The sequence below is a fragment of the Atractosteus spatula genome, chromosome 2 (assembly GCF_055471065.1).
Source record: "Atractosteus spatula isolate fAtrSpa1 chromosome 2, fAtrSpa1.hap1, whole genome shotgun sequence".
Taxonomy (NCBI): domain Eukaryota; kingdom Metazoa; phylum Chordata; class Actinopteri; order Semionotiformes; family Lepisosteidae; genus Atractosteus; species Atractosteus spatula.
In genome coordinates, this window is record NC_142707.1 from 50,543,098 (window position 1) to 50,831,455 (window position 288,358).

The 288,358-nt window shown below is 41.9% G+C and overlaps 1 protein-coding gene and 1 non-coding gene across 2 annotated transcripts; one reads left to right on the forward strand and one right to left on the reverse strand.

Moving 5' to 3' along the window:
• The first annotated feature begins 3,067 nt into the window (after nt 1-3,067).
• trnar-ccg (transfer RNA arginine (anticodon CCG)) lies at nt 3,068-3,140 on the forward strand. Its single transcript has one exon. It is a non-coding gene; the product is annotated as a tRNA-Arg (tRNA).
• Nucleotides 3,141-28,739: 25,599 nt separating this feature from the next.
• LOC148839835 (leucine-rich repeat and fibronectin type-III domain-containing protein 2-like) lies at nt 28,740-203,725 on the reverse strand. The gene is made up of 6 exons (XM_088935144.1): nt 203,518-203,725; nt 138,241-138,375; nt 90,655-90,797; nt 66,159-66,259; nt 39,023-40,419; nt 28,740-31,260 (listed from the first exon to the last, which is right to left on the reverse strand). The coding sequence occupies exons 5-6, from the start codon at nt 40,397-40,399 to the stop codon at nt 30,310-30,312; spliced, it is 2,328 nt and encodes a 775-aa protein (XP_088791270.1). The 5' UTR covers nt 40,400-40,419; nt 66,159-66,259; nt 90,655-90,797; nt 138,241-138,375; nt 203,518-203,725; the 3' UTR covers nt 28,740-30,309.
• Nucleotides 203,726-288,358: the final 84,633 nt, after the last annotated feature.

Consider the following 288,358-nt stretch of genomic DNA (forward strand, 5'->3'; position numbering starts at 1 on the left):
CCAGAGGGCTCCCCAACCTCTAGTGCCTACTCCATCTGTACAACAGAGGCACAGATCAAGCAGACAGCAGTAGCCAATCCCTGCTTGCCCCATGTCCCTACCTCACCACGCCAAACCTACTGTATTTAAACCCTGCTCTTTGCTCAAACCATGCTCAGTATTGTTTACAGCTCTTTGAGTTCTTGATCTAGCCTTTGCTGAATTCCTCCTGGACTCCTTGCCTGCCCTTTTGGATTCTGGCCTGTTTCCTGACCTTGACTAATGGATTGTGTTTCTGGGTTTGGACTTTCCCTTGCCTCTTGATCCTGGCCTTGGATTTCCCTTTTTCACTGTCTTAGGATTTTTGTGACCTTGGAACCTGCTTAGGGTCCATTCCTGGACCTCTGAGTTGTGAATCAACCTTACACTGCAACCTTCAAGTCACCCCACACACCTCGCATTCGATTGAGGTGAGGGCTCTGACTGGGCCACTTGAGGACATTGACCTTTGTGTTTTTTAGCACCTCACTGCTAAAGAGGGGAAAATGTTGTAAGTGCATACTACTGTACGTCATAATGTTCAGTCACTGATGTGCTTGAATGCATTAGGAATCCTTCCACGTGCTGTAGTGAGCTCAATTTGTTTGTCTGCCATTGTCTGGTCTCCACCCTCTGGCTTCAGGTTGTGTTGTGGGGTTTCTGTGCAGCTCTGTCCTGCTGCATATGAAACAATCTGAAGAATTAGAGACCTGCCGCTTGCAAATGTCCCACACAACACTGTACATTAGGAAAAACCTGTGAAAGCACAGTTTTGGATCATGAAAGGTTTACTATTAAGCTGTAAAATCAACCATAACCGGGTTCTGAGTAAATCTGCCAGGTCTCAATGCATCCTTGGGCAAACATTGTGGACCTGCAGGGTGGAGATTCCCCATGGGATCTCATGCTGAGTTAATTGGTGTGGGTTGGCACATTCAACACGGTATGACTCACACAGCACAGAGAGACGTTCCCCAGCGCAAACTGTATGTCTAGAATGACCATGGAATGAGCAGTCTGTTCTCTTGCAAGGTGTTAGCTCTGTTATAAAGTGTATCACATAAGGAATCTGTGAAAGTCATGCAAATGGAAAATGAAGTGTGTTGGTATTATATCACAATAGATGTTAAAAGACGTTTGGCAAAACACTGTATGGAGTTTGCATAAGTTCTTTTTTTTTGTCAACACTGCTGTAATCAGTGTTACGAAAAAAGTTTCTTAGAAAGATTGGCTCTAGTGTGTGTTTGTGTTTGGCGTCCTGTCTTGTGCCCATTGCTTGCTGGGATAGGCTCTGGTTTCCCCGCAACTCTGCATTGGATAAAGCAGTTAGAAAATAGATGGATATTTACACGCAAGAGAAGGAATAGTAGGAGAGGCATCGGGAATAATTTTATAATATATTGTAATGTACACCATCATTTTTTAAAAGATGCATGAACAAAAAAAGATGGCATTTATCCACACTGCATCTTTTTAAAAGAAGAAATGATAGCACATTAGTAGTCTGGAACCACTTGCAGCAGAGCAGATATCTTAGCTGAAGTGTTGCGAGCAGTTTGCATTTGTTGAAAGGCACTCATGAATAAAATTGTGTCATTGTTGTCGCTGTAGTGCCTGAGCAGTGCTCACTCAAGTAATAAAACATGGTGATGCTGGATAATAAGTGTCTTTCATCATCGTGAGGAAGGAAAATAAAATGACTGAAGGTGGAATGTGTTGTGGGCACAGGTTTACTTCCCAAGCTTTCAGCATGAACTCCAAAGGAAAGTGTGTGATGCATCAACAGAAATCCACTGGGATCTCAAGCTTTAGCAGCACATTTGGCTGAAGATGAATTGACTTTTGGGCTGAAACCAACTCCCTCATGCCCATTAAGCACAAGCTCCGCAATTGCTCTTAAACTCATTGTTCTAATGATTATTTGGGGTGTGTCAGGGCATGACAGCGGCTGCCATCTCGTCACAGGCGAGATGCACACGTGTGTTTGTTGGGCCTCGCCCCTCTGCGTCCATGACTAGACCGGGAGATCCCAGTCCTGGTGCGGGGGACCCCCACACTGCTGTTTAGCCTCCAGTGAAATGATTCTACCCTCAGGAGACATAATAATAAGATTAAATTGAGCTCTTTAAAGGGGAACTGCAGTCCCACTTTCTCAGACCGGTTATAAAATCTCGGTAACAAAATCAATTCACCAGTGTAGACAAATTCACAAATTCCGAATTAAGCGCAAAATTGTGAACTTTGTGAATGTAAGTTAAGTCACTGGACGTTTTGTTGCCTCGTTCTGAATCGCAGAACATGACGCAGCTTGTACCTGGAAATTTCATCTGTTTTTGACATCTATAATTGGAGGTTTCACAAGTTATCATGTACATTTGAATTTTCTTGGGGTCTGAAATGTACTCATCACTGTTGATTCTTTCCAACCCCAAAATATAAAAATAGCATTGCAGTTCCCCTTTAATAATTAATTTTAGTTACAAAACATGCGAGTGGTGTCTTGAAACTACCGTGCTTCAGAAGTTGCTTAAAATCACAAACTGTTGAGCAGAAAAAGACTTTGGTGAAGGTTCTGTCCCGGTGACTTGTTGGTTCAGTTAAGGTGCATTGTAAGTACAGAGCTCAGCTGTGATGGAAACCAGCAGGTGTTTTAAACCCCAGCACAAGGAGGGGGAGTCCCTGGTCCTGCCCATCAGAGGACAGACAAATGTTTCCCTCATTAGCAGTACAGCCATACTAGAAGTACCCTGGGTTCAGCTGTTAATGCTCCAAGCTGACAGTGTCATGGCTGAATGATGGTGATGATGGTGGAGATGGTGATGGTGATGATGCTAATGATGATGATGGCAATGGCGATGGAGATGATGAGGATGAGGATAATGATGGTGTTGGTGAAGGTGATGATAGTGAGCCTGTTGGGTCCAGATCAGTTGTGTTCTATGTCACTAATATAATCAAAAAGCAAGGTTCTCCATCATACCGAAGGCAGACAAAAAGGGAAGAGCAAAAAGAGGTCATTGTGCTCTTTTTTTTTTTTTTTTGGCAGACAGGCCCAGTGGCCTAATGGATAAGGCATCAGCCTCCGGAGCTGGGGATTGTGGGTTCAAGTCCCACCTGGGTCAACTACATTTACTGCTTTGGAAAAGGTTAATCCTAAATCATTAAGAGACAAAGCATTTTGCTGTTGTTGTTGTGTGTAATCCCTATGATGTACTCAATTTTCCACACAGGATAATTTAGCATTCCTTACCATTTAGCATTTAGCATACCTTAGCATTAGAGATTAAAGTATTCTCTGAAGCATTTGAATTCACTTTCCTGCACAGAGGGCAGTACTCTGCACTTAAAGAATACAAATAGAAATAAAATGTAAATGTTGCCTGAGCTCAGCCTGCACCACCTAACCCAACCACTTATGTCCAGACCTCGGGGTGCGGGCGGGCACTTTGAGAGGCCAAAATGCATTTCATCATTTTTAAAAGACATAATGGCTCCACATTTAGCATTTTCACAAGTTCACTGAAAGAGTCTTATACTGCAACCTGCCCGGATCGGAAGTATGTTATTTCATCTCACCAGCAGGGGGCAGTATGATTACAAAATCAATTGTCAAGGCAATGCATTATAAATTACATGTCCAAACATTCTTCAATAGTGGTTATTAAAATTGTATTTACAGTTTTAGTATTTGGGAAAAACACCATGACGCTTTAAATAATTGTTATAGAAGTGTCTTTGGACGTGCAATATACAGTATACTGCATTGTCCTGTCAATTCAGTTTGCAATCCTACTGCCCCCTGCTGGTGAGATGAAAGAGCACCTTAACATTAATCTGGCATTTTAATAGTACGAGGGAGAAAGGAGGGACCAATCCTTCCTAGAGTCGTGCAAATCTTTACAAAAGAGTTTTCAACAGGCCTTCCTTCTCATGGCAAATGAAGGGGACACACAGCTTCCAAAAAATTATTCATCAGCTTGCTACAATCAGAATATCTCTCCAGCACAGCTGGAGTTTAATCACTCTCTGCAGTAAACAACAAACTTCAGCCTAAATGTGCTTGCTAAAGAGCAGTTTCCTTTAAACTTCACTGTGCTTATGATTTATTTAGCTGTTTCTGCATTTTATGGGAAATGAAGTGAGCACAATGCTAATTTATTTCTCAGAAATTCATTGCAAAGCCATCTGAGCAAACCTGAAAAATGCCACAACTTGCAGCAAAAGTAAATTAACTTCAGGTTATGAATGCCTACCATTCTCATGTTTATTCACACACATATGCATTTTTATTTTACATACTGTATTTAACATTTTTCATTTTTCTCATTTTTATGTAAACAATGATAATGTTTGCAATAGTCTGTTTCAATGTGAAAATTACCAATATCCTCATCTAATTGTATTATTATTTCTCCTGCTGCTCTTGGGGTTTTATACTGTACTGAACCCTCTTAATTTTATTGTCAATACTGTGCCATACTCATAAGAATTCAAGAACTGTTACAACAAGAGGAAGCCATTTAAAGCATCTAAACCATTTCACACTTGATTGATCCAAAGATCTCATACAGTACAACTATTTATTAAAAGAAACACCTTCAACAACATAAATGGAAAGCTTGTTCCATACCCCCGCAAACCTTTGTGTAAAGAAGTCTCTCTTGCCCTGGTTGGAGGATCTCATCCAGATGTGTCTTGAAAGAAACTAGGGTATTGACATCAATAACATGGTTTGGCAGCCTGTTCCACACTTCTACAGCCCTTCTGGTAAAGAAGTGCCCCTTATTCTCAGTTTTAAATGTATTTGCATGAAGTTTCCACTGTGTCCTCTAGTTTATGTTTCACTGCTCATTCTGAAGTAAGTTACCGGGTTAATTTTGTCAGTGTGTTTGAGAATTTTGAATGCTTGTTTCAGGTCTCCTCACAGTCTTCTCTGTTCAAGACTAAAGAGACTCAGTTCCTCCAGCCTGTCAGTGAAGGACAGTCCCTTCATTCTTGTATCAGGTATCCTCTGTTCAGGACTAAAGATAAATTCACTTTATTGGCCATACAGTATACAATTTCTTGTATTAGGAATTTGTCTTTTCGTGTACGCCAACTTGCTCTCCATGAAACACACAGGTTTGTGGGGGTATGGAACAAGCTTTCCGGTAATGTTGTTGAAGGTGTTTCTTTTAATAAATAGTTGTATGAGATCTTTGGATCAATAAAGTGCGAAATGGGTTAGACGCTTTAAATGGGTTCCTCTTGTTGTAACATTCCTTGAATTCTTATGAGTATGGCACAGTATTAGCAATAAAATTCAGTAATGGAGAGAAGCTTAGGGTCTGAGCACAGGGTCAGCCATTTATACTGCACCCCTGGAGCAGTTGGGGTAAAGGGCCTTGCTCACGGGCCCAACAGAGTAGGATTTCTCTGCCAGCTGCAGGATACGAACCAGCAACCTTTCAGCCACAGGCACAGAGCCACCGAACCACCCAAGAGACTCGGTTCCTTCAGCCTGTCAGTGTAGGACAGTCCCTTAAGCCCAGTAATGTATCTGGTTGCTCTTCTCTAGACTGATTCCAGAGGAGCAATATGTTTTCTGTAACACGGTGGCCAAACATTGTAAACAATATTCTAAATAAGTAGTTGGTAGTGTGCCGTGAAATTTTAACAACACATGATTAAAATCCTTCACTTTTAACTTGATATTCTAACATCCAGATTTTTAAAAATTTTAAGCACTTACAGTACATGCTCTGTGCTAAAGAGCAATCCAGTCTAATAAGCAGGAGACCAATGCACAATGTGTGCCTGGGATTTCATCTTCATTATCCTGAAAGTGTGCCTTTAAATGGAAACCCTGCTATTCACATTGTTCTGTCTGTGTGTGGGTGTAAGATGCTGGTCTCTGCCACTCTGAAATAGAAAAGCAGAGAATGGGAAGGGAGGCATTATATGAGCACATGTACTGTAACACAAGTTGACATGTTCTTTCTTTTTATAACACTGACAATTAAAATGAAATTAATTTGACATTTTCTGGACTAATACATTCACTCTTTTTCAGTCACAGTGATGTGGACAGCTGTGCTGGCCTGGAATCCCCATGAGTGAAGAGGAACTTCCAATCAGGAACACAATCAGCAGGAAACAGGTGCTCCATCACCTTGACAGTCCCATGGCCTCATGGGACTTGTAGTTCCTATCATCCCTACTGAACCAACCGAAATTACAGTTCTCCAGGGAGACAAAGGTCACAGCGCATCCTTCATTTGTGGCTAGAAACGTGCTGTTTTCACAGGCTTTCACATGCTCTGTCAAAGCCAGTATGGATTGTTTTCAAGAAAACTGAAGCCTGACGCCCTCATGGATAGAGGAGGGATGATGGCGTCCTAATATGGAAGTCATACTCAGACTGTTGACTAAACTTCAGTAAACTTGTGAACTTTTAAACTCAGAAGGGACCAGTGTCCATTTGAGCAAGGTTTGTGGGAAATACATAGAGCATGAATTAGACAGCAAACAGCAAATATTGTATGAGTGTTTTATTAAAATCTGATAGAGATGGGAAGTTGTCATCTTTTGCTGCCACACCATGTTACCTCTGTGGCGGGCAGCTTAATTAACTGTCTGCTGGCAAAGCGGTAATGACCTTCTCTGACCTTTGACCTCCCATTACCTTCTAATATGCTAAACGGGCAACTAATGTCAGTCTGGAGCAGTGTGCTGCACGCAGACTTCTGAACAGGGCGCCCGGGGCTGTTGAGAACTCTGCTGTCTGTCAAAGCAGTGCTCTGGGCCCTGTTCATCTTGACCTTCAAGCAGCCAGTTAGGTACTCCACTGTGGGAAGCGGTTCTCGAGTGAATGTAGGGTAACAGATGGCTTTGTCTCCATTATCGGAGCAGAGTGAAAACACAGTTCTGGAAGCACATCTTTCTCAAACCTTGTACTCTTTGAATTGCAGAAGTTATGTTTTGTTTTATTTCCAAAACAGTAGTAATAACCCATAGTTTGGAATAGCATTGACAGTTTACATGTTGTTTTTCCCTGCATTCAATTTCTCCACATGTTTGGTGAATCAAACCATTTTTAAGGCCCTTGAAGTCCATCTCGACCAACTATTAACAGACATACTGTATAAATGATACAATTCAAGTAGGTACAGTAGCTGCGTCAGTGTGTGTTGGCTACAAAGGAACAAGTAAAGGCTTATACCATGCATGGAATAAACCTTTATTCGTTCCATATAAGTGATGAACTGCTTTGACTGCATTATCAGAGCAGAATGAAAACATGGGACAAAGGATTGTAGCTCAAAAACATTGAGCTCTTTACATTTGGAAACCAATGATATGAAAATTTGGAAAACCATTCATGTTTTAGGTAGCTTAGAGAAAAAGGACTCAATTTAGAATGTCACTCATTTTAGCCATGTTTTGGATAGAATGGGCTCTGAATAATTTGAGGACAGACCAATCAAAACCAACAAAAAGTTTTCTGCACATTACACAAATAATCTGAAATGCCCTTCTGTTCTGCAGGCTAAAGGATTAATCTTTTCAAGTCTTGAATATAAAAGACTATTTGAGGACCCGACCAAAATATAATCCTCAGTCACAAGATAAACCCTAACAACCCTGTGGACTTCTTCAGAATAAACAGTGAAACACACAACCAGTGGAAACTATGTGCAAGTAAATTTAAAACTGAAAACAGGAGGCACTTCTGTACGCAACAGGTTGTGGGAGTATGGAACAAGCTACAACCAATACCCTGGCTTCTTTCAAGAAACAGTTGGATGAGATCCTGGGATCAATTAACTCCTAGCCCAAATTGCCTCCTTATTTTTGCAGTCTCTCTTATGGTGGAATTTCATCAGATTTCCCATAGAAGCACAGCAGCTCAGTGCATTTCTGCATCAGCCCTGAAGTAAAAAACAAAAGGCTGATGTATACTTTAACCCAGTTCAGACAACTCTTTGGATCTGCCTCTTGGGATTCTGTTTGTGCTAAGTAATCTAAAGTTAATTTAATTACGTTGTCTTTCTGAGCATTAGGTGAGAGGAGACAATTAAAGTTTCTCAGAACACGGCGTATGCCTCCCTATGTGTGATGCCAATCTGCCATCTTCATCCTGTCCTCACCTGAGGTGTGAATACTGGAGTCCCGTGTGGGGACTGTGTGAATCCCGAATGTCTGACAGTGTGTGCTGGATATGCTAAAAGCTATGGCAGGCTAAGTCTCTGCACGAGGACTGTCATGCTGCACTGCTTTCTGGTGTGATTATACTGTAGGAAATCGAAGTTCTGTGTCGCAGAGTACAGGGCCGCTGCAGTCTGTGGTATCAGATGAGAAAGGCTGGTCCTCATACTGTGGTCTGGGATGAATACAGCCTTATTCCACTCCCTCCCTCCCAGTACTTTTCAGCTGCAATTAAGTCTCAGTGGGGATTCCGCTAATTTGGCCCCCCTGCACAGGCATGTTCATACTGATCTCCGTCCTCTGTCAGTGCTGAGACCCCGAACCGAGTGGTAATGAGAGGTGTTGACAAATTTCCTAATTCATTTTGGGAACTGATTGCGACAACTGTCAAATTGAGACAAACTCCGTTTTCAACGGCTGCTGCTCTGTTCCTAAATTCAGGGCCACTCTGTGCGCAAATCGCAACAAAGGTATTCTTGTTCTGCTGGTAGGTACTGTAGGCGGCCACTGAGCCCAGTGGGTTAGGACAGATGATCAGGAATTCAGCTTTCCTCTTCCCACTCAAAGAAGAAACAGGATTTACGGCACTTTAAAATTCGGACATTTGTGGTCTGGAGCTTAATTCTGGGCGAGGAATGAATGCAATTCCCCGCTTAGCTGTTATTCCGATGGAATGGAAAAGAAATCAGCCACGTGCTAATTCGAATATCCAAATGAGTTTGATATGCCTGTTTTGAAATGTCATACCATTGGACTGGCTGGATAACTCTACACATTCATGTCAGAGCATAAAGAGAAAAGAAATGAAACAATTTACTGGGGCTCAAGAATCCAGACAAGATACCCCATTTTACATTTAACAGATTTTACCCCTGAGAAGTGGTGACACTTTGACAGCTGGCTGCTGTTGTATGATCATTAGGTGTTATTTTGAAAAAAGGACATGGGATTCATAATGATACAAGACCTTACCACACCCCCTCTGAAAAAATACCATTTAATATCTTCTAAACCTCAAAGCAGTTTTTTTGTTACTGAGAAGGAAATGTCATTTAATGCAGTACCTCAGTGTATAAGCCCAGATAAAGTACTAATGAGCTAGGTTTCTGAGACTTGCTGCATTTCATAAACATTCCTATTTAATTTTCAAATGCAGTGCCACCAGATAATCATACCATTACCACCACATATATCACATATTTTGCCTAATACATTACTTGTAGTGTTTGTGTTCCAGTAATTCCATGTCATCTAGTCCAATCATTTTCTAATGTGTTAAACTGGTCTTTTTTGTTATCAACTCAACTGTGAAATCCATGATAATATGATTCCACCTTTCATTTGCATTTCACCTTGCATTTCTTCAAATTGTGCATTCAACATACATTTGCTTGGGACAGAGATCTTATTTATTTTAGTATAACTTCACTGTGCAGACAGTAAACATTTCAAATAAAGGCAGTACACATTTTCCTATTGATGCCAAGTATCTGTCCAGCGCTGCTCATAGCATTTATCACTGCTGCATTATTATGCTGTTAAGATTCTTGTAAAGACTGGTGTGTCTGATGGTTTTCATTCCAACTCAGCTCCTTACAAACTCAATTAGTTCATTACTGGCTTATGAGAACCAATTTGACAGCTCCTCCCAGCTCTTCAAGTGCTTGTTCTTTGAACAGACATGCAGTTACACTGACCCTCCAGGACCAGAACTGGACACCCTGCAGACACACTGACCCTGCAGGACCAGGACTGGACACCCTGCAGACACACTGACCCTGCAGGACCAGGACTGGACACCCTGCAGACACACTGACCCTCCAGGACCAGAACTGGACACCCTGCAGACACACTGACCCTCCAGGACTGGACACCCTGCAGACACACTGACCCTCCAGGACCAGAACTGGACACCCTGCAGACACACTGACCCTGCAGGACCAGGACTGGACACCCTGCAGACACACTGACCCTCCAGGACCAGGACTGGACACACTGCAGACACACTGACCCTCCACGACCAGAACTGGACACCCTGCAGACACACTAACCCTCCAGGACTGGACACCCTGCAGACACACTGACCCTCCAGGACTGGACACCCTGCAGACACACTGACCCTCCAGGACCAGGACTGGACACCCTGCAGACACACTGACCCTCCACGACCAGAACTGGACACCCTGCAGACACACTAACCCTCCAGGACTGGACACCCTGCAGACACACTGACCCTCCAGGACTGGACACCTTGCAGACACACTGACCCTCCAGGACCAGGACTGGACACCCTGCAGACACATTGACCTTACAGTACCCGACTGGGCACTTAGCTGTAGAATGTTTCTAGTGAACCACAATTTTAATTAAACGTTAATCAAGAGAAAGTGTTGAAACAAGGGTTATTGAAAGCTTTGTGCAGCAGGAAATCATTCCCTTTTTTCAAATGCAGACATTGGCATCTGTAAATGAATCCTGTGTTCAGAGAGATGGCTTTGTGACTTATCTGGAGGGAACTGATATCCTGCTTGGATGACACTCCCCAGAAACATAAGAAGGAGAAGGAAAGACCAAGGACTGAGACGAGCAACAACAGGACTGAATAACGTCAAAGTCTGTGTCTGCCAGAGTTCTCTAAAGATGCAAAGGTCAAGAGGCTGTCTCTCGAACATTAGCAGTCAAGCAGGAGGCTGTCTCCAGACATCTGCAGTTGACTGAATTAATTCTGCTGCACCGGTGTGTATACAGGGTGTATCCTCACACCCGTTGCTTGCTGGAATAGGCACTGCCCCCCTCCTCCACCCTGTTTTGGAAAAAGCAGTTAGAAAATGGATGGATGGAGGTCTTTCATTTTGGTCTGCAATCATTGCAGACCAGCCTGGCACTTTGGATTTCCTGTAGAAATAGTTTGCAGTGATATGGTGTCTGTCAGTGACCCTCTATGTCATGAACAGCCAAATCCCTTTGCATGTTGCCTAGTTTTCCTATCTGTGTTGGAAAAGGAGGCCTTTTTTTGCAAATGCCTCCTGTTCAAGGACCGTTTGTCAGTGGACTTCAGATCTGATGGGCATTTCTCTAGGTACAATACCATCACCATGTGGCAAATCGGGGTCCAGCAGTTCAGTGAGCCCTAAGCAAGGTGGAGGAGAAGCCTGATTTGAACAGTGAGCTTTACTGGGGTAACTCGCCTGGCTGGGGAGAACCGCAGCCTGCTGACAGGGAGGGGGCTGACTTCATGAGGGATGAGCTCAGGGCAGCTGCAGGGTCAAAGATGGGGCAGAGAGAGGGAAGTGCAAATGAGACACACAGCCGAGGAAGCAAAAGGGGCAAAAATAGGCCAGGAGGTGGAAATGCGTGAGATTAGGGTTCGACCTCCTCCTTTACTTTCGTTTTATTGAAAGTCTATTTCTAGCATAAACCATAATGTCTTTCTGGGTGCCATTTCATTGAAAAATTGTGATGACACTTTTCATCACACATAGTCCTGCTTCAGCCTGGCACTCAAAGGTGGCAGGGACAAGTTTTATGCCTACGTTGGGCACACAACCATCGTGAAAGCATTTCTGCCTTCGTCTCAAATTAATGAAAACACAGGAGAGGTTACAAAAAAGAGGATGCCCATTAGCCCCTTTAGTACTTAGTAGTTAATTGATCGAAGGATCTCATCCAGTTGTTTTCTTGAAAGACGTCAAGATATTCATCTTCAGCATCATAGCGTGGCAGCTTGTTCCACACTTCCACCACCCTTTGTGTAAAGAGGTGCCTGCTGTTTCCTGTATCAAATGCATTTCCACATAGATTCAATTTGCTTCCTCCAAATTTTTCCACTGAAATCGAAACACAATAAGCATTGTGCTATTGTGCTAGGTTCCTCTTACTTTGCTTACACTTTACTCACACTGTTAAAGTAAAGCAGAATCACTTCTCCCCAATTCTTGTCTGTCAAGCTGTGTCACTTTCTGGGCAATTTCTTACTCATGCGGGGGTGTTCGCGACACTGTGTGGGCAGAGATGTGCTTGGAAGCCCAATCGACTCTGCTTGCAGTTGTTCTCCCTTGTGGTTTCACACTCAGTCCCAGTTAATAAGCAGACCACTGCACTGCACATAATCATTTAACAATTTAGGAAATGTTAAAAAGGTATTTTCTTTGGAATTAGCCAGACTATTTTTGAGTTTTTATGTAACCACAGAACCTGTTTTCACACTGGAACAATTGCAAAGCCGAATGAGCTGGGTTGTACTGCTGAGTCTCACTAATGAGGTGAGGAATTAAATGCTTGTTCAAAAATATTTCTTTTAAATGCTGCTTCAGGGTCTCAGTTATTTCTCATTGATTAGGGTATGGTTATGGCTTGTTGGGTTTTAAGCAGGGATAATGACAGTAATTGCATGGTGATTTAAATGGCCTGTAGGCGCATGTGCATTAGAGCGGAGATTTACAAAGAACAGTAGGCCAATTAGACAGAACAAGAAATAAAATCATTAAGAAGCTGCTGCTAAATAGAAAAACAAGAAGAAAAAAGTAGATCAAACCCATATGATTGTCCATAAATAGGGAAATTAGGGGCTGAGATCAGTTTCATTCATTAAATATCTGAAAACAGAAAACAAACTATTCCCATACAGAACAGAGGGTAAATTCTCATGACAGGGGCCTGGAGGGTCAGTGTGTCTGCAGGGTGTCCAGTCCTGGTCCTGGAGGGTCAGTGTGTCTGCAGGGTGTCCAGTCCTGGTCCTGGAGGGTCAGTGTGTCTGCAGGGTGTCCAGTCCTGGGGGGTCAGTGTGTCTGCAGGGTGTCCAGTCCTGGTCTTGGGGGGCCCGTGTGTCTGCAGGGTGTCCAGTCCTGGTCCTGGAGGGTCAGTGTGTCTGCAGGGTGTCCAGTCCTGGTCCTGGAGGGTCAGTGTGTCTGCAGGGTGTCCAGTCCTGGTCCTGGAGGGTCAGTGAGTCTGCAGGGTGTCCAGTCCTGGTCCTGGAGGGTCAGTGAGTCTGCAGGGTGTCCAGTCCTGGAGGGTCAGTGTGTCTGCAGGGTGTCCAGTCCTGGTCCTGGAGGGTCAGTGTGTCTGCAGGGTGTCCAGTCCTGGAGGGTCCGTGTGTCTGCAGGGTGTCCAGTCCTGGTCTTGGGGGGCCCGTGTGTCTGCAGGGTGTCCAGTCCTGGAGGGTCAGTGTGTCTGCAGGGTGTCCAGTCCTGGTCCTGCAGGGTCAGTGTGTCTTCAGGGTGTCCAGTCCTGGTCCTGGAGGGTCCGTGTGTCTGCAGGGTGTCCAGTCCTGGAGGGTCAGTGTGTCTGCAGGGTGTCCAGTCCTGGTCCTGGAGGGTCAGTGTGTCTGCAGGGTGTCCAGTCCTGGAGGGTCAGTGTGTCTGCAGGGTGTCAAGTCCTGGTCCTGGAGGGTCAGTGTATCTGCAGGGTGTCCAGTCCTGGTCCTGCAGGGTCAGTGTGTCTGCAGGGTGTCCAGTCCTGGTCCTGCAGGGTCAGTGTGTCTACAGGGTGTCCAGTCCTTGAGGGTCAGTGTGTCTACAGGGTGTCCAGTCCTGGAGGGTCAGTGTGTCTGCAGGGTGTCCAGTCCTGGTCCTGGAGGGTCAGTGTATCTGCAGGGTGTCCAGTCCTGGAGGGTCAGTGTGTCTGCAGGGTGTCCAGTCCTGGTCCTGGAGGGTCAGTGTATCTGCAGGGTGTCCAGTCCTGGTCCTGCAGGGTCAGTGTGTCTGCAGGGTGTCCAGTCCTTGAGGGTCAGTGTGTTTGCAGGGTGTCCAGTCCTGGTCCTGGAGGGTCAGTGTATCTGCAGGGTGTCCAGTCCTGGTCCTGGAGGGTCAGTGTGTCTGCAGGGTGTCCAGTCCTGGTTCTGGAGGGTCAGTGTGTCTGCAGGGTGTCCAGTCCTGGAGGGTCAGTGTGTCTGCAGTGTGTCCAGTCCTGGTCCTGGAGGGTCAGTGTGTCTGCAGGGTGTCCAGTCCTTGAGGGTCAGTGTGTGCAGGGTGTCCAGTCCTGGTCCTGGAGGGCCAGTGTATCTACAGGGTGTCCAGTCCTGGAGGGACAGTGTGTTTGTAAGTTTTAAAAAGCACCCGCACCAGCAGGTGGAGATCTGACAGAAGCTGTTAAATTGCTCATATAAGCCAATAAACAAGTAAATTAAGGGCAGCACAGTGGTACAGTGGTTAACATCATTGCCCCGCAGTGCTGGGGCCCTGAGTTCAATTCTGGACCTGGGTGCTATCTACATGGAGCTTGTATGTTCTTCCTGTGGTCACGTGGGTTTCCTGCAGGTGCACCAGTTTTCTCTCACAGTGCAAAGACACACCGACGGGTTGTCTGTCTGCCCTGTGATGGGCTCTGTCCAGGGTATATCCCGACTTATGCCCTTTGCTTGCCAGGATAGGCTCCTCCTCCCCAGAAGTCCTGTACTGGACAAAGTAGGTAGCAAGTGGATGGAAGGAACAGTTGGTTTAGCTCAGTTGAGTGGAATGAAGAGGCGAAAGCAAATCTGTACACACACACTGGTCAGCCCTGACATTCAGGGTACAGGGCTGCATAAGAACACTCCAAAGCACATAGTGATTAATAAAGTTTTTCCAGTAAGTTTCATGTAAGCTATTAACATCCACAGAGGTGATTCCTTTATAAGAAATGGACTACTCGTGCACTGAATCTATAAAATACACCGCACGTGCTGTGACTGCAATTGCAACAAAACTATAATGTGTGTTTTATTCCTTTTAGAAAGGAATAAGGGTGATAGCACATTTGTGTTAGACTCTGAGTCAGTGTCACAAAGCCGTCATGTAAATTCATGGCCATTGTGACTTTCCAACCGTGGAGAAAGCAGGGAAATATTTTGAGAACTGACGGTACGTGTGGCTCGCTTGAAGTACCGGTGGGTCTCCACTTCAGTGAATTTAACATTGGTGAATTCACTTATTTGCAATTTGGTCTGGAAAGTGAAATACAGTTTGCAAACTGCTCCACAGTACCCACTACTACACATCACACGTCTCAGCCTGGTCCTGTTTGTGTTTTGTAAAGAATGCTCATGGATCTGTATCGGAGGTGTGAGGAATGACAGGAGACGACTTTACAGGCTCTCTGACAGTTTTACTGCCCTTTTTCATTATAGTGGGGTGTGTTAATCACAGAGACAGAGTGAAAGTAAAGTCTGGATGCAGAGGAGGGCTTCATGTCATTTATCTTAGCTGATTACTACAAGTTTGTGATAGTGTTGTTTCTGTTAGGTGTTTAGTGTTTTTTACTTAACTTGAAGCCGAGGTTTTAGTACTTTAATTGTCCTATATGGGAGGTGCAGCAGCACAGCCAAATGTGGTACAGTATGTGAAAAGAGGGAGGACCTGTCGGTGGACGACGAGACATTCACAGCGCAGCATTCTCACCAGGAAAGGAAGGAGCTGGCTGCTGCTGTGTAGGAGCACCAGTTCCCATAGAAGAGGACTTGTCTGCTCAGACCCTCACCACTCACTTTAGGTTAAAAGTAATACCTCTATGTATTCTGAGTAACAGCCTTGGTTGTAGCGGTGTCTGCCACTGGTAAGAAAGAAGACGGTTTTTGGCGGACCGGACAAACGAGTTCCACTGAGCAAGGAGAGCTCCGCTGTTACTATCGGTACAAAGGGGGAACTAGGTGAGCCTTCATTTTGGACTAGCATTGGATTGGTCTGTTTGTCATCAAACTCCATAATAACAAGGGAGCTTTATGTGCAGGATCCCCTGCTACTCAAGCAACAAAGGAGAATCTGTCGCGGATTCCTATATACCATAGTCCTATATACTGTAGTTCATTATGCGACAGTATAGGAATGGACTTGGTTGTATTAGAATTTGGCTATTCTGCACTGAACCTGAATGTTGACACTCTACCTTATAGTCAAATTGAATCTGATCCCCCATAGCAAATGGGTTTGACCCCCTGGACTTAAGACCCAGTGAGGAGTGATGTGTCCGTTCCTAGCACACTCACACATTCTTTACTGTATACCGCGCTGCAGCAGGACAATAACACACTTCTGGTTCTGTGTTCTTCACTGGCACAATGGGGCTGAACCGTACAAGGGGCAATGTTGCAAATATTATGAAATTGCTCAAATCATAAATAGTATTGTTGCTATTTAATTACTATTTCATGCACTGTTTCGTGTTATGATATTGAATAACATCTGCAGGGTTGTTTTCTTTTATATAGTTCCTGTCAGCCTTTTAGTTCTCTTTGTCAGCATCATAATAATATTTATATAGTGCCTTTCAATGTAAAGGGTCCCAAAGGAGTTTAGATATAGGATAGGAGGGGACTCACCTTTTTCCCCACTGAAGAGCAGTCCAACCAGGAAGACACACAGGGGTCATTCTGCACCGGCGGATCAGGGGAAACCCAGAGACGTATTTAGCCAGGATACCAATATTAACAAACCCTTACTCTTCCAGTGTCATGAGATCTTTAATGGCCAAGTGTCTCATGTTATCATACTTGGACATTGGACATTGGACATTGGACCAGGGGGAAGAGCACTGCCTACTGGCCACCTAATGGCATTTCCCATATTGCTGCCAATGCAACTGCAAATATGACTCCAAGCATATTACGCAATGGTTTATGCATAGAAGGCAAAACGCTCTGCAAAATGTAATTAATGCTGTAAATCACAACTGCTAGCCAGCAGGATCCCACTGTGCCCACTGCAGAGATGCTCCCAACTCCTCAGACAGACTGCCCTTGCCCTTCTGAGAGAGGAGCTCTGTGCTGGTCGTACCCTACAGCACCTCCTAAGAAAAGAAGATCTTCCGTCTCCACCTGCAGTTGAAAAGAAAAACGTTTGCGTTTACTGTAGGTCCAAAGCAGCGCAAGGTACAGTAAATAGCCCTTATTGTTATGATCTACACATCTATCTTTCTGATTAAAATCAATATTGCCTCATGTTACACATTGCCATTCCCCGGGTGCAGCTAAGGTTTTATTATTTTATTAATATTTGGCATAAAACTCGTTAACTGCCGTCGGCTTTATCTCTGGGTGCAATGCCCCTTTAAAATCTTAATTTTCAGCTTTTGATACGGCATTCGGTTGGTATTAATTTTGGAACCGGATCCCCCGGAGCATTAAAATCAGTCCAATGATTAAGAGCTATTCATTTACAGCAGCGCTGCCGGTTTGTAGTTGTAAGCGACCACCCACTGGGGATCAGAGAAGGCTGCGAGTTAGTCAGATAGCTCCAGGCTCTGCTGTTTACTAGGTCACCCGCAATCTCCCGCTTGCCTGCGAATTTACAAGGACGCCTTGGTAATGACTGTCTCATTTTTCAGCACTTCACTAGATAAGCCTAAGTGCCTGTTTGATTTGCAGTTAAATAGGCTGTAGTTCTGATTGTGCTTAAATCAACGTGTCTGTGGAAACGGCGAGAAAGAATCCCGTCGTTTGCGCGCGTGAGGAAAAGGCTGTCCTGCGCATGTTTTGTCCATAAAGATTCACTTAAGAAGTTCCTCCTCTTTAGATTCACAGAACCCAAAAGAAAAAAAAGGCACATTTTGAGAAATATGGAATAGTTACTAGTAAGATTTAATGAAAGAAATACAAAAAAGCATTACTCGATAGCATTGTGTTCATTAGGAGAGGTCTGTGAAGCTTACGGGTACCTGCCATGCCAGTTCAATGCATCTGCTTCATATTAATGATGCTTTAGCTCTGCTACAGTATACAACTAGTTGGACATTAAATGACACAAATAAAAGTATTTACCCATTAGTACTGGTTTTCATACAACTTTTGTTCCAACTCACTTTTGGGGTATAATTACTGAATGGTGCCATGTACAATACAAACAGCCAACAGTATAAAAAATGGTGAAAATACTGTAGGATCAAATTATGACTCTTTCTAAAGTTGTCTGGGGCCCCAAACTCCAGCACTGAGCATAAAAAAATGTCTAAGTTGTGCAGGAATGCTAACCCTAATCCTAGCTGGGGTTTCAGCTGAACAATTATGCAATGTGTCAAAGAAGACTCCCCTGTCATTAGATTTTGAAATGTTCCCCACATCAAAAAAAAATATGAGTCTAAAATGATCGAAACCATTTATAAAAGCTCTTGAAAATGCAACAATGTCTTCATATCTTCATGTCTTCAAAAATCAATCTACTTTAGGCACATTTACAATCCGATGATAAATGCTATCAGAATGGTACATACTGTAATTGAAGATCCTTTGAAGTCTACTTCAGGGATAGGGTTACAAGTACCATTAAATGTTGACTGCATTTATACTTCTAGTTGCACTCGAAATGACACAATTAAATGTGTTTACCCATTAGAATGTGTTTTCTTACAAATTTTGTTCTGACTCAGTTTTGGAATCTAGTACTGAACGGTGCCCTGTACAACTCAAGCAGCCAAAAGTGTCCGAAAAAAAAGTTTCAGAAAGGATCAAATTATGACTTGTCCTAAAGTTGACTTGGGGCCCACAATCCAGCACTGAGCGTAAATCTGTCTAAGTTGTGTGGGAATGCTAACCCTAACCCTAGCTGGGGTTTCAGCTGAGCACTTCCAGAACCTGTATCTGAAGCCTAGGAGTTATGAGATTTTGAAATGTTCCCCAAACCTAAAATATGAGTCTTAAATAATCTTTACCATTAATCTTTTTTAAGCATATTTGGACATTTTGAAACACACTGTTAGAATTGTTTTTAAATGATGACCCATCAGAGTCTACTGTAGTCTTAGGGTTACATGAATCATGAAATGTTGACAGCAGTTATACTTTTAGTTTCACTTGAAAATACGCAGTTAAAAGTGTTCCAGCAGTGAGAGCAAGAAATGTGTTAACCCTACCTCTAACTGGGTTACAGAAGATTTCCACACTAAAGATAATGGTATCTACTGTACCTCCCAATGTGTTACATTTTCTGAAGGAGAAGAATATCTTGGAGAAGAATATCCCGTGTTGTGATGAACGATGACGATGAGACGGTGTTAGCCCTGTATGTCCTCAGAAGAGGAGCCAGTGACAGGAGGCCGCCCTCATTCTGCTCTGTCTGCTGAGGTATGAAAACTCAGCCTTTCCTCTTCACGGGGGGGATCAGATCTCATTGGTCGGTGGCTCTTCGGTTTTCTCAGGGCGACAGGGGTAACGTTCTGTGTGGCTCTCGGGGTCAGTGCAGGCTACTAATCACCCAGTCCCCGCAGGGTCACACCTTCTAAAGCCAGCTCTCACACCTCAGCCCGGCGAGCAGGCCCAGCGCAGTCGGCTCACTGCTGTAGAGAGCTCCATTGTAACAGCCTGTGCTGGCAAATTAGGCTTAATCGAGTTCAGGGGCTGTTCAGATCTCAGCAGTGTGATTTCACAAGCACCACTGAAGGGACTACATCTGTCTGGTTCAGTCAGACAAAGGGGCTCCACGGACACAGAGAAGCTTGGCCAGCAATTATTCACCCCAACTAGCAGGTAGAACCAAGGGGAGTTTTTCTTAGGTTCTTTAAGAGCCTTAACATTCTCCTTTTTCCTGCTGAGGCCTTTAGACTAATCATGATCTCAGTGTGAAATAAAACATGAACAGAGGCCACTCATTAGAGTGCATAGAACACCAGTCTTCAATGCTAAACGGGGAGTGACTGTGCATAGCCTGATGTCATTTAAATTGCTTTAAAAGTCTCCCTTGTTAACCAAAATGTTTTGTAGTCGGTTAAAACAGACAGGAATTGTATTGTATACTGTATAGCAATGGAAAAAGAAATGAAAAATCCGGTATATTTTATAGGGGTGTACAACTCTGACCCTCAAGAGATGTGTTTATTTCTGCTTTTAATTCTAACTCAGACATTAATGACTTAATGGAGTCAATTAAGTACGTAAGAAGTCAAATTATTTCTGCTTCTCGGGCCTTAATTAATGTGCTAATTGATTAATGGTGGAGGTAAATGTCATATCTTGGGCTTCCACGTCCGCCTCTAAAACGTACTCGTTAATTTTTAATTATAATGTAACTAATGACGGCAGCAGGCGAATGAATTTTTAACTTAACAGCAACATTTTGTCTGCTTTTGTAGGAAAACGTACTTCCATTCTTACCCTGCAGCGAGACAGTGACCCAAAACACACAGCCAGAGAAACCAAGGAGCTCATCAGGGGAAACAAGTGGAAAATCCTACACTGGCCACAGATTTAATTCCAATCAAGTCAGAATTTTACAAGCTGAGGAAATAAATCAGAGTCAGGGCAGCCCAGAAATAAACAAGAACACAATGATTTGTGTGGGTTGCAGACTTCATGCAGTTGGTGTCTCAAACAGCTAAACAACCAAATACTGACTTTTACACTTGGACATGTGAAATCACTATGTCAGACACAAAGTAGGTTTTTGTTCTAAGATGATTACAAGTATGATTGGAATTATCTGTATTATAACTTCAATGCAGATCAGTGTCGTTTTTTACACCTACATATTGCTAGATTGTAAAGCAAAAATAACTGTTGTGACTTTGCTATCCCAATACTGTTGGAGAGTACTGTACAGTATATTTTACAGTGCAAAAATATTCACTCTTTTCCAGTGACCTCCTATTTTGTTCAATTACAAATGATACAGTATGTGCACATTTGTTAAAGGGAATATACTGTATTAAGTCACAACTTAAATGGTCAAACTGAACACATTTATTGGTGAAAGAAGTTAAATGTCAGCAAACAATTAAAACTTAAAATATGTAAATTGCTTAACTATTCGGGCCCTTTATTACTGTAAACTTTAAGAACTTTACAACTGAGTTTGTAGTTTATGTTTACCAATGAGTTGAGTGGCTCTGTCTCTGTACAATAAGAGATGTTCTGAATAGTATGTGATTTCAGAATAAATAAATGTGTCTTTGTACGGACCTTAATCAGGAGTGAATTTTAAGCAGTGGTTCAACCATGAAGTCCAAAGAGCTTTCAAAGATCTGTATAAAGCCATACTGTTTATCAGGAGAAGAATATATTTAAAAAAAAACATTTGAAAACCCTTAATATCTCTTTGAGCCTGTTGAACTCAGTTTTTATGAAGAGGAAGCCACCCTGACACTCTGGATCAGCCTGTCTCTCCACACTGAGCAGCTGGACAAGGAGGAAACTGGTGAGGGACAACACTGTGAGGCCAACAGAAGCTTTGAAAGAGCTACAGAGTTCAGTGGCTGAGATGGGAGAAAATGTCCAGGAGTCAACAATATCCTGGTCACTTCATGAAGGTGATACTGTTAACATGTGACGAAAAGCTTTTGTGGGTTTAGCCTTTTGGGCTAAATACAAAGTGTTAGATGTGACACAAACTCAACATAGTGCACTATGCATAGTATACCAACATAGACAGTAGGGATGGTCAGTCAGCACCATCCCTCCTGTCAAGCATGGTGGTGGCAGCAGTCTGTTCTAGTCCTGACTCTCGTCAGCAGGGACTGGGAAGCTTGTCAAGACACAGACAAGACAAGAACATACTGTAGATGGAGCAAAGTACTGGCACATACTAGGGAAGAACAGCTTCAGTCTGTCAAAGAACTAAAACACATGAAAATTCACCTTTCAGTAGGACAATGATCCAAAACAGAAGGCCAAAACTTCGCCGGAATGGCCTAAGAATAAGAAAGTGAATGTCCAGTCCACTACTGACAGGAAATCTGAGGCAAGACTTCAAAATTACTGTCAGTGAACTCCAACCAACCTCACTGAGCTGAAGCAAGTTTACATGGATGAATAGATGGAAATTGCATCACGCCAGGTAAAACAAAATTGCTAATCTTATCCAAAAAGACAGCTGTAAATGCTGCCAAAGGTGTTTCCACCAAGTCTTGACTAAAGGATAAATACTTCTGCAGTCAATATATTTGGGTTTTGGATTTTAATTTGCAGTTTTTGGTGGACACTTCTTTTGCCCACGGTGTGTTCAGTGTGAGTGGACATAATTGGACAAATAGTTTTGCAAGACACTATATATACACCTACTGTATGCACACGTACTGTACAGCACATTCATCTTACAGTTTAGTAAACTACAGCTCTGAATAGGGGTCAGGAAACTTCAGTATGCTTTGCATGTATAGTTTTCAAATCCATTTATAGCCATAAATTGATTATTTCTCCAAGTATAGAAAAGGCTGTATTTTCATTACCGTAGAACCAAATTAGACTTGTTTTCTGAGCCCGTGTCCAAATGAGATCATGTAATGAAATATTCTGAATAGCTGTTAGAGTAGAATACTTTCAATTACATAGATACATCTTTAGCTCAGGGATATGGGAGAGTTTACTGTGGATTTCATTAGGTCAGGCAAAATGATGAACTACTGTAACATCCATAATCAAAACCTGACATATACACAATTATAACAAGTAACAGAAACAGGCCAAGTGGAATAATTAAAGCCATGGTGATGTGACTCATCTTGGCTGACGGAAAACAGTGAGTTGTTCATTTTCAGTTTCCAATACAAAACTTCCAGGATTACTGAATATTCATTAAATTGCCTGATTGCTTTTTGCAGCAAAAGTATTGCTCCCACAAACTACTTTCTTCATTTAATGGAGACATACTCTGTGAATTCTACATAACTCAAAACTTGTTAATTACCAACAGCTTCTCAACAGATAGTGTAACATCTGTCTTTTTCCAAAACTATTAATTGTTTTGGAACTAATTTTTTTTTGCAGAATCAGCGTGACTTAGTGTACTCTTAAGACAGATTACAAACGAGAGGAGCAATTTAATCATCCTCCGTTTTGGTAGTTAGTAGGTAATTGATCTCAGGGTCTAATTCAGCTGTTTCTTAAAAGAAACCGGGGAAATGTGCTTCAGATACATGGATGGGAAGTTTGTGCCACAGAATTGGAAGCAGCACACTCCTAACTTCTGTGTCCATAAAGCAGCTGTATCCCTACTTCGGGACTTGAACCTGTAGTGCTCTGATTAGCAGCCCACAGCCTTGTCCAATCCATTTCCCTTCAAATTGACTTCCTAACTCCCCCCACGTCCCTGAAGCTCAGAATCTCCTGGGGATTAGTCAGGAAGGCCCTGGCTCCAGAGAAACCCTTTTTCCTGGTAGGATTTAAGACAGATAGGTGAGCTGAGGTGGGAAGGCTGGATTTTCTCCTCTTAGGAAACAGAACCTGAGGTCAGCGTGTAATTGGATAGACATGTGTGGCAGAGAGATATATGCTTTAATCACACTAAAAGGGACCAGGATTATAGGACCATTCATTTCCTATTTTTCATTTCTCTCTCTCTCTATATGTTATAAATATACAAAACTGACTTTATATTCCTTTGCATTTCTCAGCTTTTATAGGTAAAAAGGTGGAATGACAGTTCCATCTCTCACAGCATTGTGATTGAAAGCTAATAAATATTCATACCCATAATTAATTTTACATTCTGAACCCACACCCTGATCTGAAAGGGTGTTGTTTTCTAAAATATATACAGTACATAGTAAGAGAATACTCTAACAAATCAAAATGGATATTTTCGTTTATTGAGTCTGTAACGAAAGCTTGGTAGGGATGACAATAACCAAGTTCAACCAGACTTGGCTGTTAGTAATTAGCAATCACTCCTGTTGTCATTGTCATTTCTCTAAATCGTGTATCCCACCTCCACCCCATCTCCACCTGTGCAGCTGACCCTTGGTCACTCTGCAGGGGGGTCCTGGCCTCCTCTTCCTCTGGCCAGGAGGTCAACCCTCAGCCAAGGATGTTAAGCCAAATTCTTACTAAACACTCCATAATCCTTTCAGGACACTACTCTTGGGTGTTGTTATTCTTAGTGAAATGTACATATCTATCATGTGACTGAAACATTTCCATTTCTGTGAGTAGCACAGTACAATGATTTTTAGGCAAATGTGGCACACTGTAGTTGTGCTTGTAGAGCATCAGATAGTTTGTGCTATAGAAGACAGGTACAACTGTACTCAGGAGGAACTCATAGGCTCAGTAGTGGAGGTACAGAGAGTATCGGTTCATGATCTCTTCAGAGAACTGCAGCTACAGTACATAGTATTGATCTCATCCCAATACCCTGAAGAGAACAGGTCTATGGTAATGAAAGCAGCTCCAGAAGTACCCCTGTGTTATTGAACTAAGAGGCTGTGAGAGGCAAGACGACATCAATCAGTCAATGATATATGACCTGCACTCAGGAGAAACCCTTTCTTCTCATAGAAGTGCCTGCAGTGTGTGTATATACAGCAGTGTTTGTCTACTCCATGCAGTGTGTGTAGTCTGTGCAGTGTGTGTAGTGCCTGCAGTGTGTATAGTGTCTGCAATGTATGTACTGTATACAGTGTGAATATACAGTAGTGTGTCTAGTCTTTGCAGTGTGTTTATATAGTGTGTGCAGGACTTGCTGTGTGTGTTGTGTCTGCAATGTGTGTATACAGGGTGTGTAGTGCCTATGGTATGTATACAGTGTTTATATGCAGTAGTGTGTATACAGTGTGTGTAGTGTCTATTGTGTGAGTGTATACAGTGTATATATTTACAGTAGTGTGTATATGCAGTGTACAGTATGTAATAGTGCTTGTATACAGAGTGTATATACAGTAGTGTTTGTATACAGTGTGTTTATATATCGTAGTGTACAGTACATACAGTATGTGTAGTAGTGTTTGTATTCAGTGTGTATATGGTGTGTGTATTTACAGTAGTGTATGTATATACAGTGGTGTTTGAATAAGGTGTGTGTGTATATTGTATAGTGTGCAAGTGTGTGTATATACAGTATAACAGTGTTTGTATACAGTGTGTATATACAGTATGTGTCGTAGTGCTTATATACTGTGTGTATATATATACAGTGTGTCTAATAGTGTTTGTATTCAGTGTGTATATATAGTAGTGTCTGTATATACAGTGTAATAGTGCTTGTATAGAGTGTGTACATACTGTACAGTTGTGTTTGTATAAGGTGTGTGTATATACAGTGTGTGTAATAGTGATTGTATACAGTATGTGTATATACATTAGTGTGTGTATATACAGTGTAATAGTGCATAGTGTATAGAGTGTGTATATATTGTAAAGTTGTGTTTGTACAAGGTGTGTGTATATACAGTACATGTATAATTCTGAATTCTGCCCCTTCAGCAGAAAGGTCTGTTTTCTCAGTATCAGTCACTGGGCTGTGCCTGTGTAATGTGGGCTGTGAAGCTGAGAGGTGGATCACCAGCTCTCCAGACACACCTCTGGTTACAGCCATGACTGCATGCCTGTTAGCTGACCAGTTGTCTTGCACAAACAGGACCTTGCTGCCCCTCTTCCCCATGGTGAAGATGAGACAAGGAGGAGAGGAGGGGGTGGGGTTAGAACTAGCCAGCTCTGCTCAGCTCAGTTATATAGTAGATTTTTCTCCTTACTGGAATTTCAATACTTTGCCATTTCTTTCATAATGCCTTTTGTTTTGCTTTTCCTTTGCCCGTGCCTTTTCATTTGGAACAAATGGCTTCTGTCATAAATAAAGCCCACATTCTCTAACAGCACGGCTACGTTGCTGAAAACATGCTTCCCTGCAGATTTCTTCAGATTACGCTCATGCACTGCTGGTGTAAGCACCTTTGCTGACAGATTATATGAATTAAAGTCTTATCGTGGGGCACACCAGGAGCCTGTCTCCTTGATTTCTAATAAGGACAGTGCTGAGGCTGGGTGTGGAGCTTGATCTGTAAAAATCCCTCTGCTAATCTGCTAACTAATCGGGGGGGCAAACCTGTCACATGGCCGCCCTGGCAGCCCATTCAGAGCTCCACGCCTTCCCCTCCTCTCCTTTAGGGGAACCCCAACTGCCTCACCGTGAGGAATCCTTGAACTAGGCCGGGTCAAGTACAGCTGTCTGTGTGTATATAGTGTTTGTGTTGTGCCTGCAGTGTGTGTATACAGTGTATGTAGTGCCTGCTGTGTGTGTATACAGTACGTCTAGTGTGTGTTTATAGTGTGTGTCTACAGTGTGTTTAGTGCCTGCAGTCTGTGTAGTGCCTGCAGTGTGTCTTTATAGTGTGTGTATACAGTCTGTGTGAAGTGCCTGCAGTGTGTGTATACAGTGTGTGTGTAGTGCCTGCAGTGTGTGTTTAGTGTGTATACAGTGTGTGTAGTGCCTGCAGTGTGTTTATACTGTGTGTGTGTTTATAGTGTGTGTAATGCCTGGAGTGTGTATACAATCTGTGTGTAGTGCCTGCAGTGTGTGTTTATAATGTGTGTATACAGTGTACGTTTACAATGCGTGTAGTGCCTGCAATGTGTGTTTATAGTGTGTGTGTTTATAGTGCCTGCAGTGTGGGTTTTTATAGTGTGTGTATACAGTGTGTGTGTTTATATTATTTGTATAGTGTGTGTGTATACAGTCTAGTGCCTGCAATTTCTGTTTATGGTGTGTGTATGCAGTAAGCATCTGTTTCTGTTTTAAATACATTTAAAAAACTTGCATTCTGGTAGAATAGAACTCTAGAGCCCCTTTCAAATATTGTGAAATGAATCTAATTAAATCATGTAGACTTTCATTTTTGGTTAGATTTCTTTTAGATAAGGGAAAAGAAAATGTCAAGTTTCACTCACTTTGAACACTTCAAAATGTTTCCTTGATTCTATTCCATTTAATTAAAGTTCCACATATGCTAAACACATGTACAGTACACTTCCAGTAGCTGTTCATTATCAGACAGCCGTTAATTCCTGCTGAGGGCTGCGTCCTCTTCTGCAAGGCAATCACAGGAGACACTTGAGAGTTCACCCTGCCAGCAGAAGGAAGGCAGAAGGACTTCCAAGCACCTGGCAAACAGCCGCGGGGTCACTGGGGAGAACATGCCAACTCCTCACAGACCATCAGAACGGTTACAAACCAGAGGGGCCCATTAACCCCATTCAACCTGTTTGGAAAGTAATCCAAAGCTCTCATCCAGCCGTTCCTTGAAAGAAATCTGTATATTAATTCAACCAAAATGGCTGGGTAGCCTGTTCCACACTCCCACCACCCTTTGTCTAAAGACTTGCCTCTTGTTCCTCGTTTTAAATGCACTTCCACGTAGGTTTGTGTTTCACTGGTTCTGAAGATCACCGCCTTGACGTAAAATAAGTGATTTTGAATGCTTCATATCCTTCATTGTTTAGGTTCATATCATTCATTGAGGTTCAAGGCACCTTTAGTAGATACAAAGCAGACAGGACCCCAGAAATGGAAGACAGCAGTGTTAACTCCCTTATCGGCTTTCTTCTAAATATTAACATTTCATATGTAACATTTCATTTCATTAATAACATTAGTTCTAGTCTTTCTTGGACAATTACAGTAGGCTGCTGTGTATCTTTATCTTCAGTTATGCAGCTTTAAAGATTTCTACAGCAACAAGAGCACCAGAAGGACATTAATGCCTGCAGTGCTCTGGCCAGCCCCAGTCGTGATTTCCATACAGTAGGTGTTTAAAATACACTATTTCTTACTGTATTAAGGGGTCCACTAAACTGCAAAGGCATATTTATAAATTCAATTTGGTTGCTTTAATTTAAATGGGATTTAAAGACTTGAGAAAGATCAGCACATTTTTGTGCTCTTGCATTGACAACTGTTTTAGTCATTTTTCATCATTTTTCCCAAGGTTATGGAGAAAAGATCTCGTCTCCTCCCGTAATGATCTGGCACTGGTCCTGGAGCTGTGTTCTTCTGGTGGGTGGACCTCATAAGCATTCCTACTGCCCATATAATTAATTTAATTGATTTAATTAATTTAATTAAAGGTAATGCATTTAGCATTACAGTGAGATCCAATGGGCTCTGTTACCCAAGCTTCGTCCCAAGACATGTCCTCCGCTGACATTTCATCTCACTCTCGGCTGTGTTATCAGATACTGTAGGTTGGTGTTGAATTGTACATATTGACACAAGTTTTTCAAGACAACACTACAGGACCAGAGGCGAAAAATTTTTTTACCATACAATATATATGCACCACAATTCTTTATATGCCTATACTGTACTTTATGCCTGGACTTTTTGCAATTATTGCAATGTCTTTTACCTCAAGTTTTCAGTTTCAGGTGACCTGGAATAGCCCTTTCCAATTTCTACTACAGAGCTGCAGCTGTATGCCACTCTTGAACCTGTGCCCATTAGTGCCCTGAGCGCTGGCACAGCTCGGCCCAGGGTACCGCTGAAACGCACGCTTACACCTTCAGCTACCCTGAAAAACAGAAGAGCCCAGCACACTCCCTGACTAGGCTGCTCAGACAGGTCAGCCTATTGCTTCAAGCTGTAATAATTGTTCATTTGGAAAAAGCCTTATCAGAGTTTCTGGTTTTTATGCTGCCTAGGGTTTTCCTAACAATCACAATCTGATTATTTGCTTAATTGGATCAATTTAGCTGCTTGATCTGCGTGATCTGTCCAAATATTGTGCAATCCAACGATGAACAGATATAGAGGCCTATAAATCGCATGGAACCAGTGTAGAGGAAACAAACTAACAGGACAGGAAGACACACCAGCTATAAGACAATCAAGACCCTGGGGGTGAAGTTAAAAAAAACACAAGCATTGTGGTTTTTAGGAATTCTTGATATTTATCCTTCTTTGTAGCAAAAAAAAAAGTTTGGACCACAGAAACATTTTCTACAACTCCGGGTGAGGAACATGACTAGGCAAGATCAAGTACACACTCGTTTTAGGAACACTTTCAGTTTTAGCACCTCCTCGCTTTTTTCCAAAAAGAAAAATAAAAATACTGCTATACAGTCTCTCACCTCACGTACTCACTTAATTATTGTACAAAATGTGCAATATACAGAACAGTATGCAAGGTAAACCAAAACAAATTAATTAACAAACCAATGGAAAAAAATATATTGTATATAAGTCCACTGAAAAGAACTCAGCATACTGAGTGAGATACTGAACATGTTGTGAATGTTGCCAGTTGAAGAAATTCTCCCTTTGTCTCTTGGCAAGGTAATCCAGATTATAAAAAATAGAGCAGTAGTGTTGAGGAACCCTGTGCTTTGCTCATTTCAATCTATGAAGGGATATGTTATTAGACCAAACCTGCTCCATCTCAGAGTTTTCATGTCATTGCAAGCCCAGATGTGCTCCAGCCTCATGGTTTCTAGTGTCAAGTTCATGTATTTCAAAGGTCACTGGTTCAGCTATCTGTCCTCTGTCCAGTTTGAAAGAGTTAAATAAAAATAAACATCCAGATAAACAAATCTATTTAAAATATATATATATATTTCTGAGCCTTGTTGTTGTCGATTTATGTGAGAACCTCTTTTCCTCATTGGAGAAACTGCGAGGTATACACCCTTGTTGGGATTCATGGCGGTTTGTTTTCTGGAGAACGGATTTCTCATTCCACCCGGGACGTCCCGCCTGACCACGAAAGAGCAGCTGGTTTCTAAATCGAATGTCGGAGAGGCCGCGTAGGGGCTCAAGGAGATGAGCAGGCGCATGCTAATCCTCTCTCTCTCTCGTATCTCTATGAATGAAAACTCCCACAGTCTCCTGGGAAGAAGCAGGAATCTGAATCCACTGTACACGTTTTCCTCTTTCCCCGACGAGGCGCATTTCACGCCAGACTTCGTCTCTTTCCGATAGTAGCCGATATCCAATTTCATTCAATATATGATATTCCTTTGAACATCTGTCTTTCAAAACCTACCAATTTGTATCCACTTTGAAGCAGTTCTTCTCTGCAGTACGTCTCCATGGATTAGTAGGGACATAAGGGGCAGCTTTCAGACGCAAGTTTTTCAATCCAACGGTAATTCCAATCCGGGGAGATACTCCGCCGGGCACTGATATCCTTTTGGAAAACTCCAAGTCATCAGATGAACGATTTTATTCCAGGATGCTGGATGGGAATCTAATTTCTGCCAGCGCTTCCCAGGCCAATCCATTCTTATGGCTCGGGCAGCGACATCCTGGAACTGTGCGGAGAGACGGAGGATGGAGACGGACTGGGGTTGATGAGCTGTGGAAATCCCACTGCGGGTTTGCGCGTGACAGAAGGCCGACAGGTATCACACGAATGGTCTTCATGCGGTGTGGGTGTACAGAGCTGGGGAGCCCCTCCTGCCAGGGTTTCAGTAACTCCTGGTTCCAAATAACTACACCGATCTGCTTAAACCGTACTCTCCATCACCCACTCCGAGCTGTCGTAGTTGGCCTTGCTCTCCTCCAGGTCCCCGTCGTCGTACTGCAGAAGCATCCCGTTGACCGAGAGGCTCCTCTTAGTCCAGATGTTGCTTATCTTTTTGGGGTAAGTGCAGCACTGCGTGGTGGTGAAGTCGCCCATGTCGAAGGAGTGGCTGCGCTTGGGCTTGCTCTCCAGAGGTAACGTGAGAAGGCTTTTGAGCTTGGAGTCCCCTCGGCCCAGCAGGGGCTCCTTATCTGAATGGGGGGCCAGAGTAGGGGTGGCTGACTCGGATGGCCCGGCCTCTCTTTTCTGGGCCCTGAGCTCCAGAGAGGCGAAGGCCCCCAGGAGGTGATCCAGGTTGGGCCGGGACCTGGAGGAGACTGGCCTCCACTTGTTGGACAGCGTGCTCTTGTTGCTGTGCAGGCTGTAGTCATCGCAGTCCCTGCTGGCCAGCGAGCTGGACGAGGACGACAAGCTGCTCTGCAGGGAGCCGCAGTTGAACTCCATCAGCTCGTCTCGTACCACCACCTTGGGGTTCACTTGGGGGAGCACCCCGTTGTGGACGTTGTGTCCCCCGTTAGTCTGGGAGTAGGTGTTGCTCACGTCGGGGAGTTTCCCAGAATTGGCGCTGCTGCAGACTTTGTATCGGACCATCAAGATGACAATAAAGACCAGCAGCGTGGCCACGATGATCCCACCGATGACCAGAATCATGGTCCCTCCCAGGAACTGGCTGTGCAGTGACCGGCACTGAGGGTAGTCCTCTCTGGTGACGAACTGGACACAGCCCACCACATTGGTGGCGGTCAGGGTGGTCGCTGTGTCATCCCAAATGGCCAAGACGCAGAGATCATACTGGACTCCCGACACCAGGTTGGTCACCAGGAAAGCTTTGCTGGATGCTGGGATCATCCTGAAAGGACACAGTGAGAGAGAGAATCACTGACCAAGTCCAAACTGCCAGACCACACGATCCAATTCATGAGAAACATCCACTTGCCTAACCCATTTACAACATTTCATTCTAAAAACCTGTATATTCAATTGCAAACATAACTCAGCAATATGCCTCTGTTTGGGACAAATAATTAAGCCTTTCCTTCTGACAAAGATATATATTTTTCTTAACAAGATAGCCATGGTGTGAGTGTAGGTGTTTGTGTCTGTGTGTGCCCTAAGATGGACTGGCATCCTGTCCAGGGTGTATTCTGTCCAGTGCTTGCTAGGATAGGCTCCAGCGACCATGAGACCCTGAATTGGATGAAGCAGATAGAAAATGGATGGAGGTTTAACATATATATAATATAACATATTTATGAGTATACTAAGTACATAATTGATCTTGATAATATTCAAGGATTGCAAAAAAAGGATTACATTTACAATTGCCATGGTTACTGTAAAAGGCATTCTACAAAGCTGAGAAAACAGTAGTACTGTACAAACCCTCTTTTATTTATATTTTCATGTAGCACATATAATTGTCAGGTCTTTTTATCATCATGCAGTAATTACAGATTATTAGTCCAATCTATTTTCTAGTAATCTACTACAAATGAACAATATCTAATCTATTCACTAGTAATCTATTACAGATTATCAATCTAATCTGTATATCATCATTACTATCTATTTACTATAGCCTATTATAGATTATTAATCTTAATTGAAGCCCTTTAACAAAGTGATAGGGAGACAACACAGTTTTCATGACTTGTGTGACTGAGACCCCTGGATTTACAGCCAGGCTGTGTTGTCACACTATCACTTTGTTAAGGGTCTTCAATTAAGATTAATAATCTTAATCTGGCAGTAAATCCAGGGGTCACAGTCACACAAATCATGAAAATACAGGCAAGGCACATAAATCCAGTGTACAAAGTCACCGGTCACTGTGTGCTCTTACATATTTCCCAGATACATAACAAAGACTTAAGTAAAAGAACCATCTGAAATTTCATCAGACCTCATGTGATGAGTGTGGCCAACACCACTTCAGTCTCATGTAGGGTTTAAACACTGAGTTGGAATGAAACATCATACAGTAGGTGATCAAATTGCTTGTGTAATCTGTAACATAATCTCACACAGGGTTTTGGATTTTTGAAGTTTATGCAAAGTCCTACCTCACATTAAAGGTTAAACAAGATAGCACAACCTGACTGGAAACCATACCCAGTTGACAAAATCCCTGTATCTCATCGAACACCTCCTGACTAAGACAGCAACACAAGAACATGTGCGCCATGTGACTCATTTAGGTAATTAACTGGGTGTTAATGTTATGTGCTGGCAGTTTGGCAGAATATGAAGACATTGTAATTGCAGTCAGCTTGCTTTATGTCAGTGTTGTCATTCTCGCGCCGTTATTGGCATGTCAAATGTGGTCCCTTAACTTCAAGTCATCCTACTCCTTAATCCATCACTTTAATGAAGGGAACTCATAAATAATTTGGACAAAATCACGAGCTGTCTCAGCTCCCCTTGCTTCTGTAGAGCCTTGGTGTGAATTTCCCATGCAAATGAACAGTCTTTAACATTTACAGGAGACTCATCTACTCATCACTGCGCAGCTATAGTCTGATGCGCCGTGCGATTGACACAGAAATGTGCTCTTCTGGTCAGAGAGTACACAGAGCCATGGTAAGAATATGAGAAAGGTTATAAACCCTCATCTGGCTCAGCAAGGAAAAACTAAAGTGGCTTCTGGAAGAGGTGTTAGTGGGGCCAGCAGGGGGCGCTCACCCTGCGGTCTATGTGGGTCCTAATGCCCCAGTATTGTGATGGGGACAGCACACTGTAAAAAGGTGCTGTCCTTTGGATAAGACATAAAACTGAGGTTCCCACTCTCAAAAATCCCAGGGTGTTTCTCGAAAAGAGTAGGGGTGTTACCCTGGCATCCTGGCCAAATTTCCCATTGGCCCTTACCAATCATGGCCTCCTAATAATCCCCATCTTTGAACTGGCTTCATCACTCTGCTCTCCTCCCCACTGAGAGCTGGTGTGTGGTGAGAGTACTGGTGCACTATGGCTGCCGTTGCCTCATCCAGGTGGGGCTGCACACTGGTGGTGGTGGAGGGGAGTCCCCATTACCTGTAAAAGGCTTTGAGAGGAGTGTCCAGAAAAGTGCTATAGAATTGTAAGAAATTATCAGTGTACTGATATGGAAAAGATACCCAAATCCCAAGTGAACCACTGCTGTTCCACCCTTAGGTGAGGTACTGTACTTTCCTGTATTTCTGCAGCTCAGCTGTATACAGTAAATGTACTGCATGTTGCTATGGATAAATGCTATCCTGTTGTAGCTGACCACAAATTAATTTCTGCTCAGGTTCAGGAAGAAATCTTTTTTAAGCTAATGGGTACAACAGACTCATGGTGCTTTGTATGATGTGTCAATATTTAGATTTTCAAAATTGCCATTTTGCACTTCTAGTGATTTAATAAATGACCTGCTGGTCATTTTGCACAAAGAATTGTACTCTCGTACTTAGTAATACTCTTGTAGTCGCCTTAGTTGTCTGTGCTGGGTTGATGGATTTTGGGGTTGTGTTGAAAATTTAATTAATTAAAGTAATTCAATATATAATAACAAAGTAGAACTGCTAATGATTAGATAATACACATCCAGAACTGAGAACCTTTCTCAGTTAACATTAATTTCCTTTAATATTGCTGAATGAAAAGCTAAAGGACATGACTTTGCAAATCTGACATTTGGAAATCTTAATTATTTTATAAACTTTACTTGGCCACATGAGATCACTAGATATGAAAGTAATGATTTTCACAATATATAGATACTTTCTTTCTGAAATCTTTTTTAAGAGACTGTTATTCACACAATGGCTGAATTAAATATAGATTTAAATTCATGGAAAATCCCATGTTAATTTCTGCATTATTTAATTTCTAATATTAATGTTTTTTTATAACTGCTTTTAGTCATGGCTCTGATTCATTTTCATCTAAATATAAAAACACAACGTGACTCCTAGTGCTTTGGGGCTGTTTGATTCCATGCCAGTGTATTAGATCTTCAGTAAGAAAAATCTTGCTAACTAATGGACACTTTAAAGCATGAAAAAAATACCACCAGCTCCTTTTACACAGGGGAGTGTTAAATGGTCTGCCAGGATTTCCTACTCAAAAGCCCTTAATGCATCCCTGCAGAAACACATTGTGAAGCCTTTTAACAAAAAAAGGCAATTTCAGAGGGAAAGAACATATGAAAGTGACATTTTTTTCAATACTTTAATTTGTCCATGTGTAGAAAGAAAATCTAAATGAACCAGGGGGCATGAGTGGAAACTGATAACAGGACGCACTTTACACAAAGGGTTGTGGGTGTGTGGAACAAGCTACCCAGCCATGTTGTTGTAGACAAGACCCTGGTTTCATTTAAGAAACAGCTGGATGATATCCGTGGTCTAATAACTACTACCTACTAAAGGGATCGGATGGACTAAATGGCTTCTCTCATTTGTAACCTTTCTCATGTCTGTACTATGGCTTTGCATACTCTCTGACCAGTAGAATACATTACTGCACACTGATGAGTAGCTGAGGCTCCTGTAAGGGTTAAGAGTGTACGTTTGTATGAAAAATTCACACCAAGGCTCTACGGAAGGAGAGGAGCTGACATAGCGTGTTTTTTTCTGAATTATTTATGAGTTCTATTCATCAAAGTGATGGATTAAGAAGTGGCATGATTTGAAGTCAAGGGACCACATCTGCCAGTAACAGTACAAAAAACCGGATGAGCTGACATATGAAATCCCATACCCTGGCTTCTGTACACATAGGGTAGTGGGAGCGTAGAACAAGCTCCCCTTTCAGGTTGGTGAAGTTGATACCCTAGTTTCTTTCAAGAAATGGTTGGATGAGATCTTGGAATCAGTTAACTACTAACTAAAAATCAGGTCAGATAGGCTGAATGGCTCTTCTTGTTTCTAACAGGTCTTATGTTCTTATGCTTCCTCTTTCACATTGACATTTTACACAGGTTGAACTACATTTTCTCATCCCTCAGTCTTATGCCGTCTTGAAGACCAGAAGGATTCAGTGTTAAAGAGCTCCTGGATAACACGATGGTGAGGAGGGCTTTGCTTTCCTGCTCCCACCAGGTTAGCAAATGCAGGGGTAGGCAACAAGCTCAAAGGCTTGGAAATGAGGTTGTTGTCATCTCCCAGTTTTCCCAAAACGTCTTGTCCACAAGGCAGATAGGGCTTTTTGGATCAAAGCAGTGCTGGGACTCTGAACCAAACAACTTTCTCAAAGTCTCAGTGTCCCCAGAGAAAGGAAGTCACCTTTGAGTCTGTGTCCATAACTAAAATAGGACTTTGTAAACTGCATTTCGACTGCAATCCATCAGGCCAGCCTTTTCAATTAGCAGCACTGTATTATGTTATGCCCTTAATCCCCGCTTTCAAGTTGAGAACTGTTTTCATTTGCATCGGAAACTGGAATTTCTGAAAGCTTCAGATCAGTCTTGGAGTCCACAGCAATGTCTGGTAGGATACGAAAGGCCCTGCTTGAGAACTGCCAATTAGGTGATTGTTTCATCCAGCTCGTCAGCTGTGCCAGAAGATAGTGCCTGCGGCTTTACCAAGGGGACGTCTTATCATGTCTTAAAACATGACAGGTCTGCAACAGTTCAGAAATTAACGTCTGTGGCCTGCATTGCAATATTTGACTATGGCTAGTTAAAGTAATTACAGCTCTGTTTAGCAGGTAATATGCCTTTAATGGTTAATGTATTAGTATGAATGACAGGCAGCTTTTAATGGACTAAAATGTGTTTCTGATAATTGAAATTCATTCATAGTCTGAGGGCTTTTAATTAGCCAGGTCTTCCTACAATTTAATCAGTTTTCAGAACAGGACAGATGTAGGTGGCATAGTGAGTTGTACAAATACATTTACTCAGCAGGAATCTGATCGTGGAAGGCTGCAAGAGGTTATTCAAATATCTGTTGACGCTTCTTGAATATAAATGAATGTGGTGAGCTCTAAGTAGTGCTCAAGTCAAGGTGCACATGCGCAGTGTTTTTAAAGTGAGCTGCATTTGTGAAGAGATAATTTAATTAAAACTAATAAAATAAAATGCACCGGTACTGTTCCATGATTTACATCATATCTAGGTGCCCCAGCACATGAGCAGGTAGTGAAGGAAAAGGAAATTATGCATATTAGTAAAATGAAGTTTTAATACAGGTATTCTGTCTATTGCATTACACCAATAACCAGCAGACAATATTGTAGTGTTCTGCTCAATGACCTCTGCTTTCCTCTTTAAAGCTCACCCATTCCTCTTCCTCCTCCTGTAAAAACAGAGGGAAGGTTTTACTCTTGTATTCCTGTGAGCGCAGCAGATGTCTGTAGCTCTCTCGGTCTCCCCAGCTGCCTGTGTCCAGGGACTCGCAAGCCCCTCTGTGAATAGCAGGGTGACGAACCTGCTCCGGCCTGTCTTTCCACACTCCTGCACTGACTCATCGGGAGTCACAGCACGCGAGTTTTACCTGTGTGCATGTACTGTATGACTATCCGAGTGGGGTCACAATCTGAGAGAACCTCCACACAAAGATACAATGACAAACAGTAAATGTGTGGGTGTCCCGCTATAGGAAAATGACTTCCGTTGGCTTCCTCTATATAAAAAAAATCTCCACCTTTCAGCCTGTGTGGAGTGCCGCTGGAATGGAACAGCAAGAAGAAAGAATGGAGTTTTTGTGCAGGTGTGAGTGTGTACGCATGTGTGTGAAATACAGAATTCATCTATGAGAGTTAAAAATTCTGATCCTAGTAATAAATTCAAGCTCCGGGCTAATCACCAGTAAAAAGCCTCAGGGGACCTTGCTATTTTTTCTCACGTAAACAGCCAACCAGGCAAGTATTAGAATAAGGTGGATATGAAATCATCATAAGGTGTCTCGTGTGACACCTTAGCTGTGACATAGTAAAATATGATCAACTGGGCTCATTCCTATTAGAGCTCAGTGACACAGTAGGGGTGACTTACAGTAGCAGTAAAATATGGCACCTACTGTACTGTACCACTTTAAATACTATTTGAATGCTTCTGGCATTTTAATTTACATATCCTGAAGCACAAATCTATTTTACAATCGGGCTCTTTGGTTTACAGAAGCTTTGGTTTGTAAGATCAAGTACTAGAATGTCAGAATTTAAATCAATTGATGTTATAATAAAATTGCACCATGCACTTGTGAGGCATTATGTAGAATATTGTGTACAATTTCAGTCACCACGATACAGAAAGGATAATACTGTTCCCAGAGTAGAAACTAGATACATTACTGTTTTTAAACTACACGGACAGACTGAAGGAACAGAGTCTCTTTAGTCTTGAACAGATGAGACTGTGAGGAGACTGATGCAAGTATTAAGGGACTGTCCTACACTGACAGGCTGAAGGAACTGAGTCTCTTCAATCTTGAACAGAGAAGACTGTGAGGAGACCTGATACAAGTATTAAGGGACTGTCCTACACTGACAGACTGAAGGAAATGAGTCTCTTTAGTCTTGAACAGAGAAGACAGCGAAAAGAACTGATACAAGTATTCAAAATCCTTAAATCCGAAATTTGAAATACAGAATCGGAAACACTGAGCTAGATGAGACTACATACTGTATGACTTACATTAGGTGTCTATGTTTATATGTTATTTACAGTACATGCTTTTACAGTATTTTATCCAGGCGTGACTCGTGCAATGTTCTGTTTGCTGGGTTACCAAAAACACCTCAGATAATATCCCAAAATCACAGTATTTCCGACTTTTAACCTGATTATCATACCATCATAGCTGGTAAAACCGTTGCCTGAAGGAAAACGAGATTCCTGCTGTAAGTGGTGTCAGTGGGCCAGTACGTGGTGATCTGTTAGTCACAATAGTCACGATATGGCAGGCATGTACTGTTTCAACATCAAAATTCGAACAAAACCCGTTTCCTTAACTGGTGGTGGCACAGTGGTATTCTCTTCCAACAAATATATGGTGGATTTAATTTCTTTTTGTTATGTTGTCTTTGTATTCGTAACAACACCAAGTCTTGGAGGTAATAAATTTACATTACTACTGGAAAAACATGGGTTAACTGATACTTAATGTGATGCCGGTAACCAGGTGGCAGACAGTAAGTAGCTCTAAAAAATTATATTTGGAACAAAGTGATTTATATTTTTCTTTCTGCTAGCTGTTGACATATTTATTAACATATCTTCTTAACTGAACAAAGGACTTTTTACTGAACACTTTCCATGATCCATTATTGATTGAGCATTAGACCTGGCGGTGACATTGCACATGTCTTCTGTGACAGGAGCTGGGGGATTTGTTAGTGATATGTTTGCGCTTCAATGCAATTAACCACAGACATCTCAGGCAATGCTATTGCAGAACCATTCCCTTCCCGTGTATTTTTTTAAGTTCACATTTCATGTGCTATTCACTTAAAGAGCCCCAAGACATTTGTGATGATGTGATGACGATGATGATCGCCACAGAGAGTGCCAAACAGAAACAGAAACAACACCCTGAAGAGCACCTTTCTCCCCTCTTGACAATTATTCTGTTCAGGAAACTGAGATGCCAGGCTATGATTTTGCTTTTCGCTGTTTTAAATCCACACAACACATTGTGTCGTCCCCCCCCCCGCCCCCGTTCCCTCGTTACCTGTAGATCAGCACTTCGTCATCAGAGCAGTTGTACTGCAGCTGGTACATCTTCACCCTGGGCGCAGCCTTGCTGACCGACCACTTGATGAGGGCAGAGGCCGCCGTCACCTCCGACACCGACACCACCCTCTCCGGCGGACTCCTTGTTTCGCCCTTGCTGGTCTTGGCCGAGCCGGTGATGTCGGAGAGCCGGGACTTTGGCTGGGAGGGGCGGCCCGTGCCGTTGCTGAGGTGGGGCAGCTGGATGATGGACAGCTCGATGGAGGCGGTGGACTCCCCGGCCGCATTGGCAGCGATGCAGGTGAAGGTCCCGTAGTCCTTGGAGGTGGTGATCGTGATGTCCAGAGTGCCGTTTTCGTAGACGACCGCCCTGGAGGAGTTGCCCACCAGCCGGTCGTCGGGCGCCACCCAGTGAATGACGGGCGTGGGGTCGCCGATGGCCTTGCACTTCAAGCTGGCCGTCTGGCCCTCCAGGACCAGAAGCTTGTGGGTGTGCTGGGTGATGAGAGGCGGCTCGCAGACGAATTCATCCTCCTTGATGTACCAGAAGTAGCGCCCCTTCAGGCTGGGAGGGGAAGCGCAGGTCTCCATGTCGTCCTCCCTGTCCAGCCGGCGGAGCCACAGCACCTCGCAGTTGCAGTGCAAGGGGTTGCCCCCGAAGCTGAGGGCCAGAGGGGGGGCGTAGGGGGTGGTGAGCACCACGTTGTTCTGAGACCGGGCGAAGATGGGGTCCGGAGGCAGCTTCTGCAGCCGGTTGGAGGTGAGGTCCAGCCGGGCCAGCTTCTGCAGGTCAGTGAAGGTGCCCTCGGCGATGTAGTCGATGAGGTTGTGGTCCAGGCTCAGCTGGTGCAGGTTGACCATCTTGCGGATGGAGTCCCAAGGCACTCCGCGGAGGTTGTTGTAGGAGAGGTCCACGTCCTCCAGCGTCAGCAGGGAGTCCTCGAAGGCCTCGTTGGAGATCCAGCTCAGCTGGTTGTTGTTGAGGATGAGGTGCTGCAGGTTGACCAACCCCCGCAGGTCGTCCGAGCGGATCTCCGTCAGCCGGTTGCTGTCCAGGTGGAGGGAGCGCAGGGTCTCCAGGTCGCCGAAGGAGAAGGGCTGGATGGAGCTGATCGTGTTGCGGGAGAGTGTGAGGTCCACCAGGCCCGTCATGTTGGCAAAGTCCTGCTGGGTGATCCGGATGATGTAGTTCCCACCCAGCCGAAGCTCCACAGTCCTGCGGTCGATGTCTAGAGGCACGAACAGGAGGCCTTTGGATGGACACAGGGTGCCCAGAGACTCGGAGAGGTTCTGGCAGACACAGTATTTGGGACATGCGCGGGCCATCATCACTGCGGATCCCAGAATCAGGAGGCTGCAGAGCACTTTGTCCATGGTAGATCACACACAGGGACCTGCCGCACACCAAGACAAGAAAAGTCACTCAGGAGCTGGGATTGTCATCACATAAAGAGAATGTGCTAACATTCACATAAAGCCTTCCAAAAAAGCCTTTTCTAAATGGGCCAAATTCGAAATGCAGTGGTCATCTCATACTTCATAATCTGCTTGATTTTGTGTGTTTCAGTTAATTAAAGATCCCAGGCCTGTCTATACTGCAGGAAGGTTAATGTCCTGGCTAAATTCGACCCTGGGCTCCCTAAAGGATTAGAGAACCCTAGTGTTAGTCAGTAAAAAGGCATGGGTATGAAGCTGCAGTGTCTGGGCATACTGTGTTAGCTTGGGACCCCAAATACCTGGTTTTGTTTCCAAGATAACTTATTTCCCCCATCTGAGTTACTATAATGCTGAAAGCAAAGGTTTCAAATTAAATGCGTTGAAATCTGCAATTAATTTCACATTAAGTGTAGTTTTTATATACGATATCATGAACATGACAATCTCAATGGTCTATGTAATATGATAATGACATGAAATGTGTCTTAATAATGGTCTAAGTACAAGGACAATTTGTTCAAACTACTAACCAGAGTAAATAGGAAATGTGTCACAAACTTCAAATAATTGTTTATTATGATAATGATAATAATAATGATAATGTTTCTTTATTAGCCCTATGCAATTTCTTGCATTAGGAATTCGTCTTTTCACATACCCCAGCTTTTCTCCATGAGACACAGACACACAGACAAGGAGAGAAGCTTGGGGTCAGAGTGCAGGGTCAGCCATTGTACGGCGCCCCTGGAGCAGTTGGGGTTAAGGGCCTTGCTCAATCGCTTTTCTCTGTATTCTCTGTATAAATCACTATATTTCATGCAGACCCTATGTAAAGATGTGCAGTAGTTTCTCTCTCCTTGCCCTGATCTGCTCTGCAGTGGGGCTGCTGTATGTCTCCAGGTGGGGCTGCTGGTGCAGAATGGTGCTGTGTGTCTCCAGTGGGGCTGCTGGTGCAGAATGGTGCTGTGTGTCTCCAGTGGGGCTGCTGGTACAGAATGGTGCTGTGTGCCTCCAGGTGGGGCTGCTGGTGCAGAATGGTGCTGTGTGTCTCCAGGTGGGGCTGCTGGTACAGAATGGTGCTGTGTGTCTCCAGGTGGGGCTGCTGGTGCAGAATGGTGCTGTGTGTCTCCAGGTGGGGCTGCTGGTGCAGAATGGTGCTGTGTGTCTCCAGGTGGGGCTGCTGGTGCAGAATGGTGCTGTGTGTCTCCAGGTGGGGCTGCTGGTACAGAATGGTGCTGTGTGTCTCCAGGTGGGGCTGCTGGTGCAGAATGGTGCTGTGTGTCTCCAGGTGGGGCTGCTGGTGCAGAATGGTGCTGTGTGTCTCCAGGTGGGGCTGCTGGTGCAGAATGGTGCTGTGTGTCTCCAGGTGGGGCTGCTGGTACAGAATGGTGCTGTGTGTCTCCAGTGGGGCTGCTGGTACAGAATGGTGCTGTGTGTCTCCAGTGGGGCTGCTGGTACAGAATGGTGCTGTGTGTCTCCAGGTGGGGCTACTGGTGCAGAATGGTGCTGTGTGTCTCCAGTGGGGCTGCTGGTGCAGAATGGTGCTGTGTGTCTCCAGGTGGGGCTGCTGGTGCAGAATGGTGCTGTGTGTCTCCAGGTGGGGCTGCTGGTGCAGAATGGTGCTGTGTGTCTCCAGATGAATGGAGAACTTCTGGGCACTTCTGTAATGCACTTCTGGGAGTGTGGAACAACATACCCAGCCATGTTGTTGTAGCAAATACCCTGGTTTCTTTCAAGATGTTGTTCAGCAATATCCATAAATCAGTTACCTACTAATTACCAAGTGGTCTAGATTGGCTGAATGACCCTTTCTTATATTTTTATAATCGACCAGATCTCACAGATTTGATGCATGGGATTTAACACTGCAGACCTATTTTTTCCACAACAAGGCAAGTTGAGTGGACAGCTCTTGGCAGCAGTCATATTAAAACATCCCCTGACTGTACAATAACTCCAGGTGTCAAGTCAAAGGAGAGAGAGAGAGAGAGAATGAGTGCTGATCACATAAAAGGCTTTTGCTCAGCCAGATGAAGGCTAAAGAGCAGCAGCCCTGATGAATGAGCGTGTGTGAAAGCAGATCTCAGAGAAAATGGCTTTCATCTGAAAGGAGAAAAGTGTAAGTAAGCCAGTTGATTAGCAAGCGACCTCTGCTGCATAAAAGGACAGGACCACATTTAGGAGCATTGATTTGCTGGGCAGGATAGCCAAGCATCACATTACATTCCCCATTACATCTTAAACAGACACCTGAGGAAGGCCTCACCTCAGACAGGGACAGGCATAGTGAGTACTGGCCTGGATACACTGTAATTATACAAGAGAGCCACTAGCATGCTGTGGCCATGCTTTTAACCCACAGATGTCACTCCCACCATCACAAATCTACATGTCTTATTACAGACAGACGTGAGGCAGCATTAATAGTGACACATTCATAATGACGTTAACACCTACTCCTATTAAGACTGACAGAAAAATAAAACTAAAAGTTTCCCATCGGCAGGTGCCCAGTATAAGCAAGGCTACACTGAACGTGAGAAGTACTCTGTGACCTGTATGGCACACCTTTATGGGTCTTAAGTATCTCACAACACAAATATTAAAATTTGACTGACGTGTAAATTAAGAATACGTGTAGGAAATGTCCTACACTGCCAGACTAAAGGAACTGAACCTTTTTTGTTGCAAACAGAGACCAGACACAAGTATTTATAATCCTCAATGGCATTGGCAGACAAAATCAGCCCAGAGAGATTCTTCAGCACGAATAGTGAAACACCAACCTGAAGACACATGTGGAAATTAACATGGACGTGCATTTAAAACCGAGAAGAAGTAGGCATGTCTTTACACAAAGGCTGGTGGGAGTGTGGAACAAGCCCACTCAGCCACATTGTTGAAGCCAATACCCTGGTTTCATTCGGCAAACAGCTGTATTTGTTTCTGGGATCAGTTATCTCCTATCAGACCAGATGGGTCTTATGACCTCCTCTCCCTTGTAACCTTTCTCCTGTTGTCATGTGTCAGCTTCTGTTCCAATCAGACAGGCATATCGGTGTCATTGTTGTTTGTAAGCATTCTGTATCTCCATACTCAGGCAGATTATGGAAAAGCACTACAGAAAGCGGAACAGGAAGCTGGAAGAAGTATAGATCCGGTTGCAGGGACAGGGAGAGAGAGAATGCACTTTCTCTGAAAGCAGAGTGACCTTCAAGGCTGTAAGAGCACAGAAGAGCGTTTGTGCTCCACAGGCGCCCTGCAGCTGAGACAGGGGAGAGAGCCACTGAGCGGACAGCTGTCAGACACTGCCAGTCCTTGATGTGAGAAGCAGCTGTTTTTAAATCCATTGACAGACAGCAGTAGACACCCAGTCAGTCAGGCAGCTCATTGCTATGCAGCAGGGCTCAGATGACTACCAATCATTCTCACTAGACAAGTGTGGCAGTGTTTCTTCAGCGTCCTCCTGTGTGCTGGTATTATTTTAAGATAAGGTATCAGCAAAAGAGGCACGAGCGGAGAAGCTTTTGCATTATTAACATAAAAATGTAAATCAGTTATGATTCTGCTTCTGAAGAAGAAAAAAAAACGGATTATTTTTAGGTTTTGTTTTTCTAGCATGTAAATGCAAACCAATAATCAGTGTGTGGGGCCTTCTGAGTGACTTACTGTAGTAAAGGAGCTGGTGTGAGTGCAGGTGGAGCTCTATGGTCACGGGTTCGAGACTGGGTCATGCCACTAGCTGTGGCCAGGACTCTCTGAGGAATGCCTGGCAGGGGGGGGTTAGTCAGTCAGCTGTCCGAGTCCTGTATGTCTGCCTGGGCACTAACAGGCATGTGGTGGTGTCAGTGAGGGACACACCACTCCTGCAGCCAGGTCATCAGGAAAAGGGTTTAAACAAATACTTATTAACCATGAGAGTGAAACACATTTAACTATGCTTAACGTAAACATACAGCACACAAGTAGTGCTACAGTATTTAGAAGTTTATAGACTACACATTCGAGAGGCCTAACATCCTAACCACCCACAAAACCCCAGACTGTTACTACTGTAAGTATTTAACTCTTAAACAGTGCCTACAAAGGTCAAAAGAAAAGATTTGCTGCCTTCTAAACTAAAGAGAATACGACCTGCAGTTAAATCTCTCAATTTTTAAACCTGGATGCCACAAAATGAATGGGAACCTACAGTATCTCACTATTCTAAAATTCCACCCACTAACCAGGAGAGGCTGTTTTTAACCATGCAATTCTTTACACAGGCAATCAGAGTTCTCAAAAAACCATAGAATAGCAAGCTCTCTTAACAAGGTTCAAATCCTTAGCTCCAATCCAGCCTTCCCTCCTCCTCTGTCTTCTTTTCTCTCTTATTTTCAATTTAATCTCTCCTTCTCTCCTCCTACCTGTCTGTTTTATGCTGTCTACATGGACTGTTGATTGACACTTAATCTCTTACCCAGAACTAAATTAACCAAGGTAAACCAAGGTCAACTTTACGATTGCTTTGATATCTGAATCTGGGCCCCCTACATCTCAGCAAACAGCCCTTTGCTTTGAAGCTGGAAATTCACATTACCCAGGTGTTAACCATTGTATCTAGGTTAAAGACACTTCATGACAGGACAGCTCCATTGCACCCCAAGCTGGACAACATCTTTAATAAGAGGAACAGGACAGCTCTACTGCACCCAGCACTGGGCAACATCTTTAACAAGAGGAACAGGACAGCTCTACTGCACCCAGCACTGGACAACATCTTTAACAGGAGGAACAGGACAGCTCTACTGCACCCAGCACTGGGCAACATCTTTAACAAGAGGAACAGGACAGCTCTACTGCACCCAGCACTGGACAACATCTTTAACAGGAGGAACAGGACAGCTCTACTGCACCCAGCACTGGACAACATCTTTAACAGGAGGAACAGGACAGCTCTACTGCACCCAGCACTGGACAACATCTTTAACAGGAGGAACAGGACAGCTCTACTGCACCCAGCACTGGACAACATCTTTAACAGGAGGAACAGGACAGCTCTACTGCACCCAGCACTGGACAACATCTTTAACAGGAGGAACAGGACAGCTCTACTGCACCCAGCACTGGACAACATCTTTAACAGGAGGAACAGGACAGCTCTACTGCACCCAGCACTGGACAACATCTTTAACAGGAGGAACAGGACAGCTCTACTGCACCCAGCACTGGACACACATCTTTAACAGGAGGAACAGGACAGCTCTACTGCACCCAGCACTGGACAACATCTTTAACAGGAGGAACAGGACAGCTCTACTGCACCCAGCACTGGACAACATCTTTAACAGGAGGAACAGGACAGCTCTACTGCACCCAGCACTGGACAACATCTTTAACAGGAGGAACAGGACAGCTCTACTGCACCCAGCAAAATGGTTTGTCCAGTTTGTAAATTCCCAGTTAATGGGAACACTGGAAGATGGGAAGCATTTGCAATGACAAGATTAGGTGTCTTAACTCAGTTCAGATCATTTACATGTACATATACGTACACATTGAAACTGAGCAGCAGCAGTTCAGCACAGTCCAGGATTGTGCTCTCCCTATTGTTTTCCACAGCAGCTTCTCAAGATCCTGTGATCTAATGAACAACAAAGTTAATTAAGATCACAATTGCTTTGGGATCCTTTGGGATATTCATCAATTCTTCAACCAGTTGACAAGATGAATTAGCTTGGGATCGCCACCCGCTTTGCTGAAATTGCAAGCTGAATTATTGACGTTTCTCAGCCTTTTTAATTTAAAGGACTGGACTCAATAGCTCTCATCATGACAATCACAAGAGAGCAGCACAATGGGGGAATTGGTCAACGGCAAAGAGCAGGTGAAGAGCTGAAAGGCTGTTGTGACAGATCACTGCTACAGTGAGAGCTCAATATGTGGCACAGACGGACACCTGGCAGAGTCAAAAAAGTTTCAGATAACTTGTGCTAATATCTCTTTTTATCTTACTGTCTTTGCTGAGCATAGAATTGTTTTGTACTTACTGTATACCTTGTGGTTTATTATTAGAATTGTGTTGGGTAAACTTGTGTCTAAAAGGTCGCCATAGCCAGTTGTCATATCTGTGAAATGTTGCTTCGGCTAAATCGGTGCTGCAGTTTAGTGTCAGACCAGCAAGTTGTCTCAGGTTAAATGTCATGCTTACCATTAAAATCTGTGACCACTCATTATTTCTCAACTTTTCTTTCGTCACACTGTGACACCACCAATTCAACATCTCACCAGTTCACCAGTTCAACACCTCAGCACCAGCAGGGGGAGCAGCAGGACTATGCGTGCTCTGCTCTATCCATCAACAGGCAACTCTCTGCTTGACGTGACTCCCACAATGCATTTCTCTTTGAGAACACAGCCCCATTACAGACGCCTGATGAGGATCTGGGGGTCAATGTCATGTGGCTCACTAACCACCCTCTTCTTGACACACTTCCCCAGGTGGGGGTCACCCCAGGTTACCCCAGGTGTGTGTAGCCAGTTGTGCAGTTCCACTTGGTGAGTCCTGGCTCAGGTCCCCCCAGTCATGACACAGACACACAACAGTCACTTCAGGCCTCACGAACCCAGCCAGGAATTAACACAATCAAACAATGGCCAAGAAAAATCAAAGGAAATTCACCACCAATACATTTATTAAGTCATATTATGACTATAAATTGATTATGACTATGTCTTAATACATGGTATTATACAGGTATGTGAGGTACTGTATGTGTGCAATTAGCATAGGTTTTTAATTTTTTTTGTAGTTTTTGCTGACATTTAACTTCTTTCCCTCATAAACATGGTAAGTTTCAGAATTCAAGTTTTAACTGAAAATATGGAATTTGAAAAATGTGTAGATATTGTTTATAACAACTAAATAGGATACTGTTGGAAGGGGATGAATACTTTTGCAAGGCATTGTGTACATCATAGTTCACACATATTACATACATTGGATTTATATATCAAAACTACATACCAAAAAGATATTTCTTCACCTTATAGTCCTCTATAAAATCACTATAAAACATTATACTCCATATGGAATCTATTTTCTCCTTAATTAAACTAGTGCAACAGTTTCTCACTCTTCTCTTGATCTGTGTGCAGTGGGGCGGCTGGTGCAGAATGACCACTGTGTGTCTCCCAGGTGGGGCGGCTGGTGCAGAATGACCACTGTGTGTCTCCCAGGTGGGGCGGCTGGTGCAGAATGACCACTGTGTGTATCCCAGGTGGGGTGGCTGGGGCAGAATGACCACTATGTGTCTCCCAGGTGGGGCGGCTGGTGCAGAATGACCACTGTGTGTCTCCCAGGTGGGGCGGCTGGGGCAGAATGACCACTGTGTGTATCCCAGGTGGGGTGGCTGGGGCAGAATGACTTCTATGTGTCTCCCAGGTGGGGCAGCTGGGGCAGAATGACCACTGTGTGTCTCCCAGGTGGGGCAGCTGGTGCAGAATGACCACTGTGTGTCTCCCAGGTGAGGTGGCTGGTGCAGAATGACCACTGTGTGTCTCCCAGGTGGGCAGCTGAGGCAGAATGACCACTGTGTGTCTCCCAGGTAGGGCATCTGGTGCAGAATGACCACTGTGTGTCTCCCAGGTGGGACGGCTGGGGCAGAATGACTATTGTGTGTCTCCCAGGTGAGGTGGCTGGGGCAGAATGACCACTGTGTGTCTCCCAGGTGGGGCGGCTGGGGCAGAATGACCACTGTGTGTCTCCCAGGTGGGCAGCTGAGGCAGAATGACCATTGTGTGTCTCCCAGGTAGGGCATCTGGTGCAGAATGACCACTGTGTGTCTCCCAGGTGGGGCATCTGGTGCAGAATGACCACTGTGTGTCTCCCAGGTGGGCAGCTGAGGCAGAATGACCACTGTGTGTCTCCCAGGTAGGGCATCTGGTGCAGAATGACCACTGTGTGTCTCCCAGGTGGGACGACTGGGGCAAAATGACTATTGTGTGTCTCCCAGGTGAGGTGACTGGGGCAGAATGACCACTGTATGTCTCCCAGGTGGGGCGGCTGGGGCAGAATGACCACTGTGTGTCTCCCAGGTGGGGCATCTGGTGCAGAATGACCACTGTGTGTCTCCCAGGTGGGCAGCTGAGGCAGAATGACCACTGTGTGTCTCCCAGGTAGGGCATCTGGTGCAGAATGACCACTGTGTGTCTCCCAGGTGGGGCGGCTGGGGCAGAATGACCACTGTGTGTCTCCCAGGTGGGGCGGCTGGGGCAGAATGACCACTGTGTGTCTCCCAGGTGGGCAGCTGAGGCAGAATGACCACTGTGTGTCTCCCAGGTAGGGCATCTGGTGCAGAATGACCACTGTGTGTCTCCCAGGTGGGGAGGCTGGGGCAGAATGACCACTGTGTGTCTCCCAGGTGGGGCGGCTGGGGCAGAATGACCACTGTGTGTCTCCCAGGTGGGGCGGCTGGGGCAGAATGACCACTGTGTCTCCCAGGTGAGGTGGATGGTGCAGAATGACCACTGTGTGTCTCCCAGGTGGGCAGCTGAGGCAGAATGACCACTGTGTGTCTCCCAGGTAGGGCATCTGGTGCAGAATGACCACTGTGTGTCTCCCAGGTGGGACGGCTGGGGCAGAATGGCCACTGTGTGTCTCCCAGGTGGGGCGGCTGGGGCAGAATGACCACTGTGTGTCTCCCAGGTGGGCAGCTGAGGCAGAATAACCACTGTGTGTCTCCCAGGTGGGCAGCTGAGGCAGAATGACCACTGTGTGTCTCCCAGGTAGGGCATCTGGTGCAGAATGACCACTGTGTGTCTCCCAGGTGGGGCATCTGGTGCAGAATGACCACTGTGTGTCTCCCAGGTGGGCAGCTGAGGCAGAATGACCACTGTGTGTCTCCCAGGTAGGGCATCTGGTGCAGAATGACCACTGTGTGTCTCCCAGGTGGGATGGCTGGGGCAGAATGACTATTGTGTGTCTCCCAGGTGAGGTGACTGGGGCAGAATGACCACTGTGTGTCTCCCAGGTGGGCAGCTGAGGCAGAATGACCACTGTGTGTCTCCCAGGTAGGGCATCTGGTGCAGAATGACCACTGTGTGTCTCCCAGGTGGGACGGCTGGGGCAGAATGACTATTGTGTGTCTCCCAGGTGAGGTGACTGGGGCAGAATGACCACTGTATGTCTCCCAGGTGGGGCGGCTGGGGCAGAATGACCACTGTGTGTCTCCCAGGTGGGCAGCTGAGGCAGAATGACCACTGTGTGTCTCCCAGGTAGGGCATCTGGTGCAGAATGACCACTGTGTGTCTCCCAGGAGGGGCGGCTGGGGCAGAATGACCACTGTGTGTCTCCCAGGTGGGGTGGCTGGGGCAGTATGGCTGCTGTGTGCCACCCTATTGGGGCTGCACTTCAGTAAAGCATATCTGTGAAGTATTTTGTGATCCTTAGAAATTAAAAGTGCAATACAAAAGTAAGAAACAAAATCGAATAGAGAAAAAGGGAGTGAGCCAAAATTATAACGTTTTGTTCTTATTTAACTAATTAAATGATTTTGCAATTTCTGCAACTTTTTTTTTATCAAATAGATTTACATTGTGTAGTGGAAGACATCAGCAAGTGCCAAAACTAAGACTAGACTTCGAAAGGAAGAGAAAAGAAATAAATCTTTCTACTTGGATTCATTCCCAATGGTGCATGCACAGCATTTCACAGGAATTACAATTTAGAGGTGGAAATTGGTTTGATGGTAATAGAAATAGCAATCAGTTTATGCTGATTTATGCTGAGCCTATGTTGACACGCTAAAAGAGCTACACCTTTTTAGCCTTGAACTATGTCTCACACTGGCAGGCAAAAATATTAATCTTTTTTAGTCTTGAACAGAGAAAACTACGAGGGAAACTGATCCAAGCTTTCACAAACCTCAAAGACACTGACAAAGTCAACCCTGTGAACTTCCTCGGATTCAACAATGAAACACAAACCAGAGGACACAAGAGGAGACTCTGTGAAGTACATATAAAACTGAGATCTAGAGGCACTTCTTTATACAAAGGCTAGTTGGAGTGTGTTACATGCTACCCAATCATGTCGTTGAAGCTGATACCCTGGTGTCTTTAAATAAATGCTGGATGAACTCTTGGGATCGATCAGCTACCACCTATTAAACATGGATGGGCTGTATGGCTCCTTTCATTTAGAATTTCTAAGACAAAAGTAGGATACTTTTTTGCAAAAAGTGGACTCCTGAACTTTACAGAATGCAGGTGCAAAAATAGGAAAGAAAAATAATAAGTGCATCTTTCAGCAATATTAAAATGCGCAATTTCTCAAGGCAAATTAAATTTTAAGTGATCTGTTACAGCGAACAAGCCTAGGCATAATAGAATTCATCTGTTGTAGAATCTGCATCCCTCTTTTTATTTAATTTTCCATTTTTCACTTCGCAGCTGTACACAGCATTTAGAGTTCTTGCAGTACGCTGAGTTTTAAAATGAGTTTTGCCAAAGTTTTCCAGCGTAGTCAATAGGGAATAGCAGTGCCTGGAAGACAGAGATATGGGATTTCAAGCAAGAGAGATCAGGGCACGCTGCCGTCAAGTGAATTACAGACAGCCGCTGAAATATAGCGTTTCCAGCATTTTGTATAGGTATTGTCAAAGAAAGCATGGAGAAGATCTCTCCAGAACAATCTACATGCCTGAAGTGAAATTTCAAACTTGGAACTGATTTCAAAGAACAAGTACAGAGGTGGAGACAAGTGCAGGGGAGCTCGAAAAAGACTGTCATGGTCGAAAAATGAGGTGTTTCTAGTTAATGTGGGGAGGCAAGCGAAAGGGCAAACAAGATGTTAGGAAATGCAGCAAAAACTGAGAATTAAAATCAAGGGATGTTAAGTTGAAAGATTTTAACATGCTACAGTAGCAAGATCTCATCTAGATAAACCGCTGGAAACCATGTGGAAGTACAATTTAAGACGAGCACCTACAGTACTCACACAAAGGGAGGTGGGAATGTGGAAGACGCTCCCCAGCCATGTTGTTGAAGCTGATATCCTGGTTTCTTTCACGTAACAGCTGGATGAGAGCCCAGGATCAATTAGCCACTCACTACCAAACAGGCTAGTTTCCTATTCAAGTGCTACAGTATCAGTGCTTTAAAGCAACGCGCAGCTAATCAAAGCTTTTCAAACTGCAGCTTAAAAGGAAACCTCAAAGGGCTAAATTATTAACAGATATTCTCATTTAACCATAAATATCTGTTCATATTTGTGCAAATGTTTTGATTGAATGGCAATTTAATTTTGCGTAGTGTTCCAGGAACAGTAATGCTATTTAACAGCTTTGACAGAGTTTTTGTCCACGCAAAGGTCAGCTTATTAAAATCATTACTCCTGGAGTCGCGGGGCTCTTTCTGTTCTGTGAATCATGCTGTCCTCTCTCACAACCAGCAGGAAGTTTAAATGACTTTGATTAATGCGTCTTTTCAATGTCTTTTCATTACCCGTGTTTGAAGAGCTTTTAGCTATAATTAAAAAAATGTCATTGTGAGCTCAAAATAATTTTTGCGACTTGGCTTAGAGGTTTTGGCATGACACTGCTTTACATCATCTTACTTATTAACCCTAACGAGCTTGTATTTACAAATGTGATGCCATTTGTAAGCTTTGACTAGATCCTTTGACTATTTGCTGTTTGAAATCTCTGACTCTTTTCCTTCTCCACAATTAGCTACTAAACCCCAGCCCACAGCCCCAGGGTTGTGAACGATTGCACAGCAGAGCATGAAAGCATCAGACCAGCCTGTGCCGATTGTAAGAGGTAATCAGTCCTGTACCTTTGCCTGACAGTCCCCAGAGAGCCGAAAAGAACTGGAGAGAAGCTCAAGTAAGCCCAAAAGGCATCTGCGAGTTCTGTCTCTCCTTATTCTGGTAATGATGATGGCTCATCCTACTGTACAGTATATCATAATGACCTTTGAACCTCTGAGTGTGTGTCTATCAGGTGCAACCTCACAGTTGCTGATGATGGGATGTGATGCTGAGCTACCATTTGTTCTCCATGTGGTCTGGGCACTACTCAGTACATTACAGGGAAGATGAGACAGGAGTTTTCTGCTTCGATATTTCTATAATATTGTAGCACTTTCAGGTTCACATGGGTATGCACCTTCGCCGCTCCCATGTCGGGTCAACCCTTCATCGCTGGGACTTGAACCCAGGCCTCTGGCATCACTCAACAGGGAACCAGCCGGCTGAGCTAAAGGGAGATCTCCCTTCAGCCTGGGCGCCAAGGTCCCTGCTATTCACAGGGAAGGGCGGTGACGTCACCACGCTGGCAAGCCGGTTGCACAACCTGTAATGTCGGCCGTATGCGTTACAATATTAAACAGCCGTCTGCATGAATGTACAACAGCTGTAAGTGGGCACTGTGTTCTGGCTCTTGATTTCCTCTTTCGACAAAGGAAATGTTCAGCTTTTAAAGTGTTTTATTTTATTCTTTGATCTAGATGTTTTTTTGCATTATTAGTCAAATGGTACCCAATAAGTCAATGATGTAAAAATAAGTTTGCTCAAGTGCAAAGCATCACACAACCTGTTCTGTGAGCCAGCAACCCCACAGGGGAAAACCCTGCCCCTAACCAATAGTCCACGCCGTCTACAAAGCATATGACTTAAATTCACATTTGGCCAAAATGCAAAAACAAATCACTTTCAAATCCTTGAAAATCCATTTTTTAAAAGTCTCTGAGTGACAGAGGCTGCTATTCACAGAAGGAGAGACACAGGGGTGACCCCAATGACCTCTGCCCCAGAGGCTTAAGCTGCTGGCTGGTATTGAGATGATCTTAATTGGGGCTGTGTGCAATTTATATTCGAGTATTAGAAAAGTGGATCTTTTACTCAAGTACTTACCTAGAGTTACCATCTGGTCCTTAATTCTTCATCCATGAAGAATTTACAAAATGTCTTAAAACATCTAGGGATTTTTCTCTTAAATACTGTAGATACTGTACCTTAACAAACACTGGTACAGTACCTCGACCATTCGTCTGCGTTATTGTTATGGATAACACTAACCTACTGTAACTTACCCCTCAGAACGATAGGGGAAGGGGAAATTTACTGTATTTGTGAAAGTAACAGAAGGGAAAGTTATTGAAATGCTCCTAACTCACTGTATACCAGTCACGTAAGAGAAAAAAAAAATATTTTCATACAAATGACGATCGTAGCGACCTTTATTTCTTTAATGAGCTATTCGATTTTAACTGGTCCGCAGAACTGCTCTTCTTTGATCTGCTGTGGCAGAGCTGTCACTCGGTGGAGGAAGAAGCTGTGTGGGTGGGTGTCCTCCCCTCACATATTCCCGAACATAATTCCCCTCGTATTTCACAGTACAATAACCGCCCGCCACCATTGTTGTCTGCCTGCCTGCCTGCGAGCCGCCTAGTCACTTAACGCCACATTTAGACGCAGCTTATCTCACGGAAGACCTGTCTGCCGGTGAGACCCCGACGCAAGAGACAGCGCAGTACCGGCTCTTATCAGCAAGAGGCAGGCAGCTTCCCACCGCCTCTCGGCGGGCCCCCAGGCTCCCCCTGGCGCAGAGAAGTGTCGGAGCCGGAGCGGTGGGCTTGAGGCGGCGGAACTGCGGGCTGCGAGCACGGGGGAGGCGCCTGGCAGGCAGGGAGACTCGTGGGGAAGGCACGAGAACTCAGCTGCTAGAAACGCTTCTTTCACCTGGGACGCGTACAGTGCATCTCTGGTGTGTTTCCTAACTTTCTGAACACTAACAATGTACACGTCCTTGTCTACTGTACAGTATATCGTTATGGTAAAATGACCAAATACAAGGAATTAAAAAAATAAATAAATAAGGGAATGGTTTTAGAGATAACAGAATTTTATAATAACAGACCTCACGAAGACGTCTGCGTGACATTATATCCAGCTCCAGGCACTGAATGTTTTTTTTTTATTTTTTTTCTATTTGTTTTTCTATATTACAATTCCGAAAAGGCAGTACACAGTCCTGGGAGACTGTGTAAGATGCATTGCCTGACCAAACAATTCAATATTTCGTTTTGACAAGCTGCTGAACCCAAGAAAAGTGACACCTTCGCAGTCCGATTTAACCTTTCTCAAATCCTCTAAGCCTCTGTTATTCGACCCTGCCACCTCTTCCGCTAGAACTCCCTTTGTAGAAAGGACTGAAAAGCTGATTGTTGATGCTGCAGTCTTACTGACCTGCTGCTCACCAACTCGAAGACTGAGCAGATAAATTAGACGCAGAACAACATCTGTTCCATGTGCATTTCAGTGAGAAAAAAAAAGCAGGACAAAAATCCAATATTTCTCTTTATTAAAATGCCAAAACAAATTTAATATTTCCTTTCAAACTGTGGTTTCCAGTGGTGTGGTATAACTATTAAAACATTTTTTTTTCTGAAGGAAGTTACAGTTACAATAATTTGGTAATTTTGCTTCCCTCCCAAAAGATCCTTTTACACAACAGCCCTACCGGGAGACACACAGCACCATTCTGTACCAGCAGCCCCACCTGGAGACACACAGCACCATTCTGCACCAGCAGCCCCACCTGGAGACACACAGCACCGTTCTGTACCAGCAGCCCCACCTAGAGACACATAGCTGCCCCACTGCACACAGAACTGGCATTCACAAGAAGTGACATGAGGTCTTTAATTGGTAGTCAGGACCTTTCTTTAACATTGCATCCACAGGGCAGCACAGTTTCCCCAGTTACTATACTGTATATTAGTTTCAGAACTGCTGCTCCAAGCGGAAGAGTGCCACCTGCTGGTCCACAAGTACCACAGCAACATCCTGGTTTTCCATAGAGCTCTCCCATCCCAGGACTGACCAGACCCAGCCTTACTTAATTTCGGTGATCTGAGCAGATCAAGCTATAGGGAAGTTGCACTGCTAGATTGTAAAGCCTTTCCAGCTCTGTGAAGCTGCCCCCCTACAAACAGCACAATGAAACACTTGTTTGTGCTCCATTTAACAAACATATTACTGGTAACCGAAATAAAAAACTGTAGAGAATTATCTTCCCTTTCTTTATTTGAATTAGAATGTTTTTACAAGTATACATCCATCCTACATTTTAGAACAACACAGCCAGAGCCTATTTCAGCAAGCAACAGGTGCAAGGCAGGGTATCCATCGTAGGGCACACACAGACACAAACGCACACACCAGTGCTAATTTTCCCAGAAGCCATTAACCTACTGTATAGTATGTTTTTGGACTGTGGGAGGAAACCCATGGGAACATGGGGAGAACATACAGACTTCATGCAGACAACACCCCAGGAATCGATCCCAGGGCCCAAAGCTGCTAACCGTGGTGAGACAATTGTGTGTCAAAAACAAACCCAGGGGACATTTCAAGATTAGGAAAGACCTAGTATTAATGTCTTCCTGCAGTCATAAGCAGTTTAAAAAAGCTGAAGTGCTCATTTTCTTTAGCTGTGAAGAGATGTTTTTATTGGCCTCATGATTGTGAGCTCCATGTGAACTGATCCAGCAGATGGTTGACTGTTGATGTTTTACTGGGTGTTTATTGGGTGCAGAGTCCCACTGCTGAAGCCACAGAGAGAAGGAATCTCTCTCACCAGGAGCACAGAAACAGCAACAGCTCTCTGTTCTATAATTCCACTTCTGGAGGTCTCAATCCGTGCACTTACGGTACTTTTCTCCAGGTGGGATCACCTGGCTTTAACCCATAACTTCACTGTATTTACTGTATTTTAACCCTTTAGAGTTTAGTTCATTGCCTTTGAAAGTATAAAGAAAACCAGACTTTAAAGGCAGGTAATTACAAAGCTTCTATTTCCTGCTTCATTATCAATCAGGTAGGCTTGAAAGACATGGTTTTTTCACTGGAGGAAAAACATTCTGACCTTTCTGCTCTGGCAGAGTCTCCTTTATCTGCTGTGTTCAGCTTTGATTGCTTAATAAACCACAAGGAAGCCTCTCTGATCATAAAGCCATTGTACTTTATGTACTCGAGTCAGGTCAGAACCCATTGCTGTCATAACTCTTCCTATGGGAACATATTAGGGGTGTGACGCCATAATCTGATTTTTAGGTTTCAAAAAACTTCCTATAAACGTCCTCTGGTTATAAAGATCCTTCCCTTGTGCTCTGAAGGATCAGTGCCCTTCAGAGAACAAGGCTCATTTAGTTTTGAAATATTGCAGGAAATAATATTTTGCTTGATGTGAACTGGGATCTGTGTCTGGTGAACAGATAAGCTGTTTGTATATACAGTAGTACCTGTAAGTGGGCTGCAGGTTCTAACAAGATGGCTGCCCTTGTCTGGACCACATTCCCCAGAACCGCTGCCCTCAGTTACCTGACCGATTACTGGCAGACAATTGATCAGGTAATATTTTTTAAAAATCAGGAAGCTTTCTGGGTTGGATGTTTCTGCTATCTTGAGAACAGGAGGCAGATCCTTTGGGTGCAAATTTACTAGAGGGAGAAGGCATGAATGTATCTTGACAGATGTTCAAGGACCGAGGATCTCAGAGAAATCTGTGCGTTGAGTTTTGAGATTTTTGAAGAGTGTTTGTGTAGAGTTTTGTAGAGAGACCGTGTTTTAGAAGTCTCAGGGGGAGACTGAAGTTAGAAATGCTTTTCTGTCAAATCGGAACTGAACTGGCATCTCATTCTAAACATCAAAGTCTTTTTGAGAAGTCTCTTCTATCTCTGTGTTTCATATCTTATAGTTTATGGTTTTACTACCTGAGTGTAAGTTCCTACACTTTTTGACATTAAACCTCACCTGCCAGGTCTTGTTTTCTAAATCATTTTAGATAAACACTCACCATATCCCTGACAGGTGTTCTGTGTACCTTTGGACTGGCCAGTCTTAGCTGTGCCACGCTGATGGGTCCCAGTGAGGATGAAGCAGCTGGCCACGGCTGCTAACTGTTATGCACACATCTTTTTAGGAATGTATAAGGGATGTATTAGGAATGTATAAAAGTGAAGTGATCAGATCGAGTGACTGATACAGTTCTTGTAATCTCATAATAATCTCATAATTGGATGCTAAGCAAAATGGCAAGGAAAGAAAAACTAGGCTTCTTTCTGAGCCTTTTCTTTCTTTTCAGTTTAGAGAACAGCGGAAGGCCGGGTGGGAATAGGTAAGGTCTGAGGCACTTGGACGCAGAAACTGAAGCTCAATAACATGGAACGTTTTCCACAGTTATAAGCAAGGCCACTCCACCCTCCCATCTCTCCAGTCCAAATGTCAAAATCTGCATTTAAATTGCAGCATTTTTAAAATGTCCGAGATGAAAAGAGAAAATGAAAACACATTGCTAGAACAAAATGGCTTCTGAACGAGAACTTTTATTCTAATGTCTAAGGAACTCCCTCTGGAATGAGTAGCAAAAAACAAAGTGATATTATCGTCAGAACTTTAAATGCATGTTTAAATATCTATATATGCATAAACAGATATACATATTGTTCCAGCTAGGGCAGGGTAGTTAAGCAGGTAGCTAGTGCCTGTGTGCAGTTCTGGGGAGCTTCAAAGCAAGACAGGAACTGAAGTGTTTACTGAGCTGTAGAGAGTCTGAGACACACTGATCAACGATCTGGTTTAGCTTGGCTAATTAAGATCTAGGTAATTATTTAAGAGTCATCAACACTTGAGGAACAGCAGAGGTAGGTAGGCAGAGTGAGAGGGAGAGAAGAGAGAAGAAGGGCACAGAACAATGGAGAGCAAGACACAGGGGAAGAGGGGAAGAAGCAGTGCAAGGCTGAGTATCTTTGCTCCAATCAACCTTTAAGACCAGATCTGAGTTACGTATTTGAACCTGTTTAAGAGAAACTCTGATTTCCTACATAAAGAATCCCCAGGTTAAAAACAGCCTTCTCCTTTGTGGTATTTTAGAATAGGGAGATAAATTCCCATTCATTTTGTAGCATCTGGGTTTAAAGAGAGTGAGATGTGACTATTCATTCAAACATCTGTTCGGTGCTGAAGGCAGGTTTTTTCTCTATTTTTAGGTCTGTTAGGCACTATATAGGATTTAAATACTTGGTAACAATCTCTGGTTATTTTAGCTTGTCAGGTTGTAGGCATTCAAGATGTCTTGTTTGTAAGTAGTGGAACTTGTGTGCTGTATGTTCAGATTGTGTTGTGTCATTACTAATAAATATTTGTTTAATCCATTTAATTTGTGTCTGATTTATTACCAAAGCTGTGCCAGAGAACAAAAACTCAGGTGCCTATACAGTAATTATACCAACCACGTGGGTATATTCTTAGCAAAACCTTTACAATTTTGAGGTTATGATTATTTTAGTTACTGATTAACCTACTTTATTTATTCCTACTGTATATTTCTCTGTTTTAGTAACCTTCTATTTGTAACAATATACGTATATACAGTGGTTTTAAGAATGATTGGCACTCTTGATAAAATAGTATAACATAAACACCACAGATCTATATTTTTATATTCTACAGGCTTTTATTCTAATACAATTATTTTAAAACAGACCTTTTTAAACGAGCAGTACATTTTTTTCTAAAAAACAGGAGTAAAAAATTATTGGATCCCCACATTTTGTTTTAAAAAATCAAAATTAAATCTGCAATGAAATTCTGCTTGTTTAAATACAGCCTAATCCTAAGGAATTTTACTTTGGAATTCCTGTTTCACCAGGGTACAGAAAATAAGTATCATATGTTTTTTTCATCCATCATCATGGGTAAAGACAAAGAACTGACAAGTATATGTTTTTACAGCAGCAAACAACAAACAGCGTCTGAATGCTTAGTGGATACTAGAAAAGGTTGCCCTGGAAAGAAAAGAATGCTTCTGTTTTAAACATACGGAATATGTTTCGGAATTCACTAACGAATGGGGGAGGTCTGGGTCAAAGGAATACATTTCTCAAAGAATCCATTCAAAAAGCCATTTTGTCCACGCTTGCGGTAAAGATCAAACTGATATGTTTGTAATATCAGTTATGCTTTCCCTGCCTCTCTTGTGAGGGAGCAGGTACAGAGGCTTAGACCACAGTAATTATGGAAATTAATTTAGACAAATTAGCAACCTAGAGTGTTTGGGCTTCACAAAAGCGCATGTGCTACCCGCAGTGCAAACCTCCCACTTGTATCGGCTCTCAGGAATTAATCACTGTGTGTGTGTGCTATGGAAGGCGCTGGGAAGCGAATGAGAGCACTTCTCTCATCCAGCTATTCATTCTCTTCCTAGGAAGATATTCCACTGCTCATTTCAAGGGCGGCTCCAGCTTATTGTAAAGCACCACATGTTCCAAGTGCACAGCCTTTGTTAATAGCGCCATAAAACCCACTGTGTAAAATAAAACTGTGAACAAGTCTGCAGACATGCAGGCCTCTGGGGACGTGCCTGGCCTGACCCATGTGAAAGAACACTTTTTGTCCATTCAGAAACTTTAAATCACCCACAATTTATGTCGGAAGCCCCAACGTGTAGCTACCAGGTGTCAATTAGCCCAGCTCAGCGCTAAGACCTTTAAACTGCCACACAAATGTTTCCGACTCTGCTCAAAACAGCTGCTGTTACTCCCCTCTTGCAGAAATCTGTCCTTGACCACAGCCTACTCTCCAGCTACAGGTTAGTCTACAACCTCTCCTTCACTTCCAAGGTTCTCAAGAAAGCAGTAGCTACTCAGCTACGGTTTCTCATGAGCTCCCACTAACTCTTTGAAAAATTCCAGTCAGGATTCAGACCCTGACCCAGCACAGACACTTCTCTTGTTAGAGTTTCTAATGATCTACAAATGGCTGCTGACTCTGGGTCCAGTCTTGTCCTACTTGAGCTCTCGGCAGCCTTCAGAGTATTCTTCTGCGGAGACTGAAAGACTATGTTGGACTGCAAGACACAGCCCTGAAAGGATTTTCCAACAGGTTGCAGTTTATTTCAACTGGGGAAACAAGATCAGAGATGTCTTCAGTGACTCATGGTGTTCCCAGGGCTCAGTACTGGGGCCCATTCTGTTCCTCATTTACACGCTCCCTCTGGGTCAGATATTTGGGGCATTCAGACTCAAAACCTTCTTCTTAAGAAGAGCCTTTACTTAACTGGTTCCATTCTTCACCCCTCTGCTTTTCTTAGTACCACCATCCACGGTCTTCTCTGTATTTGTAATTGTGTTTTATCTTGTATATTGTTTTTTTATTGTTGTTGTCATTCTGTAAAGCGCTTTGAGAAGCCACATTTAAATGCGCTGTATAAAATAAAGTTTATTAGTATTATTATTATTTAACTTTCACAGACATATAATTAATAATTGTATATTAACAACAAACCTGATGTGTCAGCTGCCGTGGAAAATTTAAAGACTTGTCTGGAGGTGATCTAGATATGCATGAGCCTTAATTTTCTCATGTGTAATAGTACTAAAACAGAGGCCACACTGACAGGAACACCTAACCAGATCGCCACCACTAGTAACTGTCCCATCACTGTTAGACGTGTTATCCCCCTGTCCTCAGTGGTCAGAAAGTTGGATGTGAAGTGATGGTTCTCTCAATTTTTCAGATTGTATCGTCTGTAACTCCTCACATTTTAATTTGAAAGATATCTCCTGACTAAGGTGTTCTGTTAATTTTGCAGACGCTGAAAGGTTAATTCATACCTTGACTTCATCTCAGCTGGACTATTGTGAGTGGTGACTGTGCTGCTCCGTCTATGCTCCTTGTTTGTGGAATAGACTCCCATATCATCTCAGACAAGCAGCTTTAACTAAAACCTTTGAAAGAGATCTTAAAACCCTTCTCTGTCAGCCCGTCGAACAGCTTCCGATACTAATATTATAATACTATTATGTAATCTAATACTAATACTATAAACTAATTTCCTATTTATTTCATTTTTATCATTAAGTTATTTGATTCCTATTTTGGCTTTATCTTTAAGTGAAGCACATTGAAATTCACTGTGATGATATACCTGTACGTGCTATATAAATTTAGTGTATTATTAAGGAAAGAAAAGGAGCCTTTCAGCCATCCAGCTCATTTGGTAATTAGCAGTTAATTAGTTTAAGGATCTCTTCTCCAGCTGTTTGTTCCATGCTTCCTCAACCCTTTGTGTAAAGAATGAAGGATTTCATCCAGCTATTTCGTGGAAGAAGCCAGGGTATTGGCTTCAACAACATGGCTGGGTACTGGGTAGCTTGTTTGTATAAAGATGTGCCTCCTGTTCTAGAAACCTGTAATCTACAACTTCCTTTGAGAACTGAGCTGTCACGATATTGGTCTCTGTGTCACATTGCCAGTTCCACTGTGCAGATGGCTCGACATAATTCCTGCTGGTACCACCGCAAATTCACAGGGGCCCAGAAGCCATGGCATCACTACTGTAACCAGGCAATAAAGTCCACTCAGTGAACTTTAGAATCACCAGTGCAAAACAACCCAGATGACACAATTGGAAGTACATTTGAAAATGAGATACATAGGTGTTATGGGAGAGTGGAACCAGCTGCCCAATCATGTTGTTGAAAGCAGTACTGACTTCCTTTAATCATTGGATCATTTGGATGAAATGCTTGGATCAATTAGGTACTAACTACTGTACCAAACAGGCCAGAAGGGGCTAAACAGCCTCCTCTCACTTGTAACTACAGCTCACCCATCCCCTGCAGTGTAATCAAAATAAATCAAAAAAGTGAAAACCAGCTAATGGCAAAGCCTAGTCTCAGACTGCTGATGTCTGGACTATAGGAACCAAGCTGTAGTGTGAATAAGAAACATTTCCTGGCTTATCCACTGCGATGCCCTTATGTCATGTCATTTGCCAAACCACTTTATACCATACAGTGTCAAGGGAAGCCGGAGCCTACTCGGCAAGCAACGAGCGCAAGGCAGGGTACACCCTGGGTGGGGCGCCAGTCCATCGCAGGGCAAGTGCAAGCCAATCATACATGGGGACAGTTCAGAGGCCACGGTAAAGGCCGAGGGGGGAAATTTGGCCCGGACATCGGGATAACTCCCTACTCTTATCAAGAAATGCCTGGGGAATTTAATGACCACTGAGATAGTGCCCGGTTTAACATCAGTTTAACATTTAATCCGAAAAATAGCACCCACTACAGTATAGTGTCCCCGGCACTGTACTGGGGGCATTAGGACCCACACAGACCACAGGGTGAGCGCCCCCTCACTGGTCCCACTAACACCACTTCCAGCAGCAACCATAGCTTCCCAGGAGGTCTCTCATCCAGGTACTGACCAGGATCACACCTGCTGAGCTTCAGTGGGCTGCCAGTTGTGAGTTGCAGGGTGATATATGCCCCTAGGTGCACATGCACATTATAATCACTATTATAATTATAATTATAATAAGTCTGTGTCTCTGTTTAGAAACACTCTTCAAAATGTAACTGAGAATCCTAGGAAGTGGCATGAATGAGATAATGCCAGCAGAGTTGCCACAACATCAATCACTGTCTTCCCAAGAGAGGAGAATCATTGTTTTCTAAGATTAGACACACAGCACTGGTGCCTAAAATTCTTTTAGGGACAAAAGATATTTTGCAAAATGATGGCAAGTCCTCCTGGTTAAAGCTATTTCTTGGAATTTTTAGTTGTAAAAAGTTCAATACATTATTTTAATCAGAACTAACTACTGTATGTATGCAAATAGTCACTGAGCTCATTTGATCATAAAACTTTGATTTGAGCTAATATGAGTTCTCTTACTTGAAAATGGCTTTAAATTTCCATGTCATATGAAATGCAAATGCACAACAGTAATTGTACTCCAGAAATAATTTTACATGTATATGTGTGATTTTCATGCAACTCAAAGTGCTGTATAATAGTGTAATACTTAGAATTTTACCTCACAAAGTTAGGAAACTGAAAGCTCAACAAACCGACACAGTAAAACCTTGAACAGATCTAAATTCCACTTTTAATTTATTCATTTTGAATTTCCTGAAAAACTCTCCAAAATAAAAGTATTCGTATTATTGTTGTCGTTGTTACTATATTACAGCTCTGGTGGTTTGGCTCCTTTGTACTGTATGTATGATTTCCAAAAAGAATGCATGTGCACATCTTGCACTTTACATTACACTCCACTGTGAATTGAGTTCATGCCTACTTGTAGGTTGAAAATGTTGGGAATATAATTACAGTATAAAAGCATAAATAGAGAGGTAAAGCAGTTTTGCTACTGCAAATCTACAACAGAGGAGTGCTTGAAAATTCAATGAACCTGTATGAAGTATGAAGATTTGGCTGCGTTGAGTGTTGACATTAATATTTATAGAGAAGATATACTGTCTGTCCTCTCCCCTTTTCCTTGAAAATTAAATGCACTTGTGTTAGCAATAAGCACATCTTGGGGAATAAAAAAGACTTATTTATGGATAAATCTATGGAACAGAAAAACAGTCTGATTTATTGATCCACATTGATGCAATAACTAATTTTGTCCAATTAGATGGGGTTTTGAAAATAAATTGGTGAGCCCTCTAAGAGCAATCCAATATGCAGTTATCAGTTTTACTGTAATTCAGTAGGAAGCATTAAGTATTGGTTTGAAATGGACACTGTGGCATCAACCTTTCTCAGATTTAACAGCTAGACTGTATATATGTACGGTATATATGTATAGAGAGAACAAAATAACAAACTGACACACACAGCATCTGTTACAAAGGCACAGTCATTACCATAGGTACAGTCTGAATGAAAAGGGGTCTTCCATATGTAAAGTATACAGTCAATATGATTTAATATGTGGAATTCACTCACCTTCTTTTCAAAACTGTAGATGCTAGGTTTTAGAAGACATGAGCCACACAGGAGTGTTGTTTCAGAGCTAGTGGGTACACTATTTATGATGGTAACAACTGCAGAGAAGAAAAACTACTGTAGGTACATTATTAGTCTCAGAAGAATGCTCTACTCTGACAGTTTAAAGGGAAGGAACCTTTGTAGTCTTGAACAGAGAAGACTGTGAGGAGACTGATACAAGTATTAAGGGAGTGTCCTATACTGACAGGCTGAAGGAACTAAGTCTCTTCAGTCTTGAACAGAGAAGACTGTGAAGAGACTGATACAAGTATTAAGGGACTGTCCTACACTGACAGGTTGAAGAAACTGAGTCTCCTTAGTCTTGAATAGAGAGGAATATGAAAGGACCTGATACAAGTATTCAAAATCCTCAAAAACACTGATACTGTCAGCCACGTTCTAAAGACTTTAGAAGGAACAGTGAAATATGAACCAGAAGACGTACATTTAAAACTGAGAACAGGAGACATTTCTTTACACTAAGGGTTGTGGGAGAACACGTTGCCCAGCCATGTTGCCAGCTACTGTTGCACTAGGTTTACAGGTCCCTTGATTCCTTAGGTAAGTGTTAAGCTCTCCCATTCAACAAGCTGGGCCCCAGTCCCATGAATACAGCAATTGTCAACACCCTTCAAATACCCACAGCTGTTGTGATCATTCTTCCTTCCACACAGCACTGAGCAGCTTCTTCCTGTTATGTGCAGACTCCACACAGAAGGCACCCTAGTCTGGAATTGAACCTGGGACCTCTGCCCAGTAGCTATGAGGCAGCAACACCAACTAGACTCCAACTGAACTGCCCTGCCCTCATTACATTTTGATTTATATTAGTAGTTTTAAGTACTTCTGTAGAAATATGACCTGACCTGACCTGGGATTATTACTCCTAACCTGACTTGAGTGCATTTTAAACAGACACCTGCTGTTGAACGCAATATCTCTGGAATAACTGAAAGGGGGGGAGGGGGGATAACATTTGCAGGAATAGCCACCAGGCCTTAATGGAAGCACTGTCTACGATTCCAATGCAATTGGTAATGATAACTCATAAATACCCATTCATGGTAATAACACAGACTGGCCATGGCTGTGCTCAGACTATAAAACCCTCTGTGACACTGCTGGAATTTGATGCGCTGTGGGGGGTGCAGCTTGTGTGTGTCTTCTTCCTATATTCTCAGGAAACAGGCTTCTTCATCACAAATTAAAACTCACCTCAAACCTTCATTGCACCCCTACACTTCCTTAAAACTAAACACCAGTATCGGCATCACACTCAGTCTGTATTGTTAGGTGATTATTGCCTGTCAATATCTGACAAGAAAAGTGGTTCTGGAGCTCCCCTAATTCTTTACATTTGACTTAAAGCTGTATTTGCCAGTGTGGGAAGGATTGGAAATAGTTCAATTGAAATTTTTCTTCCTGTGATTGCCAGGGCCTTGGAGGAACAATCACTTTTCTCTCGCCGCTTGCTTTCTGATAGTGTTGCTAAACAGTACCGCTTTCTCGAGAGCTGACATTTTTATACGCCGATATTCTCACGAGCAGCGGCCTTCAGAGTTGATATTTTCGCAGACAAGGGAGGACATGTTTTGGCATTCTTCTGCCATACAGAGAGGCTGGTGAGTGGCTGGACAGCCCAGGGACATGACGAGATAAGCGAACATTTTAGGTAGAGAGTTTTTCTGTGTCTCTTCTGACAGCACGGTGGATTGCTGTAGTGAGAACTGAGTAAGTCCAGAGGACTCTGACATTAAAGTCTTACAACTAACTGCTCCCATGTAGCTCTCCTTTGGGATACCAGGAATTTTCGCCAAACCTATCTAGAAAATGAACTATATTCCAATAGGCTTTTGCCCCACTTACCTATATCATGCAGTTTTCTGCCATAGGGCCCCCTTGCACCCTGGGTCCTGCTACGCCCTGTCTGCACTTCAGCACGTCAAAAGCAGCAGGACAGCGCTGAGCTGTGGAAAAAAAAGAAAGAATCCAATACTTCACTTTCTGCCTTTACTCGCTTGAATCTCACTTTCTGTTGCAGAAATGCAAGAGAAAGACAGAGAACCGTGAACCTGCGAATTTACATATCCTGATGATATGAGGGAATTCATGTGGTGTGCTTAAAACGAAAAGTGGTCTGTAATGACGTTCAATACACAAAGAGACGTGATTACCCCAGTGAAGCCTGGAGCCCTGCTGCTCTGGGGAAGGGGCTCACACAAGGCACAAGAGGACTTACTGTAAATACCACAGATGAGGCTTTGATGGATTGATCTGTTTTCTTCTTTTGCTTGCCAGATGTCAATGGAAAAAAAACACTGACATTGAAAAACGGCTTCTCCTCTATCCTCTATCTGCTGATTTTTCACAAATATTTCAACTTGCGTGGCATTTCCAGGATGTCACAGATGTTTGCTTTTTTTTTTAACGAAAGCTGCTGTGCACATACCGTATGCATAAACATGCACTGCAGGAGTAAAAGCCAGATTACAAACACAAGGGGGTCTATTTACCTTTTTCTGCTATTAAATAGTTAATCTAAGGATCCCATCAAGCTCAGCTTTGTGTTGACAGAAGCCTGGGTTTTCACTTCATGACATGGCTGGGACAGCTTGTTCCAGACACTCACAACTCTTTGTGTAAAGAGGTGCCTCCTGTCCTAACTGGAGGGTCTCATCCAGCTATTTCTTGAAAGAAGCCAGAGTATCAGATTGATCTACATGGCAACATATATAAAGAGAATCACAGAGGAGGTTTCCTTTGCACACTGTCAGTTAGGACATTAGGAATTGAAATTTGGGTTTAAAGCTACAGCATAACATTCCTGCCTTCCCAGCAGTGGCTTCAGTAGATGGTGAAACAGTAAGATCTGTTTTCTTCACTGTAATGCCATGCAACCAGCTTGGGTCAGCAGGATGCAAACTAACTTCCTTTTGCATTATTAGAAATCCTCCCTTGTTAATTCAATTTCTCTAACACTGCAGTAGATAACACAAATACTCAACAGTCAGAGAAATGAAGCTCTGGGTCTAGACGCAAAGAACAGGGGAGGGGAGATCAGATTGCTTTTGGACCTGAAAAAATAATTGTGTTCTCCAAATTTCACTTAAAACTGTGCCCAGCTGAGGCTGTGAAACACCATCATCTTTTCATTCTTACAAATTCCTCTGGAGGGAGAAAAAAAAGTTCATCTGCTGAATAAATTTGCATTTGTGCAACAGAGCAAAAAATAAACCTAATCAAATCACATCACGAGTTCATACCCTTTTTGCTGGAACTATCATAATCTTCTCACACCTGTGCTGCACTGTGGCTTCGCTCTTCAGCTGCATATCTGTCTGGACAGTCCTACAGAATGTGCTATGTGCTGCTTTGTTACTGTTTATCAGATCCCCACAGCCTGTAAGATGCTTGAATAACTCACGTTCTGTGCTGACTACTGACGGTTCAGTGCTCGGAAACAAAATTTTAGCCTCTATTTATAGTTGCCTCCTTTGGTGTAAATTGTCAGTAGAATATCTTAGAACATCACTAAGCACGACAGGCATCCCCTGAGAGTCTGCTGATAGATCGTGTAAGCATTATGAATACTTGAAGCACTGCTTCAAAATGTCGATTGTAGGTAGTTGCTGGTCACCAGGATACTGTACAAAAAATATGTTGCTACTTTGGAATAAGTTCAGAGAAGAGCAAACAGATACATTTCTGAACTTAAGGGACTGTCCTACACTGATGGGCTGAAGGAACTGAGTCTCTTTAGTCTTGAACAGAGAAGACTGTGAGGAGACTGATACAAGTATTCAGAATCCTCCAAGATATTACTTAAATTAATTCAGTGGATTTCTTCAGAATAAATAGTGAAATACAAACCAGACGACACAAGTAGAAATTCAGTGGGAGTGCATTCAAAACCAGGAACAGGAGGCACTAATTTACACAAGGAGTCGTAGGAGTGTGGAACAAGCCACCCATCCATATGACTGAAGCCGAAGCTTTACAGTAGCTTCATTCAAAAATCAGCTGAATGAGATCTTGGTATCAATGAACTACTACATATTAAAGGGGGCAGGTGGGCCGAATGACCTCCTTTTGTTTGTTCTTTTAAAAGCAGAACATCAGACTGGTCACAAACCTCAGTGGATAGTATGATTTCCCTATAGTGCATCTCTTTCCTGCCTTGACCCCCTCGTTAAGAGTATCCAATCAAATTTCTCCCTCACATCTTGAATCTGGAACACACACAAACTCCATACAGACAGACAAACTGGAATCAAACCCAGAGCAGGGATTAACACCACTATTCCCTGCTAGCTGTTACTCTTTATTATTATCCAGTTAAGGTTATTCTGAGTGGTTCTGCTTGTCAGCAGTTTGATTTACATGTCAAACTGACCGACTTGTCTCTAAGCAAAGAGCAAAGTCCACTGAACATCTTGGAATGTAAAAAATGAATGCAGCAGCAATAACTTGCTTAAAATGAGACATATTTTGCAATGTCACTGAGAGTTCAACAGTGCAGTGAGCCCATTGAGAGTGCAATTGTCATAACTTGTCTCTAATGTTCTCTATTTAGCACAAAACCAGTAGCACTTATAAGTGTCTCTTTACTATCTCTTTATTAAAGAATACTGTTACAAATAGGGTTACAAAAATTTTGAAAATCATGAATTGACCAAGTGGTTTAGTTAATAAGTAAAATAAATATTCATAACACCCAACTTGTTAGTGATTTCTCCAGAATATTCCAGAGGGGTTGGTATAATTAGAGACACATGAATTCTTTCGTCTCTGCAACAGCTTTGGTGAAAAGAATAATAATCCAGGCACACTTGGTTAAACAAATGTTTATTAACATTGACAAGACAAACACTACTCTACACACAACAAAACATACAACACATAATTTACTATATTTACAGTATGTACAAACAAGGCATTTCAGAGACCTAACATCCTAATTATCCAGAAAACCTCAGATTGTTAACAAATATTGAATGCTTAAATAATGCCCACAAAGGCCGCAATAAGAGATAAGTTGCCTTCTAAATAACTGTAATACAACCTGCAGTTACATTTCTCTCTCTGCAAACCTGAATGCCATAAAATAAATACGAGCCTATCTCCCAATTCTAAAAATGCACCCACAAGCAGGAAAGATGTCTCTACCTGAGTTACCATGTACCCCCTTAAAAACACAGAACAGCATGCTCTGGTTCAAATACAAAGTTCCAGTCAGTTTTTGTATGGATGAACAAAAAGCAGAGGCTCTCGCCTGGCGCAAACTTCAAGTCCCAACTCCTCCTGACTCCTCTCTTCAGGTCTTCTTTCTCTCCTCTCTCCTTGCCCTCTTCTCCTCCTTTCTTTTTGTCCTTCCTCTCCCTTTTCTGTGGTCTTAATGTGATCTCATATTGGTATGTTTCTGGACTGCTCGTTGACAATCATTAACCCACAACTTATTTACCTTGGTAAACCAAGGTAAATTTGACAGTCTGTGATCAGGGACCCTCCAAATCTCAGCAAACATCCCCTCTGCTTTGAAGCTGGAAGTGTTACACTGCCTGGTGTTACACACTTTATCTAAACTCTGAGAGACACTTCCTAGTCACCTAAAGCTGTAACAATACGTACTGCACTTTGCATTCCTGACTGGAGTCAGAGTGGCCTTGATAAAAAAGGTCTTTCAAAGTTCTTTTTCTCAAATCAACTAAACAATTCAGCCTCCTTGCTAAAGGCAAATCTGAAAGACACATGCCTCCGGGCCTTTGCGTGGCACTCCAGGGTCTTCCTGTCAGGTGGCGAGACTGATACAGTGGCTCTCAGGATTGGAGAGGAGAGCAGGTCAGCACTGGGAGCGAGACGCTACAGGAGATGAGCAAGTCGACACCTTGAGCTCAGAGCAAGACATTATACACTCACGGAGTCAAGACCTTGCCTTCAACTGGCTCGTTCCTTACTGATTCTTTTTATCCTTGTGTGCCAGTCACCAAATCGAACACCCAACCAACCAATGTCCCCTTCTAGTTTGTAACTTGTGTTCCTATCTATATGTTTATGCACATGTGCAGCTTTCATTTAAAAACAGACAAGAGGACCGACACACCCTGGACACAAAGCAAGTTAAAAAAAATACGAAAGAGCAGCGGACAGAGGAAAGGCCGTTTGTCAGAGTTTGCGTTGACATCTGGAAAGAAAAAAAAGACCAGAGCGCAGGGAATTTGGGCTGAAGCAGTCCCCACCCATCAATTGATCGATCAGTCGATCAGTTAACCATGGAGCGCTTTACAGATTTATATAGCAATTAACAATACAGGAAGAGATGCATTCTTTCTCTCCTCCCTCAATCCTTTCTTCACTCCCTGTAGAATGAACCATCCTCAGCTCCTGTGAGCTCTAAATGGACTTTTTGGTCTTGTACAAGGTCTTGTTCACGGGCTGAGAAATGTATTTAGCTGTGGCAAAAGTATCAATTAGTATCAAATAAGTACCAATCGAAACACAACGCTGTCTAGTCCAACAACTTTAAAATTGGAATGAATTTACTCTTAAATTAATTGAGCAGCCTAACAGAAAGAAACATCAGGGTGGAGAGCCTTGTCTGGAGGGATGGTGATTCGGAGCAGATTATACAGCGTGTCACGGTTCTGTCTTCGAGACAGGCTCAGTCAAGCTTTCTGCTCTGTTCTTGGGACGAGCAAGTGCATTCCTGGGGGCAATAATGTAAACGAGCAGATATCTTTGGGAGAACAAAGCAACCTTTTTCAGAGGCGTCTTACTCCTCTAAACAAGCACGCGGTAACAGATAGCAGTCCCAGCGGCCCTCGGCACTGAGGCAGCTTTTATCAGAAGAAAACAGCGAGCAGCCGTGGTTTCTGTGCAAAGAAAATTGCGATGATTTAACCACCTGAGAAACATTTTGAGCAAGTCTAATGCTCATGTGCAATACAATCCTAAAATCGGACTGAATTACATGCAAATTATATTCCATCATATGCAAAGCATGTTTGCATGAGTGGCTTGACCTTTAAACATTTCTACATACAGTAAAAGTCACATTGGCCATGGATGGGATAAGTCATCCAGCCTAGAACCAGGCAAGCTGTCAGGGGAAATCCTACTTTCTTTCCAACTAGTGCAAAGCAAAACAGCCAAAATGTGGTTATGCTGCCTTTCTGTATGACAGCTGGCTTGTTGGGAGTTTCACTTTTTAGATTAATAACTCCTAGAAGGGAATTAGCTGAGACCGATTAGAGAAATGACCGAAGTGGAATTCCAAGAGGGAATTCATTAGACATCGAGCTGAGGAGGCATGTCTTCACACAGAGAGTTGTAGGGGTGTGGAACAACACCACCCATTCACATTGCGGAAAAAGATTGCCCAGGATGCACAGTTAAGAATCTCGGTTCAGTCAGTCTTATGCATCCATAAATACAGTCAGCACTGATTTCTCTCTTTTCTCTTTTCCTCAGCATATTTTTGTGACAAATGGAGTTTAAGCCTGGTGATCTTGCGTGCTTAAGCGACATTAATAATGTAAAGTTGTCTCTCCGAATTTGAATGCTTTATTATTTAACCGGAAATTCTCTTGAAGCAGCTGATGGCCCTTCTTATTGTGACAAGGCGGGTGCCCCTGGGCATTGTTTTGCGGTGGTCTCGTGCTATTGAATTAAGATCAGTAAGACATACTGTAGGAATATAACACTCCTAGACCAAAGCCCCACCCCCATGACCCCCACTTGTATGATTAATGAAGGGAGAGCGCTGCTTGCTTTTGTGTGCAGGACGGGGGGTGTTAAGCAGTCACAGCGATTTTCTGCTGCATTTGCTTCCCCTGATGGTTTCCTTTGTTATTGCTCCAGACTGAAATACGCAGACCTTGGTGACACGCTCAGTTGCAAACAGCAATGCATCAAAAAATCATTATCTTCTCTGGGAAAAGTGGAGAAGAGTAACAAAAAAAAATAAAAATTCTGAGTAAAAAAAAAAAGTTTTAATGGAGGATCTTCAACATGGTTGTGGAAGTCGTGAAAATGGCCCATTTGCTCTGTGTCAGACAGCACAGGCCTGAATTTTTCCTCCTGAAAAATTCCCCGAGGAATAAACATAGATTTTGCCCTGTTCCTCCTTCCCCAGACAGACATGGCCCTAGACAGTAACCCAGAGCAAGCATTTCGCGTGGACGGGCAGGCTCTGCCCTAATAGACAATGGCGTGCAGATACACTACAGCCGGAGCAAACAAGGTACCTTCTACAAATCTGAACACACACGGCTATAAGCCAGATGTAAAAAATTCTCCTTTTACAGCATTTAAATCTGATCTTGTGCACGCCATTTTCAGTAAAGCCCAACATTAGACTCGCTTTAGTACCAGGGACAGTTCTAGTAACTTAGTAACAGCTCTAGATATTTGTTTTTTTAGCAATGTGAAGTGAAATATATTTACAGTAAATGTTGATACGTGATGACAGAAAAAATAAGAACCACATCACAACTTGTTCAAAGAAGTCAGGCATTTAGGCAAACTAAACATAGTTTTTCTAAACCCAAGCTGATAATATCCAGTGATACTGTTGCAATATACAGTAGGTCATCTGGCTCTTTAGCTCTAACTTTTTTATTGCTTTCCTTGAAAATAGGCAAAACACCAATTGGTCTGTAGTTTGCTGCCACATCATTCTGCTGAATATGATTTCAGTGGACAGGTGGTAGAGTTTTTTGAAGCTGGGCTTGGATGTGTCGGAGAGCAAGGCATGGTTATTGAGCAGGTCAATGAGCATGGCATGTTCTTTCAAGTCGATGTCACTGATCTTGGAAAGCCCAGAGAGTGCTTTTGTGGTTTGCCGAGTGCTCTGAGAGTGTTTGGGAACACTTTTGTGCCACTTGGATGAAACAGGCTGGTCTCTTAATGCTAAAATCAATGTCACTGTTCTTAGATGTCGGCTTGGGAACAAATCAGGTCTCGTTCCAGCTGCTTCCCATCATCTCCTGAGATTGCAAGTGGCTGTTCTGTACAGTGAACAATTAGGCCGAACCTACAAAACTGAGCCTACAGCCCTCCTGTAGATCTGTCTCCTGAGATGTGGGTGTACTCTGGATTAGTATATCAGGAACTCACCGTGTCACAAGCCAGCACGCACTTGAAATGTTTTCCAGGTCTCTCACCTTGAAGTTATAACCCCCCTTAGCTGAGAGTGTTTAATTTCAGATGCTGTGCATTAAGATCATGTCTGATACAGTGCTTTGCAAAATTGCACACAAACAGAGGCTATGCATGTACCATGATTGTGTGATACTGTATCTCAAAGTCATTCTCTGTACCTGTTCTAATTTATGTTTGCCATAATGATTTCAGATGATGAGCTGGAGTGTAAAAGCTATTTCATGGCAAGGTCATATTGTGTAAAGGCTAATTCATGTTAAACTAATCTCCAGGAAATGTATCATATTCAGATATCAGACAAATGAAGCTGAGTCAGTCAAGGTGGTGGAATTTCCTCAGTCTGAAGACCCTGACCCAGTCATCGATCAGTCACTGACAGGCAAGCAGTCAGGGCAGACTATCAGTGAAATGTCTGCTCGAGGTTTGCAGTTAATGATGAAGGGTGAACGGTGCTCAGGTGTGATTGTGATTGCTCTACAAACATGCAGCAGGCAGAGCTCCTCTTTGGGCTGAGATGCAGAATATTGCACTTCTGCTGTTGCCATGTTTGTCTTACTGTCTTTAAGGATGAAAGTGGCATTGTTAACAAAGTCCAGAATTAATCCTGTAATATATTCATCTATGCAATTAACACTAAGCTTACAAACATTGGAGTGCTGGTGCTCGAGCTCTCTCTGATGTGATTAATCAGTCATTTAGAAGAGATAAGCTTCAAGGAAAAAAAGACAAGAATCAATCAGGACCCAATGTAAATCAGTGAAGATTCAAATACAGTTTAATCTGACATGAACAGATGTCAGACCAGACTACGTACTGAGAAGTCATCTTTAAGGCCAAATGAGAGGACATCAGAGCAGTTGTTCCCTGACTTTTCCTAGTCTTTTTTCAGAGCCCTGGATTTTGTATCCCTGATGTGGCCCTGTCCCTCTTCCTGTCCTGTGGATGTGTCCTAGCCAAGGGTCCAGTAATCAAGCAGACTCCAGGTAGTACAGAGCTCTTTATTAAAGCACATTGCTCCGGGCCTGAACAAGATGAAAACAGGGGTCCTGACTTCTTGCCCATGACATGAAAGCAGGGACTTGAAAAACCCCCTTTCACCATGACCATCAGCAAAGCTGTTGTGGCAGAGCAGTCCACACTTGAGGAGGCGTGGGGAGGCTGAACTCTGCAGCCCAGTGGAGAGGGAGGGCAGTTGGCAGATTGGAGTGGGCATGGCGCTGTGGTGGGCACTGTGCTAGTCTGGAGCTCCATGTCCCCATCCACACCTAGGGTCATGGACTGTGGGTTATGACCAAGGGGTGGAGATCATGGGTACAAGTGTCTGAAATTATTTTTCCTTGCAGATTCGCCATGCTGTTGGCCTTACTCTTCATGACTGGGTCACTCCTGGAAGAGCTTCATAGGAGAGCTGTTGCAGCCGGTCAATATATTGTGGGAAAGTGGAACACTATTGCAACAGCGCCACCATGTCCTGCTGGCAGGGGACCTCGGGGATAAACCTGGACCTACAGGAGGGTCTAGGTCTCTTAGGATATGAAAATGCTTAAGAACAAGCAGAGGCCACTCTGGCCTGTTGGGTTATTAATAATTGATCCAATAATCAAATCACCGGCTTCAACAATATGGCTCTGGAGCTTGTTAGACACTCCCACAATCCTCTGTGTAAACTCTAATTAGTTTTAATTGACTTTCATGTTAATTGAGTTAATGTTTCTCTGTTCCTTCTGAAGTTGTCCACTGGCTTGAATTTGTCAGTGACTCGGAGGATTGTGAATATGTATACCAGGTCTTCTCTGTTCTAAAGAGATTCCATCAGCCTGTCACATTCCTTAAAGTCCCAGAATGTACCTGCTTGAATGATCAATTCAAGAGTGGCCATATCATTTTTATAATGGGCTGGCCAACACTTTACGAAATATTGTAAATTAATACTGTGAATGTGCGTGGAGCAAGGTCAAAGAGAAATTGTTCGCAAGAACCTCAGACATCACCAAATCCAGGTGCAAAGCACTTCTTAATGCAGGAATCTGACATCTACAGTACAGCATTTCTTTGCTTTTATGTTTGTTATATGACTGATGTGTCATGGAACTGAGCCCCTGTTTTTTTGCAGGACAGCATTAATGAGATTTTCTACACAGACTAATCTAGACCCGAGGGGAAATCCAGAAAGCAGTCACCTTCAGCTCCACGCATCCAATCTCGATATCAGACAGACAAGTTATATGGCCAGAAGACTTAGACAAAAAGCATTTAAAAAAAAACACAGTTCCTTGGCTTTCACAATGTAACAGCTGCTGATGTCTAATTCTGTTCATATTGTGTTTCTGCTTTCAGACCATGAAGAGAATCTACGTAAAAAAAAAACTTAACAGAGCTAAAGGTACAGTATGTGTTAAACAGATAGTCCCACAATCCAGAAGACAATAATTGCTGTTTTTCAGTTTTTTATAATTGTGTAGCAGTGATAGAAGTGGTATTACTACAATTGTTACAATTGGATACAGAACGATTGGGGAACATGGTAGTGCAGTGGTTAGCATTACAGCTTCACAGCACTGGGGCCCTGGGTTCAATTATTGAGGTGCTATCTGTGAGAAATCTGTATGTTCTCTACATGTTCACATGGGTTTCTTCTGGATGCTCCGTTTCCTCACACTGTCCAAAGACTTTCTGGTGGGTTCATGAGCTCCTGGGAAAGCTGGCCCTGGTGTGAGTGAGTAGTATGTGTTCGTGTCTGTCTGCCCTGTGATGGACTGGTGTTCTGTCCAGGGTGTATCCTGCCTTTGCTTGATGGGATAGGCTCCAGCTCCCCCCACAGCCCTGTATTTGATAAACTGGTTAGAAAATGGATGGAAACAGCACCATTTGCCTTATTAGGTCTGACAACAAAATAAAAAAAATAATCACCACTTAATAAAGTTGAGAATCAAGCAAGACCCAATGTAAAATAAGTGAAGATTCAAGTACTGTACAATTCACTCCAATACGAACAGATGTCAGACTAACAATCCTGACAAGGGCTATGCATGCCCTTTATAAACCAAACAAAAGCCCAGTTAACATCATATGAGAATCTGAAGTTCTTGACTCCATCGCCAGTAATACAGTAAGTAAAGAATTAATCCCCACTTTAGCTTATTGTTGAGATCAGTGTTCAGTATAGTGGCAGGGCACCTGTAACTGTAGTCACTTATCATGCCTGCCGCACTCTCACGGATATAAAGATGGCAGCAGTCACACATGTGTAGCAAGCACACAATATTGAACTTCCTACAGTGCTGTGTCAATGCCTGAAATTCTGCTGGACTAAGATACATTAGCCTTAATTAAGCATTAGTTCTCAGAGAATCTGACATTCCTGGTTACACTCAGCGGTGACATTCTGTCCATGCTCAAGATGCCTTTTTATAAGATTTCACTCCTTCATCTATCTGCTTGTGGCATGTACAGTATACATTATGCATGCATCACAAGGTATTTTTTTTATTATACATGCATATCTGCATCCACACTTCTACATTGTGATACAGAGGACAAAGTGCCATTGCTGTCGGCTCTTGTGCCAATAGTAATCTAAAGAGAAAGCACAAACTTTTAATAAGAGTAAACCATGTTTTGCAATTCTCTGATGTCTCACTGAGACAGCTTTCACTGCTGTACAATATCCAAGCATGTCTATAGCCTTCACCCTTGAGCCTAATCTTGACAGCACTCCACTGAATGTCCTGCAACAGTCTGGGGGGGGAATTAGATTCACACACAAGAAAATCCCGATCTTGCACCTTATTTCAATAAAGAATAAAACATACGACTTGTTACAAATGAGAGGAGGCCCTTCACTCCGTCTACAACCAGCCATGTTGTTGAATCTGGCTCCCTAGTACCACATTGATCCAAGAGACTCACCTACTGTAGCTCTTATTTGTAAGCTTGGCTGCAATTTGAGAAATATTTTTTTTTCAGGAACTGTATTTAAAGCTTTGAATATTTCTGAAAATTTAAATACAGCATATCATCTGCTCTGTGTATATCCATTGCTTTTGTAGCTCGTTAAAAGAATTCTGACAAACTGGTCATGCAATTTAGTTTACTTCTCCAGTCTGTGGTACGAGCCCTGTCTTGTGTGCCTGTAATGTAACAGAAGTCAGAGTTATTGGTCTATAATGTCTTGTCTTCTTGTGGAAGGGCTCTACACTAGCAGCTCTCCAGTCTCTGCTATTCAACCTGTCTTGAGGGACTGTGATTTATAATAAGACAGTTATAATGAGTTTTATATGTCAGAGCTGTTGGTTCTGTCATTGAGTTTGGCCACCAAGCCCCTCGATTGCTGTCTCGTGCTTATTCCCTTGCTTGGCTTTGTCTGTACTCTGACTCCTGCTTTGTCTCTCTATGGTGCTCCCGGATCACCTTCGGTTTTGTTGGGGTGTGCCTCTGGCTTTGAACTGTACTGAAGCTCGATCACAACTCCCGGATTCACCCTTGTGCTTTGCTACAGTGTCTCCCCGGCTTTGATCCTCGCCTGTACGACTAAGGACTTGCACTGTGCTTGCCCGCACCATGCTCTGAGTGCCCTAGCTAGCCACAGCAACACATTTGCTCCGTTCCCTCCAGTCTTAGTGATGTTCGCTGTCTGTCTGCAGGCACCCCAGCTCAGCCACCTGTCTGTCCAGCAATTGGGCTCTCTATACTCCTGGATCAAGCTCTTTGAGTCCCACTTTAAATACAGAACCATGTCCTCCTGCTGCCTGAGGCCTGGTGCTGATTCTTCCTCAGTGAACCCCAGAGTGAAATACTCATTTAGTACATCAGTGCAAGTATATCTTGAACATGAACATGGGGAGAACACACAAACTCAGATATCAGAGTGGACATCAAACTCAGGGCCCCAGGACTACAGGTCAACTGGTTTCTGGGCAAATTGGCCCTGGTATGAGTGTGAGTGTGTGTGTCTGTGTCTGTGTGAGCCCTGTGATGGACTGGTGTCCTGTCTAGGGTGTATCCTGCCTTGTGCCTGTTGCTTATTGGGACAGGCTTGCTTCCTGTGGCTTCCTCTGGCTTCCCCACAACCCTGAATTGGATAAAGTGGGTTGTAAATGGATGGACAGATAGATACACACATACGGTTGAAGGGAGGCAACACAGTTGCTTATTATGGTGCATTATAATGCATAAAAATACATTCCACTGCAATTGTAAAGGAAAGAGAGAAGAAGCTCCAGTCTACTGAACACAGAAACACCGAACACCTGTGCGTCCTGCTCCATAAACACAGCTAGGAGAATGATTCATCAGAGCAAAAGCTGCCTCTATCACTTTCGGTCACAAAACGTCTGATCTCTGTGGTTTTGAAACAAGACACAGTGATGCCATGCTCTAATATGGGACAAACTGCATCACTATACAAATTTAAGTCTAAATAAAAAAATCCCCAAAACAAGGTATTTATAATATTTTGAATAATTTGTAGGCGATCACTATCCATTAAATCACAAAATGATCTCCGAGGAAGTGTAGATAAGAAAAACCCAGGAAATGTGAGGAAAACCCTGTGGATCCTAACCAATTTAATGGCTCAGGAGCAGGGGGGCTATATTGCCTCCTACTGGTGATACACATAAAAAAATTAATACAACGATCGCATCAAACTGTTCCTTCAAAGAAACCAAGGTATCAGGTTTTAAATTCATTTCCATGTAGTTTAAACTTGTATTCTCCAGTTTATGTTTTACTGTGAACTTTGTGTCTTTGAGGATTTTTAATACTTGTATCAGGCCCCCTCACAGTCTTCTCTGTTCATGACTAAAGAGACTCAGTTCCTTCAGCCTGTCAGTGTAGGACAGTCCATTAATACTTGTATCAGGTCTCCTCACAGTCTTCTCTGTTCAAGACTAAAGTCACTCAGTTCCTTAAATGTATCTGTTCGCTCTTGAATGACAAATGAGCAAGAGTTTGAAAGAAATAGATAGTTCTGTTCTGTCAGTGTTTCTCCTTTCATGCAGAGCCATGAGAGGAAGAATACTTGATGCCAGTTTCATTCCTTCTTGTTTGAAAACAAGATCTAAACAAAAACCCAAAGACAGTTTCACATTTTGTTACAAATGGACATGTCTTGGGGAGCTTTCAAATTGAAAGAAATAGATTTAAATCATGGGAAGTAAATCACATGAAATCAGAACACGTGAAAGAGAGTGCACCAGTCCAGTTGATTTTTCTGCAGAATGGAATTTTAATAGAAGCTGATTTGCTTTTCATTCCCATTTATCATAGTTTGGGCAAAAAAGTTTTATTTATTTTTTATGTACTATAAAGTATATGTATAATTCACATTCATACACAATAATCTGATGGCATCTGAACTTTTGTCCATAATGTGAATTATGGATCACAGACTATCTTGTTACATTGATTTGATGTTAAAAAATGGAGGCAACAAAAGATTTTACTTTTAAACTCTTGGTGCTGTTTGTCCAGAGCTCTAGAGCTTTGTAAGCTATTAGATTGCATTCTGAAGCTTATGCACTGTAGCAATGTTGCAAACGAAACTTTTTTTAATTTCAGTAACATTGTGTTTATCTATTCCAATTCGCCCCAGCCTGACACAGAAAAGCTCATGTCTGCTTTTATCTTTTTCTGGTTTGATAATTGGAATGCAATGCTGGCTGATGTTTCCAAACATGTTCATAACAAGGTTGAAATCAGCTGCCTAGATCTTAAATAAAACTAAAAGGCATGAGCGTATATTTTCTGTTCTTAATTGCCTTGCACTGGTTCCCTACGGATTTCAACAAAAAAAAAATCAAAGCATTGCTGCTCACCTTTAGGGGCTTGAATGGTTTGGTTCCTGATTTTGTCTCTAAACTGTTCATAGACCCACACAGCATCTGCACTCTGTGACCTTTGAACTCCTCTTATTTTCAAAGCTGGGTCCTGAACACTGTGAACTGGGCTATCAGTTTCATGGCTCCAACTCTGTGGACTGGTTTTCCAGCCCATACGAGATCTTCAAAATCAGTCAGCACCTTTAACTCTCATCTTGGTTATTACTAATTATAATAACTGATTAACTGTAATAATATTGTTGTTATCATCATTAATGACCTGTCTCTATTGTTTCTGCCTTGTTTTCCTGTAAAGCATTTTGATGGGTGTATATAAAATAAAATGGATTGAAAACAAGCTGACTGAATATTTCTGTTATGGAAAAGTAAGAACTGATTTATTGCAACAGAACCAGAAAACATGTTAAAAAACTGACATTTCTAAGCCTTTGGCGTTTTATATTATTTAAATTCCCTTGTTTTTTCATTTTTTCAATTTCTTTACTTAGTGGGGTATGGATGTTTCAGCACAATGGCTTACAGATTGTATTAACATCTGGTAAGTGATATAACTGTGTAATGAAATCTCTTGCTCACCCTTATCCTCTTTCTGGAGATGAGACACAGCATTCTAACTTAATTGAGTGCATTTGAACTTCTGGAGGAACAGAATTTTACTGTTATAGAAAACTGCAAAGGAGAAGGAGGAAAATGAGATAGATAGATAGGCAGCCATACAGATGTGAATATTAATTAGATATGAATGAATTGACCACTACACAACACATCTCTAATCATTCTGACTCTACATTTGCAAACAGTAATTAGACAGTTCTGTGTCCAGGCTTTGTGAAATGGCCAGAGCTAATTAACATTCCTCTTCCCATGGTTCATAGCAACTGGTTTGCCCTTTAAAGACACCAGAACACGCAAAGACTTTCTTAGCAACAAGGATGGATAAATGGCTGTGTAGATGGGTGACAGTAATTTCGCAAGTGTTTAAATTCATACATAAATAATACAATTTCTGTGTTTATAAGATTCGTAAAGGGAAAACTCTCTGTCTGACTTGTCAGGCTTAATACACAAAGCCTGATTAAACAGATTTGGTTCTACATTTGTCTGTAAAAATTCAATTATAAAGTCAATCTCTTTGAAAATTGAAGGTTTGATGGACTGAATTTCACTTGCCATTTGAAGGGCATGCAACCACTTTCACCAACTTTGTTTCTGATTGCAATCAAACCCTACTCGTCATCGATTCATCCTCTGTTAAATTTCTGATGCAACACTCTTTGTTTCCAAGCTGTCTTGAGATTAGCTGCAACATTTTCATACTTGTTTTTCCTTTTGCAACATAAGGGTGGGTTTGGGGGCAGAAGACCATTATGTGCAAACAATTTTGTACTGAGCACATATGAAACAAAATGGCCCAAAATCTGTTCAGTTGGTGCACTTCCCTCATGTTGTAAACTGAAGCAAAACTGGGTAACACAAAATGTTGCGCAAAATGCAGATGACTCCATGTGGTGTCATGAGGCCAAAGAAAAAGAACACACCATCGCTGAAACAGAGAAATGCCTCCAGAAAACTGAGAAGATCAAGCCAATTTGTAGTAAGAGAAAACCAATCCATCAGAGGACAGATAAAGTCAGAAAGTGACACCCACAAAAAATCATACATTCCCATGTTTTTTAATTTCCATAAACACATCGTGAGGGGTACAACCTCTAACTGGGCTGATGTGAGCAGTGCTGTTTTGCAGGAATCTGTTCAGGGTTCATTGCTCTTTCTGATGTATTTCAGTTCTTTTGATTTTGGTACAGTTAGCTAACAAATCAAATTTGCAGATTTGAAAAGAAGGATTGTAAAAAGCACAGAAACAAAAGTTAGGGAAATGCAAAAACACTTTTTCTGTGTGGTAAGATACTAGGCAAAGGAAATTTATTTGGTAATATGTGGGGAAGCACAAAAGCAATCTCCTACTTGGGCCTGCTGATGCAGAATAACTGCTGGTACAGAATGGTGCTGTGTGTCTCCAGGTGGGGCTGCTGGTACAGAATGGTGCTGTGTGTCTCCAGGTGGGGCTGCTGGTGCAGAATGGTGCTGTGTGTCTCCAGGTGGGGCTGCTGGTGCAGAATGGTGCTGTGTGTCTCCAGGTGGGGCTGCTGGTACAGAATGGTGCTGTGTGTCTCCAGGTGGGGCTGCTGGTGCAGAATGGTGCTGTGTGTCTCCAGGTGGGGCTGCTGGTGCAGAATTGCTGATGTGTGTCATTAGAAAATAGAAATTAGATTGTCCATTATTATTATTATTATTATTATAAAAAAGTAGCATAAATACCTCTTTATACAGACAACATCCAGAGGAGGAGCAAAGAATCATGTTTTTAGAGTCCGTTTTCTAAAAGTATGGATGAGCTGAGGAATACTGGGAATTTCATACACTGTCAGAGAACACAAATAAGCTGTAAAAGACGCTCCCCAAAGACCACACACACACAAACTGCTCTCCTGTGGCTTCTCATGCCTCATAGACTGAGCGCTTGGCAGGCAGCTCTGAGAGACTGCCTCCATAACAACAGGAGCCAACCTAAAATAAATATTATTGCCTGCATACTCACACAGATTCCCCAGATGTATGTCAATAGCACAGGCAAAGGAAATGTCACCAAATACATTAGAGGTGGAGGACATATCTGCTGTTGTGACCTTGTGTAGTTCACAAACTTACTCCTGCAGTGGTCACAGTAGTGATCAATACCAGGCCTTCCCAATCATGTAATCAAACCACCTACTGGTTTTGGTTCCACCTGAGCACTCAGTTAAATAATTGGCTCATAAATAGAATTAATAACAGGTTTAACTTGATCTTTTTAATTTATTTCAGTTCCTAAACCTATAGGAGGTTTAAACTATTGCTTTTCTTAAGTGATTTAAAATCTCCAACCACCCACCCACTTTCTAACTGCTTCATCTAATTCGAGGTCATGAGGAAGCCAGAGCCTACTGTATGCCAGCAAGCAATGGGTGCAAGACAGAATTCACCCTGGACGGGACATCAGTCCACCGCAGGGCACGCACAGACACCTGGAACAGTTTTCCTAGAAGACAATTAACCTACAAGTATGTGTCACGGTCGTCAGCCCTCCTCTAGTAGGCACTACTACCTTCTTTGGTATAGATTTTAGTTTCGTTATCCCCAGCTGTGTCTTGTCTCTTCTGTGTTATTTAAGCCAGGCGTCTCCATAGTTCTTGGCTCAGCATTGGAAGACGGACATCTGAAGGCCTGCCTGCCACCAGGCCTGTGGGAAGCCTGAGGGCATAGGCCTTCACCCGGCGTCCTGACCTCTGAGCCCGGGGCTCGGAGCGCCTGTCCCATTAAGGTTTTATTTTTCGTGTTCCTGGTCTATTTTCCTGTCCAGAGGATGTTACCTTTGTCAATGTCTTGGATGGATTTCCTGGTTGTCGGATCACGGACTACGCCATGATAATCCCTTTTTGGACCTGCTTGGACTTGGTTGCCTTTTGAGTTTTTCCCTGTGCACTGGATCACTGTTTTTGCCCACTGTGTGTGTTCCCCGAATAAACCCTGGCGTGTTTCCCCTGATGTCCGGCTCACGACTCTTGCGGACTATACCTTCAGGCATAGGGTCTTTACAGCACACCCCACGGGAGTCTGACCCGGCTCCCGTGACAGTATGTTTCTGGACTGTGGGAGGAAACCCACATGAACAAGGAACTGGACACGGTACTCTAGCACTGCCAGGTAGTAATACTAACCATTGTGTCACCCCAAAATCTACAACCTTTGACTAGAAATTAAACCTCTCAAAAGTTCCAACCAAGCAACTTTTTGGCTTAATTAAGCATCTGTGGAGGTACAGAGCTCAGCTCAGGATTGGGAACCCCTTACGTACAATAGAGGGAATACATTTCTGAAGGATACTCCCAAGCACAAATTCCAAGATTTGCAATTTAAAAAATAGAACAGTAAGTGTGACTAAACACTAAACACACTAATCCAAGCTTATTCCATCTGTATCCTACTACACCTGGGGGTCTCTACATCTGGAGAAGAGAGCAGAATAATATGAACATCTGACTTATCCTTGTTTATTCAGATGGATCTTCGTACACTTGGGGAACTGCTGAGGTAGGTACATCATTAAAATTATTTATTGCAATAGGAGCCCAAACTTTGCCTTCTTGCATAGTTCCATGATCACTGAAACTCATGTTCAAAGAGCCTTGATGAGCCTTGCGTATCTTTCTGAAGTGGTTTAGGTATGCTTACTGCAATACAGCCCAGGTGTTCCAAAAGACCTGTGAGATCTGGAAATGCAGAAACACTCCAGCATACATAAGGAAACATTTTTAGTGACTCAGAGACCTCGTGTACCACATCTTTGTGAAGCTGGACCTTTGATTGAAATCCCATTTCACACCATGGGGCATTTGAGCCAAAAAGTCCAAAAAAGCATCAGAGTATACAGTACCAATATATGTTTCTCTGGGTTTATGGGTTTAGAATTCTCTCTCTTTCTCAAGAGTGACTGGAGGAGAGTGGCCACTCACAGATTACACTATCACACCTCCTAACACAGCAGCAATCTCAGGAAATGATGGACATTAATTTAATTAACGGCACCATGGAAGTATATGCATTCATGTCCTCGATCTAAACCACAAACATAAAAACAGTCACAATTGAGAGGAGGCTGGTCAGTTCCACCTGCTTGTTAGAAGCTAATTGATTCTAGGATCTGATCCATTTGTTTCTTGAAAGAACCCAGGGTATCAGCTTCAACAACATGGCTCAACAGGCTTGTCCCAATGCCCTTTATTAAAAGAAGTGCTTCTGGACAACGTGGCTGAGCAGCTTATAAGATACTTCTTCAACCCCTTTGTGTAAAGATGTGCTTGGTTTTAAATGAATGCCCTAGTAGTTTCCATTTGTGTCCTCTGGTTTGTATTTTACCGTTCATTCTGAAGAGGTCCACTAGGTTGACATTGTCAGCGTCTTTGCCAGTCTTAAATAGATCCCCTCGTAGTCTTCTCTGTTCAAGTTTTAAAACCCCAGGTGGCTTAATAATAGCAGAATCAAAATTGCTATTCCACGGGCCCAGTTATATGTGTATTATTTCTAGATCAATATCTTCAAGTGCACTAGAAATGCTAAAGGAATCTGGGGCTCAGCTAGTTTTTAGAACTCATATCAAGAGTTATCGAACTCTTGACATGAATTAAAAAAACTGCTGACTGAGGTTTATTCACAAGATTCTTCTACAGAAATAATCAAAAGCACCAATGCCACAGAGCTTCCAGACTTGGAAGACTTGGGTTGTGTGCAAGATGGAACAGGTACCATAACCAAGATATACAGTACACAGCGTGCCTTGATTACATAGAATTAGCTTCAAATGATTTAAAAATATGTCACATATAGGTGATGAGAATGCCACATGCTATATACTCACAAACTAAGACTAAAGAAAGTAATGGCTTTCTTCTCCTAGCTTGCTTCCACTGTAGTTCCTTCTTTTAAAGGTTTAGATCTTTGTAAATCCTACGCTTTTATTATCTTTTTCCTGGTGGTTCTACTCCTTCTCCCACTTAAATGAAAGATCTAGGAAAAGGAACACGGAGACATCAGATACTAAAATTTCCTTTCAAATCAATATGCACAACTTGGCGCTTCTTGGCACTTGCTGTTTTTCCCGTCTAATTTCTGCTTTCATCTGGAACCAATGCTTTCTAGTCACACGGTGAAATTTCAAAGCAGTTTTTTTCCTCTCCCTTGGGGACAGACAGTAAGCCCTTCCACCACAGCTGCTCTCTCCCCAGCAAGATTTTTTAATCTAGTGGCTAGAACATAGCAGCATTATCCTCCCGATGAATTGATGTAGTTTTACATTTTTGCAAGAGCATGTCAAACTGTTCCTACCAAGTTTCCCGAATCCCTGATCAGCTTTACAAAACAAAGCACCTGTGGATAGCTTTTCCTGACACCGTGGCCTGCCTGAATCAAGGTGATCACTGTGGAATGGCATTCATGAAAACGAAGCAAAGCGGATTGCAATTCAATTTCTTCTTGGCAACTGAGCAGCCAAGAATTTTACTATTTGATTAATCTTTAAAAGGGCATTTCACGGAAACGGTTATAGGGAAAAAAATATATATTTCTTTTTCACGAGAAAATTGCTGTGCAATTGCTGTTGGGTACATTTCAGGGCAGTGATAGCTTACATTTCCATATTGCATTTTGAAACCGTGCACTGCTTGAAAAATGATTCCAGAAAAGGGAGAACAGAAAAGTGTTGCTCGTGGCTACATTACATTGATCGATTGATCGATGCCTCACTTTGAAGAACATTGAGTTGCCAGTCTTGGTGGGTAACTGAGGGCACCACAGTTAGACCTCACATTTTAGCTCACTGGGAATATTAAAACCCCAAAAGTAAGTGTGCTGAACAGGTTTATTGACTAGTTTAGTCATTGTAAATGTTTTGTCTTAACCCGCTTGGCTGAGAACCAATCTCCTAAACACAGGACGAGGAGGCCGGGCCCCTGTGCAGAGAGAGGGGTGACCAAGGGGCAGCTGCACAGGTGGAGACAGGGTCGGAGGAGGGGGGCAGAGGACAAAGGCGAGGGGGAAAAGGGGCTGACGTACAGTATTCATGATTTCGATGGGAGGAAATAATGTCAGGAATGATTCCGAATTACTGACGGCTGGGGCTTGGCTGTTGTCATCCCTCCCGAACTTGCATTCTAAACTCCATGTATCGCTGAATAAAGCACATTTGGGATTCCATTTCTTAATTACTGTACTTAATAATGACTGTGGCGTGAGGACATGCTGAAGCAAAGAAGTGACAAGCAGCTGGTGTCTGGCCGAGGCCGGGGTAATGATCCAGAGATGGGCAACGGCTGTTTAATTCCTCCTTTCTATTCTAGGGGCACTTGAGGAGGAGAAGGCTTTTTCCAGAAATCTTTTCATTATGAATAATCAGAATGGAAAAGTCTGTGGGCCACATCCCTCTTTTTCAACATCCTGTGTCTGATGCACAAGGTTCAGGATCAGGGGGGAGCGAGGGAGCGAGGTCACCTGCTGCGGGGGGACCCCCAGACGGAGCCCCCGGTCTGGTCGTACCCCACCCTGCTGTTCCACGATTCCACTCCTGGGGAGCAGGTGCTAATTAGGATCATGAGATCAAAGGCAAGCCAATTAGGCTGTAAGATGTGGAGACACTTCTCAGCCATCTGCACTGTAAATACTCTCTTCTTCTCAGTGACCCCGGACATTGTGAATACAAGACAGGACACAATTCAGTCTGCCTTATCACATAGAGCTGGTTTATGACGATACTATGGGTACAATTTGAAAAAGGTGGTACTGGAGCATTATGGGATATTTTGCTCCATCTACTGTATGTGCTTTTCCCATCACCGTGCTGAAAATGAGGATTTACGGGGCAGAGATGGATGGAGGAGAAATACATCAGTGTGTATCTAGGGAATATGTTGAAATTTAGGCACTGAAACCTGTCATATATAACACATGCTACTCATCAAGCCCTGTCAAGTACCGATCAGGTGTAATGATTCACAAGAAGGCACAGACATCTGTAGCAGGCAAACACAGCACTAGGATACGTTACAGTGCTGCATTCTGCCCAGCAGGGCCAATTCTCTACAACGTTCTGCATCTTTATGTCCTTGCCAGTACTATCTGCAGAAGCAGAAGTCAACATCCTTATCTGTCAGAGTGCCCCAGAATATCTCAGACATTAAGACCCATTTTTTTGTTTTGATATTTGTTTTGTATCTCAAACACAGTGTTTTTATTTTGTAGTTAGATTAGTCTTAAACTCAAATATGATAAAGAGGCAGACCGTCCAAGGTTTCGGCAATATCTGTTCACTTAACCAAAACCTCCAACAGAAATGAAATGCACTACACACAATTAGGCTCCAAACTTCACGCAGAACTATCCAGCCCTCCCTGCGCTAAGTTACACATTTAAAAAGCATTTCTTCCACTCTCTGTTCACTCTCCTTCTCTTCACTTTCATCTGTAATGAATCATGTTGAGTTCTGTTACTTTTTCTATCCAATTAGTTTAGAATATTCCACCCTGAGTACAAATTCATAGAACCATCTACTCTTCCTTTTCATTTTCTGTCTGAATCACTGATGTTTTCCTTAATAAAGACCTACTGCACCTTGCAAAACTATCCAACCCCATCCAATGATGTCCCATTTTGTTGAATTACAAATTAGTTTACACTTTTTTTAAACAAATACCTCTAATACAAAATTAGCAATTCTGGAGCTGTTTCTGTCTTGCAATATAAACATCAGCTGTATCCTTGTACCTTCCCATTTTAACATACGGTAATCCACCAGAATCTTTGGTGAAAAGCTTATATTACATTTTTCTGCTCCTGAATTGTCTAACTGCCTGCATTCTGAAGGTCTGAATAAGGTCTGTGTACAGCGTTTTTACTTTCACATGGGGAATTCAAAAAGGTGAAAGGGTAGTAGCTGCTGTGAAGGGCAATGAAAATATGCATTCCCAGATAACAAGGATGTCACGTCAGGCAGCAGTTGTTTAAAGAAGATCAAACATGAGAAGAAGACCAGTCTTTTGTCTCCACATGTCTGATCTCATTTTCACTCCAGCTACTCTTCTCCTGAAGCTGACAGGTCAGTGAAACCGCAGCAACTGCAGTATTCATTTTTTGTATAATACAATAAAATATACTGTATGCTTTCAAGTGTTGACTTAAAAATATTAAATAAGGCTTTACTGTAAATGACAAAAACAACACCCGTCAGCAACTATGTTCAGTTTTTTCTATTTGCTTCATTTATAATCCATTTTAAAATACTTATTGCTCATCAGCTAAGCTCTGTGCTCTCAGGTCCAATGAGAAACTAAGCTAGAGAGTAGGTGCAATCCGAGACCCCAACTGTCTATGTGCCTTGCTGTTTTAACGAGGGGAGAGTGGAGAGAGCTTGCTCTGCTCAGTCAGAAAGTGACTTTCCATAATGACATGTGTATGATTAATTAATCTCCATTATTGGCGCATGACTGGCAGAGTTCTCTTGGCTGTCAATGATCCCTTGTGGCAGCCTGGGTGCAGTGCTGTCATCAATGGACATGGAACATCTCCTCTCCAACCAGCACCAGTGCTCCAGTATGGGGCTATGTGATGAAAGTCGATTGGCTGGAAGGTGGGCGTGTCCGTTGAGAGGGGTGGGAGGTGGGCGTGCAAGAAAAGAAGGGGGATGAGGATATGACCAAGGATAGGGGTGGGAGGTGGACATGCCACAAGAGAGGAACAGTGGTGGAGGTGTCCGAGGTGAGGGGGTGAGAGGTGGTTGTGTTAAAAGAGAAAGAGTAGGTGATGGGCATGTCAGAGGACAAGATGTCAGGAGAGGGGGTGATGTGGGGTGTCAGAGGAGAGGAGGTGGGTGTGTCAGGAGAGGGGGTGATGTGGGGTGTCAGAGGAGAGGAGGTGGGCGTGTCAGGAGAGGGGGTGATGTGGGGTGTCAGAGGAGAGGAGGTGGGCGTGTCAGGAGAGGGGGTGATGTGGGGTGTCAGAGGAGAGGAGGTGGGCGTGTCAGGAGAGGGGGTGATGTGGGGTGTCAGAGGAGAGGAGGTGGGCGTGTCAGGAGAGGGGGTGATGTGGGGTGTCAGAGGAGAGGAGGTGGGCGTGTCAGGAGAGGGGGTGATGTGGGGTGTCAGAGGAGAGGAGGTGGGCGTGTCAGGAGAGGGGGTGATGTGGGGTGTCAGAGGAGAGGAGGTGGGTGTGTCAGGAGAGGGGGTGATGTGGGGGGTCAGAGGAGAGGAGGTAGGTGTGTCAGGAGAGGGGGTGATGTGGGGTGTCAGAGGAGAGGAGGTGGGCGTGTCAGGAGAGGGGGTGATGTGGGGTGTCAGAGGAGAGGAGGTGGGCGTGTCAGGAGAGGGGGTGATGTGGGGTGTCAGAGGAGAGGAGGTGGGCATGTCAGGAGAGGGGGTGATGTGGGGTGTCAGAGGAGAGGAGGTGGGCGTGTCAGGAGAGGGGGTGATGTGGGGTGTCAGAGGAGAGGAGGTGGGCGTGTCAGGAGAGGGGGTGATGTGGGGTGTCAGAGGAGAGGAGGTGGGCGTATCAGGAGAGGGGGGCTGAGTGGCGAGTGTGTCAAATGAGATTCTCCCTGGTGTGCCGTTCCAGGATTCATAGCTGTGAGCTGTGAAAAACTTACAACTAGTGATTCCAGATTGGGTAGGTCAGTAAATGGTGATTCCAAAATAAAAAGTACTTCTGCACTCTCAGATTATAATCAGAATACAATGGTGATGTTCTTGACACTTGAGGAGACCTGATCATGATTTACTCACAGCAGAAGTGTGCAGCACTGAGACAGGAGTTGTTCTGTTCAGGTTTTCATCCTTCACATAGTTCTGCAGAGGTGTTAGTGCTGGTGCCTCACCATCTCCCAGCAGTCTAGCAATCTTCGCGACAGGCTTCTCAGCCACTGCAGCTGCAACACACCGATAATTCAGGGTTAAACATGAAAGAAGATCAGATCTTTCATGCTCACAGAGTTAGTGCACGTGCCCTCTTCACTTGGGATGTGATGGATCGAGGAGACGAGGCAGCAGAGTGCTGATTGCTTGGTTGTGCTGTTCTCCTGCAGTGTCTTGTTGCATCATGGCTCACCGCTCAGTGACAGTCCCTCAGCACACAAAATTGATTGCTTGTTAATATGTTGAAAACTTTCCCTTTGCCTTTAAATGGTTTTATGTTTCTCTTGGCTTGATTATGCCTTTTCTACCAGCCTTGGTGTAGAAAACCAATTATGAAACAGGCATTATCCTCTATGGGAGAGGAGGAGTGTCGTGGTGACCTAGAGCCAAGGGTCACACTTCCATCGTAAAGACACACACACCCGCATGCATATACACATACTGTACACACGCACATGCAAGCGTGCAAACACACTTGCACGCACACGCCCATGCACACCTGTACAGACACATACAGGCACACACATGCTGGGGCAATTCAGAGGTACCAATTAGCCTAGTCAGCTTGTCTTCAGAAGCTGGAAGAAAAAGGGAGCAAATAATTATAAAAATAATTATAATTATTATCATAATTATCAACAGAACTCAGGCAGGAGATCTTGCTATCCCCAAGCTAGTGTGGCTGCAGTGTTTCTAAGAAACAATCTAGAAAATCGAAATGAAGGGCTGCTCTGTGTATGAACATCAGGTACAGGACAGGAATGAACACAGACAATGAGCACTGTGCAGCCACAGGAAATGCATAAGAACATGAGAGCTAATAAAGGAGACCATTTGGGCCATTGAGCTATTTTTTTATTTAGGAACTAATTAATCCCAGGATCTCATCCAGCTGTTTCTTAAAAGACACCAGGATATCATCTTCCACAAAATGGCTTGTCAGCTTGTTCCACACTCCCACAATGCTCTGGATAAAGAAATGCCTCCTGTTCTCAGTCCTAAATGCACTTCACTGCAGACTGCACCAATACCCTCTGATTTAGGAGGAGCCTACCCCAGAATCACCTGTGTCTCCCTGCGTACCGCAAAGGCATCAGGCATCAAACACAATGTACACAAAACAGCCCCTCGTGGTGGAAATAAACCTGCATGTGTAGAAATGTGTAGTTTCAAAAGCCTTTAAGCGGAACACGCAACTGAAAGAGCTCTGCCAAGATAAAATATCCTGCTCCTGTAACAGGCTCACAGAAACCCTTTATTACCTTCAGCTCAGCACCTTCACCAAGGTCCTATCTATTATTCCACTGCAGCTCCTGTGGGGCCACATACACACACATCAGCCTGTCTGTGTCATTCTACAAATGGAACCTGATCACAATGACTGAGCATAATAGGTTATCACAAATTGCAAATGACTGTTCTCCGAATCAAAGCAACAGGAACAGAATCTGCAGCCTTTAATACCTGCCATCTATTACTTTTGGAGCTCTAAAGAAGAAAATAATCCTGAGTGGCAAACTGCTGTGCACCATCAGTATTCATGACCAGGGTTTGTTGTGGACTTGGTCCATGAATAGGTGTTGTGAACACACTGCTTAATGTTTCAGTGCACACAGCGCCTGTGTGTGAGGCTGAAATTCATAACGCCTCATCTGGGTCGTGGCAAGTTGAAATAGGATGTACGGCTTTGAACTCCGGGGAGGAAACCCTGACCCTGCAGACGATAATGTTGTGTAGAATATTTTTCTTTTAGTTACAGGCAACTATACGAGAACAGCTTTGTTGTAATTACACAACTTGAACCACTCTGCACTGTGGTTGTTACGTTTGGTAGATTATCCGAATTCATGAAGAACTCATTTGCTTCCTAATTTCAAACTTTCATGTAATTAAGCAAATCATCCTCATCAATTGATCATCGGCTGTCAGTTGACTGTTGACAGTTATCTGACAGTTGTCATCCATGAATCCCACGGTGGCTGATCAGGCCAATAGGCGATCCTCAGTCTCTAGCAGGGTTAGTAAGTGCAGGTGTCGTCTCAGGGAGTATGAGGTGGTCCAGTCATGGTGAGCTCTCTCTGACACTCTCATTGTGCTTCCTCATTCCGACATCTCGGAGTCTCTAAGTGAGTCTCAAGGTCTCACAGGCTCCTTACCAGACATTGTTAACACTGATGTCACATTTCTTTGTTCTTCACATTTCTAACGATGTCACATTTCTTCAAATTTCCTCATGTTAGCTTTCATCATTATTTAAACGTCTCTCTTCTACTGGTGTCTCTGTCTTGACTAAGCTGGGAGGAGAGGTCCTGTTTTGGACCCGGAGTCAATACATGACTAGTCCAGAGGAGCTGGTGGTGCCTGATCACATCTTCAGTGCCTGAAGTTTTGATTGGCAGAGAACAGTGAAGTTGGTGCATTAATTCTCCCACTTGATACATAAACGTTTCTGCAGACTTTCCTGATGATAGTCCTGTGACCATTGTATGCTCTCCATGTTTCAGCACGGTGCAGTAGTAGGAATGATGACTGCAGCACAGGCCATCAGTCTGGTTTCAGTTTTGATTTCATGATCCTCGGACTACCATTTCCTCATGGGAGAAATGTAATTTATACTGTGTCAAGGGCTGCCCTTGCAGAAGTCAAGCCATGCCGGATCTTCATGAATACCAGCCTTCTGTGCAAGATGAGTCAAGACATGGGCAGAGCTCTACCTTCATCTACTTCAACATGATCCAAAACGACAGCACTGATGCATGTGTATTTGGAACTTGCTGATGGAGAACTGTAGTCTTCTGAATGCTGATTGCAAGTTTCTTTCTCATGTGCCCTAAATGAAGTGATTTTTCTTGATTTTTTAAAAATGTGTGAGCTGACAAAGGACGGCAGGTCATTCCCCACTGCTTTCTGGGTAATGCAGTTCCATCTTATCTCCACCTATCACCCTTTAGACATGGCCATCCTTAAAGTAATTTGGGATTGCTTCATTCCAAATCTGAATGATGAGTGTGGAGGCGTGGTGTTAGTTCTTGTTTACTGTACATAATAATTTCACCAAGAATTCCGTCAACTCCTGCTGTTTGCTGTTCTTCGTGTGTATGATTGGAACCATCACTTCTTAAAAAGTTGGATGAGTTTCTCTAAGAGGGGGCTGTGGGATGGCACTGAATATCTTGAATTGTTGACAATGGATTCTTGATTGAACAGACCTTCAGCAGGCTCTTTCCAGAGGAAGCAGAGTGCCTCTCTTTTTCCTTCTTTAGGACTCAAAGAGTCTGAATTTTGGGCACACAGGCCTTGATGAGTTTTCAAGTCAATGATGAAAACAGGCCTATTCGTATTTGCTAATTATTCTCTGCTATTTTGGCAAAAAAAACAGCAGTTAACTAAGAAAGGCTTTGTGAAGACCATACCAGAATTTTGATTTTACATGCTCACTAAGTCAGGGGCACAATGCATACAGAACAGTGGCTCATGTAAATGGCAGTAGTTTACATTAACTGCATTACTAACATATACAGTATATAGATATATTTTTGAAATTATTTTTTTCAGAGGTGAATCCCCTTCATTTCTTTTTCGCTCTCTCGTTTTCCAAGTGGGTTGGGGTTTTGGTACTCAGCTCACATCTCTTGAAATCCCTTGAACCACCGTAATCCTTGTCAATGGTTCACGTGTGGCGTAAATAGATTAAGGGGGTTCCAAAGTGATTTCATGAAATTGAGTCTTATTTTCTTTCCCTGTGAATTTCAAATGACTTTTAACAAGTGGAAGTTTTCCACTGTGGTCTGCGAGGCTGCACACCTTCTGAAGGAACGAGTACTAAAGGAAAAAGCTTCTGGAGGCAAAACTGAGGCCAGCAGGGTGGTTCTTTCTTGATTGCACTTGAGCTCTGAGACAGATGAAGGCCAGCTGGGGTGATATGATATCCTACTGTGCTCATGAATGCCTATAAAAATAGCACACATTGGGAAAACAAGATGCTGGACGAATGTTTGCAAACTGCTTACAAAGGGTGTAAAAATAATACGATTGTGCCAATGGATTATTATGGGCACATGCATATATGAGAAAAAAAATGTTTCTGTGTATTAAGAATGTGAAAATGGCTACAAGCGAGAGGAGCCATTCAGCCCATCTGGCCCATTTGATAGTTAGTAGTTAATTGATCTGAGAATCAATCTTACCCAGCTGTTTCTTGAAACAGGGTTCCAGTTTCAATAACATGGCTGGGCAGTTTGTTCCATACCTCCACCACCCTTTGGCTAATGTAGTGTCTGCTCCTGTCTTGTTTGGTGGACTTCATCCTGTTCTCAGTTTTAAATGCACGTGTCACGATCCCAAACCCCTCCTCTTAAGGGCGCTGCAGCTCTTCCTTGTTCAGCCTCATTCCCCGCACTTGTTCCTTATTCCAGCCCCCTTTTCAGTTCCCCCTTAATAGCCAGATGCAGACGATAATCGGGGCTCTACATTGATTCCTGTATCATGCGAGCCTGGGTCCTGATGCCTCTGGCTCCATTATGCTTTTAAATTTCTGTTCCTGTTCCCGTTCCCCCTGCCGGTTCCGACCCGGTTCCTGTTTTTAATCTCCTGTTTCGGATGGATCGCCTGGCCATGGACTCATGCTCGTTTTTGGATTCCCCGTTTGGACTTCTTCCCGGATTGTTTGCCCCGGACTCACTCCCCCTGGACACCTGCGCACTTTGGACACCCCCCCTCGTATTCATTCCCGATTCCTGCATGACTTTATCCTAGTGTTTCCTCACTCCACCCCGGATTGTATCATCTGCATAGGGTCTGAAAAGAACTGTTCGTGACAGCACATTCCTTGTGTGCTGTCTTTTTTGTATTTCACTTTTTATTATATTATATTAATATAGTAAGATAATTCAAATAACACAAGCCCTGGGTTTGAATGGCATCTCTTCAAGGGTATCTTGCCTTGGGGCCTCTGTTTTAGACTGAATGGTTATTGAAAGCAGATATGTGGAACTTCATACAGGCATCTGGCATGTTTATTTATCATGAGGCAAACTTGTCCAGCTCTATCGTTTAAAGGCTGGTCGGACTTTTTCCAGAATTGTTATTATTAACCAAGCCTCCAGAAGCCACATTCTTGGCAAAAGTCAGTGTGTCTAAAGCTTCTGCTCTCTTGATAAGTTGCCCGTTGTTTCAAGCAGCTGATGCTGATATGATACTAATTGTTGTTCTAGCTTCAGAACTGGGAACACAGGAACAACACTGGGTTTCCTTTTATTTCAGAAGAAAGGCTTTAGGTGTTTTATTTCTGTGATCTGTGATCTGTGTACAGCTTGACTTCTCTACAGTTCCCTCTTAATACACCTGCTGAAGCAGTTTCATTTTTCTCCTACCCCTGATCTGCTGGTACAGAATGGTGCTGTGTGTCTCCAGGTGGGGCTGCTGGTACAGAATGGTGCTGTGTGTCTCCAGGTGGGGCTGCTGGTGCAGAATGGTGCTGTATGTCTCCAGGTGGGGCTGCTGGTATAGAATGGTGCTGCAAGTCTCTCAGGTGTGGATGAAGTGTGTCTCTTCCAGGGCTATGGGATCCTTTGAGATGAAAGGTACTACATATACACAGTACAAACACAATGAGTCATTAATAACGATGTGAAGCTCCACTAAAATTTTGCATGACATGCATGAGTGTGAGTTTAAGTGCCTGCTGATTTGTGCTGGCATTTAATTCTACACACCACATTTTTCTTTGTCCTAAACAGGATGTCTACAATATACTACAAATGCAACTTATAAAATGAATTTTGCTTTGTGCAGCTCCTGGTTTGGAAATTTCAGCTGAATCATGAGTATTCCGATTGTATTTATAGTAAACACAAATGGAGATCACATTGCAGAAAAGAACATTTAAAAGTTTACCATTTGTCCTCTTATACTGTTTTTAATGAGAGCATTTAATCCTGTGTACTTTAACATGTTCCTCTGTGTTTTAATTAACAGGCACGCTGCACATGATTTGAAGAGCAAGGCTATATAGTTTTGTAAATTGGAAAACGCACCATCGCATTTCCATTAGCACTCTCCTCGTTAGTGTAAAGCCGTCACTTTCAAACTGCGATGTCAGCTCAAAAGCAGAGCTCAGCGCAAGACCCAAGCAATGCCGTCCATTGTGACATAATTACAATCGTGTTGTAGGCTTAGAAGTCACTACTAAAAACTAAAACTGCCCATGAAGCATAGAACGAGATACAGAGAGGAAATTAGAAACAAAAGCAAAGTAAAAACCCAGGGATCACATTGCTTTGTGCAGTGCTCAACAGAGCCAACACAGGTTCAAGATCTCTGTAACATCCAATAAATAAAGGCTTGATTCTCTGTGTACCTTGTCTCACACCTTGCAGAGCCAATGTCCAATATGGTCCTATACTGTAGGTGTGTCAGGTGAATAGCAAGACCCAGACAGAGGAAACAGGCACCTGAGGAAGGCTCCACAACGGAAACGTTGTGTTTTCTTTCTTCTTTTTTCAGCATAGAATAAACCTATTACTTGTTCCTTTGCAGCCTACACATGCTGACGCAGCTACCTACCTGAACTACTACAGAGGACATATAGCACCATTCTACAGCAGCAGCCCCACCTGGAGACACACAGCACCATTCTGTACCAGCAGCCCCACCTGGAGACACACAGCACCATTCTGTACCAGCAGCCCCACCTGGAGACACACAGCACCATTCTGCACCAGCAGCCCCACCTGGAGACACACAGCACCATTCTGCACCTGCAGCCCCACCTGGAGACACAGCACCATTCTGCACCAGCAGCCCCACCTGGAGACACACAGTACCATTCTGCACCTGCAGCCCCACCTGGAGACACACAGCACCATTCTGTACCAGCAGCCCCACCTGGAGACACACAGCACCATTCTGCACCAGCAGCCCCACCTGGAGACACACAGCACCATTCTGTACCAGCAGCCCCACTGGAGACACACAGCACCATTCTGCACCAGCAGATCAGAGGTAGGAGAAAAATTAAACTGCTTCAGCGGGTGTATTAAGGGGCCTGAGCCTGAAAAGGAAACATTACTCGATGAGCTGGCCAGCGACATTTTGGGAAAGTCAGCGCTGGCAGATGAGAAGCATCATCTGTAAGCCAAATTCTCTCAGCTGACGGAGCAGCTGGAGGAGAGGCAGAGCGGCATGGAGATGTTCAGTGACAGCCTTAGGAAGGCTGTGCAGCAGCTGATGAACGAGACTGAGAGAAGAACAAGGGCTCAGGACAGCAGCTGGAAATAGCTGAGAGCTAAGCTGCAAGAGGCTGAAGCAATTCAGAGAAGGTTAAATGTAGAGGGAGAGCAGTACAGAAGGCTTCTGGCAAGAAAAGGGGAGGTCCTGAACATTCTACAAAAAACTGTGCAACAGGTCTTAGCTGTGAAACAGGTGTGAAGAAACACAAGACTTACAGTATTCAGAGAATCGCCAGAGGATATCGCCCACTGGACAAAGCAGCCAACTGAAGGAGAAGAGGTGGACCTGCCAGATCTCCTTATGGTGAAAAAAGGTAAAGAAATATTTGCCAGAGAAACACTTGCCTAGGGAAGAGGGGGAGATGTTGCCTCTTTGTGATGGAAGAAGAACGGTTGCTATACCCAGAGAAGGGGATTGTTATGAAGAGTTATGAGTGCCCAGATGGGGAGTACACACAGAGGCTCCAGGAGACAATGGCTGCCACTAGAAGAAAAGAGATAGAGATCTGATTGGTGCATGTTCCAGGAAGAAGGAAGTTTGTCCTTCCCACTGGTCTGTTTGCTTCGAAATCCAGGGGGAGGTGGCCTTGAAACTGGATGGTATTCGGTCATCTGATGGCCTTCTTCATAAGGCAGGGAGGATTTGTGAAAGCACAGCCCTATCAGGACCACATTCCCCAGAAACATCTGGGGGAGTCAGCTGTTGATCTGAGTCAGCTGACCATTTGCAGGAAATCAATTGGTCAGGTGACTGTTTAAAAAGCAGAAAGCAATGAGTGTCTGCTGCCTGGAGGTCAGAGGTCAGAGGGCAAAGGGCAAAGGACAAAGGGCAAAGGGAAGACCCCCTTTGATTGCCATTAACAGGAGGGAAAAGAAATGACCACTGACTGAAGGAACTATTGGATTTTAAGAGTTTTTGTGAACATGCTTTGAAATGCTTAAAAAGTGAAAAGTCTTGGAGAGAGAGACTGTTTTTTCAGAAGAATTTTTAAGACGAGTCTCAGAGACCATTTTTGTAACATGTTTGTTTGGGGCTGGTAGGCAGTTCAGCAGCTCAGTTAGGGCCTTTGACAAGAAGTTTAGACAGGAGCTCAAAGAGGAGTTTAGGCTTTTGTTTTGATATTGCTTGTGCTGTATTTTGGATTTCTAACAGCACACTGAACCTTACAGTTGTATGCTTGGTATCTCTGATGGCCTGGAGCCACCTATTTCTAAAGCCCCTGTTACAGCAGAGGTTTGCCACAATATGTATATGTATATACATATATTGTCAATCCATCCTCTATTTCAAACTGCTTTATCCAAAAAGGGGTCACAGGGAATCCAGAGCCCATCCTGGCAAACTACAGGTCCAAGGAGGGTACACCCTGGATGGGACACTTCAGTACACATACTGTATACTCTGCATACACATTTCACATAGTGTGAGAGGTTGGCTTAATTCTCAGTAAAAGGCAGAGTGGGATTAATGCAGTATGCACAGCATCTCTGAATACTAATACAAGCCCTCTGCAGTCACATGTTCTTACCAGCAAACAGGATGTGAGTATGAAGAAGTGTTGTGCTGTAGAAGTGCAGCTAAAAAGCCACTTAACTGTTTTTGTTGCTCTGACATAAAAAATTAGACCATCTTGAACATGCTGTGATTAAAAGCAACATCAATACGTGATGAAACTCATATAATAGACATCTAAACAGGTTAATGCAAAAACAAAGTAACCTGTGCATTTTGTTGCATGTCTATGTGTAATATACTTCAAACCTTTTCTCAACAAGTTTGTAAAAAAAGGTTAAGGACAGGCAGTATAGGATGGTTGCACACAATCACAATCTTTCTGTGTTCAGTGTTAGTGGGATTGCTTTCTCTGCTTCGCTTTGAGCCCTGGGAGTAGGGAATAGCTTCGCAAAACTGTGATGCTGCTGAGATTCAGTGACACAGTTCAGCTAAGCCACTAATTGTGCACAATGAAGATTACCAGCCACAACATTGTCGGTGGTTTAGCTGTCCTCAGGTAAAGCAGAATGAATACATAGTGAAATTTGATTAATTTATTTGATTGATAGGCTTAACCCTCTGGGATGAAGGAACAGCAGCCCGACTGAGACCCATGGACCTATCATTCTTCCTCATGGAAAATACAGGAGCAAAAATATATATTTTTAAATCAGATCAATATCAGCATGCCGTTCCAGAATTGCAAAGTGTTTGTGTAATTCTAAAGTGGTAATTAAAAAATAAAGTGGATTAAGATAGGTAAATGATGCACAGTCACAGGGCCCACACTGACAAATACAGTACAAGCCAGTGCCTCGGACAGGTATCTCAGGGCTGCAGCTGCTAAATACAGTATGTCGGAGAAAGAGAAGGACAAGAAAATGGTCAAAGTTATTCGCAAATCATTGTGTATGATACACAAAATAACAAGAGTTCTCGTTTCCATCTTTTGAATTTACATGGTGTTTTTTGTCCCTGAAGAGTGGGAAAAAATAAAGATCTGATATTTTTTAAAATACACTGGACATTTGGTGATTGATATATTTAATGTGTATGTCCATCCATTCTGTAACTACTTTATCCAATATAGGACCCCTGGAGAACCAGAGCCTATCCTGGCAAGCAACGGGCGCAGGGAGGGGCAGACCCTGGATGAGACACCAGCCCCATCACAGGGCACACAGACATGAACACAGACATGCACACACTCACACCAGGGCCAATTTTCCCAGAAGGCAAATGACCTACCAGTATGTCCTTGAACTGTGGGAAGAAATCAGTGCACCTACAGGAAACCCACACAAACACTGGGAGAACATACAAACTCGACATTGATAGAACCTCAGGTCTGGAACAGAACCAGGACCTCAGCCCTGTGAGGTAGTAATACTAACCACTGTGCCACAATGCTGCCCTCGTGCATATACACATACACACAGATTGAGAATAGAGACACTAACCATCCAGTTAGGCAATACATCTGAAAATAAATTGCATGAATTCCCAAAGACAGGCTTGTTTCTAAACTATTTTCAATTATCTGAATTTTCTCTGCTGCCTCTTTTTCCTGCTTCACTGCATATAATTTAATCTGGCCTTGGAACGCATTAGGATTCAAACAATAGCTCGGGAAACGCGCTATGTGGAGTGATTGACAGTCACAGGCATGCGAAGTGTTTAGTTATACTGATTACCTGGGTTGAAACCCACAGCAGTCGCTCCTTATTTGAATAAGATACACTTTAATAAACCCCCTGTGCTTTTAGAAGAATCTGACCCAATCGGCTCAACTAGAAATCACTCTTCAGCCTAGGAGCCTTGTCTGAAAGGCCGTGGTGCTGACAGGCCTTGCGGTGGAGCTGCAGGAAGGGGTGATTACGCAGCCCCTGCCCCAGGGACAAGCCCTTCCTGATGGGCCTACAGCTGCCGTATGAGCTGCAGTTCTCTGGGTCTGATTTTAAAAATGATTTCTGTCAAAAGTACCCAGAATGCTAAATGACAATCTACTGTTTATAACAAGTCCAAAATGTTCAAAAATATAAGCATAAGTAAATATGTAAATTGTGTTATGATTAATTATGTTTTGCCCTAATTTGTTCAGGCTATAAATAGGTAATACTGAACAGCTCATGCTCCTTAGGTACCAGAGAGAATATTTTATCTCAAACATTGTACATGTAAATTTCATGCAAAACATGAGAATATAAGGAAGGTTATAGAAACTGAGGGGGCCATTCAGTTCAACTAGCTTGTTTTGTCGCTACTATCTTATTGATCCAAGAATCTCATTCAGCAGTGTTTCTTAAAAGATATCAGGGTTTTGGCTTCACAAACATAGTTGGGTAGCTTTTTTCACACTCCCACAACCCTTTGTGTAAAGAAGTGCTTCCTGTAATCAGTTTTAAAAGCTCGTCTTCTGAGTTTCCACTTGTGCCCGCTGGTTCGTGTCTCATTGTTCATTCTGAGGAAATCTGCTGAATTGACTTAGAGTATATTGAATACTTGTATCAGCCTCCTCATAGTCTTCTCTGTTCAAGACTAAAGAGACTCAGTTCCTTCACGCTGTCCTTCAGCCTTGTCAGGATGGCCGATTGGTCTAAGGCGCCAGACTCAAGTTATGGTCTCCGAATGGAGCCATGGGTTCATAGACCACTCTTGACAGCTATGTTTGCCAGCAGGCATATCACCCTGCAACTTACAGCTGGCAGCCCACTGAAGCTTTGCAGGTGTGAGAATGGTCAGTACCTGGATGGGAGAACTTCTGGGAAAAATGTAGGTTGCTGCTAGAAGAGGTATTAGAGGGGCAAGTAGGGGGTGCTCACCCTGCGGTCTGTGTGGGTCCTAATGACCTAGTATTGTCTTTCGGATGTGGTGTAAAATGGAGGTTCTGACTCTCTGTGGTCATTAAAATTCCCAGGGTGTTTCTCAAAAAGAGTAGGGGTGTTACCCTGGCATCCTGGCAAAATTTCCCATTGGCCTCCTAATAATCCCCATCTATGAACTGGCTTTATCACTCTGTTCTCCTCACCCTGGAGATCGTACTGGCGCACTATGGCTGCTGTCTCATCATCCAGGTGGGGCTTCACACTGGTTGTGGAGGAGAGTCCACATTACCTGTAAAGCGCTTTGAGTGGAGTGTCCAGTAAAGCGCTATGTAAAAATAAGAATTTTTTGTTTAAAAGTGGCTTGTCAAAGCCCTTCATAGTTAAAAAAAGCACACAATGAGAGGGGACAGCAGAATTACACAGTTACAATCAGGGTTCAGAATACAGTAGGAAAGCAATGAGTCTTGAGTCATGTGTTTTGAGTCTTGATGACCAGTGTACTAGCTATACTGGGATATAGCTCATTGATATAAAATAGGATGAGCAGTAGACCTAATACTGATCCCCAGACGCACCACTAACTACATCACCCCAGTTTCTGTCCATAATCATTCAAACCAAATATATGCATTTCCTATAATGCCTCCTGCCTGTAATTGTACTCGAACTATTATGAAGACTATTGTCAAAAATCTCACAATTGAAATATATAGTTATAAATATAGTGGTTATGAAAATATACATACTGTTACAAATAATGGGTAAATAACATGGAACATACAGGATAATCAATAATTAAGTTTAATAATGAGATCCCTCAAACTGCAAAGATATGCCAAGAATATACTCCAGCAGTTAATATAGTTAGAGGCACCTGAGTTCTTTATTCTCTTGAAAAATCAGAGGCAAAAATGGATAAACAAATATTAATTATAGCAATAACTAGACAATACTCATTGTTACACACATACATCATAACACATAATTCTATTTACAAACACAATGTGTCTCAGAGGCCTACATCCTGACCAACCTGAATTACTGCAGACTGCAACCCAGTGTCTCACCCTCCTCGCCTACCTGGCTTTGGTACTGGGTTTCTCACTGATGAACACTTAATAATTTACCAGAGTCTGAATTAATGTACACCAGAAGATTCCTTTTGATCTATTGTCTCTAAGGTTACCTGCAGCTCTGGAAACACTTCATTTTTCTTTTGTTGTTTCTAGATCCTGAAACTCTTCAATAGCAGTAACAATATAACCAAATATGCCATATTTTCTGTTTGTATTCATTATTCAGTGAACTGTTCAAACAAACACTTACAAATAAGACATACCTTTTCTAATTCCATGTTAATTATACTTTAGACTGAGATTGCCAGAGGAATTAACCTTTACTTTATGTCTAATTGTCATTTCCATAACTTTACATGTAATAGAAATAATACTTATTGGTCTATACTTATATATTGGTCTAAAACTAATCAGTTTTCTAGTCCTTTTAAAAGATGAGTATTAACAATTTTCTAATCCCTGTCTAGACCCTTGACTGCTGGAAAGGTTTGTTAACAGATTGTGAATCACATCTCTTGTTTCTTTAAACACGTTTGGTAGAATGGCTTCAGGGTGTGGAGAGTTTGCTGTCTAAAGATCTTCAAATCTTGAAAGTCTTTTGTCTCTTCTACACCGATAGTATTTAATACAGAACTTAGTCTTCAGCCAGTTGTTTCTTTAGGTAAACACCTGAGTAAGATAATATTGTCAATGATTTACCTTTCATCATCCAACATTTTTCCATTTTTAACGTTAAGAAATTCTTCTGTCTTTTGTTTTCTGTTCTTCACTATGTAACACTAACTTTAGCCTCCAATCCAGCACACTATCGTTTTCTCTTTTGACTGTTCTGACATTCTTTTTTACTTGCAAGAAAGTTTACATACTCCATTAATCTAGATCCTGTTCTCCTAAGTGGTTTCCCTCCTTATATATTATTTCTTATATTGATTTATTACATCAGTGGGCCACTGTTCTCTACCCTTTGAGGTACCCTTTGATGTCGGCTGCTATTACGTTCTGTCTTGGTCCTCCTAAGTCTGCTTTCCTGAAATCATAAATCTGGAATTTGGACTCTGCCAGCACAGTTTCACAGTTTCACAGATCGCAGTTCCCTGCTGGTTTTCACTCTGGTTCTCCTGCCTCCATCCTGACTGTTTGAAAGGACTGGTCTAGATTGATAGTGCTGTTCCCTCCTGCAGGCACTCTGACGAAATGAGAACGGAAGCAGTCGTTCTCCCGGACTGTGTGAGGGAAATTCACATCACCCATGAGCACCACTTCCTTACCACACACATTCCTGATCTTATTGTGGGAGACTGCAATCTGAGTTTGATTTGGAGTACATTCCTGAAACTCTGTCCTGAGAAATTGTGACCCATAAGTATATGTTCTGGTTAATGAAAGTTCAGCTCCTTTTGCTAGAATGCTTCTTAAGATGTACAGTATAGTGCTACATCTGAAGCTTGTTTCTGCATTGTATGAACCTTATATAACAGCCTTTATGTTAGTTTGCAACTAAAAATTATTGTTGATCTTAGGCTTTTTTGTTTTTTTCAGAAAAGCCAATTTCCACATTGATTTCAGAGAGCTACTGTAATAAATCTGAAATTAAATACTTTTTTAACTCACTTTCCATTTGAGTAGCAGGTGCTGGCTCTTCAGAATGAAAAGATGGATGTGTAAATAAATAATGATTCCACAATAAACTGCAAAGTTCATAGAGACAATCTTATTGTTTTCATGTTAAGTCGGTCTATACAGCCTGACCCCTGAGAAAATTAAAAGAAATTAATCAAAATTCAGCCACACTCATAATAGAGTGTGGCTTTTAGAGTTGGAAAAAAATCGGTTTTACCAGTTTTGTCCTCAATTTGCTAATTATGGGTTAAAAATTCTCACTCTATTAACCCAAGATAGTCTTAGCCTGAAGCTAATAAAACAGAGCATAAAAATATGCCTTCGAGATGAAAGCTCAGAGGAACCTTTGGTAAACTCTGCCGGAGCTGTAGTTTATACTAGTTTCTTATTTTAAACTGTGATGAAAGAGATTATTTTACATCTCAAATGCTGAAGACACTTGAAGTCAAAAGAAAACAATAAGAAATATATGGAAGCAAGAAGCCACAGCGCATCTCAGTGAAGTTTTGAAATTAGTTTCAATCTTAGGGAAGACCTCTTCAGAAAGTGATAAACAGGGATACAAATACAGTATATCTTCTCCTGCCATGTTCTAATTGCAATCATTCTGAAAGACCTTTTTATTAACCAAGTATCATCCCAGCCAAACTCCAGTGTTACCAGAAAAGCCAAGATAAGGACAAAACATACAGTACAGTGGCTATCAAATTATTAGCCCCCCTGTGACTTTTTCACATTTGATTTGTACAATATGGAATCATAATGTATTTAATTGGGGGGTTTTGTCAATGTTTCACACAAAACATTTTATAATGTCAACGTGAAAATAAAATCCTACAGATCCCCCTAAATCAGTCCTCCTTCTGTGTTATATTTATACATAGTTTAGGAGAGTTTACAGGATGCCAACACAGGGGACACCATGCAAACTCCACATAGAATGTGCCACCTGCATGGCAGAACTAAGCCAAGTAAATGATAATGTTTGCAGTGATGATGAGCACATGGATCAAGAGCAGTAAAATGAAAAGCTTCCTGACAGACACGCAATCAGTGCAATTCAGAGGGAAAACAAATATCAGGGATTGAGGAGTAATAGATGGAAGGAAATTTCGTTTGAGTGATGTATTTCTATTTTTTTGGCTGATTACTAAATGTCTTGGTGTTTAATCCACATTTTGCAGTTACATTTCCTACTACTGTTCTTGTAAATGGATATTGTTTTATGGTTTTTCCATATTGCCTTAATAATCATCGACTGCACTCATCAAAATGCAAAGAAACCTCTCCTCTGTTGCCAGATCTAGCTGAAGGGCTCCAGAATAAAAAGTGAGGAAAAGGGCATGGAGGCTTTACCTGTCCCGAGGCGAAATGGGCTGACCGAAGCACACGATACAGCACATGGAAAACAAGACTTAGAATACGGCTGAAAAATGTTTGACAACCAACCTCTTAATTGTGTGTTGTGTAATAAAAGTGTTTTTGAGGAAAATAAAATGGTACTAAAAATTACATACAGTATATATTTCCTGATTCAACACATCCCTTTATATCTTTCCATGGCTGGTCGTGTCAAATTCTTCTAAAAAGTACTTTCAGTGAAAAATATATAGCGTTTCATTCTGAGGACTTGCAATGGTATCCAGCAGTATCGTAGCATTTCCTTAGGCTCTTGTCATTACTCAACATGCTGTGCAGATTGTGGAATTTGAAGAATGGGATTGTCTTAGACTTGAAGAAAGGTAGTTTGAATTTAAGGTAATTTACACCCATTTACCCATCTCATTCTGGATTATAACCCCCGAATTCAAGATTAGTGTATAGTATATACATATACATTATCAGCCAACCTGCTTATTCCTGAAGAGTTTGTGTTATCCCAGGTCACGCATTCAGAGACGCCAATTAACTCAGTCAGTGCATGGTGGAGAAAACACACTGAAGCATGGGTGGAACATGCAAGGTCCACACAGAAGGTTCTCTGGGCCCAAAAGCCGTGAGATAAATCCATTAATAAAAAAACAACAAATGATGGCGTCCCCTCCCACCTTTCACCTTTGTCACAGGTCGTCCTCTCTGAGATATTAACATGCCACATAATTAACTCCCACGTATCCCCAGGACGTTTCACAGGAAATTGACGTGAATGTGCCCCCTCAGTTAATTTCTACATTTTTCAGTTCATTCAAATAACTCCAACTGAACAATCAGCATTTAACACATCCTGAACTCCAGCTGGTACTTCCAGGATAAAAACAAGTGGCAATCCACCAAACTGTAGCACAGCTGGATTGAGTGAAGTGCATCTCGAAGAAAACCCAGGGAAAATCTTATCTCTCACAAGCAGAAGTTGTGACATTTTAAAAGGCCAGCCTGCTTCAGCTTACTCTGACCTTTTTTTGCCTCAACCACTATTTGATCCACCTGACTGCTTATCCCACAAAATGAAATACATCAAATAGTTTTTGAAATACTGTAGAATTAAGAACTCGCAGAAAGTCTGCTTTGTTACAGATGCACGAAAAGACACTGTTAATGGTTATTTCAACTGTTCTCTACACAGTGGGCCTTTTTCTGACTGGATTTTATAGGACACACTTGAAAGAGGATCCAATTATCTGAACAACAGTCATAAGTAATGAGGGAATAACAATAATCCCACTCTTTTCTTCAATAGTTTCTGAAGAGATTTCCTTCAGGCGTACAAGCATGCTAATGGAGGAGAATCAGCTGACCTCTCAGATTGCGCTGTGAGAAGTTAAATTTTCCAGTTGACTCCTTGACTCTTATTGTTGCTGCTGTGGAAACTGGGAAGCAATTGTAGCTTTAGCTTTAGCTTTGTTGGGAAGTAAGCGGTAAGCAAGCATTTTGGTGGTCTGGGTCTCATTTTGGTCTGGGATGTCTTCTGTGAGGAGCTTGCATGTTGTTCTGGCCCTGTCCACATGAGGTTCACATGCATGTGTCCTGTGGCTAGCAGGCAAGCGCATGTTCCCACTTCGCATCTGGTTTGAATGGAGGACTTGCACACTCCCACCACCTATAGAGGCTAGGGACAGGCGCCATACTGTAGGCATGACGACTGCCCAGGGCCCCGAGGCCATCAGAGGGACCCCTCAATGTGCAACACAACATATTTTTAATTGGCACGTTCAAATGTGAGTGAAAAATTCCCTGCAGTGGCTCTTTCTGTTCCAGATGTGGATGATACTAATGGAAGCCAGGTTAAAAATGATATCATAAATCATAATTGAGTAAGTGACATTTCTGAAGCACAGAAAATAAGAGCGGCACAAGCAGTCTCAAAACAGAGGTACGCCTAAGCAAGTTATTGCAATAATGCACGATATGCGTAAGAATGTAATAATTTGTCCTTCATTTGGTATTGAGTCTGTCATAATCCACGTGACTAGCGAGTGATAAACATGTTACTGTACACGTTCAAGCTAGACATATAGCCAGCTGGAGGTGTTTTACTAAAAGTGAAACGATTCACGTTTTCCCAATCGTTCACACACTGTGAGGGTCTGCTGTTAAAAATCAGTCTTACTTAATTTGATATTTATTTCTGCAATCCCTTTCTACAAAGGTTTCAGTGCAGTGGTTTTAAAGATATGATTTGCTCAAATTTGGAAGTAATAGTAGTATTTGTGCACATCATGATCGAGAAGGGCCCCTTTCCAAGGTCTTGCCTAGGACCCACAAAAAGCCAGAGCCAGGCCTGCGACTATGGGCATCATATGGAATCACATTGTAATTCATTAATGGCATGGATGTATTACCACGGTAGAAAGTTTATAAAAGTACTTTGCTGCCCAGCTGTTTATTTAAGATACTGCAGGACCTAGAGCTAGCAATAGTACCAGACTGATGCTCAACACTTAAAGTCCCATTCCATTAATACACTTCACTATTATAAAAGACCCACTCCTCTGTAAATGATTCCACACTGCTGGGAAAAAGTCTGAAACATTTAGCTCTGTTCTGCTCCTTTCACTAAGTGTTTTCTCTTGTTTACTCAGAAACACATTTCTATGGTCGCAAATGAAATGTGAGATATTCAGTTTTGAGCTCACAGTTAGTCCTGATAGATCTCCTTTAGGATTAAGAAATTCAGTTCTGTGACAACTGTAGTGAATTGTGAGGCATACAGTTTTAAGTGGACAGTCAGTCCTGAGAGATCTTCTCCTTCAGCCTTGTGGATGTATAGAGGAGGAGATCCTGCAGTAATCAGGGAGATCTGACTGGGCTGTGTGATAGAGGAGCACCTGCGGTGATCAGGGAGATCTGACTGGACTGTGTGAATGAGCTCCTGCAGTGATCAGGGAGATCTGATTGGACTGTGTGATGGAGGAGCTCCTGCGATGATCAGGGAGATCTGACTGGGCTGTGTGAATGAGCTCCTGCGATGATCAGGGAGATCTGACTGGGCTGTGTGAATGAGCTCCTGCAGTGATCAGGGAGATCTGACTGGGCTGTGTGAATGAGCTCCTGCAGTGATCAGGGAGATCTGATTGGACTGTGTGATGGAGGAGCTCCTGCGATGATCAGGGAGATCTGACTGGGCTGTGTGAATGAGCTCCTGCGATGATCAGGGAGATCTGACTGGGCTGTGTGAATGAGCTCCTGCAGTGATCAGGGAGATCTGACTGGGCTGTGTGAATGAGCTCCTGCAGTGATCAGGGAGATCTGACTGGGCTGTGTGAATGAGCTCCTGCAGTGATCAGGGAGATCTGACTGGACTGTGTGATAGAGGAACTCCTGCAGTGATCAGGGAGATCTGACTGGATTGTGTGATGGAGGAGCTCCTGCAGGTAGCAAAAGTATTCAAAATCCAGAAAGGATACTGGAAAAGTTCATCTAGCAAATCTTCCAGGCGAATAGAGACCAGGGCATCAATGAAAACTAAGGGATTGTGAGTTTCTTCACACAAAGGGTGACGGGAGGTCTGGAGTAAGCTCCACTGTCCCTTGCTGTTGAAGCAGATTCCATGAAATCTTTCCAGAAATTAATAGATGAGGTCATCAGCTTAGTTAGTTAGAAGCAGTGCAATGAAGAAAGCCTTTCTTGTATTCTCAGCAGTTCCAGCTCAGACACGCACTCGCTACGCCACTCAGTGATCTTTTCATCATGTGTGTATATAGTGCTCATGGAAGCTGATAAATCATTAGAGACTTCACTACGTGAATTCATCTTTTACTGCTCTTGACATTATTGCATAACTTGCAAAATCACTGCCAGTTTGGGATTTAGAAACGCTATTCACAGAGGTCTACTGAATAACAACTTCCCATAATAATCAAAAATGTATGTTTCAATATCTTGCAAACAAGATTGATGTGTCTAGTCCCAGTGCTTGTCCAGTAGCAGGGCTGTCAGTTTTGATGTATGAAAGAGAGTCGTTACTGATCTAAATTGTTTTTAAGAGTACGCTGCCTTTTGAGTATACTCACTGACTGGCTCAAACCTATTTAAATCTCCACTGGTTTGGCAAATATTTTTGGCTGAATAGATGGAATGAGACGGAAACAAATTAGAAAAAAAAGTTATAGTTTCAAGCACAATAATATGTCAGAAACTCATCTAAGCACTGAGGCATGGCTTTATTAGAAACAATTCCTCGCTGTACAAGAATTTCATTTTCTTTGCTCAGATCACCTTTCTCTGTGCCCAGCTTACTGACACGTGAGCAGTTAAGTTACTAGAAAGACTGAATCAGTTTCAGTGGAAACAGATCCTGAGTTCTGCAGGTTTTACAGGCTTTTTAAAAACGAAAACAGTTACAAGTGCTAACAAAACGAAACCAGACACTTAAGCTATTATTGCATCAGGTGATATACTGTATCTAACCCGAGAAGTAATGTACAGTATAATGTAATAACTGAGGAGATGTAAGAGTCAATTCTTTACACAAAAAGAAGTGGGTGCATTGAATAAACAGCCCTGCAAAGTCCTCAAAGATGGAAACCTGGGGTACTACAAAATTACTCATTTCTAAAGGCCTCCGTTTACTACTCACAAATAAGCTCATTGGGTCCAAATGCTCTCATTCATAACATCTGTTTGTCTCCTCCTCTCCCCAGGGCTGTGTGACGCTCTAGTCTAGTCTCTCCCTACTGTTCGAAGACATGCTTGAGGGACAGGTTGTGTCCATGTCCTTCACCAGGAATTAAAAAGGGGGGATTGATTGAAATGAAATGCTGTAGATACAGTATAGGCTGCTTTTTTTGGCAGCTCACTCTCACAACCCGCATTTTAGTGATAAAAACGGCTCTGAAAAAAAAAACATTTTCAGGTCTACAGAGTGTTTAGAACATAATGTAATCTTTTTTTTTGGGGGGTCATTTGTCAGCCTCTTGTTGTGAATTGCACTGACAATGCCTGAGCTGCCTCCTGAAATCCACAAATACATAAGCCATAAATCACAGGTGCAAAATTACTTTTAAAGCTTTGTTTCACTTCAGCTGCTTAATCAAAAATGAACATACACTTATATGAGCATATATTAAAGTTCCCTCCACTTTAATTTATTTAAAGACAAAAACTGAATTTGTACCAAAACAATATTATAGTGAACTAAGAAGCATAGCAAAAAAACAATTTAGACACAAGCGAAGAGTATACTGTATATTATACAGTACATCAGATCTTTTACCCATCCTGAAAGGAGCTCAACAGAAAGATGAACACACCCGTACTGTACCTCTCTCTTTCTGTTTTGCTCGGTGTAAAAGAAAGAGTCTCTGATGACTATCCTGCAGCTTGCACCAGTCAATTTACACTTCACAAGATGAGTTCAAGGAAAAACATCGAGCTCCTTCAGAACTTCACTGCAGTGTTAAAGCACCCTTGTTTCTCTGTCAGGAAAATAACATTTGCTTTTTTTACTTTCATATTTCAGCGAATCTTTCGGATCCATGTTCCTAGGACCAGCATTAAAGCTGTTGCTTTAGTTTGTAAGAGTAACTCTTTTGTAATCAAGATGACATTTAATCTGCTCAATAAAATCATCAAGGGCTGGGGTCTTCAGATCCCTTTATCTGATTAGTGCTCGATCAGCAGTCTTAATCAAGTACAACAATCATAGCGACAAGGACATCCTTCACGATTAATATTACCATTGATAAGAAGATATAATCGTACAATCAGACTAATTCACGAAACAAGATGGTGTTTGAGGGCTTTGTTTATAATTATTAGAAACTCTGCTGTTTCTTTAAAAGAAGGCTTTTTGTATATCTGTTACTGTACATCCTTCTCATTCTCCAGGAAGAATTCCATTGTTATCTCATAAACCAATAGTTTATTCCTTCTTGTTTCTTTTCTACAGAGATGCACATCTTGTGCTTAAGGGATGCAAAGCTGGGCTTACTGTACAGAACAGCAAAGAATTTTAAATGAGTAACAATTACTCGGTACAGAACAGGTCACCCTTTAAAAAATACAAGCAGAAATATATATAATGCATTGATGCTTTAAAAATTTAAATTTGCAATATATATTTTGAACAGACCAGGAATGTCTGTTGATTTTTTTTTCAAGTATATGTAATTGAGTTAATTACAGAATTACTCCAAAGTGCAGGAATTCATTGTTTTACACTTTGAGTCCAACTATATATAAACATGCTGGTATTTTTCTCATCCAGCAGATTTGACTAATATAGTGCAGAGTGGTCCTTAGTGTACAAGTGTAGCAAACCTAACGCCTTGTGCTGAACATGACAGCAGCTACAAATGAGAAGCCACTTGCCCCATCAAAAAAGTGTTTCAATAGCTAATTGATCTAAGGCTCTTGTCCAGTCATTTCTTTAAATAAACCAGGGTGTCAACTTCAACAAAATGACTGGGTAGCTTGTTCCACACTCCCACAACCCTTTGTGTATAGAAGTACCTCCTGTCCTGTTGCAGGACGTTTTTCAGTTGTGTCTTGAAAGACACCAGTGTATCAGCTTCAAAAACACGCTCCATGCTCCCATAACTCTTTGTGTAAAAAAGTTTCGGTTTTAAATGCGTATTCCTATAGTTTCGACTTGTGGTCTCAGGCTTGTGTATCATTGTTCACTCTGAAGACATCTGCAGGGCCAAGGATGACTTAGAGGATTTTGTTTTCTCTGACTTTGCTTTAACATCAATGAGATTTATTTCCTTCTCCCTGTCTGAATGTCACATAAAACAGTAAAGCTGCCATGTTTGTATGCTTTATTATGGTGTATTCAGTGACAATGACTCTATCTTGAATGTAAAGAAATCCTACAAGCTTTTCCCAACCTCCTGATCTCTGTGACCCTCTAAGATTGAGAGAGGAGCTCTGGCTGACCACAGTCAAGTACACACTGAGTCACAGCAACGTGGAGAGAATAATAAATAAGATCTGTATATACTGTACCACTGCAAATATCTAATGCACCTTATTTTCCCCAGAAACCTAAACCTTACAGATGAATGTAAAATTCATAAAGAAAAAAGATAAACATTTTTTAACGGAAATAGTCTTCATGAAAAGATTTTTATTGCAGTGTGCTAACAGCAGTGACATTTTTCTGTCAATGCCAGGTATCTTACAGATGCTAAGGTAAGACGGTATGTTTCATTATTTCTGAAGCCGTTTTGTCTGTGAGGATATTTCCACAAGATTGTATCGAATATCTTTGAGACTTTCCAAGGATGTCATGCAAGGCATTGTGGAGATTTATTGGAATTGATCCGATTTTGTGCTGGTTGGCACCTTTTTCATTCTACACCCTGTGGAGTTTTGTGCAATCTCCTGCAAAGACAAAGAACGAGTGTTCTTCACTGCCTTGGAGGAAGGGTACGTCCTCCAGTATGACCTGCAGACACCGACTCGCAGATCAAAATTCACGCACATGGGACAGACCCTGAAATCAATCATCAGAACAACCCGTGGTGAGCTGGATTTGCAAGCAATCTGGTTTTGAGGTTTTGCAGCTTAGCAATCAGAAGGCAAACATGTAGTGCAAGCAATTTTACCCATGAGTGTTGTCATTTTGTGAGAAACAGGACAGGTAGAGATGAAACTGTAAGTGCTGATCGTCAGTTTATCATTGCTTCTAACACCATTCTCCTTAGCTTTCTGGGCTCAATAATACTTGACTGATTAAAATAATCTTCTTTTTATAGCTTTATACAGTATACAACATCTTTAATATACTATATTAATCCGTCTTTCGGATGGGATGTTAAACTGAGTTCCTGACTCTCACCGGTCATTAAAAATCCCCGTGCATTTCTCGATGAGAGTAGGGAGTTATCCCGATGTCCGGGCCAAATTTCCCCCCTCAGCCTTTACTGAGGCCTTCAAACTGTCCCCATGTATGATTGGCTTGCACTTGCCCTGTGATGGACTGGTGCCCCACCCAGGGTGTACCCTGCCTTGCGCTCGTTGCTTGCTGGGTAGGCTCCGGCTTCCTGCCACACCGTATGGTATAAAGCAGTTTGGTAAATGACATTATATGACATACTATATTAATAATATATTCCTATTGCTCTTAAATAATCAAATAACTGGATGAGATTATTCGATGAATTAGATACTAGCAACCAAATGAGCCAGGTGTGCTGAATCACCTTCTCTGATTTGTACAGTAACTGATCATTTTGTCTTATACAGTAATTGTTTATATGTTCTGTTTATTTTACCTGCATTAAAAGAAGTTATGATGGCCTTTCTGTGCTGTTCAATAGTGTGTGGCGTGCTGCCCTTCCTGAAGTTTTACAGTGGTGGACTCACTGCGGAGACAAGGTTAACAATCAAAACTGATAGATCAAACCGAAATGCTCATAACAACATAACAAAATACAGCTTTAGGCTAACAATCTGTCTTACTGACTGCAGTGCAAAGCTGTGGATTGAAATGCAATTATTTATTGATCATGCTTTCAAATTATTTAGTTTTGTTATACTAACTGAGTTGCTGCCTGTGTTACAGAAGCATAATTTTTCCATAGATACTGTACATTAAGCTTTGGACAGCACATATTCACTAATTAGGTGGGAAGCATTAACCAGGTCCAGTATTTGTTGTTGGGACTTTTATATTAACCTACTGTAAGTCTGTGGGAGTTTCTCACTGCTACAATCTATCGATTCATTTTCCATCAGTTTTATCCAATTCAGGGTCACATGGGAACTGGAGCCTATCCCATCAAGCAAGAGGTGCAAGGCAGGGTACACCCTGGAGGGGATGCCAGTCTAACATGGGGCAGACACAGATGAAAACACACAAACTCACACCAGGCCAATTTTCCCAGAAGCCAGTTGACCTACCAACATGTCTTTGAACTGTGGGAGGAAACCCGGAGCACTGAGAGGAAACCCACGAATACAGGGAGAACATACAAACTCCACTCAGACAGCACCCCAAGAATTGAACCCAGAACCCCAGGGCTGCAAGGCTGTGATTGTAACCCCTGCACCACTGTGCCCTGAATACACACTTAGTGTAGATAAAAGAGAATCTGCAGGAACTTCAGATACAAGTGAAGCAAAATCCCGGCAAGTGATTTACATTCACTAGTGAAACAAGGACAGGAGGTCACAAGCGGAAATATAAAGAGAATCCATATACTTCTCTTAAGAGTGGTGAGTGTCTGGAACAGGCCTCCTAGACAGGTGGTTGTGGCCCAACTTCATCTTTCACGAAGTAGCTGGATGAAATGTTATTTTCAATTAGCCACTTAAATACAAACCAAGTGAAATGGGCTGAATGTCTTTATCTCATCTGCAGGCTTTCTTGTGGTGTTTATGCATGAAAAACTACAGGTCGGATTCATTGCTTCAATCCACACCTGAGCTAAAGCCAGGCTAACCTGTTCTTTTGTCACCAGTGAAGGAACAATGAGAAGAAAACAGATGAAAAGATTATGAAATATTTCAGAAAATGAAGTATTCCTTCAGGTCTAAGGTCTCATATTAAACTGAATAGATTGGAAGAAATGTGTAAAATTGTACAACGTTCTCTAAGGCTGTAGTTCATTTGATTCAGTATTTTTCTTATTCTTTTCTATCTAAAAGCAGGGTAGACATTGGGATGTTCAAAAAGAGATTCATTTACCACATTCAAGACATGGGGATTGGTGATCTGAGCTTTTTTTTAATTTAGAACCTCCAATGATTGAATAGCCAATCATCTGTTTTTTAGCACTCTGCTCTCAGCCATGAACCCCATGACTGCACATGGATGAGAATGAGGAAGTTTAGACAGACCCTTTTGACATGCCCCAAACCCTATCTCCTCTCTTCTAACCCCATCCATTTCCAGCTGCCCTCCCCTGACACGCCCACACCCATATCCACTATCCTCTGACCCCGCAGTTTCCACCTGCCCTCCCCATGACACGCCCACCTCCCTATCCATCCTCCTCTGATCCTGCCCATCTACACCTGCCCTCCTCTGACACACCCACCTCTCTATCATCCTCCTCTGATCCCGCCCATTTACACCTGCCCTCCTCTGACACACCCACCTCTCTATCATCCTCCTCTGATCCTGCCCATTTACACCTGCCCTTCTCTGACACACCCACCTCTCTATCATCCTCCTCTGATCCCGCCCATTTACACCTGCCCTCCTCTGACACACCCACCTCTCTATCATCCTCCTCTGATCCCGTCCATTTACACCTGCCCTCCTCTGACACACCCACCTCTCTATCATCCTCCTCTGATCCTGCCCATTTACACCTGCCCTTCTCTGACACACCCACCTCTCTATCATCCTCCTCTGATCCCGCCCATTTACACCTGCCCTCCTCTGACACACCCACCTCTCTATCATCCTCCTCTGATCCCGTCCATTTACACCTGTCCTCCTCTGACACGCCCACCTCTCTATCATCCTCCTCTGATCCCGCCCATTTACACCTGCCTTCCTCTGACACACCCACCTCTCTATCATCCTCCTCTGATCCCGCCCATTTACACCTGCCCTCCTCTGAAACACCCACCTCTCTATCATCCTCCTCTGATCCCGCCCATTTACACCTGCCCTTCTCTGACACACCCACCCCCCTATCCATCCTCCTCTGATCCCGCCCATTTACACCTGCCCTCCTCTGACACACCCACCCCCCTATCCATCCTCCTCTGATCCCGCCCATTTACACCTGCCCTCCTCTGACACACCCACCCCCCTATCCATCCTCTTCTGACCCTGCCCACCTTCCACCAGCTGTGCTCTGACACGTCAACCTCGCTTCCCACTCTCCTCTGACCCTGACCACCTTCCATCTGCTCTCCTCCAACACACCCACCTCCCTATCCATCTCATCCAGCTTATCCACTCTCCTTTGATCCCATGCACATTCACGGCCCTCCTCTGACATGTCCACTTCCTACCCATTTTCCGATCACCCTGCCCACCTTTCAACAGCCCTCCTCCAACATGCCCACCTACCTGTCTGCTCTCCTCTGACATGCCCACCTTCCAGCCAACCACTGACATTAGAAGAGAAGCATGTCTTTCACTTATAGCACTGTGTGCTAGCTACACCCAGGAGGCCACAGTCAGCCAGTTGTACTCCACCATTTGAGGAATTGCAGTCACAATCAGCTATTGACATAATCCAGTCTCGACCCCATGACCATTGAGCTCATCCCACACTCATTGCAAGCATCTTTACAAAGTCACTCAGGAAGCCCATATGGTCAGCTAGTGACATGGACCAGTCTCGAACCCGTCTAACCTTCATTTGGGCAAACTCCTTAACTGGTCTAATCACTCAGAAGGCTCTAGAAGTCTACTAAATTTCTTTGGGATTGAACTAAATTTTAATTTCTTTGGGGTTAAACTATATTTAAGCGACACAAATGAAATGCTTAAAGTGTCTAAGATTTGAAGCAGTGTTTAGGATTCTTCACTCATGGGAGCAGGAGTTGTGGAAATGTGTTTTCCTATCGAGAGAGAACACTTTCTATGGATAATTGGCTCTGGAAAATGAAACCATACAGTATCTTCTGCATCATGTGGTCAGTTACAGGTATTTCCCCTGTTTAAATGTGACTAAATATTTCCATAACAGATCCAGTATTCACCTGCTTGGGGTGTCTCCTCCCTGGAAAGACAACCTCTCATCTCCAGAGGCCTTTTCTTTTCTTCACCATCTTCCAAAAAAATACACCAGTCAAGGCCTTTGAAACAAGTGAGCTGGCGTGCGAGTGGTGCCAAAAATAGCCTCCCTGTCCTTCAGGGACACAGAGGAATATTCAAAGCTCAGTGACTCAGGCGGCAACGTTTAATACGCCAGTGTGAAGAATGAAGGTACTCTAAACGTGCTTCAATTGATTAAATGGTGTCTTTCCGCAAGGATCCCAGCAAAGGCAAAGAGCAGAAAATAAACCCTATAATTAAAATTATCAGGAGCATGACTGACTCTTACTGTCATTTGCTAATTGTCAATTCTTACCATGTAAAAAAAATGTGAAACAATCACAATCACAGTCTCATATTTAATCCTGAGCAGTGTGCTACTGCTCACAATCCACCACAATATAGCAAACACCAAGGGATACTGCACGAGCTGATCCTGTCTCCCACTGTTCCATTATTAGAGCTCGCAGGAGATTCTCTCTGTTACTGCCTTGTTTTAACAGTTAAAACAGATCATTTGACCTTTCGATTGATAGACACTAATACTTTTCACAAAGGTATTGATAAGGTCTTTAAACTCCACATCAGTGATGGGAAAGGCAACCTGAAGCGTTTTTTCAGCACTGTTCTACAGATGTCATGGCTTTGTTATAGGATAAGAGACTCTGCAGCTATAACTAGATACTGTACCTGTAAGCTTTAGACCAGCTTTCATGGACAATGGTCAGGTGTTTATTAGCGCAGGTCAGAACTTCAAATTCAATGTCGTGTTGCCCGTGGAACAAAATGAGTATGTCAAGGTGGCTTCATCTTGCTAAAGAGGGTTTTCTGTTGCCTTTATCCTGCAAAACTGCAAGATTCTTGAGACATTTTCCAGGTACTTTTGGTCCTGGAGGGTCAGTGTGTCTTCAGGGTGTCCAGTCCTGGTCCTATAGGGTCAGTGTGTCTTCAGGGTGTCCAGTCCTAGTCCTATAGGGTCAGTGTGTCTGCAGGGTGTCCAGTCCTGGAGGGTCAGTGTGTCTGCAGGCTTGCCAGGACTGGACCCGAATTGCTGGTAGAAGCTGTCAGCTTTTTATGATTAAGCTACAAACGAGCAGACCCAGCTTTGGTAGGATCTGAGCTGCAATCAAATCCTGGACAGGACAGCTCCAATTTACACAGCTAGCCATCCATAGAGCATATCAGAAGAAACACATTATCAACTTCAAATGCCAGGCACTTTGACAGACATGAAAATAATCCTTCCTTCTTGAAAGCACTTTCACATATTTTTAGTAAATAGTTCTTAGTAAAATGTCCTTCACTGGAGCTCGAAAAACCTTTTAATTATATTGTTATTTTATTTGATACTGGCTTACCGAACCCCTAGGATTTATTTTAGTGAGATTGTTTGATTAATAACATTTGTTCTTCTTTAAACGTTTTAATTGTTCATAATCTCAAACACAACAAAGCAACGTCAGAGTGGTGACAGACAAGTACTGACAAGTTTTGTCCATTTGTTAAATTATTCTTTTTGGGTTTTATTTCTCCTGATCTCCTTCAGCTGCCTCTCTCTGTGCAGACAGACACACACCTCTTAACCTCGCCCTTAAAAGAGTGTCTGCGTTATTTCCCTGCTTGACTTCACCTCCCGGTCATCGGCTGTGGGCTCTGTGAAAGGCGCTTTTGAAGATAACGTGAGGTGAAATGTGGACTCACAGCAGGAGGGACTCAGAGAGAGAAGGGAAACAGCACAAGGTGAGACACGCAAATAGGTCTGACTATATTTATTACAGGCACATCACAGCTCCTTCAACACCCCGATGAACTGCTGTCCTAAATTGCCTTGCATTGATTTTTCACGGAGGGTGCCAAGGCACTGCTCGGGTTTCTTTTTAATTCGAAATAAAAAAAAAGAAATGAGAGCAAGCACCATTGTGTCTTTGATCTTTTGAACACAACGAGTTCAATCGTTCTCTGTGCATTCAATAAAAGCCATTTTGTTTTGGAAACCGAAAGAACTCCTCTTCTTGTGTCTGTTTTATTAGGTCAATTAAGGCTGAATTGTAATTAATGTTATGGTCATTTTGTTACTGCTTCTTATTCTTAGAGCCCTCATGTCCAGAGGGTGGGTAAGGTGAGTTACGTGCTCTCTCTTGCTTTAAAGTCGCAGAAATAACAATATGTTAGGGTTCTAAGATCTGTGAATAAACTATCATCCCCACCGCATCTCTGTGTGCTACGTTTGTACCACTGAAGTTAGCATTTGCTGCTTTCCCTTTTGAGATATAGCGCCTTCTAGTTACCCAGCCTGTGAAGCTGCCTCCTGCTAAAAACAGCAAAAACAAGGCTAATTTCCCAAATACTGTGATTTTAATCTTTAATAGATATATGGCTGTTTAATTGGTCTTATGCAGTGCATCTACGAATGCTCTCATTAATGTCTACATTTCCTGTGTTTACCTGTACTGCGTCCCAGGTGTATTTGGGGAGGTCACCTGTAAGTCAGGTATAATCAGGGAGCTTTGACCTGTAAGTCAGGTGTTTACGTGTATGTCAGGTGTGTTTGGAGAAGGGCCCACTGTAAGTCAGTTGTGATTCGGGTGTGATCAGTGAGTGATCAGATGTGACTGGGCAGACGTCACCTGCACATCCGGAGTGATCGGGGAGGATTTACCACTAAACCAATTGGTCAGTGCTCTCTGGTATTCCCCTAGTCTCTTTATATCCTGTTTGTATGACTGATTAAAGTTTGCCTTTGTCTTATTTTGCAATTTTGGTTGTTTAATAATTACAGTACACGTATTATGGCTAGTTTGCTGATACTAGTCAGGGGGGCTAGCAGTCCTGCTGATTCTTGTGCCACTCCACTAATTACCCCCAATCTGACATCTTAATATCTGACATCATCTTGGCACTGATGTGTCGTCGATAACCAGTTCTCAGTCCTAATGCATTGCCTTTGATGTCTGCATTGCATCATTTCACAAATAATGACCCGCTGGTACCATGCACTCTATTGCTAGTAACATTTACTGTATGCTCTTGGATTCTTCAGGAGTATTAACAGTCAGACCTTGACATCTTTCCTCAGTTCTCACCCCTTTTCTGTTTGAAAGCTGGGAGACAGCTTTAGATCATCAAACCTGTTTCGCTGGTGATTCAAGATAAATGGAAACAAGGGCCAGCAGACATCTTTAAAAAGCTTTTTAGAAAATGCTGTTTCCAGAAAGCTCCCTTTTTCTTGAATACTCAGCAACCTTTGAAAAATCACTTAACCATGAAATGCCGCTTAATATAAAATGTATTGGATAATTTAAGCAATCACCTTCCATATTTATGTTCCCTTGCCTTACTCATCTAAGGTATAATCTCTGAGAAGTGTAGCACAGGAGTTTGCAGTCCAGGAGATGACAGATAACTCAGAGAAGATTTCTTAATCGTACGCAAAACTGCTCCCTGTCACGATTGTCATCCCTCCTCTAGAGGGCGCTCCGACCCTTTTGTATTTTAGTTTCCTTATTATGTACACCTGTCCCTGGTTTCCCTTTAATTATTTAAACTCCGTGCCTCTGAAGCTCAGGGCTCAGCATTTGGAAGACGGACGCCTGGAAGCCCGCCTACCAGCGGGTCCAGGAGAGACCCGACAGCACCGGCTTCACAACGGCGTCCTGACCATCTGAGTCCGGGGCTCATGGTGCCTGGCTCCGTTATGGTTTTATCTTCTGTGTTCCTGGTTTCCTGTTCCCTGTGTTTGTCTTTGGCTTTGTATCTCCCGGTATTGGATTTTGGACTGCTGCCTGTTTTTTTCCCAATTGGACTCCCCTTGGACTTGTTTGCCTACTTTTCCCCCATGCACCGGATCACAGCCTGCTCCCCCTGTTCGTCATCCCATCTATTCCTCACCATGTTTTCCTTAATGTCCTTGTCCAGCCACTTCCGGATTATATCGTCCGCATAGGGTCCTAAACAACGCACTTTACGGGAGTCAGGACCAGAACCCGTGACACTCCCCAGTCAACACGGACCATGATGAAACTCTTGCAAATTAAATCTCAAACATGGGGAAAAAATCGATTACGCACAAGTGTCTGCACACAATGATTATTGTTCACAAGTTCTTCACGAAGCATCATTGTAAGTACTAAAGCCATTATATGAAGAATTTACAGCAAACTCAAGATGCAAGACAATGCAAGAGTCTCCAACCCTGGGTTCAGGGATCTCCTGACTGATGGGTGCACCATATGTCTGACAGGTGTTCTTTGTAGTGTTGGACTGGCTAGTCGTAATCGCATGCTAAGCAAGATGGAAAGGAATGAATAACAAGGCTTCTTTCTGAACCTTTTCTTTCTTTTCTGTTTGGAGGCCAGGTGGGAATCGTTAAGGTCTGAGGCACTTGGACACAGAAACTGAAGCTCAATGAGTTGAGATATTTTCCACAGTTATAAGCAAGGCCACTTCACCCTCCCTCTGAATTATTTTTACAGTTTCTAGCTTCACTACCTGCATGCAAAACCCTGCAATTGTCTACATTAAACATCATCTGCCAGTTGGGAAATGAAGAGAAATCTTCCTACACACAATTATGCAATATGGTTCACCTTCATGCTTCCTGTTCTTCAGAGAGCCCAAACTAAAGGTTTAAAAGTTTTCTTGTGAAGAAATACTGTACCTCTATTATTGTACCTATTTAAAACTACAAAAATGTCAGTAGATACTGTATGAAAGGCATTTCCTTCCTTAAAAATCAGAATCACCCGATGTGTTTTGTAATATTCATAAAAATATATAGCTCAGAAAAATATGCATGGAAAAGGTGATGAACCTTCTCCTATTCAATATATTTGCAGAAACAACTTTTTTTTTGTGGAGTCAGCAGCCCCAGGCAAGACACTCTTCACTGGAATTTGCTGTTCTAAAGGGAAAAAAATTGTCCTTTTGAAACATTTTGCTTTCAACTAATTTTTGTAAAGTGTCCGAGAGACATTCTCTTTTCCATGAGCTGGCGTCTGGATATAGTAAAGCTCAGTGGCTTTCACTGGGATTTGTCACCATCATGTGACTTTACAGTAAGGTCTAAAAATGTTGTTTCTTGATCATTTCTAAAGCAGGGGTCTCCAGCTCTGGTCCTGGAAAGGCCCCAGTGCAGCAGGATTTATACTCTAGGTCATATTAAAGCATCAGTTTCTAAAGGCCTGGAAAATTAATTATCTGTGTACAATTAAACAGGTAGCCCATAGAATGAAGTAATTTAAAGATCAGTTGGAACAAGAATCAGAACATGTTTAAGTCCTCAAAGACTAGAGTTCCCCTCACAGAAACATTACTTGCCTAAGTGATCAATTAATACTTAAACAAGCGCTGCTTGTAACATACTGTACAGTAGCTGGTGATGTAAGGTGACCTACAGAAAAAGAATAAGAAAGACCTACAGTAGGAACAGCTGGACAGGTGCTCTGCTGGACCATCCCGTATTGACTTGGTCAGTCACCTACAGGCTCCAGGACCACAGCCATCTTCAGCCACAAGACACCAATGAATGAAAGCAACATTATGAACTTTAAGAGTATTTTATGCTAAAACCTTTTTTCCCATTAAGAAATAAAATATTAGGGCTACATGCAGAATTTCCCAGAAAGTGATAAAGGTCTTCAGTCCAGAATTAATTTGCTAGAATCACTTGATTTACCAGGGCAAAAGGCCTTTTATTAATCCTTAGTAAATGATTTATGCGACACTATACTGTAAACAGGCGCTGTCCTTCGGATGAGATGTAAAACTGAGGTCCTGACTCTCTGTGGTCATTAAAAATCCCAGGGTGTTTCTCGAAAAGAGTAGGGGTGTAGCCCCGGCGTCCTGGCCGAATTTCCCATGCCTCCTAATAATCCCCCTCTATGAATTGGCTACTTTACTTTGTTTTCCTCCCACTCTGACGGCAGGTGGAGCGATGTGCCGGTTGGAGTATTTCTTGTTAGAAGTTAATGGCAGCGTCAGCTCAAAGATTTGGTTCAAACCACCAAATGGAGACTGGCGTGCCGACAAGCAGACCTGCTGATGCGGGATTAACACTAGGAAAGAGAGAGAGTAAATGATTTATGCAGTCAATAATGTCGTTTGAGTGATGCTCTAGACGTACTGCACGCGAAGTCACTTCTCCAGCTGGGTATTTTACTGGAGCAGCTCTGATGATGTGCCCTACAGCAGCCCTGTCTCACCAGGCATTCAAACCTACAACCTCCAGAACCCTGACCACGTGCACAGCAAACCAGTATGCTGTTATTTACACTTACTGCATAACCACACTTATTTACACTGTGGTATCATGTGGTACGATCTGAGAAAAAACAAGGATAACAGGATTAAAAATAGGCCAAATCCTGTTGCATTAGAAACCACATTTTCACTGCAAAAAAAGACAGCAGTTTCTTTCATGTAGACTGCTGTGACTGTTGTGGTACTTTCATAACCATTAAAACGCTCGTTAGCACCTAGGTGCTCGGCTTTCATTTCTATACTTAAGATATGGTAACAGGTTATTAGCACACTCCTCCTCAAGAGAAGAAGTGTTTCAAAGAGAGGGTAAAAGGAAATATAGAAATATGACATCAGTATTGGCTCCTGGGAGTTTATGCCCCCTGACCGAAGCAGATGGAGGGAGGGTGTCCCCCAGGATTTCGAGACTCCGAGATATTGAAATGAGGAAGCACAGTGTCAGAGAGAGCTCACTATGACTGGACCACCTCATACTCCCTGAGACGACACCTGCACTTACAAACCCTGCTAGAGACTGAGGATCGCCTATTGGCCTGATCGGCCAACTTCAGGCTGAAGGAAGACAATCATCTTCAACCACAGGAGACCAATGAATGAATATTTAGCACATTATTGACCTAGAGCAAAAGAGAACACATGTACTATTTTTAAAAGCTGATGCCTAAAATAGCATTGTTCCAGCAAATATACAGTACTTTTAAGCTTTTTTGAACATTTTAAACTTGTTGACTTGATTGCTGTTGACCACTGTTGATTGTTTATGCTTTGTGTATTCACATCTGCATCTGAGTGTTTTATCCTTTCATTTGCCCATGGTGAACTAGTAATAGTTTTTCATTTTCTTTTATTATTCGTATTATAGAATCTTGCTCTTCATCTTCTGTATCGGGGGCTTTGGATAAAAGGTATCTGCCAGGCAAATGATACAACCACCCTCACTGCCTCAGGAGTAAGCAAAGTGTAGCTGACTCTGTGTATGTGGGACAGACTTCCATCCATTGGTATATTGGTATTCCCTAAATCTGAATCTGATCGCTGGCAGGACCTGGTAAACGTGTATTCTTCATGCCTTCACATTCATAAAATGAAGTATTTATGCATTCATGTTCAAAGGGTGTGATGGAATTCAGCTACAAATGCTTCAGACCTTGAACTAAAGTCATTTCCTGTTCAAGATGTAGCTGTACACAGACGCAGAGCTGTCTTTGACTGGGACTCATAATATCATGACTAGAGAGTCTGTGTTTTTTGTGTACATGCATATAGTCCAAGAATGTTCTCCTGAACATCCTTGTTTATTTGTTGCTCTGGAAGTTTACAGTGGCAGGGAATCCTGGAAAGCATTAGAATATATGAGACCACCTTTTTTGGTTTGGGAAATTTGTTTGGGAAACACATATTGTAAATGTTCTACACCAATGCTTGGCAGTTAATTTATCCAAATGTAAGATTAAGATTAGAACCTCTCTGACCTGATTTTCTTTGCTTCTACTTTGTCTCTTTCTAAAAGTATTAATTTATAAGGTATGATTGGTGTGATCAGGATTTCTAAGGTCTCCTGAGTCTCCTGAGTACTCTGACACTACAGGATGCGTGCTGAAGGAACTACAGTACCATTACTAGAAAAGAATATATTTGCACCTTCTTTCATGCAGCCGTCTGCAAGTATTTTTAATTTAGTACTGACATACTGTCTATATAGAAAAGACATGAGTCTTTGCAGTTTTACAGCCAGTGCAAAATGGACTCAAAAATCAATGAGGAAAACTGAGCAAATGTAATGAACTGGGTAATAAAGTTAAAGCATGCGATGGCCTCAAAGGAGCACATGAAGGATAATTCTACACTGAAAATCAGGGAGGAGAAACATGACACCTGAAGAAGGCTCAGCAGCTGAAAAAGAAGTGTTTCTTCTTTCTACTTTTCAGCATGGAATTAACCTTTACTTGTTCCGTTAGAAGGTTTGTCTTTCTTTCTTCTTTGTACACACAAAAAGCAACACCCCAGCCTTTGTCAGCAAACGCATTGATTACTGTTTTATCACAGCCTCTGTTTCAACAGACCAAAGGCCCATTCAGACAAAGAGACAGCAAGAGTGGATACATGCAAAAGGTCTCAGAAACAGTCTCGGTGCCAGTGCCAGGCTGTAAGAGGGATAGCATGCTCCGCGCTGTCCCTTTGGCTGGAGTCCCATGAGGGGAGTGGAAAGCTTGACCTTTCTGATAAGGGAGATATGGCAGAGCTGGACTAAGAATCCTCATATCCCTATAGAGACACAGTGACAGCAGGTGACAAGGCCACAGCACTTTGGTAAAAAGTCACTTCATTTCGGGATGGTAGATTCTCTTCTTCGTCCACTGTTTGTGCTTTTACACTTATTTTCACAGAGAAGGAATCTTGCTCAGGAACAATCACAGTCAAATGTTACTAAAGCAGATTTGAAGAAAAAGCAAGTAGCTCTCCGTCCAAGTTAGTATGCCGGCGTTCACATTTGGAATATCTAGAGTCTGCCTTTCCCTCCATTAATAATAATACTATTTAATAATTGCTTACACTTACAGTATATACTGTAGTACTTTTCTGGACACTCCTCTCAAAGCCCTTTACAGGTAATGGGGATCCCCTCCACCACCACCAGTGTGCAGCCCCACCTGGATGATGCGACGGCAGCCATAGTGCACCAGAACGCTCACCACACACCAGCTCTCAGTGGGGAGGAGAACAGAGTGATGAAGCCAGTTCATTGATGCAGATTATTAGGAGGCCATGATTAGTAAAGGCCAATGGGAAATTCCCTAATGTCACCTAAAGCAGAGCTGTGCCTGTCATATATGACTTTATCTCCATGGACATTTGTGAACATCAAATGGAATCAGAGACTCTGGAAAGGCAGTTAATCTATACACATACTATAAAATGTGCTGTTCAGTTCGATATGCACATTTTAGTCCAGATCAATAATGGTTTCTGGAAAGATACCATGATCTGCAGGTGATTCAAGCCAGGACTTTGAAATCAGCACTTAATCTGAAGTTTGTTCTGAGCAGTAGAGCTGCTGGTGCAGAATACCTGCTGCATGACACCAAGGTGGGGGCTGCACTTCAGTGGAGGATGAAGAGAGTCTCCTTCTGTATGTGAAGCACTCTGCGATCCTTCAGGATGAGAGGCACTATGTAAATACAAGGGATTAGTATTTTAATCATTACTGCTATGCTGTTCAATGTGCAGGGCTGAACACTTTACTGTCAGCAGTTTTGATGTAGAGGAAGACATGCCAAACACATCAACCAGCTTGCAACACTGCTCACATGAATGAGCTCAGATAACTACTGTAGGAACCAATGTTTTAATCCAGAGTGAAAATGAAAATTACATTTTCATATAAGAATGCCTTTAATACATTTTATTATCAGTGTGGCACTTTTTTGATTTTGCTTCTGGTAACGGAGACTTTTTTAAAGCTAATGATTAACTTTGATTAATCATCTTAATGAATTAAGTGCCTGGTTAATTGAATTAGAGATGCTTAGTTTGGGCTCGTGTGCTGTGATGTTTTTTTTCTGTGTGAGCTGCCTTGCTCTTGATGTTAATGAGACCCTGTTCATGTCTGGGCTCTGCTCTGAAGTCAGCATAATCAGCCACCTCCAGCACTCATCTCGGGTTAATGGCTGTCACTGCACAGGGAACTGAAGGGATGTTGCTCACTATGTACGTGATCTGATATACAAGTGCCAAGGCTGTTAATTTGTTAATGTCTGTACTGTATGTGTGTCCACATCAGTCATGTCCATCAAACATCAGCAAAAAAAAAAACATGCATGTTGAATTTTGTTGAGATTTGCTGAATATTTACATTGGTAGAGGTGTGTGTGACAACATCCTAGCAAAGGCCTAACTTATATTACTACACTAAGGTAATTTCAAATTACATACATTTAAATGCATATACTGTATACACCCATTGCATTAGTATAGCATGGTATAGTGCAGTGGTATATAATATTCTGATAGATATATAAAAATATTGACATATAGGAGACGCACAGCACCATTCTGCACCAGCAGCCCCACCTGCAGACACACAGCCCCATTCTGTACCAGCAGCCCCACCTGGAGACACACAGCACCATTCTGCACCAGCAGCCCCACTGGAGACACACAGCACCATTCTGCACCAGCAGCCCCACCTGGAGACACACAGCACCATTCTGCACCAGCAGCCCCACCTGGAGACACACAGCACCATTCTGCACCAGCAGCCCCACCTGGAGACACACAGCACCATTCTGCACCAGCAGCCCCACCTGGAGACACACAGCACCATTCTGTACCAGCAGCCCCACCTGGAGACACACAGCACCATTCTGCACCAGCAGCCCCACCTGGAGACACACAACACCACCTGGAGACACACAACACCATTCTGTACCACCAACCACCTGGAGACATATAGCACCAGCACACTTCTACTTTTACAAACAGCTCTGGGATTTTTAATGATCAATAGTTTGGTCCTCCGTATGACATGCAAAGGATACCTCTTACAGTCACCATATTGGGGTATTGATGTGAAATTCTGGTCCAGAAGGAAAGAGAATCATCTATTGGGCCACAGACACATCGCAGCAGCCTAAGAACATAAGAATGGTTTCAAATGAGAGCAGGGCATTTGGCCCATCTAATTTGATAGCTACAGCCAAGTTTGTCAACCGTCTCAGCTTTCTCTTGAAAGAAACCAGGATTCAGAAAGAAATCAGCTTCAACCCCATGGGAGGGGAGCATGTTCCACACTCCCACAACGTTTTGTAAAGAAAGGTCTCCTGCTCTCAGTTTTAAGCACACTTCCACGTGGTGTCCTCTTGTGCCCTCTGGTTCGTGTCTGAGGATTTTAAATATTGTATCAGCTCCCCACATAGTCGTCTCCTCTGTTTAAGATGAAAACATTCCAGTTTCTTCAGCCTCTTAGTGTATTGCATTCCCTTTAGCTCAGGAATGCGCCCGGCTGCCATTTGAAATGAAGTCTAACTGGTGCGTTACATACTGTAGTTTTAGCATAGCATCCCTTGTTTTAAACTATGACATTTTATATCAAGCATTTTGAATTTCATCTGCTCCTTCTAGAATTTGCAAATCCTCCTAATTTAGTATCATCTGCAAACTTGACTAGTATATAAACTCTACCAGAATCTAGATCATTGATAGGAAGAGCAGTGGTCCTAAAACAGATCCCTATGGCACTACACTACTTACATCACCCCAGGCTTTATCTATACTCTGTTTCTAATTATTAACCAATGCTCAGTTCAAATATTTGAATGTTTTTCTGAAAGCCTACTGCAATTTCAGACTAAAACCTAGTTTTCCATGGAGGCCACCCATCCTAATTGAGACCAGACCCAGCCTTCGGGGTTCTGACTGATGAGGTCAGGGTAGAATGTGGTAATCCTGCTATTTTATGACATCGTGCTGAACTGCTTAAAACTACCCAGGCTGTGCCAAATATTAATTGAATAAAGAGAGCCTCTTCTGCTCTCAACTTCGTATAAAAGAGAGACAGCCAGTGTTCAGAGTCCAGTTTGGAAAGGCAGCCATGCTGGCGAGACAAGACAAGCTCTTACCAGCAGCGCAGTGTTTAGAACTTACAGCAGGCTGTCCCTGTGATGCTGCACAGGCCTCTTTCTCTCCACTTTGAAATATATGCATCGCTTCGTCTGACAGACAATAATCCTGGCTCCGGCTGCTCTCCGTGGGCGATGGGATGCAAGATGATGTGCAATTTCATGTCTTGGTCTCAATAACAACCACTTTGGAAGATGCATATTTACCAGCATATGCAAATTGTATGTTGCTTATTGCAAATTAAGCTACATTTCCCATATTTAGCTATATTTACAGTATATACTCTATTTATATATACTCTTATAGCTGAATCGAGTGCCTCTGAGATATTCTTTTGCTAAACGATTGCCTTCACCTGTAGCTTCAGGGATCTACCTATTTATAAAGGTCACCAACTTGTCCAAGCTGGAATGCTGTGTAAACGTCATCCATGTAAAGGGCATGTGAGCATTGGCATGCAATATCCATAACATGTTAAGATGGATTTCTTACTTAATTAGTAAAGAAATATATTTAAAAGTTTCCTTTTCACGCGAAGATCTTTTCCTTTCTGGGGCAATAGCAGACGGTAAGGTGTAAATCCATCCTGTCTCTGAGCGGCAGGCAGACTTGGTGTCAACAGGCACCATGTGGCCCGTGGGCGTGTTGATCAGGTGCTCAGACAGTAACAGGCTGAGCAATTTGGGGTGAACTCTGCCAGCCTACCAAGCAACTCGAACAAAGACACTTCACTTCAGATGTGTTGCATGAATTTATTCTTATTCTTACGAAAGGCAAGTCAGGAAAATACCTGATATGGTGTGAAAAATTGAGATTTCTACAAAGTTAAGGTGTGGGATGACGGTAACCAGTTTGGTGTGTGTGTATGACAAGAATGAGTCTTCGATTTGTGTAATTAGAGACAATGAGAAGACTATTCATGAGAGCTACGTATCTGCTATGTTCTTTGCATTTTATTATTATTATTTTATACTGTATTTCTGTTTTCATAATACTTTAAATTATATGCACATATGAATACACTTACACTTGTTTAAGGAAGGAGAATAAGATGATCTAAGAGAGGTGTTCTGATTATACACGATTTGGGGTATACGCACTATTACAGGAACCTAGCTACCTCCTAAAGAACGAGTACACTGTATATGTGTATATTATTGTAATATACTGGATTATTGTATATTTGATGAAGGAAGGAAGTATGCTACCATGGACATTGGCTAAAGTCTCATTTCTTTATTTGAAAAGTTTGATTTAGATTGGCTACCTGCCACATCCAGAGGTGACAAGTGCATGCGGTACTTGTATCATACTGTTAGTGCTCTTTCAAAGTGACTGCAGGACCAGGGCTTGGCAATCAAATATGTGGGAGCTGCAGTAATACAGTATGTTGACATTTGATGGGAAATGCCTATTTGTGGAAAACCTACAGGACTAACAGACCAAATATAACAACCGTTACAAATCTTTTTTACAGTGTGCAAAAAAATAGAACACCACTGATCCTGCTGAAGGAAGACTCTCTGTTTGTGATCTCCAGGTTCTTCTTTGATGTGTTTGATCTCACCATGCTGCAGTGGAGTGGTTTTTGTTTTGTGTTGTATTATTTCGGGACCTCAGGCCACAGGAAGCAACTGTTCATGAAAGAAACCGTATTATAAACCGTCAATATGAGCTGCAGCTTATAGTCAACATGGAGAGTGTTCATTGAAACTGAGGTCTCATTTAAACGGGATGGCAAACGTAAGGGGCATGTGTATAATTTTACAGTGCGGAATTTAGTATTACTGTATGTCTCATCTAGGCAGTAGAAACATATATTGTAGCACTGTAACCCCAGTCACCACACTGAAGTACTGATGTGGAATTGGTGTGTGGTCCTCAGGGAAGAGTGCCACCTATTGGTCAAGGAGAGTCACTTTGTGTCCCTATATAGGATTGTCCCTTTCACATCTCTGACTATTTTCCTATCATTTATAGTTGCACAAATGCGTACATACAGTACAGGTGTGCACTTTCCTAGAATTGTTCAGTTGAAGTACCTTGCTCAAAGTGTCTCACTTGGGATTTGAACCTACAACCTTCCAGGTAGGAGTCCATTGTCTGCTCCTTCTAGCACAGCCTATTACAAAAACAGCAGCACTACTTCTGTCCTTTCCACTAATTTTCCCTCCCCTTTCGACTTCATGAATTCAAATGAAAAGGAAAAATAAAAGGGTAAAAAAATGCATCCTTCTGCAGAGTATGAATTAGATTACTTAAGATGAAGCGAGGGAGTACGCTCAGATATTTTTTGAATCATTGCTGTTTTTTGTATTAATCCTGCGTGGTTGGTTGGGTTTTCAGGCACTGAGAAAATGCTGGTCACGGATTCACAGCCTGACTGTCCACAAGGTATTTAAGGAGCCTCTGGGAGCTGCTGCATGATTCAGTGCTGAGCATCAGCCCTTAATAAGAACGGAGGATCATCTATCGTCTGTCCTATTCTACAGCTCCCATACTCACAGATTGCTTACAGTAAAAACACCTGGAGCACATATGGAATAGTTCTCCCTCCTGCAAAGCAATGCCTGGAGTTCGGCGTGCACATTCCTCAGCAGAGACGGGTATTCAAACTCAGACTCATGTGCTTTTAACTGAAAAAGTAATGAAAAAGACTTTGATAGCCAGCAGTTAGGTATTGCAAATCATTTGGCGGGCAAATGATATTGCATAAAAATAGCAAAGAAAAGATAATAGCTTACAGGCTGCCATGGGTGCTGTAGGTAGCAGTTACCACCTGATACGTTTATCAAACAATATAGCTTTCCCAGCTGACTTCACTGTGCAGGGCCCATTTAATATTGTCTCATAAAACACTTGCGCTGGGAATTAAGGCCATGCTACTCTCTGTGACTCCATCCATTCTCTATCAGTAGACTGCTTATTCCTGGTAAAGGCAGTGTCATCCTGAGGCCTCTCCTGGAAGCCTTGGGCAGAAGGCTGGAGCAAGGAAAGAACGAGCAAACTCCCCTCGGATGGTTCCACAGGTCTGCATGAAATCCAACACCCACTGCTGCGAGGCAGCAGTGTTAATCATCATGCAATTCACTGGGATGAAGGCAGTATAATAACATTCACATCACTTTGTCGCCTTCCTAAAAAACACAGATATAATTGTGTACACAGGTCTGGCTCCAGCCTTTTCCCAGAGCTGCTAACCTGCAGTGGCATTGCCTGTGAGAAGCAATCATTCACACACAACCTTCGGTACTTGAATTGTCAAATACAACTGAATAACAAGACGCCCACAGACACCTCAGGGCCAGGTTTCCCAGAAGCCAATTAACCTACCAGCATGTCTTTGGACTGTGGAAGCACACAGAGGAACGCACGCAAACTCCACACAGACAGCACCCCAGGGATTGAGTCTAGGGCCCCAGCGCTGCAAGGCAGCAATACTCACCACTGTGCCACCGTGCTGCCCCTGTTCAATAACACTTCATGAGAAATAGTGTCAATGAACATTCGAGGATCCTTATAAGGTATTTACTGTAGGTGCAGTGAGATTAAACTTAACCCATTTGGCTGAGGTCCACCCTCCTGCCTGCAGGACAGGGAAGTCGGGAGTGAACCAGGGCAGCTGCGCAGGTGGAGATGGGGAGGAGGAGACAATATTGGGTTTAATTATGGTTTAGAACAGCTGGGAAGAAAGTGGCCTGGTTGTCATTATCCATCCAGAATTTACAAAGATTAATTTTGTGAGAATGAATATTATACTCTATAAGTACCATTGAATTTCCTTGTCAAAATGTGGAAAACTGTGATGTGTGTCTCTTCTGTAGAAATTTTGAAACCAGAAATATATATATAATACTCTTTTCGCACACGTTAATCTTCCTGCTTGGTATTAAAGCAAGATAATTTCTTAAACTTTCAACAGTTTTCAACAGCAAAATATACAACACTGGCTAATAGGATGACTTATCAACGTATCATTTTACAAAGTCTTTATCATGATGATTACTAGGCGATTTAAGATGCAAACTGAAAATGAGTCTTCAGTCATGTATTACCGCGCAGTTGTTCTGTATTTAAAGTAATTCCATCCCACACCTCCATACAGAAGCCATTTTATTTTAGAACAGCCTCCTCTATACATCTGTCTCACACATAGTCAGAGCCCAAGCTTAACCTTTAAAGCTGTCAGCCTGATATTGCATGTCACACTTGTGTTTCAAATGAGGATGAATCACGATCAGTTCATGTGTTCCTTTGGCACTTGAGATGGCCTTGTGGTTCTGTGAGTTATGATGGAAGTCTTATGCCTTAAGCCAGTTTTGCTTCACTTATAATGGAAAAAAGTCTGCACCTAATCCTTATGTGAGAGAAATTTTGTAAAATCTTTTGTCAGTTAGTCCAGTTATAGTTGATAAAATAGCTGCAAGAACTGCAAATTAAAGAACCTGTTTATCAGTGCTGTCTGTTTGTATATATAGAATGATGAGTCGGGCAGTGCTGTGTTTCTTCATCATTAACATTTAGAATCTTGGTATTCTGCAGAGAAATCTATCGCCTTTGAGACACAGAGACAGTGCAGATCCACCTAAAGCTGACTGTACTCAAGGTGCCACCACTCACCACACTGGAGTCCTCCACCTATCAGACAAACCCTTCAGCAAATGACAGCGCTCACAAGCCACAGCATCTGAAATGTACTTAAGGATGAAGATACCCCAGAAAACAAGGGGTTATACTAGATTAAATAAATACACATACAACAGATGGGCAGAGCATGTTTGTATCCAAGCAATTGTAGCCATGTGCAAAAAATATGCCCTTGTGACATTTCTTATTAATCAGTCAAAAGGTAGCACCACAATTTCACACTTTCATCATCACTTTATATTTATTTTATATCACTAGCTTTTAGCTGATTCACTGATTTAGCTGAAGAAAGTTCTGCAGCTTCAATAGCTTAACATCTGACAGACATGTCTAAAGTGTAGAGCATTGTTGCACAAGAAAATCTGAATGTTTTCAGCATAATTGGGAAACTGAAATCCTTGATGGTGAATATTCTAATCCAAAGGCAAAGTGTAAATACAAAATTGCAAAAGGACCCACCACTGTACCTTGTTGAACACCTTGTGTAGTTGGGACATTCTCAAATTAAAGAACAGCCAAGGCGATGGAGATTTGACTTTTGGTAGCCAATTATGAACCTAACCAACATGTAAGCAGGTATGATGTTGTGATAGACTATCAAAAAGTATAAAAAATCTTTCCTCCTCACCTGTCATCACATTGCAGAAGAGTACAAATTCCACATAAAATATGTATCTAAATGTATTACAATCCTGAAGTGATGAAGGTTTAGCTTAAAGGCATGTGGGCAAAGTTGAGATTTCTGGCATCTGATCAAGGTTACTGGTGCCTTTCTCTTTTTAGAAAACTAAGAGACTTTCACAACAGAGCTTTCTGTAAGGAGACAATGAAAACACAGCACTGAGAGTGCTTCTTGAACATTTCTGATTAGCTGCTTTGAAAAAAGAGTACAATTTACTTTGGGTGCATTCATTCTTCAGTGACTGAAGTCACAAAGGACACTAGAATAGTGAATTTCCATGCTGAAGATATTGGATAGTCTGCTCAATCAACCTCTCATTGAAAGGTCATTCGGGTCACCGTTATTTTATTGCATTGTGAAGTGTTGCTCTTAGGTTGCTATCAGCTTGCTGTCTCAGTGGAGAATTTAAAAAAGGAATGAGTACAGAATAATTCACCAATGTTAAGTTATATCCTTGCAAATGTTTTTTTTTGTTATGTTCTGAGACCATGAACTGAGGCCAGGATGAGAGAAACTCACAAACACTAGCCGTGTTAGTAAATACCACAATGATTAGTCATCCCATGGAACATCTCCAAGTCTATATAGGTCAGCTCAGAGGTATTGTATGTATCTCTTGCACACTGAATTGGGAACTCAGTCTGAGAGTGGCCAGACTATATTGGAGAATTGGAGATCACATGCTCCATTTATCAAAAAAGAACATTTAATCACCACCAGATTCATCCTAAATCAACATTATGCTGGATATAATGTACACATATTTATTCTCAGAACTTCTGTTCAATATGGAGTACTCAAAGGGGATTTCAAAAGACCTTTTTTCACATGCATACTGGGTAAAATAAGTGCATTGCCTTTCAGGAGTGTTTTAGAAGGTCAGTGTCACATTGGGCTGTTTCAGCACTCCTGGCATGGCACTGACACAGTATTTGTGTTTATAGCTCATACTGTAGGTTTGCACATATTGTATGAAGAATGAAATCACTATGATTCTATACCAACACAAGACAATACAGTCTTAGTTCTTTGGAGTAATGGAAACAATTGTTAGTTACAGAATTGAGAAAGCAGTACAGGAAGTACAGACCAAGGGGTTTGTATGGTTTGAAGATGCTCATTAGTACCCAAACTATGGTATCAACTGCCAGAATACAGTCACATGATTCTGCTAGTCCAATCAGGAGCTTTCTAAACTGCATTATAACTACTAGAGAACAAAAGCTCCAAGACGCACACTTACTGTATGTGCAGAGTATTGTAAATGGTTTATATTATATACAAAAATATTTAATCTCAGTTCAGGACAAACCCCTTTTCCTGTCATTTAGCTCTCTAGGGTATAAATATGAGACTTAAGACCTAGAAATGCCCAAAGGTCTGTGTGAGGGACACAATGTTATTTGTTTTTGACCCAGAGTTTTTAAAGTACTTAGTTTAACAAATTAGCAATAATTAAATGTACTTCGTTGGCCACCGGTAACATCGTTCCTTGATCTTTACCAGGTGATGGATGAGAGAGACTTATGAAAGTGTCAGAATTCAGCCCTCCAGGACTAGATTTTGGGCACCTGTTTTAGACCATTATTTCCCAGAATTCCTCATGCTAACACCTGTCCACCATCCACAGGTTCATGTCCAGTTCAGCAGCCCTTGAGTGTCACGACCGCCAGCCAGCCCAGATCAACCCACAAAAGAGCTAACCAGTGCCAGCAGCGGATTGATAATAACAAGCGCCGCCGCACGTTAAAATAGCAGCACTATTTAAACCACCCAAACCCGCTTCCTGCTGCTCGGTATTGAGTCTTCTAGAGAGACTGTTTGTACCTCGCTTGCGAAACTTCTCCCGGCTTCTGAACTACCCTTTTGTCCCTTGACCTTGAACCTAGCCTTCTGTTTTGGATTGTACGCCTGTCTCCGTATCTCCTGGCTTTCAAACTACAGTACCTTTCGCCTTTTGACCACGATCTCGCCTGACGTTTTGGATTATACGCCTGTTTTGGATATCTACCAGCTCCTGCGTCTGCATAGGATCCGCATACCTTTTCATTGGGGATTCATTACATTGAGCTGAGTATAGAGAGAGGCTTCCTTCTCTAGCCAGGCAGTTGTCCCACATACCAGGTGTGAAAACCAGGTACATAAATAAATACCTACAGTATTCTTTCTCTCATATGTATTAATGGGGTCTATGCTTATCTTCTGTGTCAATGCCGGAAGCTCATATGAAAACATTTTTCCCATTTGCAAATGAGACAGAGTATATATCAGGATTACTCATCATGCTGCCATTTCAGGCTTAGCAGTCAGCTTACTGAATAATTAATTGAACTATGTCATGACCAATTAATTGATGTGTAAGTTGTAAGACAGCTACGTTGCACAGTAGTTACTTCACGTCCACATAACCATACCTGCTCTTAATTGTCATTGGTGCAACTATTATACACAGGAGCAGTGAAATGAACAACAGCAATAGAAATATAACATGTTTTCTTTAACTTAAGGTGGACACACACTGTGAAAACCCTTGGAAGAGAAAGACTAGAAATCAGTTTCAAGTAATGCTCATCTCCTATTGGACACAGTAATAACTTGTGACTTATTGCTTGCATTAAAAAAAGTACAGAATTGAAGACTCAAATCACTTCCTATAAAACTATCTAGCAAGAGTGATGATTCCTGATTCCAACAAAGAGTCCACTTGTAAAATCTAGCACAGTGTACAGTACATTCATAGTACCATAAATATAGAAATAGTTTCAAGTTTAAAAAAGGAATTGATGCTTATCATCTGAGAGCTCACATCAACAGACTCTTAAATACAATAGCTGTGACCTGTATGCATGACACCAACAACTGGAAACTGAACACAGGTTCTGTTGTGTGCACTTGTCCTACCTGTCTCACTGCCTGGGAATGATGACTGGGTATCTCTCTCTTCTCTTCTACTGTATGTTGAAAGATGCAAGGTCCCTTTGTGTCTTGTCATGTGACACTGTCGTAGCACTCCTCTGCATTAGGTCACTCTTTCACCTGTGAGAAAAGAAGTTAACACATCGGTTTTCTGAGTCCTCAGCAGAAAGAAGAACAGAAAAAAGGTTACAAGTGAGCGGAGCCATTTGCACTGTCTGACCTGCCTGGTAGTTAATAGTTAATTGAATCCAGGATCTCATCCAACTGTTTCTTAACAGAAACCAGGACATTAACATGAATAACATGGCTGGGCAGCTTGTCCCATACACCAACCACCTTTTGTGTAAAGAAGTACCTTCTGTTCTCAGTTTTAAATACACTTCCACACAGTTTCCACTAGAGTCCTCTGGTTAGTGTTTCACTGTTCAATATGAAGACATTTGCTGGGTTGACTTTGTGAATTTTGAATACTTGTATCAGGTCTCCTCACAGGCTTCTCTGTTCAAGACTAAAGAGACTCAGCTCCTTCAGCCTGCCAGTGTAGGACAGTCCCTTAATACTTGTATCAGGTCTCCTCACAGTCTCCTCTGTTCAAGACTAAAGAGACTCAATTCCTTCAGCCTGCCAGTGTAGGACAGTCCCTTAATACCTGTATCAGGTTTGTACTATACTGTATATCTAGTTTAGGTTTTTGCTACCTGCATGCAATACCTACAGTAGCACGTCTATATTAAACGTCATCAGCTGCATTATAACTACTACTGTAAATCTTTTTAAATTTAATTTACTGTTGCAACAGTGTTTGTTAATTTCCTATCTTGGTATTATTTGCAAACTTGACTAGTTTACTTACTATATTGGAATCTAGATCATTGACATAATTTAAGAAGAGTAATGGTCCTAATACAGGTACCTGTAGATACTCCACTAATTTGCTCCAGTCTGAGTATTCCCTCCTTGTTTGTATGCTCTGTTTTCTATTCAATATTCAATTCTCAATCCAACTACTCACATTTCTCCTAATGTCTACCCCTTGTGATTTGAGCATTCATATGTATGAGGAACTTTATCAAAAGTTCTAAATCCACAGACGTTTTTCTCATTTCCATGTTTCCTATTCCCTAGGATCTTATTTCCTTACGGTTTGAAACTAGATCCTGTAGTTTAGCTCTAAAGGTATGCCATGGACACAGCCAGCTCTGTGGACCATGATGTGAAGGCCAGTCCATCACATCTCTCTACAAAGCAGAGAGAGGCTAAGTATAAATGACATTTCTTCAGTAAAGAGACATTTAAAGATAATGTTGGCATCATTGTTCTGGCTTAGATACAAAACACATCATATCTGTTTTGTTTTGATTCCTGCTCCCTGTTGAAGTGTTACAATAAATCACAGATGTAATGTGGACTGTATCTCACACTGCACTGTTGCTAACACTTCCACTGCTGCTATTCCTATCTTACCACCACTATTGCTACTGCTTATACTGTACTTCTGCTACTGCTACTACTACTGTTACTACTACTACTGCTCCTACTTCTACAGCTACTGGTAATGCTACTAGAAGTAGCACAACTCACAGCTCTCTAGCTACACTCGTATATGAGATCTAACTCTGCCCATTATAGTGACTTGGAGTAGGCTGCTGGCTGGCACAGTGAGTGCTCTACAAGTCTGGCTGCTTGCTTGATCAAGTCCATGTGCTATCCAGGTTGATTTGAGAGGTTTCATTATTAATGTGGTCAACTCTGTACATGCTGGGCCAGAGAGACACAGGAGAGACAGGAGTGATAGTCAACTCTGTGCATGCTGAGCCAGAGAGACACAGGAAAGATAGTCAGCTCTATTCAGTACATGCCAACCCAGAGAAACAGACACTAGAGAGACAGAAGAGATAGTTAACACTGAGCATGCAGAGCCAGAGAGAGAGACACTGGAGAGACAGGAGTGATAGTCAACTCTGTGCATGCTGAGCCATAGAGACACAGGAGAGGTAGTCAGCTCTGCACATGCTGAGCCAGAGAGTGAACCACTGGAGAGACAGGAGTGATAGTCAACTCTGTGGATGCTGAGCCAGAGAGACACAGGAGAGATAGTCAACCCTGTGCATGCTGAGCCAGAGAGTCACAGGAGAGTCAGCTCTGCACATGCTGAGCCAGGGAGAGACACTGGAGAGACAGGAGAGATAGTCAACTCTGCACATGCTGAGCCAGAGAGTGAAACACTGGAGAGACAGGAGTGATAGTCAACTCTGTGCATGCTGAGCCATAGAGACACAGGAGAGATAGTCAGCTCTGCACATGCTGAGCCAGAGAAAGAGACACTGGAGGGACAGGAGAGATAGTCAACTCTGCACATACTGAGCCAGAGAGTGAAACACTGGAGAGACAGGAGAGATAGTCAACTCTGTGCATGCTGAGCCAGAGAGACACAGGAAAGATAGTCAACCCTGTGCATGCTGAGCCAGAGAGACACAGGAGAGTCAGCTCTGCACATGCTGAGCCAGAGAGAGACACTGGAGAGACAGGAGTGATAGTCAACTCTGTGCATGCTGAGCCAGAGAGAGAGACACAGGTTGTGTGGAATGTTTGCAGAGAGAGGATGTAGCATTGCACAGCAACTGGAAGGTGAGAATAACCATTGTGCTGTGTACGGAAATCTCAAACTCTAATCCTTCGCTATAGGAGCAACCTCTATACGAGTTTTCATTTACATGTGATGTAGTAGTTCCTACCAATGTTTTTATTTTTACAAGCAGATTTTCATGAGCTGAGCTCTTGAAAAGCATTGCCGAGATTCTTCTTTTCTTGCATCTTCTCAGATGAGGAATTTACTTTTTATGATATTTTAACTTTTTATTTATACGTATAACTCGTTATATACATATTTATATTAAGTGCATGTACTGAAGTACAGGATAGTGCTTAATGTTTATGCATTTGCTAATGACTGTAATGATGTAATTACTGTACTCTAAATGAGCAGAAATGTTATTGTTTTCCTACCTGATGTTTATGCATCAGCTCATGGCTTCAAGTGTGTTACTTGAATAATTAACCAGAAATGTTATTGTTTTCATACTCTGGTATCTTCTGTGCTGTATTAAAGTGATATCTGGGTGTTTGAGGAAGCATTTTTGAGGTCTGGAACCAATCAGAGATTATAACACAGGAATTGCCATTCTAAACGTTTTCATTTTATGAGCTGTTTTCTAAGAACAAATTAAGCTCGTATAAAGGGGATGGCTTGTTCTACATACACCCAGTACCTTCTATATTATAACACGTAAAGTTTACCTCCTGTGGCTGACAGGGCCTCTTGTTATGCCCCTGAGCTCTGGAATTTTATCCTGAAGGATATCATGGAGTTACTTACCCTGAGAGCATTAAATCTAGACTCAAAACTTTTCTTTTCATAAAGGCCTTTATTTAATCAGTGTCTATGTCTGATCCATTTTCTAATGATCCTGTATCTTCTGCTGCACTTCCGATCTCGTTTTTCCTATATGTACTTACGCATGTCCTTTGCAAATTGCTATTCTCATAACTGTTTTTTACACCTACAGTAAAAAGCTTTGAGATGTTACTTTTAAAGGTGTTATGTATATAAAGTTTATTATTATTTTTTTTAAAGCTGCTTTTTGTGACAAGGTGACCAAGTAAAACTCATTTCGAACCTTAACAGACCCACGCTGTGACTTCTTGCGACCCTGCAGTGCAGAGTGAGCCTTCAGGGGGTCCTGGCACAGGCCTGTTCATCTCTCACTCCCCCGCCTCTCACCTGGCACAGATCCTCATAGCGAGGGACCAGGGAAAAATCAAGCGAAAGTAATGCAATCAGCCCGGGACGCCGCCACATTCCACACAGGTCTCCTTCAGCAGGAATTCATTACCCTGATAAAATTCCCCCTGAGATGCCACAGCCTATTATAGCACTTGCACAAGATCTTATTATCGAGCTGCTATAACAATCACTGTAATTCTAGGAGGGGGCTGAGGTCTCGTACCAATTCTTCTCACAAATTGGAATCTGTTGTGCTGCTGTGCTGCTGTGCTGCAGCCCCCTTCCCACTCCACACACACACACACACACACACACACACACTCTCACGCGCTCCTCCATCTGTCCCACTTTGAAATGTCTGTTCTGAATTATTTCCCAGTTTTGGGCTGCTGTCAGACCAGGAGAACGGCTCCAAAAGAAAGGAGATCTTCCGGCCCATCCAGTCTGTTCAGTAGTTAGTAGCCGACTGATACAAGGATCTCAGCCAGGTGGTTCTTGAAAGAAGCCAAGGCATCAGATCAGCAACATGGCATACTCCCACCACCCTTTGTGTAAAGAAGCGCCTCCTGTCCTGATTGGATCTCATCGAGCTCTACATTGAAAGAAACGGCTTAAATAACAATGTTTTCTTTAAGTGCTGTGAAATGATTTAATTGAAGTTCATGCATTCATGTTTTTGTCTTGTTTAGAGGTCTCAAGTGGGCACCCAGCTAATGCAATGACACCCTGACCAAGAGCAGAGCGCCGGTGCTTTGCAGCAGCTTTCTGATTAATAAGTCATTTTGGCTGCATCTAGCTGACCCACGATGCCCACTGTTACAATTAAGCCTACCTTTTATTAATCCATTAAATTTTAATGAACTTGTTAATGGATTTCTGTCGCTTGAACTGGAGTGCATTCTTTAAATACCACAAACACTACAAAACTGGGAAGAATGTGAAAAAAGATCACGACTCAAACTAAATGTGGATTGATTAAAGAAAAAGGTACAGCTGCTGTATACATTTTATATTTCATATTTGATATTTTAATTATAGCTACAGTATATAGCGAGAGTTCACCTCTGCATTTTAATTGTGTTGCTGGTGGTGTTTGGAAATAAAGTTCTCTTTGAGTGTCCAGATATGCTGTTTGAACAGTGCTGAGTGCCGGGAAAGTGTTACTGGGACATGAGCTTTGGTCTTCAGCGATGAGAATGAGACTCCACTATAAACCTCGTCTTACTGCTTTTGTTGTCTTGTGTCACCAACATGTAGCTTTCACTTCTACAAGTGAAATCCAAAATAGTTATCCAGTTATATTAGAGGGGACACTCTAATTACCTCCTTTTTTACACAATGTTGCCATTCCAATACAACAGAATTAATAAATAAATTATCTTCAACAAAATCTGTTGAATTTAGAATCTAGGATACCCTATAGCATTTTCCAGAACACACAATTGCTGGAGCATCTCTAAAGAAAACCAGGTTGCTGCTGTGAATGTTGCTGGTCGACCAGTAGGTGGTGCTCTTTAATATAGACCACACTTTCCGAACCAATTCTCCAATATTGTGACTGGGAGAACTCCATTGCAGGAGACTTTAAAATTAGATCTTTATTACTTGGTCATTAACAATCCATTGGCTATACAGCTTGGCCATCTTAAGATACCCCATTAATTCAATTGTGAAGCAGTTTCTCTATCTTTCCCCTGATCTGTGTGCAGAATGGTGCTGTGTGTCTCCAGGTGGGGCTGCTGCTGGTGCAGAATGGTGCTGTGTGTCTCCAGGTGGGGCTGCTGGTACAGAATGGTGCTGTGTGTCTCCAGGTGGGGCTGCTGGTACAGAATGGTGCTGTGTGTCTCCAGGTGGGGCTGCTGGTACAGAATGGTGCTGTGTGTCTCCAGGTGGGGCTGCTGGTGCAGAATGGTGCTGTATGTCTCCAGGTGGGGCTGCTGGTGCAGAATGGTGCTGTGTGTCTCCAGGTGGGGCTGCTGGTGCAGAATGGTGCTGTGTGTCTCCAGGTGGGGCTGCTGGTGCAGAATGGTGCTGTGTGTCTCCAGGTGGGGCTGCTGGTACAGAATGGTGCTGTGTGTCTCCAGTGGGGCTGCTGGTACAGAATGGTGCTGTATGTCTCCAGGTGGGGCTGCTGGTGCAGAATGGTGCTGTGTGTCTCCAGGTGGGGCTGCTGGTGCAGGAAGGTGCTTTGTGTCTCCAGGTGGGGCTGCTGGTACAGAATGGTGCTGTGTGTCTCCAGGTGAGGGGTGCTGGTACAGAATGGTGCTGTGTGTCTCCAGGTGGGGCTGCTGGTACAGAATGGTGCTGTGTGTCTCCAGGTGGGGCTGCTGGTGCAGAATGGTGCTATATGTCTCCAGGTGGGGCTGCTGGTGCAGAATGGTGCTGTATGTCTCCAGGTGGGGCTTCTGGTGCAGAATGGTGCTGTGTGTCTCCAGGTGGGGCTGCTGGTACAGAATGGTGCTGTGTGTCTCCAGGTGGGGCTGCTGGTACAGAATGGTGCTGTGTGTCTCCAGTTGGGGCTGCTGGTGCAGAATGGTGCTGTGTGTCTCCAGTTGGGAACGGCATCTTTTGAGGTGAATAGAATATGTTACATATGCAAGCAATTATTATTCTTTTTTTTCTTTAACTGTTTAAATAGTAAGGTAATGAAGCAAGAAAGCTTTTATCTACTTAATTAATAGTGGGATCACAGATTTCAACCTTGCCTCGCCTTTGTTAGACACCTCTAACAGGCTACTTCACAGAATTTCAAAAAGGGAGGTTAACAAGAGGGTTGAAAACCTCTGTTCTAACTCATGAGTGAGCTACATTTATTAACATATAAATTAGCAATTAAAATGCCTACTAAATAATGCATGGTTATTTAATTTGATGTTTCACTGCTGAGCTCATTTCAGTATGAGGGACTGAAAAGAATTAGCTGGCTGGAAATTACAGTATATATCGAATTTAAATATATTATTTTTTATTATGAAAATTCCAGTTTATGTATGCCACAATATAGTACTGTATATTTATATAACACATGGGTCTGGACCCCTGTTCCTGGAGCCCCCGTCCAGTTATTCTTATAGGACACTTGTTTTTAAAGATTACCCAGACCTGTTAGCTATTGATAAATCAAGCAAGCCATTTATCCAATTAAGAGAACTTTGGTCCTTGAGGGCTGAAGAGTACTTGGTTTTTAGTCCTAACTTACAGTACATAATTAAAACAATCACCTGTTTAATGGATCACAATGGAATGTCCCAGATCTTTAGAAACTGACCTGAAATAGTGACCTGCAGACCCTTCTGGACTATCAGGGTTTTTCATCTCTGATATAATCTAGGATTGAGCTGGTGATGCTCGTAGCCTGGCCATGCCAATACAGCTTCCCTGGGGAGGAGTGGTAGGGGTTCTACAGCCCAGTGCGTGAGGATTACTGCTGTCGAGCAAGGCGCTTTACACAAATTACTCACTAAATGTCCTGCTGTATAAACAGATCTCCAGGTTATCTCGTATGTAGCACTTAATAAAATAAACAGTTTTTTTATTTGGAATGATTGCTGGTGATTTTTCCAACACCAGATTGTTGTCAGGACCTTGACACCTGCAGGGCCTGGTATCTCTGATTTCCTGTTGCAGTTACATACTGTATTAAATCAGGTTTACTGATTTAATTAACTCAGATAATTAGTTAATTCAAAGAACTCAATAACTGTGACACAGTGTTTTGAATAATTAGCTGTAAATGACCTCACAAAAAAGTCCTATATGCTGTACATTATATCTAATTGTGAAATAATTGGATTAATAGATAAATTGACTGGTTAGGCTGCAGAAATGCAGCAAGGCAGTTAATCCCAGACAACCAAACTTTGAGGGAAAAAAAAGTTGATTGAATATGCAGTCTTGTTATAATGCATTATTTGGTCATGCCTGAAATTTATTTAAATCAATATGCTTAATAGCAAAAATATTTAATCCATTATTTTAAAAAATGTTCTTTCAATGATCTGAATTGTTATGTCAGCACTTCTTAAGTTCACTTGATTTAACAGCTGTTTTTGTTGTTAGCCAGCTAACTTCAGTTAGTGAACATGCAGGTGTAGCAGGGCTTACTGCTGTAGTGGCATCGCCCCCTAGAACCCAGGACAATGCAGAAATCTAGAACTTTGCTGCTGGCTGTGCTGTGTAGCAGAGTTCGCCGCTCTCTAGGGAGCTGTGCAGAATCGAGCCAGCGTGCGACCACAATCCACTCCACTCTGGGTCAGACGGAGCGTCACTCGTCACACAGGCAATGAAAGCCTCCTGCAGGCGTATTTAAAGCAGAACCTGTTTGGAATTTGAGAGCAAGAAAGTGAGATTGCTCCTCTGTTTTAAATGTCCACCCTACACTGAAACGCTGAGGGATGGAATACTGTACATTGCCACTCAAACTAGAGCACAGCACAGAGCTGAAATGAGGTCTTGGGAGTAAGTGCGCCTTCACTGCAATTAGATTCTTAAAGTGCTCGGGGGAGGAAGATGTAGCTCCATTTAGGAAATGGTACGGTACTGAAGTAGAATGTCCTCTGTGGGATTATAAAGAGTAACACGAGCTGGTTAGCTCCTCTCATGACAGAGTGATGTGCTGCTGATACAAAATGCTCTAAACTGGGTTAAGCATGCCTGGAGACTCATGGGAGTCCTGTCTGGTCAAGGCTCTATTGCACACAAAAGAGCACCAAAGTGAGTTTTGTATGGATCTCGGAGTTTGGTGAAATGTATCTTTACTACTCCCTGCATTGTTTATTTATTTTGATTGCTGTTGCTAATTTCGTACTATCTATCCATTTTCCATCCACTTCATCCAGTCCAGGCCTGTGGGAAGCCAGAGCCTATAATTCAAAGGGCGCAAGGCAGGATACACCAGGACACCAGACCATCACAGAGCACACACAGACACAAACACAGTCTCCTACACAGTGATCCTAAACACTGAAGCTCCTCAAGGCTGCTGTCTCAGTCCTAGGCTGTACTCCTTGACAGCACTATTATTGGGCTGATCAACGACAACGATGAGTCTACATACAGGAGTGAGGTGGAGCATCTTATAAGATGGTGTCTTGACAACAATCTGGCCCTGAATGTCAAAAAGACAAAAGAACTCATTGTGGACCTCAGGAAACCCAGAGGGAGTCACACCCCAATCAGTATCAAGGGCACAGCAGTGGAAACTGTCCTCAACCTGCAGATCTCCACCAACTTGGCTTGGTCTCAAAACACAGTGCAGAAGGGCCCGGTCAGCTCTCCAGCCCTTTATGACTACTTCCACCATTTCCACCCGACCTCTCTATAGCCGGTGTCCTGCTCGTAGATTTCAAATGACAACTACGTCTCGTGAATCTTTATGAGTAATTATGAGACTGTAATGTCACTGGCACATACTGTATGGTTGTAAAGGATGGTGCAAGTTATTAAACCACGTTATGTACTGTTTTTGAAGGAGTTTAAATTGAAGCAAATTCTTACAGCAAAAATTATTACAGCCCCCTGCCACTAGCGTTCGGTTTAGGGGTGCAGTTCAGGGTATGATTATCCTACATTATTCCATTTAGACTTCAGAAATACGTTTATTTTCTAAACTTTTTACTCATTACATTTGTGACTCCCAGACATTTTATTGCATCTTCCTTAACACGGGATGCTGTGAATGGGCTGAAGACAGACAGTTTATTGGAGCTTTTATTAAGGGCGTGGACAGTTTGCCATTGATGTGTTCTAATACAAAACACACTAGGTTTTATTGCAGTGCAAGAAATGTAGAAGATATGGCTCAATGCACAGGACATCTGGAAGACCTCCCGCTGTGCTCCATCCCTGTAAAAGCACTTTGTCTGCTCGTGAAGGCAGGGAACCAGATGTTGCTTGAGCATGTAAGGGCAGAGCACTGCGCAGGAGTCTTATTTCTTTGTTCGTGTAGAAAGCCATCCATGATGTAGAGAAACAGAGTTTCATTTGGATTTGGAGTTTTCTGCCGTCTCCTGCTAGCCCTTGGTCTCCAGAGTCAGTCGCTCTGCAGGCTGAATTTTCTTTTGTTTCGTTTTTGAAGGCAATTCAAATCAGTTAAATGTTAGGACTTGTCTGGATTGCAAACCCTAATCAGAGAATCAATAATAATAAGAGAGACTGTTGTGTAATGTATGCAGGGGAATCAAACTCTCTGCCTGATTCCAAGTGAAGAGCCATGTTGGTAGACATTAAAGACCTCCTGTTTTTCTCAAGCCCTGGACAGTGAGCTATTCGTTTTCTTATAAATGTCACATTTACATGAAGAACATTTACATTCCTTTTTAATTGCTCTTATCCACTCTGTCCTAGTCTTTCATAGTTGCACAATTCCTTTATGGCTCACAACAGAGAAACATGTAGCTGCTAAACCTTTTGCAGAACTTTCTAACGTTTTCTGTTTTCTCTTACATTGTTGTGTACAATCTCAGTGGTACACAAGTGTGCAATAGTACATGCAGGTTGTAGAACCATATGATCCAGATACAGTGGGGAGACAGTGAATTACAGTGAGCTAGAAGAGGCTGCTTCTGAAGGACTCAGGTGTTCATGCTGACTCACATGACTCTAGACAATGTAGAGTCGATAAAAGAGGCTGACAATTGTATTGTCATTTATTGGATTCTTGTTTTATCCTCAATTCAAGGCTAATTAAAAGTGTAGAATTTAGATTAAGGAAAGTTATGTTAAACATTCTCCAATATAGTATTAAGACCACATTTACACTACTGTATACATTTTTTAATTCTTATTTCTGAACTCATCAAATCAAGGCTATCAGCTAAACAGTGGAATGGTCATGAAAAACTAACTAAACAACATTTTGTTATTTACTTACTGTGGGGTGTATTTGCGTTCATAGCCAAAGAATAATGTAAACGTTACTAAAGCTTTAAAATAGACAAAGTTATGTATTTGTCTAGTAGCAGATTGATCTACTTTTTAGTATTGATATTGATATTACAGTCTGATTCAGAAATTTTTGGAAAGGTGAATCAACTCAATCGTTTGGAAAAAAACAAAGAAATGCATGTTTCTGGCATGGCCTTTGAATCCACAGACATGACTGATATGAGGACTTATGCTTTATGAAGTTTGGCACTGTTCAGTTCCTTAATTGATTGCTGTTATCACATTTGAGTTCCCAAATTTCAGCCCTTCATTCTCAGAGGTCTGGGATTCGCACCAAAATACTTCCTGCATTGACTCGTGAGGCTTCATGTTCGATTTGTCTCTCTGAGCCAACGGACTCGGAGAATATGCTAAAGAATGAATAAATTCAATTGATTCACGGAAATGACTGTTTGTGAGCTGCACAATTCTATTCGGGACTCTGGACATGGTTGTTATCGAGTTCTACCCTGACATCCCAGCGCCCTCTTGTGTTTACCCTTTGTATCCACCCTGAATGTACTGCCCTGGGTGCTTACTGACTCCTCTTTCTCTCCTTTACAGTTACAAGTTCAGCCCATCAAGCCCGTTTGGTACATTAGTTAATAGCTGACTGATATCAGGATCTCACCCTGCTGTGTTTGGAAAGGAACCAGAGTATCTGCTTCAACAGCATCACTTGTCCCATACCCCCACCACCATTTGCGTAAGGTCACACCTAATGTTCTGCATTTTAAATGCACATTCACAAAAAGTGCTTGTGTAGAAAACTGATGTTTGCCTTTCATTTGAGTGGAAAGCAGAAAAGACTGAGGAGGGAAAAAAAAGTATAGGCCGCTGCCTTTGGGTGGAATCTGACATGGATATTAGTAACAAGTTCTATGTTCTTTTTGTTTGTACTAAGGATTTTGATCACTGAGTTAAAATCTGTTCTGACAAGCTTCAGGTGTTTACGGCATGATTGTTCCACTTTGACACATGCCTTTCACTCTGTGGTGTAAAGATTTTTAAAATCTCACCCTATTAGGAATATTCTGCTCAGTGATATTAAGAACAATAAACTGTAAACTCTGGGATACTGCAGGTTGACCCCTGTGGTCATTTTAACAGAAACCCAGACAAGAATGGCATGGAGACACACCATCTAGGTTTTTGTGTAACATTCACAAAGACTCTACCCTGTATTGGTTAGAAAATGGATGGAGGATGGATGATCCCCTTTATTGTTATGATGATAATGAACATGTATACGGGTTGTTCAGACTGTCAGGTTTTCCTGCCAAAACTACTACAGAGAGTAAGAGCTCTCTCACAAAAGAATCCAAAACATTACTACCTCAAGAAGCTAAATACAGTACATGATAACAATAAGGTACTGTACATCTGTTATAATCCAGGCATAAAACATTTAAAATTTAATTAAAAAAAACTGATTCATAATATTTTAATATTTTGTAACTGAAAAACCAATTTACTTTCATTTCAAACATTTGATAATTCGGACTCTCAGTGAAGGAACAGTGAATATTCGATGTCCATAATTATGCGTACGACGCCCCCCCCCCCCAAAAAAGGTCGCACATAATACATCTGAAGTACTAATTTTCCATTCTAAAATGGATATGCAATACAGGAAATCGAAATTCCGCACCAAGACACGGAGAGTTCTCAGTGTCCTCTATTACACACTGCATTGCATTGCGTGTAAGGCAAATTAAAATGAACGTACACCGCTGGGCTCTGCCAAATTAAATGCACATTCCGACTTCATGAAATAAAAACATCACTGAGCATCGCTAAGAGAGAAGACGGTACGGAGCTCTGCTGCCTTTCTGCTCTCGCCTACTTTACGCGTTAAAAATGCAGCGCCCCGCGTTTCCTGGCTGACAGCTCTCACTGCCTGTGAATTAAGGCATCACAGTCATTTCTCAAACAGTGAAACAAAGCGCGTCATTGCAGTTTCCACGGAAGGAATGTGCTGCCTATCATGCAAGTATTCAGAAATATACACCCAGCAGCGTTTTACCGAGTCTCCCGGGTCACTTTTTTGCATAGTTATCGCTGCAGGAGAGTTTTCTTCTTGCATGAAAATGAAACATGCAAATCGGAAACCAAGCAAAGCAGCCCCTAGTATTTCACTTATTATTTTTCTTAAGGAACGCTGTTTTCCTTTTTTGAAAACCTTATAAGGCTCGGTTTTTTTTTCTCCAGCCGACGGGGCGTGTTAGGAAAGACAGTCATTCTCCTAGAGTTTTAACGGCACCAAGAATGCGGGAGCACTACGCTTTGCTGTCGTTTTAACAGCTCCACATGTTCTCCAGCGCCCCCTACGGGCGTAGTGTGGATATTGGTTAACTGCTCCCCAGCAAGATCAGGCAATCCTGAGGCGCATGAATAAGTCATGATGTCCCAGCATTTCTCAGGAATTTGGGGTGACGGTTGTTTGACGTCATATGAAAACCAATTCAAGACTACAGAGGCAGAGAGAGTACTATACTGTATATCTACAATACTTCATGACATGTGTTTATGGTGTCACAGCGGTTAGCATTGCTGCTGGGGCATGGGTTCAGATCCTGACCTGGGGTGCTATCTGAGTGCAGTTTGTATGCTCTCCCTGGTTTCCCCTCCCTTAAAGAGACCTAGTGGTGGATTAACTGGCCCTAGTTTGAGTGTGTTTTCTGTCTGCCCTGCAATGGACTGGTGTCTAGCCCAGGGTGCATCCTGTCTTGTGCCTAATGTTTTTGGCATAGGCTCTGGCTCCCCCACAGCCCTGAATTGGATAAGCAATTAGTAAAAGTGATGTGATTATATTATATATGTTATAGGAAAGAGATTGCCTTTTTAAAAATAGCTCTGCCAAAAATGTACATTTTACACTTCATTATTTCCTTCAGGATTATGACAGAGTACTTAGTCATAATTGTATAACTGCTGTGTTTTTACAGTGCTGGAAGCTCACCCCAGGATCTATCCACTCGATCGCCCAGGTGCTGCCGCACTTCAGAGAAGGCGAACATTTTCCCACTGAAGTGGGCACAAACACACAATGTAAAAGAGGCAGGACTGTCGTTAAATGAAGCAGGGGGTGGTGTATTCAAGACCGATCTCATTATCCGCAATGGAAGAGAGAAGAGAGCAGACCCTTTCATCAGCAGGCTTGTGCCTGGAAACTCCCGGACTGGCTGAGATGGCAGAACCTCACTGTGCCAGTTTATAAGCCAGGACAGCCTCTGTCACGGCTACAATGAGCAGGACAGCAGCCAGCCCCATACTGGGCAGGAGATAATCTCTAGCACGGGGAGCAGAGAGGCACTTACTGGAGCAGCAAACGGCACTTCTTACAGCTCAGGGTAGCCTTGTGAAATCTCTGGGCGAGCTCTGACCAAGCCTCCTCTTAACTCTAACAGGATCATCCTCCAGGCTCATATGGTGACTGGTGTCTAATGCGCTTTGAGGAAGACACTCCAGCACTGATTACAGAGCCCTTCTCTCATCTTTTCCTCTGAAATCATCAGGCTCATCAAAGCTGAAGCACGACATGCTAATGGCCAGATTTCAGCTTCATTCTTGAGTGGATTTATGACCATTAGTATGCTGGGTAAAATATCAAAACTTTAAAAATGATGTTTTACAGTGCTATTTTGGCAATACACACAGCAGTTTTGTTTTATTACTACCATACAGAGTTCTGTAATCCTCCAACCAAAACCTTAGTAGTTGTGCCAAAACCATATAATGCAATCAATGCAAAAGCTAAATGATGTTTTAATGGCAACATTTTTCAATGAAAATGACACCAGTTACAAATTTAACAAATGCACATGAATATTATACTTACAGTTTACAAGCATTGTATACTAGGCAAAGGCATTTTTAATTCAGCAAGGTCTTCTGTGAAAACAGAGGGGTGTTGCTGGAAAGATAACATCAAAATCTACAGCAGGACCTTTATGGGTACAATTGCACCTGAAAGGCAGTGGATTAACTATTGAAACAGAACAGAATTGATGCTACTAATAGATGCTACTTCCTTGAGGTGTGCAGGACAGAACAGCAATCAACACTGCAACCGGCAGAATTCTGACCAACCCAGTTAGTGGACTTGAGCCAAGATCTGTAGAGTGTAAAAACCCATGTCAAAGGCACACAGAAACGGTCCCAGGCTGCCTTTACTGTCAAGTGCAATAATGAACTACAAGTCCCGTGTGTTACTATTGTTAGTGGAACATCTTGGGCTATTCTCTGATAACAAACAGAACTCTCCATTATGAAGGTCAAAACCCCAAGCTTCAAAATCAGGTTTGAAAAAATAAATAAAGTTTTTAATTCAAAGCAAGGATTTTTCTCATTTGATACCATCCCTGCATACCTTTCGGCACTAGTAATGTTCAGATCTAGAACAAGCTTCCCAGCCATGCTTTTGAAGATGATACCCTGGCTTCTTTTAAGAAATGGCTGGATGAAATCCTCCAAGCAAGACAGGAGGCACTGCTTAACCCAGAGAGTTGTAGGAGTATGGAACAACTACCCAAAAAATGTTGTTGAAGCCAATCTTCTAGCTGTTGAAGCCAATCATCTATCTGTTTCTTAGCTTCTTTCAAGAAACAGCTAGATTAGATTCTCCAATCAGCACGGGAGACACATCTTTACACAAAGAGTTGTAGGAGTGTGGAACAAGCTGTCCAGCTATGTTGCTGAAGCTGATACCCTGGTTTCATTCAAGAAACAGCTGGATGAAATTCTCTGATCAATTACCTAGCAAAGAGCCTCATTTGTAACCTTTTGTGCTGTGTTTTAATAGGTCTCATTTTATGACTGATATACCTTTACGGTGGTAGCAGATGCAAAAACAATCTTGTAAAGTACAGCTTGGGCTGAATTGAGGGCACAGGTTCATGAAACCAGACTCCATCATTGCTCTCACAGCTGTCACCAAAAACAAGCTTCTGATGAGCGTAGGTCATCTGAGCCGTGCTGATATTCACAATGAAGTAACAGAAAAGAGGCCAATATCAATATCACATGAAAACTGTCACTGGAAAGGTTATTTTAAATCAATAAAGTGATTCCACCTTCACACACTACATACACAGTCCATTTCAAAAGTATTCAGATCCTTCCTATGATGTCCAATTTAGTACAGGTAAATTCCAAAATGATGCACGCACATTTTTTATACTTAATATTTTATCCAAACTCCAAAACGCTCAGACTGAAGGCTTCAAGGGGTAAGAAGAGTTACAGTAATTGTCAGCAAAAACTAAAGAGAAAAAAAAACTGAAATGTGTCGATTGCATAAGTATTTAGATGTGGGCGCTTCTGTTAGAGAAGCACACCTTTGGCAGCAATTAGAGCTACAAGTATTTTTGAAATGAAGAGCAGAAAAAACTTCTCAAGCAGCAAGCAAGTTACAAGCGCCAATCAGCACTGGCGATTGTGCCCTCAACTGAAACAAAATTAATGAGCTTCCTGGAAGTACAAACAGAACTGGTTCTCGGGGGCAGAGGACGTTTGCTCTTGGATGTCAAGAAGAAGCTGTGTGCTTGGGTGTGTGTGACAGAGAGCAGAAGGGAGAGAGAACTGACTCCTGGGGTTCAATATAAAGACCAATGCCCCGCCCCCCCCCCCTTTACCCATTACAACTCAGCAGCCTGGCTCGATTGGCAGTTCTCCTGCCAGTCAATGCGCATGGCATGCTGGGGGGGCTAAATGCTGCTCTGGTCTGCACCATGTGGCCTGAGCAGACTGTGTTGGGGTTGTTGTGCAATGGAGGTTGGCTGAGCTTGAACTCTTTAAGATTCTGTTGTATATAACCTCAGAACCTACATATGTAGTAATACAAGGCACGCACAATGCTGGATGTTAACGTGACATCGCCACCTTTTCCCTCATGCGCTTCCTCTTAATTAATCACCTCCTTTGCAGTACATCAGATATCAGTGTGTGCAACTTCAATAAGATAACAACGCGGCACTCTGCTGTTGATAGGAAGCTCGCAAACAATACAAATACACAATAGATGGCATGCATTTGATTCATCGCTGGGGCGTGAGTGAATCTGAAGCATGAAGACTGTTAACCTTAAAGAGCTGCGCCCTTAATGGCCCGTCCTGTTGGATTTTAAATGGCGCCAAACTCTAGAAGTCAGCTGTGTGTGGCTTTTTGAACTGAACACATCGATAAAAGCAGTACACCAGGATCTATTAAAGGGAGTGGAAAGCTCCTGTCCACCTCAGGAGATGTGAAACATGACTCCCCACAATATCTCACTCATCTTTCCTTTTCCTTCCCGTGCGCCAGCTGCGCACCCTTACAATGGCTCTGCTGCAGGAGCTCCTCCCCGTCTCTGGCTTCAGCGCTTTTCAGCCACACTGCACCTGACAAAGTTCCAACACCTAAGCCATGACACAGATTGCACAGGAAGCTCATATATAGAAGCATGAATAATGCAGGCTTTTGAAATTGAGGAAGTGCAATTGGACACATACACATTACACATTAGTGCAATATCAACCTGTCATATGTGTTTATTTTCCTGGTATATAAATAGAAAGCAGAATCAAGCCCAGCGTTGTTTGCAGTCACCTTCATCAGCCTCTGATATCAAATGGGATGAAGAGTCTAACCTGAATTTGTGTTAGTGTTGCCAGCACCTCTTGCTTGTCATTTGCATGCTGTTTGTTTGGTTTTCTCTAGAATAAGCATCAGAACTGCTGACTTGTGTAATATTACTGTATGCCTGTAATAATGACATACTGCGCTCTCATCCCACACCACTGGGTTTTTAATTAATTTTTGTTCTATTTTGAATGTTGTTATTATTCTGCTTCTTTCAGATGCTGAGTATTTGCAGCTTGTATGGTTTTATATGTTTTGAACGGACAGCAGAAAAGCTTTTTTGCTTGTGCTGTGGAGAGTGGCACACTGGCAAGCATGGCTACCTTGCAGCAGGGGGGCCCTGGGTTCTATTCCAGACCTGGGGTGCTGTCTGTGTGGAGTTTGTATGTTCCCCTGTGTTCCAAAGTCACGGTGGCAGGTGTAACAGTGCGGAAGTAGGAGGAGCCGCGGCGGGCGCAGGTATTTAGCCGATGCCCCGTCTGAGGGATGGAAGCACCGGTGTAAGGTTAGCGAGAACCGAAAATAACACAAAAAGGGGGAAAGGAACAAAAAGGAAAAAGAAAAATTCGCCGCTGTGCACCTGTCACGATTGTAGTCCCTCCCCCTTAAGGGCGCTCCGGCTCTTTCACTTCTGACCTGATTTTGTGCACCTGCACCTTGTTCCAGCCTCCTTAAAAGCCAGGCGCTGACGTTAATCCTGGCTCTGCTCTGGTTTCCACACCAGGCGAGTCCGGGAGCTGGAAGCGCCTGGTCCCGTTAAGGTTTTATTTTCTGTTCCTGTTCCCCGCCGGTTCCGATCCGGTTCCTGTTTTTAATCGTCTGTCTAGGATGGACCGCCCGGCTTTGGACTTTTGCCTCCTTGTGGATTCTCCTTTGGACTTCTTCCTGGATTGTTTGCCTCGGCCACACCTCCCCCGAACACCGAGGACACGCCCCCTGTTTTCATCCCCGTATCCTGCATGCCTTTTCCCCCCGTGTTTTCTTCACTTTTCCCAGGATTGTGTCGTCCGCACAGGGTCCGGAAAGAACGTTTTCGTTACAGCACCATGACATCCAGGCTGGGCTGACCCTATTTAACTGGGTCCAGCCTGGGAAAAAGAGCCGCTTAGCAGGGCGGTAACCAGAATGGACTTACTCTATTTGACAGGGTCCAGACTGGAAGAGCAGGGAGCAGAAATCCAAAACAAAATAAAAACTCGACATATGAAAAGGGTCAGCTTGATAGATACACGACAGGACAGGCAAGAAGAAAAAGTAAATACGAAAAAAAACAGTGGTCTTACGCTCGGTTACAATCCCCTCCAGGACTGCTGGTGGAGGTTCTCTCTTTTCAGGGGATGCTCAGGGTGTTTTTAAAGAGCCCTCACAGCTGTAGTTCATCCTCAAGCAGCCAGTACAGCTGTGGCTACTATAGTAACGCGTCGCCCTTCATCCAGGGCACACTGAACACCCCCCCCCCGCGTGATGTCACACGAGTTAACTGGATTCTGGGAAAATTGGCCCTGGTGTGAGTGTGTCTGTGTGAGCCCTGCAACAGGTACTCTGCTCCCATAGAGCTTTGCACTGTTAAGATTTCAGAGGTGGGCAGCGTCACTCCTGTAACAAGGCTCAGAGTTACATGTGAGCAAAAAAGTGAAGCAAATTCTAGAAAGTTCAAGGAAGCTATTGTTTTGCCTTTCTGCAGTGGTAATTAATGTTGTTCTGCCCTACAGTACTCAAAACAGCTTTATCAGTCTCCACACAGGGACAAGCTCTCCTGGGGGGCCAGGCTGCGGTGTAGTGAGCACATTGGACTGAGGACGAGCTTGATTCTGTTGCTACGGCTCTGTGTGAGGGTCATGCTTAGGGCTTAAGACAACGAAGCTTCTGCATGTCATCTGGCCAAAGAAAGAGAGGAAGGGAATCTTCAGTACCCTTAGGGCACAATATTTTTGTTAGCTGTTTATTTTCACCTTTTCTAAAGAGCAAAGCAGTGTCTGGACCCTGAACTCCAGTATTATAGTGGCTTCAAACTCAGTCATGCTTTTGTATTACTTGCATCAATGATGTAGTAGCTGTCCAGTAGGCCTATAGAGAACAGCAAACAATCTGTGTCTGTGATCTAGTCTGTTATGATCCTGCCCTAACTGGCAAACTCGCTATATTCACAGATATGGCAAAAGTAAGAAGCAGGACAGCAAATAAGAGACAGGCCACAATCACTGCTTGCACATTTATCTAACATCTGTGATTTTCCTTTGTAATATCTTGGCTGATCTTCAGATGCACAAGGGCCCACGCAGGTATTTAATGTCTGAGTTATGGGTTTAAGGCAAAGTCCTTGCATCTCCTGTGTCTTTACAGCTCCCCCCTACCTACGTCTGGATGAAATCATGATGCCAGCCTAATCTGGGGACTCTTATTTAGACTAATAAACCCAGCTGTCAGCCTTTTAGCACCCAGCTCAAGAGGATTTTGCTGTTTTACAGGCTATCAGGAAGAAAGTCTGGCAGCCTGAGAAGGAAAGTAATCTATTGAGCTACATAAGTTGGAAAACTGGCTCCTGGCATTTTGACGGGAAAAGGACATCTGTCCCACTGAGTCAGAGGCTGATTATTTTTTTTACTGTAAAACAATTTCTATCCACCTGCTGATTGCTACGAGAGTAGGTTTATGCTTTTCCAGGCATCCTTGAAAACATGCTAAGTTTAATAAGTTATTGTAGCGACAGCCAGCAGATGCTCATTCTCTGCAGAATATGGGGTTTTCTACAGAATGGCATTGCCATGTGGTGCCCTTTCACAACATTCCAACAGATATCCACAGCAGCAGATACCGATACTGCAGCAGATACAGTATCCGCACAAAGAAGCAGCATCAGTGCAGCAATGCACCCAGAAGTGCAAGAGGTGGAAGCCTAAATTGGCTGTCAAAACTAGAGCCATACTAGTTTAAGTGTATTGACAAACTGACATATCGTGATTTGTTTTTTTTTCCCAACGACAGAAAGGTTACAGAAAGGAAAGTGAGAAGAGGCAATTCGACCAGTCTGGTCCATAGTTAATAGTAGTTAATAGATCTCAGGAGCTCATTCAGCTGTTTCTTCGAAGAAACCAGAGAATCTGCTTCATAAACATGGCATCTTCCATGCTTCTACCACCCATTGTGTAAAGAAATTCGTTCTTTTCTTAGTTTTAGATAAATGTCTACATAGTATTCACTTTTGTCCTCTGGTTTGTTTCAGTGTTGATTTTAAAGAAATCCACTAATTTCTGAGGATTGCAGTTTTGCCATAACCTTACAAATTAGCACTACATTTACTAATATTTAGAACATTTCATTATTATTATTATTATTATTATTATTATTATTATTATTTGAGAGACTCACTATCTATTCCTCACACCGTGACAGGAAATCACATACTGGGCTGCAGCCCTATTGAGATTTCTCCCAAAGTAGGATTGGGAGCTGTCCTGATTTCTATCCACCTGCTGATTCCTAAGAAAGTAGGTTTATGCTTTTATGGTTTGGGAATTCTGGACTTTGATTTGCTATTTGGGGGAGAATATTTGTCTAATCACAGAGCATTTCTCACAGTGTGGAGTGACAAGAAAAAAAAACACTGTGATATGTGTGCATTCGGTATCCTCACACAGTGAATGGAAAGAAACAGGGCCTGATCACACAAAGTACGGAGTAATGTGTCCTGGTTAATTCATATTCTGAAGCTTTTTTTCTGCAGTTGCCATATTTGTATTGATATTTACTATGACTCAAAATTCCTATTTCCAAAGCCATGTCTTTTTAATAACTTTAATGTGATTATTAAAATGATGTAAAAACCACCCATAAACTACAAAAGAAAAGGCTTCATTTGCATTTCTTTCTGAGAAAGTCTAAAACCAATTTGCAAAGATAATGCTGATAGCGCATCATAATACAGTAAAGACACCTTAACAGCTGTGATTTACCCTGGAGTTGATGTTATGTATGAATTTACCCATGTAATTGCATTATGTTAAATTGAGTGAGTGATCAGGTTGCTCGCATATCTTTGGCAGCTTTGCAAATCCTGCAGTAAAGTTAGTTAATAATACAGCGAAAAGGCAGCTTCTGGAACAATTTGTGGTAGGTATAGTACATTTAGAAATGTAACAAGTAAAGGTTTATTCCACCCAGATGGAATTATTTTGGCAGTTCGGTCTTCTTCAGGTGTGAGTGGCTCAAGAAGGCTCAACAGCTGAAACGCTGTGTCTTTTCTGGGTGGAATTAACCCTTACTTGCTCTTTCTCTGCCAGTGCACACTGGCACATCTCCCTACTCAACCTATTAGGAAATGCAGCCAATGATACAACAAAGGCATTCTAAACACTTACAAAGGGATGTAGAGAAACATATGATCCAAAAAGAAGAAAATTCCTGGTAAGATCAGTTAGCAGGTTATTCATGTAGCGGCGAGGCTTAATAATAAGGCAGAATTAAGTGTTTCTGAGCTTCCCAAATGAGGCCCCATTTCTCTGTTCATCTCTGTGGTGCAGCCACAGAGAGACCATTAGGGTGATTTAAGGTTTCCTAGGACAGCTCCCAAAGGGGGATGCACTTAGCTAAGTCTGGCTATCATGATCAATGGTCATCCGCTGGCGCCTATCAGTCTAGGGAGTGCCGGATGGACATCTGGACTGCATTACTAAGTGTCAGGACTAAGTGACTCATATCTCACCTTGATCAACCAATCAGGGACTGGTAGGGCTGAGTAACCCACGTGGGACTCTGATGCCCATGGAACTTTCAGCCAATCAACGAGCTGAAGTTCCTCCAGGTAAAAACAGGCAACACAGGCCTGGAGACTCGAGATTCAACAAGATTCAGATTCAACAAGATTCAGATTCGGGAGATTCAGTAAGATTCTGGAGAGGATTCTGTGGACTGTTCTAAAGGGAGTTCAAAGGAGAATTCCAGGGCAGGACGGCCCAGGAGCAGAAGGCTCCCAAGGGCAGGACATTCTCGCAGCGCGCCTCCTGACCATCCCGAGACTCAGCCCGGACAACCACGGAACGGCCAGTGTGTCCGAGTGCCAGAACTTTCCTTTGTTCTAAGAGTCTAGAGTGGAGGTTGCCAGAGAGTAACCAGCAGCAGGCCTCGTGGACAGGTCAGAACTGTGGACAGCTGAATCACTATTCAGAACTAGCTCTTCATCAGGAACGAACCGGTCCTCTTCCTGACTTGCTGGGATCCACAGTCATCTTTTCTCCTGTGCACAAACTTTGCTAGTTAAAGCCAACACTAACTAGCCGGTCAGTGAGCATCAGCAGCGCACCGTCGCAAGCCGCACAGCACAGCCTGGCACGGAGCCAGAGAACGCGGATTGGACAGCAACAAGCCTGCAGCTGATTGTTTGTGCCCGCAGGAGATCTGAATTCCCAAGAAATTGGATGAGTATTCAACTTCAATGCATTACAGCTCGAGAATTCAATTGTTATCCCAACCAGTTGATATCAATTTAATTCCTAAGAGTTATGTACTTGTTTTGAGTATCTAATGTAGAAGTTATAACCAAGTTCATTTACGAAACGGTCTTAATGAATGATATACTGAACGTATGTCCTCTTGATGTGTAACACTTCGTAACTGATTGAATATATACCTTTTGTATTCTGATAACCCTCTCGATAAGATCTGTTAGGTTTACATGCATATTCTATGTATTAATAAATGTATCCTCGTGTATTAGTACCTGTGTGTGTGCGTTGTTTGAGTTATATCGCATGGTTGGATTCTAAAGCCATCAAAAGAATCAATTTTGTGATTTACTGCTACAATTAATAATTGTCTCAGTAAATGCCCAAACCCTACAGAACTGGTGCCTTCAGAGAGCCACTATGATTACATATTTGGCGTCCCTGAACGGCTATGAAACACTACATTTATGGCGTCCCTGGCACGGGCGTGGCAAGACTGAAATGAATCAACCAAGCGGAATAATTCAATATAAAACGCCGCGGGTTTCATACACGACAATACAGTGTGCTGAAAGCCGAAAGGAAAAAAGTTCCCCTTGCTCTTTAAGCAGTGCTTGATTGTTTTGTGATCTTTTGCAATCTACCGGGTTGATTGCATACTTGATCTTGTGGTTTTCTGTGGTAAAACTGTGACTTCGTACTTAAAAGTAATACTCTTTAAGTTTAACGATGGTTGCTAAAAGGTCTGAATTCGAGTCGCTATTAAGCACTCTCTCTAGCAGCGGCAAGTCTGACCACGATCTCTTCCATATCTCCGTCAGCGGAGAAGCTAGAAGGATAAATCTCCATTCTCTGAGAGAGCTAGCGAAGGACATAGAGAGATTTGACCCCGCAGTGTCAGAGAATAATATCGAGAGTTATATTCAGGACCTCAGGTATACCCTGCAGTACCTGCCAAACGCCACAGAACAGGAGAAAGTGTTTCTGGTCAGGAAAACTACCAGCAGAGCTGTACATGAGTGGTTGGCTAGGCAGATGAAAGAAGTCTGTAATGACTTTGAACAGCTTTGTCATGCACTTATCGAAGAATACAGTGCGTTTATTGACCCGACTGCTGCGATAGCCGCCGCTCTTAACATTAAGCACGAGAGAGCAGAGTCCCCTCGCGAATATTACGAGAGACTTAGACGAACTTATTTTGCAGGGCGAAATTATGAGGGTTGCGAAGAGAACACACATTTCAAGGGTTTATTCATTGCGAATCTCCACCCGTCAGTCAGAAAGATGATCTTAATGCATACAGATGCACAGACCATGAAAATGACTGATATTAAGAGATTCGCGCAGAAAGCCTGGGAGTATGATGTCCAAAGTCGCTCTGAGCAAAAAGCTGCTAAAGCGACTGTGTTCGCCGTCAGAGCCAGCAGGGTTAATTCCCCCCTGCTCGAAGGAGCACAGGCTCCTGAGCTGGCTAAGCCCCGTTCCAAAGCACTCACACAGGACCGCACCCAGCGTCCTAAGTGCCATGAGAACACCGGGGAAGGGAAAGGGCTAGAAAAGGCTGAACAAAAGGATTCAGTAGCCGCCCGCCTGGCCAGGCTTGAACAAGCTTTATTAGGACAGGGACAACCGCTCCCCAAGGCTGCCGGAAGCGTGAATGAGCTGATACTCTCCACTGGAGGAGGCGGAGACCCGCCCCCTCTCCCTCCCTCAGTCTATCTGATTGAGCGGAAGGGTTCCTGCCTGGATGAGGTCAGCCACTCCCAAGTGAGTGCTGACTCCACCCCTGAAGTCACAGAGCAGGCAGTAAAACACAGAGGAAAAGCAGGAAGCTTTTACCTCAAGACTGCCATGGGAGATGTCTTACCCAGTGAGACACTGATTGACACTGAGGTTGAAAGGTGTTTGATGTCACACGGCAAGCTCAAACGGGTTGAAAAAGAAAAGGGCATGCGACTCAGAGTGGAACCTTTGGTGGATCACCAGAAAGGCAAAGTGTGGAAACAGGTCAAGGCTCCTAAGCCTTCTGTACAGAAAGAAAGGGGGGCCAAGAGGCAGACTGTGCTCACACAGTGCCCACCGAACACAGAAGCCTATGTGGAGATTCCTTCTGTTCCCTCTGGACAAGAAATAAAAATATTTTCTTGTTCCCCGGATATACAGGGAAGTCGTGCCCTGGCCAAGGTCCCAACAGCCTCCATGCCAGAGGAGCAGTGCTCCGAGCAGCCGCCTGATCCACCAGGTAAAGCACACACCTTTTACATCCCTAAAGAGGAGCAGATCTCCCCACCTGGCGATGAAAAGGAGCTTTCCCTGTGCACCCTGGCACCCAAGAGGGGTCAGGACCACCACCCTGCGGTGGTGGAAGGGATCCAGATGGCAGGAGAGCAGGTTGGTGATGTAGCCCTCACCCTTAGCCCTGAGAGGTCCTCTATTAGTGAGGATCTGCTTGAGCAGCTGTCACGGGGCCACCGCCAGGTGCCCCTGGTGCAACATTCACAGGTTAGACAGGAGGTCCAGCTGGACGCTGAGACTACTGCGCTGTGGACACACCTGATCCCAGATGCCGATTCCCTCTGCTGTGACCCAGGGAACCTGCAGTCAGGTAACATTATTTCTCACAACTACCAGGTAGTGAGTGAGACTGACCTGATTGTTCCTGCCTCGACAGCAGGGTTGCCAACACACCCAGTCCCCCAGAAGGGACAGGGAATGAAAGCCGAGCCGGTTTTCTTACAGCCACCAGCTCAGTCTGTCAGTCTGAGTCTGACCAACAGTGGTTCAGCCAGACTGGAGCTGGATGGTCAAGTCACCCGCCTGCCAGTGCAGGACATCGCAAAGAGGGGTGTCAGAATCCCCGCCTGCACTGACATGGGCCTGGTGGGTGATAGCGAGTTCGAAGACAGTGAACTAGCTATCCCAGTGCTGGGGCAGCTCCCTGAACCCCTAGCGAGGGAAGGGGGGAGCGAGCAGGTGTCCTACACCCACGCCCAGCGAACGATTGTAAACATGCCGATAGAGGGATTCCTCAATCAGGAAGTGTGCAGGGTGGACCTGAACAGTGAGAATGGGATAACAATCCCAGATCACTCAGGTGCTCCAGATGACCACTCAGCCGAGGGTCAGGTATGCTCCACCGCTGCACCGCCCCCTGCAGGGTTCCTAGAGCACAGGCATGAACAAATCGAAAAAGCAGATGCCCTGGAAAAGGAGGAGCAGCATCAGCAGCTGTGTCAGATCTCCCCAGATTTCCAGGATGTTGGTGCCCAAGATGCCACATGGCATACTGAGAAAGACACCATGTACACGCTGTGCCAGCTTAGAAAGGCAACAGTCACTCAGAAGGAGATGACTGGGATCAGCCACCCGAAAAGACTTTTGGGAGGACTGATTGCTGCCGCCACTGTTGCACGTTTGCTTTTTCTGGTAGGTTTGTGTGCTACTGGCACTCTCACCCTGACTGCCCCAAGAAGGCAGGTGTCAGAGATGCCAGAGGGTAGTGACAGACTGTATCAACAGCAGCAAAAGTTGGAAAGCTTAGGGAAAATCCTACAGGCAACTTCCTATGCAACAGGGTTAAACCTTATTCCCCAACCAGTGGACATGATTGTTGGTGTTATACAGTGGGTTTATGCTTGTGTGCAACAGGCCAGAATGTTGACACAAGACCTGTAAGGGAGTTTAGTGCCACTGTAGCCAGTCTAGCCACGGCACAATTCCCAACCCACTTGATTCCACTCTTCTCAGTAGAGGAGTATGTGACATTAACCCCATCGCTCATAGCTCACCCAGAAGGCAATCCAAGATTGAATTTGGTTCCAAATCTTGAGATGGGTATGGCTACCAAAGCTATCCATTGGCTGTGTCTAAACGATTCACCAATGAAGGGTGTAAAGCTACTAACGAGCAGAGGGAGGTTAATGAACCCCATTAAGAACAGGTGGGAAGTAAATGGCTGGTCTGCACACCACACTTAACTGTCACTATGACTTGTGACAGGCATGATACAGCTACCTAATAAAACAGTTTCCTGTAAGTTCCCGAGGAGGCCATAGTACAGCTTGGTGACCTAACACTGTACTGTCTAGAACCAGACATAAGACCAAACTTGAGGTCATGGATGCCTTCAGATGCCACACTAAGGAATTGGATAGAAATCCAAGAAACAGTAAGCCCTGAAGAGGTACAGGTAGTTTAGTTTGCTTTAATGGAACAAACCTCCAAACCACCCTAGCAGATACCCAACACAGGTGTTGTGGTTTATCGGGGGGCTGGGAACAGGAACTGTTGTTATTGTAACACTACTGCCAGGTAGCTGGATCATGACTGACAGTGTACTCTGAGTGATGTACTCTTACATCAAGATGTACTCCGGGTAGCATGAATGAGTCAAAGGTAGCATGCCAAAAGAAAGGATGTGACTGCTCCCCAAATATCTACTACAGAGGTATCAGATATTGACAGTGAGCTTCCTGATGTGTAATTCCTAGACTGAGACGATGTCTCGTACCGTGTTTATACATACTCCAGATGTTGTTCATAATGTTTGCATCCAATGTTGGTTCTGGTATGAATTCTCGAGGAGTAATGTGGACATTTAAGATTAATGTTCTAATGGCAAGGGACATCACTTAACTCTGTTTTGTTTTGAAGGCAACAACGCCTCAGGACCTCGTGACCTTCAAAAAGGGGGGATATGTAGCGGCGAGGCTTAATAATAAGGCAGAATTAAGTGTTTCTGAGCTTCCCAAATGAGGCCCCATTTCTCTGTTCATCTCTGTGGTGCAGCCACAGAGAGACCATTAGGGTGATTTAAGGTTTCCTAGGACAGCTCCCAAAGGGGGATGCACTTAGCTAAGTCTGGCTATCATGATCAATGGTCATCCGCTGGCGCCTATCAGTCTAGGGAGTGCCGGATGGACATCTGGACTGCATTACTAAGTGTCAGGACTAAGTGACTCATATCTCACCTTGATCAACCAATCAGGGACTGGTAGGGCTGAGTAACCCACGTGGGACTCTGATGCCCATGGAACTTTCAGCCAATCAACGAGCTGAAGTTCCTCCAGGTAAAAACAGGCAACACAGGCCTGGAGACTCGAGATTCAACAAGATTCAGATTCAACAAGATTCAGATTCGGGAGATTCAGTAAGATTCTGGAGAGGATTCTGTGGACTGTTCTAAAGGGAGTTCAAAGGAGAATTCCAGGGCAGGACGGCCCAGGAGCAGAAGGCTCCCAAGGGCAGGACATTCTCGCAGCGCGCCTCCTGACCATCCCGAGACTCAGCCCGGACAACCACGGAACGGCCAGTGTGTCCGAGTGCCAGAACTTTCCTTTGTTCTAAGAGTCTAGAGTGGAGGTTGCCAGAGAGTAACCAGCAGCAGGCCTCGTGGACAGGTCAGAACTGTGGACAGCTGAATCACTATTCAGAACTAGCTCTTCATCAGGAACGAACCGGTCCTCTTCCTGACTTGCTGGGATCCACAGTCATCTTTTCTCCTGTGCACAAACTTTGCTAGTTAAAGCCAACACTAACTAGCCGGTCAGTGAGCATCAGCAGCGCACCGTCGCAAGCCGCACAGCACAGCCTGGCACGGAGCCAGAGAACGCGGATTGGACAGCAACAAGCCTGCAGCTGATTGTTTGTGCCCGCAGGAGATCTGAATTCCCAAGAAATTGGATGAGTATTCAACTTCAATGCATTACAGCTCGAGAATTCAATTGTTATCCCAACCAGTTGATATCAATTTAATTCCTAAGAGTTATGTACTTGTTTTGAGTATCTAATGTAGAAGTTATAACCAAGTTCATTTACGAAACGGTCTTAATGAATGATATACTGAACGTATGTCCTCTTGATGTGTAACACTTCGTAACTGATTGAATATATACCTTTTGTATTCTGATAACCCTCTCGATAAGATCTGTTAGGTTTACATGCATATTCTATGTATTAATAAATGTATCCTCGTGTATTAGTACCTGTGTGTGTGCGTTGTTTGAGTTATATCGCATGGTTGGATTCTAAAGCCATCAAAAGAATCAATTTTGTGATTTACTGCTACAATTAATAATTGTCTCAGTAAATGCCCAAACCCTACAGAACTGGTGCCTTCAGAGAGCCACTATGATTACATATTTGGCGTCCCTGAACGGCTATGAAACACTACATTCAGCACCTCATGCTTGTGACACTTTTATTACCTTTATTTTTAAATGAGATGGATCTGACGGTATCTCCTCATCAGTGATCTTTGTCACAGTCCTAATTAGGGACAATCTTACCCTATCATGCATTGATGGACTCAGGAAATTAGCTTTAATCATGTTTCTCACACTCACAATGCAGCCCAGTAGATTATTTTATGCTTTATTAGAAATGTACTCACAAAAGAAATGCCTACTGCAAATTTGATTCTTCCTACTCTACTGTACCACATGCTCGGACCACTGATTAATCTTGCTTTCTACACTTTCCTTCATAAAATGCAATGTCATTCCCTCATCTAATCCAAGTATGGGGACCTGATCCATATATTCACAACCCTCAAAGGCACTGACAAAGCAAACCGAAAGCCTTCTTTAGAACAAACAGTGAAGCAGTAACCAGAAACCACAGAGAAGTGCAATTCAAACTGAAAACAAGAACACTTCTTTACACAAAGTGCTGTGGGAGTGTGGAATAAAACACCTTGTCTTGTTGTTGAAGCCGATACTTTGGTTTCTTTCTAGAATCAGCTGGATGAGATCTTGGGATCTATTTGTTACAAAGTACGAAATGAGCCAGATGGGCAGAATGGCACTTTTCTTAAAACATCTACTTAAGGACACATTCGCAGTTTGCTTTATTTTTCATACATAAACTTCATATTGTATGTTTATACATTACAGTCCATAAAGTTATTTATTTAGCCTCTTTAGGATGCAAAGATCAATTGTTTTAACTGTCTTGTTATAAGGTAAAACATATGGAATATCTCTTGGTGGCCTCCCTTCTTTTACTTGTAGTATTTTCCTTTATACCCTTCATCCATTTTATAAGCACTTTACCCAATTCATGGTCACAGGGGAGCCGGAGCCTATCCCAGAAAGCAACAGGCTCAAAGCAGAATACACCTTGACAAGATGCCAGTCCAACACAGGACACACACAGACATTCACACATTCACACCAGGGCCAATTTTTCCAGAAACCAATTAACCTACCAGTATGTATTTGGACCATGAGAGGAAAGTGAAGCACTTGGAGGAATCCATGTTAACACGGGGAGAACATGCAAACTCCACACAGACAGCATCCCAGGTCAAGAAATGAACCCAAGGCCCCAGTGGTACAAGGCAGCAATGCGTCACCATGCCAACCCAAAATATGTAGCATTTATAATCAAATAGCTGCAAAGTCTATGGAGAGCTACAATACAATTGTACAAAAACACTAATGCTAGCTTGCTCCCACATGCTGTACAGTAAAGTGGCCCAAAAAGACAAAGTGGAACACAAAGTATTCCATTAGGCATTTCCTGCACTGAGCTCTATTCACTGTGGGCCTTTCAAAAATGGATTTGGCTTGATTCATTTCATTTGAAACAATGTATCAATTTTTCAGTGCATCAAGGGATGGATTCATTTAGATTGTGGCCAATATAGTCCTTCTGATCTTTTTCCTTTATCTAAACTGTGCTAGTTTGTCTTTAGAACAAAACTTCTAAATCCATTTGGGTTGTTTAGTCATAGATTGGGAATCCATTTTGAATCCACAATTCCTTACTAGCCTTTAACCAGGCCTTCCTTTTTTAAATAGGGTTTAAAAATGTTGAAAAAAGCATTTTATTCTCACTTATTGTCACAATTTAGCTACAGTATACAGTAACGGTGCTGTTTCGATCATGGTCACTAAAGACATTTCTTAGTCAAGCTTTGTGTTGAATGCAAAGTATAATGTACTAAATTGGAAATTCTGCACTGTAAACACACGACTCTTATGAAGAACTTTGACAATAAAAAAGATATATAATGTGTGCTGAAGACATCCTGTACTTTTTTTATTTCCCCACAATACATACTGTACAGTATATAAAGATATTTCAAAAGGCTTTATAAACTAGGGCATTTCCCCAAACCTAATACAATAAGCTTCTACAAAGCTCATATTCAAGAAGCTTTCTTTAAAAAATGTTAACATTAGTCCTATGCATCTTAAGTATTACAATTGTAAGTTTTAAGTACAAGTACTGCTGTAGTGTTGTAACTGAATTGATGTAACATATACTGTAGCACATATACAGTATACTGGATGTGTAGCGCATTACTTAAATACATATACTGTACCTGTATATACGTAATGTAAAGCATCTCTAAGTATATTCTCACCACTTTGCCTTCTTGTGTGATTTTACAAGAGTGTGCCCATAACATACAGGCATGTGTTTCTCTTTCCTTGGTAACATGAGGGGCACAGCGCTCTAAGAAAAACAGGTCCGAGGTGGTGCTGCAGCATCTGGGATATCTCCCTTCCGACCACGTGAGAGAGCAGTCAGGTGTCTTCCCCCTAATTAACCTAATTCGGAGCTTTGCTTTCTGCCGCTAATCCCCCCCTCCTCTGCTGTGCTCTGGGGGTAGAAGTACAGTACAAGATCCTTTAAAGAAGACACTCTTTTGGAAACACACCTGACACCCCCGGCAGGCACACACCCGCTCCACTGCTCCACTGCCTCGCATCCTGCACACGAAATGAATCATCCCTGCCCATTCCGCAGTGAGGCTGGAAACCGGTTCCAGGATTTATGAGCACTCTGCTAATCAGCTGCGACTGATTGAAGCATGGGTGTCATTGGGAGGTTTAATCTGCACTTTAAATATCATTAAATCCCTAAGTTGGCAGCTCTGCCTAAGCATGCAACCCCCACTCTCAATTGAAAATAACTACAACAATACGAGTCTTGTTGATTGATTTAGACTGGTCAAACCATGCTGATGCTGGCCTATACTCAGTGAGGAACACTCCATGCTACAGCCATAGATGTATTTCACTAAAGAATAGGAGCCTTTCTTGTCATTCTTAACATATTATTCAGGTTCAGAAGTGGCAATAAGAACGCAACACTCTCAAATGAATAGAATTACCTGCTTATTACTATCTGATGTAAGGATGTAGAATCAAACATCTTTTCACTTATTAAAAAGCGCCCCTATATAAACTTTAGGAGTGCTCAGAATATCAGCATCAACGTTGTTTTGACTATTTCTACCTACTCTAAATACACCGTGACATACTTATCACATGAATTGCAGAAGCCTCTTTTTTGGATAACATTAGGTTGGTGAAATATCATTCCATTTCAAGCAACTGCCTCATTGCTTAAAACTGTGTCTAATAATGCAGAGCCGTATGGTGCCACAGGGTAAATGGCATTTTGAAATGCAAATTCTCGTCTTGATTGTTTGCAAGGCTCTCGCCTCCTGCGCTTTAGAAAACACTCTTATTCCTGGCCTTTTATACATTTTGTTGTGTTTGCTTCAAATCAAAGCTTTAAATGAGATATGGAAAGCCTTAGGTTATACTGCTTGCAAAAAAACTATGATGAGCTGATCCAGGTCTTCCCACTCTGATGACGACCAGGCTCACACAGGGAGATTCAATTCCACACACTAGACTTGATTCCATGGTGCAAATAAGCAGCCATTTCAGTTTTATTATAATGCTGAGATATAAACATTACATTTGCTCCAGTCAGTCCCTTGCGCTCCCTTGTACCAACCAACAGGATGAATTTCAGACAAGGATTTATCATTATTATGAAAAGTAATACTAGTAGTACTGTAATCGAGGGTGCCAAGTGGCTTCACATGGTTTAACAAATCAACAAGTCCAGAATGTTGTTCACTTTTAACCTTTTTCAGTGCCTTGCAAAGGTATTTACCCCCTACCAATGATGTCTCATATTAGTAAGTTAAAATTGATATGAATATATTTTTGCTCAAAATGTTTTTATGGGTGAAAAAGATCAAAAACCTGACTGAGGGACCTTAAAGCCCTATACTTTATGACTTTATTATTATTACTACTACTATACTCTTAATTATTATAGCTCTTCCTAAGTTGATGTTGGCCTCACAGTGGCATCTCTCACCGGTTTCCTCCTTGCCCAGCTGATCAGTGTGGAGAGACAGGCTGATCCAGACAGTGTCTGGGTGCCTTCCACTTCTTAAAAACTGAGTTCGCCAGGCTCTAAGAGAGAATAATCATCTTTGAAATGTTTATATACACTATTCCTGATCTGTGCCTTTTTACTACTTTATTGCTGAGCTGTTTTGAAAGCTCCTTGGTCTTCATGGTTCAGTCTTTCCCTGGTCGTGGATCTTTACAGAGACAAGTGTACAGTATTTATTCTGGAATCATGAAAACCAATATTATTACACACAGACAAGGGCCATACAACTAATTGTGTGACTTATTAAATTGTCCGCATCTGAGCTATTTTTTTACTTCTATAACAATGAGGAAAAATACTATATATTTTTATTTTTCTGTTTTTGTTGATTATAAACCTTCCTTACATTCTTACCCATGAAAATGTTTAGTTTGCACATTCAGGTTTTTGTGAAATGTCTTTAAAAATGTGCACAAATTACACATAAAATGTGTAATTCCATGAAGAGGCACATTATTGTAACTGTCTTTTCAAAGGCGATGTAGATTTAAAATCAATGGATATTATGGTTAAAGGTGTACCAAGAGCAGCCAGACACACTCCTGCGTCCTACACAAAGACATACTGGATATACAAAGTCAAGTCTAAAGTCAACCCAGAAGATTTCTTCAAAATGTACAGTAAGACACAAACCACAACACACAAGTGGAAAGCATGTGGACGTGCCTTAAAAACTGAGAACAGGAGACACTTCTTTACAAAGGAATTTGTCTAGGGTCCGAGCACTGTGAATCAGCAATGTTGGCCGCTGCACCACCATGATGTCTGTGTTTGAAGTCACTTATTTTATCATTTAATTTTCACTGGCAAATCAGTTGAGAGCACATTCTCATTTACAGTGATGCCATTGTTCTGTATAGCAGGACATTTTTTACTGCAGCTGAGTAAAGGACCTGGATCCAAAGTACAACAATAGCGTCTAACCTAGAATTCAAACCCACAATCCTCCCCATTTTGTGAAATAATACAGCTTCTGAATCCAGCTGTGGTTGAAAGGCCAGGATCCAAGTGCAAGGACACAGTGATCTTCACAGATTTCCAGAGAGGGCTGAAGGTGGAGGAGACACTGGTGAAGCGGAGAATGAGGAGTGCAACGGCTGACTGAGAGGAAGACAGGAGGGCACTGGAGACAATCAGGAAAAGTGCATGGGAACATGCCACTGGACCAGTGCTGACGATGGATTTCTAACAGGGTTCCGGGTCAGGGCTGGTTTCTTGTTCCAGCATTTAGGATCTTCGGGTTTCAGGTTTTTTCAGGCTTTCGGGGTTTCCTGGATTCAGGTTTCTGAGAGCAGGGCTGGTCACGCCTCTACCAAGATAGCTCAATGTCAGAGCACTGTTCCAGTGGCATTTCTGGGATAACATAGGGAAAGCAGGATGATTAATAGGCAGACGTATTGGACGACTGAGTGTCTCGTTGACAGGGGGATGGGCTCACTGACAGGCGACCCGAATGTGTTCTGACGGGCCTGGGAAGAAAGCCTGCGCTGGTGTTGACGTTATGGTTTCCCAGGGTGACCAAGGGCTACGAGCTGCCGCCTAGTCGGGTGTGACAATTACTTATAATCCCTGATTGAATATTTCCTTTGTTTTCCATTCTTACTGAAACATGGTTCCAGCAATCAGATTTATTGTATTTCTAGCAGAAAGAGCCTTTCTATTTACTCTGGGGAAACAGGTCGACTGCTGCAGGGAACATGGCAGAGTAGTGAGGGAAAAAGACCTTCCTGGATCAATAATCCACCATTTACCTCTGTCACAGGATTCAAAGACACCTGTAAAAATAAGATATCAGGAGCCAAAGTGATGACCGTATAAGAATGGGTTCAGTAGCATTAAACAATCAGCAAGGATCCAGTTCTTTTAAGCTTGTAGGCTTTCCTGCACTCACTTTCTCCTGTAGACAGCTGACAAGGACTAACCAGAACCAATAATTTCAGCAGACACTTCTATCCAAAGCCACATACTATACATCTGCACCCATTTCTACAGCAGGGTGTTTGACTGGAGCAATTCAGGTGAAGCACCTTGCTTAAGGGCACAATGGCAGTGTCTCACTGCAGGATTCGAACCCACCGCCTTTCAGTCACAGCGCTCTGACCACTGTGTCACACTGTCACTGTGTGTTTTTTTCTCTTATAGTACTTTTCAGGGTGGCATTAATCTGTACATGTTCCTTCATGTACTTTATTTATCACATATGCAGAGAGGAATCAGAATGCTTCTAGCATTGCAATATGGCAAGAGATTATGGATATTTACATTGCTAATTCATAACTCCAACTTGTAATTAAAAAGACACCATAGCCTTGCAAAGCACACTTTGTAAGATGCATACTGTATATGATAGGTTTGTGTCAAACACCATACAGCAAAACGCCAGGCTCTGGCATTGGTCTTTTAGACACAACACTTTCACAAAGTAATCGATTACATGGTTACATGGTGTTTGTGTAAGTGTGTGCTTTATTCATGCCATTATTTATTATCTTTTTGTTAATGAATATGAAATTGGGGGAAAATAAAGAGGTAATGAAAAACTTTACATAGTAACTTTCCTGACCTTTCCTAGATCACTGCAACTGATAACTTTGTAAAATTATTTTCCCCCAAATTCTTGTTCATTTTGAAAAGAAATCCCTTACATAAATACTGTAATAGGTTACTTTTTAAAAGTAATTTTCTCCAACACTGCTCATGAGAGGCCAGTGGGGTGATGCCACTGTAATGCTCTGAGCATCTCAGATACACAGTATTATATATTATTCATGACACTGCACATATAAATAAAATATAGAATAATATTTAACAGAAATATGGTATAAATCATCATATAAATATAAACAGCATATATAAATATATATGAATATTTATTAGTGGAAAGTTGTACAGAATGGAGAGAAGAGGACAATGAAATGTGACCTACCACATGAGTCGGATGAGCCCAGTGGTTTTCTGTTCTTTTTAATCACCGTTCCATCACTGATCACACAGGGCAAAACCCCTCCTGTAACAGGTTGTATGACTTAAGCATGAAACCCTTTCTATTAACCAACATGTGGTTTTAAACCCCATCAGATTTGCTGTTTCACAAGGCGCTGATGAACATTTATAGTCTGCAATAAAATCTGCATGATTGACCCCTGTGTTTTTGTCTTTTTATGTAATCATTCAAAACGAATGCACGGCTCTGTTGAATATTAAAGGAAAAGCACAGTTCTGACCGTCCCAGAATGGATGCCTTATAGCACCAGCACAGTTATTACGTTACCACATGGTATCACAATACCATGATAAATGAGACTGTCCTGACCTGCAGTGATGACGCCACAGTATGTTGTGTTGGTTCTTCTGTTAAAGGAGCTGCTTCCTCATGATTAATACTCCACCAGAGCGAACAAAACACAGCGATAGCAAGAACATGTCGCCCTGCAACTCACAACTGGCAGCCCACTGAAGCTCAGCAGGTGTGAGCCTGGTCAGTACCTGGATGGGAGACCTCCTGGGGAAAAACTAAGGTTGCTGCTGGAAGTGGTGTTAGTGGGTCCAGCAATGGGTGCTCACCCTGCAGTCAGTGTCCAGAAAAGCAGTATATACTGTAAGTGTCAAGAATTATTATTATTATTATTACTGACACAGAAAAACATGAGAGAAGAAAAAACATGTTCTGTTAAACATCTTCACATTTCCCCTTCTGAGCTTTTCAGTTCAATGATATAAAAAAAACAATGTCTGATACACAGGAACATGAAACTGTGTAATGGAAATTATGTTAATGTTACTTTTATGTTACAAACATTAATTATTATAATAATAGTGTTTCTTTTTTTCCATGTTATGGAGCTTGGGTCCCAAATGGGAGAGCCCCATTTCATTACATTGCTCTCAGCCTGGAGCCTATATATATGCACAAAAACAGACTAAGATTTAGAATCATCATCACATATCACCCTTCAGCTCTCAACCAGCTACCCATTGAAGCTCAGCAGGGTTGAGCCTGGTCAGTACCTGAATGAGAGACCTCCTGGGAAGCTATGGTTACTGCTGGAAGTGGTGTTGGTGGGACCAGCGGGGCGTGCTCACCCTGCAGTCTGTATGGGTCCTAATAGCCCAGTGTAGTAACAGGGACACTATACTGTAAAAAGGCGCCGTTCTGCGGATGAGACGTTAAACCGAGGTCCTGACTCTCAGTGGTCATTATAGATCCCCGGACATTTTTTGATATAGTAGGGAGTTATCCTGGTGTCCGGTCCAAATTTCCCCCCTCAGCTTTTACTGAGGCCTTCAAACTGTCCCCATGTATGATTGGCTTGCACTTGCCCTGCGATGGACTGGTGCGCCACCCAGGGTGTACCCTGCCTTGTGCTCGTTGCTTGCCAGGTAGGCTCCGGCTTCCCGTGACACCGCATGGTATAAAGCAGTTTGGCAAATGACATGACATGATACTCATATCACTTTCAATAACCACTTAACTAATTCAGGGTCACAGTAGCAGAGAGCGTGTTCTGAGAATGACTCTGCGAGGCAGGATACACCATGGATGAGAAACCAGTCCATTGCAGGATACAGACACACACACTCACACCAGGGCCAATTTTCCTAGAAGCCAATTAACCTACCAGTCTGTTGGAATGAAGGATAATAAAGCAGAAATATGTTCAAACATAAAAAAAATAGAATGAACTGTGGGAGGAGCTGCAGATAATCGAATTTCAATCCTGGAGCAGATGTTTCTGATGAAGAAAAGGAGCACATTGTGAAACTATTGTATACATTTCACAGTTCACTCGTTAATGAAAGATGATACAGCAGCAACTTTCAATGTAAAATAATACTAAGTGTACTTTTTTAAAAAGGACTACACTAGGGATTTCTTCAGGCCAAATTACATATTTTTCTCTTCCAGAATCTGGGCAGACTGGCATCATTGCATGGTTTGACTATATAATAGTCTTTATTTCCTGTCACTTGATACTGTTTCCCTACCATTACTATCCGTGTCTTTATGAAATTTTGGGAGACAGGGTACTGCACTTAACTTTGCCAGCTGTTTTCTGGTATTCCTTACATCTTTACCATTCCCGGTGGTTTAGTGTGTCTCAAAGAAAAAATGTAATACACAAATAAGTTACTCATTAACTGCTGTATACTTATGTATATGAAAACAATAACACTCCAATTTTAATGGTCTAATTTGTTCTGACAAAACACAACAGGAATTTGGGACATTTTAGAACAGGTTTCAGATATTAAACTCTGTTCCAAAGGACTCTAAGCAGCTTCTTTAAAAAGAAGTCTTAATGACTTACCCTTGATTAAACTAATGATGTTTTATTTTTTATGTTAAACAAAACTATTATGCACTATTATATTTACTAATATAATATTAGTAAATACATATTATAAAGAAATATGATACTGTATATATACACAGTAGGTGCTTACAAGTTGCATCAGATGTAAAAAGGAGATATAAAAATGTATTATTATATATTTACTGTCATAAAATAAATTACATATATACAGTTATTTCAAATGTACACAAAGTAATTAGTAAATTAAACGTTCATTACATTAGTAACACTGTTTTTCTAATTAAATATAACATAATCAAATATTAAATGCATATGCAACTACAGAATTTAATGTTAAATGGTGCGTTATTTGTTTTAATTAATATTTTGTTAAAAATACTGAGGATATACTGTAATTTCCCTTGTTTATTTTCAGAGTGACCCATTTTTCTGTGGGTTGCACATGCTAAGTGGCTCTCTGTACTTCCAAAACCTGAAACACATTTTGGAAAAGAATCGGGCCATCTGCTTGAACAGCAGTTTGTTTGGGCTTCTCAGTAAATTATCTACCTGCCCATCACGAATCTAGAGACGCAGGAGGGGCTGCAGCTCCACTGACAGAGATGGAAACTGATCACGTTGAGAACAGATCAGAATGTTTTACTGACAAAGTGCAGCGGGAGGATGACACTTGTTTAGCTTTTGTGAAATGTGAGATGATATCGGCTGGGATGATAATAATACATTGCAAAATATATTGTGCTTTCCATCGCAAAAGATTCCAAAGCACTTTATTTATAGGAAGCCTATATCACATGTTTGGTGCTATTCTATATCAGCAGCCCCACTACACAGCAGACTAGGTGGAGAAGTGAGAATCGGCCTCACCAGTTGCCAGTTGAATTAAGGGAGTACATTAGGAACGTCAAACTACGAAATCAGAGCGGAGTTTGTCCAGGACTTGTGCTGGTCCACCAACCCCATCTACAGCAGCAAATGGGTTTTCAGTGGAGGTTCAGCCCAGTACTGACCCAGGTCTAGCTTTTGATAAGATCTCAATATAAGGTGGTAGTGCTGTTGTCATGTAAGAGTTTGAATATTTTTATAATTTAATTTAGAAATGCAAGTTGAAAGGAAAATACTTGCAAGTCATGCTGAATATTTGCCTTGCAGAATATTAGATTTGCTGCACTTATGAAAGTGACACTGCTACTGTGTATGTCTAATGGATTTCATGCAGTTTGTACTTCTCCCTTAGTTTTTCACCTTTCTTCTGTCACTATCGCTTGGTCTACTTATTTACTCTGGGCTCAGGTCATACAAGACATCAGGAGGTGAAATTCCCAGCTCCTCACATGGATTATTGTGAAGTGTTATAAGAGTGTGCATGTCTGTCTGGGAAAAGGGCTTTCAGGAGGACATGAGCACATGGAATGGTTTTCCCTTGACGCAAACCAAGACCTATGAGCAAACAGTGCTCACTCTGGAAGCAAATACAGTACAGTATGTCTGGGAGGATGCAGTCCTGTCAGAAAGTTGACATCTCACTGTTGGGAACTGGCTCCATGAAGATCCTTACTTTTTAAACATAGAACAAGCACAAAGAAAACATGCAAACTCCACACAGAAGGTTCTCCAGCCCTGGATCCAGCAGCGAAAACTGTCTTGACAGCACTAGCTCAAATGCCAGTTGCCCCCGCAAAAGAAAGACGACTGCATGAGCAGTAATCGACCAAAGAAAAATGCAGTCATGAAACAAACTTTTCGCACTCGGTATAGACATGAGAAGGCTTTGATAACAGCAGTTATCCCAAATTTGATGTAGCGCACCATGTGTTCTGCCGATCTTGAGTGCCAGTGTTTCTGCACATTAAGTAAAACTGCCTGCATGTATTTCTGTTTTTTCTTAGCGCATCTCATAAATCAGCTGAAATCAATGAGGTTCGCTGCTGGATACTGGACACTGAATAAAGACTACTCCTCTACTGTCATAATGACCTGGAAAAATGCTTGCTACTTCTATGCACAAAAGGCTGCTTTTATATTTAGTTTATTGGTCATGAGAATGATTATTCTTTTATTTTTCCCATAATTAAGCCACAGATATGCTCCAATTATCCCCACAAGCCTCTTGAAATGTAGCACTGTAACCACCTACTCTTAATCACCTTTCAGGAAAGCTGTTGTTCCTGTGACACAGGAAGTCTGACACCCTAGACTTCTCAACTACTGGCTGCGACCTGTGTTGTGATGTTTCAGATGCAGATGCGAATTCTCTGCATTTTCCTTGATTCTCCTTGTTTCTCTTCAATCTCACAGAGCCCTGACAGGGCATCTCCAAAAGGCCAGTGGGATTCACTTCTTCTCATTAAGGGACTACTCCGTAAATCAGATATCGCCTCTCAGATTTCCCAACACCCTTTTCGGGGCTCATTTTATGTAATAAAATGAGTACAGTCATTACAAGTACAGTCTCATTTACTGTACTTGGGGAAGGTATCGACGGTTTTAACAGTAACGGTTTAGTTGTGGTCAGTGTTGCTCAAGGGATGTCACCAGTTCCTGAAAGTCACATGTGAATTTTGAATATTGCATCATCAGATTAACTTTAAATATTATTGTATTACTATTATCAGGACATAGATTAAGATTTATTAATATTTAAGGTTTCAAATATGAAAAATGTGAAAATCATAAAAGGCTCACAAAATTGTTCTCAGAGCTGTCTTTAATCCCAGCCACCTGCACAATGTTTCACCTCCTCCCTTGGCAGTTTTCTAAACCAGGGGTCTCCAACCCTATTAAATGTGTGTGTGTGGGGTCTGACAGTCCCCTTAAAGACTTACCCCAGTATAGCCCACTATTTAAATCACGCCTCTCCTCTACCTTGATCACCTTGACACCTGACCTCCTGAATTATTGATAATTAATTGTCTATTAAAGGACCTGTGAGAGAGTTCAAGAGGAGAGTCAGAATCTACTGTTAATCCCACCTTCTGCCCCGTGCTTCTGAGATAAAACAAAAGTGACCGGATAAATGATATACTTTTTAGTTTTAAACAGAGAATTCTACAAGGGGGCCACAGATATTCATAATCCTCAACGACTGAAACAGTCAATCCAGCAGATTTCTTCAGAATTAACAGTGAAAACCAACCAGAGGGAACAAGTGGAAACTATGCTTTAAAATGGAGAATAGGAGGTACTTCCTTCACAGGGGATCGTGGGAGTGCGGAACAAGCTACCCAGCCAAGTTGCTGAAGCTAAGACCCTGGCATTTTCCAAGAAACCGCTCGATTAGTTCCTGGGATCAATTTACTATTAACTACTGAAAGGCTAGATGAGATCAATGGATCCTCTCGTACTGTATGTGACCTGTCTTCAGTTCTTACAGATAAAAAAAAAGCTCTGACTTGCTCTGACCTTCACTGGGATAAGAAGCTTCCTGATAACAGGTGGACGGATGGCCATATCATAGTAAATGTAGTTATTTTTGTCATCGACCTCAGATCGATAGGTCGAATAGACAGTCACATTAAGAGTCAGACCGACAAGCTCTGCATGTGCTTGAACTCTTTGCCTACTGGTGGAAACCTGGTTTCTGCTCTTAGAGGTGAGCTCTTGTCACTGGGACCTGTTCTGTGGGAAGAAAACAGCATCTGGGAAAGTATTTTGAAGGCATTTATAATATTAAACACCAAACAAATGAAAGTCAGCCTGAAGTTCAGAAATTAATGATGAATGAAATTACATTGTGTTTCTACTTTCTGTGTTGTCAACGTGTTTGTCTGGATCTTGTCTGAAGGCTTTCTGCAAGGTGGTTTGTTGGCATTTTACATCGTGCCTTCACACCAGGAAAGCTGGAAGGAGATTTCTTTTCTTTTGCCTGCTCAAGTATACAGCCAGTTTTTACATTTAAGTATTTCTATAATTATTCTTTTAGTTTCTCCTTTTACGTCCCTTACCTTTGTGTGACATACAGAAATGTTTATGACATCCTAATGCTAATCAGAGGTTTGTTAGTTTTCTTGGTAGATATCACATCAGATATACAGTATATACTGTATATATTTCTTCTCTTGTCTTTATATATATTATATTTCGATTTTATTTCTATTTTGTAACCACTTTATCCATTACAGGGCCATGGGGGAGCCAGAGCCTATCCCGGCAAGCAACGGGCACAAGGCAGGATACACCCTGGACAGGATGCCAGTCCATCACAGGACACACACACCAGAGCCAGTTTTCCCAGAAGCCAATTCCAAATTAACCTTGGACTGTGGGGGAAAACCAACACAAGGAGTACAACTTCACATGGACAGCACCCGAAGCCCAGAACTGAACCCAGGGTCCCAGCACTGTGAGGCAGCAATCCTTACCACTGTGTCACCATAGTGACACATTAAAGGTGAAAAAGATATTAAAGGTATTGAAAGTCAAAAAGAAAAGTAATATTAGTATTATTAATTAGTAATAATAATTATATATTAATTTAACACATTGCATTTGATTTTAAGCAAAAACTCTTACATTTGTGAATGCTTATTAGTTTCATGGAATTAATACAGTAGTTACAATAGATATGTTACATTGTAGATGTACAGCAACATTGTTTTGAAGAACAGAACAGAGTGGGAGCAAATGCATAATGTGATTTCTTGCCTTGAAGTGTCAGAATATTACACTACATCGCAAAACTAACGTAGCCACAAAAAGCAAGGCAGACAATACAGGCACACAATAAAACCTCTGCAAAACAGAGGCACATTACTGCAAAACTGAGGTGCATACCCATACAGAACATACAGAATCTAATACTGGCATAAACCCCCAGTTTTCATTTGTGTCAAGAAAAATGTCTCTAATACTATTACAACCCACAAAGACACTTTTTTTCACCTTTGGATCGGAACCAAGAATTCTGGGATTGGGTCACTTGCATTCTTAAGACAGATCAGTGACTTCTTAGCTGTCACACTTGTATGATTTAAGGATAAAGTCACATAAACCAATCGGTGGTTGAGACATGAGATCACATGTTTTGAGCTAGAACTTTCTGAAAATGTACAAAGCAGCTTCAGGCACTTTTCTTCCTCAAAGGTATGGGAGTTGAGTGTCTGCTCAAAAAGCTGCTCCAGCAGGTTTTTAAACTGATCAGATTGCATTTGATTTTCAGAAACTAGGATGATGAGATTTTCATATCCATTAGCCAAGCAAACAAGATGGGTCGAAACATTTTGCAAAGGCTTAGGTTCACTTCTTTCTAAATGTAATTTTAATCAGAAGCTACTTTAAAGCTAGGCTTTTAAATTGTCTCTGTAATTGTGTTTGTAAATGCAAGCTTCATTAGCAATTTCTTTGCAGAAAATGGCATCTGCAAAGAGCTGATCACATTCCTTTTGACATAACATTTACATTTATGTAAATCATTATCTTTATGAGTGATATCAACTCAGGAGAGTTTTTGCTAGATCTCTCCTGAAAAGGGCCTGCTGCCTACAAAATCCCATCTCATTCATTCAGAAACATCTCTGTTTCTGTACGCGGGGTAAATGTTTATCACCACTGCGGGACTACATGAAATAATTAGTCTATTTTTTTAGTTTAGGTCTGTATTTGTATTTAAGTAGATTTTTGATCCTTAGGCAAAGGTAGTAACCAGAACTTTGCAGTGTGAAGCAACAGTGTCCAGGCACAATATGACATTGTTCTACTAAGGAAAAAACCTGCAGCAAAACAAGTCTATAGATGGGGACCATACAAAAATATAATTCCAAGCTAAGAATGCATGGCATTAAGAGCTTTGTTGATTATTTTCAGACAGTTTTCAACTGAGGAACCTATCAGAAAGAACCCTGTACCCCTATCTGCTCAAACACTAACACTAAAACGTAAAAATGGCATCAATGGCAGAGAATTGCCAGTTACAGTACATTTTAATTAGACTGAGGACATGGCTGCCGGATCTACTGTTCATTTTAATTAATTTAATTCATTTGAACACTTCCACTCTATTTAAACCTAAATTATAGCAGTTTAGTTGCATGACAAGATTCAGGTTGATTAGGAAACTGCTAGTGAAGAACGTGTGTGTGGACACATACCGTAGAAAGCACAGGGAGACAGACTAAGAAAGGAAGAGTTTTAGAGGGGAAGAATGTTTACAGTGTTCACATGGCTGTGCAGACAAAAAGCTGGCCCCAGCGCTGCTATTAAAACAAGGCTGCGTTGCTCTTTATAGAGAGATACTGTACACACACCCGAGGCTATGTCTGCAACGAGCCTATAGCCGCTCACTCTGAGTGCGACACAGAACAGCAGCAGCTTATTTTTAGATCCTATTAGAGCTAAAGATTCCAAAGCTCCTCACAGCATCACCCTCCAGGTGACCCAACACGCGGTAGCTTTGCCATTCAGCACTGGCACCTCACAGTCTGCAAGAAATCCGGAGTGAGTTCAGGGCACAGTTTCATGACACCAATTCAGAAATCGTCTGCCCTTTTCAGTTCCCGCACCACTGTTCTGCGGTTCTCCCTTGAGGGTGGGAAAGAGAATGGAAGAATTCAGAGAAGTTCGAAAAGAATCCGAACCGGGCGGTGCACTGGGGAGGTTTAGAGGGTGAAAAGGTTTTAAAGAGTGAAAATACTCAGCATTTCAGAACAGCTTCTTCAGTGGAGTCAAGGTCATTTGCATAATCGTAGTTGGGAGGAGAGAAAATCAGAGTCTCAAGTTTCAGAATGATTGATCAGACAGTGTGTAATAATGCAGTGACATGCAGCCGTTCAAAAACGGATGGTCTTCAGCGACAGCCGCTCACACTTGAATGACAGTGAAAAAGATCGACTATGAAAGAACGAGACAAGATATAAGTATAGTTTAATTAAAATCCGTTGAACTCTGCATACCCGTTCAATGTCAGAAAATGTCAGTAGAGCTTGGTTTAACTGTTCTTGGATGAACAGATTTAAACTGAGATTAATCCTAAGGCTGGAGGCTGGGACTGAGCAAACAGAGCTCATTACAGTCAGATCTAGTCTTGGTCTCACGAGATCTCAGAAGGCTGGTCAGGTTAGCTTTTGGATTAGATGCTTCTCAACATGTAAATTGTTAAAAAACCCGCAAGTTCCCTGTGCTTGTCTAGCACAGATGATCTGGATATAGACAGTGAAAGACTGTCTTTAGGTTTTTGCACCATGTGCCTGAAATATAGTTGGCTTTTTACATGTGATAAATATGGTTTGTTTAGTGTACATGTTCGGAATCTTATGTTTGTTATACTCTCATTCAGTCATACAAGTAGAAGTTTGGATGCTCTAAAACGTTAACTAACAGAGGATACAGGCTGCCTATAGATAGAATACTGCATATGTACAGTACATATCTGCATTCCTATTGACACATGAGTGTTGTAATAATAGCACTCATGAACTAAATCATGGACTTGCAGAACTCCTGCAGATCTGTTTTTCTACAGCTGCAATGTAAAACTAACAACCTGAGACAGACAGGCCGATGCAGACGGGGCTTTGGGGATTAAACTACTAAGCAAGAGATGAATAAATTGCGTGCTTTATTGCTCTAAAAAGTGGAATTGCATGCTCTGTCATTAATTTGCTTCTGTTTTTTCACATATACCCATCGGAAAATGTAACCAGTGACTGTTGATCCAGGGCTTAAAATAGCATCTGGAAAAAAATAGCTCACAGAAATGAATAGCTATCATTTTCTATCGGACTCCAATTTTCTATTAATTCACAATGAAAAGCGCATAAAAGTGAAAGGAGGACCTGGGAATTCATAGCTAAATAAAGACTGCGGTGTTTGACATGGCCATTGAAGAACAAAGGAATTACAATGTTTCTTTTTTTATCAGTGTGAAACAGATTCTCCCTCAGTCTCTCTGAGCTGAACCGCACAAGAGAGCTACGGACTCTCTACCATCATATTATCCATTAGGCTTGGCTTGTTGGTACACTTATTATATGTAGAAACTCATAGTATTATAAAAATTATTATATATCATTAATTATTCAAACAAGCTTTCACTCTTTTTACTTTTCCTGTTTTGTTGTCATTATGACAGAGATATCAATCAAATCTCCTATAATACTCCTCTATTCACTCATTGCGGGAAACTGAAAGTCAAACTTTGTCACCTCCATACCCCTCAGGAAAACCCCTTTAATTTTTACTACGTCCTTGCAGTTGTGCGAGTTGCATTGTGTGACTGACGCAAAGTGCACAGTGGTCTGTAGCACTGGAAGGAGCTTACTGTAAGTCACATTAATTCTCATCATAAATATGTCTGAAAGGATCTATTCCAAGAGCTTTTCAATGTCTTATTGCAGCAAATGCTGGTGCAGGCGCACACTACATCAATCAATTTGGTATACAGTATGTGCACCTGTACTGTATGTACAAAAGCACGTATGTCTACACATGTACTGTACTGTATATGTAGTTGGGCACGGAATGAATAAGGTTTTTCTGATGAGCTCACATCCAGTTGCTGTATGTTGATGTATCCATTCCTTCTGGGACTCCTGGTCTGTGTTTATAGGGGTCAGGGTCAGACTCCTAGGTGCTTATGGAATAAATGGAATGGCTTTTATTTCCCTTTCAAGTAAGTAGTTTTTGGAAGACCAGTTTTTTCTAGCAGTGTTTTGAAATTTAGATTAAATCACCTGCTGGAGGAAAGGGCCACTTCTTATGGCTCAGACTTCAGCTGCATTTCAAATGGCCCCTTCAAAATAGCTCCTGGAAACTGGAGGCCATTTGCACAAAGTAAATTGTTAATCTCGAGCCATGTGAGGTCTTTATGCTCTTCCAGTGTGAATATCAATGAGATCATTTTATTACATGCATTGTTTACAGTAACAGGAAGTTCAGAAACTGAAATCCCCAACTAATAGACTCTGCATTGATTTGTCTCCATTGATCAAGTGCTTGTGTCAAGGCTACGGCTTTAGCGCTTGTGAGTGTTTCTCTAATCACCCCTTTGGACAAGGATTACACAGACGTGCAGAGGTTCAGCTCTCATTAATCCAGTTACACTACCGCCGTGACGTCATCTAGTCAATTAACACAACTGCTGTGATTTTCTTTGTCCGATGCCTTGAAGCTGCTGCAGGACATGATTTCACAAGAAGAGGCTCCTACTCAGTACTCCTCCAGCCTCCCATGGATACTGGGGCGTTTGGCCACGGAGGGCCACTTTAATAAAGGGTCACATTGGGAAGGTGTGAATCAAGGTGTGAGCGATTTCTCACTCCTAACAAAAGGACAACTCCTAGACCCAGCGCACTGTATATTCAATAGATTAACTCAGAATAATGTGCAAATTCAGAAAATATAGACTCGGAATGAATGGAACAAGCCAAGACCGTTGTTATTAGTCACTTTAAATCGTGTCAGAGCTGTGCTCCATTGATTCCTATTCAATTCAATTTAAGTCATTTCAGGCTTTATTATCCCCTGGGGGAAGTTTGAGTCCAACACAACAATAAAATAAAAACAGACAAACATCACCGACAAAGAAGACAACAGCGTTTCAGAAGATAAGAGTTATTTTACAGTGTTTCGGAGTGAGATTGCAGAGGGAATGAACGATTTCCTGAGTCTGTTACTGTAACACCTGAGGACACAGAGGCGTCCCCCGGATGGGAGTAGCGTGAATTTCAGTAGCTTAAATACCAATCCTAAGATGCAATTTTCCATGTCCTTTTTCTGTTTTCTTATCCTGTTAGTTTCACAAATTGCGTTAGGTGGGAGTCTAAATGTGTCACGCCCTCTGCAGCCAGAGGTCGCTCATTCTCTGTCCAGTCTCTCATTTCCGGTTCTCTGCTGTCCTTCCGGTGTTTCTCTCTCTGGGGCTATATATTTCAGTCTGCCGGAGGCTCAGCATTGACGTTCGGATGTCCTGAAACCTGCCTAGCACCAGGTCGCCCCACGTCCGCTACCTGAGGGTGTAGGTTTCTATACGGCATTCCCTGAACAGCTGAGCCCGGGCTCACCCCCGTCTCGCCGCTACGCATAGGGTCTTTTTGCTCTCCTGTCATTCAACGGTTCGTCCTTCCCGACATCCATGACAAAATGGTCTAGAGAACCATTTAAATGTAACAATCAAGCACTGAAGGAATTCAGTGCAGCATAGCGCATCTTGTTCCGGTCACTTTTTTTGTGACATCGTTCACTCCGCTTGTGTTACGTGTTCCCGTTACATCGTTCGCTCTGCTCGTGTCTCACATTCGTGTTGCATCACGTTTGCCCTGGCCCCCTGCACTGTCTGCAGGTAAGCTCAGGAAACCGCGGAGCAGAGCAGGAGCCATCACCCAAATTCTCATCCTTGTTTTTGATTTGTTATCAATCTACAATATGTAACCAAAGCCTGTATCCAAGACATCCGTTCAAGGTAATGAACTGCAAAACCTTAACAGTGCAAATGCACATGGTAGAGTGGCATAAAAAAACAAGAGTTAATGCTCCATTTCAACATGACTGACGAAACATGATTGTAGCTCCCGAGACAGATGCGCTTGCATATTGTGAAATCCTTCAAGATGACAATCTCAAATGTATTTAATAGATTTTCAGTTTTCATCTCTAACTGCATTTATGGGAAATGTGTATATAAATTATTACATTATCAGTGGAAGACTTTTCTTCTTACCCTCTTGTTTGGGTCATTTGAGACCTGGTGTGGCAATATAAATATGTTTAAAGACATGATATCCGAGTTGGCCACTGTGAGCCCGTATTTCAGCAACACTCTGGAACTGACAAGCTCATCCATTCTCCAGTTTAAGCCCTTGCTAGATAAGCTTCAGATCCCACTAAATTACAGTTTCTTTACAGAGCAGACAACCCAATGAAATGTGAATGTTATCTCTTGAAAGCCACTCAACAAGCTTTCCATTTAACTCCAAGTATGATATTATAGGTCCTTTTAAACATCAGACTATTTCTGTAAGATACAAACCTCACTTATGGCTTATAAGCTTAAAATCATCCTGTGGATAATGTCAGTCAAGGCATTGTGATGTTGTCACTGGCAATGTTCCTCTGCAACAGGACATTGTATGTGGTCAATGTGCTGTTAGTGACATTGGTGTTTGTTTATTTTTTAGGAGTATAGAGAAGTATGCTTACAACACACTGCTTTGTAGGCTCTCCACCTGTGTGTGTGCTGTCTTAGGAAGGTGGGTGGCCTCTTCGAACACTTTGAGAAATGGGACTGATTAGCTGAGCAAAATCAATTTGAAATGAAAGGACACAGCAGCATGGAGCATGACGAATGTCACCCTGACATCAGACAGCAAACAGAAGATACGTTTCTGTGAACGTTTGCTTGTGTAGTCTAAGCTGTGTGTAAAATGACAGGGGCATGAACTGTATTGTGTGTGTGTGGTCTGTGAGGCTGACAGATATTACTGTGTTTCTTGTTAAAGGTATTCTGTCGTCACAGGTAAACTCTGAGAATTGAGTATAAAGAGAAACCAAACAAAGCATGCAGCATTTTTTAAAGATATTAGCAAATCTGAACCTGCAGTTCACTATTGCAGAAAGCTTTGCTTTGTGAGTGAAAGACAGCACTCTATCCATCTGTCCATGTTCTAACGGCTTTATCCAATACAGGGTCATAGCAAACCTTCCCAGCAAGCAGAAGGCACAAGGCAGGATACACCCTGAACAGGCCAGTCCATCACAGGACAGACACAGACACACTCACTCCAGGGCCAATTTACCAGAAGCCAATTAACCTACCAGTATGTCTGTGGGAGGAAAACTCCACACACAATTCAACCTGGGGCCCCAGCTCTGTGAGGCAGCATTGCTAACTACCGTGCCATTCTATAGCATACTCGTGATCATTTATTACCCAGATTTGGAATCTTTAGATTTTGAATAAAGGAATATTTTATTTGCCAGATTCTCCTGCAGGTTACGGATAAAACCACTCAAAGCATGAAATAGAGAAAAGAAATTTGGAATCATGTACTTTATGTGAAATTACAATAAAGGGTAATAATCCAATTGTGAAATCTCCCCAGTGTTTAACAAATTAGTGTCATATGACCATGCTGAGAAACAACTTGAGTAAGAAAACATTTAAACTGTAGTTATTTAATCCAGTAATTCCAATATACACAAACATCTTTATCACCATCCACAAACACACTATACTCATCATTAATCATTATTAAAGGATGGTATGATCAGTTATTTTAACTGTTTAACAGTGTAAGTACTGGTGAAAAAGAAACGTAGCAAAATACTTGAGCTGCATTTATCACATCTGAAAACCACTGTCAATGTCATGCAGTCATTAACTCATAACTGATTACAATGGTGCAACTGAAGATTATGTTCAGTTCAGGAAATCTTTTCTTTGTCAAAATTAGGAAAATTCGGCATGAAGAAAATTAAAGAACTTCATAAGCAGCAGTCACCATGCTCTCATTTGGTCCCGTGATTGTCTAAGGCGTTAAGAATATACTCCACACAGGATAGCAGGTACTGTATGTACAGCTGTGCACAAAGAAATTTAAAACCTCCACAGTTATATGATATCATTATAAAAAAAAAACTTAATCACACATCATTGAGCGTCTTGACCTCATATTGATCAGAATGAAGGGAAACTGTACTGTGCACAGACTTACTGAAGTTTGCACACAGAAAAAGGAGGGCAATACTCAAATTGTCTATCAGCAACCTGACCAAGCAGACATTTGTAAGAATCTTATTTGTTAATTTTTCCTCTGCTTTCAATCACTCTTGCTAGCTCAGAAGCTCTAATAGAACTATAGATTAAACCGTAACTTGACAAAATGGTTTCCAGACATCTTAACATATACAGTAGGTCTCAGCAAGTCCAAGTGTGGAACCGGTTATCTGATATTCACTTCACTACTCTACTGGATTCCCTCAGAGCTGTGTCTTGTCCCCCTTATTGTTAATTTTGTGGACTAATTGACTTTAGGAAAAATGCCACACCCCTCTAAATGACTGTAATTAAAGGTTTTTGGTGAATACAAGTACTTGGGACTGCACTGACAAAAAACTGAGCTACATTAAGGTAGACAGAACTATTTTAACATTTTTTCTACAACTCATTTATCGAAGGTGTTTTAAACCGATTGTCTCACATGTTGGTTTGGCAACATACATACCATTAATTTGAAAAGGTTGGGAAAATCAGTGAAGATAAGCAGCAAAATCATTGGGGCCAATCACATAAACATACATGCCCCCTACACACAGACGGTTTTAAAGAAGGCTAAGAGCATTATAGAGTGTGTGAATCACCCCCCCCCCCCCCCACTCTGTATTACACTGCTTCTATCTGGGACACACCTCTGTATCCATGGGTATAACAGTAACAGCCTCAGAATAGCTTTCAACCCCTCTGCAATCTCACTCTCACAGTGTAAACTGTTTTCTTTGTTGGCATCGATATTATCCCCAGGGAATAATAATAAAATAATAATAATAATAAACAGCCACTAGGAGGTGCTACCAGTAGCTGATCTATCACACTCACAAGCAAGATCTCAACTGATTGCCAAGTGACATTCGTCATTCACATCACTTATTTCTCTACACATCTCCATTAAGCTAAAAGGCTATTACTACAAAATAAAGATGTATGAGGATGAACTATTATCTTACAAATAAGGAAAAAAGATTGCATGCCAAGAGCAAATTCTTTGTACAATAGCATTATTTTTATTTTTCTTGAGAAGAGATACATTAATTCCCTCGATATTGCATGTGTGTGGCTTCCATAGTACTGCTATGAGATTTCTTCCAGGTTTGCTCTGTGCATGTTCCCATAACTGTTACAGAAACAGAGTTACCCTTTGGCATGAGATTGGCAAGGGTCAAAGCAGCAGCCACATGGCACAGCTCTGCCAGACTGGTCCCAAATCCCTTTAAACAGGACAACAGAAACAGCTGCCAGGTTTTTATTTAAAATGGACAATGAGTCCGACACCAGGAGCCGAGACAGCTGCTCACATGAAGTTAAGGATGTACTTATCTGACGTCACAGAGGAATTCAGTGACATATGTACACATATATTTAGCTATTAGTGCCACTGAGAAGCTGCTCCATGTGTTCACAAAGTCCACAGTCTACTTAGAGGCATTGGAAAACAGAATACGCATTTGGAAACAAGCCAGGGTACAGTACTTTCCTGCATTAGACAAATTGCAACAATAATGAAAATGCAGCTTGTTTCCAGGTTGCCATGTAAAGATCACACATTCTATTGAAAGAGGGACTTTATATAAATATAAATTGAACAATGGATATAGTTTTGCAGAGGTAAGAATGTTAGGTATGCTATAATCTATTCTGTCACTAGTAGATGGAAGCAACCACACAATATTTGGAGACATTCTGTTCACCAGAAATAAATATTAGATGAGAAATAATAACAATTAACAATGCTTTCTCTTAAAAGGATCAGATGAGCTTTAGCTAACAGTTTGTAATGCGCCAATACAGTAACGCAGTCTTGTGTTGATTCAAAGAAAAAAGGTTTATGCATCTCCTCTTCTGTTAAGAAAAGGTTTCGTTATAGAATAACACTTGCAGCAGCTTTCTATCTGTCTGTGTGAGATTGTAACAAATTTGTGAATTACTGATCTAGGATCAGACAAACTCCTTATGGAACAGGAAAGAAATGCAGCCAATTCTGCTATAACAGGATAAGTAAGTCCCTGAAGATCTCGGCATTATGAAAAACGTGTTATAATAGCCATAAATTCGAGGGAAATTAAAGAGTTAGGGGGAAGATGTCTGGAAAACAACATCAGGTTAGAAATTTTTCCATAAAATTTTGTATATTACTGTACATTCCTGGGCGGTACATTAGCACAGTGGTTAGTATTTCCTCCACACAGCACTGGGGCCATAGATTCAATTCTGGACCTTGGAAACTATCTACATTTAGTTTGTATATTCTCCCTGTGTTCACGCAGGTTTTTCTGGGTGCTCCCAGGTCTAAAGGCATACTGGTAGGTTAATTGACTTCTGAGAAAATTTGCCCCTGGTGTGAGCGTGTCTCTGTGTGTGCCCCTGTGTGGCATTCGATTCAAGATGTACCCTGGCTTGCGCCTTTTGCTTGCTGGGATAGGCTCTGGCCCACTTACAACCCTGGATTGGAAAATGTAGTTTGAAATTTGATGGATCTTAATTTCTATACAACAGTGTAAGATGGAAATTGTCTGAAAACCTGGAATGAACTCATACAGCCAAAAATGCAGACTCCAACCTGTGTATACTAGGCTTTATATCAAGAAACAAGACACTTCACTCAGAATACCCTCAGTTTAATCCCATGATGGAGCATGCGTGTGTTGATGAAGCCATGCCTGATTGAATTATCCCATGCAGAAGAACAAAGATCATGAGCTCCATCCAGCCTCCCATTTCCTAACTGCTTTATCCAACACAGTGTCGGGGGGGAACTGGAGCCTATCTCGGCAAGCGACTGGTGCAAGGCAGGATACACCCTGGATGGGATGCCAGTCATTTGCAGGGCACACACACTCACAACAGGGCCAGGTTTCCTAGAATCAACCAGTACAGTATGTTTGCGGACCACGGGAGAAAACCAGAGCACATGGAGCAAATCCACACGAACATGGGGAGAACATGCAAACTCCACGACAGGGGATTGAACTCGGGGCCCCAGCACTGGGGGTAATAATGGTAGCACTGTGCCGACCAGCACCAGAAAGTATTGATACAGTACGTGTTAATGTGTGTTGAAAAAACAGAGTGTCAACTCCCTTCTTTCCACTGTGCCAAGTGCACAAACATGGCTATGATGTGCACAGGTTAATTGAGGGTTTTAAAAATGCATCTCTCTAATCCTTTAGGGCCAGTGCACGGCTGTCAGAAAGTGAGGAAACCCAGTCAAGCAGTGTTATGTGCTGTACGCATGTATGCTTTCAGAATTGTGTTCTGACAGTACCGTGCTTTGTATTGCCGTTTTCCTTCAAAAGAGGCATGTTTCTTATAGTCTCCAAATAAAACTGCAATGTGTTGCTACAACGTCTTAGTACCACACCATTGCTCATATCAACAATATGTCTTATTAATGTACAGCATACTGTACAATGAACACCAGTTTTAATTAAACTTCCATTTATATTTCCAGTGCAAACAGAAAATAACTACCAAACACAACGTAATGTGGGAAAGATATTTGGCTCAGCTAAGCTCATTGTTTCAAGAGACATTGTTCAGCTTGAATTTCCCATTCATCAACATTGACAAATGTATGTGAAATCAATTTCTCCACTTCAGATTTCATTAAGAAAAAGACAGCTCTCTTCAAACAGTGGTTAACTTGCTTGGAATCAATATATAACAACTGTGTGCTGTAGGAGAGATAGTTTACATGTTTGGAAAATTAATCAAATGTGAGTCAAACACTCTTGTATTGCCTCCCTTCCAGCCTTGGGAAAATGAGAAAGGGAAAGCAGGACTTGCTCCAGACAAGGCTGATTACATTTGAAAAAACTGCTGCTTGACCCAGAGAGGAGAAAAAGAACATACAAAAAGGGGCTGGATGGCCTCCCATCTGCACATGTACTCTAGCTTCTGTCTGCTAGCAGCTAATTGAGCTGAGCGGGTCTTTCAACAGTTTCTTGAAAGAAACCAGGGTATCACTTGCAACAACATGGCTTGGAGGTTGGTTCCCCACTCTCACAAACCTTAGCGTAAAGATGTACCTTGAAAAAGAAACATGGCTTGATCCCAGACCTCAGGGAAAAAGTCTTTGTTCAGTGTGCTTATTAGAAATATCTAAAGTAGATAAATCTGTTATTTTTACCTTACGGTCAAACAGTTTAAGTTTGTCATCATCAGATACTAATATGGATCCTTCACAGATGGGGGGGGGGTCTTTGGAGCATCACTACATGTTTTATTTCTAGACATTTTATTTAACCTGCAAAGGAACAAGTAATAGGTTTATTCCATGCTGAAAAAAAGAAGAAAGAGAACACAACGTTTCGGCCGTGGAGCCTTCTTCAGGTGTGAAAGAGACAGGGCAGTAGGCAAAGGTAAAGTAGCAGGAGAACAAAGGCTGGGAGGGAGGAGGAGTGAGAGGCGGGAGCAGGGGACAGACAGAGAGGCCAATCAAGAGGTGTGAAGTCAGAATGGGTGCAGAGAGGTGTGAAATGAAACTTCCAATGAATGGAGAAAATTTAAAAGAACAGTAGTCTGTCGTTAGGAGAAGGGAGAATGTGTGATCCTAGCTGCAGAATAATTTTGGTTTCGGTGGTCTTTCTGATGTATGAGTTCGGAAAACCATCTTTGAGAACACAGACGGAGAGATTAGAGTGGTCGTGGCCGTCGGAGGTGAAATGACAAACAATGGGCTTGGAGAGATCTTTCATCTTCACAGCCCTGACGTGTTCTCTGAAGCAGTCTCCGAGTCTCCTTCCTGTTTCTCCAATGTAGATGGCTGGGCATTTACTGCAAGAGATACAGTAAATAAGGTTGCTGGAGGTACAAGATGCTGTCTGGGTGATCCGGAATTGTCCTGAGGGGCCTTGAATGAGTGTGGTGGTGGCTGTGTACTTGCAGGTGATACAGCGAGTTCTGTTGCAAGGGAAAGTGCCAGGTGTGGATGGTTGTTGAGGGCGGTCAAGGGAGCTGTGAACAAGGAGGTTACGCAGATTAGGTGCTCGGCGATATGAGATGATGGGGCGGTCAGAAAAGAGGGCCCCAATGGAGGGATCATCCTGTAGGATGGAAAAGGTGTGGTTAATAGTCCTGGGGATAGGAAGTGTGTTAGGGTGGTAAGGAAGCACAAAAGGAATGCGGTTGTTACGGGGGGAGTTCCTGATCGGGTTGATGGTCCGAGGGGTGTTTTTGGCTCAGGCAAGGGCCCTGTCAATCACACTGCTGGGGTATCCTCTGTTGATGAAAAAGGAGTACATTTTGAGGGCTTGGTTCTCGAAGTTGATGTCGTCGCTGCACAATCGTCGTAGCCTAAGGAACTGTGAAAAAGGGAGAGAGTTTTTAGTGTGTTTGGGGTGAAATGAGCTATACAGGAGGTAGCTGTGTGAATCCGTGGGTTTGTAATAAACCGAAGTGGAGAGTCGGGGGTAGTTGATGGAGAAGTTGATGTCTAGAAACGGAAGAGTAGTGGGAGATATGTTAACCGTATATTTGAGGGACGGGTGGAAGTTGGTGAAATGGTGCAGGAAGCACTCAAGCTGATCGTTAGATTTTATTTAACCTGTCCATCACTTTGGTGAAGGCTGATATTGGTCTCATCTGTCCATAAAACTGTCCCAGAAGTCTCCTGGCTCATCTGCGTACCTCCCAAACAAATACTGGGTCATAGTGGAGGCCATGTCATGACCTGGTCATGCAAGACTGCCTCTGATTCTGGTTCACCCGTCTTCACTGATGATATAACTAATGATGGCAGCAGCAGAATGAATTCTAAAGATTACAGAATCTTTTTGTTTGCTGATGTAGAAGAAAGTGTTTCCATTCTTGTTTGGCAATACTTAGCCATGCAGCATGACAACAACCTAAAACCATTTCCATAATTTTTAATGGAAAATCTTAAACTGGCCAAGTCCGTCTCCACATTTAAATGCAATTGAGCATGGATTTTGTATGCAGAAGCAACAACTTAATTAGGAGCACACCAGGAATATGTCATAAGTAAGAACTCAAATTGGCTGTAGCAAAGGTTTAGCGAAGCATCTCAAATGATCAGAGAACTTGGCGAGCTCAATGGGCTGCAGACGTCATGCCTTATTATTGCCTTGCACGTAGAATTATTGCCTCAAAGGGCTACTCAACCAAATGCTGAATTTTACATTAATTAAATACAGTATGTCCTCTCTTGTACAAATCACAGGCATTAAAATAAAACATTTTACATTATATACATATTATTTTTTGTGCAATTCCATGGATATACAATATTTGATTATTCATGTCATTTCTATTAGTGTCATAATCATAAATACAGATTTCTTGAGTGTAAAGCACAAATAAGAATTTTGGCTTTGCTGTCACAATGCTTTTGGAGAGCACTATAAATATCACTAGAATTGTAACATATCCCCTGCCTTCCCTACAATCACTCACAATGCCACTGACCCTCCTTTCCAAGATGACGTTGCATCTTTGTAATCCAAGCTCTGTTGGCGTTTGTAGAATTTCTCTCTGCGTTGGCCAAAAATCCAAATAGCCTGGATTTTGCTTACTCGTGTGAATTAAAAACATACCCCAGTGGCTTTGGGGATTTTGTAGCCATTCCCAGAGGTACACTGGCTTGCAGAAATGAATCAATGCAGGTCAGAGCAGAGGGGCATGCAGAGGAGACGAAATGTCATACAAGAGCTGCTCAGTTTCTCATCGGCCTGCTTGCTCCACCTGAGACTCATCAAGGATCCTGTGTCACATGATCTCTGGGTATGGCCCTCCTTTGTCTCAGATTGCAATCATAAAATCTAACTGTTTACTGCTGGCTAGAACAGAGCTGAGCTTGCCTTTGAACAGTGAGTAAACTATATATAAGCCCAAGACTCCCAAGTGAGTGAGAGAGCTTGCTTTTGGTGTGGTTGTTGTTAAAATGGAATTTGATCCTCCATTTTCACCTCCTGTAGTAGCAGAGCCACTGTAGCACAGGGCATAATCGGTGAGACCACATATTTACAGTATTTACTGTATTCCTGGCACTGAGAACCTGTCGTTTGGCTAAACGGGTCTTTCGTCTGGCCCAGAAGAAAAATATCTTGGTCAAACTCCAAGCAAACAAAATTTAACACTCAGCTGTAATTCCCCAGCCAGCTCTTATTACTTACATTTTAAAAACTGCTAAATGTAACGAGGAATGTATGACTGTATGGTCATTCCCACTCTGAAGGCAGTGCAAAGAAAGTGTTTTTTCTTAGGACTGGAAAGACATCAGAGCACAAGAAGAGATCTGTGCCTGTAAGCCTGTATGATCGGGGAGGGGAGGGGTCAAATCAGGCATAAAAATATTAGGTAATCTTTCCCCTTGACACCACAGGGTTCAGATCTGTAAAAAATGTTTTTGATATTCATGGTAATAATAAAAAGAAAATAATAGAGCCACAGACACAGGGCTAGGCACTAGATTATCCCAATGTGTTTGGTGAGACAGTGCAAATTGCCATTAAATCACAGCCATCTTCTGTTGTAAAAACACTGCCTGAACTGTTGCAAATGCAGATGCAAAGTAGAAATCCCTGCGCACCGACCACGATCGCGTCTCTGCTGTTCATTATCATTACTGGTACACAGCCACGGGCACCCTCACAGGCAAGGTTCCAAAAGCTTCAGCTTCTGGCTTCCATAGCAGAGCCACGCATGAGGGAGACGGCAGCTTTTGTTCGAGCACGAAACAGGTGCTACTGACATTCTTGCCACATGCAAGCATTTTTGGCTTCAGCTTTTTTTTTATACTTCCTAGTTTAGAGGGAATAACTGGCACTGTGTAATGGGCAAATATTTCTTGTAACACAGAAATAATCGGAAATACGAATGTGGAATAAGCTGAGTCATGGAAACAAACGGTAGAGTTTGTGCATGAATATATCTCGTCATGAGGATGTAATTACAGAGACAGGTTCAAGTGGAGTGCTACATCAATGTGGAGACTGCAAAGGAACAAACAGGTTAATTGTAAGCCAGAGGCTGAGTATTCTTCAGCTGCTCACACATGAAGAAGACAACCGCCAAAACATTGTGCTATTTCTTTCCAATGTTTCAGAGCAAAATTAACCTCTACTCGTTCATACAGTACAGTATATATACAGATATATCATGACGGTATTGTTTACCAACAGCATGCCAGATTCCCTGATAGTCTGTTCAAATAAGTCTTCCACTAGAATTATGGTATCAGCCGACTCAATGAGTTACAATAAATTCTACCCCTTTTAACAGAAGCAGTCTGGTGTCTATTAAATGTCAGTTATGATGAATTGTCAACCCCCAACCCTATCAAGAATCAGGCTTGGCTTCCATAATCATAAATTCCTGACAGGCAATTCTTCTGTCATTGGAGTGACAAAGGGATTCACATTCTGAAAACTATTTTCGATGAGAATGGTATTCATTAGTTCCAGGGTCTACAGTTACAGTGAACGTCCAGGTTCCTCATCCTTTTTTTACTTACATGTCCCTTGACAAACGCATGTCTAAGACGCCCCCTCTGGGGCAAGACTCTCTATACACTCAATGCATAATCTGATCTCTGTGGCCAAAGAAAGGGTTTTTCTCTGTTTCAGTCTTTTATCATAAGCATTAAAATAAAATTTTAAATGACTATCTAGAGCAGGGATAGCAAGTCACTTCCATTTCCATTTCCTTGGGCAGTATTTTGAATATGATCAAATCTGCTACCAAAAATGCTAACCGTCACATAATCCACTTATGTTTCCATCACAGAGTATATCTGACTGCTCACAGACAGTATCAAATGAAATTATCTTTAGACCCCTATGTGGGTGCCATTTAGATATTTTGACAGTGTTTAGAGGCTGTTTAGCTCTGGGAACTGGTCTCTTTCCGTTTGTCCATTACAGCAAATAGGGATATTCCTATTCATGGTCACATTCTGTCCTCTTGCTGAGCAGAGACTCTTCTCAAAGCAGCAGAGACAGACCTGGTAGGCTGGACCAGCTGCAGTTAAAAACACAGCTGGCGCTGTGCTGAGAGTCACCATATACAGTATCATGCAAAGTATTTAGACCCTTGTGCACTTTTCACATTTTGTTGCTTTAAAACTTGCAGTCACTTTGAAATAGCAATTGAAATTAGCTAAATACACAACCTACTCCACATACTGTATTCACAAGAAAAAAAAGAAAGAGGAAAATAAAAATGAAAAAAATGGAAACCTTGTGATTGTATTGAAGTGTTCAAACCCTTTGCTGTGGTACTCCTAAATTAAAGTGTACAAAATTATCTTAATGAACCACACAATTACATGAGTGGCCTCTAACTGTGTGCAATAATAGTGTTTCACATAATTTCAAAATAAATACACCCATCTCTATAAAGGTTCTTTGCATAGGTGATGATTTTCAATCAAAGATTCCACTGTGAAGAGCAAGGATCTTTCAAAATGACTCAGGGATAAAAATCAGAAGAAAGGTATACATAAAATAAAAAAACAGTGCATATCCCCTTGAGCACTGTAAAGTCAATGTTTAAGAACTGGAGTGTGTATCATACCACCCAGACACTGGCTAGATCTGGTTATCCCCCTGATTAAGCAGTCAGGCAAGGAGGAAACTGGTTAGAGAGTTTAATAAGATGGAAGAAAATGTGCATGAGTCAACAGTAACCCAGTCACTCCATAAACCTGCCCTGTATGTCAGAGTATAAAACACAGCTCAAATCCTGCATGGGGTTAGCAACAAAGAATTCACAGTATGTGATAGTACACACAATAAATGTTTTGTAGTCAGATAAGGAAAAAATTATATGCTGTGGTCTAAATGCAAAGTATAACATCTGATACAAAGCCAACACATCACAGTGCTCATTCAGCTATACTCCTAACATCAATGTAATGGTGGTGGCATGAGTGAGCTTGAGCAGATCTGCCAAGAAGAATGGGCAACCATTGCACCAAGCTGGTGTGCAAAGCTGGTAGAGACTGAGCCAGAAACGCACACAGATGCAATTGCTGCCAAAGGTGCTTCCGTCCAATATTAAGCTGATATATAATAATACATTCTTGACATTAGTTTTTCTTTTTAATTCTTGCTGATACTTACTATAACTTATCTTACCTTCCGAAACCTTGTTCAAGCAGTCGTGTGGATACATTTTTTGCTAATTGCACACATGGGACTCAATAGGACAGCTCTGAAACCTTTGCAAGGCACTGTATCTGAAGCTCTGGACTGCTGAGACCCAGGGTGGCAAGGGGGAGACAGTGGGGTGTTGGGGTGCTACTGTTAACTCAGACAAAACCTTGTTATAGCGGGGCTCCATTGTAACTATTTTATGGTGTTTTTAGAGTAATTTAGGGCAGTACCACTGAGAGAGAAAAGGCATGGGTGAGGGGTAGTTGTAGTGTTTTGTGAAAACAAAAGTAAGATAAGAACCTGCATACAAATAAATTGGCAAACATCAATTAAACATTCCCCTTTGCTTCCCCAGACTTTGAAAATTCACAACATCCTTCCATTGACGGCTCACTCAAGAAACTTGAGTCATTAACTACAGTACTAACAATATCAGGATACAGAGGGAGAGCAGTTACTCACTAACTCAATTGCAATTAAAGGAAATGCAATTTCTGCAGTATTTTATCTTTTCCTTCTCCCTTCTCCACACGTTGGTTCTGGCTGTGACAAGCACTGTCGTTTTCATGCTCTCTTTTTAGTGCACAAATAAAAAGAGGGAATAAGATCACAGGCCCTTTGAAACTCAGTCACAAAGTATTGTTTCTTTAGACTGTCAGTGGAAGTTCACTCATTCAGCCTCATTCAAAACATTCAAGTACATTGCTCCCAATATATACAGTACAGTACACCCACTGGACTTCTCAGGTGAAGCTCTCTGGGACATCTACAGTTCCTTTCTTTCTCCATACTTTAACCTCCCCATCACTTTGGTAAATGTTTCTTCTGGTCTGGTGTGTCCTGAAAACTCTCCTGGCTCATCTTTGAATTTCTGAACAAATCCTGAGTCTTGGTAGGCAGAATATCATGGAGAAATTGCTTACTGCTCAAAATGGGCTCACTTGTCTTTACTGATGAGGTAACTGAAGATGGCAGCAGCAGAATGAAATCAGACGTTTACAGAAGTATTTTGCTGGCTTGTCTAGAAGAAATGTCTTCAATACTTTTTGAGCTGCATTTATCGTACAACATGGCAATGACCCAAATCACACAGCCGCTAGGTAACCAAACTAAGCTTGACCCAAGTCCATTCAAGCCCATATACTGCACACTGCAGTCCAGCAGATGACATTAACAAGTTGCTGTTGGTGTGCAGGGCTGCTTCATAGTTTTCAGTCTTTCAGCTTCTAATGCGAAAAGAACTAAGCTTGCATTTTCCCATGACTGACACTTAGAAACATGACTCGGGTTGATAGATCCAGCCGACTACAATGAGCAAGAGCCAACTCTTTCTGTGTGTCAAAATTTCACTGAAAAGCTGTTAGGTGGGGAAAAAAAACACACTGAGAAGAAGATTGCTAATCAGATCTGTCAGATAAGGGAGAATTGCAAAGTCAAAGCTGCATAATTTATTCAGTTTGATTTTTCTCCATAAAAATGATTTGACAAATGACTGGTCTAGAAAATGCAGAAATGATTTTGGGTATAGAAATCTGTGGAGGAAGACGATATCTATAGTTCCCTTCGGGAAGTACTGGGACAGCAAAGTCAGTTTGTCACCGAATCCAAATTTCTGATAAGTAAATTGTGCTTTTCACACAGTTCCTGAAGCAAGGAATCACTCAATTTCAATTCCATTATGGCCCAACTACTGAAAGTCACTAGTAACAAACAAGAAACCTACTGTAAGTGATCTAGTGAGCCCAACCTGATTATTAACGGTGCGATGACCCCAAAATGTCCGCACCTGAACTGACCCAGGGTTGTGTACCCAGCTTTCAGAGACACCAATCGCGCTCAGAAACAGCAAGCGAACTGCTTGCTTACTCACTCACACACACACACACTGCATGCAGAGAAGAAAGGTAAAAACACTGCTATCACGCTCTGCGTTAAAAACTCCGTCTTTACAAACTCCTTTCCAATAACTCTCCACCTCATACAATCAGACACGCCCACGCGGCCTGGAAAGCAACATTTGTCACGTACACGTGGAATGCAGATGAACCCATTTTACCTGCAATGGCCGTGCCGCTATCAGCATACAGCACGCTCCGACTCCCCGATAGGCGGCTCTTCAGTTTAATGAGAATGATAGTCAGATTAAGAGGTGGTCAAAACTGGGGTTCACATGACCGGGGAGACCGCAATGTGGGCAGAAGGAACGCTAAACACATTCACCGTTCTTTAATTCTGCAGAATCTTTGAGAGGATATTTAAAAAAAAAACCGACAACCTGAGAGGTGTGAATGTGTTTATAATATACACCATGAATTGATTACATGAACGTGACATTGATCGCATCCTTCCTTGTATCATTAACACGATACAGACAAGGATCCCGCACTTTTGTGGGGATGAAGGCCAGTATCGTGACAGACGTGATAAAGCACAGCGCTGGGGAATCTGTTAATGCTTGTTGTTAGTGCTGCGGTGCTTTAATTCGAACACATTTCCATTGTCACCATGGTCTTCCGACAGACAACCATCTTGGAAATGAAATATTCTTTGGTGCCTATATCGTATTTAAAAGCCATCAACAAATTAAATCACACGCTGTGAACTTTTTATTGTTTGAACACACAGCGCTAAACACGCTCTGTAAATTAGATTATCAGAAGCCTCGAGGTTTGCTTAAACACCAAGGCTTCACGGAAGGCTTCAGCTCCAGCTGTGAGCACGGATATGTTTGTTTACAATGTATTGACCGCTTTTTTTTTCCTATGAGAGAGAGGTCGGGTTTTGCCAAGGCAGTACCCGCTCATATGACCCCAGACTGCACACTCCGTTCGCCCGCGTTTGGGATTTCACCTCTTGAAGCACAGGTCCCATGAAAGGGTGCTAGCCCCCTGTTCTGGAAAAGTACCCGAGCTATTGTAAGACATTTCCCTTCTCGTACCAGTCGAAGCCTGAAGCGCTAAAAGGGACGGCACTGCGTCACCTCACACAAAGTTGGGCTGGGTGATGTCAATTACTGTATGTTACACCAGACCGCGGTCTTCAAAGTGATCAGTTGTGCAGTAGTTTCAAACAAGCACAAAACGCATCCCATTTGCCCAGCCCCCTCGACAGGCGCACACGCACTTGTAACTCTGGTTTCGGAAACCGCCTTGAGGTTTTTAAACCATACCATACAGTATTGCCCCTCGAAAACAGAAACTCTCAACGTTTATACTGTATCTGCGTGTGCGACGGGAGTCTATTCTGGGCGAAGACTGTTCACATTGACTTCTGTCCTAATCGCCACGGATTCCAGACCTAAAGCAAACAAGACTAAGCCGACAATTGTTCATTCATTAGTTTAATTTCACTCAATAATACATATAGACATCTTTGATATAAATAGCTAATATTATATAAGTCCCTTAAAAAGGTATGGATATACAGTACATGTCTGTTCTTCCTGAAGGATAAACAGATGGTAAATTACAGGTACTGTATATAGTTAATGTTTGTCTTTCATTTTTGTTGTTAGTGGTTAAATTGATTTCGAAAATTCGGCAGCAAGGAAGATAATTTCGAATGTATGTTCTGTAGTAAATCTTAACATCTCCAGCAACTGCAAAAGGACATTACTGAACACTTCCATTGCGCTTTTCGGCACTTTGAACGGATTCTGACGAAACTGGGTTTCATCGAAAGAACGAGTGTGTGCAGAACCAATTCGAAGGGGAGTCGGGGAATATACAGTGCTAGTCGTTTATTCGTTCATTCGTTTTAATTTCGGCACTTGTCAATAACACCGCGGGGTAGGTCAAGAGACTGTTTTGGCATTGTGAACAGCTGCAGGCTACTGGGTTCATTTGTGAGAAAAAAAACAGCGTGGGATATCTGTCACGGTTCAACATGCATTTGATGAAGAAAAACATCATACTACAGCATCAAACACAGAATAAAAATGCCTTGCTTGTACTTAAAAACAAAAGAGTTGCATTTGCCGTTTCGTTATTACGATGATTAGAAGCACCATTATTAGCATTTACTGTACAGCACAAAAATGTATACGACAACACTTTAGCTATAAATTAGCCGTTCACAGAGAATTTCGGAATACTACTGAGCGACGAATTCCGCTCTGGTATCGGCGCTGGAACACACTCCCCCTTACCTTTGTAAGCGGACATCTATCCGTTGTATCTCAGAGTGGTTTGAGAGTACCCGCTTGTTTCACTCCAGTACTGCTCTCCAATATGCTCTCTTATCTCCAGACGATAACACACAAGCCATTTCCACAGCGCGCATCCTTTCCACAAGAGCCTCGGACACCCAGCAGGGTAACCAGTGCGGCTGACGCCGTAAACCAGGAGTAGTTGTACAGTTTGCTCCCCAAATCCGGTTTAAAATCCTCTCGCTGGAGACTCCATGTGCGTATATTCCAACAAAAATCTCAGATGTAATCACGGGACCCCGGCAAACCTCCGGGATGCTTCTAACAGCGCTGTTCCGATGCGTTGCCTTATCTGGACGTTCTGTGGGGTGAGTTTTCTGGCTCTCAAAAGAACGCCACCGACACGTTCAACATCTGCCGACTGTTGAGAAAGCGACTCGGGCCCGAGAGTCCAAGAAGTGGCGTCAGCATGCTCGAAGCGCTAATCTTCAAGTTCATTATACCAGCCGGGCGAGCTCATGTGCCTCGCGCCGGAGACCCGAGTCCGGGAGCAGGAATCCAGCGCAACTATTGGAAGCTGCGCGCGAGACAGCAGACAACTGCAGTGAGCTCGCGAAGATCTCTAGATGGCACAACCAGCACGGCTCGAGCAGGGAAGACGACGGGAGGGAAAAAAAAAAGTAGAAAAAAAGACCGCAAGTCTTCAAGCACACGCACACACACAAAATGAATACAGAAACGGTGCGTTCCCCCCGATACTCCTCTTTAGCATTCCGTTCGGAATCCCCCCCGCATCCTGCACATGTAACCTATAGAGTTAACTTGTTTATCATATTAACTCCTGTTGACATTGGCCACACTTCTAACTGTATTCACATCAATGCAAATCCGAACGTCTGTAACGGTCTCCGACAGAAGGGGACTGGCTACACGTAGCCAGAGATCTGTGCTTAGGAAGCGGATTAGCGCGAGTAATTATGAGTCAAAGCAATTTCCTCCTAAGCTATCGCACACAATAATAGAAGGCTAAGCTGTGCCGAAGAAGAAGCCAAGCAAGTTAAATCCGCTGTCTTCTTTCTGTGAGCGATGGGAATCAGAAGCAGACACTTGGGCAGCTCTAATACTTTCGGAGTTGCGAAAGAAGAAGCGAAAGAAATACAGGCAGCGTCGAATCGGAGCGAACGAGGTGCGGGAGAAAGAGCGAGCAGCGTCGGCGGGGCGCCGTGTGAGCAGTCACGACCAAAGCCCAAAACCTCCGCGGACCGCAAGGTTCCGAGACCGGTCTGGCGCGTCCCCGCCAGTTATAGTCAGTGGGGGTACCGGCACAGCGGTCTGTTTCAGGAGGACAAAGCGCTCTGCGGCTCTTCGGAACGAACTCACTTCGGCGGGACAGCCCAGTTTTACTTCAGTGCAAATTTAATTATGCTTAGATACTACCACTGTTCTTTTCAGGAGGCGGGTGCGCGTGGTGAATTTTGGCTAAAGGTGCGAGACGCCGAGTACCCTCAAGCGGGAGGCTGGCGTCTTCCCGTCTCCCTTCGGTACAAGGGCAGAGCCGGAGTAAGCGCCGACCGCCGCAGTCAGGAAGGCGCCGCCAGCTGGTGCCACAGCTGTGCCTCACGTGCCTCTAGACCTGAGCGGCAGCGGAAGGAGCGGCCCCCGATATCCCCCAGCCAGCGGGCGACACGAGTGTCCGCGGCGTGGCCCGTTTACCTAACATCGTGTTGCCATGTACGCGATAGTGGTGGAAGGTCATGTCGCTTTATCAGCAACAAAAACCCGCTGAGCCCCTCTGCTTTTTATTTCATAGCCCCTAACAGGAGAATCCTCATACTGTAATACTTGATTTTTATTTTTTCAGTTCAACTTCTCCAGCAGAGGATCTCTGCGTTTAGGCCAAGATTAAGAGCCGCGCTTCCAATCTGCTCTACTTATTTACTTTGCAGTCACCTTGAGGTCTCTCTCTCGCCAGGTAATTTGTCTCACCTTGTGCTTTGACAATTACACAGGTGTTGCCACTTAAGTCTCTAATTATAATTGCTTTAATTCACACTGCGGACCTCTCCACGACCACTTCCTTCTCTGGGACCACACTGTGCCCCCTTAGAAACAGATTTAAGTCTGCGGTATTGCAACGTGAAACACATTTTAATTTCATTGCAATTCATACGTACATCATGGTAAAGCTGCTTCGTTTCGGCGTTTATTAAATGCAACCTACCAATATCTCTAATAGGATAATACCTCTAATAGAAAGGCATTTTGGATAACGAACGTGTACTCTTCCAGGCATGAGATAACTGTAGTTACCGCTTCTGCTTTTCCTCCGTCACGTTTTCCTGATTTGTACCTTGGAAGTCGCTCTAATTTGTAACAGAAACTTTCAGGACCTTGGAGAACGCCGCCGTGACAGCATTTGTGCCGGGCTCCTGCCGAAAGGAATTTCCAATTAATCGTGTTGTTTTATTTTTTGCGCTTTAGATGATTTTAGCACTTTCGCATCTCGAGCTCTGCTTTTCTTTGACCTTTGGCATCTGCTCCGCACCTGTCACAACCCTTGCCCATTACCTGGCTTTGAATGTTGCGAGTCCGCTGGGAAGACACCTTGCGAAATGTCCTTTACGCTGCTCTGAGGCGACAGATCGCAAAGCACAGCTGTCACAAAGCATTGTGGGGTGGCGCTATCTTGTTCAGTGCCCCTCTGAGTGCATCTTGGGGCATAACTCTTTCTTATGATATTCATCAGTTGCCTGCTCAAATTTGATACCACATCCCCACCACCACACCAGAAATTAGTAACTTTCTCTCTCATCCCTTCTTGCATCGTTTCCTTGCTTCTACACACTGTATTGATTTTCCTTGCCCTTGTGAGTCAATCCACATGTAACAATGGCCTTACTGTTCACCCCCAAGCAGACCTCTTTAATTTTAGCAGTCATTTTGTAGAATTATGGAAGTGGTCACCCCTGATGGTGAGGCGTGGTGTGGTTTTGTTCTGATTTTTGACATGTGTATGAATATATCTATTTAAATTTTAACTAAAGAGGGCATAGCAAAGGTGAGCTCCATCAAGACTGACAAGAGCCTTAGGTTCACACACTGCCTCTCATCTGGGACTCTCTCCTGCAGATTCTCCCTGTGACAACCAGCTCAGCTCAGCTCCTTGCCCCATCTCTAACCACCTCCAGGCTGCAGCTGCTTGCAGGACTTCCCACTGGTGCCATCAGACCGCTTCTGCACAGATAGAGTGCTGCAGCCCAGGTAGTCTTCAGCCTCCCAAAAGTCTCAGATCCGCCGTTCCTCACCTCTCTTCAGTGGCTTCTGGCTGTAGTTCACATTAGATTCACAACCCTGGTGTGGACCTGCAGGGCTTTGAGGAGGACTGCGTCAGGACACCCCGCAATCCTGATAGGGCACTAAGAACAGCAATGCTCTTGTCGACAGGCCACAGACCCCAGGTCCCACCGTTCTCTGTGCTGCCCCCAGTGGTAGAACAACCTACCTGCCTCAGTCAGAACTGAGGCCTTAGTCACCACCTTCCAGAAGAAACTGACAGCTTATCTCTTCAGGATATTCATGACACCAGAGGCCTGGGACCGATCCTCACTTACTGACTGTACCCTGATAATACTGCTTCCTGTTTGTCAGGCCACACAGAAACTCCTCAGCGCTGTGCAACATCCCAGCACTTCGTTAACTCTGCACTAGTGTTCTTTCTGGCTCTGTTGTCATTTAATGATACTGGTATCTGCACCCTTTGCACCTTGACCAAATTTGAAAGTTGCAAAAAGTGACTGCCAAATGAATAAATGCAAATGTAAAAAAATATAGTTTAGATTTCTTTTCTAAAGAAGTGCAAGTGCAAGTGCAAGCCCTATTTAAATTTACAGATCAGCACTCTTCTCCCTCTGCAGTGTCTAACGCATATCATCCTCTCAAGATCATGCAAATGTGTATCCAGCCTAACTGGTGCATGCTGAACCACTGGAGTAAAATGGCAGCTTTGCACCATCTCAGAGTGCGCTGTGCTGTATGTCAATGGTGAATGAAACAATTTGTTATCCAAATCTAGGAGTTCAGGGATCTAAGGGATTTGAAGTTCTTTCTAAATACTAAGAGTGATGATGGCAACTGGAACTGTTGTGGTAGTCTACAAAATATCTAGCAGACAAAAAAATTGAAGAAGCACCCACATCAACCTGCTGCGTTATTCTTATAATAATACAGTGTAAGAAAAGGTAGCCTGACCTGAAAGTGAGGATAAAGAACTTGCACCATGTGACAGCCATTGGAAAGGTAATATGATGCTGTTTTATCATAGGTCCTGTAATTATTGTATTATCTGGCTGGTGGGATATACAGTAGGACACTTACAGAGAAGCAAGCCAGGCTGTGCACAGCAGACCCTCCCAGACCGCAGACAGACAGCTGCTGTCACCAGCTTCACATGACTGCAAGTGATGAGCTTTGTTTTCACCATTACATGCTCTATGGCTCTATGGCTCCGAGAGCTAGGAAACTCCCGTTATTGATGTTGCAGGATGTTATTTTAAGAAAATAATGGCTTAATAGTGCCATTAATCCAGTCTTGGCTTGATTTATATTCTTTTAAGGGATCTGATGTGCTAATGCCTCTTAGTAAAGCTTTAGTTAGCATTAACCCTGAGAAAGTGTAGACCTGCAAAATGAATACTGATACTAATACTACTAGTTACTGTTTAGTATAAGTAAATGGAAACTTTGATTCAAACAAAAATATTCAATGAATATGTTTTTGTTTAATACAGAAACCCTGCATAAATTATCATCTACAATAAAAGACATTGTATAAAGGTTCGGTATCTTATGGTGGGAAATGACATGTACACTTCCTGTTCTGTCCAGGAGTCATGGATAAAGGGAGAGGCTTCTCTCTTTCAGCTTGAATCAAAGGTCTTGACGAATGAGACCTATTTTTACTGAAATTATTAATCAAACAGTTTTTAAGGATGATTAAATAGACGAAGCCCACATGTCCCTTTCTCTGTGCTGTACGTCCATGCAGTTCTTAGAGGCTTTTATCGTAGGTACAGTATGTGAAAGCACCATTAGTGCAGTAATTTGGTCTTTAAAAGCTTTTTTATGTTTGAAAGAAAAATGGCACTGCAGTGCCCCGGCAGAGCAAAACGAGTATAAAGAATGAATAAAGAGTTTGCATTCTAGGATACGCAAATACATCCATGTCACTGGTAAAAGTTGCTGTATCACACTAATGAACCTTAAGAAGGGGAAACAGCTGTGTGATCATCCCTGTGAACACTCACAGACCTTCATGGTAACCAGAGCAGCTCCAGGACTGAAGGAGTCAAAGGGGATGGATAGACTTAATGGGCCAAATGGCCTCCTCTTGTTTGTAACTGTTCTGATGTTCTAAAGTCACACAGCTGGGGGGTACAGTAGGTGTTTTAGATACGCAGAAGTGCTCGTACTTTGGTGTGACCCAACACCAAGTTTCAAATGATTTGTTTGAGATTAATTCTCAAACACACACACACACCTTCACACACACTCAGACTTGAGAAAATGGGGATTAGAACTGGAGAAAGTGTTTCATGCTGTGCTTTTGTAAGACGTGGTGAAAATGACAAGCTTCAACGTTGTTCTCGATGTGCAAAATTGCTTTCATTTTCACTGTCACTAGGTTCTGTCACTCTCACCTTTTTTTTCCACTTGTTACTCTTTGTAAAGTGTTTGGAGGTCTGTTCGTCCTTTCAGCTCAATTGTTGTTTTACATTCTAATGAATTTAACGACCAATCAAGAAGCTTCTGATTAAAGCGTATTGACACTATCTATTCAATCAAAGCAAATCAGTGTATCCTCCCAGCCTGTTCCTCCCTGTTAAAACAGTCACACACTGCTCTGGGCCCATTCTCTCCATCCAGCTTGGAGAGGCACTTTGAAAGTGAACAACACTGTAGGAGTTGCTATGTATCACAGCCTAACCATAAGCAGCAGCTAAATCCAAATTGCTCAGAAAAAAAAGGAATTAACTGAACAAAAGAGATAAGGATGTTAAAGCGCACATTATAAGCCAGCAGCCATATCACCCTGCAACTCACAACTGACAACCCACTGAAGCTAAGCTGGTCAATACCTGAATGGGAGACCTCCTGGGAAAACCTGCGGTCTACATGGATCCTAATGCACCAGTATAGTGAGGAGGACAATATACTGTAAAAAGGCACCATCCATCAGATGAGGCCTTAAACTGATGTCCTGACTTTCTGTGATCATTAAAAATCCCAGGGTGTTTCTTAAAAAGAGTAGGGGTGTTACCCCGGTGTCCTGGCGAAATGTCCCATTGGTCTTTACCAATCATGGCCTCCTAATAATCCCCATATCTGAACTGGCTTCATCACTCTGTTTGCCCCACTGATAGCTGGTGTGTGGTGAGAGTACTGGTGCACTATGGCTGCCGTTGCCTCATCCAGGTGGGGCTGCACACTGGTGGTGGTGGAGGGGAGTCCCCATTACCTGTAAAAGGCTTTGAGAGGAGTGTCCAGAAAAGCCCTATATAAGTATAAGGAATTCTTGTTATAACATTCTTATCGGGGACATGACATGACCTCCACCAGGCTTTAGAATGTGCTTTAGAAGTACAATGATACACTAGTTTAGTTTTAAAACTAAGTTTCATGGATACATGACACGCCAGGAAAAACTTTCACCAAAGCAATGGGAAGGTTAAAGTATGGAGAAAGAAAGGTATTGAAGATGTTTCAAAGACCCTCACTTTATTTGGGAAGTCTGGCTTAGCCTGACCTGATCATGCATGGCTGCCTCTGGAAAAGGCCCACTCATCTTTACTGATGATGTAACCAGTGAAGCAGCTGAAGGAATTCTGAACTTTACAAAAAAATGTCCACTTACGTGGAAGAAGATGCTTCTCGGGTGGCATGTCAGCAGACCGCATAACAGTGACCCAGAACACGTCACCAGTTCAGCTAAGAAGCTCATCGGGAGAGACGAGTGAAAAATCTCAGACTGGCCCAGTTAGGCTCCAGATTCAAATCCAGCTGAGCATGCGTTCTGCTAGTTCTTGGAAAAGAAAAGAAGAAACAAATCATGTCAGAATAGGCAAGGACTCAAAATGGCTGCAACAAAGCATTTTCCAAAATATGTCTTTCCTTGACACTGCTGGGGTGAACATACGTAAAGTCTGTTTTTGTTCTAAGATGATCAAATGTATGAATGGAATAACCATAGTAAATGCATACAGTGTATTATATTGCACTTATCTTTCATCTTCAATTCTGATTTCTTGACTAAAAAGCAAAAATAACAGTTTTGACTTTGCTGTCCCAGTACTTTTGAAGAGAACTGAAATGGGGTTAAATCATATTGGCATTTGTATCCTGGAGATATACAACTACAGTAGCAGACAAGAAAATTATGTATCCAAATTTTCATACAATTTATGATCTGAACTTATTAACTTATTTTTTTATGTATCCAATGTAACCTCAGATTTTCTGTTTTTGTATACCATAGGTAATATCTTTTTCAATAACCCCAGTTGTACAGGGTGCAGAGTTCCTGTTTGTACTGCAGAAAAAATCTATACCAATTCATGTTTCCCAGCAGTGCAAAGAAGTCATGTGAGCCAGGCGAAATAAAAAAAAACTAGCAACATCAACAGGAAATGCAAGAAGACTCAATAAAAAGAACAGCAGATGAAGCAAAGAATGGAGACGTGTGCACTTGCCTCTCTTTTGTCTTTGGTTTCCTGAAAACTTTACAGTTTTCATGGCCTGCCAGGAGTGGCATACTGTAGATGCATGTCAATGAGCTCTGGTGCCTCACAGCTGGGGGTGCTGGGTTTGATTCTAGCCTGGGCTGTTTTCTGTGTGCATTTTACATGTTCTGCCTGAGTTCACATGGGTTTTCTACAATACAGTATGCTTGTTCCAGTTTCCCCCACCTTTCAAAGACATTAGTTGGGTAAATTGTTTTCTTGAAATCGAGTGTGCCCTGAGACAAACTGACCTTCCTAACACGTGCCATTGAATTTCCCAGAAAGTTCTTATTTTGCCAATCTATTTAAGACAAAAGTATAACCAACTCTCAGATAATAACAAAAACAAGATGTCATGAAATGCCCAAACTTTTAATTGATCGCTTTTTTAATTGTCTGCTCTAACTGTTTCCTGGCATCCTGTTCAGAGTGTAGTACTCCTTATGCTTCCAGGATAGGAACCACATTGCTGCGACTCTTAAGTCATTATGCACAGATGCATGGAACAGGGCTGGATTTTGGTGTTCGCAGGCCCTAGGCACTTTCACTCCAAAATGGGCAAAAAGAGGGGTAAACGCCAATTGAATTACGTCGATTGACATGATGCACTTTAAACTATTCTAATGCTAAACCGTGTGATTGATGGAGCGAGTCGAGCGACCATCACTTCGATACTTCTGGTTTCTAGAACAGCCGCTAGATAGTGTATGATTAGTGATTTGGAGCACCTAGTCAATCGCAAGCGTGTTGTTTCAGCTCATTTTTCGTTAGTCACTAGTGTTTCCCTCCTTCTTAGGCCCTAACAATTTCATAGGCCCTAGGCACTGTTAAACTCCAGTTCTGAAAGAAGCACTATTTTTTTTTTATTATGCATTTACTTCTTAAGAAGAAAGAAACATACTTTGAGTATTCAGACTCTACTGTATGACATTTGTGTGTTCGTCATTTTTTTAAAGTATCCACTCCTTATTTGTATCTGTCCACCTATAAGGCTGCACTTAGTCAACCTGCTAGACAACACTCTGAGCCGGACCGGTCTGAGAGTTCTAGCTACCCTATCACACCTCTTCTGTGAGTGTCTCTATGTTTTCTGACATCCAGTTTCAGTAGCAGAAAGAACACAGGTTTAATATCCCCAGGCAACTTAGAGCACAGTGAAGGCTCTGCACTAACAAGCTCCCTTCTAAGGTGAGACTGACACATTTTCACTTAATGTCCTGACTGCTTGGTCATCTCTGAGACTAACAAAATATAATTTCAGCTCTGCTGTGAGTGTATATGCAGTACTGTATATACAGTATACAGCACCTTACAAAAGTATTGTGATCTATTCAATGGTGGTGATTTGGACGCAATAGTGCCCAGTGACTGGGAATGAACCTAAACAGTTAAACACACTGTTTCATGTGTCACATCATGCCCAATGAATGAATTGCACAGATAAGGAGCAAATGAAGGTGAAAATGAAAACAGTGCCTTCTGAATGTATTCAGACCTGCAGTTTTATATGTGATATGCACAGCCTACTCCACATGTTCAAAACAAACAAAAAAAAGAAACTAGACTATTATGTTTTAAATGCAAAGAGTTACAACTGATGCAAACCCAACATAGTGCCTCACTCAATCAGCACCATCCCTCCTGTCAAGCATGGTGGTGGCAGCAGTCTGTTCTAGTCCTGACTCTTGTCAGCAGGGACTGGGTCGCTTGTCAAGACACAGACAAGACCATAAATGGAGCAAAGTACTGGCAAATTGTAGAAGAAACCTGCTTCAGACCTAAAAACGTAGGAGTCCTTAGTTTGAGAATTAAAGCTTTTGTATTTTGATTAAAATATTATGTTTATAAATTGTGTACACAGTGGAAATAGTGATTGATTTCCAGAAAAAAAGTCTCCAAAATCTCTCTTTCTGGTAGTCAGTGATGTGACAGCAAGTGTGGCGGAGTCAATGGAAATTATGACCTCTAACACCATTAAATGGGATATGAATATTTACGTATTCATAAATATTATGAACGACATGAATATCAGTATCACAAAGAAAGCATATCGAAGAATGTATTTTTGCACCAACAGAAAAAATATGGTGTCTCTCAACGAATTTTTATATAGTTTTACATAGCTACTATTGAGAGCATTGCCTCTATAACTGTTTGATTTGCCAACACATTTGCCTGCTCCAAAGGCAAATTGCAATGTATTGTTTGCTCTGCAGGTAGGGCCATTTGCTGTCATCTGCCCGCCAAAGACAGTTTGTTCAATTCCAGAGCAAATAAGTGGGCAGGAAAGATTGCTGATGACCCCTTCCACCCGGGTTAACACCTGTTTCATAATCTTCCTTCTGGAAGAAGCAGAACTACCCAGTATTTGAACAGCTTCTTTCCTATGGCTGTCTTTTTGCTTAAACAGAATTGCTAGTTATACAGTATGTGGACTGTCTTAATGATGTATGATGTTTTGTTTAGGAATGGTACAGTATATGTAGAATGTTAATGCAGCACCATGTACACCAATAAATTCCTTGTTCATGAAATGTAATTGTACCTGGTGAATAAAGGTGATTTTGATTCTGATCATTTGGTAACTACACAAAATGAAGCACCACAGGAAAGGTCTGAATACTTTTCCAAGGCCCTGTATATACAGACATACTCAATTGCTCCTTCTATCACGACCACGAAAAATATGTAATAATCAAAACATAGTACATTTGAATCAACAACTCATATGTGTGCCCTTTGTCCTTACACACAAATCTGTATGTGCACACAAGGACATTTTCGTCCGGCAAGATACAGTACAGTGTATATTGTTACTGCTATTGAATTGTCTGTTGAAGAGTAGCCAAAGCTCACTTGCTGTCTGTTATTTTAGAAAATTCAGGATCTAGAAACAATAATAGAAGACTGAGGTGTTTCCAGAGCTGTAGGTAGCTTAGGAGACAATCGATCAAAAGCAATCTTCTGCTTTACCTTAATCAAGACGCTGGTAAATTATTAAGTCTTCATCAGTGAAAAAAGACAGGCAGGCAGCTGTAGAAGGGGGAGATGGAAAGAGATGGAAAGAGAGAGAGAGACCAAGAGAGGAAGAGACATGTGCCAGGTGAGAGCACCTTAATCGAATCAACCTAAAAGACCAAATTCTAGCTAAGTATTTTAACCTTGCTTGAGAAAGCTTGCTGACTGTCATTTTAAAAACTCTGATATTCCTTCATAAGGAATCCCCAGGTTAAAAACATTCTCTCCTGTGTGATGCATTTCACCGGACCCTGCTGATGCGGGATTAACGCTAGGATGAGAGAGAGAGAGATAGGGTTCCATTCACTTCGGAGCCTGTGTTTATAAAAAGAGAGGCTTAGCATGGGATTTTATTCTGTTTTATTAAGAACACCAGTATATCTCTCTTTGGCATGTTCAGGCATTATATAGGATTTTAGAAAAATGGATGGCAGGTTTAAATGCTGTTATTGTCATTGTTAAAAAATACTTATTTATTCCACTTTGATTAATTACTCATTGTTGTCAGCTGTGCTAGAGTACAAAGATCTGAAGTGCCTCTAACTACACCAGCCAGTTGGATATATTCTTGGCATATCTTTACAATTTGATTATTTACTTACAGTAATTATTGATTATCCCATTTTGGAATATGTATCTCTAATCTCTTAACCCTCCCCTATTTTTTACAAAATAGTTGCTACCTTTTGCTTTGCAGAAACACCATATTGGGATTATGTCATTCAAGTACTGTATACAGTATATATGTGAAGATTGTAATCCACTTTCCAGGGAGTTCAAACGAGAGCATTACAACACTACAAATAGCTACAGTATTTGCTTCCATCACAGTCTCAGTATTGAATGGATTTCTAGAGGGGAATAACAAGCTCTGATGATGACCTAGGGTAACTATTCCTAGGTATAATTATCTGCAATTATCATAACAAATCTTAACCCAAGACTACATATGTACAGAGACAGCAGTCTCCAGAATTAAAATGGTGAGAGATGACAGTCTACAGTGAAAAAGAAAAGGCAAAGGAGTCCCCAGTCCCCATGTGCACCTGAGTTTTGTACCAAATCCATACATTTTATTAATGGATACATAAAAGCGGTGGCTTTTGTGTGATTGAAGTCCAAAAACTCAAGGATAATAAAGTAGATTTTAAAGTGGAAGAAATAAACAAAAATCCATTTCCTCTGTAGATAAGGTTTGAAAAGAAAACAAAATTGCAAACAAGTCAAATTCACAGACAATACTAAATTAAACAGTGTCAAAGCTGCAAAAATTACATTTTGGGCAAATGTAACAATAGCATTTATACTCAACGTAGAAAATTACATACAGGTAGCAAAAACATAAACTAGAAATATAAGACTGAAAACACTACTTCTGAAAATTGCTTTGGGTTTTTATATCAACACATTGTTTATACTGTATATTCTAGAGACCGTGGGAGCACTAAAAAAAGAAGGGAACGTATTCGAATATATATAAGGAAAAGTGCAGGATTTAAATCAAAGAATGCCAGATTTAAATTTGTACAATTTTGGTCATAACTCTACAGAAAAGCTTTTGCTGCTCTGGAATCACTATAGAAGAGCGATAACTTAAATTCCTGTTCACTCCAACCTCATTATAGACACTGGCAGGCTTACAGAAGAGAAAGTGTTTGGTCTTAAATATAGAACACACATCTAGCCATGCCTCTCGGACCACACCTATACCATCTACCTCGTTATGATTTCTTATTTATTTATTGCACATCTCCGGTCATTGTTTACACATCTGCATTGTTTACATTCAAAATGTTTACTTGTACATTTTCTACTGTTTGTTTGTATATTGTCATGATGCACTGTCTGCACTTTGTTTTTGCACTTGTTTTAATAATCGAGAGACTTTCTGTAAGTAAGAATTCCATTGTACCAGTACATGTACCGGTTACATATGGCAATAAAGTTCAAGTTGAAGTTTAAGAAGTGGAGATACAATTGTTAAAAGTCCTCAAAGACTCTAACAAAGTCAACCCAGAAGAATGGCTAGCATTCTTCAGAATGAACAGTGAAACTTGAATCAGAGACACAAATAGAAAATACCTAGAATGAGTGCACATTTAATACTGACAACAAGAGAACATCTTTAAACGAAGAGTTGTGGGAGTGTGGAACAGCCATGCTGTTGGAGTCGAAGCCCTGGTTTCTTTCAAAAACAGCTGGATGAGATCCTGGGAGCAAACAGCTCCTACGGTAACTACCAAACAGTCCAGATGGGACGAATGGCCTCCATTCATTTGCAACTTTCTTAACTGTTTATGTAAGAGGTGTATAGCAAAATGTGAAATGTCGCACTGTTTTTGTGCAGACAAATGTCTTTCTTTTTTGTGGTTGAAAGATGTAAATAATTATCAAAAGCAGTGAGAGCCATGCCCTGGATAGTTAACGGATATTTAAAACTCAGACAGTTGTCTAAATGGGACAGAGACAGCTACTGTAGGTAATCAGGGTGTAGTGAGGAATGTCTGAGAATCTGCAAGGTCAGCTGAGTTATGTGCATTTTTCCATACAAGACTAAAAGTGTGGCTAAATGATGTCTTTTAAAAATAACATGTAACATGCAAATCCTATGCAGATAATTACAGGCTGTTGATTTATCATAGCGGATCACATTCCTTGAAATCAGGGCAGTAGCAAAGTAAATGCTTAGACTCAACTTCACAAAGTATAATAACCTCTGTTGCAATAGTGTGGAGTGATATTCCTATTTTGAAGAAATCAACCATTCTGCTCAATGCTGCCAACATTGCATGATTACTTGATTCTCCTTCCAATGCTACTACAGCAGCTGAAATCATAACACTTCCCCAGAAGAAGAGTTCATTAAGCCAGTTCAACATTGTCATGCACAATGGGAAGCTGGGATTAGAAAGCAGAGAATTGCTCAGTTGCAATCTGTTTAAAATGCTAGTAAACAAGTGAATAATATTGATTATGTACAAGGCAAGAATCGCTAAAATAAACTCTACAGCTTTCAATTATGCATGAGACACCCATTACCATATGGTTTTGTTTAACAGTGTTAATAGCAATTTCCATTGTTGTCTTTGCAAGTTTTGTCTGCCAGTGAAACACATTTAAAAAGAAGTCTTACTGTACATCTCAGAAAGTACTCATCTTGTACAACGAACACATTTATGTCGTCACCTTAAACACAAGAACTCTTGATTTTATTAAAGATATGCATGGATAATGTCCAAAGATGGTCTTTAACAATCTTATTTCAATACATATTTTTTTTACTCTGTTAGCAGACAAAAATAGACAATGATAACTTCCAGTACTGTAGCTTCATCAAGAAATATGCCTGTGTGTCTCATGGAGAGCAAGCTGGGGTATACGAAAAAGGCAAATTCCTAATGCAAGACATTGTATATGGCCAATAAAGTGATCTCTCTCTCTCTTAAAAGGAATGCCCCCCCTCCTTAGTGTACATTACACTGCATGATGAAATCGACTGATATCATGATATTTCTCTGCCATCTTCTGTGTTGTGGACAACTTCATCAGCCAGGGGTACCTAAGATATACTAAATACAAATGAGGGAACACATTATATTCTGACTGGAAGAATTAAAAACACAGACAACATTCAACAAATAAGCCATAGAACTTTCCAGAGGGAATGATTGTTCATCCCACAGAGTGACACAGAATGCAGACCCAGCTCACACTCAGCACAGGCAATGTGGGGAATGAGTGTTTAATACCCACAGGCCTGCAGTGTCCCGGTCAGTCTCACTGTTCAGTCAGGCTGACTGTGTGGCTGGTGTTTTCATCTTGTTTCTGTCCTCCAGTCTGATGTTTAACCCTTTTTTAGGATAAACAAATGTTTTACTCCCATATTCCATATTTCAAACATTTGGAAACTTACAGTACTTCAAGCATATTTTAGCCAAGATTTTTGCCAACAGACTGTTGCTCTGGAAGCAATTATTAAATGACTTTGGTAAGTACTCCTATTGGAAGAAAGAAAAGAAAGACTGATTGAGTCCTAATAATTTCTAATATTATTGCGTGTAATCTTGGATTACTGTATATTCCTTTCTGTATGCTGTCCCTGCAGTTAAATTGTTTGCAATGGCAAAGTTGAAAATGGAAGAATTCTTGGATGAACGATTGATTGATTGAATAATTGTGAGGAACACAGCTGATGATGGGCAGGTTAATTAGCCAGTTAGCTGATAAGGACAGCTCAGTTTTGGTTTATGTTTATCTTTCACAATATCAGCAGTGAATCTTGAAAATTAAGCTTCCTGTATTTTTTCCAGAAGCTAATTAACCTGCCAGCATGTCTATGAACTGTGGGAGGAAAGAAAGAGGAAATTATTCTGTTGTTCCACAGTGCTAGATCCATCAGATACCTAGACCCCCAAGTCAGGAGACCGTGCCAGCTGTGTAATACTTCTTCTGTCCTGATGCAAGAGCCACATCTCAGAACGAAATGTACATTCAACCAAACAAAAAGAGAAAATCCACTTTAAATACACAGGCCTTCCACTTCAAGTGAGCAGTGTCCCCAATGTCTTGTAGTAAAGAATTCTGCATTAAGAATATGCATCAAGAGTCCTGATGCCCTTGAGCATTTGAAACATAAGATACAGGATGAGCAATTTCAGTCCCATCATTTCACAGTAGCCATAGACACATGTCATGAATATAAAGAGCTGCTTCGTCCAGTATTTCACTTACAATGAAGACTCATATTTCACATCTTCTCCTATGCTCTCTCCACAGGCATTTTAATATTACACAATGGCCCTGAGAATATTCTGTTAATCACAGGACACGATTGTAGTACAAGACAGAGAAAAGAATAAAAAATATTTTTTTGCTTACAAAGGATGGACACAAACTAATTATTTTTTTTATTCTTCTAGCTTAGTGCTATGCCTCAGGTAATTAGAGTTTATGTTTTTATCATTTTCATGCAAAACCATGCAATTTTCTACATTAAATGTCATCTGCCAGGTGTTTTATCCAGTCTTGAATCTTATTGAGTTTCATCTGCTGCTTCTGTGGTGTTTGCTCATCCTCCTACTGTGGTGTCATTTGCAAACTATACTAAAGCGTAGCTTATTAACTCTACCAGCATATTGAACATTGATTTAAATAACTAAGAGCAGTGGATCTAGTACAGATCCCTGCAGTACTCCCCCAATTACATCACCCTACTTATGTAACAGTAAATATTTTATAGTTTTCTTTCTTGACAGCCCTATTTCAATTTATACAAAGTTCAAGAATGTTTCTTCTTTCATCTGACAATATATTGTTCCTCCAGATTTCCAACTTTGCATAATAAACTGACTTTTGATTGGCCACTTGCTACAGATCTGTGACTTTCTAGTGCTTTAGACTGAGCGAACAGCTTCGGAATCCTCCCCCTTCTCTTGCAGCCTCAATTGAAATGCCATTGAGAATGAGATTGCTGCTGCCACTGAAGTGGAAAGTCGTTTCACATTATCGGATGAACATGCAGGTGAGCACAGTTTACCATCTTTGCTTGAGCTTGGCAGCGAGTAGTGGAAGGTAAGTGCAGGGGAGTGTATCACAGGCGTGAGATAAGCCGTCACTTCTGTGAATCTCTGCCTGCAGTTTTAAGCACACCTTTGTCTCGAATGTTTACTGCAGCATTTCACTCAACAAACAAAACCCTTGATTCTTAATCAATCAAATGCAATTTGTGAGGCACGTTTGTTTTGTTAACAAAAGAGAATAACACAACTTTTGAAAGTTAAAACCTTATTGTAGAATAACACTGAAAGCTGTAAATAACAAGAACAGATGCTCTTGTTTATTGGCCCAGCTTTAATTATCGCTACTGGACAGCTCTCAGTTGGGCGAATTTTCTGTCTACTCCTGGCTCCCCAGTCCTAGACACAGTGACAACAACTCCCTCAGCCAGAAACCCACAAGTAAAAAGCGATATCTTATAACACTGAAGTAAAGGAACCCAAAATAGAATATCTTTGATTATTCCATCCTTCCACAACAACTGACAAATTAATTAATATTCCTTTGTAAGGACACACTATGGGAGAGATTACAGTGGGGGGTTATGTTCATAGGCAGCTTGCAAAGGAGCAAGCAGAGGGTAATTCCACAAATAAAGATGTAAAAAGCATGAAACGCACAGCGTACCGGGTATGAAATCTTTGCGTTGAAGAGACAATGGAAAGGCAGTGTGAAATTAGCTGCAGTACTTCTTCACTCTTTCAGAAAACATGACTGTTGTGAAACTGACAGTCAAGCACATCTGCCTGGTTTATTTTAATCTAGAAATTTCAGGAAGTATGCAGTACATTTAATAACTGAATATTCCTCCACTACTGTGTGGTTTTAATCAACTGATTGCAGTATGGTATTGCATACTTCTTCATAACCCCAGATTTTAAATCTCTTTATGTCTAAAACAAGGAGATAGTCCAGTGTTAGAAAGGAGATGATTATGGAGGAATTTAAAAAATAAGCATATATTATTATTATCAATACCAGGTTTACTACTTAATTGCAAATGGACCCAAATACACTTCCAGATGATCTTGAAAGAAGCCAGGGTCCAACAACATGACTGGGTATCTTGTTCCACAGTCCCTTAACCCCTTTCTCAGTTAAGAACCTTCATTTAGTTTCCTTTTGTGTTTTATGGCTCGTGTTTTACTGTTGATTTTGAAACAAAATCAGAAATTTCTTATTTCCTCCACTTTGTAAATTTTCCTATGTTGTTAACAATTCTCAGATTTCCACAAACGGTAAGCTACACAATCAGAGGTTTTCTGGCACCAAACTAAATCTCATTTTTTTTCTCTTCCTGATGCCTTGAAGAGCTGGCAGGTGTAGAGATGTGTACTGATAACTTCAAGCCAGGCAAATGTTAGCATGCAGGGTGAAGGGGCTGCAGGAAATGAATTCTTCTTCAAGCTACAGTGCATTTTGAAATGTTATGGTAAACGTTTTGATGAATCAATTAGAAATGGCTCATCAATGCACACTTTTCCACGTGATGTAATTGTATGAAGAATATAAAGAATACCTTTCCCCTCGACAAGTTGGCTTGTGTCCCAGGGTAAATATATGACACATATATTCTATGTGGCAAATAAAAAGAAAATGTGGATTTTTGTAACACAGGAGAAAGCTATGCTTGGAAGAATAGCAAAGCAAAATAATTTCTGGGTTTTAGAGTACTATTTTCTCTTTCAAAACTGTTTTCAGCCACTTTCCTCCACTGAAGTTTCCTCCATTTTAGTCTACGATACACAGTATGTACAGTATATATCTACACAATTTACAGAAGTGCAGCTTTTCCGGGTACCCTTGTACCCGGAGAGTGAAAAGTGCAGACCGGCCTCTTCATCCAGTGATTCTTCTTTTGACACATTACAGCTCTGCAGAACGCGAAGGAGGACTCTCTGATTGGAGGAGAGGCACATCCTCGCTGACATCACTTAAGATTAGTGTGATGTCACATCACATATTGACATCATTATGGCAGCACAAGGAAAGGAACTAGGAGTTTAATGGCCCCTACCCCACCAAAGTATGAACCACTTTGGAAATCCTAGTCTTTTTCAACTGGATCGAACTCTCAAAATCTGAATCATGAGGCTCACCTGTCGCCTCTACCAGTCAAGTCTCTCAAATTGGCTTTTATCATTATCCTTCATACCAGAATGATATTACCAGAAATCAGCTTTTAATATGCGCATCTCACATGATTATATGAAAAACTACTGTATAGATATTTTTTGGTTTGAGGAACATTTTCAAAATCTGATGACTGGGGGGTTTCACAGACACATTGCAGAATTGCCCAGTTAAAACCCCATCTTGGGTTAAGGTTAGCATTCCCACACTACTTAGACATTTTTTTACACTCAGTGCTGGATTTGGGGTCCCAAGTGAACTTTAGGACAAGTGGTAATTTGCTCCTATCTGAAACATTTTTTTGGCCACTTCTGGCCACTTATACTGTATATTACACTGTTCAGTAGTTCTATTCAAAAACTGAGTCAGATGAAAATAAGAAATAAGAAATAAGAAAATCTGTTCTGCTGGGTAAATTCTCTTAATTGTGTCATTAAATATGCAGCTCGATGTTTAACTGAAGTCAGCATTTAATGGTTCTTGTAACTGAAACCTTACACTGCCCTGAAATGCACTCTCACTTCAATACCATTTTTAGAGCATTTTTCATCTGACTGAAAATATGTCTAAAGAAGATACCTATCCAAGAGCTTTGTATGATGGTTTTGATTGCTTCAAACTCATTTTTTGGTTGGAGGAACGTTTTCAAATCTGATAACTGGAGGGCTTCAAAGACGCATAGCGGAAATGCTCAGTTGTAACCCCAGCTAGGGTTAGGGTTAGCATTCTCACACTACTTAGACAGTTTTTATGCTCAGTGCTGGATTTTGGGTCCCAAATGAAGTTTACGATGAGTGGCAATTATCTGAAACTTTTTTTTCTGAGACTTTTGGCTGCTTATATTGTATATTGCACTGGCCAGTAGCTGTATATCATAACTGAGCCAGATGAAAAGTTGTACAGTACCTGTTCTACCAGGAAAACCCTTCTTTAATGTAATTTAATGTCCAAATACTGTACTTCACTACAATGTGCTGTGCAAGCTATTGGAGAAAACCTAAGTTTCCTTTTAGGAAAAAAATTAAGTTAACTCTGTGGGATACTGTATAATTTTTTCTCATCTATATTTGAAAAAGAGGAGGGGGACCCATGTCAGAATGAATATTATTAAATAAATAATACAGGCTACAACACTTAGGACTTGGTTGTAGGCTGGGTGGAATATAACCTTTTTCCTGTAGAGCAGAAGACGTTCATAGAGTCTTCTCTGGGACATGCACACAGTGCTCCCTTTCCTCTATCTCCAAAGGCATGGCTAGAGCTATAAAGCACAATGTCATTCAAGGCCACCAATGACAATCAGGCACAGCACTGGTTTTAGACTATCAGACATGCTGATTCTGTGTTTTTTATTCACAGGAAGTGACTTCCTACAGTATATACACATTAGGAACAGTCCATTCTGACAAAGGATTGACATGCATCAAAGACCAAATAAATGTGAAAAAAAGAAGAGATTTAATTAAAAAAACAAGCCAAGTAATTGTTTTATAAATACAATGTCTTACAGAAGACATGTATCCAATGGTGAATTTTGCTCTGTTCTGAAGGAAAAGCAGTACAGTTCATTATTCTGTGTTGAATTACTGTATGTGTAGTGTAGAATTATGATATAATTGAACCACCATCTGCCTGCCCATGTCCTTGGGAGCCTGAGAAGGAAGACTGCTTGTCTGCCTGGCTCACTCGGACTGGTGCTCTGCGGATGATGTGGGAAGCAGGGGTGAGTCCTGTTGTTGATAAATGAAACACAAGCATTCTGTTAAGCACCTGATTCAGTATGTCTGCCCTTCTCTGTGTACACTGTCTGTGGTATCCACTGTCCTGTACCATGAAGTGCTGTCTGCCTCCCTGTTCCAGTGTTGTGCAGAGTCTCTTTCAATAAAGAGCATGTATCACTGGGTCATGTAGTCTGCTTCTTGGACTATAATATCGGTCTGCCTGTCTTGGACTATGATCATCATTATTATTATTATTACTGCTATTTGTGCATTGTGTAACTTTTGCAAGGCACAGAGGTTCAATGTTTCTCACGGTTACTTTTTTCCTGCTCATTCTACCCATATAAATCAGCAATAAAGTGTACAAGTCTGCAAGTTCATCCACACAAGATACATTCGTGTCTTTCATATCACTATTTTTTTGGGCTGACAATTTTATCTAAACTGAATTAAGGGGATATTGTGAACTCTTTTTTGCATTACCTCTTATGTAGTCTCTGGATACAGTACCTTGCTCTAAACAGATCCAGAGTTTCCAATACTACTGTACTTTACATTGGCATCCTCTGCTTAATCATATATTTTTCCAAATAATCTAAAGCAAGATTTAAAGTACAGTTTTGTAGTGCAGAGATCACCAAACTCTAAAACTGAGTAGCAAAAAAAAATTAACACTTCTCAGCAACTTTCTTTCCTCTATGGAAAGAAGGAGATCGTGTCAATGTGTCTGACAGCATTGTAGGTAGCATAGATTACCTAACGGAATATGCATGCTCATTTTAGATTTATGCTTAAACCAATAATCCTGAGAAAGACGGAGGGAGGTGGAGACAAGATGTTGGTTCTTGCCTAAATCACCTTTCCCACAGAGCATTGGGGAATGAACTCCCCTCCTCAGTCACCTGCCCAATAGAGGCACACAATTGGTTTGATGACAATTAAAAACCAAGAAGTAGAGGCTGCCATTGGGGCCAGTAACCTCTGCTGTCCAGCGGGAGAGCAAATCCTCTGAATTTCCCTTTGCTAGAGGAAGAAGGTAAGGAAGTGACTGATAGATGAGCATGGGGCGTGTCGTGATCTCTTCTTTTTCAGTTGGTAAGCAGCTAATTTGCTTGGCTCTATTCATAGAGATGCTACTGAAAAGAATAGTAGAAAAAGCTCAGAAAGAAAAGTTTTTATTTAGGGTTTGTGTAGGTTTACACTATATTCTTATATGGAAGTACCTGCCTATGAAAGGATCACTGTTACAGTACATTTCCCATGAGTCTGGCACACCTGATTGCAGCAGATACAACATGCAAAACTGTTATTGGATACTACACAATACTTCTTTTGCAGCTAATGATTCTCACTCAATAGAGAAGGAAGGGGGTTTTATATAGCAAGAGTTTCTACCATAGGGTCATTAAAGTGCATTTTGGTTTTGATGGTACAGTCTTTAAACTTCAAGTTAGCTATGTGAAACAATTTTAATAGTTCATCTCAGGTAGATAAAGCTGTGCCTCACCTTTTTGATAGAGCCATGTATTTGATTTCTGCAAACTGTTACTGAAAACGGTGACTGGGACAAAGAAATGGAGAATAAAAGGAGGTTCAATATAATGATACAAACACTGCGGTGATGTAAAAACTGTGTAAATCAGGCCAAGTAATTCCTGTATTAAATAAGAGCCAAGCTGCCTGTGCTGTAGAACAAGACGATGGGAGCACAATGTAAGATTTCATGACCTGTAAAATGATGATGGACAGAAAAAAGTTGCATAAACAAAGTCGACTGGTAGACACATTTAAATGTTATTTCTGGTTTATAAGGTTTTACATTTTCAGTCGTGCACTGTCAAAACACATATCCACAGCTTTGTTCAGATTGATCTCCCCTGGGGGCTTTTAATACAAGCAGAAACAGTCAGTGTCCAAATGAACTGTGGCATTCTGGTGCACTTTCACTGCCTGAGTTGCTTCAAGGCATGAATATGAAAAATAAAGATTCAAGTCAACTTTTCAGATATACAGAGATGGACACGTTATGTCAAATCTGACGATAAGAGTGTCAGATCGGAGCATAGCCGTCTGAACTGACTCAAGCAGATTGGTGTTGTTTCCTGTCGCCTTATTGCACTTTTGAATTCGATTGATTATATTTGGATTCCTCTCGAGACAGAAAAAAGGAAGAATGCAGATTTTGCCTCTATTCTCGTGTGCATCTGAAACTGGCCTACAGACATTGCATGTGAAAGCAAAGGCCAAGCAATTAGAGGAATATGCACAGCTACTATGGGCAGATGGTGATGTTTAACTTCCATTTTATCTAATTGTGTTAACCCTAGGGCAACTCATCATGTGTCTAAAGTATCCAGACACTGTGGGTGATAATGCAACACTGCAGAACAATAGATCAAATAATACTGTAGAACGAGATCACTGAAAAGGTTGAACACACTTGCATGTGGAGCATAACTTTAATGCATTTAAATATTAACACGTTGGCAAGGTATATGGTAGGCACAAAGAAATAGTTCACAAACAGGTCAGCTTCACTCTGTCCTAAATCAAGGATTCTCAATCCTTGCCTCCGAGGACCACATCCCTGTGATTTTCATTCCACGTGAGCTTAATTTCCTTAATTTAAGCCTTAATGGAACTAACAAAATGATTGGAATATATGCAAGCTTTTTGCTAATCAAAAGTTTTGCATTTTATTACTGTAAGATGGTGACAGCTGATGCCTATCTGGGAGGTCCGAGCTGCCATGACTTATTGCCATAAAGGGTGGCAGCTGGGAACTCTGAAGTGGGAGTTGAAATCCTACAGTATATAATCACACACTCTACCTATCATCAGAAAGAAGATGCTCTCCTGCTGGAAAGTCTCTTGAGCCCAGTGAAAGCAGCTGTATCAAGCAGAAGAGGCTGCTGGCTGTAGTCAGCAGCGAAGTGGTCTGACAGGGGGTATGGAAGTGTTAGAAATGTGTGCTGCATGAGTGAGATTGCTGGAGAGTCAGAGCAGTTGAGGAGCAGGGACAGTGTTGGCCTGATGGCAGTAGGCATCATGGAGATGGTGGAGGTGGACCCATCCAATAGGGCCCCATGAGAGATCCCTGGGAAAAGCAGCCTTATTAAGCTACAAATGCTGACAGCCATAGATGCTATGGAAATGTTTGCAATACGTGAAGAAAGAAGACCAGCAGGGGGAGAAGACTGTGGAGTCTTCCCAGAAAGGGAAGCAACCCACCTAACTGGTTAGTTTTTCCTGATGGAAACTGAGGCTGCTTTTCTGGCTCCTGACTCTGCTGAATACTAAAGGTCTGACAGACTCAGCGATGCTACCTGACTGCTCCCCAGACTCTGATAGAAGAGTGGGCAGGGCTACCTCTCTGGTTCAGAACTCAGCTGGTGATGTACAAGATGTCTAGTGTTTCTACTACAGAGCCAGACAGCAGTCCTCCCAGGAGGTGAGCAGAACACTACACCTAGTAAATATTAGTAATGTGAAAGTATGGTGCACTGTAGCGTGATAGAAGTTGTGGGTAAGAATTATGGGCCACAGGCCTGGACTGAGCTCACCTGGGTGGGTGTGATGAGGCTGGTTGGTATATTATGAAATGCCGTAGTTAAGTCAACATCCAGCATATTCCACAGTTGAATGAAGTCAAACAGCACAAATCGATCCTTTTAAGTAAATTGAGGCTGTAAATTGTGTATTTCAGAGCTTGGCTGGTACAAACTCCATCAGGAGCGTGGTCCTCCAGGACCAGAATTAGGAGCTCCTGTCTCACATGACAGTCCATGAATACTGGCATTTCAACCCCTTCCAGCAGAGGGCAGAGCCCTGGGGCATTGGCAGCTGGTGGCAGATCCAGCAGTACTTTCCAGAAGAATCTATCCTGTCCCAGGGCTACTCTCTTCCCAATAAAGAAAGAGAGAACTTCTACAATATTTTGATTATCAATGAAAATGTCACCAATAAAAAAAATGGTCCATAACATGTACATGTAAAAAAAAATCATTTTGAATTGTATCTGTTTACTGGTATAAATTAAACTATTCAACCTTCCGTCTATGGTTGCTAATTGAGTTTTATTTGTCTCTCCTGCTCAATGCATGACTAAATACAATGTGTGCACTCAATCTGCTCCCTTAGCTTAATTAGTAAAACTGTAACAGAGTGAACTCTATCTTTGCTAATTAAAAAAAATGGACATTGAAAGCCAAAAGGTCACCCAAAGAGATCAGGTAAACGGGAATCATTTGTGTAAAGCAAATGGTTTAATTCTGTGGGAAAAGTTATCGTATACTTTGATCACTGTGGGAGTTAAGAATATCCGATCTTTCTTTCATCCAATATAGGTTATTAAGCAAAGGAAAAAACTGTTTTATTGGGGGTGGAGCCCTTGTTTAATACAATTTGAACCAAATCATTCTTCATTATCAAACATTCACACAGAATTTAGACCCAGAGTCCTTATAACTGAACCTAGCTCACATTACAATCTTCTGCAGTTAAACGCAGCTTTTGCTGTTGTAACAGCAAGGCCTATTATTACACTGAAGTGTTAACGAAAATTTCCACTAATCTTCGTGTTATGTTGATCAAGCAGCTTGGTGCTTCACTGTAAATGCGGATGACTGTAGTAAGAGGCTCTTCTGATGAGAGGCATTGTAAAGCTGCATCTAATGCTGGAAATCCCATTAAATATAGCACAGATGGGCTCCATTAAGTCTGTAGGGTGTTTCTTCCCATGACCATAGGTTCAAGTCACTATTGATCACCCAAAGGAAGATCCTCCAAAGGGGGATCTGCAGGGAGAGTAGCAGAACTGTATTTGATAACATCTTACCCAATCACCATTATAATGCCACACTTTAAAATCTAGCACTCGACTATTTTTCCCTTGGTTAACTCACCGACTCATCTCTCTACAACTGAACTGACATTTTGCAAGTAGTACAGAATACTGCCCAAGGTATTCTTTCTGCAAAAGAGGCAACCTCGTGTTCCTGAACCCACTTATTTTCATCTGACTAACAAAATAAGACAGTTGAACTTTTTTTTGTCAACATCCTGAATACCCGAGAACATTCAGTATCAAGCTATAGCTAGGAAGAACTGAATTCTCCCACATACCTATCTTGCGGCAGGACCCAAGAAGGCAATACACAGACTGCTTTAAATACATTTAAAGACCGATATCAAGATGACGCTACTTCCTCGCAGAGCTGCCTGCGGCCCAACACAAAGCTCTCTCTTCTCTCTGCAGTGGGACACTCCTGCCCAGAGCAAGCATCTACCTACTTGGACCCTGGACCAGTTGATCCTAGCTCTGTCTTCTCAGTTTGAACTCATCAAGGATGTTTGGCCAATGGATCTTTGAGTATAAAACTTCTTTATTTACATTATAATTCTGGAGAATTGAACTATTATTTCATGTTTGATGTTTAGTTTGTGATAGTAAATCCATATTTACTTGTAACTGAGAACATGAAAGTGATGTCTTATATAAGACATCATTATGATAAAACTTATGTAGACCATAACAGTCAACGTATTTTAACTCTGAATTTATTAATTCTTCAAAACAGATTGTTTCACTCATTTTATTAAGTGTTAAGCAATTTTCAGTGTTATTATATCAATAAATTGTATATGGTATTTAAATCCTTGTGAGACTAAATTATTCAGATTGATTTCAAAAGTCATCAAGGACTCTCAAAATTTGCTGTTCCAATTTTTGATTACTTATAACAATAACATCACTTTTTTAACCCTTTACAATTTCTTGCATTAGGAATTATCTTTTCACATACCCCAGCTTGCTCTCCATGAGACACACAGACAGGGAGAGAGCCTGGGGTCAGAGCATAGGGTCTGCCATTGTACAGCACCCCTGGAGCAGTTGGGGTTAAGGGCCTTGCGCAGGAGTCCAACGGAGTAGGATTCCTCTGCCGGCTGCGGGATTTGAACCGGCAACCTTCCAGCCACAGGCGCAGATCCACCGCTCTGCCCCAAAATACTGTAAATGTTAATTTACAGTACAATTACAGTAAATTAACACTCACATCACTATAACAACCTGCAGGATCACAAAGTAATTCATTTAAGTACCCTGGAGCAAAACTGTACAACATCCTGCAGAATCAAATAAATTCATCCAAGGATCCTGAAACCAATCTGTAAACAGTAGCCATTTTGCAATTTGATTGGTGTCCCACTTTCTCAGGATGTCCCCCACAGTAAAGGACCCAGCACAGAACTAATTTTTGAAAAGTATAAGACAATCACTGGGAACACTTGCAACAGTGAGGAAAAGCCAGCTCAAAGGAGAGGAGAGCCCTGGTAAAGAAAGTGAAGTACCTGGAGGAGCAGGGTGGAAGGACCAGAGCAGTGGAGATGGAATTAATGGACAAAGTAGAATCTTTGTGAAAAGATTGATGTGACGGAACTGTGGAGGTTGGAGCCCCTCCCAATCTCCTTCCTGCCATGGGCAGTTTATGACACCCTCCTAACAACCTTGTAGATAGTGGTCTACCGGTGGACCTTGGAGGAAGGCCGAAGTTCTCCTCGAGTTCAAACATCCTAAAGGTCAGATGTGGTGATGTGGTTCCCAAAAGTAAGAAAGATCATCCTCACTGAGCTGAGTGCCATGGGAGGAGGTCTTTCAGATGGGGGGGGGGGGGGGGGGGGGGAGTGACAGATATGAAGATATCATATCTGGAACAAGACTAGACAAGAGAGGGAAAGGGTAGCAGACATGCTTGTTTCCAGTGGAGAGTGGATACAGAAGATTCCCTGTACAATCCGTGTGGAGAGAGCCATCAGCTCTTGGGCTGACTGGGAGGGACAGAAAAAGCAATTCAAAGGGTGGGACAGGCGTGAGATGTGGCACTACCTCAGCAACAGAATAGTGAAGAATGGAGTAAAGGGGTCAGTGATAATAAAGGAGAATGGGAAGATGCTAACAGTGAACTGGCTGACTATTAAACAAGCATTTCACACAGGTGCTCACCAAGTAGAAGATCAATGCTCAGCCCAAGTAAAGAAGCAGAATTCAGGATTGCAACATGCCACAAGGACCAGAAACTGAGAAACAAATCTCTATTCCAGCAGCTGTATTTAGAGGAAACCAGAGATTTTGTCCAGATGGCAGTAGGGATGTGAGAAGTCACAGCCCAAGTTTGAAGTAAGCTTATTTGGATAGACATTCCAAGAGAAAAAGCCACATACATGCATCTTTTTCGCTAAACTCTTAGCCATTCGGTGGGTTTTTAATGCATAAGAACGTCCTTGAATTAATAAGTGTTATGTTTAGGAAAACTGACACTGGGGAAGTTAGCGTCTCTCTTTCCTAGCGTTAATCCCGCATCAGCAGGGTCTGCTTGTCGGCACGCCCATCTTGCGCAGGAACCAAATCTTTGAGCTGACGCTGCCATCAACTGCAACCGAGAATACTCCAACCGGCACATCGCTCCACCTGCCGTCAGAGTGGGGAGGGGGAGAACAAAGTAATGTAGCCAATTCATAGAGGGGGGTTATTAGGAGGCATGGGAAATTTTGGCCAGGATGCAAGGGTTACACCCCTACTCTTTTCGAGAAACACCCCGGGATTTTTAATGACCACAGAGAGTCAGGATCTCGGTTTTACGTCTCATCCGAAGGACAGCACCTGTTTACAGTATAGTGTCCCCGTCACTATACTGGGGCATTAGGACCCACCTGGACCACAGGGTGAGCGCCCCCTGCTGGCCCCACTAACACCTCTTCCAGCAGCAACCTTAGTTTTTCCCAGGAGGTCTCCCATCCAGGTACTGACCAGCCTCATACCTGCTGAGCTTCAGTGGGCTGCCAGTTGTGAGTTGCAGGGTGATATGGCTGCTGGCTACTGGGGAAGTTAGTGTAAACATGTAATAAAGGGCAACAAAGTGGTGCAGTAGTTAGCATTGCTTTCCTCTAGGTGCTCCAGTTTCCTACTGCAGCCCAAAGGCATACCGGTAGGTTAATTGTCTTCCGGGAAAAACTGCCCTTGGAGTGAGTGTATGCACTTGTTAGCCCGTGTTATTTGTTGATTGTAATTGATGGGTCCATCCATATGAAGGGTGACAAAACTGACCCAAGTCGTTATAGACCAGCAAGACTGACCTCCATTACATGTAAGCGTATATTTAAAAAAAGTTTGAATTAAACTATATAGTCATTCTCTGAAATCCTATTGCAGTACAGATAACATTTCCAGTCACATTTCTGGCTGTTAAATACAAGTTGAGGAGTAAAGGAACATTTGTACTGTAGACAGATTTTTCCTCTGAGACTACAGTAACAATGTTTGGATTTGCTGCACTTTATAATTAAAATATTGATGAAAAATTCCTTGCCTAATTCCACATCAAAGGAAGATGAACATGCAAAGAGGAAAATCTGTAGGGAAGAAAATAAGAGGTTTGAGACAAGAGGAGAACATTCAACCCATATACAGGTATGCCAAGATCTCATTCAGTGCATTCTTGAGAGAAGTCAGGGTATCCGTTTCAATACCTACCTTATGCACTCCCACCACCCTTTGTAGAAAGAAGCTCCCTCTGTTTTCAATTTTAAATGCATTTCCACTTACATCCACCAAAAGCATTTGTCATGTAAATGGATGCGTTGGTAAATTTGATAAATATAGGACAAAGATGTCAGACGGAGGAAAATAAAGCAGTACTCGCTTCCACAGGGAAACCCAGATGTGAGCTATTTCTATGAGCCTCAGGGTCTTGCTGAATGCGATTTCCGTCAATGATCCAGTGTATTAAAAAAAAAAGATTTAGATAACTCAAGTTAACAAGCATTTAGTAGATGGTATTTATTGTAGTCAAGTACAGGGCATTGGATGTAGACAGTAAAACCACACACTATATACTGTATACACAGTATATAAAAACTGAGAAACAAAGCTTGAAGAGGGCTACTCACACCAAAAATGCAAAGCTGAACACCAGCCCTGCTTTCCTTCCTGCTTCACTTAACATGAGTGAGTCGCTGCCAAATAAAATAAGCCTGGGGCAATGCAACAGGAATTGGGCCATTTCATCATTTGGCTCTAGCACAATTAAAACACATTGTAGTTAATGGACTAATTATCTTGAGTCATTCCTGTATCCAGTTGTCATTATCAATGTTAATTAAATTATTAAATAAACAGCAGTGTTCTGTTAAGACTAGATATGCATCTTGCCCTTTAATTACTTTTGAATTTTGGAAAAGGCATCTGGGCTATTAGCCTTCATGCAAAGTGCCTAAAGGGGGGAAAAAAAAATCCTAAATTAATATAAAAAAAATCAAACTAAATGTTAAGGGGAAATATTGCCTTTTTGTTGAGTGATGCCACATTCATTAGGAAACATGCCATTGACTGCAAATCAAACCTGCATTAAAATTGAGGCAGTCAATGATTGTGAGATCCAGTCTAATCTATCAGTAATTTATGATGTTATAAATGGGGGGGGGGGACAGAGAGATCACTGTAAAAATAGTGAAAATCAGGATTTGTCCAAGCAGTCTAGTCAATAAATAAAATAATTCTCCATAACCCCAATTTAAGTGCTTTCTACCAATATACCCAAGTGGCTAATAAAATTAGAGGCATGTGGATTTTTTGTTCTCTGGCACAGCTTTGTTGTAGGGGTAATAAATCAGGCACAGTTGGTTAAACAATTATTAATGATCACAAGAAACTACAACTACTACCTTTTATCTAAAATCTAAAAGAGACCTCTCAGTCACCTAAAGCTGTAACAGTATATCTGTGACTATAGAGACATCTGAGAACAGGACAATTAACTTTGAGACAGTGTTTTCTGCTGGCAGGGTGTATTATTTAGGTGAATGTTATTAGAACACTCCCCCCAGTAGACAATACCAATTCAGTAAATTGCAGAAGATAAGTGGTACAGTTGAAAGACATAGTACACAAGTGTCTTACAATGAGGTACAGTATCTATACAGACATGCATTAACTGCTTTTAGATGCTTTATTTGATCCTTTAACCAATGCTTCACTTGAAAACACATTCTACTGTACAAGAGCAATCTAGCAGTATCCTCACTTACACAGCAGGACATCCATTGCAGCAATCCAAGTGAAGTTTCTTGATCTAATGTCCAACAGCAGCAAGCCACCTAGGTCTTGACCCTTTAGCTGTAATTCCTAAACACATGTCCCTAAATATAAAGTCATATCCTCTACTTGCAGTGTCTTCCTTTCCCTGTGTGAGGTTGTCAGATGTTTTGTGGTTTAGATTTAGTGTTCTAATTGTTTCCTAAAACATTAGGATTAGTTATCTTATTTCTTGAGAACATTGTGCCCCTTGGGGGTCCCAGCTGGAATTTTCTACCAAGGGGACTGGTTCCAAATAATTTCCCTCTAAGAAGTGAGTTTTAAGTTAAAAATCTTTAAAAATTAGTAATTTTAATACTTCATATAAATTGTGTACAGCTGTATTTTTGTTTTCCGTTATTGTTTTGGGTACAAACTTAAGTCCCTTGATTAGTAATATTTCCTGTGCTTTTGTTAGCATATTGTGGTACTGTAGGTTGTGCTGTATACAGTAAAATTGAGGTCTCATCCCTTTGCGTGCTTCTTGGGGCTATGGGAGGCTTTAGTTTAAATTGTTCTAAGAACACGTGTTAACAAGTGCTTGTGGTTGGTCTGCATGCAGTGTACAGTAAATCATTCCTTCACCTGATTTTAAGTATTTAGTTCCTCCTGGTTGGTTTGTTCCTGGGCAATTAGCATGTCCAAGTAATTTAAGGCAATTTGGATTCCAGCAGATGGGAACACCTTTCCTGCCCCACTGTTCAAAGAATGTTTCTTATTCTCCCCATTGTTCATCTTAAGGGAAAGAAATGTTACTGTCCTAGTAGATTTGTTTTCAAAGCTGGAGCTAGCATGTATAAACTTCACTCCAGGTAGCTTCCTACCTGGATGAGGCTGACGTGAAGAGGATTAGTTGGGTTACCACTGCATTCCAAAGTAATTCCAAGTTCTCCCATTTGTGCAAGTGTGTATGCGCGCTTTGCAAGGCAGAGGGCTAGTGCTGGACGTTTGGGTTCAGGAGTGTTAGAGAGAAAGGTAGTGGAAGGGTTGGGGTTGGGTTCAGAGTTGCTTCCCTGTGGGGGCCCACAGGTGGCAGACTGGTTGGTATGTTTAGGAATGGAGTCAGGTGAAGGTTAGATTGTTTGGAGCAGAACCCCATTTCCTGAAGAGGATCCATCAAGGTGAACCGAGTTGGAGAACCTCTCATCAGGAAAAGGAGAGGTACCATCTACCCATCCTGTCTCCAGCAAGAGCAATATGAGAGGTAGTATGCATAAGCAAACCAAATTGTCAAATTAAGAAACTCTCAGCCCAAACTGAGGTTTAATTCTGTGCTGCCACACCCAAGAATGTTTCATCTTCCTCAATTGTTTATAACAGCATCACTGTAAAAATACTAACATGGACACTTTAAATAAGACCCACCTTCTAAGATTCTTTGCACTTTACCTGATGTACAGTATAAAGGGTGTTACATTTTAGCATGTGTGCAATAAGCATCTCCGTAAAAGAAGTGCTTAATTCTGAACATCTCAAAACCAAGAATCTATCATTTCATTAATTGCTGTGTTGCTGAAGTGTTAAATTGTGCATGAGCAAAATGTAACTTTCTATTGGTAAAAAAAAAAAATTATAAACCAACGTGATGACCAGTTAAGCCACAACTCATAACACAGCTGGACATTATCATCCCTGCAAAAGTCCTTTCAAACGTAATTACCACAAAGTCGCATGAGTTTTCAGCTATTCTCCAGTTCTACCACACCCACTATTTGAGGAATATATATTTTCCGCAGCATTGATGAAGTTGTACTGTATATTACCTTTGGCCTATGCAGAATGTGCACATTTGGAATTATGATGCAAAGCTCTGAATACAAAGAGGTAATTTCCCCAATTTCTAAAAGCATTAATTAAAACCAAAATTGAAAGGGGAGAGAAATGGGACAAAATTCAATTTTATAATGCACTAAACTTCAGGGGAAAAAAAAAACAAATGGAAATTGAGATTGTTTGGCATCTGCAAGTTTTTTTTACTTGAGTCAATATTTGCACTGTAAACTCATTCATTTTCTGAGGGGATGTTTTGCTGAGGCAGCTCCAAAGCAGTGTCTATATGCGGATCATGAAGAGAGCAAAGCCGAGTAGGCAAAAGACTTCACAGAATAAAGGACTTCCAGCAAAACTATAGCAGAGATTCCTAGCACATATCCAAAAATACTCACAGCTGTTAGTGCTGCTAAAGGCGTTTCATCAAGTACTGACTCAGGGGTCGGAATACTTCTGCAAGTATTTTGTTACAAAATGGAGAAAGGAAAGGGATTCATATAAATAAAGTTAAATAATCCAGAGTACCTGAGCAGGAGGAACGCTTTGCAGCTCGCAAGTTTGCCAGAGCTGTGCTAGGGAATACAGTGATGATTTCAGAGTTAAATTTGGACAAACGTTAAAAAGATAATGAACACCACTAAAATCTCAACAACCCTGTATTTAGGGGTTAGGTTACGTGTTTTTTTTTTTAAACGGTAAATTGCAGTTGTCCGTCTTCGGCTATGGAGTCAGTATTGTGATGAATGCCAGCAAGTTGTAGCCCTGAGTCAGAACCTGATTCCGCCTAGATGTTTGAGTGGTCTGGCTTGCAGAACCCCTGCTGGTTCCGATTTACCAGCAGCCCCCTTTCAAACATGCCTCCGCATTCGGTCATTGATAAAGGAGCGACTTTGCCCATATTCTGAAGCCCGGAGACATCTGATAGGGTCAAATGCATTTAAAAACAGAACAGGAGGCACATCTTTACACAAAGAATGGTGGAGTGTGGAAAAGGGTACCCAGCCAGTTTGTTGAAACCAATACCCTGTCACCTTTCAAAAACAGCTGGATGAGACTGTCTAATCAGCGAATTCTAAAAGGACAAAAGTAGTTGGGATGAATGGCCTCTCATTTGTATTCATGTCCTTTAGTGGGAGTAGGGTCACTAGTGACCCTCTTGCTCAAATTCATGATGAATATTGAAAACGGGCATTGAGTACCTTTAACTGGAATAGGTACTTGTGTTAAAGACTTCCAAATGCTCATGGGATTGAGTCTTTTGACCTCTTTGATGGGAATAGAATTTGAATCTAGCCTTGAATGATCAGTGACTCAACTACAGTAGATAGGATTTGTTAAAGCATCAGAGCACTCACTTACAGTATCTACATTGTTTAATAACAAAAGACCAAACTTATCACTGTGAATTTAGAGAAGCATTTAGGAGACCTTTCTTTCTATGCAAGACTGTTTGGAACAAAGTGTCCGGATACTGTAGTTTGTTAAAGCGGATACGCCAAGAATAATGCAGATGAGAGTGAGAAACGTGATCTGAAAGTGACCAAATGAAATAAGTATTGGGGTTAGTTAATGGGAAGAAAAACCCTTGAGACAAAAGGCAGGAGAGTTATAAAAAAAATCCTGGTTGCACGAAAACGCATGCAACTACACAAATTGTCTTCGTAACCTTTGTGCTGCCCAGGAGCAAAAAACTTATCAAAACAGACCTTTCACCAACTATAAATGGACCAATCTGTGTGCATTTTCTTGCAACTTAAATTATGATTTCACTCATGAAAACAGGGGTGGGTTTCCCTGAAAATTATTAATTACGAATTAATCTGTTGGAGGTAGAAAAAAAAAAAGGTACTGCTTTCAAAAGCTCGAGGCAGTCTCAAAACGCGGAGAAAAAAAAAAAGAAGGATGACATTGCAAAATGGCATAAGTGCTTGCAGTGCTTTAAGAAATCTGGTACAGAAGGCAGAAAAAAGGCCCAACTGCCAACTGTTCAAGTTTGGCAAAAAAAAAAAAGGGGGGGGGGTTGGGTTTGAGAGCTAGCGGGTTAGAGAGAGCTTGAGATCCAAGACGGAGGGCAGTTACAGACAATACCTCACCCCAGGGGAGAGGGCCCATCTAATGCTTTTGGGTGTAGTCATGAGCTGATCGCACTGGAAAGAGGCCTCAGCTAGAGAGAGAACAGCTCTAGCTGAAGCAAGAGCTCCAGCAGTGGGAGAGGCACCATCAGGAGCTGGTTCTTCTAAAGAAACTTGACATCCTGGATAAACAGCTCAAATTGGCAGAGGCACAACTCAACAGGCCCTCCATTTTGGAGCCAATAATATTGCCCTCAGCACAAGGCAAGTTAATCAAGTAAAAATGAATGGGCTTTACATCAATTTCTGGACGACTGATCCATAAAAGAATAGCATGACATGTTGTGGCTGTCAAGTTACACTCTTTCCAGTCAACAGACCAAATTGAGCCTCCCTTGTGAAATAACTCCATGCCCCCGCTGCTCTTTTTCTTGCTTTGCACCCCTGCCATAAAGAGTTTAAATTGAGTGGAAACACGAGATAACTCAAGAAATCATTTGCAGTGTATTTACTGTCGTGCAACATCAAATAAACAATACACATTACAAACAATTAAGTACACGGATCAAGCAAAACATTTGTGATAATACTGTATGCATCATGCATCCCGTGCAACGGGATCATCAACAGTTCCGTTGGCATCAGGATGACGTTTTCCCCTTCTCCTTGTCATCTTCCTCTACATCATGGAAAGCATATGCCAGCACGCACTGTAATGTTGTGCAGTAAAACAATAACAGCACAGGAGTGTTCAGGTGAAAATCTAAGCCCCCCCCCCCCCAGATTTGTGTAGGCATTGAAAGCACATCTTAGAAATGCCCAGAACACGCTCTACAACACTATGCATCCTCCAGTGTGTGCCGTTAGCCATGGTTTGGGAATTCAACACTGGAGTTGGCAATATACCCGCTGGCGCCCAATAAACACCCAGCAGCAAACACCATCCTTTGCCATCTGACACTCGGGAGATTGCCCAGATGAAGGCATCATGCAGTCCCAGGCCACAATGTCTGTGAAGAGCTCTTAATTGAATATCGTCTGCACATTCACTGCCAAGAACCCTTTAGGATAGCTGTAGATGGGATTCAAGAGGGTGGGAGTGTGTGTATAGGGGATGAGCGTCCCATCCACTGCACCTACAGATGCCAGGCATTTCCCCAATAGCATGAAAACCCAATTTTGGTTTCATGCAAGGTATCCCAACTCATTGGAAATTTAATGTAGGTGCACGCGTGGCACAGCAGTACTATGGTCACTGAATGCATGGATTTGGAGACAACAGCCTTGCATTACCAACGGTCTGCAGAAATCCACTAGTGGCATAGAACCAGAGGGCTGTCAGGAGCTGCACAGTGGGACTAAGGGCAAAATTTCTGCGGGTTCCTCTTGCCAACTCCTCCTGCACCAGACCAAGGAGGGTCATTATTTCACCCCTGGGCAGCCTGGATCTCTATTAACACAGTCACCAAGATGGTCTAGGGCGTTCATATTTGACCGCACAGCAGCTCGACTTTGTGGATGGTACAGTCATCTCAAACGGTGCCTCAGATTTTAGAGCAGTATTCTTTGGACAGCCACCATCTTCACTGCAGATGCATGAAGAACATACAAGTTTGATTGGTTAAATCATGATGTGGCCAATTGGACTACAGACTTGCTTAATTGGAGTCAATTTGTTAGGGTTATGCTGAAGGAAGAGTGAATTGAAGCATAACAAGGATTATAGGCTACAAAATAATTACAAATAAATGTGAATATTTGCCCTCAGTTTTCATGCCTAGAACAAGCACAGTGAGTTTTGTACTGAAATTAGTAGCCTCTGGCTTTTTGGGGGCAGAACAGCAGGCAAGAGCCAAATAAAGCAGCACTTTGAATAACAAATAGGTCAGGTTACTTGTTTATGTACTACAGACAAGTTTCCCCGAAAACTCAGAATCTTAAATTAATGAGTAACTTTACGATGCACATACGTGCTACTTTTGAGCATTTCCCAAAACCCCTCTTAATTGGCTATTTTACTAGCAAGTATAAAGTACTTCTGTTAACCCTGCCCCCGAATTTGCTAGGCAAAAAGCATCACAAATTGATTGACAATACTTCAATTCTATAGTGTCATTTTTGGTCCTTTGGTGGGATGAAAAAGAAATAAGTAAACATGACATCATAATTAAATTACCAATTAAGTGAAAGTGTATAAATAGGTACAAAACCAGACACCTATTCCCCCCCCCCCCAAGTGGAATGCGAAAGAAATGACCGACACACCATAAAAGAAAGCCACACTTTTCTAAAGAGCTTGTTTGTTTAGATGAGATGGACAGCATGTTGTTGACTAAGGCACGCTGCAGCCTTTCCAACAGTGAAAAGAAAGGAAAGTGGGATGAGATAGCAAAGAGAATAAGCGCCTGCACATCACAACCTAGGTCAGGCACCGTGTGAAAAATGGTAGAATTAAGAAAACATTGCCCCTTCCCCCAGAGGAGGAAAGAGTCCTGGCAATCCTCGGGTCTGTTACAGAGGGAACATCTGGAGGGATAGATGTCTGTAGGAATGAGTTCCCAACACCACCACCCCATGCTTCCTTGCCCCCGCATCCATCCCCCTGTTCCAAAAAGATCCAGCCCCTGGGCCGTCTCAGACGGGCTCCAGTCTGAAGGTTACCTCCTGAACCACAGGCACAGGTGAATGCCTGTAGACAAGAGCCAATAACTCTTGAAAGGGAGAGGCTACAATGTGAGAGCAAAGCTCCAACTAAAACAGGAGCTTCTGGAATGGTGAGAGGCACCACACGCAGCTCATGGAATTAAAGCTAAAATTGTAGCCAAGGCACAGTATGACCCCGCCCTCTATTGGTGCCAATAATACTGCCTACTGAACAAGGTGAGTTACGGAGAACATGCCTGGACCATACTTTTCTAATGTATACATTCATTACTTTACTTTTTCAGACAGACCACCTGGAGGCAATTAGTAAATTGTGGATATTTATATTATTTTTCCACAGTTCTTAAATAAAGATGAAGAAATTCAATTATGTATTAATTTCCACACTCCTTCAGAGTGTGCATAGTGTGCTTATTTCCTCAAATATACAGGCAATTACTCAAGTACAATGAAGTTAAAAAAAAAAAGTCTTTCAAACGATTAACAAAATTATGTAAAAATGGTAGTGATGGCCTGCCTAGCCTCCACACCAGCCTGGTATACACCCTCTGCTGCAAGATCAGGAATGTGGACATTTTCCAGCCCCATCCCTTCTTCCTCATCTTTATTCGGCAGGGGTATGGCTTCTGTAACAGCAATGTTGTGCAGCATTGTACACACAACTATCCAAGTGCAGCACTGCAGAGTAGAAAATGTGATGCCACCAGATTTAAGACAGCAGAAGCGCATTTTCCCCCCCCATAGACCTATATTGCATTCCACCACGCTGCAGCTTCACTGATGGTGGCCGAAGAACAAGACAATGCAGCACATCCGGGGGTTAGTCAAAGGTTTCAACAGGTATGCATGAAGGGGATACCTGCTATCACCCAGTAGCCATCCAAAAAAACTTGCCATTTCTTGCCTTCATCTGGGCCAATTTGGCAGTGTCAGAAGACATCGTGGGTACTCCCAGGAACCTTTGCCACAATGTCCGTAAGAAGTTGGTGATGGCAAATAACCTGTACGTTTAATGCAGAGACCCTCTGCTATTGTAGCCGTTATAGGCTAATGGTACAAGCCACCACTACAACCCGATGATTTAACTTAAATAATGCATTACTACATTTCATCATGAAAATTCAGATATCTGGTCAAGTATACAGTAAATCTTGGTATTTTAAGTTTCCAGAGAATTCTCTGGAAATAATTTAAATGTGCTCTGCCTGGTGATCTCGGTCATCTGTTGCAAGAGGTAGCCAGTTTAAGAAGTATTAAGCAGTTAACAAGTGGGTCAGGGAGCATGTGGATTATGAAGGATTTAACATACTACTTTAGTTACGGGGGGGGGGGGGGGGGGGGGGGGAGACCCATATCAATGAAGCCTCCAGATAACTAACCAACACTTTGCCTTCCATCCTCTCCCATAGCATCCCATCACTAACTACCAAAAGGAAGTGATATCAAGAGCAAGGAGATCCCCCAGGAGGCAAACCATCTTATCATTGAACATCCTAAGGTATCACAATTTTACTTCTCTCCAAACAAAATTCAAACCCAACACACCTGGACACCCCATTGTCTCAGCATGCAACTGTTCCACAACTCAGCCCTGTGAGACCACTGGACATCAACCATGCTCTCCAAATTTAATGATTTCCAGTTTCATGGCCTAAATGTTATATTTTTTACCATGCAGACCACATTTCTACACCATCATTCCCCACAATTACAGTCTTACAGCCCTCAAGTACACTCTGGACAAAGTGCATGATCCACCCACACTCTTCTAGCTTCTTGCAGAATTGATCCTTCCACTGATTGCTTTCTCACTCAATAACCTTTGTCAGAAGGTAAGTGGAGTTGCCATGGGCACCAGGATAGGACCCAGCTACGTTAATTTGTCTGCTAGGTAGAAGAATGCTTCTTCGCTTACTGCGCTGGCTTTGTCCCCGACCTCTACAGGCAATACATTGATGACAGCGTCAGTGCCACCACATGCTTTAACAACTAACTAGAGCATTTCCTACATCCTGTGAAGTGCTGGAGTGCTCCAGCGCCTGTTCAACCCAATTCTGTGCTTGAAGAGAATCCCTGTGCTCTGGAAAACATTATACCTGGTTCCAGTACCAAAGAAAGGGTGCTCCACCATCCTCAATGACTATAGAGCTCTGACTTCTCACATCATAAAGACACTAGAGGCCGGTCTGATTAGTTCAATCACTAGACACCCTGCAGTTCACCTACCGGCCCAATGTTGGTGTGGAAGACAATCATTTACATGCTACAAAGAGCCTACTCCCACCTGGACAAGCACTGTGAGGATCATGTTGAAGGCACTGGAGAAGTTGGGGCAGGAAACACTATCCAGCCCTTATTGCTAGGAAGCTGGAAGAGGAGCAAGTGGGTACCTCCATAAATCTCTTGGATTACCAAGTATCTGATGGGCAGACTAGTTTGAGAGACTGCAGAACTATCTGAACAGGTAGCGAGTAATATAGGGGCTCCTCAAGAGGCGGTTCTTTTTCCCCATTCCTTGTCACCCTCTATACTTCAGACTTTATAACTCAGTCGTTCCACCTGTAGAACGTCTCAGAACCCACAATTGTGGGATGTATTGAGGGTGGGCAGAAGGCAGAGGACAGCTTTGTGGAGTGGTGTGGGGAGAACCACCTGCAAATTAACATAGCAAGGACTAAGGAGTTGGCGACAGACTTCAGGAGGAAGAGGGTCCAACCTACTCGTCTGTAGACATGGGAGGGACGTAGAGAGAGTTGGATTCATACAAGTACCTGGCCGTTCACATCAATGATGGACTGGAATGGACTAAGAACACAGAGGCCATATACATGAAGATTGCCTTCTAATCTTCCCTAAGTTTGTATATTTTGACTTCACACCAAGCAGTGTCCGATTTTCTCCTGCTCCCACCTCATCTCCACTCCCAACTTTGTTCTCCTGTGCTTCATCAGCTGCCGATTTCCCCTCTTTTCAGCAAGGGAAAAAAAAAAAAAAAAGACTGGAAAAACACCATCAAGAGACCAGACATTGAACTACTAAAACCCACTGGAAATCAGCAACATTTTCAAGCACTCAAATGGAATACACTTTCCTTATAACATTTCCTATAAGGAATCACTTTATTGGCCATAAACACATTTTCTTGTATTAGGAACTTGTTTTGCATACCCCAACTTGAGAACCTCTGAAACAGGTCATACCCCTAATCACAACATACTCACCTTAGGATGGCAGCAAATTACCTTCTCAAACAGAGCTTTAGCAAAGCACTAAAAAAAAAAAAAAAAAAGCTGTAAACAGGAAAAATGAAAGCTTAAAATGGCACCCAATTTCTAGCAGACTGCCTCCCCTAAATCCTAGGCATAAGAACACACATTTTACTCAAATAAAACACCACATTACCCTGGATCACAAAAACTATGTACTGTATATGCTAGCAGATGCAAAACAAAAAGTAACCATGTACATTGGAGAAGCAGTTAAGATCAGAATTAGATGTGTGAATGATATCCCCACCACTTGTTGACCATTTTTATGCCCTATAAACCACAGGAGAGAAGAGACAGGAGAACAGGAGAACCTGGCTTACAAAATTAAAACAAAGAACTAAGACTGTTATCCTCTTTTGGCATCGAGAGGAAGTCAAAAGCAAGGGCAATCACATCCCCCTGATCAATTTCAACATCAGCATGGTCAGTTAGTGCAAACCCCCCCCATCAAACCAATGACATCCAGCAACACATGCCTCACATCCAAGTGTTGCACATCTGCTGCTTCCAAGTGGAGAGGGACATCCACTGGATACCCAAGACACGAAGGAGGATCCTCAAAACACTGGCAACAGTATTTAAACTTGCATGCCTCCAAGATAAGCCAGGGAAGAGATCTCCGTATAGTGAACTGATCAGGAACTAACTCACCATGGGAGATTAAAACCCCTGTTGAACAAGGGACTCTCCTCCATCCCAAGACCCAAAAATAAGCATAACCAGAAGACAGCTACTAGACGACCTCCAGGAATAATGCAGAAGGGTTCTTCATTGAGCATCACAGATGGGGAAATTCATTTCCACACCAAACCCAGCTGGGAGCCTAATAGGATCTAGTGCTTATTGGAAACGCCAATAAATACAAACCAATATTGCAACAGTAGAGGTCTAGGAGAGGAATGCAAGGCATTGCAGAACTGTCAAAAGCAGGATCTTTATCATGTTTAGAGAACAATACCTTCTAAAGGCACAGACAACTAAACCAGAAACAAAAGCTACCTCAACTGGAAGGAAAAAAAATAATCAGAAATTAGAAAGCATGGTGGATGACAAGATTCACCTGGGAGGAGCAGAAGACCCCAGATCTACATGCTACTCAAAATTCACAAACCCTCGGAGAGCTTGACCATACCACATGAAGTGCTGTACAGCTGACCCATAGTAACAGCAAATCTTGGATTCCTAAATTCATTGGCCACTATTCATCCCCATCTCCAAACAGCTCAAGGACATTTGACTGTTGAGAAAAGCCAGTCGGGATACCACCATCGGCCATTCCCTTCACAATTGACAGATTCCAGGCAATCCAGAAATGGCTCAACAAGCACAAAATGACAGACCAGATAACTCCTACAAGTCCCGGACACTAGCCTGACAAACTTTTGCTTTGACATTCTACCTACAGTAGAAGTGAAGGAGCACAGACCAGCACCAATTAACTCCAAATGATTCAATCTTCATTCCACACCTTTTCCCCCCACAACTATTTCAACCCTCTGCTCAGTATTCATCTGCCTCCTGAGCTTGCCTTACCCTCCTTCCCTGAATCCCTCTCAACCTCATCTAGATCCCCTCACTGATGACTCTTTGGTTTTGGATTCTTGTTACCTCCCTCTAGTCTTGCCCCTCTTGGATTTGTTTGCCCAACATTGTTTCAACTACCTGGGTTTGACCTTGCTTGGAATTACCGAGCACACTTCTTCACCTCCCATCTTGGATACCTTAGCTTTCGGACCACATCGAGACCTGCACAGGGTTTAACAGCCAGAGCAATGGGTAAAAATCTAGAACGGGAGGAAACAGTCTTTCCAAAATACACATACAAATCCACAATACATGTATTCTCAGTGGATGCATTACAGTTCAGTAGGACAATTGCTCAACTCATGAATAAAACTACAGAAGGTGGCAGAGGCCATCACTGGAGCAGAATTGCTTTCCATCCAGACCATTTTCACTACACACTGCCTCAGAAATGCAAATAATTTTGGAAGGCCCTTTTCTCTTTCTTCTGGCAGAAGGCTATAGGAGTACAATAGCCTGGACCTCCAAGTTAAGAGGGCTCCTAATCTACAGCCACACTTCACTTATAAAATCCTCCCCCCCTTTCATTTACACCCCTCGGTTTTGCCCTGAACTCAAAGTACTGCCACTGCTGAATTTTGTACAGAGCTGCTATCAAAGTGCAGGTTAAAATTGTAGCTCCTACCCTATTTATGTCTCAAAGAAATGGAATGCTTACCGTTTGTTGCATAACAGATGACATGTACCCAATTACAATGACAAACTTGAAGCTAAAGCAAATTAATGGATTAATTGAAACATTAATCCTACCAGGGAGAAAAAACAAAAGGACTGTAAGATGACAATAGGCAAAATTCCACACAATCCATAGCAGGGAGAAGTTAAAAACCTCTTCACCCACTGAAACTTTAAACTTAAAGTATTTTTGTGTTATGTCCTGTATTTGATGCAAAAAATACATGTGACCATAACTTACAACTGACAAACATTCCTGGTCCTGAGATTTAGAGCCTCAGATCTAGCTTCAGTGGAATTGAAAATGCATGGCTTTGCTCAGTGCTTGAAAAGCCAATGGGGACACGACTGCAACAGGAAGCAGGGAAAGTAGCATGTTAGCACAACTCCAGCACCATGTCTGCCAGCCCCAGCATCTCGCTTGCAAATGTGCAATCACTGGACAGCAAGATTGACCGACTTCACCACATCAAGACTGATGTGCAGCACTCGAGACTGCTGCGTCTTCCGTTTCACTGAACCTTAGTTGAAGCCCAACATTCCTGATACTGCTGTAAAGTTTGTACAGAATGAACCGAACAGCAGATTATCAGCAAGGAACAAGGTGGAGCGTTTTTCCCATGATGAACTTTGGTGCACTGATGTAGAAATTTTTTTACCTACCGAGGGAATTTACAGATGTTACAGTATGACCACTAGAGAAGCTTGGAGCCAAAGCGCAGGGTCAGCCATTTATACAGCACCCCTGGAGTGGTTGGGGTTAAGGGCCTTGCTCAGGGACCAGAGTAGGATTCCTCCACAAGCCACGGGATTTGAACTGGCTAAATTCCAGCCACAGGCGCAGATCCTTGGCCACAGTGACACCACTCCACCCCTTTAACCACTGCAGCCTTAAAACAAAAAGGTACTAAAGTACTTTCAACATCTCTGTCCCCCACTAGAGGGAACAACGCACGGGATCACTGTTACCCGACCATTAAAGAAGAATGCTGGTCCATTTTGTGGATGCATTCCGGGAAGTCTGACCACGCCTCCATGCTCCTTCTTCACATTTACATGCGGAAGCTACAGATAGCTCCACCTGCAGTCAAGACCCAGCGGTCCGACACTGCTGAGCAAGACCCTCACAGTTTTAAAATCAGAAACCCATCTTTAACTCCTCCCCGTCACAGGACATTGTCCCCACCTACTTAAGAAAACCCCACTATTGTTCCACTGCCACTAAAAGTGACATGCCTGAATGATTACTGCCCAGTATCATTAACATTTGTGGTGATGAAGTGCCTGGAGAAGCTGGTGTTGTCACAATTCACTCAATCACAGAATCCCTGGACCCCTTGCAGTTCGCCTACCAGAACAGATCAGCAGATGATGCCGTCTCCCTAGCTCTACATACAGCCTTGGGAAAACTTGGGACACTAAGAAATCATATATGTGAGAATGCCATTTGTGGACTACGGTTTAGCATTCAATTCCATCATACCCAGCCAACTGGTGACCAAGCTCCGAGGACTAGGAATGTGCAACTCGGTCTGCAACTGGCTGCTGGACTTTCTTAAATGGAAAGGCCACATGTGGTGCGTATAGGTATAAAAGCCCACTCAACCCGAGCACCGGAACCCACCAATGCTGCCATCCGAGTCCAAGGTTGGACTCCCTATTCACTCACAACTACATAGCAAGACCGCAACAATCGTATCATTAAATTTGCGGATGACACCACTATAAGGCCTGATCAGCAATGACAACAAGTCCACTTACAGGGATGAAGTTGTCATAGCAATAACCTGGACTTGAATGTGAATAAAACAAGACGGGCCGCACTCACAGCCCACTCAGTATTGAGTGAATGGAACCGGAAACAGTCACCAGCTTTAGGCTTGTAGGAATTCACATTTCTAAATGACCCAACTTGGACTGTGAACAGGGACTCTACCTTGAAGAAGGCTCAGCAGTGCCTCCATTTCCTCACATGCCTCAAACAATGGGGGATGCCAGTACCAGAATTGGTAAACTTCCACTGCTGCACCATCAAGAGCATCCTCACCAACAGGATCACCATGTTGTACGGCAACACCTCTTTGAGAGAGGGGCACTGCAGAGAACGGAGAATGTGGCCCAGAACATCAGCGTTGGTCCCAAAGAGATTAAACAGCACTACGGGGACTGCCGCCGTGGCAGAATCCTGGCCATCAGAGGACAGTCGCCACCCTGGGTATGAGCTCTTCACCCCACTGCCCTCAGGCAAGAGATACAAGAGCATGCAGACACTTACCACTAGATTCTTTAATAGCTCCTACCCACAAGCAGTGCTATTGGCAAACACATTTGGTACGGCCCGAGGGGCATGGCCTACACCTATCGCATTATAATTGTTTTATTTATTGCACATCTGCAGTCATTGTTTACTTGTACATTGTTTGGCTTGATGCACTGTCCGCACTTTGCATTTTTACACTTAACTTTTGAGACTTTCTGCAAGTAAGAATTCCATTGTACCAGTACATATCGCAACAGTTAAAGTTGGATGAACAGACATTTACTGTAAACTTAAAGCAGAGCGTTGCCTTCCAATCAGGTGACAAAACTATTGGAAAATAAAATCGGGGTATAACCTGGAGAAAGCTATTAAACTGGCAAAACAGGAATACAGGGACAAACTAGAAAAAACACCCTGAGGATGACTAAAGCTGTATGCAGCAAGTCTTACAGGTTATCATGAACTATGAAAGGCAACACCAGTGGTATTTCCTCCACCGAGGCATCTCTACCAGATGAGCCTTAACTCCCATTTCGAGGCTCAGAACACTAAGCCCACTATCAAGGCTCCCAGTGAACTGGGACAGTTCTCTAAACATGGAGGTGCATAGAGCCTTTAAGAGTGAAAGCACAAAGCAGCTAGCCCAGAATATCAGAGGCATCTTTTTAGAAGGACCTTTGCTTACCTGGTTCCATTATATACAGTATACAGCATATACACACCCCTTTGCTCCTACCACATTCCATATCCCCCACCAACCTACCATCTCCTCTCTATTTTATCATTCTGTAGAACACTTTGAGAAGCCACCTTTTAAAATGTGCTATATAAACAAAGTTTAACCCAAACATTTGAAACTGGCGGGCAGGGTAAAAAACAAAAAAGCTCCAGACCACCCTACAGGTCTTTGAAATACACAAGAAGAAAAATCTGAGAACTGATAGGAAAACTTTAGGACCTCAAGCTTACACACTGAGCGGGGGCCTTTGTGCTTGGCTCCAGTTGGGTGAAGAAAAGATAAAGGAAGAAGTTACAACGACACGTTGGACCATGCTACACAAGCTATGGCTTCTGCTAAATTCAGTAATAAACATGCTTATCCCCATAACACCAAACAGATTCCAGTTACCCAGCACAGGGAAGAGCTAAATGGTTTAGAACAGAAAACAACTTTAGCACTGAGGAGAGGCTAGGAGAACAGATATCTATCCCAGAAAACTGGCTCCACATCAGCCAGATCACATAGCCTAGAAACCTATAACTTTCCTCTTATCTCAATGCCACAGAGGACCTGAAGGGAGCAGAGAAAATACAACCATAAGGAGCCTGTACCCCAAACACTGCCAGGGGTCATCTTCTCCAAAATCCTAACTCCGCACATACCCTAACCTTTATCTTGGTTGTGGTGGGATTAGGGTCATCAGTCCCACCAGCAGCACACAGCACTAGTAGGGAGCTGATGGACTTCCTACAGTACATCCCCAGAACTCTTTCCACTTGACTTCGACACCTAAAGCAAAGGAAAGAGGCAGATGGCTTCCTGTAGCATCTGCTGTAGTTAAGGGAGCCTCCCCTGCTGCAGCCATGTACATCCCATTTAATTTTGTGGCATTACACGGGGGTGTGCCCAGTGTAGAGGCAGAGCCCTGGTAGAAGGGCAATGCCTCACCTTTGTAATCCCAGCTGATGAGCCCCAGCTGGGCGGGTCCTATAAAGACACATTGGACACCCTCCGACGGGATGAGCAGGGCCACCCTTGGACGGAGGGAGCTTACAGTGATAGTCCCAAATCCCCCCTCATCCCAACACGCACTTTCACTGAGGCAGGCATACACATGCACTAAGTTCTCATTTTGATTTGACCTTATACATCCTGATCACCAGACTGGACCCCACTAAATGGGGCAGGTCCAGTCTGGTTATTGCTGTGCTTGTGGGTTTCCCCACAGATGGGGAAACTTCTGTGTGCCTCTGCAATGTATTAAGTCAGGAACATTACATTAGTTTAAAGAATACAAATGCTAGTAGAACATAAATAAGTTGAAGACTAAGACAAATCAAGACCAGGGATACAGCCAAAAATACATAGTTCCAGACATTCAGCCATTCCCCCATGGAGACCTATAGTGTCCAGCTGCACCAGTGAGCCTTACACAGTATAGAGACCATTTCCTCAACCCCATTTATAAATACTACCGAAGTAACAGACACTTGACTTGGTAGTCAAAGTCAGAAAAGCTACAATTCAAGAAGCCCACCTATTCACCATAGACATTGACAGCTTATATACCAATGCTGAAACTATGGAGGGACTGAAAGCAATCTGCAAGTGGTTTAATAAATTCTCAGACTACAACAGAGCAGACAAACTTCGTAACCATTGGAAGTTACTCAAAGTTTAGAATTTGAATAGCAATTTAATTTACACTCCATCAGAAACAAGAAAGACTAGGAAACCCCTCTAGTGGCTCACTTCAGACATGAGCTAGGAGTGCACAGAACCCATTGGGTTACTCTCCACCCTGCATGGATAAATAGACAATGAATCAAACTTACAGTATTCTCTGTGGGCCTGAATGTCAGGGACACAAGCCGAGTATATGAACATAAACAAAAATCTCAGGTAAATGTGCTTTGTTACAGACCTCAGAAAGACCAGAAGAGGACAGATGGACTGTAGCTCTCCCTTTCCCTACGTAAGGAGTAAATATCTATAGATTACCTCCAAATCAGAGAGATGGTGGAGGCGCCTCTCCAGTTTGCTGGGAGAGACTGCTTCTTTGAGAAGACTGCCTTCTGCTCTAGCCAACCCAACCCAAACTCTAAGCCCAATCACTGACTATAATCAACCTAAGAAGGGTTGATTATAGCATGGTGAAACTTGGTTAGGTTATACATTACACGGCATGAACAGATTACGTTTCACCATGTTACAAGGAGATTGTCAGCAGACGGGTGGATGTACACAAAACAGAGGCATACATCCCTTCATTCCAGTACATAAGGGTTAAACCTGACATGTACAGATTAAACCCTATAAGCTGCTGACAACTCTTAAGATAAGGCTTTGTTTTCAGTGGTGCTGGGTTACTACTGGCCATAAACTTAATCACCAGTGAAAAGGCCAGCAAGCATACTTCAGCCAAACCGCCTTTCCAACATTTAGGCCAGAACTGTATTGGAGTACTAAAGTTTAAGCAAACAATCTTAAGGTGATCATTAAAGCATTTCTGAATTGAGAAATATTGAAGTTATTACAAACATTTACAGTAGGTGCTCTTTTAAAGAGAACAGACTTGTTTGCCATGCCTTTTTAAAACCAGAAAGGTGGTAAAGTAGCTTGTTTCCAGTTGAAACCCATTAAATACTTAGTACCGAGTCACTTGGGTTACAAATGCAGTTTTTCCCTTTCTTTTACCCATTACGCAGGAAGTACCAATGTCTTTTTAAGGAGGATCTAGCAAGGGGATATACCTGGCTGTCCAGGTCTTATCCATTAATTCATCTGTTCAAATCTGATGCATACCCCATGACTAGAATACATTTAAAATTTCCTGTAATTGTTGCAAAAATGTATAGTACTACCCATTTTCAGAACCAACAGTATAGGATTCTTCCTGATCAAATAGAAACACCATTTAATTGCAGTGCCCTGATGAGCTGCAGTATTGTGGTATTAACACCTCTTCAACAATCCACATGTTGGAAGAAGCTCATCAGGGCCATCTCAATTAAGCATAAGCCAGGCATATCCACCAATTAGGAACCACATTCATTATTTCACTCAGACATTGAGCTACACTAAGGAGGGTGTAGTGGTTTGCCCTTCAGGGACTCTTGCCCATGGACTCCTCCATTCCGATTCTCCTTATTGTCTTGCTCAATAAGCCATTTAAACTCCAGCAATTAATTCACTGTGCCTCATTTTCCATTCAGGGGCACAGCATAACAGTAAATGTCCCATAGTTTCAGGAAGTCAGGGGAATCTCTTTATACCACAGGTTTCAGAAGGTAATGTACATCTCCCACCTGGCAGCTCACAGGGCCGGCCTCAGACCTTGGCAACACCAGCCAGTATCAGCTGCCAAAGTTGACCTGTAAGGAAGTGTTCAGTTCCATCCTCAATTTGTAAAGAATTAATTAAATCCTTTGACAATAGGAAAACCATACTACCCAAGTCTAACAAAGTTGTAACTTGGTCAGCAAACATTACTGTACAGAAGTTGACAGTCACTATTTCCCAGAAAACATTTGTTCCCTTTTCTACAATCTTCCCCAAGTTATACTCCAAACTTTTCCCACCATCTTCAGGGATCTTCACTAACCTTATGCCACAGTTCTTACCCAAGAAATCCTGTAGGTCAAAGTCAGGCTTGTACTTCCACATCAAGGGGATATTTCTCTTCAAATCCCTGGTTCCCGAATCTCCAGTATCCTCCACGTTTATCCCCTTCTGTTCAGCCTCCCCATGCCTGTCTGGGTTCTGTGGCTATAGCTTCTATGGGAAAGGCCATCTCAGAAATCAATTGTGGACTGTTGACTCCACCTGGCTGCATGGTCAACCTCAGGCTGGAGCCACTTCCTTAAATGAAGTTGAGCAATTGGGATCCAAGCGCCAACCCAGGCTGGAAGGACCGAGCATGTATGGCAGGCATGATTCCTTTCTGCCTTTAGTCACCATTAATCACAGGCCTCAGCAACTTTGAGGTCATTGTAAACCTTCTGCTCTTCCAAACTTATAAATAAGGGATAATAGTCCAGCCCACCAGGCTAGAGGTTATTGCTCTTACCAAAGAGTTTTCAAAAAAACAAATATGCCTCTACCTCCTCCATAGCAGTCATTTTCTGCAGGCAGCGGCTAGCACAGATGGGAAAGCTCCTACATCACCACCATCACTTTTTCACAGCAGTGTTCTGCATCTCCAACTGTAAGCAGGGGTAGGTGCATTTCCACTCTTCTTCAAGCAGCTGATCCTGTTCATGTGGAATTACAGCCAGCTGCTGGAGTGCTGTAGCAGCCTGCATTTATTGCCTTAATGTAATCATTAGTTTTTAAGGCTTCATTTGCACCCAGGCCTTTAACAAAAATGCCCACATCCACCAACAAAAAGTTACATTTCCAGGGTTGCCAGGTCACACCCAGAGGGATCTTAATAACATTGCCAGAAAAAAAGGCCAGCAGAAGTTCTTCAAACTAAACTCCTTCAAAAAAAAACTAACCCATACCAAGTGCACATCAGATAAATCACAGCAATCTTGTCTTTTTCACACCCTTTTTAAAGCCAGAGAGGAAGTACTTACTGTAATTGCTGACAGCTGGAGCACATTAAACAGGAAATGAGCTGACCGTTTCACCCCCAGCATTTTGGGAAATGTAGTTCTCTGCCTTTTTGGCACATGGGAACACTAAGAACTTTTAAAGAGACAGATTTATATATAGAGGATAAAGGCTTCTCAATGTTCCAGGCCCCAAGTGTACCCCCTTTATAACCTCCCCCAGATTTATTTATTAAGGTCAGCTCTAGAGGACTGGCATTTGTGGGTGAATGTTATTACTGTGAAGCCTGTGTTTTTATAAAAGTCATGTCAGTTAAAGGGAAATGTTTTTTAAATATGGTAAATTTAAATGCCAATATGGGAAGCATCTTTAAACCTCCAGAAATGCCAGCCTTGCAGTGTCCAATTGTCTCAAATGTCTCATCATCCCAGTCTCTTTAAACACAGACTTCATTGTAAACAAACCACAAGACAGTTGTCCTGCTTTCAAATGTGTCAGAAAACCTATCCCATAGAAATGTACAGTAAGAGAGGTTTTGAAGGAAAAGTGGTTGTATGGGACTGTTACTAGCTAAATGATCCCATTCTTAATAATAATAATAATAATAATACACTTACAGTACATAGTGCTTTTCTGGACACTCCACTCAAAAAGTGCTTTACAGGTAATGGGGACTCCCCTCCACCACCACCAATGTGCAGCCCCACCTGGATGATGTGACAGCAGCCATAGTGCACCAGAACACTCACCACACAACAGCTCTCAGTGAGGAGGAGAACAGAGTGATGAAGCCAGTTCAGAGGTGTTTATTTTTAGGAGGCCAGGATTGGTGAAGGGCAATAGAAAGCTTGGCCAGGACGTAACACCCCTGTGATTTTTAATGACCACAGAGAGTCAGGACCTCAGCTTTACATCTGAAGGATGGCACCTTTTTATAGCATCATGTCCCCATCACTATACTGGGACACCTACGGACCACATGGTGAGTGTCTCATACTGGCCCCACTAACACCACTTCCAGTAGCAAACTTAGCTTTTCCAAGGGGGTCTCCCATCCTGGTACTGGCCAGGATCACACCTGCTTAGCTTCAGTGGATTGATGGTTGTGAGTTGCAGGGTGATATGGCTGCTGGTGCAGGATGGTGCTGTGTGTCTCCAGGTGGGGCTGCCAGTGCGGAAACGTCCTGTGTGTCTCCAGGTAGGCTTGCACTCTATTGAGAACACAAGAAGAAATATTGCAAACAGCAGGAGGCCATTTTTCTCATCCAGTCTGTTTTGTACTGTAGTTTGTAACTAAATGATCTGAGGATCTTGTCTATCCATTTGGTTTGTGGAAGAAGCCAGTGGCTTATCTTTGGGGATGAAGATGATCCCTTTCTGTGAAGCATGTACAGTTCTTTGGATCCTTTGTGATAAAAAGTTGCATCAAAGTACAATTGTTATTATTGGCCACTGCTATTACGCTCATCAGGACTCGCTAATGAACTCTTGAACCTTCTTGAATGAGCACTTCTGCCTGTACTAAATGTTTTCCTTGATATTAAGTTCCATAGAATACTCTTGATGAATTCTCTACCATCCTACCAAAAAGGAGAATTGAACCTCTACTTCTATTTTTATAATTCTTTTTCATAATGATTACTAGTTCCTTTACTTTCTAACTGATTAATTATAACACCTGGGACTGATCTGATACAATGTGTGATCCAGACCGCATGAAGCATACTGTAATTCTAAGCATAGTTAACAATATCACTTTATGAAATGACTTATCCTCATAATTATTTTATACAGTATTACCTTGAAAACCTTTCATGGCAATGGAGGATGAGCCTTGGTTAACAAGGGTGTGATTTAGGTACTGAGAAGAAAGTACACCTCAAAGGACAATTCATTCCCAAAAGGATGATTTACTACACATCAGTGACTCAAGCCAGGTTCTGCCCCTCCGCTCCTACTCTCCAGTCTGTACTCTCTAAACTGCAGGCACGCTTCTCTGCATTAAATACGAAAAATCTGGTTTGCTATGTATCCAGGGTAACTGGATGCAGGTTTTGAAAGAAAGAACAAATCATGCAGTGTCATGCCTTGTATGCCAGTGTCTATACGAAGGACATGGTGAGGTCATCTTGAATAGAGACAATTTCTAGTTTCCCACTCAAGATAAACTTTAAAATAGCAGCACAGCAGTGGCCCCATGCTTTCAGCTAAGTGAGATCCCAGCTCAGCTGTACCTTGGTATCTGTACTTTTTCTGCATGACAATTTTTTATCAAAAAAGGAAAGGCCATGCACAGGTAGAACATTTTTTGTCCATTCTGGGGCGTGAATACCACAAAGTTCAATCATTCCTCATTTTGGTACATCTTAACAGAAGGCTGCTCATGGGAATAATAAGCAGTTTTATGGCAGCTTCATTAGAGGACTGCAAAATGGACATTTGGTTTGAGTACAAGTTCATATTTGTCATTATTTGTGTTTTCCTCAGGAAGACCATTAGTTTTTTATTTCAAATACAGGGTGCTGGACCTCCTGGACAGTGGTATAAGAGCAGAAATCCAAATGACTGCTTGTACTATAATGTGGAGAAAACTCAGTTGCTTACAAGGCCATTTTTAAGGGAGTCATGAAGGGTTATGCAAGGGAATACAGCACAAAATTAAGGAAAGGAGCTCCTGACAGAGGTTGGAAGTTTTCCTTTTAATATGAGAAGGAAAAAGAAGGAATTCACAGGCTAAATGAACAGACAAATTAAAACAAAAAAGGGTTCAGAACATTTGGGTTTGCAGCCAAATAAAGTCTAATGTTTTTGGTGTTGCATTCATTGGCAGAATATTTTAAAAAGGCCACTGAAGAAAATTTGGATTACCCTTGCTGTATATGACTGTGTGCGTGTGTAGGTGTCTGTATGAAAAGTGCACGTTTTCGAAGCTGATGACAGCCGGTGCTCTGGGAATAACTTTGCAGAATGATTTTTCTCATTTCTGCATTTACATAACAATGGCGCACCACTCACTCCTCCTGTTTACAAGGAAAGCAATTGAAAAGGCACGGCCCAGACTACAGTAGCTCCCATTACATGACACGTCACATTACAGAAACAGGAGAAAATGGAACTAGCCACGCAGAAAGGCTTGTCCTTCTGGGATCTCTGTTCCCGCCTCTCTCCCCATAGGCTGGTTACAGCATAGACAGGGTGACCTGTTAACTGGTTAAAAACTGAAGTGAAGAACTAATACCACCCGTGAAAGGAAAGCGGGGAAGGCTGCTTATAATCCATTATAATCAGTTGGACGTTTGTCTATTGCTTTCTTTGGCTTCTTTGAATTGAATGTATCTTTCAGAAGAGAATAAAACTCTTTTTCTCAAATGGCTGCTGACATGCCCATTCCACCCTCAAGAGTTAATGTTGAGCTGTGACTATCACCACCAGCAGAACCAATTCACTTTATTTTGACTCACTAGTGAAAAGTTTAGAGTGTGATAACAGCAGCCCTGTCCACCGTGTACCCTGAGCATGTGAGTGAAGTGAGATCTGCCTCTTGAAACCTACTGTAGATGTCCAGACTGTCCTGCAGGTGGAGATCTGATCTGATCTGATCTGGTGGAATAGCCAAGCTTATAGCTGTCTAGTGTTCAGAGTGGTTCTGAGCACGTGAAAGATTATTATTGAACCTCAGCAGAGCAGTACCTGGCACTAGAGGTCACAGCATTGAGGGTAAAAGCCAAAATAGCAGCTCTGTCCAGTTTCTTTGCATATTCTGCTCTTAGCAGTCAACACATGTAGGTTTTAAGTCCATATACAATAGGGTTCAGCACATTGAGCACATCAGAGAAGTAATGTCACCCTCTAGAAACCTAGACAGAGTAGAATTCTTCCGCACAGACCCACATTCACCGGGTTCACTGCTGTCTAGAGAGCAGCTCTGAGCCTGGGAGCAAATGTGATCGATCCCCAGCTGGGCACAAAACAAAGCAGCACCTGTTATCCAACATCCTGTACCGCATGGTCGAATCAGGTCACTCTCTGTCTTCATCTGTGCTCACTTTAGTTTAAAAACAACTGTTTAATTAAATAACAAGGACATTTGAAAACCATGGACTGTGTTCATTTACTGTTAACTGAATGAATCCCCTTTGTTTGAATAGGATAGTTTATAAACAAGGCATATAAAATCATTATAGCAATTCACAAAAGGAGCAATTCTTACATGATAAAGGACATTTACAGTATAGCATTTGAATGGAGAGTTTGCACTGTTGCATTGTGCCATTAAAGAGCAAAGTGTTAATTAGTTGTCTGGTAGAAAAACAATACTGAAAAACCTTAGTCCAGTACTAAGGTCAATTTTGAAAACGCTGTACCAAGATCTATTACCAGATCTATTACAAAACCAAATCTATTACATGTTACATTATTATTATTATTATTATTATTATTATTACTACTGTTGTTGTGAAACCAATGACTCAGAGAGAGAGAAATGCAGGTATTTTTACCATTTTTTGCTTAGTTATTTGCCCACTTGGTTGGCGAAAAATCTTCTTTTCTCAGTTTCTTCTTTTAGTGGTTTGGTCTATTTAATACCTTTTAAAGTCCAAACCCTCAGACCCACGTCCCCCAGCGTGACGTTTGTCTAAGTTACACAGGTTTAGGTCTTTCAGCCTGTCCTCATTCAGAAGCACATTCCTTTAAGCCCTGGAATAAATCTTTTTGCTGTTCCCCTGAACTCTTAATCTTCCTCATATATCTTCTGAAGACTAAATATAATCACAATTTCTCAAGCAATGTCCAAGCAGGAGGCACATAACACAGACTGCTTTGTGCTCCAGTAAAGCCACACCCATTGGGCTCTACAGTTGCTCCTCAGCGTTGATCCGAAGTCCTAATATCTACAATAGCTCCCAATGAAGCAGTTTAACTTGAATGTTTTTTTTTACAGGGAGATCAATGAATAATTAATAGATATTTAATTTGTCATTTAAATGCAACATCAAAGGCACATTAAGTAATAGTCAATAGGCTATTAGTAGTTATTTGAGACTCTGATTTAAAGCAAATTAAAAGGAAAATTAAACTCCATCAAGATAACTATTGCAAGGCAACATATACAGTATCTGTCTATGTGTTCATATCTTAAGACAAGTTCTCTCAACAGCACTGACTTCTGGAAAGATTTAAAAGTAGATTTTAAGGACCTTATTCTAGTTGTGCTGAAACCCAGGTTTAAGGGCAAAGAACAGATGAACATAGGTTTTGTGTATGGGTTTGTGGAAATGCTGCCCATGGAAACTATGCATATACTGTATCCATCTTATCCATCTATACATTTTCTAACCTCTGTATCAAGTACAGGGTCATGTGGCAGCCACAGACTATCCTGGCAAGTAACAGGCCAGAGACAGGGTACACCCTGGATAGGATGCCAGTCCATCACATGGCAGACAGACACAGACACACACACACACACTCACACTAGGGCCAGTTTTCCCAGAGGTTAATTTAGCCACCAGCATGTAATTGGACTGTAGAAGGAAACCAGAGCACCTGGACCACAGGGAGCATCTGGGGTCCAGAAGGAAGCCAGGACCCCAGCGCTGCAAGGCAGCAATGCTAATGACTGTGCCACTGTGACTCCCACATTTTCTAGGTGTTCATTTGTAGTTACTTTTCAGAATGTCAGAGCATTCATGTTTCACTTGGAGGTTATGTGGTAATAAAGGTAAAATACATTCTAATTTAATGTGCTTTGATTTCAGGCTTTTAGGCCACAAAATGTGTTATTTTGGAAAGGGTAGGTACTGTATAGTTAAAAGTATGGAATAGAAATTGAGGGATGTTATGTTAAAATTGTTCAATGTGCCTCATTTAGAACATTGGTCACCACATTGCAAACAATATACTGCAAAATGAAGGAACTGAACCTTTATATTCTTGAACAGAGAAGCATGCGGGGGGACCTGGTACTCAACATCCTTAAACGCACTGATAAATCCAACGGACATGTTTGGAATGAACAGTGAAACAACAACCAGAAGAAACTTCTGGAAACTTCTACTGTACACTATATGGACATTTTTCAACATTGAGAACAAAAGGGAACTTCTTAACCCACAGCAGGGTAGGGGTACGGAACAAAGTAGTCAGCCATGTTGTTGAAGCCGATACCCTGTTTTTTTCAAGAAACATCCTGGATTCAATTAGCTGCTAACTACAACTACTAACTAACGGCCTTCTGAATGGCCTCCTCTTTGTTGCTACCTTTCTTATGTTCCTATGTACAGTATACATTTCCTGAATAATCAAATTTTAGAGGAATCATTTTTCTGGTTTAGTTAATGAAAAACGTTCACTACCTGCAACTTCGCTGTTAGGTGTGGAATGCTTGGTTTATTGTAGTTTTTATTTACAGTCTGATACAACTCCAGATTCTTGAATACTGGTCGCATTGCAGGAGGTCAGTACATTCAGCAGATTTTGTTTGTATAATTTTTTGTTCTCACAGTAGTATTTTTATAGAAGGTAAATGCTTTTTGCAAGGCCATTTGATACACTGACAAACCTTCTTGCTAATTAATTTACACAATCTATCACAATGAAATATACTGTATATTCAAAAGAAAAAAGAACACTTTTATGTTTTTCATACCAATTTCATATTTAGAAAACAGAGTCTGGTGTTCTTGTCTTTGGTTCTGTCAACTCCAGCAGGTTAGGAACTTCTTATAAGCAGCCAGAACTTTAATAAATAAACTCAGTTGCGAGAACTGCAGTAAAATGACAAGATAAAGTGGACAATGAATGGTATCTGTGCTACTGTATTTTTTTAGTGATAAAGCAGGAGAAATTGGGTTCTTCAAAGTATAACTGAGAAATCACACTAGAAAATTACTTAAGGACTCTGATAAAAGGTCTCCTGAGACAGATTTTATTCTAATAACATTACTAAAACCTACTTATAACTAAAACCTAATCTTCTGTGTAACATTACTTACATTTTATTAAGAGCTCAATTTGATATTTTACATTAATCATTTGACAGTGTGAATGGTAGACTACATATTGTAGAGTCCAAGAGGGATTAACTTCAGTCTGCATCAGAGGGAAGGTTTTGCTGTGAAGTGTGGGAATCTATTCCAGGGAATGTCACAGCGTCAGGAGACAAAGCCTTATCCAAACACACACTGTGCAGCTCAACTGTCCTATTAAACTTAGAGTGGAATCAACAGAAAATGAAAAGAGCAACAGAGACTAAATGAGATTCAGAAGGCAGACTGTTATGTGACAGTTTTATATACAGTAGTTGAAGAACCTTCTTACAGACTGAAGGAGAGAGGCCTAACCAATATAATGCTAACTTAAATTAAACTTTACTAAACTTAACTCCTACTCCTGCCACCAGCTGTATTTGACAAACCCATTGCTTATAAAAAGCACACCAGAAGTGTTAGTTTCCTATTTCCTAGAAATAGAAAAAAAATGATTTTGCTCTCAGAGTGCCAAGCTTAAAGCATTTGGGAAAGATCCCAGTCCCTCTGTCCTCATATGTCCAGGTAATTTCTCCAAAACTGTATCTTTTCCAGACTCCATATGTTGAGAGCTATCCAATTCCAGTTTCCTGCCACCTGGTTCTGCTTACTGACCTTCATTTGGAATAACTGATGCCATGTTTATTCCCTTTATGTCGAACCTTGCTGACAGATCACCCCTTTTCCATTTTTTACTGAGACTGAAAAGACTAAGTTCCTTTAGTCTGTGCCCCAGTCATTCTCCAGAATGAGACTTGCTGGTAAAGTTAAGACCAGAACTGTAAATTCCAGATCTAGTTTAAAGAGGCTTAAGCACAACCTTCAAGCTATGCTAGTGTGCCCGAGATCCCTTTTCAATATTTAAATGCTTTTATAAACTGCCTAGATGCTGATGATAGTAATGAAACTACTATACCACCTATATTCTCATTTATTACAGCTCACATATTGTTTCTGTCCTTCCATGGTTTATTTTTGTCTAACATTTACCAAAACTGAACAGAAAGCACTGTTTATTTTCTATAACTTTTTTATTTGATATGTACTTTACAAATCTGGTCATGCTGTACTGTCCTACTTGCATCCCAGGTGTCGGAAGTTACCCCTAGCTTTGAATCTTCTCTTAGCGATAGCAATATTCTCTTGGTACCATTTATTCAGTACATCCATTTCCAGAGTCATAGTCTATTTCAGCCAGCAACAGTTACAAGGCAGGATACACCTTGGATGGGACGCCAGTCTACTCATGGCACCATGATCTATGTTATCTATAAATGCACACAGCCCCAAACCTGGGTGTGTCTTTTGTTATTATACAGTACTGTATATCACAACTATTACTCTCTATATTCTGTGCTGAAGTTGGGTTTTATTGCAACTGCAAGGAGTGAAGCTGCCAAAGAGGTAGACTTCAGATAATTCACTCTCCTATTACCCTGTTGCAGCCTGATCTTGTCAGGTCTTAGAAGGCTTCTCTTGGTAAATGCTTGGATGAGAAACCCCTTAGAAAAATGTATGGACCAATTATGGACCAGCAGGTGGTGCTCCTCACACCTGGACCAGAATCCAATGGTCCACTATGGTGTCACAGTAGACTTTGTTGTATGTTTGTTAACCCTGGTATCCTGGCTGAAGTCCAGTCTGGCCTCCCTAAAACTAACCTTCTTAATTAAATTGGTAAAGTTATTATGTATTTTCTTTATCAGAGTTCCTAGAGCCCAATGTCTGTCTTGTGACCAAGGCAGTAAATGAAGTGGGACCCCTTCTACATATATCGTAATCACTTGATATGGATGATGCTGTATAAATTCAAAGAAAATGACTTATTATTATTACTTTGTCAAAGGCCTTTTGAGACCCAGGACAAAAATGTAGAAGACCTGGGACACTTCACTTTAGTTTTATGGGTTGGAAATCACAACTTATAAATGCTCAACAAACAAGATATTAACACTGAAACATGAATTAATTGTTTATACAGTATATGAAGATATGACAACTGTTAATACACTTACAATTAATCATTGAGAGACTAAGCTCTTAAAAAGTTAACGACACTCTAGTAAAGCCATGTTTAGATATTATGTGTTACAAATAATTTATAAATGGAATGTGTAAAAAAGATTAGTTAAGATTAGAGCATAATTAGCCTCTGTAAATTATGAATTACTCCCATTAAGACTGTAACTATATGGATATGATTCTAATATGTGCATAATCACGGATTACAGTATTTTGCATTACATGTATACTGTAGCAAGATAACTATGTGGATTTCTGGATCATAGTCTGTCTGTTTTGTTAAATGCTGGCATAAATGTCCATGTTTCCAGTACTGTACTTACAGAATGTCCTCAGTATTTAATGAAATTGAAATATTTAATGACCCTGGGGTAAAAGCTTCCAGATTGGGTCTTCAGCTTTCTATTGCTTTGTGTAATAATCTGAATAGTATCTTGAGTGGCAGACGTACTTGCAACATCTTCATTAGTAAGGACTTCAACACAGTAGGTATTCGAAGTATCTGCAATTCTCTAGTCAGGATATATTTAGTCTCCCTCCCTTCGCATGTTGGTTTGCATTTAGTGATGCAATTAAGCTCCTGATTACAGTAGCTCGGAACTCCTTCATGAAACATGGACATAAAACATTTTTGGCTAGTTTTTGTGGCATGTGAGCTGAGTATCACCAAAAAGACAATATACTGTACAGTGCAGACCTGTGCCAGACGTATTGGGTTTGCACTGTACAGCTGGAGACTTGATTGAAAAGCTCAACCATAACTTGCAGCAGACATTTTCAACCTTGTTGCTGGAGTGACTGCTAGTTTTCATTCCACCAGGGATCTCAGTTATTTTATTGAGCCATCAATTCAACCCAATACATTTTCCTGGGGTTTTTAAATTGCTTTTCAGTTTTTGAGATTTGCTGGAAATTTCAAGGTACTTGCAAAATGCAATAAGCAACTCAACATAACCAGTTTTTCAGGGGACTAAAAGCAAATAAAATAGCATAATTAAATCATTTGATTAAACATTTTGAGCTGAGCAGCTAAAAGCTTGGCTGGAACAAAAGCCATGAGACACAGGCATACATCAGGACCAGCCTGTGAAGCTCTGGCCTGGAATAATGATCGGATATTTTCAGAATGATTATCCACGTTGATGGATTAAAAATATAATCTGTCATATTTATTATGAAAATTGATTTAGGACTGTACAACATCACTGGCATGAGGCAGCCAGAACAACTGCTGAATTCAAAGGAATGACAGCCTCATTTTTTTAGTGTGTATTCAGGTTCTGTGGACAGTTTACTGAGGCATTATGCCCAAAGCTAGCTTCACGTTTCCAGCAATACAAAGTGTACTAAAGCACTGATTCCTGTTTGCCATTGAAAGCCACTAGAAGCTGTACAACAGATATCATGCTCATGTATGTTGGACTGAGAATTATTGGGAAGAATCAATGACCTAAACTTTTCATTGTCACTTGGATAAAGCACTCTGAGTGTCTTAGACCCAAAGCCAAGATACTGTACAATTAGTAATTGAATGGCATGCCTCCAATACAACAATAACATTTGCAGTCTTTTGATTTTAGGGCATGTCTGAGTTTCTTTGCAAATGTTCATTGTGTATGTGATTGATTGTACAGTACATCACGTTTCCATGTCTGGGACTCACTTCTGCTGCACAGCAGAAAACCAGTGGAGAATAAGTTTCAGAAGCTTTTTGTCTCTTTTGGTTCAGTAGGGCAATGATTGAAGAAGCAGGTCGATCTGATATGTGTGCACATTCATTCCTGAGTCCTTACGCCATTGAAGCGTATGTCAGCAGAACAACAAATAACAGCATAATATCCAGCTATTCACAGGCAATAGTAAAGCCCATTCAGAAAGCTATGCATTGAGTTTCCAAAATGAATAAAAAGAATAACTCTTCAGTTTCTCCAGTAACATTGATGAAGTAATATGTTGTTTAAGGTTACAATAAAAAGTCAGAAATAATTAAACAGCACCCATTATATTGAAAATCCTACCATGATCGTACGGTTTGCCATTTTGCAGTAAATTTACAATTGTTTATCCATATTTCCTTTATTCTCTTCTGGTCTGAAACTGAAGGTTCTTTATGTCCTATTAACATGGGGGAGCTGGGGACTGTGCATGTGCCCCATTGAGCATGCTCAGTGCCACACTCACGTTTTGAACCTGTGGCAGAAATGACAAGGTTAAATCACTCATTCTGTCAGTAGGACAGATGCAGATCAATAAGGTAAGATAACATGTTTCCAGTACCATTACCAGTAAACCATATCTGACTGTGTCTGACCAGACATCTGTGTCTGGCAACATCACACAAATATCCTAGACACAGCGGGTTGACTTTGATGGTGTTAGAGGTTAAGGATCAAAGGTTATCCTTAACTTATCCAGATAAGTTAATGCAAAAGACACCTATGGGTTTAAGAGAATCTTAACTGTCTTGCAATGAATTCTGTGGCATTCTTTTTTTTATTTTTTGCAGAAAGGAACAGAATCCTAGTGGCAAGGCAGAGATGAAAAAAATCAGATTTCATGTTAATTTGCACATACGGAAACAGTCACCTTTTTTTGCAGTGTGTCTTATTCATTCTCTGCAGAAATAGATTGAAACCCTGCCTTGGTATGTTCCACCCTGCACTGTTAAGATGCACAGATGGCCTCTTATTTTTATTTCTATTAATTAATGAGAAACTGAACAAAGGCTGCTTGTTCTTATTTCCCATGAGTTTTAAAAACACCCCATCTCCGAGCCATTCTGAATTTGAGATATTACAGCATACAGTACATTCCTCCCCCAACTTTCGAGCAAATCTTTTTCATACTATAGTTTAACCGACACAAAACAAAACTCCAGAGCACCTCTCTGGAGATGATGTTCAAACTTGTCAGAGAGCGCACTGTCTCTACCCATTAGTCTACTGATCCCAAATTTAGACAAAACTAAAAAAAATACAGGCAGTACCTGCTGTTCTACCCTTGAGCTAAGTACTTAACTCAAATTGCTCCAGTAAATGCTCAGTGGAGCAATATAAATGGGTCTCTGGACTGTCATTGTACATGAGAATTTGCAATGGACCTAAGATAAACTCAGCATCGAGCAAGAATTCACCAGCAAAATGAGCCTTTAACACCTGTCTTTTTCACTACTGAATTCCCAGTGCTTCTGAAACTAGTACACCTGTATCACCGCTCTCTGTCAGCCAGGTGAGTTTTTGATCCAATGGCAGACAGCAGGGGCAGGTAAGTTCTGTGTCTGTGGATGGCAGAGGCTCTTAGTATAGCTCTCAGTTAATGTTACACTTTTTTGGGGGAAAATATAAGCAGCCATGGCCTATAGGTCAGATGGCTCTGCTTTAGTGCCAGTTGGTCTAATCTTGCCTGCTGGAACTTGGCCAACATGGACTTTATTTTCCTCTAATCCTGTTGCTGGGGCCTTTTTTCTGTATTTACAACCACTGACAGAGGAACTGCTGAACTAGAAGGGCAAGAAGGCACTGAGCCTAGAAAGGCAGTTCCTTTTTAATTTAGTTTCACGCTCTGCTCTTTCTGCAGAGCTCACAAGAAGTGAAAAAACTCATGCTGTGACACAAGGGGCGAGTCGAATGTATCAGACTTGCAGTCAAAGGGAAAGTCAAAGTCACACATTAATCTGTCCTTTCCTGGGAGTAGATTCAGATCCCCATAAAATTGCTTCACAGTCCCCATCAACATTTAGCAGCTATTTGATCTAAGGATCTTATGAAACTATTTCCTGGAAGAAGCAAGGGTATCGGTTTCAACAACGACTGGGCAGCATAAAAGAAGTACCACCTCTTCCGGATTGGAGGATCTCATCCAGCTATTTCTTGAGAGCAACCAGGGTATTGGCTGCAGCAACATGGCCGGATAGCTTGTTCCACACTCCTACTCTCCTTTGTGTAAAGAAGAGCTTCCTGTTCTTAGTTTTCAATGCAGAATATCAAGGTTCAGTGTAAATTGTAAATATAGGAAGAGAGAGACAAAATATGTCACTTTTTATGTACTATTGAAACTTGTGTTTCAGAACAAAAGATGGATATTGTCACGATCGCAAACCCCTCCTCTTAAGGGCGCTCCAACCCTTCCTTGTTTGTTACTCATCTCCCGCACCTGCTCCCTGTTCCAACCCCTTTTCAGTTCCCCTTAAAAGCCAGACGCTGACCCTATTCTGGGCTCTGCTCTGGTTTCCGTACCAGGCGAGTCCGGGACCTGGATGCGCCTGGCCCCGTTAAGGTTTTAGTTTCTGTTTCTGTTCCCGTTCCCCCCGCCGGTCCCGACCCGGTTCTGGTTTTAATCGTCTGTCTTGGATGGATCGCCTGGCTTTGGATTTTTCCCCCATTTTTGGATTCCCCTTTTGACTCATCTCCGGATTGTTTGCCTCGGCCTCACCTCCCCCGATCACCAGCACTCCATGGACACGCCCCCCTGTCTTCATTCCCATCTCCTGCATGCCTTTTTTCCCCATGTTTCCTCACTCAACCCCAGATTGTGTCGTCTGCATAGGGTCCGGAAAGAACGCCTCCCTGACAGGTATGAGGCAAAAGTACAGAATATCTGCTTTGACTTCTGGATTTGTTTGTCCATACATGTTAAATCATGTCAGAACAAAAAACATTTTTGTATTCAAGCTCCCCAATTTCAGCTGTGTTTAAATGCTGGGACAAATTAACTTAAAATAAGGATCATTTGCAGTTTTGCAGTCTTTCTCCACACTTTTGCCTTTACGTGTCTTTGATACATTTTTATGATTATCTTTGTTCCTGAACTGCTGTGACTCTTCTTTGTACTTCTTTACAAGTTCTGTTTTGGCCTTTAAGTTTTTTGTCCTGATAAAAGGTTTGCAGTTTGCAGTGCAGCCCTTGTAATTCTCCTGTGCAAGTCTTCTGTGCACAGTAAACTGAGATACTTACACCTCTGCACTCAGGAGACTGTCTGCAATCTCTTGGGCTGTTATTTTAGTGTTTTTCCTCACAGCTCTAATGATTTTTCTGTCATCAGCTGCTGTCGTCTTTCTTGGCAACCTGGTCTTTTCCAATGATTTATTCCTTGAGTAGTTTCTTTCATTTTCAAGACATTCCATAGTGTTGGTTTTGCAATGCCCAGTCTCTCTGCAATGGTTACAATGGGAATTTTCGCTGCTCTCATCTTCACAATTGCTTGCTTTGCCATCATAGGCAACTCTGTAGTTTTCATCTTTGGTTTATGTCTTCTAACTCAAGAAGCAGACCCAAAATGTAAACTCTACAGGCTAGAACCAAGGCTGTATATTCACAGCTCTTTTATGTTTCCACCATTAATGCTACATGGAACTGCTGAGAAATTAGACTCACCTGTCAGCCGTTTGTCTCAGTTCTTGTAATATAATAATATATTTTTCTTATTACAGCAACCCCTTCTGCAAAATGCAATACATAATCTGCAGAATATTATTAAATAAACACAGACTCTTACGTACCTCTACAAGTCCAATGATCCGTCCATCCATGTCCTAACCAATTTTTCCAGTTCAGGGCCACAGCGGAGCCATAGCCTATCCCACCAAGCAGCAGGCACAAGGCACGATATGATGCGGACGGAACACCAGTCTATCACAGGACGCGCACACACAAACATAACGCATACATGCGCACACTATCACCTAAGGTCAGCCTGCCAGTATGTTTTTGGACATTGGGAGGAAACCACAGCGCTCAGAGGAGACCCACACGAACACAGTGAGAACATACGATCTTCACACAAATAGCACCTGAATTGAACCCAGCGCCCCAGCACTGCAAGTCAACAATGCTAACCACTGTGTCACCATGCTGCCCACTTGAATAAGTAATCATCTATATTTTATTGCGAGTAAGAAGAATTCATTAAATTTCTTTATTTTCATTTGTTTAGCAATGTACGTTCTAAACAACATTAAAGGCATGCAAGTTTTTGAACATCCAAAATAGAACAAAACAGGCACATTCTACATACAGTACAGTCAATTCCCAGTCTCTGTCTTTCACAGAGCTTGGGGAACAGTGAAGTCCCAGCCGAGCGTGACAGTGAAGTCCATCTTTGGAAGAAGGACACCATCACTGGTTTTTGCTATTTTATTCTGTCTGTTTCTCCTGCTTCTTCGGTGTAATAGATATTTGCAGTTAATGCAAACAATAATGTAGGTTTCTATACTTACCACTCATAACTGAAACAATTTCACAATCAATAGTAATTGATATGGTATTACTGGCTGTTATTAATAGACTATGTTGTTGTACTGACTGGTTTTGTAATTGCTGTTTGTTGTAATGTTCATTGTTAATATATCACCACAAGATAAAATGTTAATACATAAATTAAGATATTTTAAAAATATTTTTCACAATGAATAATAGCTATATAAACAGTGTCATGCACGTAGACTCTTTCAGCCTGTTCAGCACCCCCCACCATCTAACTTCACCTCTGACTGTGTGGTGATTGATGGGTGTCTAGGCAAACAGTGCCATTCAGTCTTTATTGATTGTCACCTGCTCTAAAGTAATGTGTGTATATTGTTGGCTTAGAGACCTTGAAAGGGGATCAGACACAAAACAGAAAAAAATACACATCAAACCCTGAGAGAAATACTGGCCTTTATATGCATAACTAACGTAAACATAGCCCTTAAATCACTGCTTTACACTCATTGCTGTCACCCATGACATAACCGTAAAGACAAAGGCTGCTAATCCCCTTAAAACAGTAAGTAAAGAAAGCTTCTGCCTTGTCTATGGCAAATGACAACATAGCAAGAGCCCCTTATATTTTAATTGTCTTTCTAATTGTTTCAGCCCTAGTAAGCTCTTCAGGTAACTGTACTGTTTTATTTACTGTATAGACAAATGGACAAATGAGCCTAGGGAACTATCATCATTTAAACTCATCATTTAAGATACTCCATATTAATTATGAAATCTATTCATTTTAATAATGCAAGTGAGCAGATCACAGTGCTCTACCTGAGGTCTAAGGGTAACACAGCATTTTGGTGATTTTTCATTGGTAAGACTGTCACTAAGCCAATGGATTTTTGCAGCAGAAAAAAAAAATCCGACATTCGTTATTTTCATTGCATTTAAATTTCTCACTTATCAAAAGTTTGTGATTTTAATTTTCAATTAGGTCGTGCATGAACCAGGTTATGTCCTACTGCCTTGGTTTGCTTTCATCCCTGTGTGAAGATCAGTACAAAGGGGTCCTATGTACAGTATTTTCACACAATTTTAATAATAATAATAATAATTTTATTATTATGCCTCTATTAATAATTTCCTCCTTCATTCATTTTAAGTTTAGGCAAGACACTGTTAGGGACCTAAAAATCCACTCTTTATTTTAAAGGTTTTACTGTTTTGTGCTTTTTGAATTTTATCTTTGTTGCAGTGTGGGATTATATGACCATCTGAAAGTAAATTTAACGTAGAGGCCTATTGTGTGTCATAAGAGCAGGTTCCATTTCATATCCGTGAGATACGTGTTAAATTTGTGTCTGCGCATCTACAGTTTTAAATAATAGAGCAGTATGAAGTTTTAAAATATAATTCTCAGGGACAAAGTGTACTTAGTACTAATGTACTAAGAAGATCTGGGAGAACTTCTCTAGTTAATCATTTTTATATAAAGTTTTTCTTAAATCACTGTGTTCTTTAATATTGTTATGTATTTAATATCTGTGTGATGATTTTATACAGTACTAATAATATCTACTGACATTTTGCCAAAAGCAATAATTATGATGCATGTTTATTATGGTGATTATATATTAAACATTTGTTTTTTTAGTGGGTTATGACTATAACTACCTTAAAAACAACATATTTCATGGGCATAATACTGTATGTTGTTCCCCTTCCTTCATAATAAAAAAAAATAGATATTTTGAAGTGCAATGATTTTTCTTACTCGAAAGAGGATAATTATATCCAAAGAAAATGAACACAAATATTCTCTTGTAGCTGGAGTGCTTTCATTTCATATCAGGGAATGACTGAATTTCCTTGATTCGATTAAATATCTTCAGAAAAGAAAATGATTTATTTTAAAGGACTGCAGGGCTAATCTCACGAAATGTGATCTCACAGTATAAGGTTTGTCACACTGGTGAAACTCATTGCACCCAGAGGACAGATTTTAATTAGCAATCACACAGTCTGAGGAAACATCTCTGACAGAGTGTGCATACAGGCAAAAATGAAATACAGTACAGACACGATCGCAATTCACAATGAGTGGGTGATTCAAACAAGGTAAGCGGTACTTTTGGACTTCCAAACAAGGGGGCATAAGACAACATAAATGGAAACTCCCAACTGAAGGTCAAGAGGGATAATGACAAACAAGCCAATTTCATTCAGCTGCTCTAAATTATAATCATGCCTGACATTTATTATACAGTATATCCCTCACACAGACATTGGCATTTTGTCTCCAGTCTCCCTCTATCGCCTCATCCCCACCTCCATAGCTGCCCCTTGGGTCACTCTTCTCTCTAAACAGGGGACTCAGCCTCTCAGTCCTGTGGCCAGGGAGCAGCCCCTTAACCAAGCGGGTTCAGCCAGAGCATATTAAACTTACAATACTCAAACATTCACAAAGCATCTGATTCTTAGATGTTGTTATTCATCAGGAAATATATATTAACAATATAAAGAATTTCAAGTACATACACGTGTCAAGATGACACACCTGAAGAAGGCTCTATTCGGCATGGAATAAACCTGTTACAATAGGTCACAATATAATGTTACAAATAAGGGTTACCAAAATAGAGAAATATCAGAAATAAGCAGTTGGTGTAATTGGAGGCATATGAATTCTTTGTTCTCTGGCACAGCTTTGGTGAAGAGAGTAATAATTTAGGCACACTTCATTAAACAAATTTATTGAAAATGACAATACATGCATTAAACTACACACGGCATAAACAAGCAACACACAAGTTACAAATTCACAAATAAGGTGTCCCAGACGTCTACAGTACTCTATGTTCTAACCACCCAGGAAAAAACCCAGACAGCTACCAAGTATTTGTCTCTTAAATAGCACCTACAAAGGCCAAAAGAAGAGATAAGCTGCTTTATACAGTAAATAGAATACAATCTGCAGTTCAATCTCTCTCTCTCTGCAAACCCACATTCCACCAAATTAAAGGCAACCTGCCCCCTATCCTAAAATGCACAAATGAACCAGGAAAGGCTGTTTTTAACTGGGGGATTCTTTACTCAGGAAATCAGATTCCCCTAAAAACCACAGAATAACAAGCTCTCTTGTTCAAATATTTACCTCCAATCTGGTCTTTTTAGGAGATCTGTAACAAGGAGCTGTTGCACCTTCGCTATCTTGTCTCTTGTCTTCCTCCTCCACACTCTGCTTCACCATTCTCTCATATGGTGTCTTTCTGGACTGTCCACACATAATCATTTACCCACAATTTCAATAACTACGGTAAACCAAGGTTAACTTTACGATTGCTCTGATCACTGAATCTGGACCTCCTACATCTCAGCTAAACATCCCATTGCCTTGAAGCTGGAAATGTTGACATTACACAGGTGTTACCAGTCATATGTAGATTCTTAGAGACCCTCAGTAACTTCTGTAGTTACTTATAGCTTTAACAATAAGATATATAGTGTATATATTTTCAACATGAGATGTATTGCATGTATTAGCACTTTGATATACAATATCTATGGAAAGTTTACACCCTCTCCAAAGTAACACACGTTGTGGCCTCACAATCTGAAATCCAGACACATTAAAATATAATTTATTTTACCTTTGTTTACACATTGTAACACACCCTCATCCAATGAAAAACAAATTCTCAAACATTCTGCAAATTACAAATGATCACCTACTGTACTTGTTGTCATGATAACCTAGTGGGCTAGCTAAATGTACACACCCCTTAGTTAATATTTGCTGAAAGTATTTTTTGCTTGAATTAAGGCCATTATTCTGGTTAGATAGATCAGTACCAACACCCAGATTTGGCAATGTTTGCCCGTGCATCCTTACAGCGCTGTTCAAGCTCAGTTAGATTGGGAGGGGACCATCGATGCACTAAGTGGAGGAAACGCAGTACTGAGGCGATCAAATACTGTAGCTCTGCCAAGCAGGAGAAGGGAAGTCAATGACGACAGTGGAGCCACCTCTGTCATAGTCATATGAGCACGCAGCCAGAGTGTCAGAGGGCTCTAATGCATGGTCATGCTCTTTAGCAAGAAGATCGAGGCTGCCTTGTTTAGATTTTTTGTGTGTAATGGATGCAGTCTGGACATCTGTCACCACTCAAGAGATCAGGCTTAAAGGATGCATCCCCTGTGTTCTAGTTCAGTTCAGTTTATTTTGTCATATGCACAAGTGCAATGAAATGCTTCTTTGCATGTATGCTCCGATACAAAGACATTAAGGAATCACTAAGTGTGATATTCTAAGTGTTAAGGTTGACGAAACAAAGGTCTAAAAATAAACAATGAATAACAACAGATTTAACTCAAACCTCTTAGCAACCAGCTTTTCTTACATTGAACTCAGATCCCATCAGGCCTTAAAGGAACAGCTCACGTTTCATAAAAGGGGAGAAAAAAACATGATAAAAATATACAGTGTCCTCCACAGGTATTGGAACAGCAAAGTCAAAATCATTTTGAATTGCAGTCGAGCAATTTATCTATGATCATGGCATTAATAACATGTTGATCCGATTATTTTAGAACAAAAACATACTTTGTGGTCAACCCAGTGATAAAGTGATAGTGTTCCAATAATTATGGACACTTTAATTCAATTTTAGATTGTAAGATTCAGTATTTGCTTGTTTATCCCTTTCAGGCAATAACTGTTTGAAGCCTTGTGACCCCTTGAGCTCACCAAGCTCATGATGAAATCATTGGATTTTTTTTTACAAAGCAGTTTTGGGTTCTTGCCTGTTCTCATGGCTTACTGACTTCAGCTCACATTTAAACCTGGAGACAGACTTGGCCAGTGTCAGACTTTCCACTTGTATCTCCTGATGAACTCCTTGGTTGGTCTGTCTGGATGTTGTGGGTGACTGTGACTGTCATGCTGCATAAAATGAAGAAAGCTGTCACTTCCTGGTTTTTAAACTGGCATCTGACCAATCGTTATCCAAAATGTGGTCCAGACAAGGATGCCATCTTGACTTGGGTTGTAGTGTTCTTACAGTACTCATTTGTAAAAGCATAAACCTGATGAAACTAGACCAGTAAAGGGAATCTTCATGTGTTTGGGACACCTTCCAGGCAATTAGCCCTCCACTCCAGCATTTTCCTGCTTGTGCTCTTAAAACTCTATTTTACATACAGTAGTTGTGCCTCATTTGTTTTTCAGTCTTTGAATAAAGGTAGCCTGGGAAAAAGACCTTACTGAGTGAATGAGAATACCTCTCCTGGCTCTTCTTTGATAACATTCCACGACACTATCATCTGCTCTGGCATTATTTTTTTTTATTTTCTGAACCAACAAAAAGCATTTTAAAGGGGTTACTGACAGTTTTCTGGGTTTTGTCAAAAAGGTTTTTTTTAATCTAAATTGTACGTTGGTGAGGTGCTTTATCTGTTAACAAAAAACTGGGTAATGACTGAAGCATTTCATCTTTTTACAAAATTGGTTTTCGTAAAATTAAATATGAGTTACACGCAATAGAACTCATTAAAATCTAAACAATTCAAATTAAATTCAAACACCTGCAATCCGTTCATTTTTTAGCACTAATTTTTACAAATTACATGCCAAGTTAAATAGGAAGCTAATCTGCAGAGGGTGTAACCATAACAGATTGCACACAGAAGTTATCTTGGATATTCTGCAAAATTTACAGAAACCATTTATTATACAAAACCTATTCCATTTCCAGTCACAAAAGATGCACAGTCTTTGAATGAGAATTAGCACACTTCATTGGGTCGGTTCTCTGCAAATCATAATTTGCGTGATTACGTGTGATTTCTCTACATGGAGTTTTGACATTTTATGACAGTTCACTCACTGACCTCTGGTTTTCCTCTAGGAAATGGAATATTGAAAGTTGTGTTTTGATTCATTTTAAACCTGGCAGCCAATACTTTTGCTTTTCTAAATAATAATTTTCAATTTCTAAATCATTTGAAGTTTCAAGTGGTTATTCTTTGTAAGGAAGGAGCTGACAACTGTCGATTCTGAGGGCTTATCATTAAGTGCCCAGAGAGACAATGACAGTGACTATAAATGAAAATATCATTTTCAATGAAAAATATCAATGTTAATAAATGACAAACATAAGGACAATAATTGAAAATCGTAATGGAAATGCTAATGAATGATAATGGCAAGGTCAGTGACAATGACATTGAATGACTTTGCCAATGGCAATGTCATTGAATGACAATGATAGTGCATAGCAACGACAAGGACAGTGAATGATATTGGAAATGTCAATGGCAATGAATGACAAGGACAGTGAATGATAATGGCAAGGACAATGACAGTGACAAAGAATGACATTGACAATGGAAACGTCAGTGAATGACAATGGCTGTGATGACGAAAGACAATAACAGTACATGAGAATGACAAGGACAGTGAATGATAAAGGAAATGTCAATCCCAATAAATGACAATGACTGTAACAATGAATGACATTGACAATGGAAATGTCAGTGAATGACACTGACAAGTACTGTACAGTGAACGGTAATGGCAATGAATGATAATGGCAAACGATAAGGACAATGAATGATAATGATCATGACAATGATAATAAATGATAATGACGATGTCAATGAAATTTGAAAATCAATGCGAATGTCAATGACAAGGCCAATGAATTACTGGGACAGTGATTGACAATGACAGTTAAACAAATGACAATGACAAAGAATGATAACGACAATGCCAGTGATAGTGAATGACAAGGAAGGTGATAACGGACCACAGTGAACGATAATGACGATGGCAGCGACAGTGAATGACAATGAAAGCCATGTGTCTTGAATGTGGTGGGATCCTGGGATTGATTTGCCACGCAACACACACCTGTCAATGCCCCCATCACAAACCTTAACCAAATATCTTGTGGCTAAAGTCCAGTCCTCTGACACAGAGAGGAGCTGTTGAACTCTTTCAAGAGACGAGAGCAGTGAAGTCCCTGTACTGTAATTCCAAAGACATGATAACAATGATAATGTTGCTTTATTAGCCCTATACAACTTCTTGCATTAGGAATTTGTCTTTTCATATACCCCAGCTTGCTCTCCATGTGACACAGACAGGGAGAGAAGCTTGGGGTCAGAGCACAGGGTCAGCATTGTACAGCACCCCTGGAGCAGTTGAGGTTAAGAGCCTTGCTCAGGGGCCCAACAGAGTAGGATTCCTCTGCCGGTTGTGGGATTTGAACCAGCAACCTTCCGGTCACAAGCACAGATCCACCACTCCACAATGGCTTACCTTATGTACTGTATAGAAGGCAATTTGGAAAAGGGGATCCATACACCAGTGATCAGGAATCTTACATTCCTATCTGACAGATAGATTTTGTCATATTGTGGTGTGTGATGTATAAGTGCCCAGGAGGAGAAATAGTGCTTCTGCCAAATTCCTTCTTAAATCCTTGACAGAAACACATGTCAGCTCAAGAGACATGTTTATTGCTACATTACCCGGAATGAGCAACAGCATCTTACTAATGGTAATTTTTTTTTCTCTGTGAGGTGTGTGCACCATAATGCATATTTTGGAAAATATATTATTCTGAAAAATGTAAGATGAAATGCATTAAAGAAAACAGAAGCTACAGTATGTGATTTTTATATGTGCAGACATGTGATTTGTTTTAGTCCATGTCTTATGAAGTATTATGAAGACAGGTTCTCAGACAAGCAATGAAAAATCTAATTGATTCCCATTTACTCTGTATCTGTTGTATTCCTTCTGGCTAACTATCCAGACTGCCAACCTTACAAAGCTCATACATTCTATGGTAGAAGCACTTGAGCTAGTCTTGAGCTGAATTATGCACTCCTAGCTGTCATAAAATAGAGAAGCAATCATTGCCCTTCACATTCAGTGTCATAAGTGGCCTGTCTACCCCAGCTTTTCAATAAATCTTCTAAGTATTTCCTCAATTAAAACAGAATTATTTTTTTTTTCTGACAAATAGTTTTTTTCTGTAATTAATAGATGGTCCCAGTTTGAAAGTGAAGACAGAAATATATTGTCCAAGGAGCAGCACTGTTTGAGAATGGAGACTCAATAGCAGGGAAGTCAATAGTAACTCATTTTTAATCATGGATTGTAGGCCAAGAAATATTGCACAAATCAGGCAGAACTGTCCCTGTTGTCCAGAAGCATGAATCATCGACTGCCTTCTGTGTACAAATCCAATAAGATCAAAAAGTCCGCAAAGGACTGCTGAGGTTTACACCTGATGTTGAGAGCTCCTGAGTCAGGCTGCACTTAACCTCTGAGATTTCATGTTGTATTTCCATTTGACACTAGACTGAAACCAGCAAAGTATCAAATATCGAAACACACAGTCTATCAATCACATTCAAGGTGTACAAAGGCTTGATGTTGCAGGTAACATACATTGATTAAAAGCACTATTTCCCAGTGCTGTCAGGAAATGGGTTAGCTTGCTCTTGCCTGAAGGCCCCACCTGTATCTGTCAGTTGTATCAGTGCACTTAGTTATCTTTTTAATAGTGACTACCCAGGTTGCTGAACTGACTGTGTGGGTTTGATTTAAAATATCTGATAATTAACCTGCTAACACATTCGCCATGAATGATTCATGTAAAGCCCAGAAGGGCTGTGCAGTCAAAAATGAAAAAAAAACCAACATATTTTTCCCACTTAGCATTCATGTAGCCTTTACAGTAATTGCAAAAATAAAGAAAACATACCATTAATGTCATAATTGTAGTCCCTCCTCATTAAGGGCGCTCCGGCTCTTTTTACTTTGGATATAATTCTGTGCACCTGCCCCTTGTTCCAGCCTCCTTCCCGTCCCCCTTAAAAGCCAGACGCTCAGTCAGTTCCGGGCTCTGCATCTGATTCCCATATCAGGCGAGCCCAGGTCCTGATGCGTCTGGCTCCGTCATGTTTTTAAGTCTCTGTTCCTGTTCCCCTTGCCAGTTCCGACCCGGTTCCTGCTTTTAATCCTTCGTCGTGGATGGATCACCTGGCCATGGACTTTTGCCCATTTCTGGGATTCGCCTAGGGATTTATTCTTTGGATTGTTTACATCAGCCACACCTTCCCCATACACCTGCGCACCATGGACACGCCCCCTGTCTCCAGTCCCGTCTCCTGCATGACTTTTTCCCCAGTGTTTCCTCACTACTCCAGATTGTGTCGTCTGCATAGGGTCCGGAAAGAACTGTTCGTTACATTTAATCCCAAACAGATATTATGAAATATTCAGATAATCACAAATATTCAGATACTCACATTCTGATGTTTGTGGGACAGTGCTGAAAGAAAGTATTGTTCACACATAGATTACATTATGTGATCATATCCTGTCAAAAAATACAGTATCTGTAAGGATTTCATTGGTTACTTCTTTTAAATGCATGTCCCCTTATAAAAGATGGCTCCAAAATTATTGCTAATTAAATAAGTTTCTAGTGTTTAAATGCTACATTTAAAGCTTTCTCTTTATAATATATATACTTTATATACATATATCATATACTGTACATATGTATTTATATATAGAATAAGCATATTATATTTTTTTCTAATTTTCGCTATTTTACATTCTGTTCATTTTAAATTATAATAGCAAGACTAATTTCATTATAAATATGGTATGAAATCAGTGGTCTAGGAACTTTTATATGATTTTATCATCAAAGAAACTGATGGTTAAATAATGTTATGTATTGTGGAATAATGTTATTGAAATGGTGGGAATTCATTTCAGGCATCTTAGTTGAATCAGGAACAAAAAGAGATTCTTCTTTTATCAATTTTGACAAAGTAGTCACAACCTAATTAATTAACCCTCATTAACCAGAACTTAACTCAAATGCCTCAAAGCAAATGAGGTGGTTTTTATTGTTAATTCTTAAATTTTGCTCCAGTCTTTCTCTGTCAGAATAAAATCCCTCTTAAATTTGAAGATCCCGTTTCATGAAAAAAACATACTGGTGTTATTCTGGTTTCGTGACAGAATGCAGCTTCAATCTTTTCAAAAACCCAGGAGTAAAAACATGGTAAAATTACTCTTCGGATGGATACACCTGTCCTGTAGGAAACCCCTGGGCATTTTGTCCACAAGGTGTGCTTATTACTGAGATTCCAGTAATTTTCCTCAGGTAAAGTGAAGACCTACTGTACAGCATGTCTCTAAGTGGCTATTGTCTCCCCTGGATTTTAATATTGCCACTGGACTGAAGGCAGGAAAACTACTTGTGTAGTGTCTGCATATGTACAAGGAACGCATATAGATTTATTTTGCACTGGAAAACTAAAAAGAAAGAAGCCTGTTCTTTGGAAACAAGCCTATATATACTGTGGAGCCTACTCTGGTGTGAATAACACATACTGTACATATAAAAGAGTTCCCTAACCTAAACAGTGTTTTTTTCTTCTATTCTTCAGCTCATCTCTACTTGTTTCTTTTCAGCCAACACACACTGCTGCAGATCAACACTCAAACCTTAAAGATTTTAAAATATCTAGTTTTGATAATATTTGTACTGCTTATGTTGCTAATAATGAGTGTTTGCTCATCCTCTTAATTTGGTATCACCTATAAACCTGACTAGTTTACTAACTATTCTGAAATCTAGGTCATATGAATTAGAAAAGCAGCAGTCCTAATACAGATCCCTGTGGCACTCCACTACTTGCTGTACGTCACGTTTTATGCACTTTTGATTTGGCTACCACTTATTTATTGTTCTGTTTTTATATTGTCTGTTCATACTATTTATCATTTACTGTTTTGTAATGTAATGTCTACATTGTGCGGTGCTGTCTATGTACTGTGCATATCCTCACAGAACAATGTGAATACGAATTCCAGCGTGCATTTACATATGGCAAATAAACTCCCCTATCTATGACCCTTGTGGATCTGTAATCCTGTAGCAGACCAAGATTAGTGAGCATTTTAGCTGCAGCTGACTTGCTATGAGAGTTTGATAAGACCTCAAGTCTTAGTTGAATTTATTTCTAAATAAAATAACTGGTGATGGTGAGAGTCACATTCTCATAAGGGGTGCATTTAAACAGAGTCTGGTAATATACTGTAAAGGGACTCATGGTGATAGGTGGTGTTGGATAGGTTAGAGTGGGTTTTTGTATTGAGCTGAACTTTAGCATTCAAACCTTCTTGCACAGGAGTTTTCTTTTCATTGTGGGGTTTTCCTTGTGCTCAGGTTTCATGAGCCTCCTGCTGAGTGACAGGCCTCTGCCAAATGTCTTTATGCCATCTTTCCAACCTATTAGTCTTTGTCTTATTCTCATTAAGGCTTAGGCCTATATCAGAAAAGCCCTTTGCACTGCATGGATTGCTGCAGGTTTGAGGTCAAAGTCTATACTATACAGTATGTCTAGAAAGTAGAAGATCTGCTGAGATCTGTCTGGATGGTGGGATGTCTGTTGATTCTTTGCCATGACTGTTAATCCCCAAACAGAAACTCCATGCAGAAGGAAGGAAGACATACCGAGATGAAGAGCAGTAGTCAGGACACAGCCTGACAGTCTGACCAGCAGCAGGACCTATCTCCTCTCCATCTCTGGGGGCTCTCTTCCTGCTTTCGCACAAGCTTCTCATTCCTCTATTCATCCTTCTGATTTACAACCTCAGGCACTTACCTTTGGCTAGAGCATGTTCTCAATAGCGCAGTAGAAAACTGAACAGCAGATAATCAAGGAGCAGCATGGCCACATGACTACACCAGTTATAAACATTAGGGGAAAAATATAGCATTCACCACACAGTGCCTTGCAAAAGTGTTCACCTCCTTCCAATTATGTCCCAGTTGATGCAAATGATACAAATGTAAACGATGCACAGTTAATATCATTTTTTTAATTAAAACAAATGTCCAGGCTGAACACTATTACTTGTGGATTTAGACTATGGATTTGACAATACATTTTTTTCTTTCAGAAATTTGGGGATCTTTTAAGCATTATACAGTGTTAAACTACAGTGCCATGCATATCGCAGGCATTAATATACTAGGGTTATATGAAAGCTAATTTACCAATTGAAAGAACTGTATTCATCACAATATCTTTTTTCAGTCAGAACAGTTGTCTCTGTTACTTGAGAAATTAAAAGGTAATAGGTGACAAAGGCTTTGTTATTAATATTTTTTGTGAAATAACTGTACAAAGGTTCAGGTTATTATATAGTACGTCTTGAAATGGCTCTACAATTTATGTACAATTTGAATGTGTTCATCACTAATTAGTCTTTATAAATGAAATGTCTGGTCCTTTAAACCTAAGGGAACCTTTCAGTACTTTCTAATTTAAGACATTCAATATAAATTAAGTAATGCCACTCAATATGTGCTTTTTCTTCCTTATGCCAGCTGCTGGTCTGAAGGGCTATTTAGTGGAACAGAAAATGTGAGTTTTTTTAGAAATTGCTTTTTATTTTACAGAAAATGAAACCTTGACTGAATTTCAATTGACTTTGAATGTATTTCTTGTATAATTGAACAATGTTTAGCAATGAGTTTCAAGACTCATATACTGTAGGTAGTATAGAAGTATAGGCTATAACTACTCCTACTGCTACTATTTCTACAACTACCAGTACTACTAGTACTAATTCTACCCCAGCAGCCCCACCTGGAGACACTCAGCACCATTCTGTACCAGCAGCCCCACCTGGAGACACTCAGCACCATTCTGTACCAGCAGCCCCACTGGAGACACACAGCACCATTCTGCACCAGCAGCCCCACCTGGAGACACACAGCACCATTCTGCACCAGCAGCCCCACCTGGAGACACTCAGCACCATTCTGTACCAGCAGCCCCACCTGGAGACACACAGCACCATTCTGTACCAGCAGCACCACCTGGAGACACACAGCACCATTCTGTACCAGCAGATCACAGGAGGAGAGAAAAACGCCTCTATTAGGTGAAGTAAGGGAAAACTCTAGAGTAATCAGTTTATACAAGCCCAAAGTGAAATTCAGGGGATGCGATTTTTAATGATCAATAGTCTGGACTTTGATTTGACAATAAAATCGGTACCTGGGGTGTTCGTTGTCTTCTGGTTTTATGTAGTTGGTCTAATTATTTGATTAGCTGCATAAATGTAATACTTCTAACCAGGCTTCAAATTGATTTAGATAAGATAAGATCACTTTGTTAGCCATATACAGTTGCTTGCATTAGGAATTTGTCTTTTCACATACCCCAGCTTGCTCTCCACAAGACACAGAAACTTAGGGTCAGCTATTTATACAGCACCCCAGGAGCAGTTGGGGTTAAGGGCCTTGCTCAGGGGCCCAACAGAGTAGGAATCAGCTGTCAGCTACAGGATTTGAACCAGCAACCTTCTAGCCACAGGTGCAGATCCTTAGCTACAGTGCCACCGCTCCATTTCATTGATAGGTAACTGTACTGTTTGTGAAGTGAATATTTTGAGGAACAACTGTAAAAGTAATTAAAATAAAACCTTGCCATGTCTATGAAAACGTCTATGATACACCCTGGATGGGACAACAGTCCATCACAGCACACATACAGCCCTGCTAACCACTGTGCCTTCCATGTCTAAGAAAATAACTTAATTATTTCTTGGACATCTCGGGTTGGAACACAAGCCAGAAGACACTTTCAGAAATTGAGTTTCAAATCCCAGGTTTAATGTCTTGTAATGAGCCTGTGCTCCTCTGACAACACAGTATCACCTGACACCAGACTAGAGCAGCTGTTGGGAATTAGTGGTCCAGGGACAAGACCACCACTTACTGGTCTACAAGCAGCAATCATACCAATAGATCTCCAATCCCAGGATTATCTGTCTGACTGATTTTTCTTTAGCAAAAACAACTTCTATTTCAACCCACTTTTAAAATCTTCAAAGTAATTCATAAAATCTACTCATGGAATATTTCAAAATCAAGCAGACACAAATGGGAACTATGTGAAAGTGCAACTAAAACTGTGAAAAGAAGGTACATCTTTACACAAAGTGCTATGGAAGTGCGGAACAAGCAAGGTATCCAGCCTTGCGGTTGAAGCTGATAGTTTGACTTCTTCCAAGAAACAGCTGGAGCGAGATCCTGGGATCGATGAGGTATTGACTATCACAAGGGACAGATGGGCCGAATGGTTCTTCTTGGTAGTGACCTACCTTACTGTATGTTCATTGATACAGCTGAACATTTCTGAAGCAATCTACAGTAAATGAGCTACCTGGCTCAAGAGCACAGCTGCAGGTTCCCACCCAACATTTCATCAGCCTGAATTCCAGTTACGGGTCTATAATTTGAGCCACTCCTCCCTACTGCTTGTCTGATGACTGACCAGTAACAGCCCAGTCCAGCCTAGCTTAGTTTCTGAGATGAGTTCAGGCTTCAGGGCAGTAACGTGGCTCTCACATCAACCACTAGAAACAAACATGATCATCTTTTAATAAGGCTGTTTGTCTTTCTAGGGAGAATTACGTATACACTTTTGTATACCTTTCTTTTAGTCCACATAACCTTGTATTTGCTTTATATATAGCTACTGTACTAACAATAACCTCAGTGCTCAAAATTAATTAGTTGAGAGGTCTGGCTGAAAGAATCCAGCTCATGTCTAATGGGGATTTAACAAGAGTTGTGAGGAGAAATTTAATGAAGTATTTTAAAAATTTAAAAGGAATAAAAATAACAAAGTCTTTTTTTTTACTTCAACTGGGATTAGACAGCTGAAACTGATGCAACATCAAGAAGCTGAGAAAAAAAGTCTTATGAAGGATTTGAAGCTACTGGCACTGCCAACAATTTCCCTGAGTGTAAATAAAATATACCACAGATAATTCATCCCAGCGTAGTGTTTATAGTGAAATAAAATCACAATGTCTTCATAGTTACAACTTTTGTATTCCATTAAATTTATGCTGACAGTTTTGTGTGTGCAATATGAGTCACACAAGCACTCCCTCACTGATCTTTTTTCTCACAGGACTAGTGCAAACCTGGAACAGTGGCTAATGAAAGCACATCTGAAGCAGCAGCACCCAGTGAAATTAGCAGCAGTGAATACTGGGTGGAAGAATAATTCCGCTCTCACTGAAATGCCCAGCATTCAACATGGAATGCATGGAATACTAAACAAAACCTTACTGACAACAGGCATTACTAACACCAAAGTTAGCTGGTTGATGGCATACTCAATGTCATACCCAATGCCATATTTCACTACCTGCCAATTGCTGGGGTTCAAATCTAAGTTCTGGAGGCCTCGCCTGTCTACAGTTTTTCATTCTAGCTCCGCTCTCCACAGTGTCAACCAGCATGTTATTTGTTTTAATTGAACCAATTTAACTACTTCTTTCGGCTCTTTGGGTGCTGGTGCTTTATAGAGACTGAGTAAACCTCCAAATACACCAGTCCTTCAGGACCAGGACTGGAAATCCCAGGCCTCATGTACCATTACTTCACAAGCAATTAGTTCACACACAGTACAGGACTCAACCTGCAATTACTGTAGGAGGAATAATCTGCTGCATATTTGAGGTACTGTACAACCTCATCTGAAAATGCCCTCGTAGAAAGGTGAGGATGAAGATAAGATGATTGATTAGGTGAATGTTGACTTCTAAGATAATAGAATCCTAATCATATGTGGTCTTATGCATTCATGGAACTAAGTCAGAAAACTACTGATTACTGAGAAAAGTACTGTACGGTTTGTGCTTTGATTTTTTTAAATTGTGGTGATTGCATATAAACAGAACTGCTGTATAAACTGCAGGACATTATCCTTATAGGTCACCTGAATCAGATTCTCCAGCCCTGGTCCTGCAGCCCCAGTCCAGTTACTCTTATAGGTCACCTGAATCAGAGTCTCCTGCCCTGGTCCTGCAGCCACAGTCCAGTTACTCTTATAGGTCACCTGAATCAGGGTCTCCAGCCCTGGTCCTGCAGCCCCAGTCCAGTTACTCTCATAGGTCACCTGAATCAGAGTCTCCTGCCCTGGTCCTGCAGCCACAGTCCAGTTACTCTTATAGGTCACCTGAATCAGGGTCTCCAGCCCTGGTCCTGCAGCCCCAGTCCAGTTACTCTTATAGGTCACCTGAATCAGAGTCTTCAGCCCTGGTCCTGCAGCCCCAGTCCAGTTACTCTTATAGGTCACCTGAATCAGAGCCCCAGTCCAGTTTTTCTTTTAGGTCACTCAATAAGAAAAAAAAACATCTGTTAAAGATTAGGAACACTTGTTTAAGCAATCAATCAGTTAAGCAGAACAAATGTTTCAATAAATGGAATACTTGACCTTGAGGGCCAAAAGGTATTGTTTTTTGTTCCAAATATTCTCTAAATTACATAATTGAACAAAGAACCTGGTCACATTTTAAGTGACACAGTTGATCTCAATATTTAATTTATGCATTAATTTAATTAATGCATAACTTCTTCTTGGCAGATTCTAAGGTAATTAATAGGTAATTAACTTACATTTTAATGGAGAGAATGTGTAATGTGATGAATTTTAAAAGAGCACAAGAAAAACCTACATATGTCTAATTTAGAAAATAATTATATTTTCTAATTATTCAGAAAGATCTTTTAGGAGTTGAATTTGAAATCCCCTGTTTTACGAATTAATGTCCCTGATCACAGTCAGTGAACTGGACTGGAACCAGCAACCTCCAAGATACAAGGCACAGCCTTCATGCCACACCGACATTTATAACACAAGATGCTGTACTTCATGTTCCTTTACTGTGTATTTTAAATGGATCACATGAGGCATTAATAACCATTCTAAAGCATGATAGCTCTTAGTATACATACTGTATGTAGTGGACTACTGTATGTTCCAAATTAAAATACACTTAATGCTACAATTCTCTTTAGGCACACCATGAAAATATCAAACTGCCTACACCAAAGTTGAGCTGTGATGGTGTAGCAATTTGACCAGCAGGGGGCGGGAGACATTAAACTGTAAACTGGGTATTTTGGAAAAACTCCAAGTGAATGTAACAGAGATGTAATAATCCTAATCTAAACCCACAACAACACCTGTGCTAGTACTGCAGCCTGTCAACACTCCAGGGACATCAGAGACATTAGAGCCATAAAGAAGCCTTGCTCTGAGGCTCAGAAACCTGTCAGGGAGTGAGGTTTCAATGCCCCTTGGGTTTCTGTTTTTAGGGACCACATGGTAGATGTTGATGGCCAAGATTAAAAGAAAAAAGGTTGCTATGATTCATGGGTATGAGAGCTGATACTAGGACTCAGGCACATGGCTGATAGCATAATGAACTACAGATAGAAAATATTCCACTAAAATGTATTTGACAGATAAGTATGAAACAACATATTAGTGATATTGCAAAATATTTCTTTATTTCCTATTTATTTATTGTCCAATGACAGCAAAAAACCTAAGGTGCGTAATAGGTACTTAAAAATTGACTATTGGAGACTTGAAAAACAGACATGTTGTTGAAGTGTATACTCTCATTTAGAAACAGCTGGAGGAGATCCTACAATCAGCATAGGAGGCATTTTAAATTAAGTCAATGGTGTTATGATACAATTTTATAATGCATTCTGAAGGTTTCATTTAGAATATTGTGTTAAATATCCGTGTGTTAAATAGTCTTGAACAGAGAAGATTATGTGGAAACCTGAAACAATTACTAATTGCTTACACTTATATAGCGCTTTTCTGGACACTCCGCTCAAAGCTCTTTACAGGCAATGTAAATCCACCACCACCGATGTGCAGCCCCACCTGGATGATGCGACTGAAGCGATAGTGTACCAGAACGCTCACCACACATCAGCTACAGTATTAGTGGAGAGGAGAACAGAGTAATCAAGCCAATTTATAGATAGGTATTATTAGGAGGCCATCATTGGTAAAGGCCAATGAGAAATTTGGCCAGGACACCGGGGTTACACCCCTACTCTTTTCAAGAAACGCCCTGGGATTTTTAATGACCACAGACAGTCAGGACCTCAGTATTATGTCTCATCTGAAGGATGGCGCCTTTTTACAGTATGGTGTCCCTGCCACTATACTGGGGCATTGGACCCACACAGACTTCAGGGTGAGCGCCCCCTGCTGGCCCCACTAACACCTCTTCCAGCAGCAACCTTAGTTTTTCCCAGGAGGTCTCCCATCCAGGTACTGACCAGGCTCACAGCCTCCTATTATTTGTGACCTGTCTTATGCTCTGAAGGCTAATCTTCCAATGGTTATGGGCCTCATCCGAAACCATCCTTGTCTTCAGGTTCAGATCAAGTTCAGAACAAATGATTGATTCTCTTCAAAATACATAAACATTTCAGTTTAAATTTGATCACAACAGCAATTGTCTAGTGAAAACATTTGATATAATTTATTCTAATTGCCAGTAAAATTCCCTGACAAAAAGGATTTGAAGGTTGTAAGTAATCATATTGGCTGTGCATGAAGAGCAATATATTAAAACATTTAGAGTATTTTGAGAGACTTCCGATTAGGTGATTAGCAGCTGAAGGTGGAAAAAAAATGAGATTCTAACAATGTATCATGAATATAGTACTGTAAATTGAGTAGCACTCCAGGAGGACCTGTAAGGTATGTTACTTTAGTAATGAAAGTTTAGTGTTCAGAAATGCAATTACATTTCCTCTTAATGAAATATTAAAATTATGAATAAACTGGGGCAGAACAATATTTAGCATTGCTGCTTCACAGAACCAGGGTTCTATCTGCATGGAGTTTGTGTGTTCTCCCTGTGCTCCCATGGGTTTCTTCCAGGGGTTCCAGTTTTGTCCACACAGTTCAAAGACAAGCTGGTAAGTTATTGGCTTCTGGGATAACTGGCCCTGGTGTGTGTGTGTTTGTGTTTGTGTGCCTTGTGATGGTGTTTCATCCAGGATGAAGCCTGCATTGTGCCTGGTGTTTGCCAGGATAGACTTCAGCTCCCCCACCACCCTGAATTGAATAAAGTGGTTAGAAAATGGACGGATGTATTAACTAATAAAAAGTAAGTACAGCGAATGTCGATTATGATGTTATGTGATATAATGGCATCTTCTGTACTAAAGGGTATTAGGATATGTTGCAATACATGAAAAATAAACTCACACTGTGCATTCATGTTTTGTGGAGATTTCATCTCAGCGATTCAGTTGTCATTCATGTTCTACATCTTTATGTGAGAAGCCCATTACAGCATTTCTTTGGTGTCAGCCCTGTGGTTTTGAAAAAAAGTAAACTGCCTTAGGGTGATTACTGCATTATAAAACAACCCTGTCTAACTACATTATCGAACACGCCTGTCTAACTCAGGAGTGTCAGGAGAGTGCTTCTGATGTAAATGTACAGGTAGCTTTTTGCATTTAATAAAAAAGGGTTTACTTAGCACAGCACACACAAAAACACAAATACAAACGTTTTGACTTCTGGGATAGGCTCCAGCTGTGCGCTGATCATGTATTGATAAAGCAGTTAAAAATGGATGGATGGGTAATATAGAACATGCAGAACATCAATTCATTTGATGTCTGTATGTTACACAACAAACAGTACATTTGACTTGCTGTAACATTTGTTTGTGACAGAATATTCAGCACATCGGGATATTTGGCATCTGTGTTTTACAGAACCCCATTATAGAATGATGCTG

Excerpts from the sequence above, each read along its gene's own strand:
- LOC148839835 (XM_088935144.1), bottom strand. The coding sequence starts at position 40,399 with ATGGACAAAGTGCTCTGCAGCCTCCTGATTCTGGGATCCGCAGTGATG. Across the intron at positions 31,261-39,022 it reads ACGAAGTGCTGATCTACAGG|TCTCTCTCACTGTGTCCTTT; the intron begins TAACGAGGGAAC and ends GGTCAGTGATTC.